We start from the raw sequence: 288,358 nt of genomic DNA on the forward strand, positions 1-288,358 counted from the left end.
TTTGAGCGATTGGCACTGTAAATGACAATGCCTTTTATTTATGTGTTTTGAAAACCTGCAAGCTGTGCGAAAACACACACTTTGTACTTCTAGTCGTTGCTTACGAGAAGCAAGGCAGGCAGTAACTGCGCCTTTTTTACTGCCAGTCTTTGTTCTTGTAAGCAAGGAGTATAAGAACAAAGCGCGTGTTTACACACAGCTTGCAGGTTTTAAAAACACACATATGAATGGCATTTTCATTTACAATGCCAATAGCTCAAACTCTTGCAAATGCGAGACCTGTTGCATTGCAAATGCTTGTTTTGAGATTCGAGAACAAAGTTTCCCTATGGGGGGAAAAAGTGTGCAGCGTGAGTAACAGCTGAAAGGAAAGGCACGTGATGACCTATGTGAAAACAAATGTGGTTATAGAACAGCTTGTCACTTTTTACACGCTTCTTTGTGCTCAAGCAGCTACCTGTCCCCCACCACCATGCAAACTGCGAGACAGTTTGGAACTGTTAACATTCTGCCCATGTATGTAGTGTGTGTCTACCCCATAAGTCCCTCCATTGTGTACACTGGACCGAGCAGCTGGATTGCAACACCACGTACGTTCATATAAGGATGCATGTGTCACAATGCCTTGGGCCAACATAAACGTTTCCAGAGAGAGAGAGCCAGAGGTTGTCTAATAGAAATATGGGAGCTTGTCCACTGCGTGCCGGTCACTGAAAGGTATATACTGTGAGTACCGTCTGTCCCCTGAGACACACTATACTTTCTAAAAACTGGAAAAATGTGAATACTGATAAAGAACATAAACACAAACAATATGTGCACCACAAAATGCAGTGATACTGCTTGCTTTTACTATATATATTTTCCTTACAACACCCACAACCGCCACCTTTCTCAAAATACCTTAGAAGCCCACCTAGATAAAACAGTGGTAGGAAGAGGGGCACAGCTGGCAAGTGGCCCCGTATGGTGAGTCAGCCTGGATTCTTAACCCACAGAAAACTGCATTCAGGGACTTGTAGTTACAATTTTAACACAAAGTATGGTTAAAAAAAACTCCGGGTGCAAAGCACTATTAAGCTAAAGAGCCAAGAAATGAGGATGCTTAGCTGGTATCAGAATTGACTACATAGGTTCCTTAAAGTTACTTGTAGATATTGATAATCACCTTCCTAGCAAACACAGCTCTAATTTAAAAGATAGCATCACCAATATGAGAGCAGACTACCGCTTCACCTGATGTGGGGTATGCTACCACCTCACACACCCGAATCAAAAGCTGAGATATGGAAGACATCTATCTGCCCAGGGGCGGCTCTAGGCTCATGGCGGCCCTGGGCAGGGAGCGTAGTTAGGGGGCCCCGGAAGAGGGGGTCCGGGCGGGGCGGAGCACGGAGGCCAGTGAAGAGGGGGGGTCAGGGTATTTGGAAGTGGAACAGAGCTGGAGGCCGCCAAATCCCTGCAAGGGGCCGCCACGCAAATATGTATCCATCCTCAGGATTATTATATTAAGGATATATATTGGCGTGGTGGCCCCTGGAGTTTGGTGGCCCTGTGCAGGTGCACAGCTTGCACATGCCTAAGGCCGCCCCTGATCTGCCTTTTCAGCTGGTGAATCCTTCTCACTCAGATGCCTGTTTAGCGGGCAACACCTCTAAGAGCAGCGGCTCTGCACTCGCCAGCAGTCACGCACTCTTACCTGGAGAAGGAAAGTCAGTCCGTCCACATTGGCAGTATTGAGGTCCATTTCACGAGCCAAGAAGTCGCTTCACATGTTCCCGCACCTGGGCATGCCACTCCAGTGTTAAAACGTCAGATGCCAATGCTGTCCCGATTGGAGTTTTGGAATGAGGAATAATGCCATCTGGAGACCTGTTAAAGTTTCCTTATCATAAACTATAAAAGCTCTTTGTAATCAGTTCTTTAAATTGTATCAAGTTCCTACTAATGATACAGGCGTGATGTGCTTTAAAATACACATTTCCAATCATAGCTTGGACTTGTTTTGGATTTATTTCTTTGGCAAGGCTTCTCCCACAGTTACGGCTGTGTGGGTCAGGTAAGCACGGGGGGGTGGGAAGAAAGGGCAACACAAAGTACGGCGGGAGAGGCTGGGAACAGAGACAACATGGACATAAAGAAAACAACACGGACAACTGGAGGGAGGGTGGGAAGAAAGACAACAGGGACAACGGGAGGGGCGGGAAGAAAGCCAACGTGGACTACAGAAGGCGCGGGAAGAAAGATAACACAAACAACGGGAGGGGGCAGGAAGAAAGGTTACTGGTGCTACTGGCAATGCGATGTGTGCTCAGTTGTAAATTTGTGAACATTAGTATTACAAGCTATTGCAATACCACTTCCGACGTCATTGCACTTCTAGTAATGCACGTTTCCTTTTACTGCAGGCAGATTACGTGACAAACCCAGGACAACAAATATTACCGCTGGTGCCCCTACTCTGACAATCTACTTGCAGGCATTGCTGGTCCATATTGGCAACGTGATGTCAATGGAACAGCAGCATGCATAACCTATATGTAGATTGTGTGCGCACATCAGGGCTCGTATTGTGGAGTGATGGGAAAAACCTAACACGTTATGTTGCGCATCTCACTAGCTAAACTTCAGGGTGGATTTGCCAGGATTGGAAAAGCATGCCAGGTTGTATATGGGTATAGTTAGCTGAAGCTTCTTGCATGGTCTTGATGACTACGATGGATTAACAATGCAAATATAACCAGTTCGAGAACCAGCACAACATGGTTCAGGGAGTGCACAGACTTCTGCTGAAAAGCGTCTCAGCTTTTACCGTGTTTAAAACGTGTTGCACATCTCACGGTTAAACAAAGTATGGCGGGCGGCCGTGCACATAAACGTTAGATGCATGGCCGCCACAGTAATGCAACAAGTGCTGCATAATGACTACTCCAGCCTGGCACCCAGCCTACCTCCGCGGCAGACGCAGACTGCCAGCTCCCAGCCTCTGCATCTCCGAGCGAGGTGATCTGGAACCGACGGGGGGAGGGAGGGAAAATGAGAGCGCGATATGCACGCGCTGACTCACCACCGCAGCCCAGCTTGGACAGGAAGCCAGGTAACCTGTATTGGGATGGGGGCTGGGCCGCAAAAAGACAGGAAGCAGATGGGAGCCTACCCCGCGCTCCTGTGCCCGTGAAGCCAGCCGGACAATTTGCGTGTGAGCTAGATGGGCTCCCGTGCTCGTGGAGAGCCCCGCCTGTTGCCGAGACTGACCCGCTGGCTGCCGAGGGAGAGAGGGACACGCGGAAAGAGCCCGGTGAGTGTGGTGGGGGGGATGTGTGTGTGTGCGTGTCTGTGTGTGCGCACGTGTGTCTGTGTGTGTGTGTGTCCGTGTGTGTGTGCATGCGCACGTCCTGATCCATTGCGACTGGGAACAGCATGCCGGAATCGGAGCGCGTGATCCGATTCCGGCATGCTGCGCGTGCCCATCTCTTGTCTCCTTGTAAGCACAGCCGCTGACTATAGGTCTCTCTGCGACAGGGACTTCGCCCTGCATCGCAGGTGCGAGACCTAAAAAGAAAATGTGGTCTCAAACCTAGTTGAGTCCATTAAAGCTCTGGTACAATCAACTGAGCTGACAGCAGCTGTCGCCCACCCACCCCTGTATAATTGGGAAGTCAGCCATCATACTTTGATGTCCTCTGAGAGTAACCTCTTAATCCCTAATTGTCACAAAATTGTATCCATAGGGAAGGTTCCTGTAGGAAATCTTTAGAGGTCAGTAGGGGTCTAACATCAGGCTTTCGGGGATGGGCTCAAACTCTTGACCCTAGTACATTAGCCGTGCTATCTGGGAAGCGACAATTATATCAAGGAGGCCCGCTCCGATTTGAAAGGGGGTGGGGGTTTAGATGGTCCAGGTTAAGATTTCCCCTGCGGCCTTTACACTTGACTTTCCACCACCCGTGTTGTGATGATCATGGCCAATGTGCCACATCTTAGGAGTAAAGGGCGAGGAAGGGAGTTTTTTTTACAGTTTAAATACAAGGATACTCATTGGCTGAACAGGAGTTTGGACAGGGACAAATTCTGTTTCAACAGATAAATTTCAGGAGTTTCTTGGGTAGGCAAAAATCCTAAAATATTTGAGGGTGATTGTGGTGTGATAAATTTTGTATCAACAGATAAATGTCAGGAGAGTTTCTTGGGTATGCAGGAACCCTAAAATTGTGGAGGGTGGTTGTGTTGTGATACATTTCAACAATGGTCAGCTGCTGGCCATCTCTTAGGGGTACCAATCCTTCATTATGCAAGGGCAGTCTGGCATTGCCTTTAGAATTCTTCTACAGGCTGCAAGAATTGGCTTGCTCCACTGGCTGAACCTTCCCAGCAGTGAATCGACCCTTTAGGGTTCAGAGGGCCCTAACCCTTTTACTTTCCTACGGCCAATGGATTTGAAGTATTAAGCAATTTGAATAACCTAGGTTGACTACAAACATTCCCTTCGACCTCTGGTAACACCTTTCATATTTCTGCCATGGATTAGGAGTCAAATGAATTCTTGAATGTTGAATTGGAATATTGTAGATCTGGTGGGAAAAGGGGATGCAGTTCATTGGTGTCATTTTTAAAAGAATTTCAAATTATTTGCTTACAGGAAACGTGGGATGTGAAAAATATATTTCCTTTGGATGGTTATTGTTCCTTTCCTCCTGCCATCACAACTGTTCATGGGAGGGCGAAGGTTGGCTTACTAATTCTAATTACGTTGCGCTTTGTCAAATAAAATCACTGGATACTGGCTCCCGGAACCCAGCAGCCATTTCACTACAGTTTTCAAAAGCAGTAAGTTTTTTCATTTTTTAATATGTATATATTTTACTCAAGACTCAAATGTTCACGGGTATGTCCTTAAAAGGCTTCTAGATAATTATTTTAGGTATGGGGTGTAACCTCTCCTCCTCCTTGGAAGGGTGAGGGGGAGGATAAAAGGTAGGGAGGGTAATGGATTGTCCTAGGTAAAAGGGAGTCCCCACCTTAGGGAGAAAAGCAGCCCTGGTCCTAAGAACCATTCGATCAGCATGAATGGTAAAGCAAGGGGGCTTAGAACTAAGAGCTTGAAGCTCACTTACCCTCCTTGCTGAGGTAATTGCAACCAGGAAGACGGTCTTAAAAGTCAAAAGCCTCATAGGACACTTGTGTAAGGGCTCAAAGGGAGCACCCATCATTTCACTACAGTTTTCAAAAGCAGCAAGTTTGTTCATTTTTTAATATGTATATATTTTACTCAAGACTCAAATGTTCACGGGTATGTCCTTAAAAGGCTTCTAGATAATTATTTTAATTTTAGAAATGATTTTATGTAAGTCCTGCTGATGGGAGATTTTAAACTGTGATTGTGTGTCGATTGTCCTTCTGTCAATCAGTTTGATGTGTGATATTACAAATAAAAGACACTTTCGACACTTTAAACAAGGAGATACAAGAAAATCCATAGTAACAGAATATATCATATCTATTTTGTCAAATATTCAGCTTTCTCAGTCCTGTTAGCACTTCTACTTTCACTGGCACAGGAAATTTGTCTTTTATAATTTTATGTTTTTGTTCCCTCGAGAATGCTTCACTCGCTTAGAAATTGTAAGGTTTTATGGGCTGGTTATAGTGACTGTAAGCCGTTCATAGCCTCTTTTGAAGGGAGTTTCAAAACAAACACTAGGGTCCACAATTGCACTAGTGTGGTAACACTGCAGGATCAAGGTTGCAGATAAAATGGGAAAATATTATTCCATTGTTATTTTATACGAAATTATTTCAGAAATGTGCACAAGAGTTTGAGGAGTGTCTTGATGATGGTTTCCAGGACAATTTAATTATGTCCTCATATAATTTAATTTGTGGCGCAGTCGAGTCTATTTTGTCTAGGTGCGGTAACACACCTAGTCCTCCTCTTAATAGGTGTTTTGACCAATCTTGCACTAAAGGTGTCTCTGAAGCAAATTCCTAGAGACAGCACTGAAGTCTCCTTTTGTTGATCACATTGCAAAATTATTTTAAAGGAACAAAAAAAGAACCAGGTAGAGAGGCTTGGGAGGAATTTATCATGCTTGTACTAAGAAAGATAGTGTTATTTTCTGGAATATTGTCAGCTGCTCCCTGTGTTATCGTAATTTAAGCCCCAAGTTGTCTTTGCACATTTCAGCAGATGCTTGGGTGAAGCATTTTCAAGCTATTTATGATGCCCTGGACTGTACCTCTGCCCCTTCTTTGCCGGATGAGGTCAAAACATCTAGTTCAAATGGGAGGTGATGAGGTACAACATTTGTTTTACCATGTAACAAAACCAAAGACTCCAGGCAATTTGTTTAAATCAAATGTTGAGATATGGTCTCTGAACATGTTACAGCGTAATGCTGCAGTAAGTCATGGGTTGCCAGCCTGTGGGTCTCCTTGGGTGATTTTGCCAGTGTTTAAGAAGAGCTGCTGGGAAGATCCCTATTAATATACGCTTATATCACTGGTTGATTCAGAGGTCAAAATGGTCTGAGTGGGTTTAAAATCACTTGAGAGCCTGGTCAAAGAAGCAGCATGCCCTGTCTGACATACAACATGGTTTCAGTGTTGGTCACAGGAAGATTGACCAAAGTTCAAATTTATACCTGATGGTCTCGAAGTCCGCCACAGCAAACAAGGTATCAATCCATCTGGCCTTATGGATCTCAGTTCAGTCTTTGATAGAGTGAACTGAGATAAGCTCTTGTCTGTTCTGGGGTCAAGTAGGACATGTTTTGGTTATTGAGGGATTTGCATAACAATTTGACGGTATAGTGGGGGACACAAACACACAAAGCACTTTAGATTTAAATGGGGTGCTTAACAAGGCTGCATCCAGGAATCATTCCTATTTACGTTATAATCATCCACAACTTTTTTTCGGTTAAGCAAGGGCTAGACATGCCCGATGTGGGTAAGTGGTCTTTTGTCAGTCTGCTTTACCTTTAATAGCAGCTCTGCTCTACACAGACAGCACTGTTCCCATGTCAAGAACTGCTTTAGGTCTGCAGCTACTTTCAGATGAACAAGTTACTTACCTTCGGTAACGCTTTTTCTGGTAGATACAGTATCTGCCTGTGGATTCCTCACTTTGTGAATATCCCCTTGCGTCAGCAACATTCGGAAATTGTTTCGTAGCCTCGCGCCGACGTGGACTTGGACATCATAGAGACACAGCATCACACGCGACTCCGCTGACGTCACAGACGCCTATAATAGGCCCACGCCGGCGTGATGACATCAGTTCCGCCCTTTTTTCCGTGCCTTCGAGGGACACGGACGGACCAATGACAGTAGAAATATACATAGCATACACAGTACACGATAGTCAAAGTAACACACAGTGTGAAGTCAATGCAAGAAGACATTTGAAATAACACATTTTCTTTGAACATAAAACAAATACAATACAGTTATTCTGGTATAGAAGAGTGGACAACGGGGAGGCGGGTGGGTCAGTGAGGAATCGACAGGCAGATACTGAATCTACCAGAAAAAGCGTTACCGAAGGTAAGTAACTTGTTCTTCTGATAGATACATCTGCCAGTGGATTCCTCACCTTGTGAATAGATTCCCACAGCAGTCCCCACTTCCGGAGGAGGGTGTCCACTCTCCTAAACCAGAAAATCCTGGAGGACAGAGCGCGCAAAGTGGCCGTCCCTCCTCACCTCAGAGTCCAAGCAGTAATGCTTCGCAAAAGTGTGGGAGGACCAAGTTGCGGCCCTACAAATATCCTCTACAGGAACACCGCTCTTCCTTTCTTGCAGCCAGCAAAACCAATGAAGAGCTGGTCATCCACACGACAGTCTTTAGTTCTGTCCAGGTAAAGACACCGCCCTTCTAGGGTCCAGACGGTGTAACCTCTCCTCCTCCTTGGAAGGGTGAGGGGGAGGATAAAAGGTAGGGAGGGTAATGGATTGTCCTAGGTGAAAGGGAGTCACCACCTTAGGGAGAAAAGCAGCCCTGGTCCTAAGAACCATTCGATCAGCATGAATGGTAAAGCAAGGGGGCTTAGAACTAAGAGCTTGAAGCTCACTTACCCTCCTTGCCGAGGTAATTGCAACCAGGAAGACTGTCTTAAAAGTCAAAAGCCTCATAGGACACTTGTGTAAGGGCTCAAAGGGAGCACCCATCAAGTATGTTAAGACAAGATTTAAGTCCCATTGAGGCACAATAAAGGTAGTAGGAGGGAATTTATTAGTGAGACCCTTCAAAAATCTTAAAACTACAGGAGATTTAAAAAGAGAAGGCTGGTCCGGGAAACATATAAACGCCGACAAAGCCGAGAGATAACCCTTGACTGTAGCAACGGCAAGCCCTTGCTGCGCCAAAGAGTGAGCAAACTGGAGAATATCAGATAAATGGGCTTTCAAAGGGTCTACAGACTTCTCTTTACACCAGGTGACAAATGTAGACCACCTATACGAATAGATGGACTTAGTGGAAGTCACGTCTAGCTGAAAAAATGACATCCACCACATCGAGTGGGAGAGAAAAGGAGTACAGGTTGCCCCGTTCAATCTCCAGGCATGAAGGTGTAATGTCTGGAGGTGGGGGTGTAGAACCTGCCCCTCCATCTGAGAGAGGAGGTCTGCCCTGTGAGGGAGACGGCGCGGCGGGTGAGAGAAGAGGTGGAGAAGATCCGTGTACCACACCCTTCTTGGCCAATCCGGGGCGACCAATATGACTTGGGCCCGGTCTTGGCGAATCTTCCTCAGAACCCGAGGAATCAAGGGTATGGGAGGAAATGCGTAAAGGAGTTTACTTCCCCAACTCAACTGAAACGCATCCCCCCAAGGCTCCTTGCATCGGATACTGCAGAATGACGGGCAGTGAGCAATCTCTCGAGTGGCAAACAGGTCCACCTGAGGAGTCCCCCACGTCCGAAAGACGTGACGAACAACCTCCGGGTGAAGCCTCCACTCGTGGTCGGCTGAGAACTACCGACTGAGGCTGTCTGCACGCACGTTCAGAACTCCAGCCAGATGATTTGCCATCAGACAAATCTGATGGTCCTGAACCCAGGACCAGAGGCGCAGAGGCGCAGAGCCTCTCTGTAGACACTGCGACCCCACTCCTCCCTGCTTATTGATATACCACATCGCGGTCCTGTTGTCCGTCAGGACTTGAACCGACCGACCGCGAAGGGAAGGGAAGGGAGGAAGGTCTTGAGCGCCAAACGTATCGCCCGCAATTCCAGAAGGTTGATATGAAGCAACCTTTCCTCTGGACACCAAAGACCCTTGACCTCCAGGTCCCCCAGATGAGCACCCCACCCTAGAGTGGATGCATCCGTTATCACTGTGGCCACCGGAGGAGGCAGTTGAACAGGCTTCCCCTGAGACAGATTGCCTTCCACGCCCCACCAAGACAGATCCGCTGCAGTTTCTCTGGAGACCCTGAGATCTCCGTTGTGTTGATACCACTGCCTGCGGAGGCACCACTGGAGTACCCTCATGTGCCAGCGTGCATGGTTGACCAACAGAATGCAGGAAGCCATCAGACCAAGCAGGCGAAGGACCTTCAGGACTGGAACGACCGCTCCATTGTAAAATAAAGGAATCATTTCCTGCATGTCGTGAATCCTTTGAGGAGGAGGGAATGCACGACATACAGTTGTGTCCAGTACAGCACCTATGAACAGGATGCGCTGGGAGGGCACCAGGTGAGACTTGGGTACATTTATCGAAAAACCCAACCTGTACAACAACTGGGTTGTCTCTGGCAGATGTTGGAGCACTCTCTCCGACGACTCTGCTTTGATCAGCCAGTTGTCCAAATAGGGGAATACCGGAATCCCCAACCTTCTGAGGTGTGCTGCCACCACCGCCATCACCTTGGTAAAGACTCGAGGCGCAGTAGTAATTCCAAAAGGAAGGACCGCAAACTGATAGTGTTGCGATCGCACCGTAAAACAGAGATACTTCCTGTGCGACTTCAGGATTGGGATGTGAAAGTACGCATCCTGCAAGTCGAGCGACACCATCCAGTCTTCTTCCAGCAGCGCTTGAAGAACCTGAGCAAGGGTGAGCATCTTGAATTTCTCTTGTTTTAAGTAGAGATTCAAGATCCTGAGATCCAGGATTGGACGAAGTCTGCCATCCTTCTTGGGAATCAGGAAATACCGGGAGTAGCATCCCTGATCCCTTTCCTGCTCTGGGACCACCTCTATCGCACCCTTTCTTAATAAAGTCTGAACCTCCTCCTGCAGGAGTAACAGATGTTCCTCCGTGCAAAAACCTTGGCAAGGAGGGTAATTGGGAGGGAATTCCCGAAAAGGAAGGGCATACCCATTTTCTATGAGATTGAGAACCCAAAGATCTGATGTAACCGATTCCCAATCTCGTAGAAAATGGGTAAGCCGACCCCCCCCCACCGGACCCACATGATCCTGAATGGCGGATCTAAGGCTGCTTTTCTGTGGCTGGAGGGTTGGAGGAGGTGGAAGAGGCCTGACGTCCACGAGGACGCGCTCTTTGCTTTTCCCTGTAAGATCTGTACATGGAATTTTGCTGCTGCTGTTGTTGTTGCTGACCTTGTCGGTAATTCTGAAAGGAAGAGCGACCAAAACCTCTGAATCTCCTGGCCGAAGAACCCCTGATCTGGAGACCTAAAGATTTAGCAGTCGCCCTACTGTCTTTAAATCTCTCCAAGGCCGTATCAGCCTTCTTGCCAAAGAGGCCAGATCCATCAAACGGCAAATCCAGCAAAGCCGCCTGAACATCTGCCGAAAAGTCTGAGGATTTCAGCCAAGCTGATCTTCTAGTGGCAACCGCAGTGCCCATGATACGTGCCACCGAGTCCGCAGTGTCCAGACCACTCTGTATCACCTGGCGTGCCACAGCCTGTGCATCTGATATTACCTCCTCAAAATCCTTCTTGTTGGCATCAGGAATCTTAGGAGCTAAAGTACGCATAGTATCCATAAGGGCATGCACATACCTCCCCATTAGGCAAGTGGCATTAGTTGACTTCAACACCACACTTGCAGAGGAGAAGTTCTTTTTAGCCACCTGATCCTGTTTCTTTGCCTCTTTATCACCGGGGACCTGAGGAAAGGCACTCACATTCTTTTTGGAACAGGCTGCTTGTATGACTAGACTCTCTGGTGATGGATGAGACGTCAAAAAAGCAGGGTCTTCAGGTGCAACCCTGTACCTTCTCGCCACACTCTTGGATACCGCAGGAGCTGACAGTGGTTTTTTCCACACCTCCAAAATGGGTTCCGTTAAGGCATCATTAAACGGAAGCAATGGTTCTACCACAGAGCTAGGCGAATGCAAAACTTCTGTAAGGAGATTGGACTTAAACTCCACTGTTGGCAATGTCAATTGTAGAAGTTCCGCCGCCTTCCTCATCACTACACGATAAGACTGTACGTCCTTAGAAGGTGTATCAGAGCCTGATGGCAACTCCCACTCTGGAGAGAAATCCAGGCTACCAGCGTCAGCCAGTTCCTCAAAACAGTCCTCCTCCAGTTCACCCTCCTCCATATCAGGATGTGACTCTATATACCTTTGCTCTTCCAAAAGGCGTTGTGCTTCCCTTCTGGACCTCTCCTTTACACGCCTCGCAGCCGGATCCACCAACGGCTCCGACGGAGCCGGGATCTACGTCGGTACCAAATCCAATGGCTCAGTGGGATGCCCTCGAGGTCGAACTGGAGCGGGCGACGCCGGAACTGGCGTCGACGACCTCGGCGGAGCCGAATATTGCCATGGCGGTGTCGGAGCCGGCATATAGGGCATAAATGGAGCAGGAGGATAGGAGTGAGGGACTCCTAAATTGAAGGCCAGAGGACCCATGGGACCCGAAGGTGCGCCAGAGGGGTACCACACCCTTGAAAAGACGCCATACATAGCGTTAAAAAACGCCGATGGGTCCTGGCCTGGGGCTGGAAAGGGTGGCTGGAAACCCTCAAGCTGGTCTTGTAGAGGGTTCGGATTCGGCTCTTCGACAGGCGCAGAATCCACATCCACCTGAACCTCTTCCTCATCTCGGGCCGGGGATGGCGCCGGAGACGGATTCGAAGCCGGAGTCGGCGATTGTACCCGCGACTCCAAAGGCGAGACCTCACCTTCATGATCCGAGACATCCAGCGTTACCACCTTAGAACGTACCTTCTTCGGTGACCTCGACCTCGAGCCCGACTCCTTACCGGAACGACGTCGGGACTCATGCCTCTTCTTCTTATGCTTCCTTCTCAACTTCGAAGCATGGTCTGAAGCGGACCTCGAAGACTACTCCTCTCGAGATCCGGATCTCGACTTCGACCTTCGAGAGCGAGACCTCGAAGATTTTCCTTTCCCAGCCTTCAGCTTCGCTACCAGGAGTTTGGTCTCTTTCCCTCAGGGCCTTCGGGTTCATCTTCCGACAAGATGAACATCCATCCACATCGTGATCAGAGCTCAAACACCAAATGCAGTCCTCGTGCGGGTCAGTTATGAACATCATTTTCCCGCACTCCCTACAGGGCTTGAAGCCGGTCTTCTTTGTCGACATCGTAGAAGAGACAAGAAACAAAGAAGCAGAAAGCGGTAACAATAAGGCAACAAAGTACCAGTTGGCTACTGAGATTCCCGAAACCGTTAGCGTCGACGACACGGAAAAAAGGGAACTGATGTCATCACGCCGGCGTGGGCCTATTATAGGCGTCGGTGACGTCAGCGGAGTCGCGTGCGATGCAGTGCCTCTATGACGTCCAAGACCACGTCCGCACGAGGCTACGAAAAGAATTTCCGAATGTTGCTGACGCAAGGGGATATTCACAAGATGAGGAATCCACTGGCAGATGTATCTATCAGAATGTTTTTTAATGCTTTTAAAGTACTAATGTTAAAAAGAAAAATCTCATGTCGTGGTAATAGGTCCTGCTGGCTCGAAGTCCAGGTATGTCTCCATCAAGGGCCATCAAATCAATAAAGTGGAGTCTTTTTTCCTATTTGGGTTTAATGTGTGACTTCTCTGTTGTGCTCCACTACTGAGGCAGAAAAGATTGATGGTAGGGCCATTAATCGTGTGTTCGATTTTGTTAGGCAGATAGGACAAAAATCATTCAAAGCCATGTAAAAGATTAAATTCATAAACACTGTTTCGATCATCTCATATAATTGTAATATATGGGGTTATGTTTCTGCCCCATTACTTCCGAGAGAGGAAAAGAAATTAATGAGAAGGTTGCCATCCTTACCTCAAAGCATGCCTCGGTTATGGTACATGAAGAGCTTGGAATGAGCTATATTTCTGATGCAATTGTGACCCTCGTTAGTATGGTTCAGTGTGTTGCATCTCCAACTCGGTGGATCCCTCCATACCCAAGACCACCAACCTTGAGTGCAACACCACCTGAACACCTGGCTGAACGATGGAAAGAATTTCCTGCTCTGTAAATATGTAATTTAGAATTATCCAAGCCTAATCGATGTTAAAGTGTGATCCTGAGTGAATTTGCAATTTGTATATATTTATATCTCTAACCATTAGTATATGTAGTAGAACTTTGTACTTGCTACTATTCCTATTTGATTTTAGAGTTTCTGTTTGCATTTCTTCCTTGAGTGACTTTACAACTTGTACATTTGCAATTTTTCCCTCCTTTTACTCATCTTGTACATTTGCAATTTTTTTCCTGTTTATATCTCTTATGTAACTCATATAATCCAAAGTCCTTATGTAACACAACTGGTTGTTTTGTAAAGCGCTCTAACACTTTCGGGTTATGTTTGCGCTATATAAAATCGCATTAAATAAAATAAAATAACCCAAAACGAAGCTAAATTGGTTAAGTTTGGAAGACTCTCTTGGCCTCGACTATGGTAGACTCATACCATCGCTTATTTACATAGAGCTCAGCTTTAAGTCTTTAAATCGAACTGATTTACTGGATTGCCCCTGCTACATTACCAAGGCTGATGTAAAATTGACAACAAAAAAAAAGCATTCATCTCTGGAAACATTCATAAAGCAAGGCTGGTGCTATGGCCAAAACTTCGGTAAAGCCTTATCGTGCTGAAATGTCTGACCCATCATCGTTATTACTTACACAGTTTATGAGAAGCCTTGCTCATCATCTATTAGTTATAGGGTTAGTTAGAGGAATCCGAAATTGCACCTTGCCCCTGCAATAAGGTATCAAACATGTTACACTGCACATTATTAGGTTTTGTCCCACGTACAGTATTTTGAGGAATAATTTCATTTGGCTGCGGCTCCAGAAATTGGATTTTAAGCAGGTTAGACATGAACTTTTATATTTACAGCTTTTACCGGATGTACATATTTATCATGTTGCTTGTTTTATTTCTGGAGCAGAAAGAACGAAAAGCTTGATAGGAAGTGTTACTTGTCTGCTCTTATGGTGTATGTTTCATGGTTTCCTATTATTTTAACCGAATAAAGAAACTGAACTGAAATAAACATACTGTCGTCTAACAAAAATAATAATTTGTTGAAATTATAAGTGAAGTAGTGAAGTGGATCTATATCCAGAAGTACATAGACTGCAGGTAAATTAGCTTGAATAAGAAAGGTAACAAAACTTTAAGTGCTATAGAACTTACACCAGATCTGGAAAAATGTGTCCACGATCTTCAGATTTCTCCTTCTGTAGCGCTACTTCTAGTTTTACAATTTTTCATCGAGTGTTGGGATACGAGAAACCATTGTGCAAAAGAGTACCAAAACCGTTTCTTTATGTACAAGTGTGTGTTAAAGCACTAGAAACCGTATCTTCAATAAACATTTCTACAAATAAAGGTAACAAGGTCAATACACAGTTGCCATTTCTGGTTTGTAGTGTTCATTTACCAAATAAATTCAATATTCAACTGAGTAATAAATATACATTTGTTTAAAACAGTAGTAAAAAAGAATGAGCGATTGTGAATGTGAAGGAATGTGTTAAAGTGAGTGAAAACAAACAAAAAAAGGGCAAATCACAAATACACAGAAAATCTCTTCTGAAATTTAATATTCTCTATTTCCACGCTTACTTCTCGCAATTTACAGCTGCACCAGCAGGAGATGCTGATGTGCAACACTGATATCACAACCCATTTTATAACATGTCCAGAGCCCAGTCTGCCTACATGTACGAATACTTACCACGATGAAGGTACACTAAAAACATAATGGGATGAAAAAACTAAAATAAATATTATCCATAAAATGTGTATTCAAGGGACTTATTGAAGACCTTTAGCCATCAATACAATTAATTCTACGTGTTTCAGAGCAATCTTCGAGACAATCGTCACTGGTAGGACAAATGTTTATTGTTCTCCTCTCACACTCCCAACTTAAGTCATACAGATCACAGATGAGACATCAAAAGTGATATTGGCAACAGACTGAATAACAGTGAGAAATTATAATGTGCGTTGGCTAAAGACCATTAGGGAAATGCTACATATGTTCCACCCCCAACAATGGAGGGGGTTTGTGTTCTTTTTGTCTTTAAACATCAATATTGGTCAACCTATTCACCGACCGCTGCACAATTTTTCATCCAAAAATCTAATCAATAATTGGAGCAACAGAGAGAAAACAAAAAGGTAACCGTTAGTGAACATCACAGCTAAAAAATAAATCATGAACACAAGGATGTACTGCATGGGGTCCCCACATCCTCTCGGTCTTGAGCCCTCTTTTTTTTCTTTTTTCTTTTTTTTTTTTAAGAGAAGGAGTTAAAGAGGTTGTGCGGATCATACAGTGTTTTATAGTCTTTCATGCCACCAACTTCCAAAAAAACCTTTTTATTGAACTTTCACAATAATATGTCATTTTTATTTGCCAAGGTTTCTTCCCAAAGCAATGTTCATAATTATTCTTTATTAGTACTACACAGTACAAAAAAAATATAGCGAAACGAAGGCTGCAGAGCTTGATGAGACTGAGCGAGAAGTCATGGTCCTTTCCATTGTTTGATCATTCCACAGAATCACCTTTTGTGTGTTTTCCTCTTAGTGCTATGCTTGGTAAACCATCATGCTCTAACTGCCCCCTAGATGGAAATATCAGTGCTCCATCTCTCCCAAACATTTTTATTTGTGGTTGTGAAAAGAAAAAGGGTTCTTATCAAGTGGAGAGAGGCTGTGGGGGGATACAGGAGCGAACAAGGAGGGGGACAGGATTTCAAAAAGGCCCTCCTCCACTTCACCTGTTCGAGTTCCTTCAGCAAGAGTAAGTTATACAGAACTTGCATTTTGTTTTTGTAATAATCTTTAAAAAAAGATTCTCAAAATTCAGAGTGCGGACAAGCAACCAGACAAAAGGTGGTAGAGAATGTCAAGGTGCAGATTGCATCATCAAGTTCCGAAGCAGTTTTTGGCGTCCAATTTCATAATCTTCTTCGTCCACGTTGACTAAAAGCTTGATGGCTTCATGGCCCACTGCCTGTTTAAGAGAGTCTGTGATGAAAACCCCCTTGAGTGCCTCCAACAAGGATCCGTTAATGTAGTCACGCCAGAATGCGTCGAGGTAGGTGAGTTCAGAAAATTTTATGTCACAGATGATGGAACCTAGGTCCCGAGATTTTAAGATGGTGTTGGCCTGGTTAAATCGCTCAAACTGTCGTTCTAATGGGTCCTGCTTATTAGAGAAGACATTTCCTTGAAGCGCCGTCTCGTGCTGGCAGTATTCTGCCCGAACTCTGAGGCGGATATCTAAAACAAGAAAAATAAAAACAAAATGAAGTTGCAAATCATGTTGAGTATTTGTTTATGTTCAATAAAAAGCAAATAAGATATCTAAAATATATACCCAAAATTATAACAATATAAGCTTGGTTATCACCTCATCTTACCAGCCCTCCTCCTCTCTGATGAGTGATCTGGTGGTATGGTCCAGAAATGACCAGGTCCAAAAATAGCTGACCCAGGATTTACTGGGTGCAGATCTGAACTTATTATAACTGCGTCTTTAGGGGTCAACTGCTACCGGCAGCAACACAGCTTGGATCCTGCCAACCACATAGAGAACCATGGGGAGCAACGCCTCCTCTTTCTTCTAACATCCTTGCTGCCTACTGCCCTCCTGCAGGCCACACCAGCACCCACACTGCTAAAATGCATCAGTTGCTCAGAGCGGAGTATCCTCAATCTGGTTTTTCACCATTCTGAGGACTGCATCTCCCAATGGCAGGATTTATGACCAGGAATTCCCAGTACCACCATGCCCAAGGTCTTTTTGACTTATTCAAGAACGTTACTCAGTCATAATTGTGATTCTACATTAGAAGTATTTACTTTGAACCAAAATAAGTAAAATATCCAGACAGTTATGGGATTCCCAAAACACAAATTAAAATACGCTTTAAAATAATGTAAATATGCCCTTAAATGGCACAATTTTCTGACTTTATTTTGGTTTAAAAAAATGCATCCAGTGATCAAATTCAGTCTTGAATGAAAACACCGCTTTGGTACGGGGGGCGGGGGGGGGGGGGGGGAAAGAGAAAGAAAATGGAGCTCTGACTAATCCTGAAAGCAAAATGTACCTTTAAGAATCTCAGAGGCAGCAAATCCCCCATCATGCACTGCAGGGTTAGCCAGGTACTTTGTTTTCGAAAGGAAACAATGAGAGCATCTGAAGAAACCAAGTAATTAATATTTTTTTTAAAGACTGATGTGATGTTTATGGGTTGAGTGGGCTAAACTAGGATGGTAACCTTGACTTGCAAATTAGCAAACCCATTTTCGACTTTGGATTTCTTTCGGATATCCATAAACAGTAGAATAGACATGGAAGCCGAAAATACCCTCCTGCCGAAAATACCCTCCTGCCTCACAGGTAGCAACCAAAACAAATAATGAAAAATAGCCAAAGGTATTAAGTAAAGGTGAGCTGGAAGGTTTGGCCCCCATAAGTGTAACTGCCTTGGAATTAGAATCACTGCAGCAGTGCTTCGCAAATTTATGAACTTTCATCCAAGTGGCATTTGTACAAATGTCCAGAATGGGAACCTTCCTTATGAGAAAAGCCAGTTGTCTCTAGCAGATGAGCAACAGGCTTATCAGTCCGTTCACTTGCTATGGTAGAAGACTTTCAGTCTAGCAATGGTCTGTTTAGTGCAACCCATACCTGTATGATGAGTTATATCATTTACAAACAATTGCTTGGATTAAATAGAATGTTCTGATTTTCCATGCAATTTCTTAGATACATTGAAGCCAACGTTCTGCTTTTCCATGCAATGCAGCCTTACATTTGAGTGTACGCATGCCCCTTTCTACGATGGCACACGTATCTTGGAAAGAAAGCTGCAAGGAGATCAGTCTAATAATTTCTGTCCTGATGAGGTGCACATATCCTGATCTAATAGGTCTCCCATGTGGGATTCCCACCCTTTCATTAATGTATCTGTGACAGTAGTTTGTTTTGAAGTTGGTATGTGCAAAGAACTCCGAATACCATGTTATGCCACTTGAATCACTACGCCAAGGAATGAACTAAGCTGTTGCCCAGGTGACTGTTTATATCTTAGCCTGCCATTGTCTGTGATCAATGAAATTTCAGGCACTCTAGACAGGGTCACATATGCGGACTGCTTTTGGCACTGTGCAGATATACAATGTAAAGCTGTCCAGAAGAAATAAGACTTGAATGACTTTAAATGGAGTCTCCATCAACCCATCAATTTATTCTCTATAGACAACAGGTTGTCATAGTCCATTGGAATACACAAGTGTTGATGAACTATCAGGATGAACTTGGTCGAGTTTGAAATCCCAAGTCCAGGTGAAGTTTGAAAGTTGGCCCAGATTGTGTCACAGCTTTTGTGGTGATTTGGCTTTAATCAGTCAATCATGACAATTCTTGAAGACTACCACCACCCACAGGGTACTTAGAGAATGCCAAGACATCAGTCTGATTGGAAGAACCTTTTATCGATAAGGGGAACTAATTATTCAGATTCTTAGGAAAATCATGTGTATTACGCATATAGCAATGTGAAATTAGGAGTCGTGACAATTGTAGGAGTCAAATAAAATTACCTTGCGTGGATGTGGGAAGATATTATGAAAGATTAGCACCCTGAATCTTGCTCCCTCCTAACCCACTTGCTGGTGAAAAAAACAAAGTAACTGTAAGAGTAGACTCACTCGTTCGTAGATTTATTTGTTCTTTTGTACTGCACTGAAATTCTCCACCAGCCAGTCCAGAAGAAAAGGCTTTGACCCTTTAAGTGATAAGCAGAGGACGAAGCAAGTAATGCCGATACAGTTGTTCGAGCAAAAAAAAGGGTTTGCTTCTTTCCATTATAATAATGAACATCCAATGGTCTTTTGCTATCTCCTGGTACTTTTCTGGACCCCATACGATGTTAAGCAACACATACTATGGGAGATTCTTCTCTTTGACAAAGGAGCTTCTCCTGTTTTTTATGGCATTGCAATGGATACTGTTTGTTGCAATAAAAAGGGACACGATAGCTCTGTTGGCTACTTTTACACATTTTAAACTGTATCTCTGGAAATTCTAATATTTTCTCAAAATCCCTCTATTGGTGTTTTGGACAGGCTTTTCACTTTCTCAGGTGTTGAATTGTCACTTAAACATAAGAGAGGAGAGAGTATAAGGAAGATCCAGTCATCTGCTACATTTGAAAAAAGATTAAAGACTGGTTAGGTGGAAAACCTTGTAAAAAAGTGATGGCAATATCCTTGATTCGCATGTTTGAGGAACTTTCTGCTGTAATAGCAGACTATCCAGCAGTGTGTGTACTGTTTTTAATTTTACCCACTAATTTGGTGCCCGTTTTCTCTTGCTGTAGATTTGTACAGACGTACAGTCCAGGGTCCCTCTTTTTACATCTGGTCACACCCAGGACCGATGAAGAGGATGACTGCTCACACACAATGCTGGAACTCATGGACTTCAGAAGTAACTTGGCCTATATACTGCACTAAGCTGGGTGATGCCCTTGCACCTCAACTCAGCTCAGCCTCCAGACAACTCGTACACACCTTTTTTCAGCAAGTATTCCAAAGGCAAACACCATGCTCAATCTTTTTTTGTTGTATGCACTTTAAAACAATTTGGCTTCGTTTTTTTAAAATATAAAATTACAGGTATACAATATTTTTACTGGAAAAACATTTCCCATTGATTGGGGCTACATATGACTGAAAATAATCCACTGTTTATGGTGCCATGTAGGATTCCATGATGTAAAACTGAGAAGTTCAGGTACAAAGCAGCATTTGTACACTTTAGCCAATGACACCTGAAAACAAAGGACAGTGGCGAGAGCACCAAAAATACCAAATTGCATTCAAAACTGTGGGGGCATTTTTCTTTCAATTATCAAGGCATCAACCTTCAAACATTAATTTGTTAGCAGTGTCAAAATCATTTGCTGTACCTTAAAACTGAAGATAACATTTACACATGCACGAGCTTCAGATAAATAATTGACTGTTGGAGTAACTTTGCTAAGTCTTCATCTCCAATAAAAAGAGAAGATTACAGGGAACTTTAAAGAGGACAATGATGATAGGCACACCCAAATGGAGAAAGTAAATCAACTCGTTAGAAAGAAAGAACTCTGGGGTTGGAGAGGATGTGAGTCAGGAACAACAGAGCTTGGAAGGCAAATCCAAAGAAGGGACTAACACAGATTAAGTAAAATAATAGACCAGTGTTAGGTACTTACCAAATAACAAGTTATGCTTGTTGGCAGAATCCACGTTGGGGACCCCATTTATTAAGGAGGTGGCCTAATTGTGTTAGAAGTCTACTAGCTACGTTTATTTCATTACAGTACCCATTACCATAAATGTGAACTCTAGGACATGTTTATTGGAAAAGTAGGTGGTTACCTTGACTGTAGTTTCTTAGGGGCACTGGAACACACCAGAACACTGTGTTGTGGTGGTGCTGGAGACCTGTAAGAGCTTTTCAAGGTCTTCTCAATGCTCGCCACACTAAGTCACTTATAATGCTTTGTTCAACTTGAGGGAGAATGAATGCAGAGAAGAGCACAGTGGTGTAGGCGTTCGGTCATTGAGGAGAGAGATGCTGGGTAGAGCCATGTGGCGCAAGCTATGCCAGTGAATTCGCAGAAAAGCTACAGAGAGGCTCAGTGATGAAGACATTACAATGTTTAAAGAAGGAAACTTTTTTGTTGTTCCAGATCTCAGTGTTTGGAGAGATACAACATCAGTTAGTCCTTAGTGGACATACTTTAGCTCAGCTTTGACAAAAGTAAAGTGGTGTTGTACGGAGGGAATGTGGGGGGAATTAGGAGAAGCGCTGTATTTCCCGCTCTACAGAGGTGTATTTGGAGAAGCACAGCAAAGAGAGAAACAATGTTAGAATGATGAGTTTTGGTGTCCAGGAGGGAAAGTTTTAGCCATTTTCCATGCTCTGGGATGAGCATTTAACAGAGATGGAGAGCTGTGCAGTGCTTCGTCAGTTTTTAACAATTATTCATGCTCAGGGAAGAGCATGTCACAGAGGCACTGAAGAAGAGGAGTGTTCTTCACTGGGACAAGAGAGATGTTGTACAACATTCCATGCACCAGAACAGTCAACCAGGGCAGTGGACACAGGAACAACGCGCCCTTAGGTGGAGGAATTCTTAGTTACCAAAAATCAAGCAGGGAGTAAGATACTGGATTCCTCCGAGACAAATGCTAGTGTAGCCCTTTCTAGAAGGAGAGGCAAGATTGCAAACGTTCTATATACCATGAAACTAGAGCATTTTAGCATAATATGCAAAGAGGTCTACAAGGTTCACTGAAATGAAAAAGGTGGACTCTCACGTTACACAGAGTACTATCAGTTTCAAATGGAGGACGGTTACCTAATTAAGAACTGAGCCAAACAAATCCTTGAGGCTCACAACTACAACGATCATCAAGTTGTGAACGGACATCCAGGGCGCAAAATAATCCAGAAAGCGAATGGGTATATATGGCTGCCTTGCAGATGAAGTCTAAAAGAAACTCTTAACTGAAAGGTGATAGAAGCTGCCTTAGCACTTATCTCCTGTGCAGGAACACGAAGGAGACCAGTAGTTCAAAAGCACTCAAGAAACACACCTAATGAGAAACATAAGTCTATAAGGCTATCTTTCAAGCAGAAGGCGACAGTAGCAGAAAGCTTGCCTGACTCTCCAATGAAAAGTCAGGATTCAAGATCCATTTAACATTTTTTTTTTTTTTTAAACCTAACCACGATGGAAAAATAAGTACATTTAAAATGTTAAAGTGATACAATTGGCTGAAGCATCAATTTCTTCAGTCATACACTGCACAAATCACAAACCATGAATACGATCAACCAATATCTGATTGGCCAAGGCCGATCATTACGTGAAGTATGCGGATTGGATACAGTTTGAAAAACAACCTATTTCAAAAGACACAAAAAAGCAGTGGGGATCACCTGCGGGCAAGATAACCATATTTCAAGCCAAAGGAGGAACAGAGCCCCTCAGACTAAGGAGCGAGGGAAATCCACTTTAAAAAGGAGAGCTGTGTGCAAAGAACAATTTAAAAATCCAAAAGATTACCTATTGCTAGCCACAATACTATTTAATTTTTAAGCATACCGTAGCATTCTCCAGGTTACATTTTCTGAAAGGTAAAGGTGCATTTCTCCAATCAAACAATACTGCTGCTGAACTAATACAGTCACTCTTACCACAAGTTTGTTTTTCTTTAGGGTCTGGTGTTGCAGATTTCCTCCTTTTAAGTTGGCTGCAAAGTGTTTTCCTACCACGACCTGGCCTCTTGGTACAGATCTGTGGTCCAGACGGTGAACAGCAAACCATAGGATGGGACTGAGGCACTAAGACAAAAGATGAAATTCATTAGAGGAAAAATCTAATCAAGCGGAAAATAGCCGTAGGCAGAATCAACATCAACAGTGGTAATTCTACTAACAAAACTTGTTAAGACAGAAACATTCAAAGCATTAGTAGTAGTCTTCCACTAAATGCAGTCATAGCCTAGTTATCCCAGTATACTGGCATCAGCTAACGCTTGTCGTTCTATGAATCTCTTGTAGTGGGCTATGCTGAATGAAATAGTAGGGAATCAAAGATATTTCAATTGTTAAAATTTCTTTAAAAAATGCATGAGGTGGCTGTGCTCCATCTTCGAAAGAGTCATTTATCACCTTAAATATTCTGGCAATCATAGGCACAGTCTTCCCTTTCTCCAGACTGGAGGGAGGGTCAGAGTGGTAAGGCACATTTTGGCTTTGTATAATAGATTTTGCTCACAAGCTGATTAATTCCCTCATTGGTCTAGCATCACTCTGTTTAGGCATCAGCCTATTTAAAGTATGAGGAAGAGAAGTTAGGAGGAAGGGAACCTAGGGCTCCAAGGATATAAGCCACTACCATGATTAACCTGTACTTGTGGACACATCCTGTCCTCCTTCCGGCTAAATTGGTTGAAGATTTCACAGCACATATTTCAATTACAGGCTGAATTTTACATGCACCTATAATTAGCCAAAATATTCGATGATGGCATCAGACTTAGACCTTACATTAACTATATGATGATTGTCTAATGGCCAATGAGCATCCACAGTGGATGCTTCGCTAACAATATTTAGGTGCAACAGTAGTGAAAGACCACTAGGCTTATATGAGCCATACCACAAAAATAGGTACGTCACCAGGAAGAGGAACGTGCTTATATTAATGCACTACAGACATTTTGAGTGAGAGCAAGAAATACTCAAAACGACCTTGTTAGAAAGCCAGCAAAGAATCAATATTCCAACGTGAGTAAGGCTTGCTAACCTTTAGAACCACTGTACCACTGTGCGAGCGAAGCCCTTGCAGCAGAGCACCTTGACGCTTGCCCATATCGCCAAGAAGACCTGATTCTAGCAGTCTAGCCTCCCGCCCCCCGCAGCCTGACTCCTTTGCCAGCTTGGAGCCGCTAGCCGTGGGGAGCGCGGTCGAAGGCGGGAAAACTACACTTCCCAGCACCCAGTGCGGCGCACGCCGCGTCATCTGCGCGCCCGGAGGCGCTGAAATAGCGTGAGACCCCGGTCGAGGGGGGGGAACCACTGTACCACTGTGCGAGCGAAGCCCTTGCAGCAGAGCACCTTGACGCTTGCCCATATCGCCAAGAAGACCTGATTCTAGCAGTCTAGCCTCCCGCAGCCTGACTCCTTTGCCAGCTTGGAGCCGCTAGCCGTGGGGAGCGCGGTCGAAGGCGGGAAAACTACACTTCCCAGCACCCAGTGCGGCGCACGCCGCGTCATCTGCGCGCCCGGAGGCGCTGAAATAGCGTGAGACCCCGGTCGAGGGGGGGAACCACTGTACCACTGTGCGAGCGAAGCCCTTGCAGCAGAGCACCTTGACGCTTGCCCATATCGCCAAGAAGACCTGATTCTATCAGTCTAGCCTCCCGCCCCCCGCAGCCTGACTCCTTTGCCAGCTTGGAGCCGCTAGCCGTGGGGAGCGCGGTCGAAGGCGGGAAAACTACATTTCCCAGCACCCAGTGCGGCGCACGCCGCGTCATCTGCGCGCCCGGAGGCGCTGAAATAGCGTGAGACCCCGGTCGAGGGGGGGAACCACTGTACCACTGTGCGAGCGAAGCCCTAGCAGCAGAGCACCTTGACGCTTGCCCATATCGCCAAGAAGACCTGATTCTAGCAGTCTAGCCTCCCGCCCCCCGCAGCCTGACTCCTTTGCCAGCTTGGAGCCGCTAGCCGTGGGGAGCGCGGTCGAAGGCGGGAAAACTACACTTCCCAGCACCCAGTGCGGCGCACGCCGCGTCATCTGCGCGCCCGGAGGCGCTGAAATAGAGTGAGACCCCGGTCGAGGGGGGGAACCACTGTACCACTGTGCGAGCGAAGCCCTTGCAGCAGAGCACCTTGACGCTTGCCCATATCGCCAAGAAGACCTGATTCTAGCAGTCTAGCCTCCCGCCCCCCGCAGCCTGACTCCTTTGCTAGCTTGGAGCCGCTAGCCGTGGGGAGCGCGGTCGAAGGCGGGAAAACTACACTTCCCAGCACCCAGTGCGGCGCACGCCGCGTCATCTGCGCGCCCGGAGGCGCTGAAATAGCGTGAGACCCCCGTCTCGCGGGACGCCGGGCGAAGCCCGGGCCAAGGGCGGGCCCGTTTTAGCCCGTTCTAGACTGTGAAAGACTGGACTGGGCCACCCCTCTTCCCCCTATCTTCCAAATCTACCTGTGGTAAGGCGACATACTTTTACATTTATAGTGTAATCGGCCTACTATTGCTATATTTACCATCAGGGTAGCGCTGCTTACAATTGACTGTCCATTATGTCGAGGCAAAAAACGCCTGCCACCCCGGCGAATACAATGGATAACTATCTGGTCCAGGTAGTGACAAAAATCAATAATGTTCGGAGGTCTTCATTGGGAATTATGGATTCGCCACCCTGTGCCCAAATCAACCAATCAGGGGTATTCCAGTCTCTCAGTGATGAAACTATCCCCACCGATCCGATTGAGGACCCTAATGAATGCTCCACAATAAATGTATCCACGGCTTCTATCGTTCAGCAACTTGACCCTTTTGTAGACCTAATTAATTTAGAAGAGCCAAATGAATCTGATACAATTGTGGAGCTAGTTCCAGAGAGCAATACCCCTCCCACTCCGGTCCCTGCACCAAGAGCTAAAAAAGGGATTACTAAGGTACCGCCTAGAAGAGGGGGCCTACGCTCTTGCAAGAACAAAGCTGTAACTCCACCTAGAAGAACAAAGAAAAGGGCGGAAGACGGGATAAGGGAGGAAGAGTATGAAAACACAGATGGGGAGGATACCCTCTTAAACAAGCTCATGGCCATACTAGAGTTTAAATTATCAGGGTTAATGAAACCCCTTATATCAAAAGTAGACCAATTAGCTAATAAGGTTAACAAGTTAGAGACCCTCCTAAAGAAAACTAATGAGGGGGTGGGGGAAATATCAAATTTAATAACAACTAAATTTGAACACATAGAGGCTGCAGGGAAAACACTCAGGGGGAACACGAATGTAGGCCCACAAGGTCCATCTGAGCAAATTCAACAAGCCAGCTCTAGGCACGGTGACACCCCTGATACGGTTTTAACTTTAGATCCAGTACAAGCAGTACCCAATACTATCTCTGAGATTCTTATCCCAGAAACCGGCCCAGTCGAACTAATTGTGGAAGCCTCCCCCTTGATTCTAGTACTTGCAAATACACCACCGTTGGAAATAGGACAGATCGAGTCTCCAGAGTCCTTAAGAAATAAGGCTCTCCAGTGGCTTACTAACAACATGCATATATCTCCCTGGGGTAAGGAAAAACTATCTGATGATCTGCTTACAGCAAGAAGGGTTAAGTGGATAGGCACCAAAGCAAAGAAATTCCAAGGGGATTGTGTGGTTTTGAACTTTAAGGGCCCTGAAGTATTGCCTGATGTCCTACGGAACATCTTCACTCCACAACATAGAACAGCTGAAATAGTACCACTGACACTGGATTTCTTCTATAGCAGAAGAGGTCTAGTAGCTAAACCTAGCATACTGAGAACAAAGTGGACAGTTGTGGGAAATAGAAGGGCCAGGATCAACCCAGTATGCGAGTGGGGGCTAAACTTGGATAACCACTACTCAGTGTTAACTGACCTAAACGAGTGTGATTGACTCGTATGTGCCTCTCCCGTTCCTCCTGAAGTGCAGTTGGTCCAAGAACATGTTAAGACCCCCACTTCAGACGAGCCTCTATTACATAAACTGCCCCTGGTCTCAAATGCATCCTTCACTCCCGTTCCAGAGGAACTAAATAGAGTTCAGATGGAACAAAAAAGAGCATTAGAGGTAATTGAGAAGTTACCATCTTTGAGTGGAGACGTAGCTCCAGGCATAGATCTTGTAGAAACAATAAATACCCCAGATATTGTCCAGATACGCCACCAAAAGGCTACATCGCCATTATCTATTATCTCTTGGAATATAGCTGGAATTGCAAACAAGCTAAATATTCCAGATTGGGTCGACTTTATCGACCACTACGATATTGTCATGTTGCAAGAAACTTGGTCGCTCACACCAATTTTCCGGCAAGGGTATTTGAACTTCTACGTCCCGGCCATAAGAAACCGAGTGGGTCGTCCCTCTGGGGGCCTGCTAATTTGGGTACGCCAAACTTTGAATAGCTCGGTTAAGCAACGGTCTATACCCTCCAATGATATTCTAGCATTGGACATTAGCTGGCAAAATGGCCAACAAGTAGCCCTGTTTAATCTTTATTCCAGGGGAGTTGCTAGGGGCAAACCATCAGAGACCTTAACGACCCTTGAGCATCATATTGAAATGCTACCAGTGCCACCTCATATAATAATAGGCGGGGATTTTAACATCACCTTCGAACCCTTGGGCGAGGAGGATAGGATCCTGGCAGAAGATGAGGATACTAAGTGGAGAATTCCCCAATTAGACATCCCAGTAATTAAAAAATGGAGCACAGTAGCAATCCAATTGAAAAGTTTTTGTCTTTCTAGAGGGCTCAGAGCAGTAAATGGGCGGGCACCGTCAGATTCTATGGGGAAAAATACTTTTGATAATGGCCGATCGGCCAGCAGAATAGATTATATACTTCTGGATGTAAGAGCTTGGGATAAACTGGTAGATATGGAAGTGAAGGACAAAATAGAAAGTGATCACAATCCTTTGTGCCTGACACTCCATCCCTACCATGAAATGCCCGGTCACCCAAGAGGGGATCATATGGTTACACAAGACCTTGTAAGCTCAAACAACCTCCGCCACTTGAAGTGGAGTATGCTCCTAGAAGACATTGCCAAAATAGAGACCTTAAAGGAAATAGTGGTGGATGAAGTCTCTAAGATTAAGTCCCATTATGGGATGACTGACTTCACAGACTACATGATGGCTGCTCATGAGAAACTGTTTTCCAACATTCAAAGCTTCTTTGTTAAAACAGTAGCCTCGAACAAAAAGAATAAGGTCCAAGAGACTAGAGGGTGGTATGATAAGACCTGTAGGGTAGCACGAGATAAACTTAGTATGGAACTAAGATTAGGAAGTGCAGAAACAGTAAGGCTGGCGAGAAACCAGTATAGGCAGGCTCAAAAAATAGCTAAGAAGCGTTGGGATGAGGACTGTTGGCGAGAACTCAAGGAGGCGTGTGCCTCCAAGGACTCAAAGCGTTTCTGGGCCTCAGTAAAATGGGCAAAGGGTGGCATAGCACTCCAGCCTACGAATCATGTCCCGAAAAGCAATTGGTTAGAATACTTCCAACCACAGTATGCTCGTAATCCCATGTTTAACAATGATTGTCCTCCTCTACAAGTTTATTACAAATCACCTATATTTGTTGAAAGGGATGTGAGTATTGTACTGGATTGTGTAGCAGGGGGTAAAGCTCCAGGTATGGATGGAATTCCGGCAGATATCTTTCTATCGGATCGGAAGTCCTGGTGTAGCTATTTTGCAATGCTGGCCAATGCGGTGGCTATGGGAGGGAAAGTGCCTGCTTAATGGAAGGGAGCTGAAATCATCCCCATATATAAGAAAGGTGATCGATCCCTGGCTAAAAACTATAGACCCATTAGTCTGATTGATACAGCGCAAAAACTAATGGGCAGATTAGTCCAAAACAAACTGCAGCAATGGATCGACGAAAAAAATATTTTGTCATCTTATCAAGCTGGGTTTCGTCCCTCAACTAGTAGCGTTGACCAAGTTCTCCACTTCTTAACCATCTACTGGAGAAACGTTACTCTAAAGAAGGGGACATTGTATGCAGTCTTTGTGGACCTAAAAGCCGCTTTCGACTTGGTCCCCAGGGAAAAACTCTGGCAGACCTTGGCGGACGTAGGCTTAAGCCAGGAATTGCTTACACTCCTTGTTCGCCTCCACGAAAATAATTTTGCAAGAATAAGATGGGGCAAACAAGGAGAAGTAACTGATCCCTTTCCGGTAGAACGTGGGGTGAGACAAGGGTGTGTCCTAGCGCCAACCCTCTTCTCTATTTATATAAATGGCATCGTCGAACATCTAGAGAAGATTGCTAGTGACGCCCCAGTAATTGCTGGCTCTCGTGTACCAGTCCTCATGTTTGCGGATGATACACTCTTACTTTCCCGCACCCCTAGTGGGCTCCAAAAAGTGGTTGATGCCTTTGGTGTATTTTGCGATGGGAGGGGTCTTGAATTGAACACCACCAAAACAAAATTCATGTGCCTCAACCAGCAGTCCACCTTCAAAGGTGTAATAAAATACAAAGGTACACCCCTAGAAAGAGTGGACTCTTTTTCTTACCTAGGCATCACCCTTCAAGAAAACATGAGCTGGAAACAACATATAACCACAACCTTATTAAAGTTTAGACAGCTAGCAGGCGCAATTACACTAAAACACCGCACCTCGCTGACAAAGCCAGTAAACTGTGTGCTGGAAATTTATTCTATGAAAGTCCTGGGGGCTTGTCTATATGGCTCTGAACTATGGGGGTTTTCAAATTTGAGAGAACTGGGTCGAGCTGAAAACAGGTTTTTACGAGGGATTGTGATGGCCCCCCAAAGTACACCGACAATCCCGCTAAAATTGGACCTGGGAAGAAAATCCATAGAGGACATAGCGAGGCTACGCCCTCTTCTATATTGGAGACGGATTATGGTGACCCCAGAACTAAGCCATTATGCAGCGGCATTGACGGACGTCATTAAATTCGACCGCTTCCATAGTATCCCATGGTTAAGGGAGCTCCGGGGACTCCTTATAAAATTGAAATTGGACTATCTGTGGGAAACCAAAGACGTAACATGCTTCCCTACGAAGGCAAAGTTAAAAGACCTATATTGGGAAATGGTATATCTTACAATGTTTAGTGACAGAACAAGCCCAAATTTAACATCTCGTTTCTTAAATATAAAAATGTACCCCTCTTGCGAACCTTTTTGGGACATTATTGAAAAACCCTACGATAGAAAACTTTATTTTCAATTTCGCATAGGTACACTTCCGCTGAACGCGTTTAAGAAGCATTGGTCCCCGGCATGGGATGAACATTGTCACCATTGTAATGAACAAACTGAACACATTTCCCATCTCTTGTTCTGTTGTCCTCTGTATTCGTCTCCCAGACGTAAATGGCTAAAACCTGTGTGCTCAAACTTGGGAACCCGTAGCCAATCTGAAGCCCTCAGGATACTTGAAACAGATTGTTCCACATTGCTTGTGGTAGCAAAATTTTTGACTTGGTCATGGCTAATTCGTACCCGATCGTTAATGGCAATTGCATCTTAATGAAATTATGTATTTTGCATTTTGTCTTATGGATCATTGTATTTTATCCTAGAAAATCAATGTTTTAAGAATTGTGATAATCAGATGTAATTTGATGTATTTTTATCATGTTTTCATTCGACATTTAATGTTTAATATGTACTTTTAGAACTATTTTTATATGTAGTATTTATTGTATTAGGGCTAGGTGAACGCTTTTATGACAAATGTCGAATAAAGCTTTAAAAATGAAAAAAAAAAAAAAAAAAAAAAATGAGTGCTGACAGAGACCATATTTAAAGTGCGGTTTAACAGCTAGACATGTATTAAGGGGTGTTAATACCACATTAGGAGTTCTTGGAACCCTAGCTGCGACTACCGCATACAGAACCTGGTCTGTGGATCAGTTAAACAATCAGACTATTTACGGTCTCTGGGACACCCTTGCAGGCATAGTTAAGCAGCCAGGTAATATGTGTATGGGGTATATGCATCTATATGCTCTGATCAGGCCTAGGAGTAATATTAATTATGCCAGAGTAACTGTGTGTTACTAAAGGATGCAGGATTACTGATAACGCGATTACGCTTCTTGCGCAATTAAGAGTAATGGGAGGGGGGCGGAAATCCTACCATAAGAGCACATTTGGTTTTATACCAGCTTTTTAAAGCTGGCATTACAAAACTAGGAGATCTTATAACCAGTTAGGGAGTTACATCTTTCTCTGACTTGCTTTCTAAGTTCAGCCTTAAGAACCACGATTACTTTAAGTATCTATCCATACATGATTTTCTCTCCAGGAAGGTTGGAGGCCCCGCAGGGTTTATGGAAATAGATCTTCTTAATACTTTGCGTAACCCCTTGGCTCCCCGAATTGGTCTGCTGTATAACATCTTAAACAGACAAACTCCTGATGATTTACAAACCAAAGCAGACAAATGGCACACCAAACTTGATACTCCGCGCAGTGTTTTTTTTTAACTCACTTGCTCTTTCTCAAAACATCTTATTGTCGGCCAAGCTGCAGGCACAACATTTTAAAACCATTTTTTTTGTACATTACCCCCAGCAAGATAGCGAAGTAGGGGACAGGCAAAGGGACTTTATGCCCCCGATGCTCTGAACTCGGAGCCGACTCCATCCACATATTTGCTACTTGTTCAAAGCTTGGCCCCACTGTAGCAAAACCCCTGCGCTATACAACGTTAGAACATTCTTAGTAATGCTAGTGTCACATCAACAATTTTTTCAGAGTAACTTGGTTAGAATCACAATCCTCCAAATAGATATATCAAAGTTCAAAAAGACGTTCCGTTCTTGGTGTGAAGTATCAGTATATTGTTCCTTTAATTAGGCCAACACGTGTTTCATCGCAGGGAACACACTGCGAATCTTCAGGGCCTCATGTGGGCACGGGCGAATTCGTGTTGGTTAGACCCGTACAAGGCGGTGCTTTAATCTTGCTTGTTTTTAGGTAATTAACGATCTTGGAAAACGCTGTCCGCATGATAGTTGAATCTGGATCGATAATAGTAGGAACTATAACCGGGAGGAGTCGATAAAAGAGTTGTGCTCTGCTTTCACAAGGCGGATACACCTTGTTTGTGTAATGCTCCCTCTTGAGGTTCCCGGCGCCGTTTGCCAAAGACGGTCTAGATCTTCTTAATACTTTGCGTAACCCCTTGGCTCCCCGAATTGGTCTGCTGTATAACATCTTAAACAGACAAACTCCTGATGATTTACAAACCAAAGCAGACAAATGGCACACCAAACTTGATACTCCGCGCAGTGTTTTTTTTTTAACTCACTTGCTCTTTCTCAAAACATCTTATTGTCGGCCAAGCTGCAGGCACAACATTTTAAAACCATTTTTTTTGTACATTACCCCCAGCAAGATAGCGAAGTAGGGGACAGGCAAAGGGACTTTATGCCCCCGATGCACTGAACTCGGAGCCGACTCAATCCACATATTTGCTACTTGTTCAAAGCTTGGCCCCACTGTAGCCCGTGTACAGGAATTCCTAAGAGAAGTCACTACCCAGTGTACGCCATTAAACCCTACTGTCATCTTACTTGGCACACAGTCTGAAATCCCTAATGTTAAAAGCGAGGGGCTAATCTTCATTGCAATGGCAGTATGGCGGATTTGTGTCGCCTCCGCCTGGCTTGACTCTGAGTCTCCATCATTCTCTCAGGGGCTTGCTAGGTTTGTCTCCACTTATCACCTAGAAAAAGCTGTCTACGCCAGAAAAGGGTGCAAGGGGCGCAAAAAGGGTTTGGAGATCTGGAAAAAATTAACTACTTGGTTGGAACAGTCGGGATAAGCTCCGATTGTCGCGGTCTTACCTCATGGCTCCATTTCTTTTCTTTCTCTCTGTATGTGCGCCTGTTTATTCAATCTACACAATGTTTTTTTTTTCAACAGGGTGGGTGACAAGGGGCAACCCTGTCTGGTGCCCCTTTCGATGGGGAATTTCTGGGACGTTACCCCATTGACTAGGACCCTAGCTAAGGGTCTCTCATACAGAAGGGCTATCCACCTCCTGAACTCAGGACCAAACTCCAGTCTACCCAATAAGGCCATGAGGAACGGCCAATGGACCGTGTTGAATGCCTTCTTGGCATCTAAGGACAGTATGAGGTGCAGGTCGGACCTATGTCACACCACTTCCAACCAGTTGGTCACCTGTCTAAGATTAAGTCTTGTTGACCTGTGAGGAATAAAACCCGACTGGTCCCTGTGGATAAGCCCTGTTATAACTTTGGTTAGTCTGTTGGCCAGAATTCTAGCCAAAATCTTCGTCTCTATATTTATTAGGGAAATGGGTCTATAGGAACTGCATTCCTGTGGCGGCCTCCCCTCTGTAGGTATCACCACGATAGTCGCTGTACTCAGATCCTCCGGGAGTGCGCCCCTTTCCACGCCTCAGGATACATCTGTAGTAGATGTGTGCTAAAAAGCGCCCTGTGTTTGAAAAATTCCAGCGGAAGCCCGTTGGGACCCGCGGATTTCCCGGTTTTCATCTGGCCTATGGCTTCTACAATTTCTTCTTTGGTCAGTTTTACCTCCATCGCTGCGTTTCACTGGACTCTAAGCTAGGGAGCTGCATAGATTGTAAATACGAGTTTATCTGTTCGCTGTCTGCCAGCGGTCTATTGGCATAGAAGGCCTCATAATAACCTGCAAAGGCTTGCGTTATCACATCTGGGGTCTGGTGAACCTGATCTTTTCCCGTCTGTATTCGGGCTACCCATCTGCTTTCCATCTCTTTCCGGCTGAGCCAGGCCAGCAATGTACCAGTTTTATCACTGACATCATAGAGTCTCCTGTGCATGGCTTGTATGGCGCGGCGCATGTCTTTTGGCTAGCGCAAGATATTCACTCTGTAAGAGTTTCAATCTTCTTAACCTAGAGACATCGTCTCCTGTGCTAGCTTGCGATTCGGCCAGTACGAGCTGCGTTTCCAAGTTCTCTACCTCCTCCGCCTCTTTGCGTTTCTTAAGCAAGATAATGTTTTGAGCACTATCTCGGAGGACTGCTTTATACGCTTCCCATAGAGTAATAGCAGAGTCCACCGACTCCATATTTTACCTGAAATACAACTCTGTGTCTATTCTAAGTTCCTGGGGCACATACAGATCTCGTAATTCCCACGAGTTCAGTTTCCAGTCTCTAGGGTGCGTCGTGAGTGCGCACCGATTGTCAACCACATGGGTGAATGGTCCAAAAGACCCCTCGTCAGGTATTCAATTTTTTTTCGTCGCCCACTTCTCCTGCCAGAGTAAATATATGGTCTATTCTCGAGAATGTCTTACGAGCTCTAGAATAGAAGGAGTATGCTTTAGTCTGTGGGTGCTGCTTCCGCCACAGGGCAGTAAGTGCCAGTGTGTCTACGAAAGGTTTGAGCGGGGTTTCCCTAGGTCTCCCTTGGTGAACCGTTGTGCGATCCCATGTAGGATCCATCACATCATTAAAGTCTCCCCCTATAATGTGAGTGCCGGAACCCGCTTCAAGAAGAATGGCTGCCAGTCTATCCATCGCCTGCCTCTGTAGCCTGGGAGGCGCATTTACGCTGAGGAGTGTAATGTGTCTCCTGTCCCCTGCATCTCCCTCTGCTCCACCCCCTCCCCCTGTTCCCTCCTGCGTGGCCACAGCAAATAAAGAAGTACATAGGACATTCCTTTTTTTGTTGCAAAAAACCATATCAAACTGACCCCTACCCCCCTCTGCCGCCCCCCACCCCAAGTTCAACCCCCACCCAATCGACTCCCTCACAGGTCAACGTGACCAACTTTGTCGCTTAGATCAGGAGATGTCTGTCACCCCCCCCACCAATAAACCTTCAAATTAAATTGCTCTAAAAAACACAAATGGAAAAGAAAACTGTACACACAAAGGGAGGCGAGGAACCCCTCTCTCTGCTTACTGTCCGCACCACTCTTCCAGCTCATCTCTGCTCATCATTCGACCACCTCTCCGTATTCAGTTTGCGCCTCCGGTTCGCCCACCATGTCCGACCCCCCCTGGTTCTCAAGGAGGATATTGTTCTGAATAAGGGGGTGTTCCCCTTCAGAGTCTGTAGTGATGTCCTGATCAGTACAGTCAGCCGACCTCAGATGGGCTGAGTCCTCTCCCACACGGCTCTTACAAAGCCTGTCCGGTAGTGAGATGCTCTCAGAATCCGATGCTCTCGGGGTCCTACCCACGGCCCCCCTGGTGTCATATGGAGTTGTCCTATTAGGGACCCTCTGGGAAGTCTCTCCATTTCGCCAGTTAGGCCTCTGCGCGTCCGGGGCCTGCCAGTGCCCCTGTTTGGAGCCCTCCCGCCGGGCGATCGCTGAGTCCCCATGGTTCTAAGAACCGGGCGTTCCTCGATCCAATGCCATGCCTCCTCTGGTGTCGCAAAGAACATTGTCTTGGCCTGGTATATCACCTTCAGTTTTGCCGGGAAAAGATGCATGTAGGTAATTTGCATCTGCCTCAACTTGTCCGTGACCGAGTCGAATAATTTACGCCGTTTCTGGACTTCCTGTGAATAATCCGGAAACACCATGATTTTGGCATTGTGAATTCTGATTTCCACTTTCTTCCGAATACCTTGAAGGACAAGGTCTCTGTCTTCGTAGTTGAGAAACTTCGCAATCAATGGTCTTGACGTCGACCCTACTGGAGGCCATGCTCCCAGGATTCGGCGAGCCCTCTCAAAGCATGGTGAGAAATGCGTATTAGGCAGGGTGTCCAGTATCCAGTTTTTTCAGAAGGCACCAGCGTCCGTCCCCTTGAGGTTTTCTGGAAAGCCAATAAAGCGAATGTTATTCCTCCTTGCCCTGTTTTCCGCATCGTCCACCTTCTACAGTACCTCCTTCATGGCCGTCTTCGGTTCTGTGACCTCCTACCGGAGGGTGTGCGTGCGTGTGCTCCACCTGCGTAACTTTGTCTGACACATTCCGTAAATCCTGACAGAGTAAGTTGACATCAATCTTGATGCCGTCGATTTTACCTTCAAGGACCTCCCTGGAGGAACAGATAGCCTGTAGGAGAACATTGTTATCCGGCGTATCCATGGTGGGCAATGCAGGGGGGTCCGTCCCCAGGAGGGGTTTTGCAAATTTGACCAACTTGCCCTGCTTCTGCGTTTTAGTGTCCTTGTCACGAGCCATTAGTGAACTTTCGTCTCGGAGCCTAGGTCTCGTGGCTGAACCGCAGGATTCACTGCGCCCTACTTTAAGGGGTTGGTAGTGTCAGCTTTCAGAAGCCTCTGAAGGTGCTACTGTTTCACCACTGTGCCTCACGGTCCTCCCTGTGTTGTACTCCCCTACTTGTGCAAGTGCGCCAGTGCTGCCCCAACAGTCAGAGTCCTTGCCACCTCACCTCCAGTAGGCTACTTTCGTCCGTCTTCATTCAGGCTACCAACACTCGCCAGCCTCGCGCATGAACCTGCCTGCTTCTTGTTCCTCACCCAGACGTCGTGCATGGACCGCCGTACGTTGTCCAGTGGTGCCCTGGCGAGTGTTCGGCACTCCCTCAACGACCGCTGACAGCGACAGGTTCCTTAATTCAGATCAGCCCCACAGCCTCCTCTCTGCCACAGGCCACCCACAGTCACTGCTTTGCTGGCTTTTGTTGGCTCACCCTTCCTGGCGCACCGCCTGTCCCTGTCCCTCGGGCTACCTTTGGCCTGTCCCTAGGCACCTGTCTCAGGATATCCTTCCGGTCTTGGTGCCCGTCAGCCACCCTATCCTCCAATGCCCTGGGTGCACCACGTCACTGGCGGGACCGCCTCGCCCCAGGTCTGAACCTCCAGCACTGTCTATAGATCTCCCAGTGGTCCTGAAAGGCGAGGGGGGGAAGAGGGGGAGGAAGGGAGGCAGCTCCAACAATCCCCCACGACCCCTGAGCCTCAATTGGCACTGCCACTCCTCGCCTGCGGCCTCCCACGGATCCTGCTCCTGCCCGGAGGGGCCGGAGGGGAACGAGCGGGGGAGGGGCCGGAGGGGAACGAGGAGCGGAGGTCCAGTCACACTCCTCCAGCACCTCGATTCTCCCGAAATCGCCGGCAAACCGCTCTCTCAGCCTCAGACCCCCCCGGTCCTCCAGGAATGCAAGAGGGGCCGGGCGCGATCATAGCGCCGCACCGCCTACCTCTGTCTGGCCAGCGGCCGGCGTCACACCGCAGCCGTCACACCTCGCAGCCTTCCCCGGTGTTCCTGGCAGTCTAACGGACGGGGGCAGGAGAAAGCGAGAACGGCATGGCTCCACCGGCCGAGCGACCGCTATCTGCTCTTCAGTCCTCCAGGGGATCACAGCGGGGTCCGACACTCCCAGAGGCGGCGTTCCGCCCGGCCCTCCAACTAGATCGCCCACTCCGCCGCCATTTTGTCTTTAGGCAGGGTCTGCTTTGTTCCGCTTTTCCGGTCCGTTTTACAACCAACGGGGCTCAGATACCAGATTATTTTTCCACACCGTGCTCCCCTCTACCTTACACAGGGGTGCACGTTCGTGGGCCGTCTGATGGCTCAGGGTAACGTCAGGATATCTCGTGGGCTGGGAAAGCTACGGCAGGACACGTCTAGTCCGCCATGTAGCTTAGCCACACGCCTCACAATAGATCACTCTTACGGTTCATAACTTGAAGCATAGATTTGACAAACTGGCTTTACTAATTAACCATGAACATTAAGCAATGATTTTAGAAGCAAAGCTGATGTACACACATTGTTCAGATGACTGCTTATGTTTTTGTGACAATCATTTGAATCCTTTGTTTCTTCTTCTTCACAATCTTTTATTCATAGGCATGACAGATACCAATCCAGCCTTACTCATCCAACCAATAATTCAAACACTCCGACACACATCCCTTCCAAGACATTACAATGCAGTCTGATCCAAGATTCGGGTAGATCCTTTGACTGCAAATGCGCTATATCAACAGTATGTCCATCGCCTGATCAGGTAAAGTCCTACTCAATCCTTTTCTATGCTTCAGAATATGCAGCCTTGATCATCTCCTCCAGACTTATGTTAAGGCGTCTGACTCTTTTAGGGTACCATCTTAGTGGCCATTGTTGCTGAGAACCCCTGCTCTTGCTTTCCCAGTTTGCAAGGCCTTGTAGTATCATACATTAATACAACAGTCGGATTACAAAACAGTCATTTATATTTCTTCAAACATCACATACTAAAATGTTTCCAGGAGAGGCACCATGTCACAACCATTAATCCTGCGCGTATCAAGAGAGAGAGAGGACTAGAAAGCTAGTCCGAGTCCCCGTGGTTTATATGTGTTATCAAAAGAGACTAGCTTAAATATGACTAATATTGTTAGGACTCTGATTAGATTTGTCATGGGCACCTCGTTGGCGAGTTCATGAAGCCCTCACCCACCAACCTGGTTGGTGGCATGCTTCATCATCGGGCCCACCCAGTGACACCTAATGTGTCCCGGGTGTGCTGCGACGCCGGATTACAGCGGAGCTGGTATTTTACTGAGAGTGCAGTGTGAGGTGTAAAATGAAGTGTGAGTTAAAACGGCTTGGCGAGGGTCCCAGTACCCGAGGGTAAATTAAATTTTAATAACTGGGCCCCCGTCAGCGGTTAAAATAAGGCTTGGGGATGTTTAAGGGAGGCGAGTTACTACCTCCTACATCCATCAGTTGGTCGACATGTTTTAGCCAGTGCTTTAAACTAAATCTGGCTTTCCTCAGGACCTTTTTAAAAAAGAGTGTAGTGCAGGTTAAAAAGGAGTGTAATCCAGGCTATGTGTTACACTCACTAAGGTGTTTCTCTAAGTGTGAGAGGGGGATTCCCATATATAGTAAGACTTTTTTCTGAATTCTTCATGAATCTTTTCCTTACAGATATCACCAAATATTATTTATCACCATAGTTTGTTTATTGCAGTAGCATTTGATCTATCTAGGTCCTGAAGAAAGCCGGATAGTATATCCTGATGGCAGAAACATGTTGACCTTCCTGCACCACGCAACGGGGTAGCCATAAATTCATAACTACCCTCTTGCTTGTTTTAATCATTGACACTGGAACATCTCTTATTAAACATATTTTTGTTCTACTGATCAATTTTTACTTACTCACTTTTTTGCACTGCACCTCATCAGCACCACCTTTGAGAGACTACAGGCTGAAGTACACCAACTGTATCCACCTCCGTACCATCAGTTGATGGTCAGGGTGAGGGTCGGATCCTCTATAAAAATATGCTCATATAAACTTCTAACTTGTTTGGGGTGTGGCTATGGACGGCGTGATGAATGGAGGCTGGAGTCTGCTGTTTCCGCTGTCAAGGACTGAAAATCGAAACTGCAGCGGTCCTCAGGTCACCAATTGAGTCACAGGTGATTGGATACGTTCTACGAACATGGAGGCACCTGCAGTGATCGAGAAGTATACCTTCCAAGAACGATGCCAGCTGCCAACCAGCGCAGCCGACACTCAACATAAAATGGCCACCGAGAACGAATGAGGACAGGCACAGAAGTCCTGACAGAGAGAACCACTGCCCCCTTCCATAAGCAACCGCTTTTATTAACTTCATATGATATGTCCGCTCCCCCCTGGAGGCTGTCTTGCTGGATTCTTATTCCTAACCTATTTCAGCGCAAATGGGACAGTATAGGGTGCCATAGACATTGCATCTCATCTTGCCTGACATCAAAATAGCACAAATACATCCTCTTAGACCAAACCAAACGTAGTGTCCCTGATGCCATTACAAATTACTTCGGCGTACTTATCTCACATGCCTTTAACATAGAAGTCTGCATTGGTGCCCAACGCACAGTTCAATATCACAACTTATCTATGTTCCCTCTTTCGTGACCTGCTGTATTTTGATACATTACAATGGAACTTTGTGCCCCGCTGAACAATAATTGTCCACATCTTTGGTCGCACCTCCACGCTTGAGGAGTAATACATGGAGGAATAACAAGTCTTTTACACATGGCCTGCTGGAACTAGGATATCTCCTTATCCCAGACTGTTGTAGTCTAGTGACCTTAGTTACATTTGTTAGACCTTTTACTAGACTACAAACACATGTTGTACAATTAAGTTAGAAGTTCTTGCTACTACCCTATAAGTTGTCCTTCCTTATGCAGAATTAAGTACACCCTCTAAGTCTTCATATGAGAGCTTTTGGTTGTTCAAGTTCCTGGTTGCTGTTATCGGTATTGGATGGCACTTAACACTGTGTTCATTGTTCCCAGGACCACTTCTACACATGTTCTAATCTATTCCCACACTTCTGTGGTGGCTGGGATGTTACCACGCTATTGTCTCCTCCCCATTCAATGTTAAGAGTGGGATGGGAGGGAGGAAAGGGCGAGGGTTTATTGGAAGTGTTTCTTTTTAGAGATGGTGGTGTAATTTACTTTAGTGTTCTTCTTTCTATCATATTGCTTGTCTTCACTGGCATGACAAATCATTTCTATGCTCCTCCGACTTCTAACTTATTGGTAGCTATGCACTGATACAGTTTCCCAAACGGGTAACAGGGATTCACCTATTTCCTAAGTGGACAGATATCGACTTGGTTTACTATGTCTCGGCCTTCGTTCGCCTGGAATCAACGCAAGACCAGGCTGTTCACCTGCTCATGTGTTCTACAACCGCACATTTATCCCTACAACATGGCTAACTCCCCCTTGCGGAGAATCGAAAGGTGATCGCCTTAAATGTTAAGGGGCTCAATCACCCAGTTAGGCACAAACAAATTGAAAACTACTAATATAAACTCAAAGCTGATGTAGAGTTACTGCAAGAAACCAAGATCAGCCTTAAAGAGCTAGCTTTATTTGGGAATAACTGGATCAGTGAAACTTTATGCTCTCCTGCACCAAATAAGAACAAGCATTTGTAAAGCAATAGGAGGAGCATTTACGAGATTTTGAGCTATTGGCAATACAATAGCTTAAGTCGCAAATGCAAGTCCTATTGCATTGCAACGATTTTTTTTGTTTACTAGTCCCCATGCAGCTCTTTCACATTTATGGAGGCAGCGCCCCTTTCTTTAGACAAGTCGCGTCTAAAGAAAGGGGCGTGGCCGACATTAAAGTTAAACTGCAGCATGCGGTGCTTTGACAAAAAAAAAAAAAGCATCCGTTTGTCAAGTTGACAAACATTTTTTTTTTGTAAAAGCGCCCATGCTGCGCTTTCACTTTAATAGCGGCTGCGCACCATTCTTTAGGCACAGCTTATCTAAAAAAAGGGGTACGACCTCCATGAACGTGAAAGCGCTGCATGGGCGCTAGTAAACTAAAAAATTTAAAATAAGCGCGGCTGCTATACTTAAAGCGGACCGCCATTAGTAAGTAAAATAAATAAATAAATGTGGCTTCTATAGTTAAAGCAGAATGCCATTAATAAGTAAAGTAAACGCAGGTGACGTGCTGCGACGTAGGGGCTGGAATAGGGGCAAATCATTTAACAAAATAGTACTCACAGCCAAGACAAAGCAGAACATGTAACCATATAAGTAAAAGGTCCAGTCGTTATGGGAGGTAACAAATACAGACAAGATGGTACCAAGGAAGGACTAACAAGCCTAATAACGACTCGGAAGCCAGCGTTTACAAAGGACAATGATACAAGCCAATTAAAAAGAAGTGCGGAGAGTGGGCGTGGCTTCATGCCTAGCGGCAGTGCATGCGCTGCCCAGGCCGGACCTGAAAAAGGGGTGGGGACCTTGACTGCCAGAAAATCAGGATTAACTATAGACTTGCATATGCTGGACAACGTCCTCAATGACTATGGTCTTAATTCTGATGACCCAGATTACTTGGATTCACTATCTAGCCCAGTAAGCCTCGTTCCATATGATGGATTGGTCATCATGGCAATGATCTTAATTTCCTTGTAAATACTATTTTAGGTAGGCAATCAAAATCCTCATTTCAGACAACAAGATTCCATAAATCGCTCCTAAAACTGTGCTAAAGATTCAAACTATGTGATTATTGGAGACTGCAACATCCTGACACCAGGGACTATACCGGTTTCTCCAATACACTCGCCCTCCAAATGGAAAAAAAAATACAATAGTATACTGAACAAGAAAGCTGGGGTTTGGGTCAATAAATACAAGAGCTTGAAACTGTGCGAAGCAAATAAAGCTGGGAAATTGCAAGCGTCCTATCTGAAACAGTGTCATAGGGGTATCAATGCACTCACAGATAATTCAATTGTTAAACAAACCACCCCACAAAAGATTCTGGACATTTTAGAAACTTTTATGAGTTGCTGTATAAAAATGACAGAGTCATCCACCAATAAACGCAGAGAGTACTTAAAGAGCATACATCTTCCTGCCATCACCAAGGAAGATAAAAACTCCCTTGATTCTCCATTCATCTCAGATGAAATTATCACTGTTATTAAATCGCTCAAACAAAACAAAGCTCTGGATTGGCTTCACAGCTAACTTTTATAAGACTTTTGCCCCCCATTCTCAATGCCGCACTATTAGACCTCAGGAATTCAGGATCTACTACAGGGACCACAAGTGAAGCCGCCATTGTGGTGATCCCGAAAGAGGGTAAGGACCCAACCCGTGGGAAAAATAATAGGCCAATCTCTCTAACAGACCTAGACATGAAGGTAAATGCTAAAATTCTATGCAAAATATTGGACCCCCTTCTAACATGTTTAATTAGTCGGACACAGGTTGGCTCTATAAAGAACCGTATGTCCAGTGATTATGCACGCATCTTATGCCATATCTTTGAAAAGTCCAAGATCATCTCCCTCAGACTGAGGCAATAACATTAGATGCTGAAAAGGCATATGACGGAGTCTAATGGACATCCAGTCGTGAAACCCTTCTAAAATCCAATCTAGGTGAGACTTGCACGAGGATGGCAATAGGTCTCTATAGTGGCTCTTGTGCTTGAGTGCGGGCTCTTGTCCCCTTCTTATACTGAAGAGAGAGGAACGAGGACGGGTTTCATTCGCTCTGGCCCTCAAACCCTCACTGCATATTATCCAAATCAAACGACTTGATCACTAGCAATACCTTTAATACATCTACCACGAAGGTGGCAGCCTATGCCGATTAAATCTCGATTACAACTGGGAAGGCACGCCATTCCATTGCCAAATTAATACAAAACATTTATGAATATGGGCTACTTGTAGGATTTTACCCTAAATCTGAAGTAAAGGGGCTAAATAATATCTGTACTAATGACCTCTAAGACAACTCACGGCTGGCGTGGCAACCTCAGTTTGTAAAATACCAAGGTATAGATTTTGGATCAGATCTCATAGGAACCTGACAGCCCAATGAAAAATTGACACACACAAAAAAAAATTGTAGACGTGCTGAATGGATGGAACCCCAAGGAGGGTTCACATACAAACAATTAAAATGATGGTGACCCCAATAGTCAACTATCTCATAAGTATGCTGCCGCTTTCTCTGCCCCAACACTTCAATCAAAGACCAGATAAGAAGCTAGGAGGATTCCTATGGCAAAATAAGCAACCCAGAATTTCCATTAAAATAACAGTGACTAGCCACAAATCTGGGTGGAGTTAATCTGGAGGACTTCAGAAATTATCAAACTGCATTTCTAGCCAGGCAGGGCTCCTTATGGTTTTCCTGACGCCAATAATACATCCCCTCACTGTTCCTAGTTGAAAAGGAGAACCTTGAAGAACTTCATCTCATTATGCTCATGTCCACCAAGATCAAATCCTCCCATCCAGCCAAATATATTTTTGACAATACGAAAAGAGCTCTTTTTAAAAAGGGCATATTTTTGATAATTTCAATGAACCAGTCTAATTTGATTCCACTCTGGAATAATCCTTAATTCAAAATACATGACACGCCAGTGTACTGGAGCTCCTGATCGCCAAGAAGCTGAAGCAATTAGGTACACAACAAGCCCCTCTCTCTCAAAGAAATCTAACAAGATAATTTGCTGGATTTGGACTTCTATGATTTATTAAACTCACAGCTAGCATGTGTAAGTCGAGGTGCTCCCATAAAGACCCCTCATTATCTCGTTTACTAAGTTTGGCCACCAATCCTCCAGATTATATCACCCCCTAAAACCCAAAACTATACGCTTGACTTCCATTTTATAAAAAGAAATGGTACACGTCTGACACAATGTCTTCGGATGATTGGGGCTGATTTGGAAATTGGCAACTTCTCATAAAATTGTTCCATCCCTTACCCAAACTAAATACTGGCTCCTACATAGGACATTTTGTGCTCCCTTGCATCTCCATAAAATTCCACTTAGAGATGATCCAATGTGCTAGATTTACAACAAGGACTGCGGAGATCTACCACACCTACTCTTATACTATGGTGCTGCATCTCATTTCTGTGACCAGGTATTTCATTTAATCTGGTCCCTATTTGGGATCCAATTGAAAATTGATTATCTCACTCATCCAGGGTATCCTGGACCCCCCGGTACGGTCAAGTAATGATAGCCTACTGATGAATATCCTGCGGACAGAGGCCTCTAAATATGTACTTTATAACTGGAAAATCACTGCTGCCACCTCCTTGTAATCTTGGCTAAATTGCAACTCTCACTTGAGAGGCGCCGATAACATTGCTCTTCAACATTCGTCCTGGAGACCGCAGTTCAGACCCGTATGGAAGACACTGGACAACTATTTTGCAAGCAACAACCCCCCCCCACCCGAATATATATCACTCATGACAGACCGCTTGAAAGGAAGGTACCACGATTCCCTTTTCTTCATACTAATGGCTTTATAATAGAGGGACTGTGTTGCATATCTCAACTTGGTTGCATATCTCAGATGTTTTAGCCATCCACAGCAAACATTGATATTCCATCAGAAGTTACACACTGCCTGTTTTACAAAACGTTCAATACTTCACCCTACAGATTATAAATCAACGATTAGCCTTTGTATTTTCATATGCCCTGGTCACAATAATGGCTGTTACCCAAAGTGTTGCATATGGAAAATGTGGTCTACAGTAATATCATGCTGTCTATAGCAATTCCACTTGTTTCTCTTTACTTTTATATTCTATGTTGTGTTTTATGATTTGTTTTGCAATATGGTATCTTTTTTTAAATTATCTTTTTTTACAAAGAATGATATCCGGTACCCACTTAGAACAATACGTGGTGTGTACTGCTGTACCATGACTGCCTTTTTGTTTACTCAAAAAAACAAAAAAGATTTTGAAATAAAATAAACTTCTAACTTGTTTGTTGTAACATAGGGGGTGCCTGCTTTGTAGGAAGGGTATTGCATAGGGCAACGTTTAACATCCATAATATTTCCCTTGTGAGCAACCCAGTTTGGAAAGATATGACGAATATGCCTAATGATTAAAAGGAACTTTCTAATGATTAAGGAAGATTCTGGAGAAGTCAAAGATGCAAGAATAAAGAGATTTCTAAAATTTACCACAAACGTGTGATTACACTCTACTAAGTTTAATCTATATGTTGAACACATATTTCTCTTACAACAAAGAACACACTTTAACATGGGATAATAAAGGACCTCTGATGCCTTTTGTAGCAAGTCCACTATAGAACATCTACAATTATTTTCCACAGACTAAAATTCAAAATCTGAATCCACCCCACCATTTTCATGTAGATGTGCTTATTTACACATTCTGTACTGTTAGGGTCTTTTCACAAGAATATACCTGTGCACAGAACGATAGTAGTGCTGGCTCAATCAAATGTAAACATGCCCAAGACAACAAAGGAATTTGAGAAATTCAACAATTAGAAAGATTAAATTCAGAGAAAAATAAATATGTACGGTAAGAAAACATTGCTACAGCTTCTGAAAAGTACGTATTTTATAATAATGCCAACAATAAGAGAGGTTAAGTTAAATTGAAAGAAATGCCAAGTGCAGTGTCTAAATTGTTACCTGTTTTGTGTGTGTGAGAGGACTCATCTGTTACGGTGTGTGCTCGTGGTGTCACATAGCGGATGGACGTCTCTTCAAGATACTTGTCTACGAGGTCCGGACACACTGGAAAATAGAGGTTCTTATATAAGATAAAAGACATGGCCCATTCCAGTTAAGCATCATTTAAACAAAGAAGGTTATCAAATCCTCCATATTTCACCGAGCCTAAAGGTCAAACCCTGCTTCTTGCTTGCTCCAAGTGGGAGAGTCACCTGTGAATATACAGCAACTCAAGCAGCAAACCCACTCCTACTCTACTATAAGGCTTTGTTTTGCAGCATGTGCTGTGGAAGAGCACAGATCGAATCAAGACTGTTAAATTTCCGCCCCCCCACCCCAAAGAAGTAAATGCTGAAGGTTTTAGATTACACAAATAATGTTTTCAGTACAATACTACGTACTTGTGCCTACAAATGTCAACTAATGGAATACTACCAAGAAAGAACAATTGTTACTTACCTGTAAACGGTGGTTCTCCAGTATTGGTGTCTTTCATAGATTCACATGCTTGAATATTCCCAGTCGTTGAAGTGGGAGACCCACGGTAAATAAAATTGCAATAAAACCAATCATATATGTACATAAGAACATAATTACATACATCCTAAAACCATAAATACTCATAAGTACCAAGGTTAGCATTAACAAATAGAATTACATTAGAAGAAAAAAGCACTTTAATAGCATATCCATGTCGTTATGCTAGTCCAAACTACAGCCAATCAGGATCAAGCCCCCTCTAGAACCTTCTCCTCAGAGGCTCAGGCCCTCAGATTTTCGTAGCACAAGAGAGACAAAAGAGTCTAGGAGGAGAAGAGAGCCTCTGAGGGGAGGTGGGTGGGTCGCATGTAAATCTATGAAAGGCACCAATACTGGAGAACCACCGTTTACAGGTAAGTAACAATTGTTCTTCTCCAGTACTGGGGTGTCTTTCATAGATTCACATGCTTGAATAGAATAGTGAGCAGTAATAGCTGACCGCAAGAAAACAGCAGTACAATAGCATAAAATGAATGAATGACATAACATAATACTGCCAGATAGATAACAACCCATACAGGCGGAGGGAAGGAAAAAGGCTCACCTTATTTAAAAAGATTGAGAAGCACTGCTTGGCCCACTGCTTTATCGGCTTCGTTGATCGTCTCTAGGCAGTAGTGCTTCGTGAAGGTGTGCCTGCTGGACCACGTAGCTGCTCGACAGATTTGGTGAATCGGCACACCAGCAAACAGGGCAGTAGAGGATGACATCGCCCTGGTGGAATGAGCTTGTACTGTAGATTGAAGAGGCGTGCTGGCCTTCTGATGACAGAATGAGATTGCTGAGGAAATCCAACGTGCAATAGATGGCTTGGTAACAGAACGCCCCTTGTGCATGCGTCCGTAAGCAATGAACAGTTGATCAGACCTACGAAAGGGTGCTGTTCTGTCGATCTAGAATTTAAGGCATCTTTTAATGTACAATGAATGCAAACGTCGCTCCGCCGGAGATTGGGGATTAGCGAAGAAAGTCTTTAAGAATACTGGTTCATGGAGGTGAAAATCAATTGGCACCTTAGGCATGAATGCCGGGTTGGTGCAAAGTACAACACAGTCCGATTTGAATTGAAGGAAAGGAGACTGAATGGTAAAGGCGTGGATATCACTCATGTGACGTGAGAAGGTCAGGGCGAGAAAGAGAGCAACCTTCCAGGTCAAAAATTTCAAATCCGCTTTGTGGATGGGCTCAAAAGGCGCTTTCATTAGTTGCCCCAAAACAATATTGAGATGCCAGGTAGGAGGACGCCGCCGAATGGGTGGAAACATCCTGAATAGCCCCTTGAAAAACTGGCGAATGACTCTGGAAGAGTAGAGAGAGGAAGACCCATCCTGCCGAAAACAAGATATTGCCACTAGGAAGACCTTCAAAGTGGAGTGGGAAAGTCCTGATTGAGCTAACTGCAGAAAGAATGGCAGAAGCTGAGCAGGAGATGAGTGCACGGGGTGGATGTTGGCAGATGCACACCAGTGACAGAGCCTTTTCCACTTTAGCTTGTAAGTCTTTACTGTGGACGGAGCCCTCGCATTGGCAAGAACGTCTCTACATGCCGGCGAAATATTCAAGTGGGCAAATTCAAAGTGCTCAGGTTCCAGGCTGATAATTTGAGAGAGAAGGGGTCCGGATGGCAGATCTGGCCCTTGTCCATTGTGAGGGGATCCGCCCGAGAGCGAAGGAGGATGGGTTCTCACTGTGAGAGGAGCAGCAGTTCCGAGAACCACGCATGTCAAGGCCATCTGGGAGCCTTCAGGGGAATGTGGCACGGCTGTCTCCGCATTTTTCACAACACTCGAGGAACCAGCAGGATCAGCGGAAAAGCGTAGGCGAATAGATTGCACCAGTCCATCAAAAGGGCATTCCCGCACGACCCGCGGTGGGGAAGCCAGCTTGCGTAAGACGGGCATTTCCGGTTCACAGGGCTCGCGAAACGATCCAGGTTTGGACGAACCCATAGCCGAAAGATGAAGTCTAGAGTCAGCTGATGCAACTCCCACTCGTGGGTCGAGGACGCGGACCTGCTGAGGGAATCCGCCAGGATGTTGGCGATGCCTGGTAGGTGAACAGCTGTCAGGGTAATCTGGTGACTGAGTGCCCAATCCCAGATGCTCTGTGCCAGCTGAGAGAGGAGCGATGACTTGGTGCCGCCCTGTTTGTTCAAATAGTACATACTGGTGGTATTGTCGGTTTGAAAGAGCACTGATTCTCCCTGAAGCAGAAAACGGAAGGACTTTAGCGCAAGAAAAATGGTCATCAGTTCCAATCTGTTGATGTGCCAGGAACGTTGAGACTGGGTCCACTTGCCCTTCACAGATAGACCCTGAAAATGTGCGCCCCAACCTTCCAGGGAGGCATCCGTGGTAAGGACGAGCTCTGGGAGCGATGGTCAGGAAAGAAGTAACGGCAGTGATGTTGGATGGTTGAGCCCACCAGCAGAGAGTGGACCTCATTCGAGCGGTCACCAGGACCAGATCGTTGAAAGAGCCTGTGAACTGACGCCACTGTTTGTCCAGTTCCTCCTGAATTGAATGACTCTTGAGCCTGCAATTTGGGATCAGGGAGATGCAGGAGGATGCCATCCCGAGAAAAGACTTCAACATATGAACTGAAATGGACCCTTTTGAACGGATGAGAGCCACTAGGAGTAGAATCCGCAGCCGACGTTAGTGAGACACAAATGCCTTTGGCAACGAAGTATTCAGAGTGGCGCCTAGAAAGGTCTTGCAGGGAGCTGGATCGACCTGAGACTTCTCGGTGTTGATGGACAGACCTAGGGAGTGAAATAGGGTCTGATAGAATCGAGTGTCCAGAGACGCCTGATGACGAGATTGCGACTTGATGAGACAGTCGTCCAGGTAGGGAAAGATTTGAACACCCCTCAAACGTAGATATGCCACCACAGGGGCCAGGACGTTTGTGAAGACGCGAGGGGCGGAACGAAGGCCAAAAGGTAGAACCTTGAATTGAAAATCTCTGCGCCCTACCCGGAAGCGCAAGTTCTTCCGGTGCCTTGGAAGTATCGGCACGTGGAACTAGGCGTCCTGGAGATCGATGGTGGTTAGGAAGTCGCCCACCGAGAGAAGGCGGAGAATTTCCGTGAGCATGCGGAAGGATTGGCATTTTAGGTACTTGTTTAGGGCCCTTAAGTCGAGGATCGGACGCCATTCGCCGGACTTCTTGAGGACTAGGAAAAAATGGGAATAGAATCCCAGCCCCTTCTGAGATTTGGGTACCACTTTGATGGCACCTTTTTAGGTTTCGCCCTGGGCGTTGCAACTGCGTAGCAGTTGCTCCGCCCATGGCGAAAGCTCATGATCCTACATATCGACTTTGGTTCCGCCTCTGTTTCCCATTGGCTAGCTCCATAAATGGAGGCTAGCCATTGGGAGACAGAGGCTGTCAATCACGCTTTCTGGTGAAACGCGATTCTGGGGCGTTTCTGGGACTTTTTTTAAGTCCCGCCCCTTTGTCCCGGGCCGCGCTGTCATTGGCTGCCGACCCGGGACACCCCCGTGATGTCATTCCCCGGGCCGCGCTGTGATTGGCTGGCCGGCCCGGGACCTGACTTGTTTCCAGCTGAGATTCCCGTTTTAGTCTCGAATAAATGTAAACGTGTGTGTTGTTCTTTACTTTATTTTTTTAGATGGATGTCATCGGATTTCTGAAGATATTAGTCAGAACGGAGGTCTCTTGAAGTTGTGTAGGGTAAGTACGGGTGTGGGCATGCAGCAGCCCCGTTTTAAGCCCCTCCTACACAGAAGTGTCCCGTTCACGTGGGTGGTTGTGGGCCATAAGATCATCTGCCTGGGTGCAGGTTTCATTACTTCAACCCAGTTCAACCCTTAAAAAAAAGAAAAAACGTTGGTACCTCTCATAATTTCCTTAAAGCACACTCCCTGCTTTCTCAGGGGCCAGGCACAGGACCCTTCCCATCTATTAAACTGCACTTCATTTCCTAGCCACCCACGCCCCTACCTCGAGTCCTCACATTGCATCTCTCCCACCATCTATGCGGGGTTGCTCCGAGTTTTCTCCCATCACGATGGTCAGGGAAGAACGGAGTCCGATGCCGTCACCCTCCCAGCTTAACACCTCTTATTTGTATCTGAGAGGAGCGGGGTTACTCTCTACCACGTGCTCTTCGTGGAATTTTCCCACCACGACCTATACTTGTCAGTGGGCGACGAAGGTAACTTCTGTTCGCCCCACAACGTTGTGTAGCTGTCCAGACTTTCACTTGCGCTTTCTTCCCTGGATATACCGCATGACCCCGTCATTCGGTTTTTCCCCGACCCCCGGGTGAGCAAGGCTAGCGCCAGGTGCTGTCCCCAGGTTGTTTGGTATGAGGTGGAAATGGGGTGCAGATGGGTGTCCTGTCAGGAGTGCTTGAGGCTGCACGGTGGAGAAGCTCGATTTCAGCACGCTGTCGTGTTTCTGCCACGTGTGTGCCGAGGATAACCCCAGGGGCATTCGGAAGATGATGCGTGTGGGGTGGGCATCCTCGCAGCCCCTCCCCGCCTGGCACTGCGGTCGGAAGTGCACTTCTGGTGCAGGCGGATGTCGCGCCCCTGCTGAGCGGCTTTTAGCTCTGCTGAGCTGTAAACACATCCCCGTGGGGGGTGGCTTCTCTGCAGTGGGGGGGCAATGCAGTCCGGTTGCACCCCGGTGTTCTTCATTTACGGTTAGTCACTACCTTATCCACGCCCCCATTAATCCCTAACACGCACATCTCTCTAGCACCACGCCCCGCGGAGACAGCTGCGCTATTTGCAACCCACGACGACTCCCGTGATTGCGGTCGGATCTAAGGAGGAAATAAAAAGGCGCTTTCCAAATCTCCGATTCTACACAACCTCAATGTATAACACGCTATTGATTCGTTATAAGCCGTTATAATCGATCTCTACATTCATGGCAAGACAGTTTCTGTGTCTCACCAACTAACATTTTGGGAATGCATACATGTTGAAAAGTTAGTTTTCTTGTATCCCCTTTTCTTGAGAGGGCGTTATATGTGTTTCTATAAAATGTACGATTTCCTTGTGGATCTGGAATTAATATCGGCTTCCTACACGCAAATGAACAGTAACAACAGTCGCCCAAATGTTCATTTGATTACACATTGTACGGGGAATATTCCAATGCCTCATTACCGATCTCAATGTGCACGCGATCACGGTTCCAGAATTCGATCTACCAGAAAACCTACGCGGTATTTAAAGCGCACATCTTTATTTAGATGCATTATAATGACCGCAAAAAGACTCCGCAGAAACCAATTCAATACTCAGAAATAACAACAAAATAAACGGTAAACAAGCACAACAGCTGCAATGCAAAGGCAACACAACAACGGTCTTCATTTCGTTTTGTTCTAATTACATTTTAACGCCTTCCAACGGCAAAATAATATTTATTTTCCCCGATAAGAAAAGAGGGGAGGATGAAAGGAAAAGGTGCCGCAGAAGATGCAAATGACGCAGTCACCTTGCTCGATATAGCCATATACATTTGAAGTGGTTTATTCTGTAAACTGTTTACTGGAAGGAGTTGTATGCTAGCTCAGATCATTAAAGAGGAGATTTACAATGCATCAAGTAGAGAGACTGACAGCGTTATTAGCGGGATAGCTGCGGCTTGTGTCTTTATTGCCCCATTCACACCATTGTTCACGCCTGTTACCAGAGCCGCTAGACCCCCAACTCCCTCTTTAATTAGAAACTTTGAATGGCCACTAACCCGACGATTCTAGGGCCGCAGCGCCTAGCAGCCCTAGATGTGGTAATGAGGTGTTCGAAAGGAACACGCTGCACAATGAAACACACTGGCAAAAACCTACGGGTTTGAGTTTTAATTACCATTTTTTTGAAGGGGCGGGGCGCCCGTCATAAAAAGGCCAATTATTAGGAATAAACAAAATAGGGCAGCGTGGTGTTGTTCGCTGTGTCAGCAAGTGTAACATTTGTAACAGAGGATGAGTGCGAATATGCCCCGTTTCAATCACAACCAAAGGAACCACCATTTGGGAGGCTGGCACACACTGCTTTGATCCCTTTCCAATAAAATAGGTGGGTGCAGCTGATAAAACGGCACCATGGGAGAATATATGCATGTGTTTATAAATAGTATACATCGATAGCTAGGTTTGGAAGAAAAGGCGACGCAGTATAATTCGAGCAGCTTCCTTCCAAATACATCTGATCTGAGCCTGCGCCTTTCCCGGAATACGATGTAAACACGGTGCTACACATTAACCCCAGGTAAAGACATACGACCACACAAGCACAGCACAGCAAGCACGCCAAGGTCTACATGAGGTAGGTAGGGGGTTTCTCAGTGTTGGGACCTATTCCATCTAGCACAGATAAATATTGCTTGATCAAACATTTTAATTCGCAGTGGATAACTTTCATAATGGTTATACGTTCTAATGTACCACTTTAAGACGGGAGTGTGAGGCATGTGAATAGCAACGATACGTCCCAGTTATTTGTGCTAATTTTGGGTTTTGACTAAGGAGGTAATTGTTCAGTCAGTAACAGGCACTGGCACCATCAAGTTTAAAATAAATGTTTTCGTTTTTAAAAACCGTTCATTTTTGTTGTCAATGCTGCATGTGGCTGCCTGTCCATAAAACGTGGCTGAAATATGGCTGCTGACATGTGTAGTCACGATTTGGTGCTTTTAATTACCGGATGTCTCTGTGGTAATATAAACAATAATGCAAAATGCTTTCAGGTGCTGAGATGCTACCCAAAATAAAAAAGGGAATGGATCACTTAACCTGAGTAACAAGGGTTTGCAATATTCGTGTAGTTTGTCAATAAAAAACCCTCGTTCACATACTCAAATCGTAAGGCAGTATATCTTGGTTCTCCGCCCTGTGTTAAAAACGTGACAGCATCATCATTGGGTTTCCTTTTTAGGTTTCGACCTGGCGAAAAGCTGCGTCGCGCAGCTTTTCGGCGCAGGTTGAAATCTTTTGAGTTACACTGTGTGCTTTAGTTCAGCCTCTCTCTTCCATTGGCTAGCTCCATAAATGGAGGCTAGCCATTGGAAGAGAGAACTGTCCGTCATTTCCCGAGGCGATTGGTGGGCGTTCCCGACGATTCTTTCCCTCTCCACCCTTTTCGCATCGTCATCGTGGCCGTGGCTTATTTTTTTTGGCGTCCAGGTTTCTTTTGGCCATTCGGCGGCCGACCGCCAACGGAGGAAGCCTTCCCGACCCCCCTCCCGCTGTCCGTTCCCGCCCCCCCCCGTCCGTGTGCTTCATGTTTTTCAGAACGCACATTACCGCGGCCGTGGGTGGGGTTGCCGAAATGCCCGCTCCGTGCTGGGCCTCCGTTGTTCCCCAGGTGAGTGCTTGTTCCGTTTGTTTTCCGTCTTTGAGTGTGTCGTCTCTGTTTTTTTGGTGCATGGATTTTCTTTTTCCTTTGTACGTCTCATGTCGTCTCCCTGTTATCCAGTGAGAGCACGCAGCTTCTGGACAGTATTTCGTTTCTCTCTGCTCACAGTTCTCCCGGCGAAGTTTCTCAGTGCTTGAAGTTTGGCGATTCGTAGATAACTTCCCCTTTGTGCCTTTCGTAGAAGTGATCTCTGCTGTGTGCGACACCCTCACATGCACACTTCCCTCGGGTCATCTATATGGCGACTAGTTGCGTCTAAGCTTCTAGCAATGGGTTTTATTTCATCAGTGAGGCACTCGGAGTTGTAGTTTTGGTTCCGCTCCCACTGCTGTGTCCGCACGCTTAGTTAGCTCACTCTAAGTGGTCGAGGAAGTAGCTTGAAAAGTGTGACTGGGCTGGGTCAGCACGGACACAGAAGTGGTTGGTATGTGACCTGTTCGCCCTGTTACCCTCCCCTAACCTGCCCCCACGGCGCTCCTCCGGTGCAGTGACCTTTCATGCATGGCCTCTCCTGCAACCCTCTTTGCTGCCAGGACACCTTGGTGCACTAACTCCATAAGCGAAGTAGGCCAGCGACATAAAGTCGAGAGTTACCAATCGGTGCACTGAATAACATTAAATTAACTACTACTAACACCTGTTGTTTAAAGCGCATATAAAAATTAGAAGGGCAGCAAAAAGTGCTATATACAATAGTTATCATTACAGTGGTCATAGGTCACCCGTGCACCTTTCGGTAAATAGTCCGGGGCTGGCAGAAATTGTCACCGATGACGTGCTGCAGCCACGTACGGCTGTACAGACAGCGAGCACTACTTTCAAGGGCAGGATGCTTGTGCAGACGGTATGCTCATGTTCAACTCACTGCTCTACTGTATGAACTACCTAGCAAGCTCTTTAGTACAGACCGCAGCGCTCACTGTTCTCTCAGAGTTTGTTGCTGTTTTATATAGCGAGAACTCGACGCAAAGGTATCTGAGCGCTTTACATGAGCCTCAGTTACGTTACACAAGGACACATTCGTATTTTAGACACGAGGAGATTACGGGATTTTACTCAGAATCACAGGATGGTGAGCGGACACAGAGACTATAACCCGGTTCCCCAGCTTCAAAGTCGGCAGCTCGGGCCGTTATGCCACGTTCCCAGTACAAACAGCAGACAGACTTCTCTCGGGACATACCACTGGTGCGGTTGTCTATCTACACTGCTCTATAGAAGACTGCAGGCAGCTCGCCGGTACAGACTGCTCATACTGCTCCCCTGTACAGACTGCTCCCATGTACTTACCGCTGACAGTCTTCCCCTGGACACAGACTGCTCAGACAGCCGCGCAGTAGAGACTGCTCGTGCTGCACCCTATAAGAGACTGCATGAGTTTGTCTATACTACTCTGCAGAGTGCTTGCCAGGTCTTCCTAAGTCAGACTGCTTCCCGGTACAGACTGCTCACACTGCTCGCTGGTACAGATCGCCCCCCAGTACCGACTGCTCCTCCTTACACTGGTAAAGACAGCTGGCAGGCTTCCCCCAGGACACAGTGGTACAGACTGTCTAGAGCGCTCTCCAGTAAAGGCTACTGGCATGCTCCCCAAGACAGCCTGCTCCCCAACCCCCCCCCTCCCCGGTACCGACTGCCCGTCTTCAGTTGACAGCAGCTTCAGTCACATCTCCTGTGGTACAGTGCTTCGCTGCCCTGTGCGGGTGAAAAGCGCTGTGGGAGAGCCGTGTTATTAAAACATCCTGTCAAATATCGCGTGGTCCTGCTCGTAACATAAGTAAGGGCTGAGAGGAAGCCAGGGGTGAGAAACCCGGGGGAGTCTTGGAAAGTGCTAAATCGAATTGCCAAATGTCTTGTGGGAGCCCCGTGTGGATTATTAGGGAACTGAGTGTAGCGAGATAGAAAAGACCTCAAGGCACTATTGTTTCCTCGGCGAGTGTGAGGCAGGAGAGGGGTGGCCAGGGACAGTCAAACAGCTTGTGATCCTTGGCAGGGCTGGGAAGACAGGCGCCCGCCACCTGATACCAACTTCTGAGCCTGGCCACACAGCCCTCTACACAAGGGGCGTAATGCACACAAGGAGCCGCGGTATTGACAGGACTTACGAAAAGAGGCGGTGTAATAAATGATGTAGCCCAGCCTTGGCCGTCTGTGGGCCTAGGGTCTGACATAAGTTATCAGGCGTGTGACATCCCTTCTAAAACTGATTGAAGAGGTGATGGCTCATCCCTTCAAGGTGCACCCCATGAAGAATTTCCAAGGCCTCCTCCCCCGTCCCAGGGCTAATGGTAAAACACACCACCCCTTTTTATCCACAGTCTCGAGCCCCCGCCTCCTTCCTCAGTATGTACAAGGCTCCCTTACTCATGTGCTGCAACATGCCAAGGCGAACAGCACGACTCTACCCCAGCCGTCTATGAGTGCTTCGGGGTACACTCTGATGTGGATTAGTGCAGAGAAAAGCAAAGGTTTCCAGTTCCACCACAACATTCCGCGGGCGCCTTTGTCACCTTTCAGATTGGTGAAACCCGTTTCCTCCCAGGCGGAGACACCTCTGATGTAGGCTGGCGAGTGGCGGGGCGGACAGGATATGAGGCGATCCGTCTTCACAGGTTCCCGGGTCTACCTTCTAATTAACAGAAAGTGGTTTAACTTGCAGGGACTCGGCTGAGTAGGTCTGTCTCAGGAATGTCCGTCTGTCGGCAGAGAATGCATGAAAACACAAGGACGGGCTCGTTACTGTTCTAATTGCTGGCCACCTATTAAGGTAGGTGGTCGGCTTTGTTAATACTTTCCTCACTTCCCCTCCCGCAAGAAAAACAGGATTTACTGGGTTGTGTGTGTACTTCACAATGGCTGGAGTCACACCTTCATCCAGGTCCCCCACACCCCCGCTCCTCTTCGTTGTGCAGGTGTCCATCCCCCCCACTCTGTCTGTGTGAGGGTGCCTCTGTCTGTGTGAGGGTGGCTCTGTGTAGGTGGCTCTGTGTGTGTGAGGGTGGCTCTGTGTAGGTGGCTCTGTGTGTGCGGGTGGCTCTATGTGAATGACTGTGGGTGGCTGTGTGTGTGTGTGTGTTTGTGCTATGTGTGTGTGTGTGCAAATGCAATAGGTCTCGCATTTGTGAGAGATTAAGCTATTGGCATTGTAAATGACAATGCCATTTATTTATCGGTTTTCAAAACTAACACATAAATACAAAATTTGTCATTTACAATGCCAATAGCTCGAACTTTTACAAAGGCGAAACCGTTGCATTGTAAATACTTGTTGAATCATGAGTCGAATTTGTTGAAAAAGCTCCTTGAGGTGAGCAGGAGGAGGACCAATTGGAGGTGAGCAGGAAGAGGACCAATTGGAGGAGTGTTTGGAGGGAACTTGACAAGCTCCAAAGCATGGCCTTTTGACACAATGTCTAGCACCCAATGGTCCGAAGTGATTAGAGACCAATTGGAAAAGAAAAAAGAGATTAGACCTCCAACTTTGAGAGGGGAAGGCAAGTCATTGCTTCTTAGAAGCGGAGCCTCTGTAGGAAGACTTTCCTCTGTACAACTTTGTAGACTGTAGTCGATAAGATTGTTGTGACTGAGCGGAATATCGTTGGTTTCCTTGATTATAGGAGCGGTACTGGCTAGAGCCGCCGCGAAAAGAAGAGGAGTTGCCGCGTACGCGTGCACCACGAAAAGGCTGCTGGCGAAACTGCAAAGTGCCTAGGGCACGAGCCGTCTCAGTGTCCTTCTTACTGGTTTGAAGTGTGTCGTCCACATGCTGGCCAAAGGGCATGTCGAGGATTTTCGCCTGAATCTCCTGGCGAAAAGAGGTAGAACGAAGCCAGCCCTGACGACGTAAAACAGCTGCCCCCACAAGCTGACGAAAACCTGTGCACGCAATGTCCACAGAGCAGTCTATAATCTCCGATGACGCTCTTTCCCCCTCTTGAAGAATCTTGAGAGCATCCGCTCTGGAAGGCTCAGGAATGAGTTTGATAAAAGAGGACATATCCGACCACATTTGGCGGTCTTAACGACCCAGAACGGCCAGTGAATTTGCAGCTCTCACGGTGGTAGAAGCCATAGTGGAAAATTTCTGCCCAATGGCATCAAGACGACGACTCCTCACGGTCAGGAGGCACGGAAATAGGGGAAGATGGATTCTTGGAACGGTGCTGCGCAGCCTGTGTAATCACGGAGGCAGGTTTAGGTTGTGCTATAAGGCAAGCAGGAGAACCTTCGGGTGCTCTGTATTTTTTCTCCAAACGTGAAAGGAGCGCCGGAATAGAATTTGGGGTCTGCATCAGTTAGACGCCTTGCTTCCAGATAAAGTCAATTATGGGCACTGCACGGACTTGTTTAAGAGGCTGACTCTTTAAGTCATAAAGAAAACAATCTTCATCCTTAAGAATCATAGGAAGTTTGAAGCGTAGCGCCGCCCATTCCATAATTTGGTGAAAACTAGCGATATCAACAGGAGGGCAATCCACAGGACCCGAAGGAGGCGGTGACTATGTTTGGCTCTGATAATTGTCCCAATCCGCCATTGTCCCATCATCATCATCCACTTCGCCGTCTTCCCGATCCTGGTGAACGTAATCGTCTTCATTAACAGCTGCCTGTATCTGACCAGAAGGCGCAGATGGCCCCGGCAGTGCAGTAGACGAAGAAGCCGCTGTAGTGGCTGGCTCCCTAGGCCGAGGAGACCCATGGTGAGACGTGGAAAACGTCTATTATAATCCTCCAACATGTACTGGAGATTAGAAACGAGGGAGAGCGGTATTTGCGCTGTGGGAACCTGTGTAGAAAGTTCCTCGTCATGAAAGTGATGATCCTCCTGATCATCCTCATAATCCTGACACTTGATGACCAGCTCCGAAGGACTTCGAGCTGCCCGGAATCTATCATCTTCCTCCTCATCAGAACCAGTGTCAGGCTCCGAACCAGTGGCAAAAAGAGGTGAAGGAGGCTGAGGGTGTCGTGGAAGCGGAAGCTGATCCACAGAAGCATGACGACGCTGAAACAGAGGGTCAACAGCAGGTGTCACGGAGCTGGATATTGAAATTGGCACCAAAGGTAGTGATGCGAAAGTAGACGTCAACGATAGTAACTCCGTCGATGGGACAATCACCGTCGACGAAGCAGTCAACGACGAGACCACCGCCGTCGACGAGACCACCGCCGTCGACGAACCCGCCAACGATAGAGCCGCCGTCGACAAAGGACCCGCCGACGAAGAGGCTTTCTTCACAGAAGACGTCGACAAAGATTTGGTAGTCGACGAGACTCCCTTTTTTGATGTCGACGATGAAAAAGGAATCGTCGACTAGACTGATTTGAGCCTCACAGACACCACCGTCAACACTGAAGACGTCGACGACCTGCTGGCAGAAGTCGCTGTCGTCGAAGAGCCAGAAACGGCAGATCTCGTCGTCGGACAGATCGACGATTTGGCACTTTTTTTGGCAGAAACGTGCATTGAAGGAGCCGTGGACGCCTGAGAGTCAGATGGCGTAGCAGGAAGAGGTGGAGACACAGCAGGAGCCTCCTGGAGCTGAAGCTTCCTCTTTTTTAGGAAAGGAGAGGGAAAGTCCTGCACACTGCTACGCCTGGAAATGGCTCAAGACAACCCAGATGCAAGGTTATCTGCATCAGAAAGAGATGAATCTTTATCCTTTAACCTCTGTAACCACAGAAGGAGACACCCTTCCCAGTCCTTAAGAGCCTTGGTTGAAAAGTCCTGCAAATTTTACACTTGCCTAGCTCATGTTCTGGATAGAGCCAGGAAATACACTTCTTGTGAGGGTCCTCTGAGAAGAGCCGCAACTTTCCACAAGAAGCACAAGGACGAAAAAGAGATTTCTTACATGAAGACATCCTAAAAGCTGGAGAAATCCAAGAAGAAGCAGAAAACTGAGCAGGGCTCAGGGAGACTCCCTTGACACGACCTGCAGTAGAAAATCTGAGAGCCTGAGCCTCTGAGGAGAAGGTTCTAGAGGGTGCTTGCGCCTGATTAACTGTAGTTTGGACTAGCATAACGACATGGATATGCTATTAAAGTGCTTTTTTCTTCTAATGTAATTCTATGTGTTAATGCTAACCTTGGTACTTATGAGTATTTATGGTTTTAGGATGTATGTAGTTATGTTCTTATGTACATATATGATTGGTTTTATTGCTATTTTATTTACCGTGTGGCTCCCACTTAGACAACGGGGAATATTCAAGCATGTGACTATGAAAGACACCCCAATACTGGAGAAAACCAGTGTATCTCCCGTCTTGATTGAAGAATAAGTATGTCGGCGTTTGCTTTGCTCTGGCATACAAATGTGTGTACACCTACCAATGCATCTAGCACCTCCTCTAGAAACGGTTTTGCCCGCTGTAACTGCGCAAAGCAGCAGATAGTTGTGATTTCTCTTTAACTGATCTTTTCTTACACTAGTCCCCTTTCTACATAAAGTGTGTGGAGTGCCTTTCTTTTTGAGAATTTTCAAAATTCAGCAGTTCAATTAACTAAATAGTTTGGATGGACAAGTTACTTACCTTCAGTAACACAATCTGGTAGAGACCTCATCTACCTTTGAACTCCCAGCAGTTAGGCTGGATCTGGAAGCTTTTTGATAACAGTACCCCTGCACAACGATAGGTCAGGTTGCAGGAGTCTGGGTCGTCATCGTCAATATAGGGGTCACATTGGCAACAGTACTTTTCATGACTTTCCACGCCAAGAGTGCGGAGCCATGAAGGGACTGACCCTGGTGTGTTAAACAACTAGGGCCCTGAAGAGGAACAGCCCGGACACTAAAACTGATACAAAGTGCGGGGAGGATTGGTAAGGAATCTGTGGCTAGATTATGTCTCTACCAGATAAGGTGTTACCGAAAGTAAGCAACTTGCCCATCTGATCGAGACATCTAGCTGCAGATTTCTTTTCTTTGAACAGATACTCCGGCAATACCTCTCCCGGAGGTGAGTCTGTGGAAAAGCCTCAAACCGGAAAGTCCTGCAAGTCAGACCGGCCCAAGAGCCCCTCCCTGCGGAATGGATTGTCCACACATTAATTTCTGGTGAACATGTGCAGAGATGCCCACACTACACTGAAGAACTGTAGTGACTGCCTTCGCTCTGATCGAATCGGCCCCAGGAGGCTGTTTCTTTGCCAAGGCATAACAAATTTGTATGCAGAGAATGACTCAACGTGAAATGGTCCTCTTCTGTACAGGACGCCCCTTCTTTGCTCCAACGTACCCTAGAAAGAATTGGTCACCCACCCGGAACTCTTTAGTGTGGTCAAGGTAGAACAATGACGATCTTTCTGAGTGTAGACGGTGGCGACGCTCCTCTTCCTTAGAAGGATGCAGAGGTGCATAGAAGGAGGGCAGGATAACAGACAGTCCCAGATGGAAAAGTGAAAAGAAGCCCTAATGCGGAGAAAAACTCTGTTTGGAAAAACAGTCATGTAAGGAGGCCGAGATGATAGAGCCTGCAGTTCACTCACCCTTCTGGCAGAAGTTATTTCCACTAAAAAGGCTGTTTGGATAGCGAGCAGCTGGAGGGGACAGGTTTGCAATGGTTCAAATGGTGCACACTTCAAGAAGGTGAGACCCAAGTTAAGGTCCCACTGGGGCGTGATAAAAGGTGAAGGGAGAATCAAATGAGCAAGCCTCTTCAAAAATCTCCATACAAGAGGTGATTTAAATAGAGGTGGCTGGTCGGACAACCAAAAAAAAGCAACTGGGTCAAAAGGTAGCCCTGCAGAGTGTCCAGAGCAGAGCCCTGCTGGGCCAAAGAGAATGAAAAGGAAAATATCTGAGAGGAAAGCAGACAATGGGACAACAGACCGTTCTGTACAATATTTACAAAATCTTTGCAATAGGCAGGCATATACCGACTTTGTGAAGGGACGTCTGGCTGCCAGAATAACTTCACACACTTCAGGAGGAGGGTCATAAGCTGTCAGCTGTCGTTGCTCAATTTCCACACAACGAGGAGGAGAGTGGACAGGTTCGGGTAGAGGACCCTCCCCTACTGCTGTAACAGAAGATTCTTTCAATGTGGCAGCCTGATCGGAGGATCGATGCTCATTTGCAGAAGCTCGGGATACCACACTCGCCAATCCTAGAATGACTTGGGCCCGGTCACTTCTGATTTTAAGCACTCTGGGCAGGAGTGATATGGGCGGAAAGGCATAATGGAGGCCTGTGCTCCACTTGTGATGAAAAGCAGCGCTAAGCGAGAGCCGCCTTGGAAACTTCAATGCGTAAAACTGCTGACATTGCATGTTCTCATCAGAGGCTAACAGATCTAACCTTTCACTACTGAAGAAAGAGACCTCGCACCACCTCCGGGTGGAGACGCCACTCGTGACCTGCAAGTCACCAATGGATGAGTTTGTCCGGGGGGCGTGGCCAACAGCCGAACATGGTGGACGTGAGCTAGGATCGCTCCGTCCACAATTCCCCTGAAATCCTGAAAAACATCATTTAATTGAGGTGTCTGACCCCCACCCCTTACCTGCAACCTGTCGACTTACGGTCCGCATTGTCATTGACCGATCGGCGGCGCTGGGGACCTCGGAACGCGACGCCGAGCTGTAACATCACGTGTGGGAAGTGAGGCTTACAGCCGAAGGAACGACCGCGGCCCACAGTACATTGGGAAGCGGACCGGAAGTGGCCCGCGCCCGGCTGCGCGAGTACCCTTGCGGGCGGTGGAGCGGCCCGACGTGCCCCGGAGCCACCGGAGTGCGGCGACTGCCCGCGGACCAGCGTTGTTGGCCCCTGCTGCGAGGGAGGTGCCTGAGGAAGGGAGAACGGACCGTCGGAGCTGCCGGGGCCTACCGGAACTCCGAGACGATCGACATCTGAGCCCGGCGTTCGCAGTGCCCTCCAATGTCTGAACAGGTCAGTGAGATTTCCCAGATTCTGTGCACCTTTGGAACTTCAGGTCCCACTGCAAAGCCGCATGTGTCATCTGGCATGCTCCACCAGCAGGATGCAGGAGGCCATGAGGTCCAACAACACAGTCATTCTCACCCAAATCCAGGAAAGCAGCCTAAATATCAGTATCATAGCCAGAATATCCTGGACTCACCACTCAAGAGGATAAGCCCGAAACTGCAACGTGTCCAGAGCTGCTCCGATTAAAGGGAGCATCTGATAGGGGGTCAAGTGTGACTTTGGCAAATGCAGGAGGTTCCCCAAAGTCTGGAGGTGGGAGACGACTGCTTGGGACGGGCCCACCTTCAACAACCAGTCGTCAAAATCGGGGGGACTGGAACCCCTGACCTCCGTAGATGGGCTGTGACCACCGCCATTACCTTGGTGAACACCTATCGGGCACTGGTTAGGCCGAAAGGGAGTATGGTAAACAAAGTGCTCCAGGCCCACCGTAAACCGACAGTAGCGGCGATGGGCAGGCAGGACGGGGATATAGAAATAAGCATCCTGCAAGTCCAGGGCAGACAGGGCCTGAACAAGGGTGAGCATCTTAAACGTCTTTTTGAGGAAGTAGTAGAGGGCTCGGAGGTCGAGGATCGAACAGAGGCCTCTGTCCTCTTTGCATACCAGAAAATAGTAGGAACAGCAACCACAGCCTATTTCTGGCCCAGGAACCCTCTCTACTGCTCCCTTAGCCAAGAGAGTCTTGACTTCCTCGTGGAGTAAGTCAAGGTGAACCCCAGTCAGCTGATTCTAAGTTGGAGGCAAGGAAGAAGAGGTAGTCTTGAAGGGGAGGGAGTAGCCCCATTGGACTATATGCAACACCCACCTGTCCAAGGCGAGGTCCCTCCAGAGGTGGAAGTGATAGCGTATCCTGACAACTAGACGGCCATAACCCGGAGGGATCAGACTAGGAAGGTTTTGCTGTGGACGATGTGTTTGTGGCTTGACTCTACTTCTGGCTTCCCGATCCCCGGAGTCGGTGTGAACAGAGTCCACAACCCCGCCACAGTAGCTGAACTTGTGGAGTCCTCTGGCTGGAATAGGGTTGCCGCGGTTGAAAACCCCTTCTGTAGCCACGAAAGGGACAAAAGGCAGACACAGGTCAAGATGATGTGATGAGACCTAGGGACTTTGGCCGTAGCCAGCGAGTCCTTAAAGAGCTCTAAAAGCCTTGTCTCCGAAGAGAAGGGAGCCATTAAAGGGCATGTCCATAACGTTAGCTTGGACATCCGCTGAAAAGCCAGACGTCCTCAGCCAGGCGTGGTACCTCATGCCACTGTCAATTAAATCAATCTGCTTAGCGAGTCTGTTGTGTCTAAGCCACATCGAATGGCAAACTTTGCTGCATTTCTCAAATCTGAGATAACTTGGCAGAGGAGAGCCCGGTCCTCCTCAGAGACTTTTGGCAGCACTTGCACAACTGTATCCCATATCAAAATAGTAATAACAGTCCAAGAGTCATGCAGTGTTTACCAACCACAAAGCAAGGCTGGCGGAAGAAATGATCTTCTTACCTAACTGTCCAGCCTTTTGGATTCCCTGTCCGGGGTGTGAAGGGAGCGTGAGTAAGGGAGCACGCCGCGGGAAGTGGAAGCTTGGTCCACCAAGCTCTACGGAGTGGGATGGTTGGAGAGGAAAACTGGGTCGCCCTGTGCTGGGATGTGGCGGCAGGCAATAGTTCTGTTCACAGGAGCCCCTGTGCTGGGCTTGGACTAGGTGCCCAGTAGAACACCGGTCAAGGCATTGTTAAAAGGCAGCAAGGGTTCAGAGGTTGAGACGACAGGCTGCAGGGCATCCATCAAGACGTTAGTCTGGCCTGCCACTTTAGGAAGCTGAAGGTTCAAGATCAACGAAGCCCTACGCACAACCAATGCAAAATAAGACCCCTCCTACATAGACGGGTTATGGGGAGACAGTATGCCAGGAACTGGAGAAGTGTCCAGGCAGCTGGCATCACCCAGGTCCTCATACCAGTCCAGGTCTTGATTTGGTTGCAGGATCCCTCCGGGATCCTGCTGCCCCTCCCAATCAGCATCATCCATTCTTAATCCTTCAGAATAGGACAGAGTGAATGCCATGGAGCCGTACAGCTCAGTCGGCGCCGGTCTCAGTGGACGCCCAACTGGCTCCTTGTCGTCATCAATGACAATGGGGGAGGGTGCTGCCAATGGAAAGGGTCTCGAAGTCAGATGTGGCGCCAGAGAAGGTCGAAGAGGTATGGCCGGCATGGATCCTGGGGTGAATCCAAGAGGAGGCTGTGGCGCAGGGGCCGGAGAAGTGGAACCCACAAGATCACCTTCTGCTGAGCCTGTGGGCCCGAAGGCGTGCCGGCAGGGGCAGCCCACTCAAAAATGGTGCACATGGAGTCATAAAAAAGTCTTAATTGGGCAGAGGTCGCTCCCGGCCCCGGAAAGGGAGCGAAACGCAGAACCGACTCAGGCTCACGCTCCGCAGAGCGGGGCCTTGGACACCAAGACTTCTCTTGTCATATGGTGGACGGGGTGGGTACTTCTTACTGACCACAATTACTTCGACTGGGATGAAGAAGACTTCGACTGCCCAGAGAAGTGCTCAAATCTTCCTCTCGACCAGGACCAGGAGCGAGATAGACAAGGCGATCTCCTTGGCGCCGCCGGCCGGGCCGCAATTAGCTTTAGGGACAGCTCCCTCGAAGCCTTCGGCGCAATGGCCCAGCAGTCAGAGCACAACTTCGGATCGCAGTCACAATCCAGGGACCACAGACATATCAGATGGGAGTCCATGACTGACATGGCGCAGTGAATGGTGCGGCACGGCTTGAGCCCAGAGGTCTTCTTGGACATGTTCTACATACAAAAAGAATTCGTCAAAAAGTTGAAAAAAAGTTTGTCAAAAAGTGACTAGGGGTAGCTTTCTTCGACAGATCTGCACTGGCTGGCGCAGAAAGAAAAGAACGGACGTCAGTGCGCCAGGATGGCACCTATATTGATGATGCAGACGTCAGGACGACGACTAACCCAACGTCACGCGGAATTGACTGACACCACCTATCAGGGCGCAGGGGTAATGCTACTAAAAATATTCCACATTCAATCTGATGCCTAGGAGTTCAAAGATAAGGAATTGTGGCTAGATGTCTCTACCAGAGACGGTGAAATGGATTCTTCCAAAAAGGTGGCCGTGTAGGTAAGACTACTCTTTCTGTTTTGTACTTGCTGGCATGGCTGGTCCACTGACTGCAATTTTAACTCAGTAACCCTACCTACTGAAATAATTAATACTAAAAACACTACCTTTGCTGTGAAGTGTAGTACTATGAATCAGTCCAAAAGCTGAAATGACAGTCTCAAGAGATTAGAAAGAAAAATGTTCTAATCCTAAAATGCTGCTAGCTGAACAGGGATCAGCAAGCTTTTTCACATGTAACCTACCAACAATACACATTTTTCATTAGGAGACAGCAAAACAAAGAGACCCTAGATGTTAAGATCCCACTTCCTCCATGGTTCCTTGGATACTTTCATAGGAACAATGGGCCATGTGTACAAAGAAGAGCGTCCTTAACGGCTCTCTCAATGCCATGATCTATCCCAGACAACCAGTAAAGGCCCCATAAACTGGCTTTAATTAAGTTCCTATTTATGTGGTATCGTGTGCCAAGCTGGTCACAGTGTAAAGTGGCTAGAATTTGGCCTTCATTTTAAAATCCAATACACTCTGCAAAGCAAGGCAATCATCTCTACGGCCTACCTTGGAAAGTACTAGACACAGTGACAAAGGATTAAGGTGCACCAGTTGCACCCTGTTAGATCTGGGGGTCTCTAGTTGGCAGAGGTAGGTACCACTGTCCAAATAGGGAGCCTTGCTTCTAGTCAGGGCAAGGAGATAACCCTCTGAGATAACCCCTGCTCACCCTCTAGGTAGCTTGGCACGAGCAGTTTAGGCTAACCAGAGGCAATGCGTAAAGTATTTGTACCAACACTCACAGTAACACAGTGAAAACACCACAAACTGACTCCACAACAGTTTAGAAAAATAAAGGTATTTTTAATCTAAACTGTGTATTGTATCAAGGACCCCCTGATTGGGATATGACTCCTGGGTCAGGGAAACAATTTTTTGTGCAATATATATACCCAGGCAGACTAACAGGAAACAATCTGGCTTTTCTCTAGAACATGTTATAAACTGTTCAGAATTCACACACAAACAACATATAAATAGAGCAAAGAGTAATAATGATATCAAAAATAATCTTTAATTATGATATAAAAATGTATAAATCCATTTCGATAAATGAATACACAAAGTATACTTAATAAAATGAATAAAATATAAAAAACCATTGATCTGATCCCTTCTTTTTAAAGAGAAACAAAACATTTTCGTCAATAATTATTGTAAAAAATAATTTCACATATAATCCTGATACAGGTGAGCTTGGCTGTGTCTGTCTACGCGTTTCGACAATCTATTATGTCTTCCTCAGGACAAGTGATTATCCAGCCATTATTCTAGATAAAACAAAATACAATTTTAATTAATCATCCAGATTGCAGTACATTACATCTTTGCTAATACCATTACCACAGACAGTCATATACAGATATCAGATTTTCAAAGACAAGAATTTTCTTTGGCCAGACGTCTACTATTTTCAAACAAATGATAAAACGGTTGGAAACATACATTTTTCATTTCTGTATAAAGTACTCGATTTTTATGATGGTTCAAGATGATCGCAAAAATAACCACTGATAAAACATGATACTCCTAATACATTTTCAAACAATCTAAACACTAAAACATTTGTTTAGTATTGCTATCGCCGCGATGACGTTGCATTTACAACAGAAACGTACCTATATTCAGACTTCCATTCTCATGATGTAGTCTATTTTCCTAAATTGGTGCCATACCAGACTCTACTTTTTGTTTCTGAGCCTTTTGCATTCATTAACTGAATTATCAGTTCTCCAAGTGACTCATATTAAGAAACCCTTATTTTTTATAGTTCTTATGTAAACAGATAGCACCAAGAGAATCTTACCTAAAAATCTTTATATTATCCACATTATACAGCTCGATTGAGACTTTTTTTGAAGGGAATGAGGCACCTTTCTGTAATTTTTAGGGCAGGTATGTGAAATCTGTATGGAGAGAGAGTTGCACTTGTATATAGGAGTTGTAACTATATTTTTCTCCTAAGTCTTTTCCTGGTCTCTCTAAACTCATTTATTTTACCTGTTTCAGTGTGAATCACTGCTCCCATCTCATTTCTACCTTCTTTTTTTCAATCGTTCTCCCGATAGTTTTCTTTAAAAAAATCCTGGAAAAAGGGGATGTCAAATATTAGCTATTAAAGGTATTGAGCCTCAATTCTTTGGCAGAGAGTGATGTTTTATTTCTGACTTTTACTAACATGTCCGTTTTTTCTAAAATCTTCAGTAGTAATCTTATAATATGACTCCTTATTTTAAACTGTCGTTTAAGAACATATACTATGAATATCACCTATTTATATAAGCATTGTTTATCCTCTTTCTAACTAACAAAACAGGATACTTTACTTTCCTTACTTATATCAGCATCCACTTATTTACATTAATAAACAGTTCCACTATTATCCCTGGTTTTAACCTTATTCATTATTTTTACCTTCCAAATGGTAGTCTACTTCTTGAATTGATGTCGAGTGGTTCTGTCTGTTCTGTCTGTTCTTTTTCGAGGGCTGTTAAACTTCCTCGCAATAGATGGGCCGTGGTTGATATAAGTTGCAAAACCGGGTAGCCAGCGTTGTTTATTTAAAATAACCTGTTTCCATAAGTACAAACGACAAGAAGAATGGATGGAGCAAATTTAATAAATTATGTTCGTTTATGAAGCGAGGGCCTCACAAAGGATGTCTAACTTGCCGAACAATATTTACCTTGTCGGGGTCTCCGGAATCGTCCCAAGACTTTAACTAGATGCCCCGTTTTACTTTTCGCTCAATTTCTTCCCGCTACACAGCTGTCTGAATCACTAGCGGGACCGCACGCGTGCAACCATCAAAGCAGAGAACGGGTAAGAACTAGGGATTAGTCACTCATTAAGCTAACCTGGTTTATGTCGTTTAGCGAAACTTTGATGCCTGCCACCAGAGATTTTAGGTTGTTTGGCACACACTAGCTAATGCAGGCTCGCTATGCGATTCCGGAGACCCCGACAAGGTAAATATTGTTCGGCAAGTTAGACATCCTTTGTGAGGCCCTCGCTTCATAAACGAACATAATTTACTAAATTTGCTCCATCCATTCTTCTTGTCGTTTGTACTTATGGAAACAGGTTATTTTAAATAAACAACGCTGGCTACCCGGTTTTGCCACTTATATCAACCACGGCCCGTCTATTGCGAGGAAGTTTAACAGCCCTCGAAAAAGAACAGACAGAACAGACAGAACCACTCGACATCAATTCAAGAAGTAGACTACCATTTGGAAGGTAAAAATAATGAATAAGGTTAAAACCAGGGATAATAGTGGAACTGTTTATTAATGTAAATAAGTGGATACTGATATAAGTAAGGAAAGTAAAGTATCCTGTTTTGTTAGTTAGAAAGAGGATAAACAATGCTTATATAAATAGGTGATATTCATAGTATATGTTCTTAAACGACAGTTTAAAATAAGGAGTCATATTATAAGATTACTACTGAAGATTTTAGAAAAAACGGACATGTTAGTAAAAGTCAGAAATAAAACATCACTCTCTGCCAAAGAATTGAGGCTCAATACCTTTAATAGCTAATATTTGACATCCCCTTTTTCCAGGATTTTTTTAAAGAAAACTATCGGGAGAACGATTGAAAAAAAGAAGGTAGAAATGAGATGGGAGCAGTGATTCACACTGAAACAGGTAAAATAAATGAGTTTAGAGAGACCAGGAAAAGACTTAGGAGAAAAATATAGTTACAACTCCTATATACAAGTGCAACTCTCTCTCCATACAGATTTCACATACCTGCCCTAACAAGCATTTACAATGCAATGGTTTTGCCTTTGTTAAAGTTAGAGCTATTGGCATTGCTCTTGACACTCTGAAGCTCCACTCTGAAGCTCCACTCTGCACTCTGAAGCTCCACTCTGCACTCTGAAGCTCCACTCTGCACTCTGAAGCTCCACTCTGCACTCTGAAGCTCCACTCTGCACTCTGAAGCTGCACTCTGAAGCTCCACTCTGCACTCTGAAGCTGCACTCTGAAGCTCCACTCTGCACTCTGAAGCTCCACTCTGCACTCTGAAGCTCCACTCTGAAGCTCCACTCTGAAGCTCCACTCTGAAGCTCCACTCTGAAGCTCCACTCTGAAGCTCCACTCTGAAGCTCCACTCTGAAGCTCCACTCTGAAGCTCCACTCTGAAGCTCCACTCTGAAGCTCCACTCTGAAGCTCCACTCTGAAGCTCCACTCTGAAGCTCCACTCTGAAGCTCCACTCTGCACTCTGAAGCTCCACTCTGAAGCTGCACTCTGAAGCTCCACTCTGCACTCTGAAGCTGCACTCTGAAGCTCCACTCTGCACTCTGAAGCTCCACTCTGCACTCTGAAGCTCCACTCTGAAGCTCCACTCTGAAGCTCCACTCTGAAGCTCCACTCTGAAGCTCCACTCTGAAGCTCCACTCTGAAGCTCCACTCTGAAGCTCCACTCTGAAGCTCCACTCTGAAGCTCCACTCTGAAGCTCCACTCTGAAGCTCCACTCTGAAGCTCCACTCTGAAGCTCCACTCTGAAGCTCCACTCTGAAGCTCCACTCTGCACTCTGAAGCTCCACTCTGCACTCTGAAGCTCCACTCTGCACTCTGAAGCTCCACTCTGCACTCTGAAGCTCCACTCTGAAGCTGCACTCTGAAGCTCCACTCTGCACTCTGAAGCTCCACTCTGCACTCTGAAGCTCCACTCTGCACTCTGAAGCTCCACTCTGAAGCTCCACTCTGAAGCTCCACTCTGAAGCTCCACTCTGAAGCTCCACTCTGAAGCTCCACTCTGAAGCTCCACTCTGAAGCTCCACTCTGAAGCTCCACTCTGAAGCTCCACTCTGAAGCTCCACTCTGAAGCTCCACTCTGAAGCTCCACTCTGAAGCTCCACTCTGAAGCTCCACTCTGAAGCTCCACTCTGAAGCTCCACTCTGCACTCTGAAGCTCCACTCTGCACTCTGAAGCTCCACTCTGCACTCTGAAGCTCCACTCTGCACTCTGAAGCTCCACTCTGCACTCTGAAGCTCCACTCTGCACTCTGAAGCTCCACTCTGCACTCTGAAGCTCCACTCTGAATCTGCACTCTGAAGCTCCACTCTGAAGCTCCACTCTGAATCTGCACTCTGAAGCTCCACTCTGAATCTGCACTCTGAAGCTCCACTCTGAAGCTCCACTCTGAATCTGCACTCTGAAGCTCCACTCTGAAGCTCCACTCTGAATCTGCACTCTGAAGCTCCACTCTGAAGCTCCACTCTGCACTCTGAAGCTCCACTCTGAAGCTCCACTCTGCACTCTGAAGCTCCACTCTGAAGCTCCACTCTGCACTCTGAAGCTCCACTCTGAAGCTCCACTCTGCACTCTGAAGCTCCACTCTGAAGCTCCACTCTGCACTCTGAAGCTCCACTCTGAAGCTCCACTCTGCACTCTGAAGCTCCACTCTGAAGCTCCACTCTGCACTCTGAAGCTCCACTCTGAAGCTCCACTCTGCACTCTGAATCTGCACTCTGAAGCTCCACTCTGAAGCTCCACTCTGAAGCTCCACTCTGAAGCTCCACTCTGAAGCTCCACTCTGAAGCTCCACTCTGAAGCTCCACTCTGAAGCTCCACTCTGAAGCTCCACTCTGAAGCTCCACTCTGAAGCTCCACTCTGAAGCTCCACTCTGAAGCTCCACTCTGAAGCTCCACTCTGAAGCTCCACTCTGAAGCTCCACTCTGAAGCTCCACTCTGAAGCTCCACTCTGAAGCTCCACTCTGAAGCTCCACTCTGAAGCTGCACTCTGAAGCTGCACTCTGAAGCTCCACTCTGAAGCTGCACTCTGAAGCTCCACTCTGAATCTGCACTCTGAATCTCCACTCTGAATCTCCACTCTGAATCTGCACTCTGAATCTGCACTCTGAATCTGCACTCTGAATCTGCACTCTGAATCTGCACTCTGAATCTCCACTCTGAATCTGCACTCTGAAGCTCCACTCTGAAGCTCCACTCTGAAGCTCCACTCTGAAGCTCCACTCTGCACTCTGAAGCTCCACTCTGAATCTGCACTCTGAAGCTCCACTCTGCACTCTGAAGCTCCACTCTGAAGCTCCACTCTGAAGCTCCACTCTGAAGCTCCACTCTGAAGCTCCACTCTGAAGCTCCACTCTGAAGCTCCACTCTGAAGCTCCACTCTGAAGCTCCACTCTGAAGCTCCACTCTGAAGCTCCACTCTGAAGCTCCACTCTGAAGCTCCACTCTGAAGCTCCACTCTGAAGCTCCACTCTGAAGCTCCACTCTGAAGCTCCACTCTGAAGCTCCACTCTGAAGCTCCACTCTGAAGCTCCACTCTGAAGCTCCACTCTGAAGCTCCACTCTGAAGCTCCACTCTGAAGCTCCACTCTGAAGCTCCACTCTGAAGCTCCACTCTGAAGCTCCACTCTGCACTCTGAATCTGCACTCTGAAGCTCCACTCTGCACTCTGAAGCTCCACTCTGAATCTGCACTCTGAAGCTCCACTCTGCACTCTGAAGCTCCACTCTGAATCTGCACTCTGAAGCTCCACTCTGCACTCTGAAGCTCCACTCTGAATCTGCACTCTGAAGCTCCACTCTGCACTCTGAAGCTCCACTCTGAATCTGCACTCTGAAGCTCCACTCTGCACTCTGAAGCTCCACTCTGCACTCTGATGCTCCACTCTGATGCTCCACTCTGATGCTCCACTCTGAAGCTCCACTCTGAAGCTCCACTCTGAAGCTCCACTCTGAAGCTCCACTCTGAAGCTCCACTCTGAAGCTCCACTCTGAAGCTCCACTCTGAAGCTCCACTCTGAAGCTCCACTCTGAAGCTCCACTCTGAAGCTCCACTCTGAAGCTCCACTCTGAAGCTCCACTCTGAAGCTCCACTCTGAAGCTCCACTCTGAAGCTCCACTCTGAAGCTCCACTCTGAAGCTCCACTCTGAAGCTCCACTCTGCACTCTGAAGCTCCACTCTGAATCTGCACTCTGAAGCTCCACTCTGCACTCTGAAGCTCCACTCTGAATCTGCACTCTGAAGCTCCACTCTGAAGCTCCACTCTGCACTCTGAAGCTCCACTCTGCACTCTGAAGCTCCACTCTGCACTCTGAAGCTCCACTCTGCACTCTGATGCTCCACTCTGAAGCTCCACTCTGAAGCTCCACTCTGATGCTCCACTCTGATGCTCCACTCTGATGCTCCACTCTGATGCTCCACTCTGATGCTCCACTCTGATGCTCCACTCTGATGCTCCACTCTGATGCTCCACTCTGATGCTCCACTCTGATGCTCCACTCTGAAGCTCCACTCTGAAGCTCCACTCTGCACTCTGAAGCTCCACTCTGCACTCTGAAGCTCCACTCTGAAGCTCCACTCTGCACTCTGAAGCTCCACTCTGAAGCTCCACTCTGCACTCTGAAGCTCCACTCTGCACTCTGAATCTCCACTCTGAAGCTCCACTCTGCACTCTGAATCTCCACTCTGAAGCTCCACTCTGCACTCTGAATCTCCACTCTGAAGCTCCACTCTGCACTCTGAATCTCCACTCTGAAGCTCCACTCTGCACTCTGAATCTCCACTCTGAAGCTCCACTCTGCACTCTGAAGCTCCACTCTGAAGCTCCACTCTGCACTCTGAAGCTCCACTCTGAATCTGCACTCTGAATCTGCACTCTGAAGCTCCACTCTGAAGCTCCACTCTGAAGCTCCACTCTGAAGCTCCACTCTGAAGCTCCACTCTGAAGCTCCACTCTGAAGCTCCACTCTGAAGCTCCACTCTGAAGCTCCACTCTGAAGCTCCACTCTGAAGCTCCACTCTGAAGCTCCACTCTGAAGCTCCACTCTGAAGCTCCACTCTGAAGCTCCACTCTGAAGCTCCACTCTGCACTCTGCAGCTCCACTCTGAATCTGCAGCTCCACTCTGCACTCTGAATCTGCACTCTGCAGCTCCACTCTGAATCTGCAGCTCCACTCTGAATCTGCAGCTCCACTCTGCACTCTGAAGCTCCACTCTGAATCTGCAGCTCCACTCTGAAGCTCCACTCTGAAGCTCCACTCTGAAGCTCCACTCTGAAGCTCCACTCTGAAGCTCCACTCTGAAGCTCCACTCTGAAGCTCCACTCTGAAGCTCCACTCTGAAGCTCCACTCTGAAGCTCCACTCTGAAGCTCCACTCTGAAGCTCCACTCTGAAGCTCCACTCTGAAGCTCCACTCTGAAGCTCCACTCTGAAGCTCCACTCTGAAGCTCCACTCTGAAGCTCCACTCTGAAGCTCCACTCTGAAGCTCCACTCTGCACTCTGAATCTGCACTCTGCAGCTCCACTCTGAATCTGCAGCTCCACTCTGAATCTGCAGCTCCACTCTGCACTCTGATGCTCCACTCTGCACTCTGCAGCTCCACTCTGCACTCTGAAGCTCCACTCTGAATCTGCACTCTGAAGCTCCACTCTGAAGCTCCACTCTGAAGCTCCACTCTGAAGCTCCACTCTGAAGCTCCACTCTGAAGCTCCACTCTGAAGCTCCACTCTGAAGCTCCACTCTGAAGCTCCACTCTGAAGCTCCACTCTGAAGCTCCACTCTGAAGCTCCACTCTGAATCTGCACTCTGAAGCTCCACTCTGCACTCTGAATCTGCACTCTGCAGCTCCACTCTGAATCTGCAGCTCCACTCTGAATCTGCAGCTCCACTCTGCACTCTGATGCTCCACTCTGCACTCTGCAGCTCCACTCTGCACTCTGAATCTGCACTCTGAAGCTCCACTCTGAAGCTCCACTCTGAAGCTCCACTCTGAAGCTCCACTCTGAAGCTCCACTCTGAAGCTCCACTCTGAAGCTCCACTCTGAAGCTCCACTCTGAAGCTCCACTCTGAAGCTCCACTCTGAAGCTCCACTCTGAAGCTCCACTCTGAAGCTCCACTCTGAAGCTCCACTCTGAAGCTCCACTCTGAAGCTCCACTCTGAAGCTCCACTCTGAAGCTCCACTCTGAAGCTCCACTCTGAAGCTCCACTCTGAAGCTCCACTCTGAAGCTCCACTCTGAATCTGCACTCTGAATCTGCACTCTGAATCTGCACTCTGATGCTCCACTCTGAATCTGCACTCTGAAGCTCCACTCTGCACTCTGAATCTGCACTCTGAAGCTCCACTCTGCACTCTGAATCTGCACTCTGCAGCTCCACTCTGAATCTGCAGCTCCACTCTGCACTCTGATGCTCCACTCTGCACTCTGCAGCTCCACTCTGCACTCTGCAGCTCCACTCTGCACTCTGCAGCTCCACTCTGCACTCTGCAGCTCCACTCTGCACTCTGAAGCTCCACTCTGAAGCTCCACTCTGCACTCTGAAGCTCCACTCTGAAGCTCCACTCTGCACTCTGAAGCTCCACTCTGAAGCTCCACTCTGAAGCTCCACTCTGCACTCTGAAGCTCCACTCTGAAGCTCCACTCTGAAGCTCCACTCTGCACTCTGAAGCTCCACTCTGCACTCTGAAGCTCCACTCTGCACTCTGAAGCTCCACTCTGCACTCTGAAGCTCCACTCTGCACTCTGAATCTGCACTCTGCACTCTGAATCTGCACTCTGAATCTGCACTCTGAAGCTCCACTCTGAAGCTCCACTCTGAAGCTCCACTCTGAAGCTCCACTCTGAAGCTCCACTCTGAAGCTCCACTCTGAAGCTCCACTCTGAAGCTCCACTCTGAAGCTCCACTCTGAAGCTCCACTCTGAAGCTCCACTCTGAAGCTCCACTCTGAAGCTCCACTCTGAAGCTCCACTCTGAAGCTCCACTCTGAAGCTCCACTCTGAAGCTCCACTCTGCAGCTCCACTCTGAAGCTCCACTCTGAAGCTCCACTCTGAAGCTCCACTCTGAAGCTCCACTCTGAAGCTCCACTCTGAAGCTCCACTCTGAAGCTCCACTCTGAAGCTCCACTCTGAAGCTCCACTCTGAAGCTCCACTCTGAAGCTCCACTCTGCACTCTGAAGCTCCACTCTGAAGCTCCACTCTGCACTCTGAAGCTCCACTCTGAAGCTCCACTCTGCACTCTGAAGCTCCACTCTGAATCTGCACTCTGAAGCTCCACTCTGAAGCTCCACTCTGCACTCTGAATCTGCACTCTGAAGCTCCACTCTGAAGCTCCACTCTGCACTCTGAAGCTCCACTCTGAAGCTCCACTCTGAAGCTCCACTCTGCACTCTGAAGCTCCACTCTGAATCTGCACTCTGAAGCTCCACTCTGCACTCTGAAGCTCCACTCTGAATCTGCACTCTGAAGCTCCACTCTGCACTCTGAAGCTCCACTCTGAATCTGCACTCTGAAGCTCCACTCTGCACTCTGAAGCTCCACTCTGAAGCTCCACTCTGCACTCTGAAGCTCCACTCTGAAGCTCCACTCTGCACTCTGAAGCTCCACTCTGAAGCTCCACTCTGCACTCTGAAGCTCCACTCTGAAGCTCCACTCTGCACTCTGAAGCTCCACTCTGCACTCTGAAGCTCCACTCTGAAGCTCCACTCTGAAGCTCCACTCTGAAGCTCCACTCTGAAGCTCCACTCTGAAGCTCCACTCTGAAGCTCCACTCTGAAGCTCCACTCTGAAGCTCCACTCTGCACTCTGAAGCTCCACTCTGAAGCTCCACTCTGAAGCTCCACTCTGAAGCTCCACTCTGAAGCTCCACTCTGAAGCTCCACTCTGAAGCTCCACTCTGAAGCTCCACTCTGAAGCTCCACTCTGAAGCTCCACTCTGAAGCTCCACTCTGAAGCTCCACTCTGCACTCTGAAGCTCCACTGAAGCTACACACCGCGCAGGGCAGCTCTGGATGCTGATGCGAGAGGCCAGCTGGGAGGCGCGCTGCTCGTCTTCCTGCTCGTGCTGACTCGGAGAGAAAACTTGTTTTCATTGGGAGAGCGGCCTTCAAAGACCCGGTCACTGCGCCTCTCCGAGTGTTTAGCTTGGGATAAAATGGGCGCAGTGTTGTGGTGATGACAATGCCGGACCAGACTCGGGGGCGTTCCCGGCGTCGCGTGACGTCGGCAAAAGGCAAAGAATGTCAGGAACGCCCCCGTGTCTGGTCCGGCATTGACGGACAGGCCCCTCGTCCAATGGCAAGGCTCCGTTTACGGAGCCAGCCAATCAATGACGAGGGCCGACCCAAAGCACCCTACAGTTCTCAACAGGATTTCGCCTGCGCGAAAAGCTGCGCAGAGCGCAGCTTTCGCTAGGCAAAACCTAAAAATTACAGAAAGGGGCCTCATTCCCTTCAAAAAAAGTCTCAATCGAGCTGTATAATGTGGATAATATAAAGATTTTTAGGTAAGATTCTCTTGGTGCTATCTGTTTACATAAGAACTATAAAAAATAAGGGTTTCTTAATATGAGTCACTTGGAGAACTGATAATTCAGTTAATGAATGCAAAAGGCTCAGAAACAAAAAGTAGAGTCTGGTATGGCACCAATTTAGGAAAATAGACTACATCATGAGAATGGAAGTCTGAATATAGGTACGTTTCTGTTGTAAATGCAACGTCATCGCGGCGATAGCAATACTAAACAAATGTTTTAGTGTTTAGATTGTTTGAAAATGTATTAGGAGTATCATGTTTTATCAGTGGTTATTTTTGCGATCATCTTGAACCATCATAAAAATCGAGTACTTTATACAGAAATGAAAAATGTATGTTTCCAACCGTTTTATCATTTGTTTGAAAATAGTAAACGTCTGGCCAAAGAAAATTCTTGTCTTTGAAAATCTGATATCTGTATATGACTGTCTGTGGTAATGGTATTAGCAAAGATGTAATGTACTGCAATCTGGATGATTAATTAAAATGGTATTTTGTTTTATCTAGAATAATGGCTGGATAATCACTTGTCCTGAGGAAGACATAATAGATTGTCGAAACGCGTAGACAGACACAGCCAAGCTCACCTGTATCAGGATATGTGAAATTATTTTTTACAATAAATATTGACGAAAATTTTTTGTTTCTCTTTAAAAAGAAGGGATCAGATCAATGGTTTTTATATTTTAATCATTTTATTAAGTATACTTTGTGTATTCATTTATCGAAATGGATTTATACATTTTTATATCATAATTAAAGATTATTTTTGATATCATTATTACTCTTTGCTCTATTTATATGTTGTGTGTGTGTGAATTCTGAACAGTTTATAACATGTTCTAGAGAAAAGCCAGATTGTTTCCTGTTAGTCTGCCTGGGTATATATATTGCACACAAAAAAAAAAAAAAATTTAATCTAAACTACACAAGACCAAAACGACAAAAAATCCAACATACACAGTTCAAGAATAGGGTTTCAAAAAGAGTTCTTAAGGTTGCGTTAGAATTCTCTACGTTGCGATAGAATTCTCTACTGATGCGTGAAAAGTTCACAGTTGCGTCACGTTTACTCACAGTACCTTTTAGTTGCAACAAAGTTCCAAAAGCAGAAGCTGGTGCGGTGGAAAACAAGTGATGCGTTGCTCCTGAGACCCTGGGGAGGCGATGCGACAGCCCCGCTGCAGCAGCGGGCGTGTTGCGACGAATCCGGTCTGTATGGGGAGGAAGGCCACTTGTATGGATTCCGATGCGTAGGTTCCGTAGGAAGTCTGTTCTCGCAAAGGCACGATGCGACGATCTCGTAGGGGCTGCGACGATCTCCGGAGCGACGATGCGCGGTCCAGCGGGGATCCTCTCTCTCGCAGCTCCTCGATGCGTTGATTCTACGACGATGCTCGCAGCGACGTGATGCGGTCCACAAGCAAGCGGTGCGGCGATCTCACCCAGCGGCGACAGGCTCTGCGACGATACTCGCAGCGATGTTCGATTCTCCCGCACCGGTCTGGTGAGTCCCGCAAACGAAGGGTGCGACGTCTCTGGCAGCGGCGTCAGGCGCTGCGACGATCTCGACCTCCGTAGCGGCGGGAAACTTCTCGCACTGTCGGGGATGCGCTCCGCAAGCGAGCGATGCGACACTTTTCAGTTTCAAAAGTCACTCAAGCTTAGTTTCAAGCTTCCCAGCACAGGTACAACTTCCAGAGGCCCCACAACTGGATCAAGCACTCTAGGAAGGACAGAACTCTCTCAGCAGAGTTCAGGGAAGCTGGGGGTGAAGTCCTTTTGTTCCTGGGACTTCAAAACAGGGAGCCAGCTCTTCTCAGGCCCTTGGAGATTCCTTTAAGACAGGGGACACAGCTCAGCAGCAAAGTCCTTCCCCTCTCCTTGGCAGCAAAGCAACAGGTCAGTCCAGCAGAGCAACAGCAGGACAATCTTCCTTCTTCAGTTTCAGCTTTCTCCTTGGCAGAGGTTCCTTCTTGATTTCCAGGATGATCTAATTTTCTGTTGTCAGGGGTCCTGTACTTATACCCCTAAAGTCTTTGTTCTCTGGGTGCATGTGGGCCCTGAGCCCGGTCTGAACCAGTTCTGGGTGGTTCCTGAGTACTTTGTTTTGCTGGCTGCATATTTCCTTTCAGAGTGAGGGGCAGGGTCCCCAGCCGCCCAGCAGGGGGGTGGAGCCAGCATTGTGGAAGGCAGGCACAGCCCTATTCAGCCCAGGTGCTAACTCCTCCCACCACTTCAGTTGCAAATGCAGTCATTCAGCCTAGTGCTGACTCATCCAGCCTCCTGGGGAATTCCCCAGCCCCTGTCACTCTCAATCCAGACAGTCAATACACAAACAGGCCCAGGCACACAGAAGGGTCAGACAAGAGAACAGCAACTTTCTAAAAGTGCTGTTCTCAAACACAGGATTTAAAAACAACCTTTCCTAAAAGATGTGTTATTAAATTCTGAGTTCAGGGATACTAGATACTTATGTCCTATCTTGTTCCTATGGGAAGAAATGCTGTTAACCACTGTAGCCAGCATCCCCCATGTTAACCTATGGAGCAAGATAGCCTTACAGTAGTGAAAAACGAAAATGGCTGCCATTCACTACCAGAGCATGTCACCTGCACTAGTACATGCTCTACCTTTTACATACACTGCACCTTGCCCAGGGGGGTACCTTGGGCCTTCCATAGGGGTGACGGATGTGCACAAAAAGGGAAGGGTTAGGCCCGGTCAGTGGGGACACTGACCAGGAGGACATGGCAGTTCTAAACTGCCCATAGGCACTGCAGAAGCAGGCCTGAGACACCATTTTAGAGCTACTCCTGTGGGTGGCACAATCAGTGCTGCAGGCCCACCAGTAGCATTTGTCATCACCAGCCCTGGCACACCCAGTGCACTTTACTAGGGACTTCATGGTGATACAAATATGCCAAACATGTATATCCAATCAGAATAACAATTTACACAGAGAGCATATGCACTTTAGCACTGATCAGCAGTGGTAAAGTGCGCAGAGTCCTATTGCCAACAGCCACGGGTCAGGAAAAATAAGGGAGGAAGAAGCAAAAAGTTTGGGATGACCCTGCAAGAAGGGCCAGTTCCAACACACCCACATCACAACGCACCTCAAGAAGCTTCACTGGATCCCCCTTCACTGGGTCCCCATTCACAAGTGCAACCAATTCAAACTCGCAGACATACAAACTCTACACAACACAGGACCAGAATACCTGAACAGCTGCATACACTTTCACCAGCCCATCAGACACCTACCCTCTGCCTCACTCTCACACACAAAGCAAAACTGGAGGTAGCTCATTCTCCGACATTGCACCCAATACATCGAAAGACCACCCCTCAACTCATCAGTGCCGCCTCCTCCTCTCTTTTTGAGTTCCACAAGGAGCTGAAGATCTGCTCTTCATTCAAGCACCTAGGGACCACTCTCCTACACACCAGGCCCAAGCGCCTGGATACCCTCTCGGGTGATTAGTGTGCTATACAAATTAAGATAACACTAGTCTGTATATTCATTATCCTAAAAAGTCTGGTAGGAGTGGAACAGATGCATGGCAGACGTGACTGCGAGTGTAATGTGAATCAGTCATTGGTGACATTTAGTCAAGGAGGTAAAGGGAGGGTGGTGCAAACACATGGCCCTGACAACTTAGCCACAGATTAGTCCCTTGAGATTGTAAGAGTGGATATATGGAAGTTTCATTCTGGCACCTCTTGTTTGTTTTGTTGAAAACAAACTTGAATGTGCGATACCTTAAATGTAAACGCGATTTTCAATCAATCAATCAGAACAAGTGTAGAGTGCACTACTCACCTGTGAGGGTCTCAAGGTGCTGGGGAGGGGGGGGGGGGGAAGAGAGAAGCTACTGTTTGAATAGCCAGGTCTTGAGTAGTTTTCTGAAGGCTAACAGGTCTTGGGTCTGCCGTAGGAGGATGGGGAGGGTGTTCCAGGTCTTGGCGGCGAGGTGGGAGAACGATCTGCTCCGTAAAGTCGCTCTACGGATGCGGGGGACGGTGGCAAGGTCGAGGTCTGCAGAGCGGACCTGGCAGTTGGGGGTGTAGAAGGTGAGTCGTCTGTTGAGGTATGCTGGTCCGGTGTTGTGGAGTGCCTTGTGGGTGAGGAGCTTGAAGGTGATACTCTTGTTGTTGGGGAGCCAGTGCATGTCTCTCAGGTGGGATGTGATGTGGTTGCGACGAGGGATGTCGAGGATCAGGCGTGCAGTGGCATTTCTGAATACGTTGTAGTCGTTTCAGGAGTTTGGCCGAGGTTCCTGCATAGAGGGCGTTTCCATAGTCCAACCTGCTGCTGACAAGGGCCTGGGCGACCGTTCTTCTAGTCACGGTGGGGATGCACCTGTAGATCTTGCGGAGCATGCAGAGGGTGTTGAAGCAGGAGGACACGACGGCGTTGATCTGTTTTGTCATGGAGAGGATAGAGTAGAGGATGAACACCAGGTTGCGTGCATGGTCGGTGGGTGTTGGGGCTGTTCCCAGTGCACCCCCTCACCAGGCTGACGGGGTGGAGCCAAGGATGAGGACCTCTGTCTTGTCTAAGTTCAGCTTCAGACATCTGTTCTTCATTCATTCAGCAACGGCTTTCATTCCTTCGTGGAGGTTGGCTTTGGCGGTGAGGGGGTCTTTGGTGAGGGATTGGATCAACTAGGTGTTGTTGGCGTAGGAGAGGATGTTGAGATCATGTTGCCGGGCAACGTGGGCTAGCGGTTCCATGTAGATGTTGAATAGCGTCGGGATGAGCCCTGGGGTACGCCACAGATGACTCGAGTGGCTTGGGAGCGGAAGGGGGCGGGGCGCTCTGGGTTCTGCCGGAAAGGAAGGAGGTGGTCCAGTCCAGATCCTTGCCACGGATCCCAGCGTTGTGTAGGCGTGTGCATAGGGTGCGGTGGCAGACAGTGTCGAAGGCGGCTGACAGGTCCAGGAGGATGAGGGCCGCGGTTTCGTCGTTGTCCAGCAGGTCCCTGATGTCATCGGTGGCCGCGACGAGGGCAGTTTCGGTGCTGTGGTTGGTGCGGAACCCGGACTGGGACGGTCCAGGATGCTGTTCTCTTCGAGGTAGCGGGTCAGTTGCTGGTCTTCTCTATGACCTTCGCCGGGAACGGGAGCAGGGAGATGGGCCGGAAGTTCTTGAGGTCCTTGGGGTCAGCCTTGGGTTTTTTGATTAGGGCATTGATCTGGCGGGCTTTCAGGAGATGAGGTGCGATGGTGGCGCTGGCTATGTTTTATTATTTTATTATTTATTTAAAATACTTGTATAGCGCGGCTGTCACCTAGCAGGTATCCTGGCGCTGGACAAGAGAAATGTTGAAGATGTGGTGTGGGCATGAGTCTGACGGAGATCCGGAGTGGATGGGGTTCATGATTTTGATGGTGTCGTCATCACTAATGTTGGTCCAGGAGAGCAGGGGATCGGTGCGGATGGTGGGTGTGGGGACGAAGGTCTCAGTGGTTGTCGAGGTGGTCGTGATGTTGAAGCCGTCGTGGATGTCTGCGATCTTGCGATGGAAGAAGGTGGCAAGGGAGTCGCACAGGTCTTGTGAAGGTGGGATGTCGTTGGTGTTGGAGATTTCCTTTACGATGTAGAAGAGCTCTTTGCTGTTGTGTGCGTTGTCGTCTAGGCGATCTTTGAAGGAAGCCCTTTTGGCGGATCTGATGAGGTGATGGTGTCTGCAGGTGGCGTGCTTGTGGGCTGCGTAGTTGTACTGTGTGGGTTCACGGTGCCATTTCTTCTCTAGTTTCTGTATGTTTTCTTGGAGACCTGGAGGTCCTCGTTGAACCAGCTGGCTTTCTTGCTGGTGTGTCTGTTGGAGGGTTTCTTGATCGGGACGAGGGTGTTGGCGGAGTCGTCGATCCACTGTCTGAGGATGCGGGTGGCGGGGTCGGTGGGTGGGATCCGGGCGAGGCTGGTGTTTAGTTGGTCCTCTGTGACTTTGCTCCAGAAACGGTAGGGGATCTGTTGGGGGCGGTGGTGAGTGGTGGGCTTCCGGAAGGTGAAGTGAATGCAGCGATGGTCTGTCCAGTGGAGTTTGGTGGTGTGGCTGAAGGAGACGCGAGAGCTTGCTGAGAAGATGTGGTCAAGCGTGTGGCCTGCGGAGTGGGTGGGTGTTGTGGCGAGCTGCCCGAGTCCAAGGTTGGTGATCAGGGTGGTGGAGTTGCTGTTGTTGTTGTCCTCAAGGTGTAAGTTCAGGTCCCCGAGTCTGTGGAGGTGAGGGCGTGTGAGCTGACGAAGTCTGCGATGGAGTCACTGAACTTTGGCCGGGGGGTCTGTAGACGAGGGTACTTCTGAGGGTGGTGTCGGGATCGGTGTGGATCTGGAAGTGCAGGTGTTCGGCGGTTCCGAGGGTGTCATCGGTGTTGGTCGAGACTCAGAGTGTTCCTGTGGACGATGGCGATTCCTCCTCCTGTTCCGTTGGTGCGGTCCCTGCTGGTGATCTTGTAGCCGTCTGGGATGGCTATGGCGATGTCTGGTGCCGAGGAGGGGTTCAGTTAGTTCTCCATCAGGAAGGCGACGTCTGGGGAAGTTGAGTCGAGTAGGTCCAAGAGTTCAACGACGTGTTTGCGGGCGGAGTGGGTGTTGAGAAGAATGCATCTGAGGTGGTTGCGTGCTTTCCCAATGGGAGGGTTGGCGGGACGGATGTGGGTGAAGCTGCAGTCCTTGGGTGCCCATCGGGGTAGGAAGCAGGTGTGTGATCGTCCGTGTTGAGTGCATGGAGGGTGCTGGCATCGTAGCAGAGATGGGAGTCGTGGCATTAGCGGAGGCCAGGGGGTCTGGCAATGGGCGCGGACGGGCTTGCCTTGGGCGCACCCGCTGCGCGACCACCCAGCGGTCACCATTTGAAGGGGGAGGGGGAGGGACGATCAGCTGGGAGGGGTCAGGGAAGCAGCGATAACGGCGGGAAAATATGAGGGGGAGCAGAAGGGAAACCAGAAAAAGAAAAGTACAGTGGCAGAGAGGGGGTTAGAATAAAATAATAGAATAACCAGAACAGAATCAACTAGCAAGAACGGAGGGCAGGCAAGCTTGAACCGTGCACAGGAGGACTGGCTGGGCACGAGGCCGCTGAGCTGCTGGGAAGCTGATGGGGGGGGGGGGGGGGGAGTGAGATCCTTGGACCAAGGTCTGAGGACTCACGGGCGCTTCCCCACAGCGGTTGCCTTTTGAAGGGGAGGGGGGAGGGACGATCAGCTGGGAGGGGAGGGGTCAGGGAAGCGGCAATAACGGAGGGAAAATACAAGGAGGAGCAGAAGGGAAACCAGAAAAAGAAAAGTACAGTGGCAGATAGGGGGTTAGAATAAAATAATAGAATAACCAGAACAGAAGCAACTAGCAAGAACGGAGGGCAGGCAGGCTCGAACCCTGCAGAGGTGGGCCGGCTGGGCTCGAGGCAGCTCAGAGCACAGCTGAGCTGCTGGGAAGCTGATGGGGGGAGTGAGATCCTTGGATTAAGGTCTGAGGATTTTGAGGCCTACTAGTCGTAATCATCAATTAGAGTTTTTCCTGATTTCTGTTCCACACATCTTTTAAATCACTGTCTACCAGAAAGATGCTCTGCCGGAAGTAAACGCTACTCTTATCAGCAAAATGCCAAATAAGCCATGCTTTGATTGTCTGAAGTTCATGGTTGTCCTGGTATTTTCATTGTATTTGTACATACATACATTACTTTCTGTGCAGCATATTCTATAACACTTTGAGCTTTAGTTCCACTGTTGGAAGTTCAATCAGTTTGAAGTACTGAAGGCCAGCTCAGCCAGCCACTTGCCTTGAATAGCAAATGCAGGAAGGTGTTCCTCCTAACCTTTGGGGATCATAGTGTGATAATGTTCACTTGAGGCAAAAGACTGCAAGAGATTTGGACAGAAATAGACAGTCTGATCCACCACCGTATATTGGGCTGTACTCTAGATGACAAAAATAGATCCACTGATGAGCCTTTGAGGAGACTACTGCCTCACCGAATATTTGTGAAGATGGTGCATGTGTAAATATGCATTTGGTACAAGGCAAATGCATGGAGCTATCATCCTGAACAGTTTCATCATTGTTCTCACTGTTAGGTCTTGTGATGTCTACTAACGAGGAAACATTTTAGAAATTCTGAATCAATTCAGTGGTGGCTTAAGCATATCGAGTTATAAAGTATGTATCCCACAAAGTTTTGAATCTGGAATTATACAATGCTGTTGTTTTGTCTGTAGAGATTCGGAATCAGAGTTGTCATACACTTCACCAGCCAGTCGTCCAGGTGTGGTAGTCCTGCAGTTCCTGATGCAGCGGCACATAAGCGGTCACACTATAGGTGCAAACCGTATGCTGAAGGATAGTATTTTTAACTGGGATGTCTAGTACTCGCCACAAATCTGAGACACTGGTGATAAACTTCAATCAGCACGTCAGCTATACACAGGACATTAAAAGGCAGAACACCACCACTCACTAGAGCGAAACAGACTATAGTAGGGATTTAAAGCAGTAACTAGGTCAGGGGAGATTTGTGGACGTGGCAAGCACTGAGAGGTGCAAGGAAGAAAGCAGTTACGGGAGGGAGGTGGTGGGAGAAACGGAAAGCAGCAACAAAGAGAAAAATCAGTGTTGGAGGGGGGTGATCTGTGGAGGGGGCATGCGGGTGGGAGGAGACTGAGCTGGCAAAAGCACGAGCACTGTGTAGAGTGCTGAAAAATAAAAATAGGTCCTAAAATGGTCGTAAAAAAGGAAGCAGTGAATGTTTACAGTACGTGGCCCATGCTCTGGGGGACAGCTAAACACAAAAAGAGAGGCATAACCATGCATGCCAGGGACAAATGGTGACCAAGAATATGAGACTGATGATGAAGCAAGCAAAGGGGAAACCTGTGGGTGGGTTGAACCCCTCAGATTAAACACAAGTCTTTTCGAGACAGCGCATGTGCGGTCTAGCCGAGACCTAAAAACAACAAGCATTTACAATGCAATGGTTTCGCCTTTGGAAAAGTTAGAGCTATTGGCATTGTAAATGACAAAATTTGTATTTATGTGTTGGTTTTGAAAACAGGTAAATAAATGGCATTGTCATTTACATTGCCAATAGCTTAATCTCTCGCAAACGTGAGACCTATTGTACCCTACCGACGAGCTCAGCAGACAGCAATTACTACCACACACACACCCAGAGCCACACACACACAACCAGAGCCACACACACAACCAGAGCCACACACACAACCAGAGCCACACACACAAGAAGCGAATGTTGCTAGTGCTTGGTCTGGAGTCGACTAGTACCGGCAGCAGCCTCGCTAAGACATATGGGGTATAGATACAAGGTTCACTTCAGCTTCTTTTTAGCTTTCGCCTTAAAACTGTGGACTTTAGCTGCTTCCTAATTTGGCAAGAGGTGAGTTTTGGATTTGCCACAAAGCACGCAGGGGAAGCCCTGTGACATGTAGCCACATGTCAAACGAACTGGGAGATATTTACTTTCTTTGACCCTCCACTTTCAAAACTATTACATTTTCCCATGAACATGTACCAAAGTATCTTGTATGTGGAATGCAAAGAGATACAGGGGGCACCAAATTAAATACTTATATGTAAATATTTCCACAGTCCACACAGGTGCGCCAGCTAGCAGCTTCTCAAACAATCCTCTACACAGGAATCAGTCAGAGTTGATGATTGAGGGCCTCGAGGATCAGAGCAAGTAACACACATCTATCCACTTTACTAGAGCACATCATACAGATAAAATGCTTCCATATACAATTGGTTGTGGGTTCCTGAACTCTCAGGCGAGTAGTACAACATGCCTACTTGGCTTTCCATCACAACCCTAGCAGAATAATGTTAATTCTCCGCACCTAGCAGTCACATAGCAATACATACGAGTGATACTTTTTTTCTTTATTGGCCGCAAATTTCTTGATTGATATCTTTCCGCCCTGTTCTCTTATAATAATCAATCCCTCCAATATAGGTTAAAAAACAAATCAATTATGCTCACTGGTCTTCTCATAGAAGTCACTGTGACTGGCATTAGAATCACAATAGAATAAAACCTGGGCCACTGGAATTATGCAGCATGAGAGATTAATTATGCGGCAGGGTTGAGTAATTGTGCCAAGAAAAGGAAATTATGCAGCAAAAGGCTGCATGTTTTGTAATAGGATTTCTTCATTATTTTGACATTTTTCAACTATTTAACACTGTATGGGTATTGGTTACACATCATCAGTAACTGTTTAACACCCAAATATACCAATAAGCAACGGAGAGGTCATCAGTCCAGCTTTGCAAAGGGCCTTCCATCGCACTGCAACACGTGTCACTGCATTTATAGTAACTTTTGAAACGTTTGAGCAAGAAACAAAAACATTTCGGCTAAAATCTGAAGATTATGCAACCGAAGATGGATTATGTGGCAAATCTATAAATTAGGCAAAAATCGCTGAGGCAGCACAATCGCATAATTCCGGTGGCCCTGGATGAAACACGCACAAAATACAGAGCACTGCGAATTAGAATTTGGACTTGCAGGGTTCTTGCTTGGACTTTGTCATGTGGAGGGACATGTTGAATTACAGGGCTAAACACTCGCACACGGTGAATGGCCATGTGCATAAAATAGGGCATGATTATCACCACAACACTATAAATTACATTTTTGCTCTCCAACAAAGGCCGCAGCATTCTGCATTCACAGCACAAGGAGTACAAGCCAGGATTGACTCAGCATCATAAATCTTAAGGGCGTACTATCGACTACTGGTTCCCGTCAATACGGCTCAGCCAATCGCATATTTCGACCCTCCTAGGATTCTGGAAAGGTGCCCCCTTTTCTTGATGAAAAAAATGGAGCTGCTCAAAAGTTACACGAATATGATTAAATAAAATTAATCTGTAGAGCAAACACCACAAACTGAATTCCTTTACAGATACTTTGTTATCATTAGCTAACTTATCATACAAGTTATCCACCGCTGAAGGATGAATGCCTGAATCAACTACCTCAGGGCTCCAACGTGCGATCTGCAAGGTACCACATTTTTGCTCTCCAACAAAGGCCGCAGCATTCTGCATTCACAGCACAAGGAATACAAGCCAGGATTGACTCAGCATCATAAATCTTAATGGTGTACTATCGACTACTGGTTCCCGTCAATACGGCTCATCCAATCGCATATTTCGACCCTCCTAGGTTTCTGGAAAGGTGCCCCCTTTTCTTGATGAAAAAAATGGAGCTGCTCAAAAGTTACACGAATATGATTAAATAAAATTAATCTGTAGAGCAAACACCACAAACTGAATTCCTTTACAGATACTTTGTTACCATTAGCTAACTTATCATACAAGTTATCCACCGCTGAAGGATGAATGCCTGAATCAACTTCCTCGGGGCTCCAAAGTGCGATCTGCAAGGTACCACGCAGATCTTTGCAGCAGGAGCATTAACTTGCAGATTAAACATGCAATTTGCAGGCAAACCTGACTTTCCACCTGGATTGTTACTGGGATTAGAACCTGCATAGTTTACAGACAGAACACATATTTTCGCGATAAACAAAGAGCTAACGAGGCAGAAGGGATCGCCAGCCAGCAACATCACTCTATAAACGTAAAATGTGCACTTGGGATTTTATGCACTATGCAAATAAGCACACGCGTAAATAAACGAGCAGCAGGCGCTTAACACGCCAAACTATTCCTGCATTTAAGAAGCTGTCTTGGACCTTAAAGGACCCTCGCAAAGAAGTGGAAAAGGTAAACGTCCCCTTAATCAAATTCAAGCACTATAGAACAATTTGTATTTATGTCCATCTTCCATCCACCACACCCGCCAGCCAGTACAACCGAGCAATGGCATTGTCTAAATACATCTTGCATTTTTACGACGATTTCGACTGGGGAGACAGGCTAAAAATATGTGGGTAGACTCAGAATGTCTATCTGTTACACCAAACGTGCATAGACTGTTTTCACAGATGAAAACAAAATGGTGATCTCAAAGTCGAGGGGAGATATTGGGATGCTGGCAGCTCCAAATTAAGTTTTGCACATGAATACAGGAGGGGTTTTATAGTGCACTCACGGAGGAGTTGTTCTTCTCTTCCAATCCTTGACTTTGTCAGCAGCAGCTAGCTCCTAAACCCCACCCACGTAGAAAGCAAAAGGTCAGTGTCAAACTTCTGTCATGAGTCATGACCCTATACAGCACTACGAGGGGCGGCCGCTACCAGGGACCCACACAGCCAAGCAGATTTATTGTTTGTTATTTTCTATTTTTGCCCTGAATTTTCTTCAAACGCAGTAGGTATCGGAAACAGAGGATTGTTGCTATAATTAGTAATTAGATCACGTCTCATATTTTCTGATTCATCCATGAATTCCTAAAGGAATCTAAAGCTGGCTCCGTCACCGTGTGTGTGTCCACGGGGCACACTGCAGCAGGGTAAAGAGCCACGGTGAAAACACACCGGCTGCCAGGTTAGCAGACTATAGGGCCTGACAGTACTAGGGGTTTCGCACCTCCCCCCTTCCCTCCGTACCCCGGGGCTTGGACTGCTCCTCTTCCGGCTACCTGGTCTAAATCACCCCCTTCATGTATGCGCCGGCCAGGAAGCCTGGACCAGCCTTTGTGCGGGTGGTGCCAGCAGGCACTGCAGAAGATCCCAGCCTTCTCTTCTGCCAGCTTTCCCTATGTGCAATCTGCTGTCAAAGACCACGAGCACTCCGGTGCACTCAAGAATGTCATTTTCAGAGGGTCCCGGGATGTGGCGCGCTCCTTCGCAGCAAACTGCTCCTTCAAGTGGCGTCAGAACTGTAGGACTAACATCATGGGAACCATACATGAGAACATGGATATTTAATGCATGCACATTCTTTTCTCAATGGAACGCACAGCGTTGCAAATGCCCAAACACCGATATATTAGGCATCTCAGTCACTATTTTTTTTTTAGCATTATCCGTATTATTATTATTACTGCGGATTGTTTGCGTGTTGCCATTTGACTCGCTCCGGGTGCGTGAAAGCACGGCTCGAGGCGTGGATAATAAATAAATAACAAGCGAAAGCACAGCGCGCCCTGTAGGGATTCGGGGGCCTGTTTTTCGGGGTCTCCCCTTCCCATTGGCTGGAAGGTAAAATTCCAGCCAATGGGAAAAGGAGAGGGCGGGACTTAAAAAAAGACACGGAAACGCCCCCGAATCGCGTTCCGACGGGAAATAGTGACTGACAGGTAATCTCTTCCAATGGCTAGCCTCCATTTATGGAGCTAGCCAATGGAAGACAGAGGCGGGACGAAGCCCCATACTGTAGGACATAAGATTTCGCCCTGGGCGGAGCACTGCTTCGCAGTGCTACGGCCAGGCCGAAACCTAAAAAAGGAATGGTGACAGCCAGAATGCAAAGCACTTCAGAGGATGGGCAACTCTGATTGGTGTCAAAGAGATGAATGTCTTCAGACGAGGAAAGGTTTCCTGGTCGGTTATAAAAAGTGGAAGTTTCTTGTCTTAGTTAGTTCTTAGTCCATCCACACACATTATTATTCCGTGGTGACAGATCAAGGGAGCAGAACAGTGTCAATAATTTGGATGGGAAGTAGTTTCATGCACACAGAGATCTGCATGCTCTAAACATTAGTCATTTTTTCTACAACTAAACCTAGGATACTGGTATGTCCACCGTACATTCCTCTAGAGATTTTCCATCTAGTCCAGCCAAACATATATTAAATTCTGCTCAAATGAAAGTTTGCCCCTGGAGATCACAAAAATGGTGTATCATTGACAACAAAGCATGCAGTGTATACCATGTGGTGATCAAGCAGATAAAACGTCCTAGGGCTGTGGCACGAGATGGCAAGTAATGGAGGAAGCATCCACTCGCAGTGCTTTTTATGGGCTGAGCCATGCAAGCGTATATCAGCAAACACTCAAATTGTAATAGACACCTGCAATTCATAGGTTTTCAGTAAAACACTTGTCTGCAGAATACACAATATAACTTTGCCAAAGTGAATTTGAGGCCTCTAGAAAGATTACTCCATGATCTACCCAACCTGCACCACAGATATTCACGGGTTTCAACATGGAGACACCAACCTTAAGAATTCCCTCCTCAGCCATTGGTTTAATGTGACTAGTAGCCAGTGGCTTAATGGTTGTGCAAAACTAAAACAAAATAATAAATAAAACGAGGGTTCGACATAGGGAGCGACCTAACAGAAGTAAATAATTAGGCAAAGTCTGGCAATGAGACTTGCCCCAGCATCTTAAAGGGAAAAACAAACAGCATCCGCCAAAACTATAGATTCACTTTCCATTTAGAAAATGAAAAAAGTTTACTTGCAATTGAGACTAGATGAGTCCTGTCCTGATAAGTTCTTACACGGAATAGCATCCACGGTGGTGAAGAGAGGCATCATCCCATGCACTGCTCTTATGGACCAAGCCAAGACTTGGTACATTTTCTGGTATTTTTCAAACATCTGTTTAGGAGAATCCCCCCACCCTCAGAACGGTCCGCAAGTCTCATCCTGACACGCTTTGGCACAATATAAATGCATCAGTAATGGGTGAGATATGGCAAACGTCAAAGGCCATAAGGATCATTGATGCATTCTTCCAGCCATAGGTGAGGCATTTCACAAAAAGTAATATCTGGGCCATTCACAAGCAATAATATCTGGGCAATGTATGGTGAAAGAGTATCAATGAAGGAAACCTGCAAAATCTAAATGCCAGCACAAAACAGTAGGGGGTGGGTGGGAAGAGTATTTTTAAAAAAAACACACAAATCAAACACAAACACAGCCCAATTGTTAAATAAAAAACAGATTAAAGTTAAAGTTAATGTAGCTTGTGGCAGAACACATAGTAAAAGCTTTCCAGAAGTTATGCCATCTTTTTTTTAAAACTCAGGGAACCTCCAGATGATCACTATCGCTGATCATTCTTGACCATCCATGAAGAACCTTGATAAAGAAGGAAAGGTTCACTGGTGTAAATATTATTTTAGTATAAAAACAGTAATTCAAAAATAATATGTAGAGAAATCACTGAGAAGTCATCAACCTGAAAATTTTAATTTTCGGTTTCATTTGCAAGCGATATCTGCTGAATGGCAATTAGACTAAAAACGATCCTGTAACATGTATGTTTTCTTGTGAATCCAAACATAAATATTTCATTTTTCGAAGTTATTAGTTCTTTTGTTGCAAGCAACACCAGGCATTTGGTCATAAATGTAAGTTTAACTTCGTTCTTAACCAATGATTCCTTCAGTGAAGTCTTATTTTAATAAGGTTTTTGGTTACATGATCACTACATATATGAATTAACCATTGCAAGTGAAATTTCTTTCGAAATTGCACCAATTGCATTATATAGATGAGATGGGTGTTTAATAGTGGTACAATTGTCTTAGCCTGGCATCTGAGTACTTTCAGTATCTGTTAGCAGCAGTTCTGACATCCAAGAAAAGCACTCCACATTTCAAGCAAAGGTCCTCCATTATTTGCAGCTCAGCTACACTAGCCACACTGTGACTCCTTTAACCAATCTTTTCAAACACTCAAGATGCTATTTCCTATTCAGTTCTGCTGACCTTGTAAATTTTATACATCTTATCATTAAAAAGGTGAACAGGGACGGACGCCTTAGTCATCTGAACAATTCGCATAATATGTCTTTGGTTGATGACAACTTTGTGATCTTCAGAACTATTAGATAGTATGTAGGTGCTTGTACTGATTCTAGCAATAACACAAACAAAATGAAAACTGCACATTCACTTGATATTTTGGCAAGCATTGATAACCAATAGCCCACATTTGATTGACTTCTCAATCATATAACAATATTTATCTCGTTTTTTATCTTTCCCAATGAATTAGAAGGAAAGAGTAATAAATCACTTACCAGCTTGTCTCTTTTTCAACGTGACATAGGGTAATAAGTCATGGCGGGTAATAATCCTCAGCAACTGAAGAACCTGCCGAAAGTTGGTCTCATCGCAACGGCCCTGCCTTTCTAGTGCCAGCAAAAAGTCCCGGCCACTGCGGATCATTCCTCGCTCATAGTCATCAATTACATCAACAAATAAGAAAGACAACACTCTCACATCTCGATGCGTTAAATGAGTGCCTACAATGTCAAACATTCGGTGCAAGCTGTAGAGTCCATGCTCCCGGTCACCAGCCTCCTCTGGCCATGCTTGTGAACGACTCCGTTTCAAGGAGGCCATCTCACCCGAAGATGTACTCCCCTTGCGATGGTTCTCCTTGCCTCCAAATAATCAAGAGAATAACAATAATCCTTCAGGGCACTGTGAAAATAGGAAATACAAAAAAGATTGATATTAGTTTTGATGCTGTTAAACAGATAAATAAAGCAATACAAAACACTTCTGTTTAAACTGGTAACATCTGTGCTGGAAATATTTTAAGAAGTTAAAGCAATGCTGAACTATCAGCTAATGTTCTCCATCAGACTTCAAACCCTGCCACTGGTTGAATATCCCCACACAAAACAGGAGAAAAAGGTCTAGATGCCAAATGATACCAGGTTAGAATATATATTACACACACTCACACACATATATATATATATATATATATATATATATATATATATATATATATATATATATATATATACACACGCACACATACACACATACATACATATATACATACACACACATCTTAAACTTTATATAGTCTTTCAAACATGTGGTTGTGGAGTATTCTACTAGAGAAACAACTTCATCAACCACCGATTTTGAAGTAGCTTAGAGATGTTGGAGATTTGGAAACTCTACCATATTTTCTCTCTAACAAAACTTGACCATACTGAACACAATAACCTCTGAGTGGAGTGGCTAGTACTCATCGGAAATTAAATATACCATATTGCGAGCCCAACTTGCTATTCAAACAATTATTTTTTATCTCTAAGGTATAGAAGTAAAATAAAGAGCTGCCCTTTTTAGTAACTCGACAGATGCTATCTGTAAGACGGCCTCCAAGTTCCACTTTGTACTTTATAGTTTGGATACAGTCATTTACATTAGATGAGATTAAACTGTACAACAGTGGTCTTTCCATGCATACAGTATTTGTCTTGTCTGAAATGAATTAAGAGTGCATACCTATATAACCTAGGACTTAACAGGAAAAAGCACAAGCTGGCCGCCTAATCAATTTTAACCAGCTGCCATAACTAGCATGCAGCCAGGTATGTCACAAAGCCAAATTTGAGCATAATTGTTTCGCTAATTGTAAGTAATTAACTCAACCTTCAAAAGGTGAAAACCAGAGATTACAAACACTTGTGTGGGCTTTACAAAAAACAGCAAATCAACGTCATTACTTACAGTGGTTTTATATTTTACGGTGCTACATTTCACGCGTATTATATTGCTGGAATGAAAGCAGGTTTATTGTTCTGTATTGATGAATTAACAGACGCAGAGCTCTGCCCTGAAGGCGCGGTAAGTGAAAAGATTGTAAGTGTTATTGTAATTTCACTCCTCTGATGGTTGCCAGAAAAAGCAATCAGCACTTGTCTAAATAACCTCACTGTGGTGAATTGTTTTCGACAATGCCCTTCAATTGTTTTACTGGGTGCATCTAAAACATTTTTAAAAGAGTATGCTAATTTAACAGTGGTACCACAGTTCCTCTAAAAATATATGTACCTTAACCTTTTGAAACCACTACATCCACTGATGGTGAAAAATCAAAAGGATCTTCAAGTAGTCTAAACAAATTATCCATTGTAACATTTACCTGCGCATGACAGAGTTTTATGCTATATGTGATTTGAAAGTAATGCCGCAGAAAACCAAATGAAGCTGAATAAGGCAACTAACTGAGAAGGCTGCAAAGTTACAATCTAACAAAATAGCTGCATTTAATTTTATTATTAAGAATTGACATCTTATAAATGCCAAACAGCACACTCCACGAAAGTGGATTAAAAGCTTTCTATTGATTTATTTCATTTGGATACCACAAAGAGCGACTCAGCAGCCGTGCAGGGGAATGCGAAGTGACACTTGCTCATAACAATGGTCCAAGCGTGGAGCACATACTTCCTCCATTTCTCAAAAGAAATCCTTTGGAAATAGAGGGGGGCTAGAAAGAGGTTGTAACTTTGCTAAGTTAATGCATGGGACAGTATATAAAATTAACATAGAGGCTCCTTCCTTGTCTAACAAAGAAGAACTTTCTGGGACCTGCTGAGTTCTATTCCAGATGTTTTAAAACTCTTGCCGCTTTGTAGAGCCTATGTGTTTCTTCTTAAAGAAACATGCACTTTTTTATGGAACATAAATTGCCAATCTGCATTTGAACAAGTTAAAATGGATATCCTAAAGGCCTGTCTTTGTGTAAATTCAACCATAAGAAATTAACCATGCTGCCCACCGATGCCAGTAATAAGAGGCTGGGTGCCACCCACACACAACTAAAGAGCGGGTGGGAAAGAGCAACTTATTGTGTTTGCTTACCATTCATTTAAATGGTCAGAAAGCCATTCTTCAGATCTTAAGAGAGGCAGCCTAGGTGGCTAGCGGGTGGTCAGACATTTCAAGTTATTTCCTTGGGAATGCCATTTGTTATTAGGACTCACAACACACCATGCCACCCCAGTTTGGAACCAGCCATTTGCAAATCAGTCTTGTCCCTATCCCCCATGGGAACAGTCCAGCCCGAACTGCCAGTCCAGGCCCTCCCTGGACCGGAAAACAAGCATCTTGGGACTGGTTTTGGGGTATCACCCCTATCAGACAGGCTAGTTTGAATCCAGTGAGCGTAGTGAGCATAGGACCCATGTCTGGGCGTACCCTTCAAAGTTAGGGGTACTACAGCAACACAAAAAGATGACTGACAGAATGCTGAACACTGCCATTCAACCCCAATCACAGATCTGGATTAAATCCATTGTTTTTTTTACCATACCAGGCCATCCCAGTTTGCACCCAGCCATAAGCAAATCTGTTATGACCCTGATATCCATGGCGAACAAAATAATCATGGATTTAATCCAGATCTGTGACTTGGGGTGAATGATTGATTTGTTCTGTCCATCATCTGTTCTTTATGCATTTGTTGCCCTAAGTGGGAATGGTATGCTCAAACATGGGTCTCATTCTCGCTATGCAACTGAATTCAAGCTTAATTTCTAAAACATACGGTTCTTTTTGGAAAAACTATTAGCATACTGAAATATAGAAAGCACAATTGCATAAATCAAAGAATGGGAGATGCAGTCAGGTAAGACTCCACACTGAAAACATACATCTCGGATTTATGCACAGAATTTGTGAATTGGAGCGGTCTGAATCCAATGTAAATAGTGTACACATTCATGGAGAATCCTTTGAATGGAATGGCTTGGTGTACAACTTAGTAAACCAAATTTAGGTTGTTTGTCTTTGGTGCTGGAAACCCTTGTTTTTATGTTTGTATGGTCACAATTCTTTCTGTATTTGTGTTTTCTTGGGTTCTGTTCTATATGGGACATATAATATTGTATATATGGTTTTGTGCAATATTTACTAGACAGCATCACAATTGTCTTTTGTGTTTGCATTATTGTTTGCATGTGTTTTCAGTGTGGAGTCTTTCCTGACTGCATCTCCCATACTTTGATTTATGAGATAGTGCTTTCTAAATTTCAGTACACTAATATTTTTTCCAAAAAGGAACCGTACGTTTTATAAATAATGATTTACAGCCCTGGTTCTCTTTGAGTAGGGTTGCATTTATGTTTAGATTATCTAACTGGATTCAAGCTAGCCTGGCTGATGAGGAGTGATACCCCAAAACCAGTCCCAGGATGCTGGCTTCCATGCCGGGAGGATCAGGCCCGGCAGTTCAGGCTAGACTATTCCCATGGTGAGCAGAATCAAGACTGATTTGGATATGGTTGGGTCCAAACTGGAATGGCATGGCTAGGAAAAAAACGACCGATTTAACCCAGATCTGTGACTAAGGACGAATGTTTGATTTGTCCAGCATTCCACCTATCATCTGTTCTTTTTATACTACAATATGGTCTGAACAGACTACACAGAGAATCTATTTTTGCTGCCAGGCTTGGAAGGGAATAACTTTAGGATGCAATAGTAGTTACCTGGTGAAAAAAAAATCTCATGGTGCATTGTCTGTCACATATGCAAATGGAAGTAAATTCTACTGATGAGTATATGGTTGATGAAATGGCCCTTGCAGTCAAGCTCACAGGTGCGGGCAGAGAAATGGGAAGAGTGTATTCCAAATGATAATTAAATTGAATTACTAGAAACCAGAATTAAAGAGGGTTGGTTTAAACCATGCTGGGATCTTCCTTGCTGTTTGTCTAAGTTCTGGGAAGTTAGGTACGAATTGTGTAAGGAATGTGGAGTTATGTGCAGGGGTGATAAGATTATTCCTCTCGGAGCTCCGAAAGAAAAAATTGTGGATTTGGCATGCAAGGATCATTTGGGCTGTAGAATAACTAAAAGCAAGAAATCTGAATACTGAAAAAGCTGTGTCTAACTAGCTTACACATTTTATGAAAGATAATGACACAAGGTTGGACTGACAGTCGGCTTCACACCAGGCAGAGCCACAGTCAGCCATCACATTCATTTGGGATGATCTAAAACTCACAGTGGACAAGAACGGAGCAGCTGCCATATAGCTTCTGGATACTCAAGCTGCATTTAAAACTACTACAAAGACCCCATCATCCTGGAGTATGTGAAGATGCTCTAAAAGGGATTGCTTCTTATCTCAAAGACAAAGTGAGGTTTTCATTTCACATCAGCTCTTCAGAGCAAACACCTGTGGAGTTCCAGCTCCTGAACTTCTGGGGCCACGATTGGTACTTACAGTCTGAAGCCTTGTGGAACCCTGTCTTTAGGTCAGAAATTCACTCAAGTATTACAGAATTCTTTGATAGAAATGCTATATCAACGTGTCAGTTTTCCACGAGATAGGAAAACTTTAAGGTGTATAGGAGGGGGGTAGCCATGTATAAGCAGGTGAATATGCTTAAAGTAATTCAAACAAAACCTACACAAGTGGAGATATTATCCTGGCTAGAAAGACAAAACGCGACAGATAAAACTCCTATCTATATTGGAATTACTGAGTAACAGGCTGTAACTTTATAGAGAGGAGTCAGAATATGCTGTAGCCTGCAGATATGGTGAGGTAGAGAGACCCAGCTGCACACTAACATGACTACTTGGACAACACACTACAAAACCAAAGTTATGACCTTATCTTAAGATGGCAAAACAGTTAATTTAATGGTGCGATTTTACAAGAATTTCTTAACTATTATACGAAGTTGACAACATATCAAAGTGCACATGACTCAGATCATATAAATAACAGGATGGAATAGTTCTGGCATGTGTGGAGGAGGGTGACCTTAGGTAACCTTTACTTGAACCGATAAGCATAGAAGGAATAACAGCTATTATAGTCTTCCTAAAGGAAAAACACCCGACACTTATAGCCTAAGAGCTGTTCTCTTTAAATAACATAAAGAAGATACAGGGCTTGATTTGTAGCCTGGCAATATCCACCCACCTTATCACAAGTGCATTATATACTAATGTACTTGCAATAAGGTGGACGGGATATCAGTTACGTTTGTGACAAAGTACCCGTAGCCAAACTCTAAATAAGGCACGTAGCACTGATGAAGCAAAGCTTCGCATATTTTGCGGCTTGCCGAAGTCAAGAACCTCGTTTATGTGTAATACAGTAACAAGTGTATGTTTTACTAACATTTATGTTTAGTTGGGATAAGGATCGTGAAGCTTGCACATGTGTTTTACTAAAATAATTTACTCGAGTCATCTAAAAATGGCCGCCGCTTGTATTTAGTTACTGCGCATGCGTCAGCCACACTCACGTGTCCTGACGCGTCTGCAGAAGTGGAGGGAAAGTTATGCGCATGCGTAATTCATAGCTGTGCTTATCATGTGGTACTGCTCGTGCCACTGCTCTTGTGATTGTATCAATGTGGCTAACATTTAAACGCAACAGTTTTATTTCTTGATGATGAGTTAAAAGTATAAATCCTGTGATGTGTTTTCATAATGACATTACTATGTATTAATTTGTTTTCGCTTACTTTTCATGTACCGCGGGGAATGGGGTTTTGTCTGTGCCGAGAACCATCTTGGAGGTCCCTCTGCGCCTGCGCGACTTGCCGAGGCATGACAGACCTTGACTGATGGAACACAGCCAGTTGGCAGTGATGAGCAAGATGCTCCTGAGAAAACGACCCGAAAACTCGGCTGAACCAATCATATGTGCTCACAGAGCAACAATGTTAAAGTTACCATTGTGTTTCTGCACCAGTTCTCATGAGAACCCCAATCTAGTTAGGCGGTACCCTATTATGCAAATGTAGGCTTGAAACACTATGTCGTGATTGGTGTGTTACCCAAATCCTACCTTAGGACCAATCGAAATTAAGGGATTCTGACACTTTGCAACATTGGGGGGTGGTACACTGTCCCCAAACTGTATATCTACCCTGGGTTCACCTAGTGAACCGTCCGACTTGTCTGGTTTAGCTGACCTGTCACTGACCCAACGCACTCAATAGGTGACTGAAGATACAGAGCGCTGCGAAGCACTCTGTCCGAATTTGACCATAGACTGAGGTTCTACTGAACCTTAAAGTGCTGGCAAAGCACTTAGCTGGGAGTTCGCTGACCCAATCGGGGTCTTGATCGATAGCTGCAGAGCGGGTGGAGCGCAGGCGTTGCTTCCGAACTGTGGGTTCCGGTCCTGTCCTGAGCGGTCCTGTCTTGAGGGTTTGCTGTCCTGTCCTGAGGGTCCTGTCCTGATTCCTATTACGAGGGTATCCTGTCCTGTCCTGGGTGTCCATTCTGCACCTGCTGTCCTTTGAGGGTATCCTTCCTTGAGGGTTTCCTGTCCTTAACTGACCCGTGGCCAGGGTTTGGTTTCCACACCTTTCTAGGTAAATATTGCTCTGAAACTCTTAAACTCTTGCACCTTCTGAATTTCTAACTTTTGCTTTAATAAAGTTCATCATTGCATATGTTATATTTTCCATGCCTTTCCGCAACTATTGAAAGTCAATTACATTTTTCATAAGTTTTGTTCCTATGTCTTCTCACTTGATAGAGATTATATTTTGCATTGCAGTTTGTAATTTTCTGATATGGTCTAGAACTTCATTGCCTAGATTGTTCAAAGGCCCATTCACCTTAAGTGAAGCGTGTTACTCTTTATAGGCCCTCCCATAGTTATTCATGCATAAACTGTCCATGCTTAAACATTTCTGAGATTTTATAGTATTTTCCATCTGCATTTCATATTACATTTGAATGATTACCCTGTCATTATTTCTTTATGCCTATATAATTTACGTTATCTTGGTTATTGATTGCCTTATTTTACTGTACCTCATGCAAGAAAATAATGAATTTTAGATAAACATTTTAAAACTTCCAGTTGTCCGTGGTCATTTAAACAGTATTTTAATGTTATTGTTTGGGTTTGTATTTTGCTGCCTTTCCTTTACAGCTAGCTCCCTGATTCATTGTGGTCATTAGGTACCCGCATCGGTGGATGGTAAGTCGGGTGCATTGAAAATTATTAGCAGGGAACACACACACATCAACTTGGTAGAGCTCGTGAAGTCACCTGATTAATGTATATGGTGATTTGAAAGTATATGGGCCCTGAAGCCGGAAACGGCGAAAACTATTGGTCGGGTGGCCTCGCGCGCTCTATCAGTTTTCTGGTAGCTAGAGGATGGTTAGGGACTAGTTGAGAGTAAGACAGGGATTAGTTGGACTAGTTGAGTCGGAAGCTGCTAGTATATTGATGCTGCTAGAAGAGCGGCTGTTCTAAGAGACCTGATCATTCTCTTGTGAATACGCTGCTGAAACTCATGAATTTTTGCATTGTTATTATTCTTGTTCTTATATTGTTATATGTACTAATCCATGCATTTGTAAACCGTATCGTTTCATGTTGTCCGAACTCCCCGGGGAATTGAAAGGGCAAGTGGTGAATAGAATCCATTGTCCTGAGGTCACAGGCTCGAGGAAAGTTAGGTGCAGGTTAGGATAACCGGGAAGCACTAACTAGGGTTTTTCTGAATACATGTGTGAATAAATGACAGTAACGGGGTTCATTGGCAAAATTCCCATAGTGGCGTAACCTAGTAAGGGTCACATCGGAAGAGTAGCAGGTTCCTCGGAGCTAGCGTGAAAAGCAGAGGGGTCCGCTGAGAAACCTTAAACTCGGATTATATCCCGGAAAGAAGTGGATGAGTTTAGGGGAATAACAGGTTCACCGATGCTAGAGTGAAGGGTAGGCGGAAGAGATCTGCCCGCAGCGAGTGAAAAGTAAATGGAAGTAGTTTACTTGCAGTAAAACAATTCTTTCTCTGTCTAGACACTTGAGCACTGTGGCGAATGTGTATTTGTTGTAAAATAACCAAGCACTGAGCACTTTAAAAGAAAGAAAGTTTCCGTTACCTTGGGAAGGGAGGGGGTCAGCCGCGAAGCGTCTCTGACGTCACTCTGTGCCGCGCTGGGATTGGTGGAAGCAGCGGGCGGGTAGCGGAGCTGAGTTTGTAAAGGAGGGGTGAGCGCCGGAGCGTGGGAACTGTCTCACGAAGGGGCCGCGCACCCATTGGCGGAGCTTATTTAGTGTCGCGCACCCATTGGTTGCACGAATTTCTGAAGCGCGTTCTGATTGGAGGTAGTTTGTAAACAAAGTTTAGCGTAGAAGTCGTATGTGGCACTCGCAGACTACAGGAACTCGACCTGATCCAAGGCACCTAGGGTTTGAAAGGGATCAGTGGAAGACTAATAGATACGATATTATGTACGGAACCAAGAGAAAAATGTCCCTTGTAAGTAAAGTGAAAAATTATTTTAAAACGGACAAACCGATTAAATCTAGAGAAGGTGTTCTTGTCCCACCACCTAATACTCCTGCCTCATTTATGATGTTTGACCGAGGGTACAATACCTGTGTGTGGTTGGAGAATTGGGTGAAGTACACAAAAGATGACGGAGTATTGGCTTTTCCGTTAGATGGTACTTTCAATGGAAGGATCTTATTTAATTTAAGAACCCGAATGAATGAACTGCATCCCAGACCGAGACTAACACAGTATGAGGCATTAGAGGAATGGGAGATTGAGGCTTTTGAAAGAGAGAGACCCCGAATGGACAAGGGTTTGACCAAGTGGTACCCCAGGCAGAAACAGGAGTCCCGGGATAAAAGGATGAAACAGTGGAGGCAGAGCATGATTGTTGAGGGTCTGTTTCCCATGATGCCGGCATGTCATAACGTTGGAGCAGGTGAGAAAAGCACCGAAAAGTGTAAACATTGGGGGGGTCCGGGGGAATCAGATGATGAATTGCTAGATGACATTTGTACCAGAAGTCCGCCACCTTATAATGAGGGAACCCGCCCTTCCAGTGTAGGAGATGCTCCCCGACGCCACTTCCTCAAGGAAGAAGACAGATTCTTAGGACTGGGAGGGGGTGGTCAAGTATTGCCCTATCCTGAGAAACCCGAACCGGCGGAAACAAGGGATATATATCCCAAAGTGCCCGCAAGCCAGGAAGAAAAATATTCAAGTACGAAAGTTTTTTTCCCCAGACCCTTGTATGAAAGCGAAGAGAAACCATCGAATTCAGGACTGCCTTTTGTTCAACCTCCATATGGGGAAGAACGCAGGTCCTTTAACACTGGAACTTTATTTCCGAAACCAAATTATGGTGGGGGACCAAGTGAAACGCATCCTACTGCCCCGAGTTTTACTCCTCCCTTGACCCCACAGATATTACATGACACCACTTTAAGAAGGATACTAGTGGAAAAGGAGCAAGAGGCTCTAACTAGACAAAGGACAGAAATAATTCAGAAAATCTCCCAGTTAAATACCAGTCCTGAGGCATTGACTATTCCAGTAACTATTGGACCGGTGGTCCCGTTATACGGAAATGGTCAGGGAAATCCGATTACTCCAGTTATGACCCCAGTCATGGCACCCCCGAGACAGGAACCGATAATCATAGATGATCAGTCCAGTGAGTGCGAGTCTGAAGTTGCGTTCTTGGACTTGCCAAACAAACCAACCGGAAAGGGATTGCAGCAGAGATATAACCCTTTTAATACAAAAGAAATTAAATTAGAGACAGCAACAGGTACTAGGAATGTCTCTCTGGTAACTCCGGATGAAATTGAGAGTTGGAGTCGTGAATTAGAAAAACAAACTCCACAAACGAAACCTTTGGACCTCTACAAGCTGAGGGTAGAAATAGAAGAATTAATGGCAGGGAATGTGGGGTTGGATCGATTGAACACTTACTCTGAAGAAGAATTGTCGTTCATATGTAAAAGCTTTACAAGGAACACCAGAGTGCTCCACGAAAAACTGACCGAAACAGCAGTTAGTATGGGGGTAGATATCTCAAAATCCAAGCCCTTACAGAAACCGTACAGAGCAGACTTCTCAGACAAAGATATAGAGCACCTGAATGTGGCGGGGAAAAAGCTGCAGATTAAAGAATTAATGGGGGTACTGCAGAAATGGGGAGATGTGGAGAGATGGAGAAGCAGGTGGGCGAAAAAGAGGGAAGAGGTTCGCTCCCGACAAGTGACTCCTGAATTTGCTTTAAGGGAGGTAGAAAAACCTGAGCAGTTATGCCCCATGCGCGAAGTTCCAGGAGGGAAATATGTGCATGTCCCCTGGTCTAGGCAGGATATTGTGTCCTTCACGAACGATTTTCCAAAATTACGAGAGAAACCAGTTGACTGGTACAGGCAGGTAGAGAGGTTCGTGAAGGTACAGAAATGTCTGTGGAAAGACCTGGATGGGTTTTTTGACATTGTGGTTCCGGTAGATTTGTGGACCCAGTGTAAAATAGCCATAGACTGGCCCAGTGAGGAGTACCCAAGAAATAAGGAAACAGGGGAGCCATCAAAGGATGTCATGCGAAAATATGAGCAGGTAATTCAGCATTTGAAAGAAAAGGTGCCCGCAAAAGAAACTGATTGGACAAAAATAGATAGAACAACACAGGAAAGGGACGAGACAGTGCACTCCTTCTATGAGAGGTTATTGCAGGTATTTAAAACATACAGTGGTATTGATAACATCGATTTGAAGGACATGACGCACTTTATTTACAGGTTTGTAAATGGTTTAAGACCTGAAATTTGTCAGTGGATAAAAGATAATAAAATCTGTTGGCATACCAAGAAAATGGATGAGGTCCTGCGGTACGCTAAGTACTGCGAGGACGAGATGGCAGAAAAGAAAAAGGCCCTTAAGGAAAAGGTGATGTGGGCTCAGGTGAAGCTCGCAGAACAGCAGGAAAAACAATTGAGTAACATGGTTAAGAATGCTGAGAACAAAAGTCCTGGGGGAGGGGGTGGAGGAAAGCCCCGGCCCAAATTTAGCAGGGAAGAGGCTATGAAGAAATTTCCCTGCCATCAGTGCGGCGAAATTGGACACTGGCGTAACGAGTGTCCCCAATTATTAGATGATAATGCAAAAACTCCTGATTTAACTCCACAGACGCAGAAAGAAAGACCAAGAAAGACGCAACCCCAGGTAAAAACAGTTCAGGTGCCTCGAGCACCCAAACAGGTATACAGGGGAAGACAGGCAGAGGGTGAGGAGATAGAAGTTTGGGAAAGCGGGGAGAACAGAAATACAGCAACTTCGCAGTATCTGCTAAATGATACCTTCCTTTGTAATGAGCAGGACTGACGGGGCCTGAGAGGGGAGGACGAGGAGTGCGTACTTGGCGCTTCCTTGCCGGTAGACCAGTCTGGACCATATATTGAAGGAAAGGTTGACGGAAATGATGTCACCTTTCTGTTGGACACTGGCGCTACCCGTTCTACTGTAAGAACAGTGGACGTTCCAAACCTACCCCTCTCGGGAGAAAATATCCAAGTAGTGGGTGTATCTAATCAATTGATTAGTACTCCTGTTACCGAACCAATGGAGATTTCAATTGGAAATTTTAAACAGATGCATAGATTTGTCGTCTGTGACACCAGTCCAGTGAATCTACTGGGTCGTGATTTGCTGTGCAAAATGAACTGTACCATCTTTTGCACACCAAAAGGTGTTGAAATACAGACCCCAGATGAAGATGGCATTTATAAATTACTGTTACTTAGACCTGACTCAGAAATTAAAAGATTGACCCTGCAGGACTTGCCCCAAGAACTTCAGGAAGCAGTAAAGCCAGAGGTGTGGGATTTCACTGGAAAAGATGTGGGGTTGATGAAAGATGTGGACCCCATACAGATAGCCATCAAGGACAATGCAGTATATCCTAACACTAGGCCCTACCGAATGAATGCTGAAGTGAAAGCAGGTGTCACTCTGGAAATACAAAAATTATTAGAAGGAGACATCATACAGGAAGTGATGAGCAGCCCATGCAACTCACCGATTATGGGCATCAAAAAGCCTAGTGGCAAGTATAGGGTAGTGCAAGACCTGAGAAAGGTTAACAAAATTGTAGTTCCTTGCTGCCCTATTGTCCCGAACCCTGCAGTGATATTGTACCAGATTCCTTGGGATGCTGAATGGTTCACTGTGATTGATTTATGTCATGCATTCTTTTCGATACCCCTGCACCCCGACAGCAAATTTCTTTTCTCTTTTGCCTTCGAGGGTCACGTGTATTGTTGGAACCGGGTCCCTCAAGGGTATACAGAGAGCCCCTCTATCTTTAATCAGATCTTGAAAAAATGTCTAGAGACTTTGATCTTACCTGGGAACTCTGTGTTAGTGCAGTACATAGACGACCTTCTACTGGCGTCTAAAAGTCATAGGGACTGTGTAGTTGACACCATTGCCCTCCTAAATCATCTGTGTGAGAAAGGGCATAAAGTGGCCCCTGACAAACTACAGTTCTGTGCGAAATCAGTGAAATATCTAGGACACCAGATAGAAAAGGGTGTCAGAAAAGTCACATCAGAAAGAGTGAGAATAATTCAAAAGATGCAGTTGCCCCGTACTCAAAAAGATGTCAGAATGTTCCTGGGTGTATTAGGGTACTGCAGGCAGTGGATTCTGGGATTTGCAGCCTTAGCCAGGCCCTTGATAAAAATGACCACGAGAGGAATGCCAGATATTGTAGAGTGGGACGATGAAAGCCTAATGGCTTTCACAAGACTGAAAAACTGTCTGTGTACAGCCCCTGCGTTGGGAATGCCAGATTATTCCAAAGAATTTGCCTTATTCTGTGACACTCGCGATAATTGCGCATTGTCAGTCCTGACTCAAGAACATGGCACGACCAGAAGGCCTGTGGCCTATTTCTCTGCCACTCTGGACCCAGTAGCTGCTGGGTTACCAGGCTGTCTGAAAGCAGTAGCTGCTACCTGTGCAAGTTTAGAACAAAGTGAGTCCATTGTCATGGGACATCCTGTGACTGTGTATGTTTCGCATGGAGTAGTAATTCTATTGACCAGAACTAAAACGCAGTATCTCACCCCTAGTCGGCTGACTAAATACGAGAGGATTCTTGTGGGTGCAGCAAATGTAAGCATTGTTAGGTGCGGTATTCTGAACCCTGCCACTTTGCTCCCCGACCCCTTGGAAATGGAAGGTGGGGATGATGATGAACATGACTGCATTGACCTGACAGAGTTCAGTACTAAACCACGCCCAGACATAAAAGAAACGCCGTTGCCTGAACATGATAAAGAACTATTTGTGGATGGTTCCTGTCTAAGACATGAACTAGGAGGCCTGAGTGCTGCTTATGCAGTAGTCTCTTTTACAAAAATTGAAGAAGCAGGTTACCTATATAACATCAAGTCTGCACAAGTAGCCGAATTGGTTGCTATGATAAAAGCTTGCAAAATTGGGAAGGACTTACGCATAACAGTGTATACTGACAGTCAGTACTGTTATGGAGTTGTGCATGACTTTGGCCAATTGTGGCTACAGAGGGAATTCATGACTTCCTCAGGTACTCCCATTCTGAATGCAAAGGTTGTTCATGACCTTTTAGAGGCCATCCAGTTGCCCAAAGAACTGGCAGTGGTAAAATGTGCTGCTCATAAAAAGAGCATGGACAAAGTATCACTGGGAAACGATTATGCTGATCGAGTGGCCCAATGGTGTGCCAAAGATCGGTATATTGTAAATCCAAAATGAGGGGGGCCAGGAACCAGCTGCCAGCTTCAGGTGTTTGAAGAAGTGCCTACATGGGATGAAGTGAGAGAGTGGCAGGAATCGGCTCCTTGGCAAGAAAGAGAGAAATGGAAGGAGGATGGGTGTAGACCGAGACGTGTGGATGGTGTGATTTTGGGCCCAACTGGTATGCCTGTGTTACCCCGACACTTGCTTGGCACAATGGCAAGATTAATACATGAAGGATCACACATTGGTAGGGATGCCATGATTCTGGTATTTCAACAGACTTGGTACAGTAAGAAGTTCAGGAAGGTAGCAGAGTCCCTCTGCCAGAGGTGCCTGTCATGTCAACAGATGAACCCAGGCAAGAGGACAATGGTTGAACTGAGCAAGATTGGGAGATCAGGGGGTCCCTTTGTAAGGATACAGATTGATTTCATCACCATGCCCCGTTGTGAAGGGAAACGATATGTCCTTGTCATTGTTTGTGTATTTTCAAAATGGGTAGAAGCTTACCCTACTCCCCAAAGTGACGCACTGACAGTAGCGAAGTGTTTACTAAAAGAACTGATACCTAGATTCGGAATACCATACATTATTGAATCAGATAAGGGTGGACATTTCCAGAATGAAATACTGGCTGAACTCTGTAAGGCCTTTGGAATAAGGCAGAAACTCCATTGTGCATACCACCCAGAGGCTTCTGGAATAGTGGAACAAGTAAATGGAACTATCAAAAACAGACTAGCAAAGCTGACAGATGCTACTGGCATGACCTGGGTGAAGGCCCTGCCTCTGGTCCTAATGGGACTGAGAAGTGTTCCTGACCGCAAGACAGGCCTAAGTCCCCATGAAATCATTATGGGAAGAGTGATGAGACAAGCATGGGTGCCAGGAAGCAAACTGTTGAGTATTACTGATGATTTGGTGCTTGAATACTGCAGAAGATTGGGTGACCAAGTGCGTTCTATCTCTCGCCAGATTGGAGACGACGGCATCCTCAATCCAACGACTCCTCTCCACAACTTGGTTCCAGGAGACTGGGTCAAAATAAAGAAGCACACTCGATCAAATTGTCTGGCACCAAGGTGGGGAAAGAAACGCCAAGTAATCCTGGTAACAACCACTGCAGTGAAGGTCGCAGGTGTTCCCCAGTGGATCCACGCTGGACACACCCAGAAGGTATTACCAGACAAAGAATTTGCAGAAGAAGGGCAACCAGCAGAGGACCCTGCAGGAGCCAGTCCAGAAGCAGCTGACAACGAGCAGCCCAGCACCAGTCAGGTTGCAGGAACAGCAGACGTTGGCCCAGGAGTAGTTGACTACGAACTGCCAAGAATCCAGCCTGCTGAAGAGGTCCAGGAAACTGAGCCAGGAGTAGCTGAAGACGAGCTGCCAAGCATATGGCCAGAAGAATGGATACCGATGATTGATCTGACCGAAGATCCTATCAGAACAAGAGAGCGACTTAGTGAAGGTAGAGAGTGGACTAGTCAGGAAAAGCAAGGCACAGGCGAAGAACCTCAGCCGCTTGAGATTCACATCAAAACTGAGGAAGGAGAAGGTCAGACAGGGACAGAGCAGGTGTTCGATACACCACCGCTAACACCTGATGCAGATAAAGGAGAGACTAGAAATAGCGTGATAGTTCGAGCAGAAGAAAATCAAGAGATCGAAGTGCTTGAACAGGATCAGAGAGGGTTAGAAGAACGGGTTCAGGAAACAGAAACAGAAACAAAGACAATCGAAAGCCAAAAACAAAATATTCCTGAACAAGGCCAGATTAGCAACCAGGCAGAAGAATTTGATGCTAGCCCTGGAACTAGCCTGATAGGGGAAGTAGAAGAAGAAAGTGGAGAAGAATTACCACAAGATAAAGAGAACAAGAGAATAAGAGAAGAAAGTGAAGTCCAAGTACCGACTAAGAGACTAAAGAAAAGAAACAACCTTGAGCCTAGGTTTGTAAAAAGATTGAGACTAAGGATAAAGACAGTGGAAGAAAAACGTGCAGAAGCAAGAAGAAGTGCTCGGATAGCAGAGCAAGAAGAAGACTCTTCCAAAAGAAGGAGTGAACGAATAAAAAGACAAAACAAAAAGTACAAGTCTCCTGAATGGACACTGGTTTTGGAAGAACTTGAAGATCTTGATATAACTGACGTGAGCGACGGAGAGCCCGTCCCTGAGTACTCAGCTGAAGAAGAAGACGAACCACCGTGAATTTGCACAAAGTAAGCTAGTTGTGTAAAGCCAAAAAGAGGGGTCGAGAAACTCCTTCTGAGCCAAAATGTCTGATTCAACAGTGAATGGTAGACCTAGTTGCAGCAGTTTTAAAACGTGTTGCAAGGTGTGTATATGTAGTGTAGTAGTACTGATAGTTATCTGGATAGGACTAACAATTTTCATTCCCTTTGCTGTAAGTAAAGATACTAACATTGTCCCTACTGAAGTTGTAAATACTGACAGTGAGGAGCTAACAACACAGAGTGTAGCAAGACATGAAAGAGCCCTGAGACAAACAAAACAAAACTTAGAAGCATCAGATGAGGGAGGACTACATTATCATGGAGTTAAGAACAAGACACACTTAAATGTTTTCGCAAACTTGTTAATACACTATGTAGAGACTATGGAAATTGAAGATTGCTATGTCTGCATGAAGCTACCTACTTCTGTGGCGGAAGGCGTGACATACCATCACCTGCCATTGACATATGGAATCTCCTGTAGCATTTTAGCTAGTTTATTTTACAAAAGAGGACCGTTACAGTACTATTACTCTAACAATGACGTGATCTTTTCTGAACTTCCTATACGTGGGAACTTGAATCCTGTACATACCAAAAGTGACACCATAAGATATATGGGAGACTACTTTCTGACTATAGGTAACATTGACATAGCAGACGCACACAGAGATAACTTGACTTGTTCTTTGCGTGAGCAGGAAAAGATGTTCCTGAACATGGCAGAGAAAAGAAGAATTAAAATTCAAAAGAAGGCTAATGACGAAAGTCAGAAAAAGCCAAAGTGGGCAGAGAACATGGAAGGCACCTCATCTGGTGGAGCGGGTCCTGCTCTGTTGCTGGATTTTGAAAAGAAAGGCAAGCTATGTCTTCACCGCGAGAAGACTAGCTATTATAATAATTGTGAGAAGTTGGCCTGATGTGCAGTGCTCACTATTCTAGTGATCACTATATATCAGTCCACACAACCCTTATTGATGATTGGTTGTAAGTCAACCTTATAGACCAGCTATCCTAGTAGCATGGATACGAGCAGTCTAAGGCTAAGACTCTAGAGGGCGTGTTAAGCCAGCTGTTTTACCATCACATTACCCCTTGAACACCCAGTGAAAGGACACCACACAAGTTGTTATGAAAATAAACAGTGTATTTATTTATAACAAGACTACCCTGGCTCTTTATGAGACAGGGAGCTAAGCACACAACAAAACTCTTACGAAAATACTTTTAAGTTAGCACGTTACACAAATGCCCGAGGGGCACGAAAAACCATATACGCTAAAAGTGGAATGCGAATTACTAGCAGGTAAGTAACAGTTCTAATAGGCTTTGGAATCGCTAGGACTGGACTAGGGAATCGTTAGATTACTACTAGGAGGCCCAGGGGACTCGGGTGCAGAGTGTGCACTCTCACGCGGGATGCGGGACAAAGTCTATGGAAGCTGGAATTCACAAAGTTAGTGTTCACGGGCGTACCCGACCTGGTAGGGAGAAAACGACAGTGGATCCTGACCCTTGGATAGTGAGGCTATGCTGGGACACCGGAGTGCCGAAGTTACCTAGCCCAGGGGCTGCAGCTGCATAGGTCTGAAAAGACGTCGGGGATCTCGTTGCCGGACCAGGAGCCTGGAAGGAAGAAGTTGCTGGCAGGCGACCAGTGAAGAAAAGTTCGATGGATCCAAGCCTGGATCAAGGAAGAAGAAAACCTGAAAGCAGAGGGGACCAAGTTCTTGAATCACTAGCCAGTGATTAAGTGGGCACCAGGATGGCACCGGGCGAAGTCACCGCAGTCAGGTGAGTGGGCGCTGCTGGGCTCTGCAGTCTCTCGGACCAGGAGGCGTTGTCGGCGACCAGGATGGAGGTGCGAGCTGTCCCACGAAGGATGAAGTCGTTGGCGTCGAAGTTACCCAGGATTGGGCAACAAGCCTTGGCTAATTCAAGCCCACGCGGTGGACTCAAAATGGCGTCTTGAGTGGACCAGGAGGGTCCGGGGTGCTCCTCTTCTGGAAGGGAGCAAGGGCCAGTCTGGAGCAACCAGACCAGCAGCAGAAATGTCGTCGGGCGTCGTCAGGAAGGCCACAAGCCAACGGGCTAGTAGCCAAACAACGCGGTGAGCAGCGGAAAGCAGAAGGGCCCCACGCAGATCGTGGAGATGCTGGGGGGCTGCACTTCGGAGCTGGAGCTGCTCAGAGTCGGGGCTTCTCGGACCCCAAAGCACTCACCAGTAGATTACTCGGCGGGCTTGCTGGAAAGAAGTCGTGCAGTCTTGCAGATGGCCGGTCCCTTGAGGTCTCGTCGCACCCACGGTTCTCAGCTGGGCTGTAGAGGTGGGTAGAGGTCAGAGGTGCCAGGGAAGCCGGTTCTCGTCGAGCTGGGCAGTCGGATTCCGGAGGAAGGACTTACAGCAGACCGCAGTGTTCTTAGATGGTGCCTGCGGATGCAGGGTGACTACTCCTTAGTCACAAGGGAGAAATCTTAGGAAGAAGTCTTGAGTTCCTTTCGCAGAAAGTAGTTTCAGGATTCAAAGATGATCTGATCTGGAAGGGGGCCAGTCTCTACCTTTATCCTGTAAAAAGGGGCTGGCACGCGACTAAGTCCTGCCCTATGGGTGGGACTAGGAGGGGGGTGGTTACACCCACTTCCTTGGCGGGCTTTTCCCCAGCACAGGGTCTGGAGTGACCCTGGAACTGGTTCCAGCCAGCCTATGCACAGTGAGCACCGGGGTGCCACGTGCAGTCACCTTCCTCTAAAGCCCTGCCTACCTACAATACACAAAACCCTGTCTGGGACGGTGCTGGCACCGCCCCTGGCAGGAAACCCTTTGTCCTTATCTCCTGCTCTGGGAGGACTCCCAGCAGCAGGAGGGCAGACTTGTGTCTCGGTGGCAGCATCCATTTTGTGGATGCTAAGGCTCTGTCTGACTTTTAACCGGGTTATAGGTTACAGGCATGTCGTGTCCCTCTAGAAGGGTGGAATGCTAACCCCGTCGCCAGAATTGGCGAGGGGTTAGTATTCCAATTCGTATGACACCTTACTCGACATGTTTTGATAAAGCGATACCAGAGTTGGCATATAACCGCGAGGATTATAATGCACTTAAGAGTATATTGTATGCGATATCATGGAAACGGCTAAGGGATGGATCCCGAAAGCCGCAGACAGGCTCAGCTCATGCCAGAGCACCATCTCACACGATTCCAAGCACTCTGCCTTCAGGATTGTTAAGGCCTGCCATAGGAGTGACTGATAGGAGATCTGTGTGTCCATTTTAGGGTTAGATATAGGTATACTATATCTAAAGCAAAGGGTGATTACACCACCTTGCCCCAGCTGTCAAGCAGCCAGTTGTGTCAGATTTGGATGGCCAGCCAGGGGTGGCATAATACATGCTGCAGCCCCTGGTAGGCCCGGGGTACACCTATGCCCTGGGTACCTAAGGTACACTGTACAGGGACTGATAAGGTGACTCAGTATCCAATTTAGATATGTACCTAAGGTACATGGAATCCATTTTACAGAGAGAGCAGTAGGCCTGGGGCCCTGAATAGCAGGGTCCCAGGTCAACTAAGTCAGAAAACCAGCAAAACACCAGGCAAAAAAGTTGGGGGCAACCATAGTCAGGGATCTACCTTCCTACAATAATGTTTTCATTGGTTCCAGTGAATGCGAACATAATTACAAGGTAATTGGAGGTTGGGGTTTCAAAAATGGGTCAGAGCCTGTGTTTCCTGGAATTTATTATATTTGTGGGGACAAGGCTTATTTCAAATTGCCGGATCACTGGTATGGAAGCTGCTACTTTGGCATTGTCTTCCCGAAAATATACCATGTGAATGGGAAAGCTGGAAGCAATGAAGATACTAATGGCTTAGTGCGTAGTAAAAGAGAAAGTATAGGTGAAATTATGGGTAGTATTTTCAGTGCACTGATACCTGGAGTGGGAGTGGTTCTGAACACTCACAGAATTTGCTAATTGTCTACTATAGTAGATGTGCTGTCTACTGAAACAGCTCATGGATTTCTGCTGGTCAATACTGAAATGGTTGCGATCAGATCAATGGTTTTGCAGAATCGACTTGCTCTTGACACCTTATTAGCGAAAGAGGGCGGAGTCTGCCGGATGTTGAAGGCGCAACATTGTTGCACTTATATTCCGGATAAAAGTGTACAGATCAAAAGATATGTGAAAAACATTACTAATTTGGCAAAAGAACTCAAACCACTCGAGGTTGATAGTGCCTGGAAGAGACTGGTAGATGGTCTCTCAAATGTAGGTCATTGGCTTGCTAGCATAGGTAAAAGCTTATTGTTCAAAATTCTGATGCCAATTGGTATTATAGGTCTTATTATACTTTCCATTTTCTTGTGCTGTAAATACCGCAAGCGCACCAAAAAGCACGAGGTAAATGCAAGAGGAGTGAAACGAAGTGTGGATGAGATTGAATTAGAGGAAGTGAATGATCAGATATACAAAAAGGTGAAGACTTCTCACCCTACTAAAACTGAGAGAGAAAAGTTAGAACGGTTGCTGGAAGAGATAGAACTTTATAAAGTGTGAAAGAAAGTTGGCATCTGGTTCCATTATAATTTGTGATGATAGTAAATATCATCAAAGAGGGGATTGATGAAGCAAAGCTTCGCATATTTTGCGGCTTGCCGAAGTCAAGAACCTCGTTTATGTGTAATACAGTAACAAGTGTATGTTTTACTAACATTTATGTTTAGTTGGGATAAGGATCGTGAAGCTTGCACATGTGTTTTACTAAAATAATTTACTCGAGTCATCTAAAAATGGCCGCCGCTTGTATTTAGTTACTGCGCATGCGTCAGCCACACTCACGTGTCCTGACGCGTCTGCAGAAGTGGAGGGAAAGTTATGCGCATGCGTAATTCATAGCTGTGCTTATCATGTGGTACTGCTCGTGCCACTGCTCTTGTGATTGTATCAATGTGGCTAACATTTAAACGCAACAGTTTTATTTCTTGATGATGAGTTAGAAGTATAAATCCTGTGATGTGTTTTCATAATGACATTACTATGTATTAATTTGTTTTCGCTTACTTTTCATGTACCGCGGGGAATGGGGTTTTGTCTGTGCCGAGAACCATCTTGGAGGTCCCTCTGCGCCTGCGCGACTTGCCGAGGCATGACAGACCTTGACTGATGGAACACAGCCAGTTGGCAGTGATGAGCAAGATGCTCCTGAGAAAACGACCCGAAAACTCGGCTGAACCAATCATATGTGCTCACAGAGCAACAATATTAAAGTTACCATTGTGTTTCTGCACCAGTTCTCATGAGAACCCCAATCTAGTTAGGCGGTACCCTATTATGCAAATGTAGGCTTGAAACACTATGTCGTGATTGGTGTGTTACCCAAATCCTACCTTAGGACCAATCGAAATTAAGGGATTCTGACACTTTGCAACATTGGGGGGTGGTACACTGTCCCCAAACTGTATATCTACCCTGGGTTCACCTAGTGAACCATCCGACTTGTCTGGTTTAGCTGACCTGTCACTGACCCAACGCACTCAATAGGTGACTGAAGATACAGAGCGCTGCGAAGCACTCTGTCCGAATTTGACCATAGACTGAGGTTCTACTGAACCTTAAAGTGCTGGCAAAGCACTTAGCTGGGAGTTCGCTGACCCAATCGGGGTCTTGATCGATAGCTGCAGAGCGGGTGGAGCGCAGGCGTTGCTTCCGAACTGTGGGTTCCGGTCCTGTCCTGAGCGGTCCTGTCTTGAGGGTTTGCTGTCCTGTCCTGAGGGTCCTGTCCTGATTCCTATTACGAGGGTATCCTGTCCTGTCCTGGGTGTCCATTCTGCACCTGCTGTCCTTTGAGGGTATCCTTCCTTGAGGGTTTCCTGTCCTTAACTGACCCGTGGCCAGGGTTTGGTTTCCACACCTTTCTAGGTAAATATTGCTCTGAAACTCTTAAACTCTTGCACCTTCTGAATTTCTAACTTTTGCTTTAATAAAGTTCATCATTGCATATGTTATATTTTCCATGCCTTTCCGCAACTATTGAAAGTCAATTACATTTTTCATAAGTTTTGTTCCTATGTCTTCTCACTTGATAGAGATTATATTTTGCATTGCAGTTTGTAATTTTCTGATATGGTCTAGAACTTCATTGCCTAGATTGTTCAAAGGCCCATTCACCTTAAGTGAAGCGTGTTACTCTTTATAGGCCCTCCCATAGTTATTCATGCATAAACTGTCCATGCTTAAACATTTCTGAGATTTTATAGTATTTTCCATCTGCATTTCATATTACATTTGAATGATTACCCTGTCATTATTTCTTTATGCCTATATAATTTACGTTATCTTGGTTATTGATTGCCTTATTTTACTGTACCTCATGCAAGAAAATAATGAATTTTAGATAAACATTTTAAAACTTCCAGTTGTCCGTGGTCATTTAAACAGTATTTGAATGTTATTGTTTGGGTTTGTATTTTGCTGCCTTTCCTTTACAGCTAGCTCCCTGATTCATTGTGGTCATTAGGTACCCGCATCGGTGGATGGTAAGTCGGGTGCATTGAAAATTATTAGCAGGGAACACACACACATCAACTTGGTAGAGCTCGTGAAGTCACCTGATTAATGTATATGGTGATTTGAAAGTATATGGGCCCTGAAGCCGGAAACGGCGAAAACTATTGGTCGGGTGGCCTCGCGCGCTCTATCAGCACCACAGTTAGTAACAAAGTAAAATTAAGCAGAGGGTGCTGTTGAGTAAACGAACGAACGAACGTAGAGCGGGGAACGAGACGAGGAAGACGCCGACTGCAGCACCTGGCACCCGGCACCCGGCGTGTATAACTGTAAACCGCCTGAAAAATAAGGCAAGCAGGCAAAAAAAACCACAAAAAAAACCCGCGGATTGAGGCCACCCCGCTGCAAGGGTATACCGCGGAGGCTGAAAGCATCCCGGACGCGGTAGGAGCCGCGAGCTGTGTCCCGGGTGCGGCCGGAGCCGCGAGAGCCCCCCGGACGCGGCAGTAGCCGCGAGTGGTGTCCTGGGTGCGGCTAAGCCGCGAGGGCTCCCCGGATGCAGCAGGAGCTGCGAGGAGCTGTGAGCTGCGAGTCGAATTTCGGGTGCGGCCGAAGCTGTAAAGGTAAAGGCCCCCAGAACTCGGCAGGACCCACGAATGGTTCCAGGTACGTGGCTGAAGCCGCGAGGATCAACCTTGTGGACCTGCAATTCCTACTTTTGACTACAGCAGAGCAAGGATTTTGTGAAATTACCGTAAGGAGCCCCCTAAAACCTCTTCTAAGAGACCACTCGCATTCATTATACAATCTCATCTTAGTGGCCACCTGTATTCACTATACGGTTTCCTAAGGCTCGGGTTGCGTATTTAAAACCCTCATTAGGAAGAAGGCCTTAACCTCACAGGTTTTTTTTTTTTCACAGCAGGAGTAACGAGCGGTATTAATATTATAATAACCAAGTAATGAATGACTGGTAACTAATGTCTGACGTCTATGAAAACTTTATAATTTCATAAGAAACGGAGTTAGAGAGTGGGAACTGGGGCCTAGCTTCGGTGTTGCATGAGCGGCGCACCGGTTTACTGGCTCTTGGAGCTTTACCTCTCTGACTGTGTTGACAGGAATTGGGCAAAAGTATCTTCTCTAACGTTGGATCAAAAGTAGGGGGCAGCAGGGGATAGCATATTAAGCATACGGCTGGTTAAGACCCACAGGTAATAACTCTCCGCTATAAACAGGACAACTAAAATTACAACTAAAACAATACTAAGTGATCTACTATACTGTAATGGCTTATAAAAAATTAAGATCAAGAACCATCTTTATGAAGAGGATGGGAACGGAAGAGGCAATTAAAAAGAGTACTAGCAAGACGGTAAGAACTGGAAAGACTGTAGCAACTTCTGGGATTATAAAGTATTTAGCAAAACGAAATCAAGATGATCAGGAGCAAGTACCAAAAGATCAGACAATCAAGGAAAAAAAAGGGAATAAAGAGGATGGAAAGGATGGAATACATCAAACTCAAATTCAAAATCAAAGAACACCTGAGGTTCCTCAAAAAAGCACCTTAATCGACTGGGAGGATTCAATTACAAATTTAATGGTATCAGGATCAATAAAACCGGAATCATCCAAAATACAACAATCTCAAGAATTTAATATCACCTGTCCAGATATTAATATCAAGGACCTAATATTTCACATGGGACCCCAAAAGGAGACCCAAAATATTCAGAACAGTACTCCAAAAAAAAAATCAGATTTAGAGGGATTCCTTGAAAAATCGCCAGATCTCTCTCTTTTTAAAACTACAGGTCTCTCTAACAACTACACCCCAGTATCCAAATCTTTGTTCACCCTGCAAAATATCCTGGAATCAGTTCTCATCCATCTAGGGAACATATTGGAAAATTCTGACCAAACGCTTGATACTCAACTAGGAATACTAACATTTCTAGTAGAGAAAAAAAAAGAAGAAAGTGCAAATAAAATCAACAATAATAACAGGAGTCTGTAGTAAATGTAAAGGGGAAAACTCTTACAATTCAAAAGTTGAAATAAAAAAACGCCTCTCCCTCTAAAAAAAGAAACTGCAACTCAAACCGGAAGGAAACTATCTATGGAATCTAAGGGTAATCAGGATAATAAACTGATATATTCTCTCAGAAACCTTTTCAAGGAGGAAACCAAATCAGTGCCACACCATCAGCCTGTAGCTTACTATCCAATTTTTACAAAAAGTAAACCTAAATCTACTTTGAACAGTCCTGTAATATCTCATCTTAAAGCAACTGCCGATATTGAGCTATCTAATGATGACATACAGGGCCCAGAAAGCATAAATAAAAGAAAAAAACAAAAGATGACCAAACTGAAAATAAGAAAGGCGCTAAGAAGAATTGAGAAAAAGAAAGCCCATAAAATTAGATTTCAGAATAATCCCCCTTTACCAATCGGATTATCAGGTAATGAGGAAAGAGCAGAATCGCCCCGGATACCGAAGATAAAGGAGCAGAAGTCGCCGGCGAAAACCCAAAGTGATAACTTTAACCAACTGAGTAAACTAAACCCAAAGGCAACAAATTTTCACACGGCCCTACAAACCCTGCATTAAGAGAGATGCCAAAAAGAACTTCTATTCAGAAAAAGGATCCACAAGCAGAGGAGATCAGGTCTAACTATCTGCAAATCACAGAATTATTCCCTTCAGATGAAGCTCCACTCAATCGCGATCAAATTATTAGTCTGCTTCAAAGGATTCAGCCGTTACACTCCCTAGCGCGAAATGAAATAAAACTAGTTATGTTCCCGGAAAAAATAAAAACAACTACTGCGATTGTAGAATTTTGGTCTCCAGTAATACCAGGAATTATACTGATGGAGAGTGAGATCACAAATATGGTTATGATCTGATCCCAGTATTAAAGCACGAAGTTCAAAAGAAACATAACAGAAGAATCTCTCAAAACGCAGCGATTGAAGCAAACCTTTAACACCATGATCAATTCCAGAGACCATGTTGCAGAAAACATATTTGTTTCTATAAAGAATGGCGAAAGAGAAATCTGGAGTAAAAATACCCCCACTAAGGAAATAACAAAGACCCTGAACAGTAATAAACAAATTAAGGATAACAAATTCTCTGTTTAGCACAGGCTTGACGATCTCCTCTTGGAACAAAGCGGGAAAAACTAAAGAAAAAATGGCTGAAATAACAAAAAACGCTCCAGCTATAGTGGCTCTTCAAGAAACCTGGACTACACAAAATTTTGATCAAGAGAAATATTTTGTATATGATATTCCTGCAGAGCAGGTTGATCGGGGTCATGCGAAAGGTGGGATAGCGATTTTATTAAACGAAGATTACAATTGGACCCAAGAAATAATTCCAACTAACTCAAAGAATCATCAATGTATTAAGATCAAGTTTGGGACAAACCTTCAAGAAACCTTAAAAGATCTACTAATTTATAATATCTATATCCCCCCTGGAGTAAAAATGGACGTACTTGCTATAGAAATCTTAAAAGATGTTGAACAAACAATTGAAAGTCAAGGTTATCCATCGCTTTTTATTATGGGTGACCTTAATGGGGAAATATCTAATGAGGTATTACTAAAATGGGCAAATTGGCACAAAGAAGAGGCCCTGGGAATCTCCATTCCACTACTTCCTAAAGGTAAGGTAAGGCGGATAAAAGAGGAAAAATCCTAATAGCATCACTCCCCATGTTAAATGGAATAATATTAAATGGCAATGTAGAAGGAGACATTCCTGCCTCAAATACAAGACAGGGAAACTGTAGTTCCTCATTGCTGGAAGACATGATCTGCAGCTACGATTTGATTGGATCAGTCTTACAACTCAAAACTAATTTTGTCCATGGTAGTGACCATGCTATTTTACAAGTAAGTACAGAGTGGAAAACACAACTTTCCCCCTCAAGCCAAATTATGTACAGCTATAGCACAGTTTTTGCAAACCCAGTCCAAAGACGGATTCATTGGAATTCAGCTACACTTAATAAGATAATTACCATAATCGATTCAACGCAACTCCTACAAGTAATACATTCTACAAATCCGATAACTTTTTGATAACCATTTCAAAATTTGTTAACACAAAGATTACAGGAAAAGTTGATGCAACCGAGAACAACAAAGAATCAAAACAAAAAGCCAAAGTCAGCTACCAATACAAAACTTCTAAATAAACTGATAAGAGAACAGTTTCTAGAAAGCTCAGCATCCAAACAGTTAGAAATTAACAAATTGAAAAACCAACGGAGAGAAAAAGAAAAAAAATAAGAGAATAACCCAAGATAAAAACTGGGTAGACCTGCAGATAGCTGCGAAACAAGACAACCAACGTGCCTATTGGAGTACAATTGCCAAAGAAACGGGTATGAAAAAAGCATTACAAGCTATTCCGGCGCCTTCAAAAGAATGGGAACTCTACCGTGCCAATTTATATAAACTAAATACCAATTCAGAAATGAGCCATAATTTTGCTAGGAATTCAGAAATAAAACCCTTAAATATCGGAGTATCTAGTCCACTTTCAATTGAGATACATATAAGAAAGGCGAGAACGACAGGAGCAACAGGTCCTGACCAATTCCCGATCAAGGTCCTCCAATGTAACCCCAAAGAATGGAGTAAGATGTTATCTCCCCTCTTCAACCATATTTTTAGTACTGGGGAAATCCCAAAATCTTGGAAGGGGAGCATTGTAATACCCATACATAAAAAGGGTACGAGACTGCATCCTGGCAATTACAGGCAGACAGCCCTTCTGGATGCAACAGGAAAAATCTTTACAGCAACAGTATTAGATCATCTTAAGGACTGTGCCTTTTCATCTGGACTAATTCCCCCATACCAGGCTGGATTTAGACCAAAGCATTCGGTCACCGACAATATTGCTATGTTGCAAATCATCCTAGATAAATACGTGACAATTAAATCCCAGGTTGTATATGCTGCTTTTATCGATTTCTCCACCGCATTCGATAGAGTGGATAGAGGAACACTCTGGAGAAAACTTAGTAAAATGGGTATCCCGGATAAACTATTACATATATTAACATCACTACATACAGATACCTGGTGTCGGTTAAAATGGGGAGGGCAAAGGGTCTTACTAGTCCTATCCCGACTCCAAACGGCCTTAGGCAAGGATGCCTTCTTGCACCCCTATTGTTTTCCCTGTATCTTAGTGATATGCCTCAATGTTTTCAACAAGTATGCAACTTTCCATCAAAAATAGCCTTCCACAATATACATACTATGTTATATGCAGACTATGTGATTATATTAGATCTAACCCCATTTCATTTACAAAGAAGCCTCCAGGCACTACATTATACGGAGGAAAATTATCTAATACCTAACATTGCGAAAACAAAAATAGTTTCATTTTCAGGAAGGAAAAAGAGCACCAAATTCAGCTGGTACCTAGGGGGAAAAATCGTGGAAGTGGTAAATGAATATACATATTTAGGTCGAATTTTCACCAAGTCTTTACAAAATAGGCCCCATACTCTGAATCTGACCCGGAAATATGATGTGCATGTGGGAGCACTTTCACGGTTATACGCAGCATCTGGACAAAGACACTTTTCTTCCATGCTTAAGGTATACAGCGCCAAGATTCCACCAGTATTGTCATACGCTCTCGAATATATACCAATAAGCCAAAGGAGTTTTTTAGACCTAAAAGAAGGAAAGATCCTACGGAAATTAACGAAACTGTCTCAGGCGGTACCAGTACAAGCTCTCCGCCTTGAGTACTCATTAACCAGTTGCTATGCTCGAGGAATTGCCAATATCATCAGGTGGGCGTACAATCTCCTCCACGCGGAAGAAGGAATGCTTCGATCTCTGCTCAAAATAGAAACATTTGAATGTGATTCTTCGAAACATGTATTTTCAAAAAATGCTTTATCCGCTTTCAATTTATCAGAGACTAACATCAATCTGTTACTATCTTGGACACCTGCCCAGCTGAAACTCTTCTTAAAGCACTTTACTCCAAGACTTAGTTTTGACCTTGATTCTCAGTTCTGCTCAGTCACTCCGTTCAAGCCCTGTCTTTTTGGGATTCGGGGGGGTGTTTTTAACTTTCTTTCTCTCCTCTTCCCATTGGCTTGAATTTGACCTTCCAGCCAACGGGAAGAGGAGAGAAAGAAAAACACGCCCCGAATCCCAAAATGAGGCTGCGTTTCTCCGAGGCATTTCTGTATCGCCTCAGAGAAACATAGTGGTGTTCAGGGACACCCTCCCTCTCGCCGAGGTCCCAGTCTATTCCTCATGTAATGTACCTTTTGCTACCTCTTGTATTTTGTTCGCTCACGATTGTCACTTTTGCCTCATGTAATGTAACTTTTGCAACTTGTTCACTTGTAATCTTCTCATGTATCATTACTGTTCCTATTGTGAAGCGCTCCGACACCTTCGGTTAAAGTCCGCACTATATAAAAACGCATAAAATAAAATACCATCCCCCCGTGTCGGTGTCTGGACTAGTTTTTTTTATCGGCCCACCCCGCATTGAGGGAAGAAAAAAGGAAAACACGAGCCCAAGCCGGCGCCCGACGGTGGGCTGGGCCGGCCGAGATAAGAGAAGCCTTGCGGGCTCCATTTCCGCTTCCCCCGGGCAGGAGGAAGCAGTGCAGCGTCTCGCAGGCGTCTCTGCGCAGTCCCGGTCCTAGGAAGACGGACCGGGCTGAGGGAAACAGGCAGCATCGAGTGGGAAGCAAAGTGGGGCTCCCATGTGGTGAGGAGAGCCCCGCGTACCTCTGCCAGCCACCAGAGAAGCCCCGGAGAGGAGGGCTCCAACAAGCAGCACACGCACCAGGAGCAGCGCCGGGGAGGGGGCGCCTTTCCTTCTGTGAGCACTAGTTTGTGAGCGGCCGCCCCTTCCTGGCGTCCTCCGAGATCAGAAACACATTGCGACGGTGCAGTCATCAAACTGGGAGCTGGAACGGGCCAGACGTTTTCATCGGCGCTGTCAGTCAGCGCAGGTAAATCACAGGTGCACTTGAACTTGGAAGCAATGGGATGAGTACGGTGGTCTCCGGGGCCCGATTTGGTTACCCCTGCCCTACTGGGACAACCCTGTCCCTCTACTGGAAGTCCGGCATATATTCTGGTTCGTAATCTAGAACCAGCCAGCGCAAACACACACAAACAAACACACACACCACAGGCCCGGGCTGGCTGTTCTTGGCTACTTCACAGGAAAGCGAACTGGGCCGGTCTTTCCCCGGACTCTGCCCGGTGCCAGGGGCAGTAAGCCCCACACTGCACCAAAAGCTAACCACGCATTGTTTATGAATCCGAAACGCGCTCTGTGGAGACCAGAAGCGGCCTCACTGCCCAGGTAGGCCTGGGAAGAGCTATTTGACGGGCATCGTGCTGCTCTGCGAGCCGGGCCTTCCATGTCCGGCTGGCGGCCAGGGCAGGGGTAACAGGCTTCTCGCGCGCTCATTGGCATTATTTACAGGCCAGGAACTGGCTGCGTGGACGCTGGAAGGGCACCCAACACACCATGCCTCTTGGCATGCCATACTTCAGCAGCGAAAGGGTGCCCCGTGAGCTGGCCTGTTTCTTACCCATCAGTGGTGCTAGCGTCGCTCATGGCGTGTTGTGGGTTAGGTTAATGTCATTCGTCATACAGTCGGATCTTCGGATTGTTATGCATTGTGACCAGTTGCGTGGTCTGGACAGTTGGATCATATTTAGTTTTGGCCTCCACATGTTAACGTTCAGGGGCGATAGACTTGCTTGTTTGGAAGAGGAACAGTTTGGCCTCTATATAGGTACTTCTGGGACAGCGGACTCATGCTACCCCAATAGTTAATGAGTAGGCACATTCTATGTGTGTATGGGGCTCTCTGTCTGTGTGTGGGTGGGCTCCGTCTGTGCGTGTGTGTGGGTGTGGGTGGGCTCCGTCTGTGTGTGGGTGGGCTCCGTCTGTGCGTGTGTGTGGGTGTGGGTGGGCTCCGTCTGTGCGTGTGTGTGGGTGTGGGTGGGCTCCGTCTGTGCGTGTGGGCTCCGTCTGTGCGTGTGTGTGTGGGCTCCGTCTGTGCGTGTGTGTGTGGGCTCCGTCTGTGCGTGTGTGTGGGTGTGGGTGGGCTCCGTCTGTGCGTGTGTGTGTGGGCTCCGTCTGTGCGTGTGTGTGTGGGCTCCGTCTGTGCGTGTGTGGGCTCCGTCTGTGCGTGTGTGTGTGTGGGCTCCGTCTGTGCGTGTGTGTGGGTGTGGGTGTGGGTGGGCTCCGTCTGTGCGTGGGTGTGGGTGTGGGTGGGCTCCGTCTGTGCGTGTGTGTGTGGGTGTGTGTGGGCTCCGTCTGTGCGTGTGTGTGGGTGTGTGTGGGCTCCGTCTGTGCGTGTGTGGGTGTGTGTGGGCTCCGTCTGTGCGTGTGTGGGTGTGGGTGTGTGTGGGCTCCGTCTGTGCGTGTGTGTGTGGGCTCCGTCTGTGCGTGTGTGTGGGTGTGGGTGGGCTCCGTCTGTGCGTGTGTGTGGGTGTGGGTGGGCTCCGTCTGTGCGTGTGTGTGGGTGTGTGTGGGCTCCGTCTGTGCGTGTGTGTGGGTGTGTGTGGGCTCCGTCTGTGCGTGTGTGTGGGTGTGTGTGTGTGGGCTCCGTCTGTGCGTGTGTGGGTGTGTGTGGGCTCCGTCTGCGCGTGTGTGGGTGTGGGTGGGCTCCGTCTGCGCGTGTGTGGGTGTGGGTGGGCTCCGTCTGCGCGTGTGTGTGGGTGTGGGCTCCGTCTGTGCGCGTGTGTGGGTGTGGGCTCCGTCTGTGCGCGTGTGTGGGTGTGGGTGGGCTCCGTCTGCGCGTGTGTGTGGGTGTGGGCTCCGTCTGTGCGTGTGTGTGGGTGTGGGTGGGCTCCGTCTGTGCGTGTGTGTGGGCTCCGTCTGTGCGTGTGTGTGGGCTCCGTCTGCGCGTGTGTGGGTGTGGGTGGGCTCCGTCTGCGTGGGTGTGGGTGTGGGTGGGCTCCGTCTGCGCGTGTGTGGGTGTGGGTGTGGGTGTGGGTGGGCTCCGTCTGCGCGTGTGTGGGTGTGGGTGGGCTCCGTCTGCGCGTGTGTGGGTGTGGGTGTGGGTGGGCTCCGTCTGCGCGTGTGTGGGTGTGGGCTCCGTCTGTGCGTGTGTGTGTGTGGGTGGGCTCCGTCTGTGCGTGTGTGTGGGTGGGCTCCGTCTGGGTGTGGGTGTGGGTGTGGGTGGGCTCCGTCTGCGCGTGTGTGGGTGTGGGTGTGGGTGGGCTCCGTCTGCGCGTGTGTGGGTGTGGGTGTGGGTGGGCTCCGTCTGTGCGTGTGTGTGGGTGTGGGTGGGCTCCGTCTGTGCGTGCGTGTGGGTGGGCGTCTGTGGGTGGGCGTGTGTGGGTGGGCGTGTGTGGGTGGCTCTGTGTGGGTGGGCTCCGTCTGTGCGTGTGTGTGGGTGTGGGTGGGCTCCGTCTGTGTGTGGGTGTGGGTGGGCTCCGTCTGTGCGTGTGTGTGGGTGGGCTCCGTCTGTGCGTGTGTGTGGGTGTGGGTGGGCTCCGTCTGTGCGTGTGGGCTCCGTCTGTGCGTGTGTGTGTGGGCTCCGTCTGTGCGTGTGTGTGTGGGCTCCGTCTGTGCGTGTGTGTGGGTGTGGGTGGGCTCCGTCTGTGCGTGTGTGTGTGGGCTCCGTCTGTGCGTGTGTGTGTGGGCTCCGTCTGTGCGTGTGTGGGCTCCGTCTGTGCGTGTGTGTGTGTGGGCTCCGTCTGTGCGTGTGTGTGGGTGTGGGTGGGCTCCGTCTGTGCGTGTGCGTGGGTGTGGGTGGGCTCCGTCTGTGCGTGTGTGTGGGTGTGTGTGGGCTCCGTCTGTGCGTGTGTGGGTGTGTGTGGGCTCCGTCTGTGCGTGTGTGGGTGTGGGTGTGTGTGGGCTCCGTCTGTGCGTGTGTGTGTGGGCTCCGTCTGTGCGTGTGTGTGGGTGTGGGTGGGCTCCGTCTGTGCGTGTGTGTGGGTGTGTGTGGGCTCCGTCTGTGTGTGTGGGTGTGTGTGGGCTCCGTCTGTGCGTGTGTGTGGGTGTGTGGGTGTGTGTGGGCTCCGTCTGTGCGTGTGTGTGGGTGTGTGTGGGCTCCGTCTGTGCGTGTGTGGGTGTGGGTGGGCTCCGTCTGCGCGTGTGTGGGTGTGGGTGTGCTCCGTCTGCGCGTGTGTGGGTGGGCTCCGTCTGCGCGTGTGTGGGTGTGGGTGGGCTCCGTCTGCGCGTGTGTGTGGGTGTGGGCTCCGTCTGTGCGTGTGTGTGGGTGTGGGTGGGCTCCGTCTGTGCGTGTGTGTGGGCTCCGTCTGTGCGTGTGTGTGGGTGTGGGTGGGCTCCGTCTGTGCGTGTGTGGGCTCCGTCTGTGCGTGTGTGTGGGTGTGCTCCGTCTGCGCGGGTGTGGGTGGGCTCCGTCTGCGTGGGTGTGGGTGTGGGTGGGCTCCGTCTGCGCGTGTGTGGGTGTGGGTGTGGGTGTGGGTGGGCTCCGTCTGCGCGTGTGTGGGTGTGGGTGGGCTCCGTCTGCGCGTGTGTGGGTGTGGGTGTGGGTGGGCTCCGTCTGCGCGTGTGTGGGTGTGGGCTCCGTCTGTGCGTGTGTGTGTGTGGGTGGGCTCCGTCTGTGCGTGTGTGTGTGTGGGTGGGCTCCGTCTGCGCGTGTGTGGGTGTGGGTGTGGGTGGGCTCCGTCTGCGCGTGTGTGGGTGTGGGTGGGCTCCGTCTGCGCGTGTGTGGGTGGGCTCCGTCTGCGCGTGTGTGGGTGTGGGTGGGCTCCGTCTGCGCGTGTGTGGGTGTGGGCTCCGTCTGTGCGTGTGTGTGTGTGTGTGTGTGTGTGGGTGGGCTCCGTCTGTGCGTGTTTGTGGGTGTGGGTGGGCTCCGTCTGTGCGTGCGTGTGGGTGGGCGTGTGTGGGTGGGCGTGTGTGGGTGGCTCTGTGTGGGTGGCTCTGTGTGGGTGGGCGTGTGTGGGTGGCTCTGTGTGGGTGGGCGTGTGTGGGGGGCTCTGTGTGGGTGGGCGCGTGGGGGGGCTCTGTGTGGGTGGGCGCGTGGGGGGGCTCTGTGTGGGTGGGCGCGTGGGGGGGCTCTGTGTGGGTGGGCGCGTGGGGGGGCTCTGTGTGGGTGGGCGCGTGGGGGGGGGCTCTGTGTGGGTGGGCGCGTGGGGGGGCTCCGTGTGGGTGGGCGCGTGGGGGGGGCTCCGTGTGGGTGGGCGCGTGGGGGGGGCTCTGTGTGGGTGGGCGCGTGGGGGGGCTCCGTGTGGGTGGGCGCGTGGGGGGGCTCCGTGTGGGTGGGCGCGTGGGGGGGCTCCGTGTGGGTGGGCGCGTGGGGGGGCTCCGTGTGGGTGGGCGCGTGGGGGGGGCTCCGTGTGGGTGGGGGGGGCTCCGTGTGGGTGGGCGCGTGGGGGGGGCTCCGTGTGGGTGGGTGCGTGGGGGGGGCTCCGTGTGGGTGGGCGCGTGGGGGGGGCTCTGTGTGGGTGGGCGCGTAGGGGGGGCTCTGTGTGTGTGCGCGCGCGGGGCTCAGCGCGCGTGTGGGGCTCAGCGCGCGTGTGGGGCTCAGCGCGCGTGTGGGGCTCAGTGTGTGTGGGGCTCAGTGTGTGTGGGGCTCAGTGTGTGTGGGGCTCAGTGTGTGTGTGTGTGTGGGGCTCAGTGTGTGTGTGTGTGTGGGGCTCAGTGTGTGTGTGTGTGTGGGGCTCAGTGTGTGTGTGTGTGGGGCTCAGTGTGTGTGTGTGTGGGGCTCAGTGTGTGTGTGTGTGGGGCTCAGTGTGTGTGTGTGTGGGGCTCAGTGTGTGTGTGGGGCTCAGTGTGTGTGGGGGGCTCAGTGTGTGTGGGGGGCTCAGTGTGTGTGGGGGGCTCAGTGTGTGTGGGGGGCTCAGTGTGTGTGGGGGGCTCAGTGTGTGTGGGGGGCTCAGTGTGTGTGGGGGGCTCAGTGTGTGTGGGGGGCTCAGTGTGTGTGGGGGGCTCAGTGTGTGTGGGGGGCTCAGTGTGTGTGGGGGGCTCAGTGTGTGTGGGGGGCTCATGGGGGGCTCAGTGTGTGTGGGGGGCTCATGGGGGGCTCAGTGTGTGGGGGGCTCAGTGTGTGTGGGGGGCTCAGTGTGTGTGGGGGGCTCTGTGTGTGTGGGGGGCTCTGTGTGTGTGGGGGGCTCTGTGTGTGTGGGGGGCTCTGTGTGTGGGGGGCTCTGTGTGTGTGTCTGTGTGGGGCTCTGTGTGTGTGTCTGTGTGGGGCTCTGTGTGTGTGTCTGTGTGGGGCTCTGTGTGTGTGTCTGTGTGGGGCTCTGTGTGTGTGTCTGTGTGGGGCTCTGTGTGTGTGTCTGTGTGGGGCTCTGTGTGTGTGTCTGTGTGGGTGTCTGTGTGGGGCTCTGTGTGTGTGTGGGGCTCAGCGCGCGTGTGGGGCTCAGCGCGCGTGTGGGGCTCAGCGCGCGTGTGGGGCTCAGCGCGCGTGTGGGGCTCAGTGCGCGTGTGGGGCTCAGTGCGCGTGTGGGGCTCTGTGTGTGTGTGTCTGTGTGGGGCTCTGTGTGTGTGTGTGTGTGGGGCTCTGTGTGTGTGTGTGTGTGGGGCTCTGTGTGTGTGTGTCTGTGTGGGGCTCTGTGTGTGTGTCTGTGTGGGGATCTGTGTGTGTGTCTGTGTGGGGATCTGTGTGTGTGTCTGTGTGGGGATCTGTGTGTGTGTCTGTGTGGGGATCTGTGTGTGTGTCTGTGTGGGGATCTGTGTGTGTGTCTGTGTGGGGATCTCTGTGTGTGTGTCTGTGTGGGGCTCTGTGTGTGTGTCTGTGTGTGTGTCTGTGTGGGGCTCTGTGTGTGTGTCTGTGTGGGGCTCTGTGTGTGTGTCTGTGTGGGGCTCTGTGTGTGTGTCTGTGTGGGGCTCTGTGTGTGTGTGTCTGTGTGGGGCTCTGTGTGTGTGTGTGTGTCTGTGTGGGGCTCTGTGTGTGTGTGTGTGTGTGTGGGGCTCTGTGTGTGTGTGTGTGTCTGTGTGGGGCTCTGTGTGTGTGTGTCTGTGTGGGGCTCTGTGTGGGTGTGTGTGTCTGTGTGGGGCTCTGTGTGGGTGTGTGTGTGTGTGTGGGGCTCTGTGTGTGTGTGTCTGTGTGGGGCTCTGTCTGTGTGTGTGTGTGTCTGTGTGGGGCTCTGTCTGTGTGTGTGTGTGTCTGTGTGGGGCTCTGTGTGTGTGTGTGTCTGTGTGGGGCTCTGTGTGTGTGTGTCTGTGTGGGGCTCTGTGTGTGTCTGTGTGGGGCTCTGTGTGTGTCTGTGTGGGGCTCTGTGTGTGTGTGTGTCTGTGTGTGTCTGTGTGTCTGTGTGTGTCTGTGTGTGTCTGTGTGTGTCTGTGTGTGTCTGTGTGTGTCTGTGTGTGTCTGTGTGTGTCTGTGTGTGTCTGTGTGTGTCTGTGTGTGTCTGTGTGTGTCTGTGTGTGTCTGTGTGTGTCTGTGTGTGTCTGTGTGTGTCTGTGTGTGTCTGTGTGTGTCTGTGTGTGTCTGTGTGTGTCTGTGTGTGTCTGTGTGTGTCTGTGTGTGTCTGTGTGTGTCTGTGTGGGGCTCTGTGTGTGTGTGTGGGGCTGTGTGGGGCTCTGTGTGTGTGTGTGTGTGGGGCTCTGTGTGTGTGTGTGTGTGTGGGGCTCTGTGTGTGTCTGTGTGGGGCTCTGTGTGTGTCTGTGTGGGGCTCTGTGTGTGTCTGTGTGTGTCTGTGTGTGTCTGTGTGTGTCTGTGTGTGTCTGTGTGTGTCTGTGTGTGTCTGTGTGTGTCTGTGTGTGTCTGTGTGTGTCTGTGTGTGTCTGTGTGTGTCTGTGTGTGTCTGTGTGGGGCTCTGTGTGTGTGTGTGTGTCTGTCTGTGTGGGGGGCTCTGGGCACGTGTGGGGGGGCTCTGCACGTGTGGGGGCTCTGCACGTGTGGGGGGGCTCTGCACGTGTGGGGGGGCTCTGCACGTGTGGGGGGGCTCTGCACGTGTGGGGGGGCTCTGCACGTGTGGGCTCTGCGCACCTGGGGGGCTCTCTGCGCACCTGGGGGGGGGCTCTGCGCACCTGGGGGGGGCTCTGCGCACCTGGGAGGGGCTCTGCGCACCTGGGGGGGGCTCTGCGCACCTGGGGGGGGCTCTGCGCACCTGGGGGGGGGGCTCTGCGCACCTGGGGGGGGGGCTCTGCGCACCTGGGGGGGGGGGCTCTCTGCGCGCCTGGGGGGGGGCTCTCTGCGCGCCTGGGGGGGGGCTCTCTGCGCGCCTGGGGGGGGGCTCTCTGCGCGCCTGGGGGGGGGCTCTCTGCGCGCCTGGGGGGGGGCTCTCTGCGCGCCTGGGGGGGGGGCTCTCTGCGCGCCTGGGGGGGGGGCTCTCTGCGCGCCTGGGGGGGGGCTCTCTGCGCGCCTGGGGGGGGGGCTCTCTGCGCGCCTGGGGGGGGGCTCTCTGCGCGCCTGGGGGGGGGCTCTCTGCGCGCCTGGGGGGGGGGCTCTCTGCGCGCCTGGGGGGGGGCTCTCTGCGCGCCTGGGGGGGGGCTCTCTGCGCGCCTTGGGGGGGGGCTCTCTGCGCGCCTTGGGGGGGGCTCTCTGCGCGCCTGGGGGGGGGGCTCTCTGCGCGCCTGGGGGGGGGCTCTCTGCGCGCCTGGGGGGGGGCTCTCTGCGCGCCTGGGGGGGGGCTCTCTGCGCGCCTGGGGGGGGGCTCTCTGCGCGCCTGGGGGGGGGCTCTCTGCGCGCCTGGGGGGGGGCTCTCTGCGCGCCTGGGGGGGGGCTCTCTGCGCGCCTGGGGGGGGGCTCTCTGCGCGCCTGGGGGGGGGCTCTCTGCGCGCCTGGGGGGGGGCTCTCTGCGCGCCTGGGGGGGGGCTCTCTGCGCGCCTGGGGGGGGGCTCTCTGCGCGCCTGGGGGGGGGCTCTCTGCGCGCCTGGGGGGGGGCTCTCTGCGCGCCTGGGGGTGGCTCTCTGCGCGCCTGGGGGCGAGCGTGTGGGGCTGTGTGTGTGTCTGTGTGGGGCTCTGTGTGTGTGTCTGTGTGGGGCTCTGTGTGTGTGTCTGTGTGGGGCTCTGTGTGTGTGTCTGTGTGGGGCTCTGTGTGTGTGTCTGTGTGGGGCTCTGTGTGTGTGTCTGTGTGGGGCTCTGTGTGTGTGTCTGTGTGGGGCTCTGTGTGTGTGTCTGTGTGGGGCTCTGTGTGTGTGTCTGTGTGGGGCTCTGTGTGTGTGTCTGTGTGGGGCTCTGTGTGTGTGTCTGTGTGGGGCTCTCTGTGTGTGTGTCTGTGTGGGGCTCTGTGTGTGTGTGTCTGTGTGGGGCTCTGTGTGTGTGTCTGTGTGGGGCTCTGTGTGTGTGTCTGTGTGGGGCTCTGTGTGTGTGTCTGTGTGGGGCTCTGTGTGTGTGTCTGTGTGGGGCTCTGTGTGTGTGTCTGTGTGGGGCTCTGTGTGTGTGTCTGTGTGGGGCTCTGTGTGTGTGTCTGTGTGGGGCTCTGTGTGTGTGTCTGTGTGGGGCTCTGTGTGTGTGTCTGTGTGGGGCTCTGTGTGTGTGTCTGTGTGGGGCTCTGTGTGTGTGTCTGTGTGGGGCTCTGTGTGTGTGTCTGTGTGGGGCTCTGTGTGTGTGTCTGTGTGGGGCTCTGTGTGTGTGTCTGTGTGGGGCTCTGTGTGTGTGTCTGTGTGGGGCTCTGTGTGTGTGTCTGTGTGGGGCTCTGTGTGTGTGTCTGTGTGGGGCTCTGTGTGTGTGTCTGTGTGGGGCTCTGTGTGTGTGTCTGTGTGGGGCTCTGTGTGTGTGTCTGTGTGGGGCTCTGTGTGTGTGTCTGTGTGGGGCTCTGTGTGTGTGTCTGTGTGGGGCTCTGTGTGTGTGTCTGTGTGGGGCTCTGTGTGTGTGTCTGTGTGGGGCTCTGTGTGTGTGTCTGTGTGGGGCTCTGTGTGTGTCTGTGTCTGTGTGGGGCTCTGTGTGTGTCTGTGTCTGTGTGGGGCTCTGTGTGTGTGTGTGTCTGTGTGGGGCTCTGTGTGTGTGTGTGTCTGTGTGGGGCTCTGTGTGTGTCTGTGTGTGTCTGTGTGTGTCTGTGTGTGTCTGTGTGTGTCTGTGTCTGTGTGTGTCTGTGTGTGTCTGTGTGTGTCTGTGTGTGTCTGTGTGTGTCTGTGTGGGGCTCTGTGTGTGTGTCTGTGTGGGGCTCTGTGTGTGTGTCTGTGTGGGGCTCTGTGTGTGTGTCTGTGTGGGGCTCTGTGTGTGTGTCTGTGTGGGGCTCTGTGTGTGTGTGTGTCTGTGTGGGGCTCTGTGTGTGTGTGTGTCTGTGTGGGGCTCTGTGTGTGTGTGTGTGTCTGTGTGGGGCTCTGTGTGTGTGTGTGTGTGTCTGTGTGGGGCTCTGTGTGTGTGTGTGTGTGTGTGTCTGTGTGGGGCTCTGTGTGTGTGTGTGTCTGTGTGGGGCTCTGTGTGTGTGTGTGTCTGTGTGGGGCTCTGTGTGTGTGTCTGTGTGGGGCTCTGTGTGTGTGTCTGTGTGGGGCTCTGTGTGTGTGTGTCTGTGTGGGGCTGTGTGTGTGTGTGTCTGTGTGGGGCTGTGTGTGTGTGTGTCTGTGTGGGGCTCTGTGTGTGTGTCTGTGTGGGGCTCTGTGTGTGTCTGTGTGTGTCTGTGTGGGGCTCTGTGTGTGTGTGTGTGTGTGTGTCTGTCTGTGTGGGGGGCTCTGGGCACGTGTGGGGGGGCTCTGGGCACGTGTGGGGGGGCTCTGGGCACGTGTGGGGGGGCTCTGCACGTGGGGGGGGGGCTCTGCACGTGTGGGGGGGCTCTGCACGTGTTGGCTCTGCGCGCCTGGGGGGGGGCTCTCTGCGCGCCTGGGGGGGGGCTCTCTGCGCGCCTGGGGGGGGGCTCTCTGCGCGCCTGGGGGGGGGCTCTCTGCGCGCCTGGGGGGGGGCTCTCTGCGCGCCTGGGGGGGGGCTCTCTGCGCGCCCGGGGGGGGGCTCTCTGCGCGCCCGGGGGGGGGGGCTCTCTGCGCGCCCGGGGGGGGGGGCTCTCTGCGCGCCCGGGGGGGGGGCTCTCTGCGCGCCCGGGGGGGGGGGCTCTCTGCGCGCCCGGGGGGGGGGCTCTCTGCGCGCCCGGGGGGGGGGCTCTCTGCGCGCCCGGGGGGGGGGCTCTCTGCGCGCCCGGGGGGGGGGCTCTCTGCGCGCCTGGGGGGGGGCTCTCTGCGCGCCTGGGGGGGGGCTCTCTGCGCGCCTGGGGGGGGGCTCTCTGCGCGCCTGGGGGGGGGCTCTCTGCGCGCCTGGGGGGGGCTCTCTGCGCGCCTGGGGGGGGCTCTCTGCGCGCCTGGGGGGCTCTCTGCGCGCCTGGGGGCGAGCGTGGGGGGCTCTCTGCGCACGTGTGTGGGGCTCTGCGCGCGTGTGTGGGGCATTTGCGAGAGATTAAGCTATTGGCATTATAAATGACAATGCCATTTATTTATCTGTTTTCAAAACCAACACAATTAAAAATTTTGTCATTTACAATGTCAATAGCTCTAACTTTTGCAAAGGCGAGACTGTTGCATTGTAAATGCTTGTTAAATAGGGGTTTTGGGTGGGGAAGTATTAAAATTGGGGACAGAAACTGTACACAGTAACCAATAAATATACTTGTTTAAAAAAATAAATACAAAGGTATTTATTTTAATATTCGTATAATAAAAGAGAAAGAATTAAAAGAAATAGAAAGAGCGAATACGTATGAGGATATAAAATGAAACTAAAACTGTTTAACAAGTTTCACATTTACAAAAACATGTGCGCAAGTTAAACAGGGAAATGTGAGCAAGTGTCAACTGAAAAACATGACAAAACAAGCATTTACAATGCAATGGTTTCGCCTTTGGAAAAGTTAGAGCTATTGGCATTGTAAATGCCAAAATTTGTATTTATGTGTTGGTTTTGAAAACAGATAAATAAATGGCATTGTCATTTACATTGCCATTAGCTTAATCTCTCGCAAATGTGAGACCTATTGTACCCTACGAACGAGCTCAGCAGACAGCAATTGCTACCACACACACACACACACCCAGAGCCAGCCACACACACACATACCCAGATACACACACACACACACACACACACACACACAGAGACACACACACACACACACACACCCCCAGAGCCACACACACACACACACACACCCAGAGCCACACACACACACACACACACACCCAGAGCCACACCCACCCAGAGCCACACCCACCCAGAGCCACACCCACCCACACACACCCAGAGCCACACACACACCCAGAGCCACACACACACACACACCCAGAGCCATACACACACACACACAGAGCCACACACACACACACACAGAGCCACACACACACACACCCAGAGCCACACACACACACACACACCCAGAGCCACACACACACACACACACCCAGAGCCACACACACACACCCAGAGCCACACACACACACCCAGAGCCACACACACACACACACACACACACACCCAGAGCCACACACACACACACCCAGAGCCACACACACACACACACACCCAGAGCCACACACACACACACACACCCAGAGCCACACACACACACCCAGAGCCACACACACACACCCAGAGCCACACACACACACCCAGAGCCACACACACACACACCCAGAGCCACACACACACACACCCAGAGCCACACACACACACACCCAGAGCCACACACACACACACCCAGAGCCACACACACACACACCAGAGCACACACACACCCAGAGCCACACACACACACCCAGAGCCACACACACACCCAGAGCCACACACACACCCAGAGCCACACACACACCCAGAGCCACACACACACCCAGAGCCACACACACACCCAGAGCCACACACACACACACCCAGAGCCACACACACACACACACACACCCAGAGCCACACACACACACACCCAGAGCCACACACACACACACACCCAGAGCCACACACACACACACACCCAGAGCCACACACACACACACACCCAGAGCCATACACACACACACCCAGAGCCACACACACACACACACACACACCCAGAGCCACACACACACACCCAGAGCCACACACACACACCCACCCCCAGAGCCACACACCCCCAGGGCCACACGCCCCCAGAGCCACACGCCCCCAGAGCCACACGCCCAGAGCCACACGCCCCCAGAGCCACACGCCCCCAGAGCCACACGCCCCCAGAGCCACACGCCCCCAGAGCCACACGCCCCCAGAGCCACACACACACACCCAGAGCTACACACACACACCCAGAGCCAAACACACACACACCCAGAGCCAAACACACACACACCCAGAGCCAAACACACACACACCCAGAGCCACACACACACTCAGCAGAGCAAGCACAGCGAGGGGGCAGGGAAGCAAGCACAGCGAGGGGGCAGGGAACTAAAAGTAAAATACTAAAAATAAAATATTCCATGTCGCAATTAAAGTTACCATCACCCAGTCACTGGTTAATGACTGTAAAAACATCATCATCACCTATATACCGAAGGAAGGAGTAAAGAACCTCAGGATTCCACAAACAATTTTGCTGCACCTCTTCAGTGGGTGATTAGGAATGCAGAAATGGGAAAGAGACTTTCAAGCATTGGTACCAAAAATCTTGCTAAATTAGAGGCTTTGTACTATCTCAAATCATAAAGACCTGCATGCTCGGGGCTAAAGTTACTTGTTCATTAAGACATACCTTATCTTTTCTGAAACCATACTTTACAAACCTTTTGTGGTAGTGCAGCCCTCCCTGTTCCCCGACTGTTTCCGAGCTGTTTAGCTCCATAAAGAGCTTCTTGACAACCTTTCATGCTCCTTTACCTAGATTCGGGTTATCTGTGATATTACCCACAATTAACAGGCTCCCATAGAGCCTCTGATGGCCTTTCCTGAAGTAAGCTCTTCATATGATAACAGGTGTATCATCAGAGTGTACAGCGCCCGGGTGTTTATTGTTAACTATCCTCATTTCGTGGTTTTGAAAACAGATAAATAAATGGCATTGTCATTTACATTGCCATTAGCTTAATCTCTCGCAAATGTGAGACCTATTGTACCCTACGGACGAGCTCAGCAGACAGCAATTACTACCACACACACACACACACACCCAGAGCCAGCCACACACACACACCCAGATCCACACACACACACACACACACACACACACACACACACACACACACACACAAATCCAGAGCCACACCCACCCAGAGCCACACCCACCCAGAGCCACACACACACCCAGAGCCACACACACACCCAGAGCCACACACACACCCAGAGCCACACACACACCCAGAGCCACACACACACCCAGAGCCACACACACACACACCCAGAGCCACACACACACACACCCAGAGCCACACACACACACACCCAGAGCCACACACACACACACACCCAGAGCCACACACACACACACACCCAGAGCCACACACACACACACACCCAGAGCCACACACACACACACACCCAGAGCCACACACACACCAGAGCCACACACACACCAGAGCCACACACACACCAGAGCCACACACACACCAGAGCCACACACACACACCCAGAGCCACACACACACACACACCCAGAGCCACACACACACACACACACCCAGAGCCACACACACACACACACACCCAGAGCCACACACACACACACACACACCCAGAGCCACACACACACACCCAGAGCCACACACACACACACACACCCAGAGCCACACACACACACACCCAGAGCCACACACACACACACCCAGAGCCACACACCCCCAGAGCCACACACCCCCAGAGCCACACACCCCCAGAGCCACACACCCCCAGAGCCACACACCCCCAGAGCCACACACCCCCAGAGCCACACACCCCCAGAGCCACACACCCCCAGAGCCACACACCCCCAGAGCCACACACCCCCAGAGCCACACCCCCCCCAGAGCCACACCCCCCCAGAGCCACACCCCCCCAGAGCCACACCCCCCCAGAGCCACCCCCCCCCAGAGCCACACCCCCCCAGAGCCACACCCTCCCAGAGCCACACCCTCCCAGAGCCACACCCTCCCAGAGCCACACACACACACACACACCCAGAGCCACACACACCCAGAGCCACACACACACACACACCCAGACCCACACACACACACCCAGAGCCACACACACACTCAGCAGAGCAAGCACCGCGAGGGGGCAGGGAAGCAAGCACAGTGAGGGGGCAGGGAACTAAAAGTAAAATACTAAAAATAAAATATTCCATGTCGCAATTAAAGTTACCATCACTCAGTCACTGGTTAATGACTGTAAAAACATCATCATCACCTATATACCGAAGGGAGGAGTAAAGAACCTCAGGATTCCACAAACAATTTTGCTTCACCTCTTCAGTGGGTGATTAGGAATGCAGAAATGGGAAAGAGACTTTCAAGCATTGGTACCAAAAATATTGCTAAATTAGAGGCTTTGTACTATCTCAAATCATAAAGACCTGCATGCTCGAGGCTAAAGTTACTTGTTCATTAAGACATACCTTATCTTTTCTGAAACCATACTTTACAAACCTTTTGTGGTAGTGCAGCCCTCCCTGTTCCCCGACTGTTGTTTCCGAGCTGTTTAGCTCCAGAAAGAGCTTCTTGACAACCTTTCATCCTCCTTACCTAGATTCGGGTTATCTGTGATATTACCCACAATTAACAGGCTCCCATAGAGCCTCTGATGGCCTTTCCTGAAGTAAGCTCTTCATATGATAACAGGTGTATCATCAGAGTGTACGGGGCCCGGGTGTTTATTGTTAACTATCCTCATTTCGTGGACCTCTGAAGAAAGAAAAACGGACTGTCCCCTCTAGGGTTTGAACCTGTGGCCATGGGTCAAACACACACCCCTCCGGTGGATGCATCAGTCCTCGGAGCCTCCAGCCCATGCACTTTCGTCTTTTGATGAGGTCTCGAGCTTGTCAGTTCGTGCTCCTAAGAAGAGGAAGAGAGATGGATACAATGTGGTGTTCTTACCTTCACAGATACTTTTCTGTGGTTTTGTGTGATATTTTTCGTTTCTTTGCACTCCGGCCTCCTTTCCACCGGTAACATTTTTGACACGTGTTGTTGCAGACGGGCCTGGCGGGCAGCGCCTCGCTTTCCTCTCTTACCCCGTTCCTGACTTGCTGCTCTGTGATGTGCTGGCTGCGGGTGCAGCTGACAAACTCAATGCTGTCCCTGCTGCAGGACATGGGGCCCTTCTCCAGTGCTGAGTCGCAGCCACGAATCGTGGTTCAAGTAGGGCTAGTTGTAGAAATGTAAATACGAGGCTGTGAGTAACATTCGCATATGGACGTCCTGCTCCAGTGCAGTCACTTAACATTAGCCCCCTCAGTGCGGGGGGGGGGGTCTCCCTCGAGGGCTGAAGCCGGCAGCACGCCCCGCTACAGGGCGCAGCTAGTTTACTTGACTTACGAGGGTGAGGTGGCTTTGGGTCGTGTCTTTCCCGCGGAGCCCCTTCAACCTCCAATGAGTGCAATTATCCCCAGCTGTTGACTTTGAATTAGTGGTTTGGTTTTTAAATGCATTTTAGACAATTCCACTACCTCGGGGCGGGTTATCCTAGCAAGTCACGTTACACTGCAAGCCAACGCTGAATGCTCCGATGGCTAATGGGCTACTTTCAAATTTGACCCGGCTCTCACATAAATGCCTTTTTTATGACATGGCTAGAGGAACTTTAGTGCCGTAGGAGGAACTAACTACTCGACGACCATTTCAAGCCACCCCTTCCGTTCACACTCGGAAATATCTTTTCAGTATACAAAAGCTACATTTGTGCTTCCTTTAACTTGACTGAGAGTGGCCGTAGCCGGTTATAATATTGTAGTCGAAGTGTGCATCTCATTACAATGTTATTGAGATGGTTAGAAATTCTGAATACAGGCTCGGGCGCTTGTGGCACACTGTGGTGCTGTGAATATACACAGAGTGTTTAATACTAAACACAGCCAGCGCATCATTTTGGATGTGATTTTGTGATGCGGACCCACGTTACCGCATCCGCAGTCCTGTGAATTAGTAACTTAACCAAATGTGCTTAATTACAAAAAAAATCACACTTTTTTTTTTTAAGGAAACCGGTCATGACGCGGAATTCAAAATTAAAACTGGGGTTTACCTAGAGCTCAAGGCGGAAATGGTCAGGCGATTTGTTTAAATGTTGACTCGTAGCGGGAGTCGTAGCTACGGCGGGGCCCGTGGAAGCTGGGCCAGCCTGCTTGTTTGCAACCCCGCCCCATCAGCGGCGGCAGCCGGGCAGAATTCTGTTAAAACAGTTAATTTACCTTTTAAATAATCCCCTGTGCGAGTATTTTATAGGAAGGTATCTATAATTCCAAATTAGTCCTTATTCTAGTTAACTGTACAAAACTCTTCTGTCTCCGAGTAGACCAGCGCGTTATCTCCGAGCCCCTGAACATTGAAGATTCTATAAAGTTGACTGATTCGCATAGTTTCGAGCTTGACACGCTTTTTGTGAACTTAGGAGGCCCGCAGATTAATCTACTGCATTCTGTACTACAGGCACACGGACAGCGGGAGGGGGGCGGGCAGGCACACGGACAGCTGGCGGGCAGGCACACGGACAGCGGGAGGCACACGGACAGCGGGAGGGGGGGGCAGGAACGGGAAGACGGACAGCGGGAGGGGGGTGCAGGAACGAACGGGCACATGGAAAGCACTGACCTGGACTTCCTCCGGCGGCGGTCGGCCGGGGAATGACGAAAAGAAACCTCGACGAACAAAAAAATAAACCCCGCCCACCGCAACACTGACGTCCTAAAAGGGGCCGGATGAGAAAAATTCTCAGAAACGCCCACGAGTCGCCTCGCGGAATGACGGACGCCTCTGTTTCCCAATGGCTAGCGTCCATTTATGGAGCTAGCCAATGGGAAACAGAGGCGGGACGAACATCCATACTGGTATACAAATATTTTCGCCTGCGCGAACCGCTGCTTGCGCAGCTTTTCGCCAGGCGAAACCTAAAAAATGGGAGGAGCACTAAATTGGTTCCATAGTGACTTGAATAACCAAAACGTATATAAACCACACCCGTAGGATGATTAGTTTCATTTCTGTGATTTAATTACGGGTGACCTAACTATGAGCAAGATAAAGTTTACCATTGTCGGATTCATCTTCAGTTTATCGTCCATTTCCTCAGAGGGAACATAAAGGTAATGTATATATTGTAATATATAAAAAATTATGTTCCCTCCAGAGGAGTTGGATATATGTCGACGGAAGGAGGAAAGAATTTTAAAGAGAGGTAAATTAATGGTATAATTTTATGCTTTATATATTTTTCTAATGCAAGTATTATATTATGATTTCTAAATGTAGTGTGTAAAAGTATAATTGTACTTTAGAAATGAAATGACGCAAGAACAGTTTATGTATTATCGTCGCAAATTGGAAATACTACGAAGACGCAGAAAAAAGAAGGTTTGAAATATGTACAAATAAAAAAAAAATCATCAAGTAATTCTCTTCTAGAGTGATAATGGGTTATCAGTATTTATATTGTGTAGTACTGTGACATATTTTCAGTCATGAGGAACTGGAGGTTTATCGTTGCAAGCAGTAAACATGACATAAAAAAAAATATTAATGTCAATTAACAAATAATAAAATAATCCTTTTTAACAGTCACAATGTTTTCATAAAGAGTAATTGAAAAGAAATGTAGAAAAAACAAAAAAGAAAGATGAAGTAGTGAGGGAGTGTTTGTAGTAGCACTTCTATTCTACTTTATCTGAAAGTAAATCATGCCCTCTTTTATTAATAAGAATTTGGGGCAACACTTTAAAAAAGATTTGAATGGAAAATAGTGTTTGCGGATAAAAAAGGGAGTGTGTGCATATTTATATAGCGCGTAGTCGACCCAAAACTATATCAGCAATTTACATGAGCACCGTATTTACAGTACATTTTCAGGAAGGCGTAGATTACGTCATTTCTCTTCAATAAAAGGATGTGGACGCGACTCAGAGGCTCAAACACTGATTTCCAGCACCAAGCTCAACAGTGTACCTGAATGACCACATACGTATATATATTAGCTGCCCTTCATGTGCCAAAAACTGCATCCTAAAGCTTTCATATCCCTGTATTACTACAGCTACAACACTCCACTGAATGTACAACAAACATTCATATTCGCAGAAATACGTCATGTCCACCATCTTTTTTGTGTGCAACTATGGATGAATATAGGGTCAGTGATACCCCGTACCTTCCATGTTGGCCATGCTGTGGTACTTTACAGATATAATTACCCATTTGCGTTTAAGACCCAGGTGTTGTCAGCACTACAACACGGACACCCGAATCAGTTGATTTCTCATATAGCTCACGACGGAACCACGCCCATAGCTCCGGAATCATGGTTCACAGCCTCGCACAGCACTGGCATACGTTAGTCAAGCCCACTCTGCTTACACTTCCAGGAAACCACAACAAATTTAACGACACTTCCCCAACGCTAAAGCGACGATAACTTAAACGCTGTCCTTGTAAATATGGCCCCAATATCGCGAGAGATACTGCAAAAATAGGAGCGGACTAGAGCGCCCCACCAGTTTTGAAAATTTCGCGAAGATTTGTCAACCGGCGCCAAAGTTATTCCAAATCGAATGTTGCGGATTTCCTATGGAAAATAGGTCCTAACTAGAACTATAGGAGATAGATATATATCTATCTATCTCCACAGTCCAGAAATGAACGAGGCTGGAGTTTACGGCTCTTTTCTGATATATATATATATATATATATATATACATATACATATACACCTATACCCTGGTGGTCCGTACCTGATTGTTGCAGTGGAGTTGGTATCTCCCGGGCGGGGGCCCAGGTGTTGCGGCGCTTCCTGCGGGACTGGGTGGTATGAAGCTTAGTCCTGTTATGGTTAATGCAGTGATGGGCAAGCGCCCCCAGGATAAGGATGATACGCCTTTCTGGCTTGCCGAGAAATTTGACCAGCTGGAAGCAGTATTTCCTAACACGACTCCTGTTGAGAAACAGAGGATTCTGACAATAAGTTTGCCTAAAGACTTGATACCAGAGGCAGGTGACTGCGAGTCTTGGGGTAAGATTTTTGCAGTGGTGTACACGAGGTGCTTTGGCACTCCGTCTCTGACCGTCCTTCCCTCGGTCATTAAGCGTGTTCAAGATGAGCACGGATCTGAGGCAGCGGTTGAATTGGGTATGCAGCTCTGCGGCAATTTTGACGTAGTTTCCGATCTCGTCCTTGCGAATGTCAAGGGAGATGCGGTAAGCTTTCAGGTGTCTAATGCCTTGCAGGCAGTGCCCGATGCCGATAAAACTCCACCAGTTACCGAGAATTATTACGGCGGCTTATAAAACCGTGGCCCGTAACAGTTTGGGTGTCAAGCCTTTCTCAACAAAAGAGAAAAAGCAACCCCAAGGGCAGAAGTCGGAAACTGACGACCAGCCCAAGGCTAAAAAGCAAAATTGGCCGAAGAAACAAAAACAGGGTAAACAACAGCAACAGAAACAGGGGTCACGTCCTGCATCTCCAGTGCCTGCACTTATAGAACGTGTTTATGACTTGCGCGACGATGAAATCACCTGATCGTTTTCAGGTTTCTGAACAATGCTCTCCTCGTTCTTTTCAGGAATCATCGGCCTCATCGACCGGTGGTGGAGGAGGCGGCGGCGGCAGAGGTCGGGGTGGCCAGCGGGGAAGCGACCAGCCCCGCCCGAAAGACGGTAAAGGCAAGCAGGACGATTCATCACGGAAAAGACCCCAGTTTCAGAAAAAGTTTCAGAAAAAGAAAGTTGCAGCTTTAACGGCGAGATATGCCACAGATAGTGAGAACGCAGCTTCGGAATCTGACATGGGCTCTGACCTTGCTGGACAGCGCGGCGGAGATTACCATAGTACGAGAGGCCCTGCGTCCACTACTGAAGGTGACAGAGACAGCTGATATCAGAGTAGCTCCCCCTGATAGACTTTAGAACATAGTCCTTTTAATTGAAGGTGACATACTACTTACCATAAAAGGGGTATTTTGGGAAAATCTTACTACTACCTATGACATTTTGTTAGCGGAGGCTGACTGGCCCCCGCCTTTTGTGCTCGCAGCTCCGAGAGGGGAGGAGGTGATCCTCCCTAGTTTCGCGCACACTGTCTCAAAGGAGCATGCGCTGAATTTTGCAGAAGAGTGGGCTAAAGCCCTTGCGCCGGCTCTGTACTGTACTCATTGTGGTTGGGATACATTTTCCCCACACCACGAGATTCCCTTACGGTCTATGCCACAGCCTTAACCTCAATATCCCATACGATGCGAAGCTGAGGCTTCCGTTGCGGAAATCCTTGAACAATTGGAATATCAAGGTGTAATTGAAACTTGTGTGTCACTGATGAATAACCCTCTTTTTACTGTGACCAAGCCAGACGGCTCGTTCCATTTGGTATTGGATTACCGGCATTTGAACTCGCATTGTCGTACCTGTGCAGTACAGAATACCCACGGGTCTGCTTTGGTGGATGGTCTTGTGCGTAAGCGGTTTAAAACCACACTTGACATTTCCAATGTTTTTTTTGCCCACAATTTAGATTGTCTTAGTTCCCAATGGACCAGTTTTACAAGTGGTGGCAAACAACGCCAAAACAAACGTTTACCAATGGGCTATAAGAATAGTCCAGGCGTGTTTGCTGCCCGCATAGTCTCTCTCTTAGAGAGAGTAGACACGGATGCGTGTTCGTATGTGGATGACATATCTCACGGACGACTAGCATTGGGTACATCTGTGTTGCGTTGACCACATAATTTGTAACTTTGCGGACTTTGGTTACAAATTTAACTTTGCAAAGTCTCACATTGCAGAGTACACAGTGTTGTTTCTGGGCTATGAGCTCAACAATGAAGGGCGAGGATTGGCTCCTCACTTCTTGGAGAAATGCGCACAACTGCGAGCTCCTACAATGCTGAAAAAATTACAGTCCTTGCTGGGATTTTTGAATTTCGGGCTTACATATATTCCTGAACATGCCCAGCGTATCAAGCCTTTGTATGCTTTGATACAACCTACTTTTACCAAATCTTGCTGGCTGCCGGAACATTCAGCTATTTTGCAATCTTTGCAGGCTGATCTTCTAGAATCGAAATTCTTACTGACTCGTGATAACCACACCAACCTGGTGATAAGAATCATCCCTGGTGCAGTGGGTTTCACATACCTTACTTTTAACGAAGGAGACACAGTACCTATTGCTTACTAGTCACACTTGTACACTTCTGCAAAAATGCGGTTTTCCACTGTGGAAAAAGTTTTGACAGCAGTGCAGATGGCGATTCTTAAGGAACGTGCACTGTCGCAGGGTAAACTCATGTTGGTTGTTACCCCGTATCCTGCATTAGAGGCAGTGACGAAAGCCAGTGTAGCAAATTCTAAAGCTGTGCTCCCACGGTGGATACAATGGGCAGCATCATTGATGTCTCCGGATGTCACTTTTATTTTTGATGCCTCCCTACAGTCGCAAGAGTTTTTGCAGTATGAATTTGTTCATCCTGCGCCTTTGGCTATGCGACCTTTGGAGGATTTCCATTGCATCATATACACTGATGGTTCAGCGCAAGATGCGCATGGGTCTAAGCACGCATACGTTTCAGCTTGCGCCATTGTGGTAGGCGCCATGGTCAACGATGAGTTCAAGTCCAGGGTCGTGGACACGCAGACTTTAGGGGACTGCATCGCACAATTGGCTGAGCTTCGTGCTCTGATGCTTGCATTGGAGTACGCTGATCCTAGTGTGACGACTCTTATTGTGAGGGATTCTTACTACTGTGTCCAGTCTTACAATGAAAACCTGTTCTTTTGGATTCAGAATGATTTTCACAATTCCAAGGGTAGCACAATGGAACATAAAATGATCTGGGTCCGAGTGGCTGAGCTTAAAGAGCAGTTGCCACTCGTGTTTGTAATTCATACTCTAGGTCATCAGCACGTGGGAGTTCGCGCTGCTGGCAACTCATTGGCCGATGAGGCCGCAAAATCAGCAGTATCAACATATTTGGTTGCAGCAGTTACACGTTCCAAAAGTAAGATTGATGATGATATCTTGGCAGCTGTTGCTGCGACTGAGAAGGGAAGTAAATATCCTAAGGGGTTCCCTTCGAAGTATTCATACCACTTAAGTCCTGATAAAGTTCCTTATGTGAAAATACCTGACGTTAGTGAAAGGTTGATTACCAACGCGGACCGCAGGCAAGCGCTGATTACTGCAGCCCATGAAGGTGTTGCGTCTGCGCATGAGGGCGTTTCGACTACTGTATCTCAGTTACAACGTTTCTGGTGGCAGGGACTGTACAAAAAGACGCGTGAGTATGTCCTTCAATGTGACATTTGCCAGCAGATTAAGACTTCAACTGCTGCGTGTCTGCCCCAGACACAGTTGTACATTTCTAATAAACCACTCGGGTGTGTTTACTTAGATCACTGCGGTCCTTGTTCTTCTGATACTGCGTATAAGTACATCTTAGTAGCAGTTGATTCATCCTTATATACTTCATAATAAATAGCGAGTCCTGACACTTTTTGCTTATTTGATATTTAAGTCATATGAACCATACATCACTTTTTGTATCTATGTATTAGTTTGATGAGGTGAAGAAGAGGACAGTAGTAATAATTCTTTAGACCTTAAGATACACTTACTATACCCACCTTAGAGAACACATGTAGGTACTAACTTTTATATAAACAATTAAAATCAGGGTTATAACATTACCCATGCTCATAAATGTGCACATTGAGAATGCCAGAGCATTGATCCTTATGTCTATATATATAAAAATGTTTGTAAAATAGATATGCGCGTAAAACAGAAGTGCCTTCTAAATCGGTAGCAACAGAAATTTAAATAATATAACCTACTAGATCGCGCGTAATGCTTTACATATAGATGAAGTGGTCAAAATATTCATATAGATGAAGTGGTCAAAATATTCACATGATAATTTAACAAAAGCAAAGTTTGTGCACGTTGAAATAAAGTTTTGAATAAAGCAAAAAATTGTTCAACCAAGGGCTGAGCACGCAGTGACGCAGGTGCTGGACGTATTTAAATAGTGAGCGCGCGGGAAACCCGGTTGTTTTTCAAAATTCAAAACAGCGATCATTGTGACGCCAGATACTTCCCGGGGAAACCTGCCAGGTTACGATATGAGGTACGTCTGGAATCCGGAGAATTGCAAGTGTTATTCATGATGTAAACTTTGAAGCCCTAGTGGCTTTAGATAATCTTTGAGATGCGGCAGGAAAATGAAAGAGAAAAACGTAACGCCGCTTGGTAAAAACGCAAGCTTTTTAAATGGACACCTTTGAGATAAATAACGATAGGTACAGTTAAATTAACCCGACTGACTCGTTACTCAAGCGAACATTTGAAATGAATATTGACAAACATTTCCTTAAAACGGTAGAGTAGTTTGAAGTAACTTTACGAACGCTTGTTTTTTTGTATTTTATTAATATGCAGCCGTGAGCGCTAAATACCCGGATGTTAAAGAATTGCAAACGAACCCAAAATCCGCCTCAATAGGTGAGAGCTCGCACAATCTTATGAAACTGAATCTGCCGTTTCTAATGATAACAAACAGTAAAACAATTATTGTTCCCCTTTTTGCAGAAAGGCAGGGTGAAATCGGAATGCTTTAAAACAGAAGGGACTTTGAAAAGATTACGGAGTGGAGTGAACACTAAGGTAAACACCCGGACACTTAGTGCGAGTGAAACCATGTAAACTTGGAGCAGGAACAGATAATAAGATATTGTTACTTTTCCAAAATAGGAGCAGAACAAGGGCACCTTAATTAAACGAATGAAATATCGTTACGAAATAGTGCGTTCTGAGCCCACAACAATCGCTCTTTAGGTAAACAGCCACAGATGCGATTACATGAGATGTGATTCCGCCCATGTTAATACGATTTACCAATAGGTTGATTCTATAATTTTTATCGTTTTACTAGCAGCGTGGGAGTCTAAAACTGAAGAAAAACTAGACCCCGTGTTGGATATAATTTGAACATTCTTTCGTTTACCCAGATGCTTTTGCATAGGTGAGTGATACCTAAAACTTATGATCCGTCCATGAATTGTGTACAAATGAAGTGTGTGAGTTGAATGTATGGGTACCACTGAGCTGGGAAATGCTGTAATCAATGAAAATAAAAAAAATAGTGTTTCCCCCTTTTCCTTTTTTTTTTTAAATTTGGCTTATTTCTCGAATTGTTCGAAATGCAGAGTGTCATTTTAAACAAATAAGAAGTACCAAGCCCTGTGTGGGTTCGCTCATAACATACTATAAAGGCCAGGGAAATGTCTAAGCCAACTTGTGAAAAAGTAATAATACAATGATAAAATGTATATTTTTTTTATAGAATATAGGAACGTGGTTGTTTCTGCTTTATATTACTTTAGATCTGATGTATTAGCAATTTTACAAAGGCTCAAGGTGATATGGGTTCGCACTTAGAAGAGTATAAATGTCAGGCAAATATTTGAGCCAATAGGCCAATATATGAAAAAATATCAACACAATGACAAAATATATATGTTTTTTAATAGTATATGGAAACATGTTGGTTTTAAATTGCTTTAGATCTGGTGTATTAGCAATTTTATAATGGCATAAGTTGAGATGTGTTAGTTAACAGCAATACTTTATATACACTAGGTGAAAAATTGCGAATTGGAGAAATCAAAAAATATTGTCCTGAAGAAGGAGGCCATAATCATCAAGGGTCTCCGAAACGCGTCGACGCAATAAAAACCGCTTAAATTCGGAGTTGTCAACTAAGAGTTGGGTATAAGAAATGTATAACTTCCCAATGTTGCCAACAAAGTGTCCGAATTAACAAATACCAAGACAAAGTTTACTGTTTCGGTTCATATTTCTCCTAATCCACATTAGGTGGTTTTAATCATGTATGGTATAAAGTTTTAATGAAATTGTAGATCGATTTATATGCTTTTTTAATACTAATAAATTTGTATATTTTGTATAAATGGTTTTTGTTTTCATTGTGGAGCCTTTCCCAAATGAGTTGTCAACATATAACTGAATGCGAGTTAGTGACTGAATGTAGTGAGCGTTTGAATTGGTAATTATTCTTACCTCCCAAAAGGAAAACTTTGTTTTACTTAACAGTTATTTGGAGCTCCATTTTCCTTTGGGTTACACTGAGTCCCTCTCTTTGGTTTAAGGCAGTTGATTCATGCACACGCTTTGTGTGGGTGTGGCCACACCGCAGCGCTGATTCACGAACTGTCATAAGAGACTTGTGTGTCTTTGTAGGGATTTTTGCCGGTGGTACCTTCCATTCGGATCAGGGTCCGGCTTTCGCCTCTAAGGCGTATAAGGATGCCATGACTTCGTTGGGGGTCCAAGTCAAGTTTTCGTCTCCATACAGACCTGAGGGTAATAGTGTTGAGGAACGAATGAACCAAGATTTAAAGCAGTCTTTGACAACTAGATTTATAGGCACTGGCAGGAACTGGCTGGCCCACCTCAATAGCATGCAGCGTGCTCTAAATAATCTCCTAGAAGGTCTCTCGGTGGGCGGACCCCATACTAAATGCTCTTTGGTATCAAGATGTTTGTACCGGACCTTGACGGTCTAGACCAGGCGGCTGTTGCTGCCTCCTTTGACGTAGATGAACATTGCAATGTTTTACAGAATCTACAAGAGACAGTCTTGCAAAGGAACATTTGCCCTCCACCTCGGATGATGCGTTGCAGATCCCGGTAATTGGCTGCCTACCCCAAGTGGGAGAACTGGTTTGGGAGAAGATCGAAAACAAGAAAGAATCTGGTCCCTCTTATCGAGCTCCAGTTCCAGTGCTTGGTGTGAAGGGCACAAGAACAGTCATTTTACCACCACTTCCAGGTCATAAGGAAAACAGGTATATCTCCATTGACAATGTCAAGATACACAGAGTGGCCGATTCTTCTTAGTATGACACCGGCAGTCTCATGTCCTTCGATTTTGAGAAATTCTGTTTTTGCCCCGGCTTCTAATCCAGTGCCTGATGTTGCCCTCGAGATGCCTGCAATTTCTAGTCCTTTATTGAGTACACTGCCTGGTACTCAACTTGATGAAACTAAATACACTTACCCAACTGACTTATCGATGCCTGATTTGCAAACTCGCTTAGCGACAGAATCCAGATTTTCATTTGACACTGATTCACAAATATCGAAGAAACCCTCTAAGGCAGAGGTCTTCAATCTGTGGGGCGCGACCCCTAGGGGGGTCGCGGAGTCCTTGGAAGGGGTCGCAGATTCTGTCAGAGAGTGCAGTTTCTGGCGTCGTCAGGCTGATTGAGGGTGCTCACTGGCGGAGGCCTAATTCACACAGAGGGGTGAAAAACATCAAAGCCTCATTAACAAGTAAAAGGTCTTTTAAAGACCTGTGAAGTACTCGGTGTGGCTGTGTGTGTGGTCCTGAAGCTGTTTCAGCCGGGCTCACATACACGAGTTGGGGGGCTGGGGGAGGAGGCTGAAGCCCTTTGAGTTCAATGGACGTTGCGCTCCTGGAGCTGTGGGTCCTGTGACACATCCCATAAATCATTGGTTCAAGTCCCAGGAGCCCTCATACCTGGCGCCTGTGCGGGAGAAATGTGCCTGAGAGTCTGTTCTTCATGGTGACATATTGTTACAGCCTATCTGCCCCCTCCACCCCCCACCCCCCAGCAGGGAGGCACAGAGATGCCCTCCCATAAGCGGGAAAGAAGGAAGAAGAAGCAGAGAGATACTGACCTCCCCATGAGAGAGGCACAGAAAAGGTGGGTGGATGAATGATGGGTGGGTGGATGGATGAAAGGGTGGACTGATGAAGGATGGATGGATGTGTGAAAAAGGGGGTGGATGAATGATGGAAGGGTGGATGGATGGAAGGGTGGATGGATGGAGGATGGTGGATGGAAGGGTAGATGAAGGATGGATGTATGGATGATGGATGGATGTAAGGATGAAGGATGGATGGATGTGTGAAAAGGTGGGTGGCTGAATGATGGAAGGGTGAATGGATGGAAGGGTGGATGGAGGATGGGTGGATGGAAGGATAGATGAAGGATGGATGTATGGATGGATAAAAGGTTGCATAGATGAATGATGGATGGATGGATGTGTGAAAAGATGGGTGGATGAATGATGGGCGAATGGATGGATGAAAGGGTGGATGGATGAAGGATGGATGGATGTCAGGATGAAGGATGGATGGATGTGTGAAAAGGTGGGTGGATGGATGGGTGAAAGGGTTAATGGATGGATGAAAGGGTGGATGAATGATGGATGGAAGGATGAAAGGGTAGATGGATGAAGGATGGATGTATCGATGGATAAAAGGTTGCATGGATGAATGATGGATGGATGGATGGATGGATGGATGTGTGAAAAGTTGGGTGGATGAATGATGGGTGAATGGATGGATGAAGGAAGGATGCATGGATGGAAGGCTAAAAGGGTGGATGGAAAAGGACAGATGTATGGATAGAAGGATGAAAGGGTGGACGGATGGATGTATGGATGGAAGGATGAAAGGGTGGATGGATGAAGAATGGATTATGGTTGGATAAAAGGTTGCATGGATGAATGATAGATGGGTGTGTGAAAAGGTGGGTGGATGGATGGAAGGGTGGATGGATGTATGGATGGAAGGATGAAAGGGTGGATGGATGAAGGATGGATGGAAGGATGAAAGGGTGGATGGAAGGATGAAAGGGTGGATGGATGGATAGATGTGTGAAAGTGTGGAAGGATGAATGATGGATGGATGGATGTGATGAGGTCTAACAGGCGCATTTATGGTTCTCAAAAGTTGATGATGAGGAGTACCAGTTTCTAGAAACTTTTGTTCGAAGGGGTCCTTACGCCTAAAAAGGTTTTACAAGGGGGTCTCGGCATCAAAAAGTTTGAAGACCTCTGCTCTAAGGTCTCTGTTTTGGCTAAATTGTTTAAAAAACATTTTTTGATTCCCCTTGAACCTACATTTGGTTGGTGCTTTTTTCAATTTACCTTTTCGTGTCAATTGGCTTTGTGGTGTATTTTTTTCGACCGGTAAATGGACACTATGTCGAGGAAAGAACATGCATTCGACATATCAATGGAACATTGGCTCCCCATTCCTCATCACACAGATTGAAGAGAGACTTGGCTTTTGTTAACATCACTGCTTGGCCTGTTTTGGATGGGATGCTGTTCGTTTTCAAATTCATGGGCCCACTGAGGTTATAAATGTCCCTAATGTGCTTAGAGTTTCTATGGGGGATGTAGTTAAACAAAATATACGTTCTGATGATTGGGATGTTCATGCCGTAGAAGCTTTATTTTCTGATTTGAAATATTATGCTGCCTTTGATGCTGAAGATTTGTATTTAGAATCTGTTAATTACAGTGATTTATATTGTTTCCAGCATTTTGGCAACCACTACCTGCATAAAACTAATACCAGGAGGAACACTGTGAATTATACACAATGGGAGCATTGTCCAGCTCCTATACAAGGCAGTTCTGCGTCCTTTTTGAAAAGGTTCTCTTATTTTTCTGATTTTAATCAGTCAAATCCCAATGCATTTTATTTTAAAATGACCGAAAAGTCCACATCCAAAGTTAGACTTACCGATACAAATACTATTCGAAGTCCTTTCTAGACCAGTTAGCTGTAGGGGGCTACGAGTTGTGGAAGGATACCATTGACCTTAAATCAGTTTGGGGTTCTAAAAGCTGGCAAGTGCAAGGCACTGAGGCTTTGCACAATGCATGCCTCATCCCGAACCACATGTTGTTCTTGAATTCTACAATTTCACAGACAACATGCTTTGGATTGGCTACTAGTAAAAAATTAAATGTTCCTTCTTTTCCTGAATTAGAAGAATATTCCGACTGGAATAATGCTACTAAATTTTCGATCAGAGAGTTACAAACTCTGTTGCAAAATTCTTCCTTTAACATATCCAGTTTGGATCCCAAGGGTTGGTTGCTCTGGAACAGAAGTGCTGATTCTTGCCAGCATCGTTTTCTGGGTTTGGCTCAAGGCTTTACACAGGTCAGGGTGGATCCCCGTTTTGAACATGGCCATTCAGTAACTACCTATTCTGTAGGCAAATTATGTCAGAATTAGCACAAACATTCCACTTTGGCGTCAGTTGAGCAGCATTTATCTAAATTGACTGACGATGTTGATCTGAATGATTTGATAAAGGGCCCGGCTAACGGCAGATTTAAAAGATGGATATATGCCATTTACAACTAAACCTGGAAAACGTCCCAAATTAAGGCGGCTGCCCGCATTAGAGCTATAGATCAGGCTAATTTAGAGAAAGTGCTAGCAGTTGTAGATAACAGCATTAATAAGCTTTCTTCCCGCATTTACACGTTAGACAATATTGTATCGTCTGTTGTTGATATTATGCAGGATGAAGTGTCTGTTTTGTACCATGGTCAAAATCAATTGCGTTCCATTATGCAATTTGCATAGACCTTGCAAACCTTAAAAGCTGGCAAAGTGCCATGGCATTGCATGAACACGTCATCATTGTTTGCCCCGTTTAATTTGACTGACAAGCAGCGTTTACTGTCAATGAAAGATGCATCCTTTTCTATGTTACACATTGAAAGGTTAGAATCGTTACCGTTTTCTGTGGCAGAGGCCAATTCAGCAACGTGGCTTATCCACGGGTTAATAACTCTCCCATTCCCTCTGTTCAAGTTCGAAGGGTGTATGAAGTACTTTGCAATTGGTAGATATGAACCTCTTGGAAGTGCTTATCTCCATGAAGCTTGGTCGCTTCCATTTACCTATAGGTGCCTTAGGGAGGGTAAGGAAGTTTATTTAAATGGTGAAGATTGCACTGAAACACCAGATCACTCATTGATGTGCAGACATATCCAATTGCATGGCTCTTGTAACCAGAATGAGTCGAATTTGGCCTGTATTTTGAAAGGTACACCTGTGCATGCGATCGTGCCCACATGCACATTACTGGCAAACGGGAGTTATTTACTTTTAAACAATGAAGATTGTTGGGGGCTATTAAAAGGAATTTGCTTATGTAGTTACTGTCAGTGAGTGTGTGGTTTGCTGTAAGAATGTAATGTATACACCCCCGCATGGGAAGCTTGATGTTTCCATCTGGCCCACGATTCCGACCTTGAAAGCAGAGTTCAACAAGATGAGTCGCATAAGAGCTCTATTGTCCCAGAAAGAAGTTGCCCTCACATCTGCTCGTGAGACATTCGTCCTTCACGTGGCTAACACCCGCACAGAGGTGCATGCTTTATTAAATACTGACTTGCCTTTGCATTTCAGTGAATTAATTCACACAATCTTTAATGCATTCTCCACAACGGGGCTGGCCCACTTTTTAGGTCTCGTGACCTACAATGCGCGCAAGCGCATTGAGGGATCGAGAATTCAAGTAGCCAAAAACATCGTCAAACCAAGGGCTTCGTTCCTGCGGTTTTCTTGAAGTTCACGTGAATCACGTGAGCAAACAAGCACGCGCATTCACGGCCAGCCCAGCACATCAAAGGGCTTCTCCTCCCCTAATTATTCATGGCCGGCCGCAGGCCGGCCGTACTTTCAGTTTGCTTCTCTTCCAGCCCAGCACATCAAAGGGCTTCTCCACCCCTAATTATTCATGGCCGGCCGCAGGCCGGCCGTACTTTCAGTTTGCTTCTCTTGTTTTGCCGCTCCTGCACCCCGCACCACCCAGCTAATGCACAACATTGGTGACATTACACAACAGCTCGTGTTTCAGCAAGCAGTATCAGTAGATTAATGTGTCCCATACTGTACTGTCTCAACTGGATGTTATGCCCAAACTTACTCCGGCAACCCATACATTGTGAGTTAGCGTGTGGCAGAGGAAAGGGGTTGCAGTCACAAGGAGCGGAGTTATAGTAAGTGAAGTCTCAAAATCAGCATATACCTAATGTACATCGATGTTACACACTGCACACAATTGACAATCAAGGCCAGCGTTATGAAAGCAGCAGCAGCAGATTTACATCCATGTTACACACTGCACACAATTGACAATCAAGGCCAGCGTTATGAAAGCAGCAGCAGCAGATTGTTATTTAAATAGCAAACGCGGCTTGCTGTTCTTCTACTTGGTGCGCAACAGGGCAGGCCGAAACATACCAGGTCCCCTATGTGTCCTCCCCCTGCATGCACACAACACCCGCGCAGGGAAAACACGCACCCGCAGTCCATGGCTCACCTTTAAGCCCAGCGCCATGCCCACACCCGGGCTCCGCCGCCCAGAGCGTGAAGACTCCTCAAGTCCTGCCAGATGGTGTTGCCCCCGCTCGGCACAGTTCTCCCAGAAACGCCAATCGCCTCCTAACTTCTTTTGGGATCTCTCTCCGACTCTTTTCACGCAGCACACCCCCGATCAGCTGCGGCGCTCACTCCACTAACGCAGCTTCTCGTTTTCTTGTTTTCTGTCCTCGTGACAAATATCTTTTTATCTTCCTATCTGAATATTTTCATCTATCTCTGTCTGCGTCTTTATTTTTGACTGGCTTCGGCTTTTTTACCTGCATTTTTATCTGGTTGTCTTGGTTAATCTATGCAGGCTGCCTGACTGAACTGATTTTTATAACGACCTCGATGCATAAAAAAAAAAAGGTTTTAACATTCTACTACACTAGTCAGATCTCATCGCTTGGCCAAGCTGCCCGTATATTTCTAATCTAAGAGCAGCAGAGTTGTATGGACTCGCCCTGCCCCCACCGCATGGTTCTAATATTTGACCCTTGAGGCCCGGCTGCAGCGCCCCTCCTCCCAGCACACACACACACTCCGCACGGCCCGGGCAGGGTCAAACCACATCTCTTTATCTCCCAGGTCAGGGCCCCTCGGACTCCATGAACACCTCCGCCCCCAGGGTAACATCTGCTGAACTTTAAACAAACAGACAAGGCCCAGGGAGGAGCCACTACTCCACTGCGCACCCATCCCCCGCTCTCCCATTCTTCATCACTCCCCTCATCATCCTCGCTGGACATTTCTGCTGTCTTTAACTCATTACTCCTGTCCGGTTTCTCTCTAACTCATTCTGCCTGTCTTTGTCTTCAGCTTTAATTCGTCTTTCCTTCTCTCTTTCCAGGTTGTTTCCTTTATGTCTTCCATCACTCTCTCGGCTAGACCCATACTTCTTTTCTACCCTTCGGGTTCTTGTCATGCACTTTTTGCCAATGCTAGGCCGAATTCACTCCCCCACCCCAAATTCTTTTAAATTCCGTGTTGCAAAAGACACTTGTTAAACGCACCGAGGCTAGCTGCCTCCTCGATGGTTTCTAACCAGGATTTATACCCAGATGCACGAGACAGCCACGCTCCAAACAGAGGACACTGCTCTGGGCATCTACATGGCATGATGGGGGAGCCTGGCGTCCACTGCTCCGACCCCACTGGATGCCCTGCTGCTACTGGACAGCAAGCCCAGCCAGGTAAACAAGCACTGGCGTTGCCAATAGGTCTCGCAGTAGGAAAGTTGGAGCTATTACAATTGCAAATAATGCCTTTTATTTTCATTTTAAAAACATAAAGGGCTTTGTCATTTACAAAACCAATAGCTCCAACTTTCCTATTACGAGACCTATTGGCAACGCCAGTGCTTGTTTAAAGTTGTAAGCAATGGCCTTGTGACTTCCTTTCAAACTATATTCGGTGTCTTCCCTGCTTTCTTTCATTCTATCTTCTCCAGCCTATTTGGTGGATTTCCCTTGCTACTGGCTCTGGCTGCAGGCATTCTTTTGCTGTTTTGTTTAATTCAAAATGGATGCACGTCCTGTGTTTCGAGACGGGGTGTCACGTCTGGCGCTGTTTCGCAACCGAATGCTTGAGTATTATGGAGCGCTGCCTCTTGCAACCTTAAGTGCAGCTTATGGATTATCGTTTCGATTTTCCTAGTTTACATGTGTCCAGCCTGTCTTTCATTGCCTGAGTTGCGATTTCGACTGGGCCCTGGATTTGTGTCTCTGCAATACGGTGTCTCCCGATGTGGATTATTATCAGCTTATGAGCCCCTTAGTTGCTCATGAATTGCTTTGTTCTGACGGAGGGATTATGGCCTTTGCAGCGATGCATGGAATACTGGGTCGTTGGAATGTGTTCGCAGCGGCGCAAGATTTCTTGGCACACAGCTTCATTGACAACCCACCGAGTTGTCCCCTGATGGTGCTAGAGGCTCCGGTAATTGAAGAGCATGTATGTTCTTTCCCATTGTTAAATTGGATGGCTGAACTATTTTCGGATGAGAACAGTGACTTCCTGTTGGAGGCTGTTGCTGCATATCTTGCATATTCATTGTTAGGATGAGATATGTAATCGCTTCGGTCTCCCATAATCAAGGTCATTTATTGGACATCGAACATTTTTTCAAGCCTCTTTAAAAAATTCTCTCTGCCCCAGGCCTATTGACTTTGCTAAGGCCAATGATTCAATTTATTGGATTCGCATTCACTTTTGTCTATGTGGATTTTTTAATAAAAGACAAAAAAATGTCTTTATTTTTGACCTTGTGCAAATTTGAGCTATCGTTCATGAACTCTGCATTCCAAAAATGTGCTCCTTAACTTATCCGTGCTCGGATCAAGGGAGGGTGTCATAGATAGGCTTTGCCTTCACACTGTTTTAAGTTAGCATGAGCTTATTAGAAGTTTAAACGCCATTTTTCCTTTCTGCTGCTTCTGCACACGGCACATATTGTTATTAGAGCTTTGTGCCTAGTAGAATATTTAGCTTCACACGAGAATAATATGTTTTCCTATTATATCAGCTTTGCTTGGTAAGCTATGTCTGAACAGTGAGTGCCGAGGCCTTCAAGGTTTTCTCAACACAGTGGTTGTTGTGAGGTCTGATCTGCGCACGTTCTAGACATAACACATATGCAGCTGCGGCCAACTCTGGCTTTAGGCGCGTTTAATAATGAACTACGTAGAGCATGCACACAGACTTGATGAATATTTACATGCAGAGAGCTGGTGGAAGATGATGTGATCCCTTTCCACTAAGATCAGAGGTATGGGGCCGCCCTTCTAAAACCCAAAGAGACCTTCTTTAGATATAATATAATATATAGCAAGAGAGGGTAAGACTTAGGTGGCATTTAGCCTTCTTCCCTTTAGCATTTTAACATGCCTTCTCCCTTCGTATTTTATGGACTAATAACTATGCTGATAACCTTGTTGCTTATAATATGTTTGCTTGTATTAGCTAAGATACTGCGCCTGAGAACACGGCATTATAAATAAACATTTCAAACTTGCACGTGTCTTCATTTACTCCACGTTTTGGATTGGTATGTTAGTATAACGAAAGAGTGTTCATGTGTTCCACGTTACCTGAGGTGTTCTAAGTCCATGTTCTGGGTTGTCTAATCATTGGGGGTATTGAACAGACCCCCCAGGATATAGCGGCATGGATTAGCAAATTTAGCGGCACAAAAATGGAAATTTAGCGGCACAAATATGGAAATTTAGCGGCAATTTTGCGGCATTTTATGTGGCCATTTTTCCTACAACAAACACAGATATCTTAGTTTTTTTAGTTATTTAACAACATGAAGCTGTGTATATTTGGTTTATTTACAATGTAGACACTTTGGGGCATATTACCAACACAGGCGATAAAATTATCGCTTGCTTTATCGGCAGAAAACTGCCGCTAAAGCCGCTTTTGCGGCAGAAAACTGCCGCAAAAGCGGCTTTAGCGGCAGTTTTCTGCCGATAAAGCAAGCGATAATTTTATCGCCTGTGTTGGTAATATGCCCCTATGTTTCCCTCGAGCGTGTGCTTCACAATTATGGGCTGCTGCAGTTTCACAGCAAATTTACAACTAGGAAGGAATATTTCTTTCCTGTCCATATTTTATTGTATCTTGCTCCCCATCCCATCCTTCCCCTGTTGTTGCAACAACACCTCCTCACTGTACAGGAGTTTTTTCCAGCTAGTACTGCAGCCACTACGTCTGGTGCACTACGTGATTTTAACATGGCAGCTCCCAGTCTACCAACACATGAGTTGGTGAGCGCCCAATGCCTCTATACAATCTATTCCAATATGGCGACAGCGGTTTTCCGAGTCAGATTGTTGTAGCACTCACCATGCATCTTCTCTTCGCTCCCCTCCCTCAAACACAGGCTCTTGTCACTACCTTTGGTAGATTTACCAAAGTGCCGTTATTCAAATTTGAGGCAAGTGTCCTAATTTTCATGCTTCAAATGTATTTCTTAGCAGTTCTACATCAATCTATCACTGTGGCTGCAGCTACCAACCTACTGCAGGAAAACCTAGGGCTAGAATTGGCAAGGTGAGAGTTTATTACCCGGTTTATGCAGGTAAACTCATGTCAGGTCAGTTTGTGTCTTGCAATAGAGTTCCTTAAGAAATGAAATAAATTGAATGGTGAACTCGGTCCTTTGGTTTGTTGCACCTCTTTCCCATTGAATGTATAAATATGATATTGAGTATTGTGAACCACTAGTAACTCGATTGCTCTTGACGTTCACTCACACATTTGTCTATACCATACCTAGGCATCCTACTGGCCCCCACACCTGTGAAGACACTTTCAGCCAACTAAGGCCCCTTCTCGCCCAGACCAACACAGCGCTCTCTGCATGGAACCGCTCAGGGCTGTCATGGTCCGGTCGTATTGCGGCTGTCAAAATGACAATACTCCTGCTCATTCTTTTTATATTTTAGACCCTACCATTAACCCCATTGCCAGCGATCCTCTGTAACCTACAACTCATTAATCATTAACTGGTTCATCTGGAAAGGCAAGAATCTGCGTCTTCACCAACAACAACTTATCCGACCCAAATCGGAGGGAGGCAGGGGGCTTCCCCTGATCCCACGGTATTTCCAGGCTAAACAGTTATGCTTTATTATGGAGATGTACAAAAGAAGAGTGCTACATTGCTGCCTGCAGCTGCCATTGCTTTAGATGTTAATTTTGGAATCTTGCGCTGCTGTTGATTATGCTGTAAGCAGCATGTTTCAATGTCTCTTTTAAGAAGCACCCATTTGAATAATGTTATCAATTGCTTGCTACGTGCTTCTTTAGTTGTTTGGTGTTTATAGCCGTTTGCATGTGTGTGTGTTGTTTTTCAGTTGCTAATAGTGACCAAGCATTTCAGGCCCGAGAATATAATTAGAAATTCGTCGGGTGTGGTTCTGTTTTTTTGTTGTTTTTGTTTTAGTTCCGCCAATTAAATGTTTTAAACCTTGCAGGTGGGTTTTCATGTCAGTTTGCCTCGAAGGCCGTGTGGCAAAGCCCTCGTTGTTTTCTCTTTGTTGTAGTGACATCCGCCGATGTATTCTACCTGCTGTATCTATTGCTATCAGTCACCCACATATTTTTCTGTTTTTTTAAAGGCAAACCACTATGCTAATTATATCTCGTTGATCTTTTCAGTACATTTAGACAACGACCCCTGCCTACAGTGATGAAACATAAAGAAAGGGGTTAATCCTGATTTGCTTAAAAAAATATTAACAGGTCACTAGAGGGCAGCAGAGCAGCACGGAGCACCAATACCAATCTTTCACAACTGAGAATGAATCCAAATTTGCCGAATAAACGAATACAGTTTCCCTTAACTGTCCAAGGACGTTGTCAATTCTTGTCTCCAGCTTGTTGGATGCAAAAATGGATTGGATGAATATGGAGGGGTGGCATTTTCCAAATTTCGCGGGCAGTTTTGTAAAAATCGCGGCATTTTTACAAAACTGCCGATTTCGCGATTTTTTTGCAAATCGCGAAATCGCGAAATCCTGGAGGGTCTGATTGAAGAACCAATGAGACACTGATTGCTAGTATGGTAGGGGATTTTGGATACTGAGGTGAGTTTTGGTACACCCTAATTCACTGAGGTTCTAAGTCTCTATGCACAGTTCTGTGTAGGAGCAGAATCCATGCGACAATATAAGTCCATCAGTAGTGACCGTGACAACATGGCCCTAGTAGTGCTTGTAACAACATGAGAATTTAATGTATTGCATTTAGCGCAATAAGTAAGACACGCCTTCCATCAGCGCTATTTGCACAATGGTTATTGGGATTGATCCCATCATAACTATAGTACCAGGAAACGTAGATTGGAATGGAGTAGGGGCTCGTGACATAGGGCCAATCCAGCAGTCTATGTAATGTAATTATAAAGATGAATATATTTGCACTGCTTGCACAACTGCTTGTTTTACACATATTTATTATGAATTTTAGGTACAATCATTATAAAGCGAAAAAGATACTTTAGGTTTACATATTTGCTTATGTTGCACATATTTATTGACAATATTACAGTGTTTGGACAAATACTGAAATGTACGAAATTTGTATTTAAAATTGAATGAAGGTTTGTTGTTTAGAAGTACACAATGCATTTCGATGACTACAAGTATGTCTGCTATGTCTACTACAGGATCTGTCATGTGATTCACTTTGAATTGAGCACCTTTGTGAGAAGTTGGCCTGGTATGTGATGTCCACTATTGTAGTGGGCACCCTGTATCAGTCCAAACAACCCTTATGGTGATGGTTGTAAAGTCAACCTTATAGACCAGCTATCCTAGTGGTAGCATGGACAAAGCAGTCTTAGGCTAAACTCAAGAGGGCATGTGAAGCCAGCTGTTTTACCATATGCAATCCCTTTAATACCAAATGAAAGGACACCACACAGGTTATATATATATAAAATATATATGTATTTATTACTAAATTAATCCTATGAACTCTTTATGAGATCAGGGGCACAAGCACATAACAAGATACTCAATTGTCATACAATAAGTTGCACAAAATACAGTAATGCCCTAGGGGCACTTCAAACCATATACTAAAATAGTGGCATAAGAACCACATCACGAACAAAGGATAGGCCTAGGGCCTGGAGAATCGCTGGGGCTACGCTGTACTACCAAAGGATAGGGAGCAGGAGGCCCACGGGATGCGTGTGCAGTGTCTTTACACACACGCGAGTTACCATAGAGTTAGAATGGAAACGAAAGAATTGGAAACTAGATCTTCTAGGTCACTTCCGGATGGACTAGGAGAAAGCCACTGAAAACTAGGACACTAGGATAGTTAATACCCACAGGAGCACCGGAGTACTCGCGTTACCTCACCCACAGGAAGCGGATGCATAGGTGTCAAAGTGTGTCGGGTTTCACCGCTGAATCCTATGGAGCCTTGAAGAAAGATGCTGCAGGCGACCAGGAGGGAAGTGTCCGGTTGGATCCAAGGGCGGATCGAGGATGAAGAGTACCTGAAAGCAGAGGGGACAGAGTCTGGGTCACTAGCCAGTGACCAGGAAGGAACTAGGCGATGTCGCGAAGCAATCAGGTGATGTCGTGAAGCTTGTCTCTGCAGCCACGTGGACCAGGAGGTATCAACGATGACCAGGAGCTGGATACGGACTGTCCCACAAAGTCTCTCGCTGTCGGCGGTGTAAGCTTCCGGATTGGAGTCAACAAGCCTTGGCAAAGGCAACCCACGCAGGAATCGAAGATGGCTTCTTGGTCAGACCAGCAAGGTCTGAGGGGCTTCTCCTTTTCAGGGAAGCAGGGGCCAGTCTGGAGCAACCAGACCAGCGGTGTAAATTCAAAGGTTCGTCGTCACAGAGGCCACTAGCCAACGGACAAGTGACCGGACAGACGCGCCGACCAGGAAAATGCAGAAGGGCCCCACGCAGAACTCGTGGAGTGCAGATCGTCGGTGGAGTTGGTGCTCGGGGCTGGGGCTTCTCAATCCCCAATGCACAACTTCGAGGGTGCCTCAGAAGTTGCACGGAAAGCAAGTCGCTGGCTTTCCAAGATGGCCGGTCTCATGTCTCTCGTCGCCTCCACGGGTCTCAGCTCTGCTGTGACTGTGGATCGGGCTGTTGGAAGTCTGGAAGTTCGGGTCTTGTCAGGCTCTGTGCTCGGGCTCCGGCGGGAACGTCGACAAAGCAAACCGTTGATCACTTGATGGTGCCTGTTTGTACAGGGTTGTCACTCCTTGACCACAAGGGAGATTCTTCAGTCTTCTATCTTCAGGTAGAACGTCGAAGGTCCAGAGTTTCGTTTCAAGTTTCAGTCAGGATAAATCTAAAGTCTTGGGACTCAGCTCCTACCTATATACCAAATTTAGGGGCTGGATTACCTGCTAGGTCACTCCTATGGGTGGGACCAGGGAAGGGGGTGGTTACACCCCTTTCCCTTTGTCCAGTTTCGCGCCAGAGCTGGGGCTGGAGTGCCCCAGCACCGGTTTGAACTGGACTATGCATGGGACATGTTGTGTGCCCCAGGCAGTGTCTCATTTCATTCAGCCCTCCCTGCCCCAATACACTATGGCCTGTCTGGGGTGGTGCTAGCACCTCCCAAGACAGGAAACCTATTGTCCAAGCCTCCCTCGCTGGAAGGACTCCCAGCAGCAGGAGGTCAGACTTGTGTCTGTGGCAGCAGCATCCATTTTGTGATGTTGAGGCTCTGGTTAACTTTAACCGGGATTAGTACGAACAGCGTGTCTTCTCCCTCTAGAAGGGTGGAATGCTACCCCAGTCACCAGAACTGGCGAGGGGGTAGTATTCCAAAGCGTATGAAACCTTACACGACATGTTTTGATAAAGCCAAACCAAAGTTAGCATTCAACTGCGAGGATTATAATGCACTTAAGAGTATATGGTATGGCTATATCATAGAACAGCTATAAGGACATGGTTCCGAAAACTGCAGACAGGCTCAGCTCATGCTAGAGCCTTATCTCACATAAAACCAAGCACTCTGCCTTCAGGATTGTTAAGGACTGCCATAGGAGTGACTTATAGGTGCATATGTGTCTATATATAATGGTAGGTATAGGAATACTATACCTAAGCAAGGGGTGATTACACGACCTTGCCCCAGCTGAGTGATCAGCCAGCTGTGTCAGTTGGGATGGCCAGCCAGGGGTGTCATAAGACATGCTGCAGCCCCTGGTAGGCCTTGGGTGCACCTGTCCCCTTGACACCTATGGTACACTATACAGGGACTCACAAGAGTGACCCAATATCCAATTAGGTATGTGCCTAAGGTACATGGAGTACATTTTATAGAGGGTGCAGATGGCCTGGGGCCCTGATTAGCAGGATCCCAGGCCAAATAAGTCGAAAACCAGCTAAACACAAGGCAAAAAAAAATCTGGGGTAACCATAGTCAGGTATCCACCTTCCTACAACCGTCACTTTAAAAACTGTGGATAGCCAATGTCACATTGTCATGTGATCAAGGCTTGGAGGAACCGAAACATTATGGCGGCAGTTTACAACTAATAAAGAAAAATTGAACCTATCTGCTGGTCCGTGTCCGCGGTCGAAACGGTGGGGAAAGAACTTCCATCGCCCAGCTGAGGATTGTGGAATATATACATACATACATATATATATTATATATATATATATATATATATATATATATATATATATATATATATTTTCACTTTGGTTAAACTTTAGAAGTGGAGTAAGTGTATCTTTAGAAAACAATTTTTTTATTTTATATGCATTTCTAAGTATCAGGTTTGTTGTTTTTAATGGTAATAGGATTGATCTTAATTGATCATGCATTGAGTTTTATTCTTGTAAGAGACATGGCGATTGTCATCTGAAGAAGAGGAATGCAAAAGAGCTTGATATATCTGGGTCAATCCCGAACAGTTGGTTGCCCCGTTTGATAAATTGGTTGAATATTAAGATTTTTTTTGTGGTACATTACCAGAATGAATATAGCTCACTGGGGCAAAACTGAATATCAAAAGGGACACTACCGAGGGTAATTGCCAACTGGGGCAAGAACATAGAATCGTTAGGGAGAACTAAAAATATGAGACATGTAAACCTTGAGGTAGTCTGTCTACATTACAAAATATAATGGTTTCATGCTGTAAAATTGGATCATGTATTTGAAATTTTCAAATGAACCAATGGATTATCAATTGTTTTTAAAAATGAGCATGGGAAATATGTTATGCTTGATTATTTAAAATAGAAATGATCATTTCAAAAAGGCTGCTGAGTTGCATTATGATGTATAAGATCATGTAGTCCTACCTTTTTGTAATATTGCACTAATATTTACGTATGGAGAAAGCAAACAGGATTGACCCGTGAACAAGGAGCAGCCACTCCGAAACGCGTTGGGCGTTTTCACTGTAACTAATAAAAGTATTCAGTCTTAAGGAATTGGGCTGCAGCTTGTTTCTTCAAATGAGATTATGTATATATATATATATATATATATATATATATATATATATACACACACATACACACATATATACATAGATATCGCTTTGTTGATTCTATTATCAAGGATACAATATTTTGTTATATTTTTCTATTATTCTGTGGTCATGAGCTCTGCGTATTAAGAAATATTATGTTGGGATAGGAAAGAAATAAGTTGCCTGAGTATTTACATTAAGACCTACCAAGGACTTGGTAAAAAATTGCGAAATTACTATTCAATTGTACCCCTGAGCTTATTCCAAATGATATCCTCCTATTGGATTGCAAGAACAAACGGAAGTGACCATGGCCAACAAATTAAGGAGATTAAGCTTCAAGGTTTAAAACATCAGAAGTTTAAGACACTTCCTGGGAAGTTGACAATGGTAAACTACAGGAGGCTATACTGGTCGGAAGATTCCAAGCCTCACTCATGAACACAGCACTTACACTGGTTGAGCACTGCCTTTTAGCGGATTCCCTCACTGTAACAGCTAAATAGGCACTTTTATAAAGAAAAGAATGGCCACTTATTTGTCATAAAATTATAATAAACAACAACCTAGCTGTCAAGCTCAAGCATCAAGAAGGATTAAACTATCACTCACAAGTTGTACATTTCATAGAAATCGCAATAGAATAACGAGACAGATAAAGAAGTGTCCTGATAATCAAGACCTCCGCTCCAAACTAAAGAGGACAAACACAGACTTACGGAGGCTAATCTGGGATGAAAAATTCAAGAGACTTCTGGAAAATGATCAACAGCTTAAATAGAACTAACACAACAATTACATCTACACTAACGGAAGCCAAGTGGATAGTAACAACACACTTAAATCAATCACAACCCAGAAGTTAACCAATGTGTTAGGTCAGATAGTTACAAAAAGAACAGAAGACAAAACGTGTTTTGAAACTGAACTAAATATAACAGAAGATCAAGTATGCAAACTCATCAGAAAAGAGAGACAAGAAGGAGCTCCTGGGTCAAACGTAATTCCATTTGCCCTGTATAAAGATTATATTGTTTGGGCAGGATAGCAGGCAGGAGTTTTTAATAAAGCAGTTCAGTTGTTAACTAGGAGTCATGGAAAGGCTCAATAATTTCACACATCTATAAAAATGGCGACTGGGCACAACCAGCCAATTATCGTTTCATTACATTGCAAGGTACAGAGGCTAAACTCTTCAAAGGAATTTTCCTGACAAGAGCTATCAAAATGGGCAACAGAGAAGCAGATAATTACGCCAAACCAGTTGTGCTTTATGCAAGGGCTGAGTACCAAGACTAATATCTTAGCACTCAATTCTAATTGACAAATATAAATCCAGGAAGCAACCACTATACCCATGCTTTGTGGAATTTAAAACTGCTTTTGACTGTGTACATCGGCAAACTCTTTGGGAACAGTTGGAGAAAAAAGGAATATCAGCTGGCCTCCTAAAAGCAATTCTATCACTGTACTCCGACACTTGGATTAGAGTGCGAATAGGTGACGGTTGACACCTATCAAGAAAAATGTAAAACTCTTTGGGGCTAAAGCCAGGGTGGGTTCTTGCTCCATATCTATTTAACTTGGTATTATTGGATCTAACACACAACCCGGACACCGAAAACGCTCACCCCCCCTAAGTTAGCAGAAAGACGTATATCAAATTTACTATATACTGATGTCATTCTACTAAGCCAAACAAAGATAGGGTTACAAGACCTTATAAACAGAATATCAAACTACTCTTTGGCAAATGGCAAAAAATTAGACAAAAACAAAAGTGATGGAAGTCGATAATTAGACATAGAAAATATACAAATGGTATTTCCAACTGGAGCAAGTAAAAACTTACAGGTACATGGGAGTACTATTTGATGATAAGGGCTAATTTCAGCAACACAAACTGGGCCTGCAAAGGAGAGGTAGCACCTTATTCATGGCATTCCGTACCTTGCAGTGGTCCTTGGAAGGACCCATCTCGCACTTTTAAAGGTAATAAACGCAAAATTTCTGCCTAGCATTACCTAGGGAAGAAAGGCACTTTGTGGTAGGGATTCTATAACCTTGAACAATATTATTACAAAAATGTTTACGCTTCTTTTCCGTCTCACTTGCAATGCGTCACCAGCCCAATTTAGCTTAGACTTTGGGTTACTCTATCTGCTCATTGCAAAGAAAGGTCAATATATATAAAGGTATGGAAAAGAATAAAAACAAATATTTCCAACTCAATGTGTCAATCACTCTGGCAGGAAATACAAGTAAAACAAAATTGGCAGTTCTGGAAGTACCTACAAATAGCTCCAGACGAGTTCTCAGCACATTCGATTTGGGACATGTCGATAAGATCAGCATCTTCGTTAAAAAAAAAAAAAAAACAACAGTAATCAAAGGAATAATGATCTTCGACGCTGGAAGACAAAGACTCCTTTTCGAATAGAGCAAGTGCATGGATGATGTTTAACGAGTACAAAACGTCTAAATTACAGTCTTACTTATAAACAACTTGGTCTATAAAACTGTTTTTTACTTTTTTTATTAAAGCACAATTTGGCCTTCTCCCAGGGTTATCTCATGCGATGCCATGGCTGCGCACAACAAAACCCATGTACCGACGACTATGCAAGAAAGCGGAAGAAAACATTATCTATTTGGTCTGTGTATGCCAAAAACTGATGTAAGGAAGAAGGGACCTATTATAGAAACATTTAATATTCAGGGAATACTCTCCTGTAGGCCAGTACTGATATTGTGTTTTACATCAACAGAGATAGGCTTGAACTCTACCTTTACAAAAATGTTGATACTGGTAAAAAGGAAACTAGACTCAAGTGAATCGCCTCCAGTAAACCTTGTTGATTGAACTTGTATAACCATTGTTAAAGAGTGCCCAACTATCTATACATAAAAGCTATTTTGCACAACATGACTTGCACTAGAAAATATATGCACTTTTTAAATCTGATATTGACAAGAAGGAAAATGAGGCTCTTATAATTTGATGTTATCAAAAATATGTTTCTTGTACTCATAGACGTGTTCACTAGGAGGGCCTAAAATTGCACACTTAAACAAGTTGATTTGCACTATACGATTGCTTCGAAGGCAAAGCTGAGTATTCTAATACTTTTAGAAACCTAAGGTGGCCACCTAAAGGCATTTTAATGAGGATTGTTAGATTTGCAGTTTGAAAACATTCTAACGTGCCTAATGTATTAGTCTTAAAGCAAATCTGTTTTTGATACGTGTGGATTAGGATTGAACATTGTATGATATTAATCAAACAATAAATATTACTTTTGTCTGCCTTAAAATGCAGAAAACAAGCATTATCTTGGAAGCATATCCAATCATACAAATGTAAACAGGACAAGACCTCTTACGTTTTGTTTTTTTAATCTGAGGCTACAACAGGGTAGCAATGTTTTATATACTCAAATCAAACGATGGCACTACCCAAGCAATCACACTGTAAAAATATGGAAAGATTTGAGCGATAATGCCACCAACCTCCATTGAATGGTACTGCGTGCATGTTTTTTAATTGATAGTGAAATCGAAGGTAAAGTACTGAAACATAAATTATAATAGTTTAAGTCAAGTGGTTCCATAGGTTAAAATAGTATGTCTGTACTGTAATAAGTGCAAACGAGTTAAGCTCTGTGAAAATTCATATTTACAAGACCTTGATACTTTATATATCGCAATTTAATTGGAGGTGGCATTTAGGTACCCTGTGGATCATTGGAAGAAGTATAAAGCACTTCCCCAATAGGAACCCTTTCCTACCACAAACAGAATTTAAAAAAATGCCTGGAAAAAAACCCAAAACTATTACAACAGTGCCTACAGATAATTACAGGTTAAAAAAAGCTGGCTTTTTCAATGTTGCCCATAGCCTTCCCCCTAATCAGGCTTTTCTTGTTTCACAGTTTGGGGAGGGGCCTGGCCGGCTGTTCAGCTACTACACTTTGTGAACAGAGATAGTGAGTCTCAAGCATCCCGCGTGACACTAAAGCCAACAGCTGTCACGCGGAAATAGCCCATCGAAAATGCCCCTTTACTGTTGATGGTTAATATCCAGGTAGCGCGTGCCAGCTGGCGGACAGTGTGATGGAAGTTGAGTGCTTAGAAAAGGGACTGCTCTATTGGCTCCCTAGGTTACAAACGTTTGCACACCTGGGACGGGAGAGGGGGGAGAGACACTGGTCGGGGCCTGTGTTTCTGGGGATTCACTGAGGCTCAGCCCCCTAACGTCCCTGCCGCCCCGGTAAGTACTCCAGATGGGGGATGGCACCACAAAAGCCTCAACCCGGAGCAGGGCTGCGTTCAGCTTTGGTCGGATCGAGGCCCCTGTGGCAGTGAGTGTGTTTGTGTAGGAGACCCCCACCAGGGCGCCTGGGTCCTCCCTTCCTGACAGTGGGGCACTCCTGGCACAGACGGTACCTGCTTTCAGTCCTGCCGTCACGGGCTCCCGGACGCTCACTGGATGGCTTGTGGCTCTCCCGTTGGGTGAAAAGAGTCCGGGCCCAAGGCAGCTAGTGGCCCCCTATGACCCATCCGAGCAGGACCGGTGCTGGGCGGTATACTTCCGCCGACGGAAGCCATCCGGGCTGTACCATACGTCACGAGTGCGTTGCTTCCTGTACACCCGAGTGTACTCCGCTCCCATAGAACAAGGACACTTGCGTGGTTGGAGCCATCCGGGCTGAACACTACGTCACGGGCGCCGCGACGTCTGTGTCTCAGTCCTGCTTTGGCAGGCCGTGCTTGAGGTGTATCTAGTGTACGACCCCGATTATGTGGGATGCTAGATTATGGGGAGTCCCGTGATAAAGAGGATTTTTCGGCCTGAAAGAAAATAGGAGTCTTTATGCGACTGACAGGGCGTGGTCAAATACATCTGCGGGCTGTCAGTATCGGGTGGGGTGTGTATGTGGGGTGTAGATGGTCGGCTCTGCCAGCTGGGAAGCCCAGACCAGGTTTCTCAACAGTAACTGAACTGGAACTCTCATAACACCCCGAAAAAAAACCATACATAAACCACCTGGTTCGTGCAGATTTATTTATATATCGAGGGCATTTCACCGAAGATGATTGTGGGTGCTTGACATTTGAAGTATCACACTCACTATGTATGTAACTCGACAATATGCACACAATACTGCATCTTCGTTATAGTTCTTTAAAAGAGAGTTTTTAGAGTTCCACTTTGTAAAGTCTGCACAAAACGTTATTTTGCATTAGGTAAAAAGACTATATATAGCAAGTTAAATTAACATATACAAATATATTCTAGGTGTAATACATAAACTAAACCGTATATAATCTATGGACAAATCAATAATACACAGATATTACTATATTTTTTTAATGTATTTATTGTATCTCATTTTTTCTCTTTTTGCTTTCATTATTATATAGTGACATTAACAAATCAATGAACAAAAGTGGAGTTTAGATAAAATGATTCATCATATTTGCAACACATTTCCAAACTCAGGACAGAATGACAATAAATATATGATAGATATAAAGTTGATGGAGGTAATGCGGTAGATGTAAGCTAACGTTATTTTGTGCAGTAAACTTTAAAGTGAGCTTTTAAAATACAACCCTTTTTGATAATGATCCGAATAGATTTCAAGACAGTGAACCTACCATGCGATTACTTAAAATCTTTACAGTATAAAAACACAGTGCGGTTAGTGGATGCCAAATTCAAAAAACATGCGTGGTTTTTGGACAGAATAAAAGTTAAGGTGGTTACCTCATACAAACACCTGGGGTTTAAAATCGAGAGAAATCTGAGTTATAAATATCAGTCTCTAGCAATGAGGGCTAAAGCGCAAAGTCTTATCTATGGCTTCAATTTATAAAAAAATAAATTAAGCTGTCCTTACAGCCACCTATTATCTGTTATGTCGGCACAGTTAATGCCTTCTGTCACATATGGTAGTGAAATTATGAGGGGTTGTGAAATTGCAATCTTAAATAATATCCAAACAAAGGTTTATAAAAATGTCTTCCTTATACAGCAAGCAGCATCACCTGCTCAAGTCCGTTTAGAGTTTGGTCTGACCAATCAATTACATCGGAGTAAAAGTGCTTTGATTAAATTATGTGGAAGTCTTAGAGCAGCCACAATAGATTCTATTGAGAATTTGTGCTGGAAAGAAATAGAAGCTCAGAGAGAGAAGAAAACACAAGGTTCCTGGGGCTGTTACTTAGCACAAGTTATTGAGGATCTTTGAGTTCAAGAAATTTGGAACTCAGGAATGGGGAAACAGGCCTTTAACAAAGCCTTAAATCGGTCGACAAAATCCTGTCTAATATAACAGATGAAAACAACTTATTTCAAAGACGTCATGCCTGGACGGTGATTAATTCATATGGAACCAGGAAACCGCAGGTTTATTTATCAGCACGTTTCTCATAATTTTTAAAGAACCAATTTATGAATTTAGGTTTTGGTATGTGGTAAGCAAAGGATTTGATCTCCTCCTGGAAACACCATTACCAAATTCGAGACTACAGACTGTGCAACTACAAACATGAATCCCTAGCACATATTCTCTGTGCATGTCCGAAGTTTTTAGAAGAAAGAAAGATATTTTTAAAAGAAATATTCATTAATATGAATGTATGAACATGCAGGGAAGCTGTAGCCACCTGGTCGGGTGGGTCTTCGATTCCGCTGGTCTGGAGGGGGGTTACATTCATGAATTTGTATCTAAAGGAATTGTGAAGAACTGTAGAAGAAAACCAAATAATTTAATATAGTTTTATGATGATGGTTTTTAAGATGAGGATGACGTTGTGGTGCAGCACTTTTTGGATAGGTCTTTGCTTTTACGAAGTGTAGAATAATGAACGAAGATTCTATTTTTTATATAAATGTTCTTTATATATTGGATGTTTTAAGTAATGTAATGATATTATATAGTGTAAAGACCGAACATTTGAATAAATTTGACTTGACTTACAGTATAAAAACACTTAATCAACGCCCCTCCGCCCCAGTACCTGCCTCCCATCCCTTGAAGTTAAAACGCACCATGCCTGTAAGTACACCAATTATTACTTGGACCCTTCTTAGCCTACAAGCGGGATAATGCATTTTATTTGCGCTAACTTTTCCTTAAAAATGGTTTAAAAAGTGTAAATTTGTTACCTTTAGGATAGGGTTTTACTTCTGTTGTGCAAGCATTGCCCCGGAACCTGTTTAAAGGTCAATAGATTCTGGTCCCCTCCCCCCTCTCCCGGCCAACCATCCCTTATTTACCTAAAACGCCCTGAACTGGCTAAGGTCCCTTCAATTGGTGAGATCCTTTTTTATTCCATATGTGCCAAGTGTTTAATCATTACAATAAAATCAGTTGAGTGGAGTCATTGCCGTCGGGTGAACAATATATCGTGCACTGACATTTCTCCCAAGATGTTAAGGTTTTGTAAATTCTAATCCCTGAGTAGAGCGGTTCATGGGAGTTGCCAGGAGTCTTTCTTATGTGTGGGCACTCCGCACCGATTTGTTGTCCTCGTCGGGCATGCCAAGCGGTACTCATCCTTGAGGATCGGAGCTGGTCGGTTGTTGTCTCTTAGCATGATTGCTGTTGTGATAGTGCTGCTGCCCTTTATAATAGCCCAGTGGCCTTGGTTGTGAAGTTCCAAATGTACCAGTTGCTGGGCCACGCTGCTTCCTTTGTTGTTGAGTTATCAATGTGGTTGTCCCTCAATTGGTTACATGCTTGGCCTGCTAGTGTTGCGAGGGCACATACAAACTTTGTTCCTGATTGGTACCGATCCTAGATTCTGACATCTGTAACTGGGCATCAAGTGCAATTCTGATTTGATTAATACATTTCCCTGCTCTTGCGAGTAGGCAGGTCTTTGTATATGAAAAGCACCAATCCAAAGCCTCCATGTAGGACCTCGTGCCCTTGACCCTTAGAATCGAGTGTAGCAGTCGGTGACGATCACCAGCCAATTTAGGGCAGCAAAATAGAAGATGTAACCAAGTTTCTCTATGATAATTGCAGAGCCAACAGGAGACTGCACTGTCTTTTCATGCCCATGTTGGATTAAAGTCCGTAATCTTAAGGGACATAAGCCGCATGAACACAATTTTACTTCGGACTTGAGCTGAGAGTGCATCTCGCAAGTAATGTTGGGCTTTTCCTGGGATGTACGACTTGTCCAGTGCCATTGTGGTAGAGTGAGGCTCGATCCAATTCGAACGAGATAGACCGAACCTGCCGCTTCACTGCATTTGCCCAGGCGGCGTTTGGGATCTCTTTTAAGGGCATCTACCTCTATTTTCAGGGTTCTTCTTGCTTTGCCCAGCTTGGTGTGCCTCAGGGAATTCGCTTCACTGAAGATCATTTTCAAATGATGTTTAAGAGAGGTATCAGGGACTTTAAGAACCCTGATGTAATACTTTATTAGGTCCCCTTGTTGTGCCAGGTCTGGTCTGCTGAGACCTAATTCCAACCATAACCTGATGACCCTTACTTGTCTGGGAACCTGCAGCACTGTCTTATATGGTTATGAGTTTCTCTAAAGCTCCTGGGATGGCCAGTGTAGTGTAGTTCCTATAATACCCTCATGCAGAACCTGCGCTTTTGGATAACCTACACTGTGGGTTGGGTGATAGACTGACACAGTGCACCCCCACCGCTTATGTTAGCCTAATTTGCATTAGCTAGCTCACAGTGCCACTAGAATCTCCTATTATCAGAGAGATTTGTTTTTGGCAACCTTAGAACACAACAAACCCAGATTCCTCAGACTCGTGGAAACAATGTACTATTTTTCGCTCAGTCACTCGTGCTTGCTAATTCAGTCTCAGAGAGATGCACGGAAGAAACAGTTGGGCGTGTTACAATAAGAATTTATTGCACAGTTCTTCTCGTGTAAAATATATGTGCTGCAATAACTGTTAAACAGTAGCAGAGATATAGGATCAGCAGTACAGTGAATATAAAAGGATAGTACAGTTCTACCATTTTACAATAGTCATGAACACATGAATATAAAATGCATTTATAAAATAAAGCACATACTCCTAAGATCCCTGCCTAGATGTACCTAAGTGTACCTAGCATGTGAGTAGGTGTGAAAGAGCTAATAAGCCTAGGAGCCAATAATCCCGCTAGGATTTAGTCGAACCCCATTACCTGAATAGTGAGAGTGTGGGACTTCGTCCTGGACTCGAGTTGGACACCCCACAAGGGTTGGTTAGACCACTGTCAGCTGGAGCGACTGCATGCAGGAGTCTCAGCTTCTCTGGTCAGTGTGTCGGCCTTGAAGTCTAGGTTCCCTCCTGCCTACTGATAGCAAGAGGTGCTGTATTTATACAGTCCATGTGCGTATGTAAGCTATTGTTTAGTATGAGGATGACATTGGGGATGAAATCTTGTGCATAGATAGGAGAGGTGAAGTATACCCCCCGGGTAGTGTTCTCATAAATTATTAATACGTGCTAAGGATGACGTCTTAGCAATATCGATTGGAAAAACCCTCCCTCTGCATGGAAGTAGGTGAAAGGTTTAGTCCATAAAAGGCATCAGTCCTAATAAGGCGTTCTGTCCCTATAAGGCATTCTGTCCTTATGAGGAGTGCTGTCCTTATAAGGCTCGTTCCTATGAAATGAAGGGTAGATGATGTAGGGAAAGTGTATGATGTTCCCTGGACCTATATTAGGGTACCAATATGAAATATAACTATAGCACTGTCTTATATGCTTTTGTCTGGGCTGTGGTTATGATTTTCTCTAAAGCTCCTGAGAAGGCCAGGTGGCCATAATTAATTGCTGGAATTTATTTTGCCCTGAGTACTGTCAGCATGGGCTCTACTGTTGGGCTTGACACTACGTGAGAGGATTATTCTGTTGGTTTTTAAGTTTAGCTGTTTTATATGTTTGGCTGCTGTGACCCTCTCTTTTAGCCAAAACACAAGATATTTTTAGGCTGGTTTTGACTTTATTTGGTCATGGACCTAATACCCTCTTCAAGTACAATCTACAGTCTGCAGATGTGCAACAGCCCAACCACCAAACGTCCCTCTTGCTGGAAAACACTGTAAGAACTTCATATGTCCTGGTAATTCATGAAGGGCTAATCTGTTTCCATCCTGGCTGATATATAGTAATGTAAAATACATAACCATATCTGACCCTCATCAATACTGTAATACTCTATGGTAATGCAGTTGATGTACAAACAGGTGGTTGGGAGGGCCAAATCATGCAGAATGGTTGAGTAAATTGTGCAGCAAGAAAATGCAAATTATGCGGCGTAATTCGGGACGTTTTATAATAGCATTACATCAATATTTTATCAGTTTTACACATGTTAACACTTTCTGGGCATTGGTTGCACCTCATTATTATCAGTTTAACACCCAAATATAGCAATAAGCAAAAAAAGCTCACTAGGCAAACTTTGCAAAGGGCCTTCCACTGGGTGGCAACTTGTGGCGCTGCATTGTTAGTAACTTTCAAACTTTTTGAGCTAGAAACATTTATTTTGTTAAAATCTGCAGATTATGCAGCAGATGATGAATTATGTGGCAAATGCAGCAAAAGTATAATTTTGCGAAAAACACCACAGATGCACAATCGCATAATTCTAGTGGCCCTTCTTGTAATTATTGTCACTGGAATTGTGCGGCAGGGGAGGGCCAAATTATGCAGCAGGTTTGACTAAATTATGCAAGAAAATAGGCCAATTATGCAGCGTAAAGCAGCACATTTTGCCATAGTATAATGTTGTCATTTTTAAACTTGGTAACTGTAGAGTAAAGGTTCCAAAGCCAGACGCATCTCTTTTTGAAAGAGTTTATTTAAGATTAATGAAGGAGCCCACGACCATAGGATCCTCGTCCAGTGACTTTCAGCTGCAATTGCTCTGCAGAAGCATTTGGAACTCACAGGGCGAGAAGGTGAATGTTGTAAGTTAAGCAATACCATTCTTTGGTATGCTTGTTAAAGCAATAACATTTCTATATCACAATCAATCAATCAATCAATCATCAAGCAATAACATTTATAAATTGCAACACTGTCACCCCTAGGGGTATCTGAGCACTGTGTCTCCATCAAAGAGCCAGATCTTGAGTCTCTTTCTAAAGTCTGCCAATGAGGAGGCTGTACGGAGCTGGAGGGGTAGGTCGTTCCAGGTCTTGGCAGTGATGTAGACGACGCAGCCACCACTGCGGCTGTGACGTATGCAGGTGTGTGTGGGAGGGCGAGTCAAGGGGAGCGCATGTGTTTTGTGGGTTGGTGGAAGTTCAGTTGATGGTTGAAGTAGGCAGTTCCTAGGTTGTGGAGGGCTTTGCAGGCGTGTGTGAGGATCTTGAACTGGTATCTCTTCTGGATGGGGAGCCACTGGAGGTCTCCCAGTTGGGTGGGGGAGCGATGTGAATCATTTGGGGAGGTCCAGGGTGAGTCTGGATGCAGCTCTCTGTATGATCTGGAGCCTTCTGAGGAGCTTGGTGGAGATGCCGGGTGTAGGAAAGTAGGATCTGCTTCTTATGGTTACCCCCACTTTTTGCTAAATGTAATACTGTTCTTGACTAGTCCGGCTGGGATCCTGCTAATCAGGACCCCAGTCTATCTGCTTTCTCCTTAAACTGTTATGCCATGTACTTAGGTACACTCCTTATTGCATACTGGGGTACCCTTGTCAGTCCCTAGTATATGGTACACATGTACTCAGGGCACAGGTACCCCAGAGGCCTCCCATGGGCTGAAGTATGTATTATGCCACCCATGAGAGGCCATGCAAAATGGAACAACAAGCCTGCCACTGCAGCCTGTGTGTGTTGGTGCATGTACTACTTACTTGAGATATAGGTTTACTATATCTAAGGGTCACTGCACTTAAAACCTATAAGTCACCCCTATAGCAGGCCCCTACAATCCTGAAGGCAGCGTGCTTTGTTCTAAGTGAAAGGGTGCCACTGCATGAGCAGGACACTGAAGGACTGGGCTATTTAAGGCCCAGCGGTGCCAGGGGACAACACCTAGAACCTTCGTGAGATACCTGTTCTGGCGCACTAAAGACAGAGACACGGGACACTTCCTTGTGCGTCAAAGATCAGGGTTTATTACTGCAGGGAGGCAAAAGTCACAAGAACTACAACAGAGTGTAGGTTCTGAGAGTCTGCTCCCTTTGCATATGTGAGTCGCTCTCTTTTATACAGGATTTTGTCATTGCACAATATGTAAGCAAAAGGTTACAACTCATTTCCCACAGTAAAATTCAAAGGATCGCTTTCATGTATTCATAGCACCGGAACATAATTACATTAACATCACCAGTTCCAACTGTAAAAGCACATCTTCCCACCATTAGGTACATTCCACTTGAGTTGTAAATAAACAAGAGAAAGACACAAGAACAGCTGCAAGGAAGTCAGACAACAGGGAAGAGGGAGTGTGAGGATAATATTGGATGCGTAATCGTAGCCTAAAAGGACTTGATCCCAGCACGTGCGAGGCTGAAACAATAGACCGGCACGGCAGGATCACCTCCGAGCGGAGACAACTGCTTTAGCAGTGTCCTCCCCCTACCCATAAAAGACGCATGAAAAGGCATATGCTTCTTCCGTGAAGCTTGGGAACAAAAGGGTCACGATGCGGACAGTTGCCTGTTCGCTGACTACGTGAGGGCAAGCAACAAAATGGATGCCGTATCTAAAATGGAACCCGAGCGCCCATTTAAGGAAACCTGTAATTGTGAGGAGCTCTTCTGAGTAGTATGGCGAAAACGCGTACACTTACACAACTCGTCATTTACGGTTCATTGATACCACATTCGTCCATATTCGGCGGTGCCCAAAACGTCGTAACGATTTTTACGGAACCTCAGACGCTCCTTTTGCCCTCATGTAGGCAAGAACTAGTCGAAGTCGGAGTCGATCTCGATATTCATCAGATCATTCAGATGTTGTTGGAACATAACTCTATCCATCAATGCCTCCTTGGAAACAGGTGGCCTTCTTATACACGCTGTGGCACAAAGGCCACATAAGGCAGGACCACACTGTACACAAAGGCAACACGTGAACAGAAATGTCACTACAACCCCTATAATCATCAGAATCTTCCAACCCCAAGTCGACATTAGACCCCAAAACCATCCTAGAAGCGTCCAATCTCCCTCGTCCTCGTGTATGGACTCCGAGATTTTATGCAACTTTGAGATGGCTTGATAGACAGTTGGAGCGTTATCAGGTATAAAAATGCAGCAGCTCGAATGGATGACCTTACACACACCACCTCTATCTGCTAGTACAACGTCTAGAACCATACGGTTCTGTAACGTCATAAGCCTATCCGCTTGAAGCTCTGCTGTCAGGTTACCAAGGGCACTTGCAGTTATGTTAGCAGTTGACTGTACTACACGAGTTAACAGTCTCAGATTTCTGCTATTGACCATGGGGCCCCAAAACGGTAGAAAACCCTTGAAGAAGTCTCCTGCTTCTTGACCGGAAGTATCCTCTTTACTAATAACACCTCTCACAACTCTGGTTTTGTGATAGTCGGCAGCAACAGTGAAAGTCGGGGGCAAGAGATTTGCAATATAGCAGGTACCTGAGAAGTCATGTGGTAACCACGTATATGCTCGGTCATAACATACAAAATAGGTACCCTTGGCAGTCAGAAAGACAGGGGAAGAGAGCATCGGTAGAACGTAAGTATCCACACAAGCACTCTTCCCAAGCTGGGCTCTTGGATTTCGGCCACGACCTTGCAGACAAAAGTGGCCTAGGTGAGGTACAATCCAGATTGGAGATGAGCTTTTAAGCTGCCTATCACCCACTGATATACTGTACTCAGCCTCACTAAGGTACTTATAGGTTTGCACCTCCTCTTCTGGCATAAGTGACGTATCGAAGATATCTCTATTTAGATCGGCAAGAGCTATCATTAGAGACTTGTGATACGGGCCAGGACCAAAGTTTGCTGAGCGTGGCTCTCGATGGGGGTAGGAATCTAGTGCACTACGGAACATGGTTTGGAATGCCCGAACTGACCCTTGGGGGCTGTACGGAAGGACCAAGTATGGGATACCCCTGTCCATGGTATGTGGCATTAGCCCACACACCCAACAGTTTGTAGTATTTACCACCAACTGATGCTGATGCAAAAGTTGCACAAAGGAATTGTTTCTAAATTCCGCACGTCTGACTTGTTCATGTTGAGGCAGTAGGTGAAAAGAATGTGGAGAAACAGTAGAGACGACATTTAGATCATGAGAAGGAGAGGTGGGTAAGGCAGAAGGCAGCAATGATAGAAAACCAAAATATACTCCACCCACCAGCAGCATAGAAACAGTTAGGAACAACATGAAAACCTGTAATAAAAAACACTTTGCTCGAAATGTGCTGTACAATTTAGATCTTTGCACCGTCTTTTCCTTTATCTTCGTCAGCTTGGAGAACTCCATCCTCTAACAACCGCCCGCAACGTTCTTGACGCACTTCGTTCTGGGTAGCGATTATCAATTCCCAGGGGTTCCCGGAAATCGACAAAAGAAATTGACCTAATGTCAATAACTGCTAAACAGAAAGAAGTGCCCGTGCGGCCCTACGGCCAACCCAGATGGCAGGTTTGAATCAGTTAAATAATCAATTTCATATATGTCTCCTAGCTGTTCTGGAAAAGAAATACATACATAATAAAATGTCCACAATGGTCAAGGCAGATTGTGAGGGGGTATTTTGAAATCAAAATGATAACAATTTACAACAATTTATTCATTCTTATTGCGTGTACGAAGAAAGTATCGGTTTCTTCCGGGTCGAGTCTGATCTTCAAACAGTGGATTGGATGGCGAAAGAGTGTTCGATTGTCCAGGCAATTGTTCAGCACTTGTATTCCCCAATGTTGAAGGAAAGGAAATTGTTTGAGAGGAATCAACAGGGGTGTCAGATAAAACTGAAGTGTTCCCTATGGTCTGAGCTTCGCTAAATGGGACAAAGCGCTGGGGAATGTCAGTTTCAGACGAGGAAAAACCTTTACGTATCCATGTGTCTGCCGGCAGAGGAAGCGGAACCTTCTTGGTGTGGGTGGCATGCACCCAGTGTTTCCGTCCCTCCAGTCGAACCGCCGTCCTCGTTGCTAGTAGCACCTGGAAGGGTCCCACAAATCTCGGCTCAAGATGGCGTTTTCGTCCGAAATTTCTAGTGAGGACCCAGTCCCCTGGTTGGAGCCGGTGACCAGGACCCTCTGTTTGTGACGGCAGAGCCTCAAAGACCTGTTGATGAATCAAACTCAATTTAGCAGTCAGATCATATAGATAATCAATTAACATTGGATATTCAAGTCTGTTCAATTCTTTAGGCCTCGGAACCCCCCAAATGTTCGCAGGACGGCCGAACACAATCTCATATGGGCTAAGCCCTACTCGTGAGTGTACAGTAGCCCTGGTCGATAAGAGAGCTAGAGGCAAAGTGTCAGGCCATGATAAACCAGTTGTTGCCTGAATTTTAGCAAGTTTTAGTTTCAGGGTGCCATTGTATCCTTCCACCAAACCCGCTGACTGAGGATGATTAGCACTATGAAATTTCTGGGATATTCCTAAACCACGACACACACTCTTCATCACGCTTCCCACAAACTCACTTCCGTTGTCCGACCATACAATCCGAGGCATGCCGTACCTGGGGAAATACTCTTTGAGCAGAATTTTAGCTGTGGATAGGGCAGTATTATCCTTAAGAGGGTAAGCCTCAATCCATCTGGAGAACGCACAAACCACAACCAGCACATACTTTAAATTATTGCATCTCTCCATGTGGATGAAGTCTAATTGGATAACTTCGAAAGGACATGTAGGAGGGGCAAAATGACCAGGTGGAGTGTGGGTGCCCTTACCGGGATTATGCATCAAACATACCATGCAATTCTTAACCACTCTCTCTGCACATTTAGTAATCCCATCATTCTTCCATACAGGAGACAACAACTTGCATATGCCCTTCGAGTTAATATGTGCTGTGCCATGGGCCATTGTAACAACAGCAAGCACATATGCATCCGGTAACATCCATCTCTGCTTCTCTGACAAATCAACCCAACATCCATCCTCATCTAATTTTACCGTGCTTTCTTTCCACTTAGTCTTTTCCATTTCAGTGGCCTCATTCTGTATTTCCTTCACACTCTCCACTGTGTCCTCACACATACTAGTTTCCGCAGGCCATCTCACTGAACTTGTAACATACATTCGATTTGTCAGATCTTTCGCTGTCTCCTTAGCAGTCTCATCTGCAAACGCATTACCAAGACCAACATCATCTGTCACTTTTCGATGCGCACTACATTTAATTATGGCCACCTGTTTAGGCAATGTGAGTGCATCTAAAAGGTCATTCACAAGCTGTCCATGCTGAATCTTTGTGCCATGCGATGTTAAGAATCCTCTTTCTTTCCACAATCGCCCAAAACTATGTGCCACACCAAAAGCATACTGGCTGTCTGTGAACACATTCACCCGCTTTCCTCTGGACAACACACACTCTCTCGTCAAGGCGACCAACTCAGCTGCCTGAGCCGAGTTCTGATTTAATCTCGTAGATTCCACAACCGTTCTCAACGTTACTACAGCATACGCAGTCGTCGCATCACCATTCGGTAACTTAAAACAGGAATCATCAACATACAAAGTACCATCGGGATCTACCAATGGGGTATCTTTTAGGTCAATACGACCTTTCGTTTCCTCTTCGGTTCTCAGATAACAGTCATGTGGTGCTACCTCACTCAACTCTGTATGGATCGGCAATAATGTTGCTGGGTTCAACACATTACACCGTTTTATCCGTATGTGACTAGCCAGTAACGTCAGCTCATACCCAGACAACCTTGCGCTCGTCAAATGTTGAGTTTTCGTTTGGTTCAAGAGAGTGTCAACTGCATGCGGAACCATCACCGTAAGCATATTATCCATGACCAGACCTGCGGACTGTCGAATGGACGCCGCAGCTGCCGCTGTTGCTCTTAAACAACTCAGCAAAGCTCTAGCTACTGGGTCTAAGGTCGAAGAAAAATATGCGCATGGGCGCTGTTTGTCACCAAATTGTTGCGCCAGAACACTCAACGCACAACCATCCCTCTCGTGAACGTACAGTGTAAACGGCTTACTGTAATCAGGAGTACCTAACACAGGAGCCGAACACAACGCATCACGTAATTCAGAAAAACCTTTTTGACACTCTCCAGTCCATGGCAAAGGAGTCGGAACATCCTTGCACGTGAGAGCTAACAATGGTTTCGCCAATAGTGAAAAATTTGGGATCCATTGTCTGCAGTATGACGTGATACCTAGAAAGGCACGTACATCTCTCTGAGTTTTTGGCACAGTCATTCGGGCAATCGCTGCAATTCTCTCTGGGGTCAACCTTCTCCCTTCTTTTGACAATAAGTGACCTAAGTAAGTTACTTCTTGGCAACAATATTGCAGCTTGGAAGGTGACACCTTGTGATGTAAGTCACATAAATGCCGCAACAATGATACAGTAGCAGTTCTACAAATATCTTCGGTATCAGCGGCGACCAACAGGTCGTCAACGTACTGAATCAAGGCTGCGCCTGCCGGTAATATAAATGAATCAAGTTGGCTTTTAAGGGCTTGACTGTAGATCGACGGACTCTCACAATAGCCCTGTGGTGCGCGTTTCAGTCTAAAACTGCGACCTCCTAATGAGAATCCGAATAGATCTCTGCTTTCCTCAGCAATCGGGATACTAAAGAAAGCATTCTTTAGGTCGATCACCGTGAACCAGGAGGCAGACACTGGAATCAGGGTTAACAAAGTCGTGATATCAGGGACCACGGGGTATTGTGGAATCACGATTTTATTTACTTCTCTCAAATCGATTATGAAACGGTACACAGGAGGTTTAGATGGATCAGTTCGTTTTAAAATGGGTAACACAGGACTATTACACACATTTCCCCGAGTTTCTTCAACGACACCCTTTTCGATCAGATCGTGTACAATCGTTAATAGCGCCCGTTCTCCCTCAATGGAGATACGATACTGTGGTATACGTGGCAATCGCACATTTGGTTTCAGCTTGATCATATAAGGTGGGATGTCCAATAGACCCACGTCATTGGGACCTGTGGCCCATAGAGACGCAGGAAGGGAGCTCCATTCCGGTGGGAGTTTATCGATCGACAAGTACATAGGAGAGATTACTCTCCGACCTAATGTAAGTTCCACTTTTTCAGGAGAGCAATACAAAGTCGCGTATAACCGTTTCAGCAAATCCAGACCCAAAAGATTCTCACCACAACCAGTAGATAGAATCAATCGAGCCTCTAGCTCACGAGGGCCAATTGCAAGGGGCAAAGGGCTAGAAACAGGATTGCTAACAGGGGCGCCAGAGAATCCAACGGAAACATTTGTTAAGCCGGACAAAGGTGCGCCAGGGAGTTTCGAATGCATGATGGAACTTTTCGTCGCACCAGTGTCTAGCAGAAAAGGCTCAACTACGCCATATGTAGCAACTGCGACGTAAGGCCCACTCTGATCAACCGGAACTGATACTACTCCCTCTCTCTGTCGGTGGCTGTCCTAGTAACGATCGTTTACAACAGTCTCATGTTCAACGTAATAGTCGTCCGCGTAATACTGCGCTGATTTATCGGACCTTACATTTCGCTGGTCAAAACAATTATTCGCGTCCGAGGACGTGTTAGGGCGCTCAGTCTGATTTTGAAAGGCACCGCGACCTCTACCTTGAGATGCTTGTTGAGGACCACCACGACCCCCTCGTGCCGACACACCATTAAGGCGGTCACGCAAAGCGGGACAATCATATTTTATATGCCCCTCTCTTCTACAATATGCACACTGGTTATACCCAAGCATAGATCTGAAGTCAGAGGAGTCTGGACGTGACTGTATTCTGGAGGATTGCGATTGTGGTCTATATTGCTGTTGCAAATCAGTGTGATTTGAACGCGGAGGGTACGCTTGCTGCAACAAAACCTTCGTTTTGAGCTCCTTCGTTTTCTTATCTACTCGATCACTTTCTTCTTTTTCCCTATTCTCATAATATTGAGCCGTTGCTAATATCTGTGCAGTTGTTGAAACAGCCCATGCACTTTCTGAGTTTTTCAATTTGTTGCATAGTTCAGGCAACAAATTCAACACGAATTTGTCAACAAACAACCGTTGGCCTCCCTCAGTGCCCATATCTTGACCACTATGATCGACAAATGCCTCTTCGAATCTAGTAAAGAAATCAGAGACAATCTCGTCCTTCTTCTGCTTACAAGCTGCTAATTTATCCCAGTTTACCCTCATCGCCGGCATAAGCGTTTTCATGAACGTAATTATTCTCTGGGGCAGATCCGAAATGACCTGCTCCGGCTTAGCCCCACCAACTTGTCGGCCATCAGCCGCTATTATTGCAGCCCAATCACCGCCTAACTCATTCGCATGATTTTCCTGACGAATTTTCGCCCAAACCGGCTGTGGTACAACATTACCGAACAGCATGTCGATGTCGGCAAGGTTCATAATAGTAGCATCTACCAATTGAGACAACTCCTTATAGTAACCCGCCGGATTCTTGCGTGGATCAGGCAAGGACTGTTTGACCTGCAATACTTCTGATCGCTTCCATGGGAGGTGTATCCAAACTCTCTGGAAATATGGAGGAACCACAGGATTAGCATTAGGATCACCTGGCATGTATACTGGCGGAACTTCTCTCATAGGATACTGACCAGGAGCCGCTTTCCAAGTTTCTAAGTCGTCATCATTAAATGACACACGAGAAGGCACTGTGGATCTAAAGGATAACAATCGCTCTAAGGCACGTCGTACATCGCCACCTACAATCATACCGTTCGAAAACTGACTCTGAAGTTCAATCATATCGGGCGGTACGTTATCTAAATTGTCATTATACCATTGTTCCCTCAAAAAGTTACACATTTCTTCGAACACGAATCTCTGTGTAGGCTCATTAAACTGAGAAAACGTCTCGAAAACCATGCATGGAGGGTAGTTGGCAGGATGTCTTATCCACCTATGTGCCATTGTCCCTAACGTCTCTTTCTCCCTTCCACTAGGGATCTGACTCCGTCTTTGGGGAGTTTCAGAAGTATCGGATGGAAATAATTGACCAGAAAGCGGTGAATAAAGGGTAGCAACAGTGTTAGGGATACGATTACGAACAGAAGGAGAAAGGAGAACAGGAGCCACAACGTTTGAAGTGAAGGCAGACACAGCAGAAGCAGGCAAGATAGTCGGGGTGGCAGGGACAAGAGGCTGAGAAGGTACAGGCAAAGGAGCAGTAGGAATAGAGACAGGTGGTGGGACAAACGTAGGACCAACAACGGGCTGACCCGCAGCCGCCGGAACAACGGGGGGGCAACAGGAGGAACAACAGGCGGAACTACAGGAGGAACTACAGGGGCCGTAGCACCCTGTGCATAAGGGGGCGGCGATTTCATCAAATATGCTAACAAGGGATCCTCCTTTGAATCCTCTTCTTTCTTATCCTGACTAGTTGATAAAACCGGATAACATTTGTCTATCCTCATATGATGTAATCTAGTAGAAACTTCTATTTCTTTTTCTTCTTTATCTCGCTGACATTGTTGTACAACTTGCATTATCGGGACCATACCGTCTCTTCGATTCTTTTTAGACTGTTTGATTTCTTTCTGCTTGGCCTCTTTACGCCACAACCGAAAGGAATCAAACATAGCTGGCCTAGCTTTCTTTTTAAACAATTTAGCTTCAAGATTATCTAAAATCGCAAGTTCAAAACGTCCGTGCGGTGGCCAACTAAGGACACCATCTTTTTTCGTGTAACGGACCCAATATTTATTATATATAATAGGGCCCACACCATGTCGACTATAGAGCTCATATATCGGAGTTCCAACTGGAGGTATCGGACACGAGTCCTCCAACCGGGAATCCTTGTTGCAACATTTAAAGAAACCAAGAAAACCACTATGGCTAGGCATCATGTACACTAACCTAGTATCAAACTTCAAGGGTTACCGAAGCACTAATTCTTCGTGAAAAACAAAACCCTCGGTTTTTGGCAATTGCAATTGTCAAATAACAACTAAGAACCAACAACTAAGAACCACAAATGCACTGGAATTATGCAGACAACAAAGCTTCAACAAGCTGTAACAACAACTAAGGACTGGGAGCGACCCACAAATACTTAACTGAGGGCTTCAATGGCGTCACCAGGAAGGCCCGTCTATCGTCTCGCTTGTACGAAAGGTCTACGCCAGGCGTCGAAAACAGGTCGACAGTCGGGGCATCGGTCCGTCGCAGCCGTCAGGAGGCGGGAATCTTCGCGGGAAAAATCTTCGGACCACTTATTTCGACAACAGGATCGATGAAGCGGGGTGCACCTTTTCCTCGGATATTTCACACGAAGTTCCTCACAATCGTCAGGCTTTGGACCGGTACCGCCGATGTCGCCCCACGTTGGGCGCCAACTGAAGGACTGGGCTATTTAAGGCCCAGCGGTGCCAGGGGACAACACCTAGAACCTTCGTGAGATACCTGTTCTGGCGCACTAAAGACAGAGACACGGGACACTTCCTTGTGCGTCAAAGATCAGGGTTTATTACTGCAGGGAGGCAAAAGTCACAAGAAGTACAACAGAGTGTAGGTTCTGAGAGTCTGCTCCCTTTGCATATGTGAGTCGCTCTCTTTTATACAGGATTTTGTCATTGCACAATATGTAAGCAAAAGGTTACAACTCATTTCCCACAGTAAAATTCAAAGGATCGCTTTCATGTATTCAGAGCACCGGAACATAATTACATTAACATCACCAGTTCCAACTGTAAAAGCACATCTTCCCACCATTAGGTACATTCCACTTGAGTTGTAAATAAACAAGAGAAAGACACAAGAACAGCTGCAAGGAAGTCAGACAACAGGGAAGAGGGAGTGTGAGGATAATATTGGATGCGTAATCGTAGCCTAAAAGGACTTGATCCCAGCACGTGCGAGGCTGAAACAATAGACCGGCACGGCAGGATCACCTCCGAGCGGAGACAACTGCTTTAGCAGTGTCCTCCCCCTACCCATAAAAGACGCATGAAAAGGCATATGCTTCTTCCGTGAAGCTTGGGAACAAAAGGGTCACGATGCGGACAGTTGCCTGTTCGCTGACTACGTGAGGGCAAGCAACAAAATGGATGCCGTATCTAAAATGGAACCCGAGCGTCCATTAAGGAAACCTGTAATTGTGAGGAGCTCTTCTGAGTAGTATGGCGAAAACGCGTACACTTACACAACTCGTCATTTACGGTTCATTGATACCACATTCATCCATATTCGGCGGTGCCCAAAACGTCGTAACGATTTTTACGGAACCTCAACACCCCTGCACCCTACGGAGTCCATTCTCCCTGGTTGTCAGTGAAGCAGCAATCTATGACATATAGAGGAGCATTATGCGACCACGTGATGATCAACTCTAAAACAGCTGAAACAAACCCTATGTTGTTTGGTATCAAACATGTTGGCATCATACCCCCTCACCGGTGACTGGTGTGGGAGGAATGATTCCACCTTCAGAAGCAAGCTTCGTGGGGTCCCTGGCGTCCCGGTACCAGCCTCCTAGTCTCACACAGCACAAAATGGTGGCTGCCGACCAGAGACACATTTCTGCACTCCTGCTGTTGAGCTAAGCTCAAGCAGATGAAGGCAGAACAATAAGCATCCTGTCACAGGGAGGTGTGACCACCTCCCAGACAGGATTTAGTGTATTATGGCTGGGTAGGTGCGCTTGGCAGTGACTGAAAGTCTGCATGAGGGGCACAGTTGGTGTCCCTGTGCATAGTCCAGTTCAAACCAGGCCTGGGAGCCGTTGGTTCTCGCACTGGCGCGAAACTGGACAAAGGACGTGGGAGTAACCTCCCCCCTGTCCAGACCTTACCCTGGGAGGGTCCCCTGAATCGTTCCAACTCTTTCCCGTGGGTACATAAGGGCTTATCTGGCTGTAGGTCCTTAGAGTCAACGTGGACAAGATTCTGAATAAGAAACGACTGTACATCGACCGTCTGGACACTCTGGACTTTGTTTGGGCCCAACTTTGTCTCCCTCTCAGTCTGAAGCATCGTCTGTGCCCGTGCACCATACAGGATCCGTGTAGGACCTTTGGAGCATCAACGACAACTGAAGATAATCTCCCTTGGAGTGAAATAGTCACTCCTCTGCATTTGCAGGCAACTCAACATTGCTGACCGGTCTGCTGATCCCGAGCTCCTACGGACACCGAAGGGTCCAGCAACCCAGGAGGTGGGTTTCTATGTCCCTCGAGGCCTGAGCTGCCCTCTTCCCAAGTTTGAGGCCAGTGTCCCTTGTGGGGGCTACAATACCCGAACCCCTGTGCACCGCGTGTATTTGCAAGTGCATGTGTTGGTTGGTATTTCCTGAACAAGTGCAATGGGCTCTGAGTAGCTCCAACCTCTGGCACCATTTCCTACCAAGATCTTCAACCTCCGCGCACTGAGTGCTCCGTGGGCTGTTGTTTGGTGAAATCGTTCGAGGTCCTCTCACGACTCATGTGCCTCCGGCCTGTGGGTCCAATTGAGGGTCAACTTTGCTTTTCTTGGGCTCCTCTGGTTGCTCCAGACTTGCCCTCACTCCCCTGTGTATGGTGAGTCTCCTGGGCCTTGCCGTTCCGAATCGTACACTGGCTTGACCTTCTGCATGGGTTGCCATTACCAAGGCTTGTTGGTGCTCCTGCCGGACACCGACCACTCAGCACTCGACATCCTTAGTGGGACAGCTTGCATCCGGCTCCTGGTCAATCTCGACGTTTCCTGGTCCCCCGCAGCTGCAGAGTCAAGTGCTCCATCAACCAGCCTGAAGCACCCGACATCTGTGGGCATTCGTCTACTGAGCTCCTGGTCACTACCAAGTGACCCAGACTCTGTCACCTCTATTTTCAGGTACTCCTCGACAAGAATCCACCTTTGGATTTCAGCTGACACTTTTCTCCCTTCCAGCAGCGGCTCTTCTTCGATTTCCCCCATTGGGTTTGACTGGGGTTTCCAACGTCACTTCAGACCTATGCACCTGGCTTCCCTGGGATAGGTAACTTGGGTACCTTGGTGTACACGGGTGGGGTGGCTTTCCAAACCTTCTGTCTTCCACGGGGTTTCTTCAAAGTCCACTGGGAAGGGTCCTTAAACTCGAGAACTTCAACCGTGACTTTCCCATAGAGTTGTACGGAGCACGCAGTCGTGTTCCCACACTGCACCCGTCCTCCGTGGAGTCCCTATCTACTCACCGTAGGTGGGTCCTTGGGGTCCCAGCAATTCTACTGTCTTCACTCAAGTCATGGTTCTTATACCACTTATTTAGTATATGGTTTGGTTCCCCCCTGGGGCCCACTGTGCATTAGTGCTATTTACTGTCATTTCTGTGCTTAAGTATTGTGTACTTTGTGATTATCTCCATGTAGGAGATAGTGTGTCCTACTAGATAGTGTTATATAAATAAATACATATTTTTATAACTACTGTGTGGTTCTTCATTCATTTAACCAATACTATAAGATTTCATTCTGGTAAAACAAGCTGCTTAACATTCCTTCAAGACTAAGCCTGAAGGCTGCTCTCCACAGCTACCACTTGGATAGCTTTCTAAGGCTATCTTTGACATCTTAAATCACCATAAGGGTTGTTTGGACTGGCGCAAGGTGCCCACTTTAATTAGTGGACAGCATATACCAGGCCAACTTTTCACACCAGCTTAGAGTGCGTTGTCGTAGTTGAGGTGGCTGGTGATGAGGGACTGTGACTTTCCGTTTCATGGTCTGTTAGCTGTTGAGGATGATGCGGAAGTTGCGTGCATGGTTGGATGGTTTTGATGTTGGTCTGAGTTCTGCATGCCACCAGCTGTGGTCCCATATGGAGGTGTCCTTCTCGAAGATCAACACTTCAGTTTTGTCATATTTGAGTTGCAGGCAGTTGTCTCTCATCCATTTGGCTACGTTGGTCATGGCTTTCAGAAGTTGGTTTTGGCGTTGGAGGGGTCCTCGGTGACCAAGAGGATCAGATGGGTGTCCGCGCACGGGATTACGTTGAGTCCGTGGGAACTGACAACATCTCATGTAGATGTTGAACAGGGCGGGACTGAGGGATGATCCATGTGTTACACTGCACATGATGTCTTTGGGTGCGGAGGTGAAGGGAGGCAGTTGGATGCTCTGTGTGCATCCTGTAAGGAAGGTGTGATCCACTTGAGGGCGCCTTCCTGTATGCCTATGTCAGAAACAATTATGTACACAGTATAAAAGGAGAACTATAATTGGTTGGCACATTTACTCATTACATCTTCTTCCCCCTAAACAAAAATCTACATTTAGTAGCCTTACTAGTGAAGAAAAAAGTCCTTAAACTTCAAGGGCATAGAGACATTGCAGGAATCTCTGCTTTCAGAATCTACTTCATTTTGAGTTGCTTGTTCAAGTATAGGATTCTGTTCTGACTGTACAGACTGAGCATTCGGATTGACCAGCCTGTAATACTGCAGCTGATGCACGTCTTATAGAAACAGAGGCCTCTTCATTGAGTATGTACAAACAACCACAACTATCAAAGTCAATCAAATAAAAATTTGTCAAACCAGGGTTTGTAATGTTCCTACATATGGAATTTGGATCCTCACAAAACCAGTGTGTAGAATCCAACATTTCCTCATATTGAGGCTTTTACCTTCCACGATTCTTCTGGCCTGTTCAGGAGTGAGTTTGAGAAGATATATTTTTCCCTACCATCTCTTTTTAGAAGAGAATCTATAGAGACGTTTGCAACCTAAACAGGTGAAGAAAATATATAAGCACCTTTTTAGGTCTCGCGCCTAGCGTTGCAGTGCGCAACATTGTCCGTGCAGCGCGAGACATTTAGTAGGTGAAAAATGGGATTTCAGCACTGACCTAGGAATCGCACACGCTCGCCTTTGCATACGTCTTTTTATAAAAGACTGCACGCAATTGGCCAAAGGTGGGTGTATTGCTCTGCCCACAGCCTATTTGTGTCTATTACGCGCACCAAAGGCCATGTGGTTTCAATAACGTGCCCAGACACAGGCGCGATAATTGAAAGCACGTCTCGCTGTGGCGTGCGCGCGCACCACTCGCAAGCTTTTTTTTTTTATCTCCTGCATTCCAACAAACTCGCCAAGATTTGTACCTTTGCAGCGCTGCAGCAGCCCTTGGAGTAAACCTCCGAGTTTTATTTGTCATCTGTGCCTATGGCAGGCCAACATGGGTGGACGGAGCCTGTTCCCACCTGCTCCATTTACAGAGGGGCCTCCGTTCTCTCTGGCGAGGCAGAATGGGGCTGAGAGATGTCACCCGGCCCAGCACTGCAGATGCCTGCATTGCGTTTAGAGGAGGGGAGCGCCACAGAACCCCTTTGAATGTCTTGTTTACTCTCCTCACGCAGTTTGAGGATTTAATTCCAAATTCCTCGGGTCTCTTCACAGTGGGCCCTCTTTACGCTGTTCTTGAGCGGCATCACAAACTGATACGTGTCAACCTACCTGTGAGTTACAACAAAGTAAAGCAAACGAAATGTGTTCTTCCTAATTTCTTTGTGAGTATGCACAATGGTTGTTTTTGTAAAATAGTGCGGTTCAATTTTAAATCGGGACAATTATAAGGGTTTAACATTACTTATTGTGACGTCACGAGCTGTGGTGTAATTGTGAATTAAAAACACTAATTAATCATTCCCTGCCCCCCGGACGGAGCCCGTTCCCACCGCTCCCTTTACAGAGGGGCCTCCGTTCTCTCTGGCGAGGCAGAATGAGGCTGAATGAGGTTACACTGGCCCAGCACTGTAGATGCCTGCATTGCGTTTACAAACATTGTGAAGCGTGGCCTTGGGACATGTAAACCCCCCTCCCACCTGCAGCATTCCCTTTATGTGCGAGAGCGGCCCGGGGGCTGTGGAGGAGGGGAGCACTGCAGAACCCCTTTGAACGTCTTGTTTACTCTCCTCACGCAGTTTGAGGATCTAATTCCAAATTCCTCTGGTCTCTTCACAGCAGGGCCTCTTTACGCTGTTCCTGAGCTGCATCACAAACAGACATGTGTCAACCTACCTGTGAGTTACAACAAACTAAAGCAAACAAAATGTGTTCTTTCCTAATTTCTTTGTGAGTATGCACAATGGTTGTTTTTGTAAAATAGTGCAGTTCAATTTTAAATGGGGACAATTATAAGGGTTTAACATTACTTATTGTGACGTCACAGGCTGTGGTGTAATGTGAATTAAAAACACTAATTAATGACCCCCCGGCCAGAGCCCGTTCCCACCGTTCCCTTTACGGTGGGGCCTCCGTTCTCTCTGACGAGGCAGAATGAGGCTGAGAGAGGTCACCCCGGCCCAGCACTGTAGATGCCTGCATTGCTCTTACAAACATTGTGAAGCGTGGCCTTGGGACGTGTAAACCCCCCTCCCACCTGTAGCATTCCCTTTAAGTGCGAGAGTGGCCCGGGGGCTGTGAAGGAGTGGAGCGCTGCGGAACCCCTTTCAACGTGTTGTTTACTCTCCTCACGCAGTTTGAGGATCTAATTCAAGTTCCTCTGGTCTCTTCACAGCAGGTCCTCTTTACGCTATTCCTGAGCTGCATCACAAACTGATACGCGTCAACCTACCTGTGAGTTACAACAAAGTAAAGCAAACAAAATGTGTTCTTTCCTCATTTCTTTGTGAGTATGCACAATGGTTGTTTTTTTAAAATAGTGCGGTTCAATTTTAAATGGGGACAATTATATGGGTATAACATTACTTATTGTGACGTCACGGGCTGTGGTGTAATTGTGAATTACAAACACTAATTAATCACCCCTCGCCCCCCCCCCACTATATTTCCCAGGACTTGTTCTAAGTAGTTAGTGCTCACCTGGAAGTGTGAACAATCATCAGCCGATCCAGGGTGACTTTGTATAAAGTGACATCTCGGTAGTCCAGCTGTACCGTGTGTGAGAAGTTGGCCTGATATATGATGCTCACTAGTTCTAGTGATCACCTTGTATCATGCCAAGCAACCCTTATGGTGCAGGTTGTAAAGTCAACCTTATAGACAAGCTATCCTAGGGGTAGCATGGACTAAGCAGTCTTAGGCTAAACTCTGTAAAGGCATGTGAAGCAAGCTGTTTTACCATACACAATCCCTTGAGTACCAAATGAAAGGACACCACACAGATATATATTGAAAATATATATAGATTTATTACTACAAATATCCCTGATACTCTTTATGAGCACAGAAGCAAATGCGTTAAAACAAAACACAGTTTAAATACACAAAAGTTGCACAATTATGGATGAGCCCTAGGGGCCACCTAAACCATATACTAAAATAGTGGTATAAGAACCACTATGGGGAAATTGAAGAGGCCTAGGGCCTGGGGAATCGCTGGAGCTGTTCGGGACTAGCAGTGAAGAAGTCTGGAAAGGCCCGCAGGACTCGGGAGCAGTGCGGAAAGTGCACGCTTTACCAATGCAATGTCAATGGTGCGTAAAAAGTACAAAGTTAGTTAGAAAGGAACCTTCCGAGTGACCTAGAAAGCTGAAACTTGAGACACAGACACTAGAGGTGTGTACCAGTGTGGGAACACCGGCGGAGCTGAGTTACCTCACCCACAGGAAGCCGGTGCATAGGGTCGAAGTAGTGTCGGGTTTCGTCACGCAGGTCGATGGTGCTTGGAGCTGAAGATGCTGCAGGCGGCTCGATGTGAAGAGTTCCGGTGGATCCAAGGGTGGATCTGAAGAGGTGAAGACCTGAAAGCAGAGGGGACAATGTTCAAAGTCACTAGCCAGTGACTACCGTGGAACCAGAGTGGAACCAGGCGATGTCGGGTGCAAACAGGCGTCGAGGTGTAGCTTCTCTCTGCAGCCACGTGGACACGAGGGGTCGAAGACGTCCAGGAGTCGGTCACGAGCTGTCCCACGCAGGCTTCTCGCTGTTGGCGGTGTCGGCGACTTGATAGAAGCAAACAGGCCTTGGCTAATGCAAGCCACGCAGGAATCGAAAAAGGCTTGTTACTCGGACCAGCAAGGTCAGAGCAGGGGCTCCTTTTTACAGGAGCAAGGGCAAGTCTGGAGCAACCAGACCCGCAGTGAAAGTTGTAGGTTTCGTCGCCAAGATGGCCGCTAGCCACGTGGCAAGTGGCCGGGATGGCGCGTCGAGTGGCACGATGCAAAAGGGCCCCACGCAGATCGTGGAGATGCTGGGGGGCTGATCTTCGGTGCAAGGGCTGCTCGAGGTTGGGGCTTCTCAAACCCCAAAGCACAGCATCGAGGGTGCCTCTGATGCTGCGCAGTCAGCGTTTCGGGGGTCTTCCAAGATGTCCAGTCCCACGTCTCTCGGTGCCTCCACGGGTCCCTTCTTTGCAGGGACTGTGGATCGGGCTGTGAGAAGTCTGGGAGTCTGGGTCTTGTCAGGCTCTGGGCTCGGGCTCCGGCGGGAGGCGGCGGCAAAGCAGACGTCAAGTTGCTGGTTGGTGCCTGTGTTCACAGGGTGGTCACTCCTTGGCCACAAGGGAGATTCTCTTCCGTCTTCTGAGCAGCAGAATGTCGAAGTCCAGTCTTCTTCTGTATTTCAAGTTGATTCAGGATGATCTGAAGGGGCCACCTAAACCATATACTAAAATAGTGGTATAAGAACCACTATGGGGAAAGTGAAGAGGCCTAGGGCCTGGGGAATCGCTGGAGCTGTTCGGGACTAGCAGTGAAGAAGTCGGGAAAGGCCCGCAGGACTCGGGAGCAGTGCGGAAAGTGCACGCTTTACCAATGCAATGTCAATGGTGCGTAAAAAGTACAAAGTTAGTTAGAAAGGAACCTTCCGAGTGACCTAGAAAGCTGAAACTTGAGACACAGACACTAGAGGTGTGTACCAGTGTGGGAACACCGGCGGAGCTGAGTTACCTCACCCACAGGAAGCGGGTGCATAGGGTCGAAGTAGTGTCGGGTTTCGTCACGCAGGTCGATGGTGCTTGGAGCTGAAGATGCTGCAGGCGGCTCGATGTGAAGAGTTCCGGTGGATCCAAGGGTGGATCTGAAGAGGTGAAGACCTGAAAGCAGAGGGGACAATGTTCAAAGTCACTAGCCAGTGACTACCGTGGAACCAGAGTGGAACCAGGCGATGTCGGGTGCAAACAGGCGTCGAGGTGTAGCTTCTCTCTGCAGCCACGTGGACACGAGGGGTCGAAGACGTCCAGGAGTCGGTCACGAGCTGTCCCACGCAGGCTTCTCGCTGTTGGCGATGTCGACGACTTGATAGAAGCAAACAGGCCTTGGCTAATGCAAGCCACGCAGGAATCGAAAAAGGCTTGTTACTCGGACCAGCAAGGTCAGAGCAGGGGCTCCTTTTTACAGGAGCAAGGGCAAGTCTGGAGCAACCAGACCCGCAGTGAAAGTTGTAGGTTTCGTCGCCAAGATGGCCGCTAGCCACGTGGCAAGTGGCCGGGATGGCGCGTCGAGTGGCACGATGCAAAAGGGCCCCACGCAGATCGTGGAGATGCTGGGGGGCTGATCTTCGGTGCAAGGGCTGCTCGAGGTTGGGGCTTCTCAAACCCCAAAGCACAGCGTCGAGGGTACCTCTGATGCTGCGCAGTCAGCGTTTCGGGGGTCTTCCAAGATGTCCGGTTCCACGTCTCTCTGTGCCTCCACGGGTCCCTTCTTTGCAGGGACTGTGGATCGGGCTGTGAGAAGTCTGGGAGTCTGGGTCTTGTCAGGCTCTGGGCTCGGGCTCCGGCGGGAGGCGCCGGCAAAGCAGACGTCGAGTTGCTGGTTGGTGCCTGTGTTCACAGGGTGGTCACTCCTTGGCCACAAGGGAGATTCTCTTCCGTCTTCTGAGCAGCAGAATGTCGAAGTCCAGTCTTCTTCTGTATTTCAAGTTGATTCAGGATGATCTGAAGTCTCAGGACACAGCGCCCACTCTTATTCGAATCTGGGGGGCCGGATCACCTACTAGGTCCCTCCTCTGGGTGGAACCAGGAAGGGGGGTGGTTACACCCCCTTTCCTTTGTCCAGTTTCGCGCCAGGCAGCACCGGTTTGAACTGGCCTATGCACAGGGACACCTTGTGTGCCCCAGGCATGTCTGATTCTATTCAGCCCTGTCCTACCCAATACACAAAATCCTGTCTGGAGTGGTGCTAGCACCTCCCTAGGCAAGAAACCCTTTGTCCAAGCTGCCCTCGCTGGAAGGACTCCCAGCAGCAGGAGGTCAGACTTGTGTCTGTGGTGGCAGCATCCATTTTGGGATGCTAAGGCTCTGTTTAACTTTAACCGGGGTTCAGGCTAGGTACATGTCGTGTCCCTCTAGAAGGGTGGAATGCTACCCCCGTCGCCAGAACTGGCGAGGGGGTAGTATTCCAATTCGTATGACACCTTACTCGACATGTTTTGATAAAGCCAAACCTAAGATAGCATTTAACCGCGAGGTTCATAATGCACTTAAGAGTATATGGTATGGCAATATCATGAAACAGCTAAAGGACATGGTTCCGAAAGCTGCAGACAGGCTCAGCTCATGCCAGAGCACTATCTCACATATGTCCAAGCACTCTGCCTCCAGGATTGATGAGGCCTTCCATAGGAGTGACTGATAGGAACATATGTGTCCATTTTAGGTTAGGTATAGGCATACTACACCTAAGTAAGGGGTGATTACACCGACTTACCCCAGCTGAGTGATCAGCCAGTTGTGTCAAATATGGAGGCCAGGCCAGGGGTGGCACAATACATGCTGCAGCCCCTGGTAGGCCTTGGAAGCACCTATGCCCTGGGTACCTGGGTACACTGTTACAGGGGCCAATAAGGTGAGCCAATTCCAATTGTGTATGTACCTAAGGTACATGGAGTCCATTTTAAGGAGAGAGCAATTAGCCTGGGGCCCTGGATAGCAGGATCCCAGGCCAACTAAAGTCAAAAACCAGCTAAACACCAGGCAAAAAGTTTGGGGGTAACCATAGTCAGATATCCACCTTCCTACACCGTGTATATGTGTCACAGTGTCTGCTTGTTCCATGCGAGTACCTCCGGATACTCGTGTTACTGGTGCCTACAAATGTGCCAGTATGTACTTATGAAACATACGCACATGTATATACTACTATACTGCCCCTGTACCATCTGTCCCCTATAGATGTGTTAGTGTACACAAGTTAAATAGAGTTTCAGAGTGTAATATATCACTCGAGCCACCAGGTCACTATGGATGTACATGTATATATTTTTAAATGCATGTTATCTCTGAATAGTATAATAATGCGCTTGTACGACCTAGTACCTACACATCTGCTAATGTATATATTTAAAATAGGAGCACTTGTAGATATCATAAATCTCGCACTTGTGCAACCAGGTCCATATAGCTGTGCATGCATTCACTTGTTAAATAAATGGACCCTATAGATAGTGTACTATCACACGTATTTCACCTAGGCATGGGCTTGCGCAAACCGCTAGAGATAGCAGGATCACACTTTATTCCAGGTTGTCCATCTAGGCATACACAGACATGCTGCGTTCCAAACTCCACGTTCCCCTGCACAAACGCCCGCAAGTCGGGCACTGGCTTAATTTAAAAAATCTAATGTCATATTCACATACTTGAATAGCGGCCGTGCGTCTCATTGCGGGCGGATCTCGTTTTTGATATATCTCTGATCTGCTCCGAGCGGTTCTCATTGTCCTTGTTTTAAAAAATAATGGTGGTTCTGCCGCCATACTGTACTTGCGAGCCCTGGGAGCAACCACTGTAACCAAAGGTACAAGTGCAACGTGCGGCAGCTTCCTCCTGATTCCTGTGCCAAAACTCTGCTGCGTCTCTCCTTCCATGGAATGGGGCTGCTGTGATCTGGTTTGGGCAGTTGGCTGCTTCTCTAAGTGGCAGAGGTACTCCCAGCCTCTGGTGTATCCAGTGGTTAATTTGTAAAAAAATAAGTGCCGGGCTCTCGTCAGGAGGCAGCTTGCACAAGTCCATTTCTCATATTAGCGCCGCCTAAAACAGAACCAACTACCAACCATGAAAGTGGGGCGAGGATGTTGTGTAATGTCCAGAGCTGCCGACTTCAGCCCTGGAGACCAGGTTAGAGTCTCTGTTCAACATCCTGTGATTCTATGAAAATCACGTATTCTACCCGTGCCTATCATATATTAATGTTTCCTTAACTGTTGCTCATGAAAAGCACCTGTGTTGATGAATAGGTGCTGGTGCTGAGCACCGGAAAACACCAGCTCAAATTAAACACTGAGCGTCTCGTTCACTAGGAGCAGCGTAGCCCCATCACCCAGCGCTCCACATGCCTGCCTTTCCCTTTATGTCCTCCCAAGTCCTGCTGCTCTCCCTGGCACTGGCCTCCAAGCTTAAAATCCCAAGGGACTGCTGCTGCTCTATGCCTGGTTTACATACAAATTGGGTCAGAATTTGATTAAAAAAAAACTAGCACAGCCAAAACCAATAGGCCTTGCCTTTATGAAAATTGCCAAGCTATTGCATTTGCCCATGTGTTTTTTTAAAAGTAGAAATCTTTCAAGATACTGGAGGAAGAGGATATCTAAATGTATTTCAAAATAGTACATGAAATTCTTTATTTTCTAGCTTTATAAATTAGATGGCTTAAGTTTCCAGATAGTTTCAATCTGCAAACTGGCAGGATTCAAATAATTATTTTCAGTTATAAGTAAAACACTTGCCAAGGCATGATTATTTTACACAGGGCTTGGCATTTGGTCCGCTGCAGTAGATTACAGCAGAGGTTCTTAACATGACTTTGATGTTGCCCCGATTATTTATTAGTGAAATCCAGGGGCCCACAGCGAGTCATTGCAGGAAGCTGAGGATCCTGGCTTAACTGTTTTCAATGATTAGAAACTCCAAACAAATAGATCTTTGTGGACCTGTTCTGAGATTGGGGAATCTCTGCTTCATAACGCAACAAACAAAGCTGTGTTTGAGTTGGTAAAATGCGGCACTCTCTAGTTCATTAAAGTTCTCTGAAAGTGGCTACGACTTACTTCATCTATACAGGTTGTTGTAACAACCCATTTGTGGTAGTCCTGGTCCAGGAGGGCTGACTTTGGTTCATGCCATCACTTTAAAGCCCTTAAATCCTCATGAGGGCAGACCTCTGACCAATAGACTTGTTTATATTGAGTTAATAAACTTTGTTTAAAAATAGTTACTTTGAGCCTGTTTCACAAGCTAAATATGCCCATCTGCCCCCTTGTTTACTTTTGCCTTTTATACCATTAGCAATAGTGCTGTGAAAATATAATAACTCAACTACACATTAAAAAAAATAAAAGTTAAAATGTTTTTATTTTCAATGCCAACAGCTCTAACTTTAACTAATGCGAGACCTATTACATTGCAAATGCTAGTTTTAACCTTAACATAACTTTTGATTTTACCCAATCCCCAGTTTTTTTATCTTGTCCTCTTACTTTGTTTGTTGTTATAATTCATTAGGTCGAGCCTAATGTAGCGCACAAGCGCTGCTTAGGAGATGACCTCTTGGAATCACTTAGGACTTTTTCGGAAACTCGTGCATGTACTGCACTGTTTCCAATGAGCACTTGTGCATGTACGGCGTCCACCTTCCTGGAGCGAGCAGTGGCGCCGTCTGTTTACAATTAACGTGCCCGCGCTTTTTTACATTTGCCTGTCTCGCGGTCACGTTAATTGAAAACAGATGGCAGTCTCGTTCACTTTTGGGGCCGCGCATTTCTTCTCACCCTCTCCCTCCCTTGTTTCCTCATGCATGTTCCAAAGCTCCAGAGCCTCGTGGGCCCAGCCCGGCAAACGTTTAATGCTTCATGATGAACAGAGCGAGCCTTTAAATAAAGCCCTCTCGATAGGCACTACCCTCTTCAAATTAGTTAGGTGCGGCGTGACGGGCCCCATTCTCTCCCAATTAGGAACAATTAGCCACCATGGGGCGAGAAGCCACATTCCTGCCGCGCAGGCTCTCTGTGGCCCCCATCCTGGGCGGTAATCTTTGCCAGGGCCTATTCTCCGTCAGATGCCAGCGGGGGCGCGCAGACAGGCCTCTTACCATAGCGCCTGGACAATGGCAATAAAAACAACCCCCCCCACCCCACACATTGTCCCTTGACTGGCTCTGCCAAGTATCTTTCCCCTTGAGATCTTCTTCTTTCCTCAGTCCCTTCCTCCCCTTGTATGGTGTTAGCTGGTAATGGGTCAATTTGTATTTAATTGCGCAGCGCTTCAGAGCCATACCCAAAACAGAAGGCGCTATAAACATGTTCCTAACAACATGGCATGAAATCTTTTTTTTTGTTTACCCACTGCAATGGAGTCGAAGCGGAAAGGCAGTGGGCAAAGTCAGCTGCAAGAATATCAAGCATGACTGACCGACCCAAACCTGTGCCCACCCGTCCTTCTGCCGGGTCACTGCTGCAGCACCTGTCCCAGGTGATGTCACTCCTGGAGAGGTCGCTTTACCTCATCCGTTCCCTGCACCCGCCCTTAAACCAGCCGCATCCTCTCTTTCTGCGCAGCGAACACTAAAGACCGTCGTATATCCTGTCACACTCCTGGCGGCGTGGCTCCGTTAACTAGTGCTTGAGCAAAGTCTAGTGCGTTAGGCCAGAAAGAGGTGTAAAGGCCTATTTTTGTAGTTGTTTTTGGAAACGAGGCTCTGAGTTGTAAAATCATTAACATTGTATAGTTTGACACCAGTGCCGGCTGGTGACATTTGAAATTGGTGTCGCGAAAAAGTATTGTCTTACTGCACTGCGGCGTGCAAGACCGAACAACCTAAATTTTGAAAAATAGTGGACAAATGGTGGAATTTTAAGCAAATTTGAGGAAGCAGGAAGTTTAATAAAGCAATATGATTTAGTATTTATCATTTAAGAAATTGCCAATTTTTATGAGCTATAGAGGACGATCTTCGCTTACGCTGATGTTATCATTTACCCATATTAATTTTTTTACACACTGATACGCTTGTAATGGTTTTCACTATACAATAAATACATTCATTGATTGTGCAGTGCTGTACATCAATATGATGACACTAATCCTTACATTACTTTTCTGTTTTCATGCAAGAAACACCATTTTGAAAAGTAAAGTGCAGCAAATATGAATGCATTTCAAATAGTACTCTGTGTGAAAAATGCCTGCATATAACAGCAAAGGCTTCCCATGTTATTGTTTCCCAAAATTCTCAGTAGAAAAGCCATCCCACGTTGTCAACAGAGGCTCCCAAGTTATCAGGTGTGAGCAGATTAATAAACCTTGATAAATGGAAGTGACCAGGGCGTTCATGCAATGGATTCGCCTGCACTAATGGACTCCGTGGATCTGCGCAATCAAATAAACTGAGGTGCTAAGAGTGGTTTAAAGCAACACACAACATTCAGCAAAGCATGCATTTCTGTCCAGACCTCAGGCTACTTTTATTTTGTATCAATTTTTTGGAGGTCTGGCCTGATAACTTTAGCTGCCTGCCTGGCTCTTGCAAATAATAGTACATACATACAGAGAGGAGCTATTAATACTGGTCAGTTCAAACAAGGCTCGTGACTCCACATAAGTTTTACCGAAACACAGACAATAGGTTTAAAGATCAAAACGACTAGCTGCAAAAAAGCACGGATAAGTGAATAATATAAAGCCACATAGCGTATTTTTAAAGGAAACAAATACCACCGGCCTAGCGCCACGCTCAGAGACCCCTGGAATACTGCACTCCTCCAGCAACACCAGCACCAGTGGTCTTCTTTTTGAAGAGACTCCGATAGAGGTCACACGCTCTCCATCAGGCAGTGCAAGGTGCACGCAGGACAAGCGGCTCCACAATGTAAACAGATGCAGCTGCGAGGTAAACACGCACAGAGGCGAGCCTGAAACCCAGGAATGGAGGCACACATAGATAGATAGGTCAGTAAAAAGCTGCTCTTGTGAGACACAATAGCCTTTTTAACTATCTCCGGGTTCCTTTGAGCACTAATCTCGGACCACCTGCATGAGCTGCCCGGTTGCTAACGATTTGTATCCCTGACCAGGACCCTCGCCCTCCCACAATCAAGGCGCAGCACATGATTACGTCATTTCTTATAACCTTTATTACTGTGCCCGCACAGCACCGTACCCAGGCCAGAACCTAAATCCACGGGAGCAATATCACACCAGGCAGTTGTTTTCTATAATTCACAATAAATCTATAAATTCAGCGACTTGCATTTTTTTTTTTTAAATGGGACCCTTAAGATGTTACATTCAGCATGAAATACACAAGGTCAGGCGAGCAAATCTTTTGTTCCCTAAAAAAACCCCGAGGTTCTAGGGAAATGTACCGTCGTGGGCCAGATGTCTGCTACTTTGTGGTGTAAACAGGGCACCTGAGCGCTATGGTAGGGTCAAAATACAGGGAACACATTATTTATTCGTATACACAAAAGAAATGGATGGGTGAATGAATGTATGTTTAGCTGGATGAACTGCTGGTGTGGATGGATGGGTATGTGGGTACGTAGGTTGGTGACTGGACGCGTGGATGTATAATTAGGGGTATTGAAATGGATGCGTGACTGAATGGATGCCAGAGTGGAGGAATTGATGGTTGGTTGTATGGATGAACGGGCGGGTAAATACGTGGATGGATGGTTGGATGGGAATACGGATGGACTAGTGGATGATTGGGTGGATGTATGCATGGATGGGTGAAAGAATGGGTGGATGAATGCATGCATGCCCACAGGACAGATCAATTTGTATCCCTTAATATAGCAGTTTCCTTTTCACTGGTTCTGTTCAGTGCACTACATTCTATCTTTGCTGTTGTACACATTGCCCATCTCGGCCAGCATGCTAATTTTTATGCTAAACTTTTAAAAATCGTTTCACACACTACTTTTAAGAAAGGCAAGCTAAATAAAGGGTGTCGGTTTCTGAAATATAATTACATTGTACATTCACAAACTATAAAATACGTCTTGGGGAAGGACTCGTACCTCTGCCCAACCCCCACCTCCACCCCCTCAGGTTCAGGCTCGACAGAGCATAGGTCGAGGAAAGAGCGCAGCACTTGCACTTCTCATGCTAAGGCTTTTAACAATACTTTTAAAGTATTATTTAGCGAGCATTAAAAAGAGTATGTTTAATGAAAATCTATTAGCCTCGCGTCCTGTACACGAGTTCTGGGTGGAGGGGTCGAAGATAAACCGCACACAAAGGCTTCAAAGTTAGGTTTCTAAATAACCCAGCGAGGACTTCTGCCTTCAGATGTGTCAAGAGGCCTGTACAGTCACGGCTCGGTCGCAGTACTCGCGGGGAGGGGGGGTCTCGCGGGGAGGGGGGTGTCACGTGGGGGTGGGGGCAGGGGGCCGAGGGAGAATAACATTTAGAAAACTTACCTGACCGCCTCTGCTCCTGGTCCACGCCTCTTCAAACAGGATCAGCAGCACTGGAGTGGCAACTGTTGTGTCCTTCAGACAGGTTGGACCAACTCAGCTAATCAGCACTAGGCCTGACACGTGGCCCTAGGAATAAAGGATGCAGACACGGGAAATAACTTGTTGGCTCTCCGTGCGCCCGTCTCAGAATGGCGTACGTGCGTGCGGAGCCTTTCTTTATTATAGGCGGTCACATGACTTCCACACTACACGCCCCTTACGCCAGGGGCGGATTATGAGCCCAAAACATAACATTCCTCCTAAAACAAGAAAAACTCAAAACAATAATTCTCAGACAGCTGCACCCTTCCGTCTTGAGGGGTAGTCTATTGTACTAATCTTCATAGACTTCACATTCACTTTCAAAAACTGCTCCCAACCCGTAGGACACATTACGGAACATTGTATTTAACTCTGATACATAGAACAGTCTTACGTGAGATAATCGCGTAGTCGACAGGAAGGCGTCGGGTTACGTCTTAGCCTTTGATCCACGCCCCTCTGGCTTGAACAGTCTGTCTCTGGGGCGGAGCCAGTCTCAGGCGCCTCCAAGTCGGGCTCCTCCGGATCTGACACCCCTTCCTGGGCCTCCGCACCGCCTTCTGTTTCCTTGATCACCACCCTCGGAGTGTTACTTTGTGTGATCTCGCGACTGGGCGTCGGCTCCCTGCCTGGCAAGTCCTGGGCAGTTTCAGTTTCGATTACCAGAGGTGGTGAATCCGAGGCGCTCAAACCCCCATGGAAATGTTTAAAGTGCGACACATTCCTGGTTACAGTCTCCCTTCCGCGGACCACAGTGAGGCGTGTTCCTTTAACACCAACCACTCGCCAGGGTCTTCTCTCATAATTCAAACGAAACTTTCCGCTCGTCACCCTGTTACGGAGAAGCACCACATCTCCTCTGCTGAATTGTGTCACCATGGCTCTTCTCTTGTGGCTGATTTTAGCAAATGCAGTCTCTCGCTTGCGGGCAATTATTTCTTCATTCACGGGGGCAGGGGCCCATTGAGGGTGGTGAGGAATGGAGTCGGGTACAATCCGTCCCATCAGGAGATGCGCCGGGGCTATCCCAGTAGTTGAATGGGGGGTTTGTCGGTAGCTGCGAAGAAACGTGAAAATGGCCATCTCCACGGACTGTCCTTTGTCATGAGCAATGCGAATCACTTTATTAAGAGTTCTCATGAAGCGTTCCGCTTCCCCATTCGCTTGTGGCCATCGGGGAGTGATGCGTCGATGCCGAATGCCCAGAGATGACAGGTAGGTGGCCAGTTCCTGTCCTTGAAATGGGGGTCCATTGTCTGTGCGGATTTCGCACATAGCTCCATGGGTGGCAATAATCTTCTCTATCTTCGGGATCACACACTCTGCGCTGGTGCTGGCTATTATTTCCACTTCCGGATACTTGGAATGGTCATCAATCATGACCAGCGTGTAGTTCCCATCCGGGAGGCTGCCAAAGTCCATGCTGACCTTGTCCCATGGCTGTTGTGGACGAGGTTCCACGGCAATCGGGGCTTCCCGAGGGGCTTCCCCCGTCACCTGACACGCAGCGCATGCCCTCACCACCTGCTCCACCATGTCATCCATCAGAGGAAACCACACCTTTGTCCGTAATCGTGCCTTGGTTTTAACCATGCCTTGGTGACCTACGTGCGCTAACTGTATGACTTGATCAGTGAGGGCTGAGGGTATCACCAAGCGATGCCCCCGCAGAAGACATCCGGCCTCATCTTCATTGAGCTCCTCTCGGACATGGTACAGACTCTCCATTATTTTCTGGGCTTCAGGCGTGAGCATCTTCCACCCCTCCTTGGCCCGATTCCAGTTAGTCGTGTGAACAAGTTCTTTGGCCCTCTGGAGGCAGGCGTCCTGCGCTGTGACACTCACAATGTCGCTGAGAGAGATGGGACGAGGGCAAGATCGCGCCACCACCCACCTGACATAGGCCTCTGTTTCTTCAGCTTCCTCCATCTCCTCAGCCGTGGCGGGTCTGGGATGTCGGGACAGATAATCTGCCGGGTTCTTGGCTCCGGGCTGATACTCGATTGTACAGTTGTACTCCTGCAGTTGAAGCAGCCACTTTTCTATGCGAGGCGGGGGTTTGGATGAGGTTCCCGCAAACAGGGACAGCAAGGGTTTGTGATCGGTCACCACAGTGAATGGCTTGCCATATATGTAGAGGTGAAAATGTCGGCACCCCCAATGAATGGCAATCGCTTCCTTCTCAATCTGCGAGTACCTCTGTTCCGTGTCCGTGAGAGATCTGCTCGCAAAAGCAACAGGCGCCCAGTCGATGTCGTCTCTCTTCCTTTGCAGGAGAACCGCTCCCAGTCCAGCAGGCCCCGCGTCCACAGCAATGAGCGTGAAGTTGCGGGGATCAAAGAAAGCGAGAGTGGTGTTGTTGGACAGAGACTCTTTGATGTCTCGGAAAGCTTTCTCTTGCTCAGGTCCCCAGTGCCAGGGAGTGGAGTCTTTGGTGAGGTCCCGCAGGGGGAGCGTGAGGTTAGCCAAGTCTCTGATGAACCGGCCACAATAGTTGACCATGCCCAGGAAACTCCGGACTTCAGTAACGGTCTGCGGGGGTGGCGCATCTTTAATGTCCTTCACCTTATCCGGGTCCGGGTTGACACCCTCGGCTGAGAAGACGTAACCAAAAAACCCCAGCCGGTCCCGCAGGAATTCACACTTTTCTCGGTGGAGCGTTAGTCCTGCGTCTTTGATTCTCCGAAACACTTGGGCCAGCCTTTGATTGTGCTCCGGGATGGTGCGGGCATGTATCATTATGTCATCACTGACATTTATCACTCCAGGTATTCCAGCGATTAGCTCCTGGATGACATTCTGGAACACCTCCGCTGCACTGGAGATTCCGAAGCTGAGGCGAGTGTATCTTCGAAGGCCGATGTGAGTGGAGAAAGTAGTGATGTTGCGCGACTCCATGTCCAACACCAACTGGTGGTACCCTGACCGCAAGTCCAGCTTGGAAAACCAACGGGCACCTGCCATTTCTCCGATGAGGTCATCTATGGTGGGCGTGATGTGGCGCTCCCGTTTTATGGCAGCATTCGGGAGGCGCATGTCCACGCATATCCTGACCGCTCCGGGTTGCTTCGGTTTCCGGGTGACCACGATGGGCGAAACCCATGGGGTGGGACCCGAAACTTTTTCGATTATGCCTGCCGCTTCCAGTTTGTGCAGTTCTTCTTCCACCAGCGGCCGTAGATGGAACGCAATTCGGCGGTGTCGCAGAGCCACCGGCTGCACCGTTGGGTCAATGTGCAGATGAATTTCTCGGCCTTTGAACTTGCCAATGCCCTCGAAAAGGTCCGGGTACTCCATGAGGAGATGTTGGACAGATTCCTCATGGACCCCGAAGGCGAATGTCACCACTCCCAGGTCTTCCGCCGCTCTGCAACTCAGCAGCATGCCTTGGCCTTCTTCTGACACGAAGACATTGGTTTTGATCGTCTTGTTCCCATGGCGGATTACCGCTTTGAACTTTCCTCTAATCTCGAGAGGGGTGTCTTGCCCGTACGCGAAGACAGTGATGGGGGTGGGACGCAGTGCTGGAGGCGTGGTCATGGTCCTGTAGAGGGAAACACTCATCAAGTTTATGGATGCGCCCGTGTCCACCACGGCTATAAGATCTTGGTCCGCTACCTGTATGGCGCATTGGGGCAGGGGCCTGGTGCGGCGGGCAGCGGTGCCAATCATGTGCACCTTGTGCACCGACCGTTCTTCTTCTTCGTCATCATCCATGTCACTGTGACTCTGTTCCCCCTCCACTATGGCCTGCACAGCGGGGCGTGGTTTACGGAAGTTCCTCGATCGGCACACCTTTTCAAAATGATTCTGCCGGCCACATCCCGAACACCGCTTGCCCCGTGCTGGGCATTCTGCCATCTGGTGTCGCGGGCCTCCACAATACCCACATGACTGTCCCGACGCTCCACCCTGAATGGGCGGTCTCTTGGGCCACTTGGTGGGCGTGTGTGTCTGTATCTTGTTGACCGGTTCCACTTTGACCGATGCCTGCAACGCAGCTTCCATGTGCGCAGCCCTAGCTTTGGAGAGTTCTTTCGTGCGGCCAAGAGTTAGGATGTCCGTCAGCGGCTTGCCAGACTCCTCCAGAATCCGTTCCCTTAATTTGGCCGACGCACATCCCTGTATGATTTGCCCCCGAATTTCCTCAGTGGTATCTTGAAACCCACACGTGAGCGCCAACCTCTTGAGCCTGGTGTGATATGTGTCCAGCGATTCCTCGGGCAGCTGGCGCGCTTGTCTAAACACAAATCGTTCATAATCTTGATTGGCCATGGGCTCAAAATGGGCATTGAGGGCATGAATCAGCGTGTGATGAGTTCTGGGGGTCGCCTCCGGGAGGGTCCGAGCAATGGAGTGTATGTCCTTGCCGCCGAGATGTAACACCATGGCCCGTTTCTGTTCCTTGTGCGTCTTCGTAGCTTCAAAGAACACTAGTAATCTATCCACCCACTCCTTCCATTTGGGAGCGAGCGCTGAGGGCGCACCCTCCACCACAAAGGGTTCGATGGGCGGAATCGTCGCCATCCTCCCAGGCGCGCTTGCGCGGAGGTGGAGTACGCCGCACGGCACGAGCACCACGAGCCGAGGGACAGGCTCGCGGCCGCCACACGGGGCAGGAGGCAGGTACTCTCACCCAGCGAGGATCCAGCAGCCACCCTCGTCGCCAATTGTTGTGTCCTTCAGACAGGTTGGACCAACTCAGCTAATCAGCACTAGGCCTGACACGTGGCCCTAGGAATAAAGGATGCAGACACGGGAAATAACTTGTTGGCTCTCCGTGCGCCCGTCTCAGAATGGCGTACGTGCGTGCGGAGCCTTTCTTTATTATAGGCGGTCACATGACTTCCACACTACACGCCCCTTACGCCAGGGGCGGATTATGAGCCCAAAACATAACAGCAACCTCTCAGCCAAGTATAAAAGTAAAGACGTTCCCTGGGTATTTTTGTGTTTGTCTATTAGAGCACTCTAGTCAGTTATACTCCTCTCATCCAGCATAACCACTCACTTTATATATGAAGAAAACCACATCTGCTGTACTCCTTTCTTACCCCGTGCGAAAGAGTAGAACCACAAAGGCATAAATTCAAAATAAATCAACAGTTCCAAGTGTACAGTCTATTGCATTTATTAAAAAAGTTTTAAAAAAATGTTTTTCTTTGTTGCTTAAAGAATGATTTTTTCAAGTAATGTTAGCAGCATCTCATTATATTATAAATTATTTGGCATCAACATTTCATTTTTAATACATTGCCTAGTGCCAATAAAACAAAATTATAAAAACAATGAAACAAATAATCATAAAGAAATATGTAAAAACCAAGAGGTTTGTTTGTCCACGCGTTTTGGTGGATTCAGCTTTATGCCCCACCTTCCTCAGGACAGTTAAAAACACAGTATTCTGTGAATATAAAAATCCAATATAAAAATACAATAACATTTGGAATTATGAGTTTATCACATTTCGTCTGTTTAATTACATTCTCTTAATATGCTGTTTGTAATTCCACCTTTCCAGCCATTTTCCCAACATTCATACGCCATCATTAGCTACTCGATTTGAGACATTCTCACACGTACTATCCATCTATACATCCTAGACTTATATTGTCATACCTATTATCCAGCCTCTCATGTATCTTCCTGTTAATTCAGATACGATGGACCACAGGTTGTTGCACCAGTTATTGGCACCTAGGGATATGAATATTCATCTCATTATAATTCCACCCCCATTTAAAGCATTTACTAAGCCTTTCAACAGCCTTTCCATTTCATACCTGTTTGTTTAAAAAACCTTTTTGTAGATAGTCAGTCTTTTATGTAGGTATAGCTGCAACCAATTGTTCCATATTCGTATATTGTGCAACTGTAAAGGCACATTATTATCTCATTTAGTTTTAATCCATATGCCTGTAGATGGTCTTATATGACCAAATTCAATGAGACCCTCACCCCCTTAAATTATAGCATATTTATTAGGAGGCTGCGCAGGTTTGGTTCCCTTCGCCTTGTCTTCCTTATTAATATCAGGAGCAGGATTCAATACTCCCTCTATGTACACTGGACAAATAAAGAATACTCTTAATATAATGATCCCTTCTTTCAATGTTAATTTATAAATTGTGGATCCTTAATGTGCTCAACTTTGTTTTCAACTTTAAAGGTAAGGGCCCAATATCTTTAAACCTCTTCCTCTTTCGGATGGATTTATTCAATTGCCCATATGTGTGTTGCTGAAAAAAATGAAAGGACCCTTCAATTCAATATTTATTCAGTTATTTTAATTATCTATCCTTAAGCCCTTCTCTTGATGGCGCTGTGTATTTATCAAGGTAGAGTGGTACTCTCTATATTTGCATTTTACAAAGCGAGCTCTGCGTGTACGGCGGTATTTTGCTACATATTCGGGCTTCTTTTGTAACCGACTATCTTGGCATGGAGACGTTTTACCACATTCTCCAACTACTGTATCCTCATGGATATATCCCTTCTGTTTATTATTTACTCAGTGTTACCACTACGATCTTACAGCTAAAAACGCTTTGCGCACATAACGACATTACTACATCGCGTTTTATCCCTTTTCAAAACCCTTCATGTCAAAGCTCTATAATCACAGGGCATTTAGCAGCGTTCTACACAAAGGTGTCAATTCGTATTCGGGGGAAAAAAATGTCCGGCGATTCATTTTCAGAGCAGTTTCCGTACGATTCGTAAAAACCATCCGAATTGCGTAGTACGATCCGTTTTCATAGCTTCCGTACGAATGTGTATGAACCGTACGAAAAACAAGCTATAAACCGTACGACACGGACTCGGCTAGTAAACCGTACGATTTGTAAACATGCCGTACGACTCACCAAGTACGATCCGGACCGGAGACCGTGAACGCCATTCGTATGGGAAAACGCTGTCGTGTATGAAGTGAGATTCGTACGGCAAACATCGCGTATAAGCGAACCGCACAATCAAATAAAAAGCGAACCCCCCCTCAACGAAGCGCACGCGTACCCCGCGAGAACGTCGCTTATGAGAGAGCCACACAATAAAGTACGAAACAAACCCCCATCAACAAAGCGCACGCGTACCCCGTAAATACGTCGCGTATGAGAGAGCCACACAATAAAGTACAAAACGAACCACCCATCAACGAAGCGCACGCATACCCCGTAAATACGTCGCATATGAGAGAGCCGCACAATAAAGTACGAAATGAACCCACCCTCAATGAATCCCATGCGAACCCCCGAAATACGTCGCGTATGAGATAGCCACATAATCAAGTTCGAAAACGAACCCACCCTAAACGAACCCCATGCGTACCCACGAAATATATCGCGTAGGAGTGAGCTACAGTATGCAATGAATCCCCCCCCAAAAAACTCACCCGTAGCCCTAAAACAGCACAAGGAGTGTGCAAACGATTCGAACAACACCACAAAATATATCTCCTGGCTACAAACCATAGCTAAACAATGTCATGGCCGCAACCAAACTGACAAACAGAGGGCCAAACTCAGACCCACTGTCACGATTCGCTCCCTGTGTTCTCGTGTCCATCACCAGGGGGCTGAACTGTGGGACTCTCCAGTGTTCTAATATGCTTCCTGACACGACCCTGCATGCATATCTTGACTTCCAGCTATTTGGACACTATTTGGGAATTGACATCCATTCCCAATCCATGCCGGGTTTTCCAGAATTCCCTGCTCACTGCTTTGTCTCCACCCCTGCAGGCCAAGGATGGGTGGAGGAATTCAGCTCACCTGTGGCTGGCTGCTGCTAGCCTGCTCACACCAGCTGCATGTGATTACTGTGAGCTCTTTTAAGCCCCAGCTCCTTTCAGGCAAAGGTTGGTCATTGTAGCTGTTTACCGGTGAGACCAATCCTTGTTTCCAGAGTTCCCTGAGCTTTTGCTATTCTTGTTTCCAGTGTTTCCTGAGCTTTAATTATGCCTTGTTCCTGACCTGCTGCTGTTTTCCCTGTTCCTGAATTAGCACTGCCTGCAGTGCTACCCTGACCCCTTAGCCTTAGTATTCCTTGTTCCTGAACTGCAGCAGTTTCCCTTCTCCTGAATTAGCACTGCTTGCAGTGCTACCTTGTTTCCTGATTCCTGAGCTATAGTTAATCCTTGTTCCTTGATTCCTGAGCGCTAATCCTTGTGCCTGAATTAGCACTGCCTACAGTGCTACCTTGTTTCCTGAGTTCCTGAGCTATAGCTATTCCTTGTACCTGAATTAGCACTGCCTGCAGTGCTACCTTGTTTCCTGAGTTCCAGATCTATAGTTATTCTTTGTTCTTGTTCCTGGGCTTAGCTATTTCTTGTTCCTGATTTGCACTGCTTGCAGTGCTCTCTTGACTCCTTGTTTCCTGAGCTGTAGCTATGTCCTGTTTCCTTGAACCAGTACTGCCTGCAGTGCTACCTTGACTCCTGAGCTCTAGTAATTTCCCTGTTCCTGAACTAGCACTGCCTGTAGTGCTACCTTGACTCCTTGAAGCTTTAGTAATTCCCTGTTCCTGAACCAGCACTGCTTGCAGTGCTGCCTTGACTCCTGAGCCTTACCTCACTTCTTGTTCCTGCCCCAATACTGCCTTCTATGCTTCTTTGTTTTCTTGATTCCTTAACCTGCACTATTCTAGTATACTTTTGTAGCCTCCCCTTCTGTATATCCGTTTCCAGTCCCTGCCTTACTTCCCATTTCCTGGGTTCCAGTTCTAGTTTGCTGTCTTTCTATTCTGCTGTCTTACTTCTGTTACCTTGTATGTTTGTTACCTGCTTTCTGCCAAGTGTGCTCGGTCATTTCCTTCCTTTCCTGTTAAGCACTCCTCCTTGCTAGCTCCTTGTCTATTGTGCTTGTGTTTAGTTTTACCCCTTTGCTGTTACTGCCTTGCGCGTTCCTGTTTGATCGCCAGCATCCGTGGGCTCAGCTGACTACCTAGGTGGTGTTTCTTGTTCACTGTGAGTTTTGTCTTTGAGTTACATTTATAACATCACCATAGGTATAAGCTCCACAGACCCTGCCTTTGCATGCATATCCTACATGTGGGTATTTGCAGTCAGTATCTGTAACAGCAATTGCGGGTAAGAAACTTACTGAGCTTCAGTCTTACCATGTGGAGCTCCTGAGTGCTTTACCCCACACCCCCCTTTATTGTTAATGTTGTATTATATATATGTCTTGCACGTCCGTCCTGGGTGTAGTTAGTCTGAATGCTAAATTGCCTTGTGAGTGCCCTTCCTTTCTGAGTCTTACCCATCTTGTTCACTTGTACAGGCTTCCCCTTTGGATCCCTTGTTCTCCTCTGACTCCCTGTATGATCCTGGGCAGCACTGTACTCTTCCTTTCTGTGTACGTCTTCTACCCAGTTCCCAGTCCTTGTCCAAGTCCCTGACTGTGTTCCCCACATAGTCCCGGACTGTCCCTGACACCCACCCCTCATAACACATCCATAAAAAATTCAAACTAAGCCACACCCACAAATGGACCAATAAAAAGGGCCCCCACACACAAACCAGCATCCTTTGCAACATACACATTTACCTAGAGACTGACAACACACCAACAACTGCACGCATCCACCTTCACACATACCAGCAATTACATTCAGACCCACACCCCCATCACATTCAGACCCACACCCCCCATATCCATACACACCCTCACCCCCCATACACATTCACCCCACAACATGTCAGGACCAAAGAATCCAAAGTTCACAAACCAGGAGATGGAGATCCTTGAAGATGAGGTCATCAGAGTCGAGCCACAGCTGTTTGGTGCATTGGTCAGACAGACCAGCATAGCTGAGAAAACACCCATGTGGGAGAGGATTGTCTATAAGGTCGATGCTGTTGCACTCATCAGGCGCACCAGGACGGTTTGCCAGGCCAGGTGGTACAATCTGCGGAGGATGGTCAAGCGAAAGATGGACGAGGACTACGCCCAGAGCCAGCAGACTGGAGGTGGTGGTCCTGGCAGACCAGTACAGTACCAGCCCTGGGAGGAGAAGGTCATGGCCCTGCTACCACCGGTGGGAGTACATGGAATTGAAGGAGTCGTGGAGCCTGGTAAGTACACAAACAACTCATGTGACATGTGTGGACTCCCAGCATAGTCCACACATATGAGGGGGGTGTGGATATGACTCCCAGCAGTGCCCAGACATGACAGGGGCGGGTGCAGAGGACTCCCAGCAGTGCCCAGACATAGGAGGGGGGTGTGGATATGACTCCCAGCAGTGCCCAGGCATAGGAGGGGGGTGTGCAGAGGTCTCCCAGCAGTGCCCAGACATAGGAGGGGTGTGTGGATATGACTCCTAGCAGTGGCCAGACATGACAGGGGTGGGTGGATATGACTTCCAGCAGCGCCCAGACATAGGAGGGGGATGTGGATATGACTCCCAGCAGTGCCCAGACATGACAGGGGTGGGTGGATATGACTCCCAGCAGTGCCCAGACATAGGAGGGCGGTGTGGATATGACTCCCAGCAGTGCCCAGACATGACAGGGGTGGGTGCAGAGGACTCCCAGCAGTGCCCAGACATGACAGGGGTGGGTGGATATGACTCCCAGCAGTGCCCAGACATAGGAGGGGTGTGGTTATGACTCCCAGCAGTGGCCAGACATGACAGGGGTGAGTGGATATGACTCCCAGCAGTGCCCAGACATAGGAGGGGGTGTGGATAAGACTCCCAGCAGTGCCCAGACATGACAGGGGTGGGTGGATATGACTCCCAGCAGTGCCCAGATATAGGAGGGGGTGTGGATATGACTCCCAGCAGTGCCCAGACATGACAGGGGTGGGTGCAGAGGACTCCCAGCAGTGCCCAGACATGACAGAGGTGGGTGGATATGACTCCCAGAAGTGCCCAGACATAGGAGGGGGTGTGGATATGGCTCCCAGCAGTGCCCAGACATGACAGGGGTGGGTGCAGAGGACTCCCAGCAGTGCCCAGACATGACAGGGGTGGGTGGATATGATTCCCAGCAGTGCCCAGACATAGGAGGGGGGTGGATATGACTCCCAGCAGTGCCCAGACATAGGAGGAGGTGTGGATATGACTCGCAGCAGTGCCCAGACATGGCAGGGGTGGGTGCAGAGGACTCCCAGCAGTGCCCTGACATGACAGGGGTGGGTCGATATGACTCCCATCAGTGCCCAGACATAGGAGGGGGTACGGATATGACTCCCAGCAGTGCCCAGGCATGACAGGGGTGGGTGCAGAGGACTCCCAGCAGTGCCCAGACATGACAGGGGTGGGTGGATATGACTCCCAGCATTGCCCAGACATAGGAGGGGGTGTGGATATGACTCCCAGCAGTGCCCAGACATGACAGGGATGGGTGCAGAGGACTCCCAGCAGTGCTCAGTGAAAGGGAGGGGCATTATCATACTATAACTACTTGTGTGTATGTTTACAGCCATAACCTGTGACAGTCCTGATAGTGCCATAGCAACATATCACTTACAGCAGTGTCCCACTCATCCCATATGGTCCAGGTACACACAGATGGCCAATGCGTATTGTACAGGGAGTTAGAAAGTACTGACAACATAGCTGACACTGGGCCCTGGTGTATGCAGCATAAGCCACTCCTGTGACCAGTCCAAACACTAACATTAGGACAACAAGGTCAGATATCTTGCACAGTAACTCACAACCACAGTCATGGCAGCATGACCCATGGGGGGACAGCCACACCATGAGTGAGGCACAGTTGCAACTCACACTCCAAATACCAGCACAGCCTGTCATACACACCCCTTACCTAAACATACCAAGCTGGGCCAGTTAATGTAGTGCCCCACTGTCACAAACGTCATGTAACACAACAAATCCCGATCAGATGAAGCATTCCAGCAAGAAATGCACAGGGCTGATTCACAAGTCCCTTGCACTCATATCACGATGCCGTAGCTACACCTTACCCACGCAGCAGACCCACAAATATTAGTGCAACGGTGCTGGGTATTGACAAGGTGATGCACCTGGGAGATGTACAACATTCTAAAGCACTGAGCCAGAAGTAGGTGTACTGGTTGTGTTGTGGTTGTGGTGTGGTGGGCAGTGGCTGTCCGTCACGGCACAGCAACACCTCCCAAAAGTGGCTGAATTAAATCTTAAACATTTCACTCTGCCACTTGTATGTGCATGCTGCCTCAAAACCCTGTGCATGCCTGAAGCAGACGTAAGGATGTTGATAATCTCTCGGATCCCATCACTCTCAACTTCCTCTCAACTTTATCAGACGGAGAGCTAAACCAACATATTACTAGTCCAACACATAAGGCTGGACATACCCTAGACCTGATTTGTACTAATCTGGATGGAATCTCCATAAATGAACCCCTTCCGGTGATCTGGTCCGATCACTTCTTTATTCCGTTCTCCTTTTCCCTACACCATCAAGACCGACCCAGACTCCCGGCTAAAACATTTGGTAGAAATTGGAGTAAGATCTCTCCTGACAGCTTAGCTGCCCACCTCACCCCTATCAATCCCTCAGATATAGCCTCTGATTTGGATACCAGATTGACCAACTTCAACGGCTGGATTTCTTCCGCCATCGACCATCTTGCCCCAATCAGGCCTATCAAAACCTACCGGGCTGCCCCTTCTGCCCCTTGGTACTCCGATGTGCTCCGTAAATGCAAGTCGGCATGCAAGCTTCTTGAGAGACGTTGGAGACTATTATACTCTCCCGACTGTAAGATCAAGTATAAATCTGCCCTCAAAGAGTATAGGAAAAGAATAACTGAGCACAAAAGAAGCTATTTGGAAGAGAAAATAAACCGTGCACAGGGATCGTCCAGGGAAATATTTGACACAGTCAGAACCATCACAGACCCACTAGCTCTCAAACGACCCCCTCTGGTGTCTCAGACACTTTGCAATCGCCTTTCGGATTTTTTTGAAGACAAAATTGTCACTATATATGACTCCTTCCCCTGTCATACTAACCCAGACAGCCAAGTAACTAGCGCAGTCTCCACGGAACCTGACTGTACTTTCTCTAAATTCAAAGAGATTACCATAGATCAATCTCTAACAGAACTTTCAAAATGCAGATCTGGCTCAACTATGGATCCCTGGCCAGCTAAACAATATAAATCTCTTGCACCTCTTCTTAACCCTCTTTTAAATGGGATATGGAATGATTCCTTACGTACAGGTATCTTTCCAGACTCCTGGAAGCATGCTCGATTAGTCCCCATACTGAAGAAACCTAATGCCGACCCTAGTGAACCTGCCAACTATAGGCCAATCTCCCTATTACCAGATCCTGCTAAAGTACTCGAGAAACTTGCCCAGCAACAACTAGCAGTTTTTTTAGAAACACATGGTGCTTTTCATGACTCACAACACGGTTTTAGACCGGGCTACAGTACTGAGTCAGCACTAATTGAGATGGCCGACGCCGTACGTTGGAAGTTGGATGAGGGATCAAGAGCGGTGTTGGTGCTGCTTGACTTGTCGGCAGCATTCGACACCGTCTCCCACCCCCTCCTCCTTAACCGCCTCAGATCTAAAGGCATTCAGGGTAAGGCCCTTGAATGGATTGCATCCTTCCTGTCCAATCGGACGCAAGCAGTGTTCACTCCTCCCTATACCTCGGACAGCCGTCCGCTTCGGTGGAGAGTCCCACAGGGCTCCTCACTGAGCCCCCTCCTGTTCAATGTTTATTTTTCACCCTTAGCTGAAATCATCGCTCAAACAGGAATAAAGGCAACATCTTATGCAGATGATATCCAACTCTTGTTCACTTTTGATAACCCCACTCAATTTACTTTCGACCCACTAAAAAATTGCCTCCGCACCATGTCGAAATGGATGGATAATACTTTTCTCCGGCTCAATGCCGGGAAAACGGAGGTACTATTCTTCCACCAGCCATCCCCACTGGACCCCAACATCTGGTGGCCCCTTGAATTGAGTGCTCCCCCCCAGCCAAAAGAATCGGTAAAAAATCTAGGGGTTAGATGGGATTCTAACCTCTCAATCCACCAACAAGTCCATATGGTTTCTGCTGTCTGTTTTTCTAAAATCAGGATGGTGAAAAAATTCATCAACTTCTTACCTAATAACACCAGGAAGACTATAGTCCAGGCACTGATTACCTCCCATCTGGACTACGCCAATGGCCTGTACGTTGGACTGACTTCTGGTCTTTGCCATCGACTCCAGACAGTCCAGAACGCTGCAGTACGGTTGGTGGGTGGCATTCCTTTACGTGAGCACATTTCGTCACACCGCCGTAGATTACACTGGCTGCCCATACAAAAAAGGGCAGAATTCAAAGCACTTATACTGGCCCACCGCGCAGTGAGGGGAAAGGGCTCTGCCTACCTTTCCACCTGCCTTTCCCCCTACAGCAACGCCAGGCTTCTTCGCTCATCCTCAAAAAACCTTCTCACTACCCCCAGATTAAAAAAAGCACGCTCCGGCGTAGAACCTTCCAAGTATGTGCTTCTGCCCTCTGGAACAAGCTACCCATTTCCATCCGGATGATCCAGGAAGAACCCCCCTTTCGGAAAGCCTTAAAACTTTTCTCTTTTGTTAAAATTCCCTCTAACATCTAGCTCAGCATACGAACACACAGGAGCGCCGGGACACCCCGTTGGGGTAGCTATGCGCTATATAAAACACACTAAATAAATAAAGAAAGAAATAAAGGATTGACAGAGCATTATGCAGATAGGCCCACACAGAGCATTGCTGGATCTGCGTAGTAAAAGCAACACAACTCCAGCAATGTGCCACTTCTATGGCACAGATGCGTGATGCAGTTGTTTGGTATTTCCACCATGGTGATCTGCATTGTTAATGTCTTGCATCCATGCTGGCATAGCTGTCGTGCACAATGACAGCCAAATCCCTGCTGATATGTCTGGCTGTGCCATTCATTGTAAATAGACCCTCACATTGAAATGAGTCAAGTTCAAGTTCGCTTTATTCGGTTAAAATTTTTTAAAAGCACATACAGAATTTCTTCATAGATTGTCAGAATTCATATCACAAATAACACAACAGTTTACAAGATTAAAAAAGTGCTTGCCAATTAACAAAGACATATACAATATCAAACTTATGTTACTAAAACCATAAAAAAAAATTCCAAGGGTCATCTAGGTAACTGTCACATTGTAAACACATGCTACTGCGAGACAGGCTGGTCAATAAAACTGGCACAAAAAGATGGTTATGATAGCAGTATTTTCTTACGGCATCTCACCGCCCCTATAATATAACTTGCCACCCCAAAACAGACCACAGCAGACCCAAGCATTTGTAAGTAAGCCAACGCTGGTGTTGCCTGCTTAAAGTTACAGCTTCTAAACAACGGCAGAATACATTTCTTTCGCTGTAATTGATAGAACTTACAAAAAAGGATCATGTGCAGAACATTTTGCTCCGATTTGTTGTCACATGGGCATGGACCCAAGGACCCACTTATGACGAAACCCAAGGGGAAAGACAACAACCATGGTAACATATTGTGCTTAAACCTTTGCAAGACAAACAGATGGAACGGCTTACTTATAAATGTAAGGTATGGTTGAATCTCTCTTCCCGAACTTAACATAACAAACTTTCTAACAGATGGTTTCACCAAATCCTCCTCTTCCCTCTGAGCCATCACTCTGCTTAAAAATTGATGTTTTATATTCTTTATAGCAATTTTACTTAGGGCCCTGGGATTTGTAAATAGGTCCAAACTACCCATTTTCTCCATTTGTGTTTTAATGTAATGGATCCATGGTATAGCCATGGCCTTATCTAGGGTCAGGCAAACCTGAATGATTAGTTGATTTAGGTTAGGGGCTTCCTGCGCCCAAATTCTTAACCACCCTAGTAGCGGGGCAACAGCTATTTGGTCAGAAATATAACCTGCCCCCAAGTCTTCATGCACATTAAAAGTAGCTGCGGATTGTGGTAGCGATAAAAATTTTCTAAAAAATACATTTTCTGACCTTTGGATCTCACTTGGATCAGTGTAGCCCCACACCTCACTCCCATATAACACCATGGGCAAGCATTTGGCATTATAGATCTTCATAATGGCCGGTAAAGGCTTATAGCCTAAGCGTTTTGCAAAGCCTAACAAGGCCCCTGTCGCCCTTGCCAGTGTGTTCTTTTTCAGGGAACGTTGCGTTACCCATGATCTATTGTCATCAAATACAAAACCCAAGTAGGGGACGGTAGGGACTTTCGTGAGGAACTGCCCTTTACAGAAAAAAGGTGCCCTTTTCGCCCGCCCACCACCTAGTGACATAACCTGCGATTTTTTAAAATTGGTTTTCAAATCCAAGGAATCCATAAAATTATTAAAACAGTCTAGAAGTGATTGCAACCCTCTGGCTGTCCTGGCTATCAGCACAGTATCATCTGCATATAGTAATGCCAGAATCTTTTTGTGACCCACTCTCGGAATGTCCAAACACGACGAAATTAAGGCATCCCCCAAGTTATTTATATAGAGTGTGAACAGCAGGTGTGCAAGGATGCACCCTGGCCTGACCCCTCGCTTTACAGTCCAGGAGTCTGTCAGATTCCCATTCTCGCTATAACGGACAGCTGCATTGGTATCACTATGGATGGCCGCTAAAAAAGATATCAAAGCAGGGTCCAGACCCGTGTCAGATAGGGAAGTCCACAATTTCTGGCGGTTTACAAGGTCGAAAGCAGTGGACAAATCCATAAAAGCTAGATGAATGTCCCCCTGCTTAGCGACCGTGTACTTCCCTATTACAAGGTGTAGGTTTAGGCATTGACCAGCAGTGCCTCTTCCCTTCCTGAACCCATACTGTAGGTCTGAAATAACTGATATCTCGTCCAGCCAATTAGTCATCCGTGCCAAGACAGCTTTACCCATAATCTTGACCGCCGAGTCCAAGAGCGAGATCGGCCGGTAACATACCGAATCCTCTCTTGAACCCTTCTTAAATATTGGAACGATCACTGCTTTCCCCCAAACCCTGTGCATGCCTGAAGCAGACGTAAGGATTGACAGAGCATTGTGCAGATAGGCCCACACAGAGCATTTCTGGATCTGCGTAGTAAAAGCAACACAACTCCAGCAATGTGCCACTTCTATGGCACAGATGTGTGATGCAGTTGTTTGGTATTTCCACCATGGTGATCTGCATTGTTAATGTCTTGCATCCATGCTGGCATAGCTGTGGTGCACAATGACAGCCAAATCCCTGCTGATATGTCTGGCTGTGCCATTCATTGTAAATAGACCCTCACATTGAAATGAGTCATGAACACAGATCAATGTGACATCACAAGTGAACTGTGAGCAAAATCATAAGCAGGTGTAACAGTTATTAGGACAATGTACATGAAAAGTACATATTCCATTAAATGCCATTAAACATTGTCTGTCTCTCACACCCACAGGGCAACGTGCGCAATCTAACCCCAACCAGGGGGAAGATGGATCACAGTCCCAGGCTCCACAGGACCCCGACCCCACCAACAGTGACACCTCTCACCACTCCATGGATGACCCCAACCAACCTGGCACCTCTGGACCCCAAACCCGTGCAGCAGCTGGATCAGGGGCATCTGCGCCAACCACCACACCCATTCCTGCCACATCCCAGCAGACAGCTCGGAGCCCTGCCCACAATCCACAACTGAGCCAGTCTGACAATGAGGGACACGGTCCTCCGGGCACCCAGGAGGTGGCAGACAACACCACCACTGTCAACCCTCAGGGGTTCCGGCGCCCTAATGTGCCCACAACTGCAGGCCAGGCTCGTGTGGGCAGGGGTGGTGGGAGAGGCTCAAGGCGGAGGCGAGAACCTGACCAGCAAGCTGACGGGCCTGGTATGTCTGAACTCAGAAACATCATGGAGCGATACCGGCGGGACACCAGGGAGTTTAGCCAGGGAGTGGGGGGCCCTCATCGCTATAAAAATCCAGTAGGCCGAGCAACGTGCCAGTCAACGACGACAACTTGGACGGATGGAGGCAACACTGGCTGAGCTCTTGGCGGTGCATAGGGACATTAGCCACTCACTCCGTTGGATTGCTGACAACATGCAGCGCCCTCCCTGTGTCACCAGTCCAGGAACATCGAGGCAAAGAGTTCAAACAGGCACAGGGAGGGAGGAGGAGGTGGAATCATCCGACGGAGAGTTCCAGGCATCGTCAAGGCCGGCACATGAGGGTCCCCCAAGGAAGGTGGGTCGTCCACGGAGAAGACGTTGAGAGGCAGAGGGCCATGTGCATCTCCCAGGTCACCTGGTCCGGCATCTTGCCATTGTGTGCAACAGCATCACCTTATTGACTGTCTGACTCAACCACATGGACTTGCTGGTCACAGTGTCACCAATGATGCTAAACGCTGTGGTCTTGACTCTGTTGACTAAAACTGCAAGGCATCACATCTCCCTCTGTGAACTTTGGATTCCCCACATGTTTGTAAAGCACCTAACCCCTACTCACAATTCACTCACAAGATGGAGAATTAAAAAGAACAAACAAAATACGTATTGATGTAGAGTTATTTTTGACGTGATTCAATGACATACGTGTAGGGATATCTCTAAGTGTGCCAGAGTGCTGAACAAACTCAAGCCATCCATACAGTGGGATCTGAGTCTGGCTGTGGACACACATACGTCACAATGTATGATCAACTACATCCGTGGAGGGAAATACTCACACGTGATGGTCACTATCTGCTGAGGGGGGGGTGTGCTGGCTTGCCATACTGCTCTGACAGACAGTTACAGAAGAGTCCCATGAAGCTATACAGGTCATGGGTAATGTGTCTGTCTCCAGTGAGGGACTACCAGGTCCCTTTGTTGTTGTGTGCAAAATATCACCGCATGCATTTGGACTGTGGAAGTGATGAATGTTTCACATGGCAAGGCAGGCTGGATTGTCTACAGGCAACGGGGTGTTGGATGGGAGACGTCAATATATTGTGTTTGTTTGGCCAGTGGTTGTGGAGTGCCTACTGAGTGTGGCAGAGGAGTATGAAGGTGATCTGCATTGTTAATGTCTTGCATCCATGCTGGCATAGCTGTGGTGCACAATGACAGCCAAATCCCCGCTGATATGTCTGGCTGTGCCATTCATTGTAAATAGACCCTCACATTGAAATGAGTCATGAACACAGATCAATGTGACATCACAAGTGAACTGTGAGCAAAATCATAAGCAGGTGTAACAGTTATTAGGACAATGTACATGAAAAGTACATATTCCTTTAAATGCCATTAAACATTGTCTGTCTCTCACACCCACAGGGCAACGTGCGCAATCTAACCCCTACCAGGGGGAAGATGGATCACAGTCCCAGGCTCTACAGGACCCCGACCCCACCAACAGTGACACCTCTCACCACTCCATGGATGACCCCAACCAACCTGGCACCTCTGGACCCCAAACCCGTGCAGCAGCTGGATCAGGAGCATCTGCGCCAACCACCACACCCATTCCTGCCACATCCCAGCAGACAGCTCAGAGCCCTTCCCACAATCCACAACTGAGCCAGTCTGACAATGAGGGACACGGTTCTCCGGGCACCCAGGAGGTGGCAGACAACACCACCACTGTCAACCCTCAGGGGTCCCGGCGCCCTAATGTGCCCACAACAGCAGGCCAGGCTCGTGTGGGTAGGGGTGGTGGGAGTGGCTCAAGGCGGAGGCGAGAACCTGACCAGCAAGCTGACGGGCCTGGTATGTCTGAACTCAGAAACATCATGGAGGGATACCGGTGGGACACCAGGGAGTTCAGCCAGGGAGTGGGGGCCCTCATCGCTATAAAAAACCAGCAGGCCGAGCAACGTGCCAGTCAACGGCGACAACTTGGACGGATGGAGGCAACACTGGCTGAGCTCTTGGCGGTGCAAAGGGACATTAGCCACTCACTCCGTTGGATTGCTGACAACATGCAGCACCCTCCCTGTGTCACCAGGCCAGGAACATCGAGGCAAAGAGTTCAAACAGCCACAGGGAGGGAGGAGGAGGTGGAATCATCCGACGGAGAGTCCCAGGCATCGCCAAGGCCTGCACATGAGGGTCCCCCAAGGAAGGTGGGTCGTCCACGGAGAAGACGTTGAGAGGCAGAGGGCCATGCGCATCTCCCAGGTCACCTGGTCCGGCATCTTGCCATTGTGTGCAACAGCATCACCTTATTGACTGTCTGACTCAACCACATGGACTTGCTGGTCACAGTGTCACCAATGATGCTAAACGCTGTGGTCTTGACTCTGTTGACTAAAACTGCAAGGCATCACATCTCCCTCTGTGAACTTTGGATTCCCCACATGTTTGTAAAGCACCTAACCCCTACTCACAATTCACTCACAAGATGGAGAATTAAAAAGAACACACAAAATACGTATTGATGTAGAGTTATTTTTTACGTGATTCAACGACATACGTGTAGGGATATCTCTAAGTGTGCCAGAGTGCTGAACAAACTCAAGCCATCCATACAGTGGGATCTGAGTCTGGCTGTGGACACACATACGTCACAATGTATGATCAACTACATCCGTGGAGGGAAATACTCACACGTGATGGTCACTATCTGCTGAGGGGGGGTGTGCTGGCTTGCCATACTGCTCTGACAGACAGTTACAGAAGAGTCCCATGAAGCTGTACAGGTCATGGGTAATGTGTCTGTCTCCAGTGAGGGACTACCAGGTCTCTTTGTTGTTGTGTGCAAAATATCACCGCATGCATTTGGACTGTGGAAGTGATGAATGTTTCACATGGCAAGGCAGGCTGGATTGTCTACAGGCAACAGGGGTGTTGGATGGGAGACGTCAATATATTGTGTTTTTTTGGCCAGTGGTTGTGGAGTGCCTACTGAGTGTGGCAGAGGAGTATGAAGGTGATCCTGCAGTTGACAGTGGGACTATCAATCAATCAGGATATTTTTAAGTACGCTACATACCTGTGGGCGTTTCAAGGTGCTGGGGGGATGGGAGGGGACTTCTAATGATCCAAGAGTCATGTTTTGAGGAGTTCTCTGGAGGCCAACATCTCCTGGGTCTGACGTAAGTTGGTTTGGAGAGTGTTCCAGGTATTGGCTGCGAGGTGGGAGAAGGATCTTCCGCCGGGGGTGGGGTTACGGATGCGTGGAACTGTTGCGAGGGCGAAGTTAGCAGAGTGGAGGCTGCGGGTGGGGGTGTAGAAGCTGAGTTGGCCGATGAGGTATGCTGGTCCGGCGTTGTGTAGGGCTTTGTGTGCGTGGATGAGGAGTCTGAAGGTGATCCTCTTGTTGACGGTGAGCCAATGCAGGCCTCTCAGGTGGGGTGGGATGTGACTGCGTAGGGGGGTGTCCATGATCAGTGGTGCCAAAGCATTCTGGATGCGTTGCAGCCGTCTCAGGAGCTTGTTTGTTGTTCACGCATAGAGGGTGTTCCCGCAGTCCAGTGTGCTGGTGACGAGTGCCTGGGTGATGCTCATTCCTGTGTCGGAGGGGATCCATTTGAAGATCCTGCAGAGTATTTGGAGGGTGTTGAAGCAAGACGTGGAGACACGTACACTTGCTTGGTCATGGAGAGGGTGGAGTTGAGGATGACACCCAGGTTGTGTGCGTGGTTGACGGGTGCTGGGGCTGTTAATAGTGATGTTGTCCACCAGGAGTCGTCCCAGGATGATGGGGTGGTGCTGAGGATGAGGACCTCCGTCTTCTCCTAATTCTGCGTCAGCCTGCTGACCTTCATCCATTCTGCAACGGCCTTCATTCCCCTGTGGAGGTTGTCTTTGGTGGTGTGGGGGGCATTGGTGAGGGATATGATCATTTGGATGTCGTTGGCGTAGGAGATGATGTTGAGGCTGTGTTGTTTGCAAGGTGGGTGAGAGGTGCCATGTAGAAGGCTGCTGATCGGTCCAGAAGGATGAGTGCGGCTTTTCCTCCTATGTCCCTCAGGATCCAGATGTTGGTGGTGTTGGCGATGAGGGCGATCTCGGTGCTGTGGTTGCTGCAAAAGCCGGTCTGGGATGGGTCCAGGATGTCGTTGCCTTCGAGGTAGTGGGTCAGCTGTCTGTTGTCAATTTTCTCTGTGACCATCGCTGGGAAAGTGAGCAAGGAGATGTGCCGGAATCTTTTGAGGTCATTGGGGTCCACCTTCGGTTTCTTCAGTAGGGCATTGATCTCGGTGTGCATCCAGCCCTCCGGAAAGGTTGAAGTCTTGAAGGAGAAGTTCATTGTCTATCGGAGATGGGGTGCGATGGCTGTGCTTGCTTTGTTGAAAACGTGGTTAGGGCATGGGTCAGATGGGGATCCGGAGAGGATGGAGTTCATGGTCTTGATGTTGTTTACTTTTCTGATGTTATACCAGGCGGTCAGGTGAATGGTGCGGGTGGGGGTCGCAGGGGTCTCGGTGGAGAATGGGGGGGGTCGGTGTTGAAGCTGTTGTGGATGTCTGCGATCTTGCGTTCAAAGAAGCTGGCCAGTGAATCGCACAGGTCTTGTGATAGTGGAATGTCGTTGGTGTTGGAGCTGAGGTTGGAGAGGTCTTTCACGATGTAGAATATCCCTTTTGTGTTGTGTGCGTTGTTGAGTAGGCGGTCCTCTTGTTAGTCCTGATGAGTTGGTGGTGTTTGTGGGTGGTGTGCTTGTGGGCTGTGCAGCTGTCTGCTGTTCGGTTGCGGAGCCAGTTCTCATACACTTTCCGACAGGTGTGTTTTGAGGCCTGGAGGTCTTCCGTCAACCAAGTGGCTTTCTTGTTGGTGTGATTGGTTGCGGAGGTCTTGAGTGGGGCAAGGGTGTCGGTGCAGTTGTTGATCCACTGTTTGAGTTTGATGGTGGCGGCGTTTGGCTCGGTGGGGTAGTTGGTTGGTCCCAGGGTGAGGGTGATGGTCTGTTGGTCCTTGATGAGCTTGACCCAGCAGAGGCGTGGCAACTGTTGTGTGGGGTGTTGTTTGTTTGTTTTTTGTTCCTTAATGTGAAGTGGACGCATCTGTGGTCAGTCCAGTAATGTTTGGTGGTGTGGTTGAATGAGACGTGGCGACTTGCGGAGAACATGGGATCCAGTGTGTGTCCAGCAGCATGGGTGGGCGTCGTCACAAGCTGTTTGAGTCAGAGTTTTGCGAGGTTGTCAATCAGGGCATTGGTGTTGGCGTTGTTGTTGTTTGAAGTACATGTCCCCCAGAAGGATGTAGTCTGTGGAGGTGAGGCCATGGGTGCTGATGAGGTGGGTGATGGTTTCGCTGAAATGTGCTCAGGTCCGGGTGGTCTGTAGACGACAGTTACTCAGAGGGTGGTGTTGGTGTTGGTGTGGACTGGAAGTGCATATGCTCAGCGGTGGTGAGGGTGTCGTGGGTGTTGGTCGTGACTCAGAGGGAGTCCTTGTGGATGATGGCGATTCCCCCTCCCACTCCATTGGTGCGGTATCTGCGGTAGATTTTGTAGCCCTCTTGGATGTTAATGGTGATGTCTGGTGCGAGGTGACGTTCAGCCAGGTCTCCGTCAGGAAGGCGACGTCGGGGGTGGTTGAGTCTCGGATGTCCCAGATTTTGATGGCGTGTTTGCAAGTGGAGCGGGTGTTGAGGAGGATGCAGCGGAGGTGGTGGGGTCTCTGGTTGATGTTGTTGTGGTCCTGATGCTGTATAAGCTGCAGTTGCGGCAGGTGAAGGGCCCTTGGGTGTGCTTCGGGGTAGCCCGGTAGCAGGAGGGATCGGGCCCGGGGTTGAGTGCGTGGAGGGTGCTGGATTCGTAGTGCAGTCTGATGTTGTGGGCACTTTGTGGTCCAGGGGTTCTGGCGCTGTGCGCGGCTCGGGCGCAGACGTTCCTGCCTTTGCCAGGGAGGTTGTGCAACTGTGGCACAGACAAGCTGCGGCCAACCTTAACAATGGATGGATGGACGTAGGAGCATATTGTAGGCATGTGTGTGGCACAGTCTGGGCACTGGGTGTTTCAGTGTCACTGGGATGCAGCATCAGGAATGTGTGAACACATGATGGCAGAAGGTGTGAGACACCATGGAAAAGTAGCACACAAAGACAAGGATATTTGCAAAGTAACATGTGACATGTGTATTGAAAGTAAGGGGTTTCTGGTTACTCATGAGTCACTGCTAGAAAATGGGTGAACAATCACCAAATATGATGTGCACAGGGTCGTGCACCAAAAGGGCAAGCAGGGCACAGGCCAAACAGCGTCAGCATGTGTTGCATGACCGTTGTGGATATAAAGCTAACAAAAGTCCATACAGAACAATGTAGGCCAATCACATAATGGACCATGACCTATCACAAACACCATGCATGTTGACACAGGACGCATAACCACATATGCACTAACATTGTAAAGTATGCCATCGATGACGCATGCAGACTGACAAGACATCTGCGGTAACAGTAATGGGGCACAAGGTACACTTGGAAATACTTTTACAACCAAAATGTATGTATATGTATGTATAACACACTTGTAGAGCGCTTCTGTCACCCGACGGGCATCCTGGCGCTGTGATCAAACAGATCCTGAAGCACAGTCAATGCGGTATCAGCAAAAAAGACTACCCTGACCTAGGGAACAGGTGTGTTTTTAATTCTTTTTTAAAAGAAAGAAGGTCTCCTGAGCATCTGAGCGACAGTGGCAGGTCATTCCACAATTTAGATGCCGTGAAGCCAAAAGAGCGGCCACCCATTCGCTTTCTCCGAATCTTGGGAACAACAGCCAAATAGGCAGAGGCCGATCGGAGAGATCTAGTGGGGGTGTACCAGGAGAACATCTCCTGTAAGGGCAGCGGTCCCGATCCATGCAAGTCCCGGAAAACCAGGCATAAAGCTTTGAACTCAATCCGCTGAGGGATGGGAAGCCAATGCAAGTCTCTAAGTGCTGCGGAAGATGAGTCAAAACGTCGACGGGAAAGTGCTAACTTAGCCGCGAAATTCTGCACTCGTTGTAGCTTGCCTATCGCTGTGACAGGTGCCCCCAGAAGCAGTGCATTGCAGTAGTCAAGTCTACTTAAAATGATACTGCGCACTACTTCTGGTCTAGCATGGGCAGGGAGCAGAGGGAGAATCTTCCATAGGGAACGCAGCAAACCCATACAGGTAGACACTGTTTTGTCAATGAAACCATCCAGTTGAAGATTAGGTTCCATTGTCACTCCCAAGTTCCGAACCGAGGTAGCTGCTGCTGCCGTGCCCTGAAAGGAGGAGGGCCAAAAGTCCTGTGGTAGAGGACGAGAGACCCGGTCCGCTGAACAATGCAACACCTCCGTCTTGGAGCTGTTGAATTGCAGCGAGTTGTTTTCTCAACCATGTTGCCGTGGTGACCATACAGTGGTGAAATGTCTCCTGAGACACCGCATTCTCCCCTTCAATGGAGAAAATGAGCTGGGTGTCATCTGCGTAGTTGGTGACTGAGATGCCAAAAGATTTAATTAGCTTGACCAGGGGATGGAGGTAGAGGTTAAAAAGAATGGGGCTAATGGCCGAGCCCTGGGGTACTCCCTGACCGACCCTTTTGATGGTAGACTTAAAGGGGGGCAGGGCAACCACCTGATGTCTATTGACCAAGTATGATACAAGCCAATCCCGGGCCAGGCCCGTCACACCAGCCTCCTCCAATCTCCTGGTCAAGATGGTATGACTGACCGTATCGAACGCTGCCGACATGTCGAGCAGCACTAAAAAGGCTGCTCGTCCATAGTCGGCACACGAACGAAGGTCACTCAAGACAGTCACCAAAGCTGATTCGGTTCCATGCGCTGGTCTGAAACCAAACTGCGCCGCATCCAGACAGTCATTAACTTCCAAGAAACTGGACAGGTGTTTCGTGACCAGTTTTTCCAGGATCTTAATCGGGAAGGGAAGTAATGAAATGGGTCTGTAATTAGCGGGGCATAAGGGGTCCAGTGATTCTTTCTTCAGCAGTGGAGAAACAACCGCTAGTTTCCAGCTATCCGGGACCTGGGCGGAGTCAAGAGATTGGCAGCAAATTGCGTGGAGAGGAGGGAACAACTCTTCCCTAAAAACTTTCCAGAGTTTGTGCGGAAGTACATCGAGGGGAGAACCAGAGGATACACTATCCGCTAGAACACCAAACTCTGCGAAGGATGGAAGAGGAAAACTATCCAGCCTGGCTTTCCCAGCCTCCATCTCAGATGTAGGTGAGTGAACAGCCCCTGATGTCATGGGACTCAGGTTACTCAGGATGTTCGCGATCTTATCTTCGAAGGCCTTGGCCAGCGAGTCGCATAGTAACTGAGAGGCTGGGATAGCTGTAGTAGCACAGGCCGGTCGTGACAGCTCGTTGACCATTTTAAACAAAGCCTGTGCTTTGTTTGAAGCTGACAGTAAAGTCTCCTCCAAAAACCTCGCTTTTGCACACTTAATCTGTGTCTTATAGGCTGCCAACTCTTGTTTGAAGAGAACCTTATCCGATACCAGATAATGTCTCCTCCATCTCCGCTCTGCTCGTTTACACTGATGTTTAAGTTGGAGGAGTTCCCTCGAGAACCATGGCATGGCAGTTTTTGTTCTATCTCGCATTTTTATTAGCGGAACCAACATATCCAAAGAGGTCGTAATTTGCTGGGTAAGGGCATTATAACTTTCATCCACATTGTCTGCCAGCTGAAAGGCTTCAGAGAGCAGATTTGGGAGAGTTGCGTCTCTCAAAAGCCTGGACCATTGTCTCCCAGTCCTAGCCATTCCCGTGCTACTGATCTTGGAGTAGCCCATCGGGAGAGCTACAGAGAAAAGGACTAGGGCGTGGTCCGTCCAGCATTGCGGGAGGATGTTTCTGACCCTTACCTGACTAGAGTCAGCAAAGATCAAATCCAAAGCATGTCCCCTCTGGTGAGTCTTGGAGAGAACCAGCTGCTCCAAATTAATGCTGCAACAAGCCTGAGTGAGGTATATAAAGTCTGAGTCCGTTGGCCCATCTGGCCACAGATTAAAATCCCCCAATACCATCACTCTGGCGTGGGAATTGGATAGGTCGTAAATCAGGTCGGTGAGGTAGGACACAGCAGCTGTGCCACCAGCCGGGGTCTATAACACAAGAGACCAGTGAATAGTACCCCCCCTGTCCCTTCAGAGAGAAACCCATCAATTTGTATTCCTTGATTTTCTTGATTTCTAACAGGGAAAAATCCAGCGAGTCCCTGTAAATCAACCCTACCCCTCCTCCTCTAGCCCCAACACGAGGGTTATGTCTAATCCTGTATGCTGGGGGGCAGGCTTGACCCAATTCTATACCGCTATCTGTCCTTGTCCATGTTTCTGTCATGAATAAGGCATCTAACTCATGTTGTTCTATGAGTAGCGCTATCTCTGTGTGATGCCTCCACAAGGATCTCACATTTAGCAGACCACAAACCAGATGGCGGCTAGCGCCGCGATGTAAGCCTCCCAGGTAGCCCTACACACTAAATCCCACAATTGCGGGTGAGTTTTCCAAAAATTAAAGTGCAGGTAAGACTCGCTAATTCACCCCCCCAAATACAGGCGCGACTGCGCAAATTACAGCACTAGCGCGAAGCAGAAGCGAAAGCCAAGCTATGGCGATTTAAAATTAGGATTCGATTTAAAAGAGCTGGCAGAAGCAGTAACACGCGTGCAGGTTCTAAAAGATCTACCTGCTGAGGTAAGGGATCGCCTTAAATGCAGGATGCGAGGGCAGAGCGCGGGAGACCGCCTATGCGATCGTCTAGCCCGCCAACCAAGATGGCGCCTAGTCACCGGCCCGCTTTCCCAACCACTCACCCAAGATGGCGGCTAGCGCCGCGATGTAAGCCTCCCAGGTAGCCCTACACACTAAATCCCACAAATGCGGGTGAGTTTTCCAAAAATTAAAGTGCAGGTAAGACTCGCTAATTCACCCCCTCAAATACAGGCGCGACTGCGCAAATTACAGCACTAGTGCGAAGCAGAAGTGAAAGCCAAGCTTAGCCCATTTTTAGAATCCAGTGTGAAAGGCTCCGATTATACCATCTTGGGCGATTTTAATCTACATTTAGAAAAAAGATCTGACACAGCGGTATCAACACTTCGGGATGCACTGGCCAACCTAGCCCTGGAATAGAGGGTCATGCAAGACACGCATAGAGCAGGCCACACTCTCGATGGGATCTTTACTTCCTGTAGGGGCATAAAAATAGTAGAAACCTTGCAAGTCCCATGGTCAGACCACCAGGTGATTACCTTCTCCATGGAAGTGAAAGAAGAGCCAAGCACCCACAACCTAAGAGCGTCACATACCGTGATTGGTCGAGGACCAATACCCCGATATTATTAGATAAACTTCAGTCATCAACTCTTAAACTGGCCCCAGACAGCAACACCGCCAATGATCAAATTACGCACTGGATAAACTCAGCAGTTAGAGTTGCAGTCCCTCAAAGAAAAGTTACTTTTAAGAGGAAAACCCCTTCTCAACCTTGGTTCTCGGAAGCTCTTAGGACACAAAAACAAAACTGCAGGAAAGCTGAGAAAAGATGGCGGATCAACTACGACCTAGGACCAAAAGAAGACTCTAAAGCCTCTTTGGCCGCCTACAAAAAATTGATTATAGCAGAAAAAAGCAGCTATTTTACGCGTAAAATTAACAAGGCAAAAAATTCCAGCAAAAAACTCTTTGCCACAGTAAAAAAACGAACAAACATCGACAGCAATAACGCGGTAGCAATGAGCTCCGAATTTTGTAACACTCGGGGAATTCTTCGTCAATAAAGTATCATCGGTATATGACTCTTTTAAAAGAATTGACAAAGTCATACCCGCACAGCCAAACTCTGAACCTAATAAGGAACCTCCTCCGATACTTCAGGGTCCTTGGTTTCAATTCCTGCAACCCTCAGCGGAACAGATTCTGCAAGTGGTTAAGACCACCAGATCAGGTAGTCTAATGGACCCCTGCCCACCTAAGGTGATGCAGCTTTTTCCCGAACTGCTAAGTAAACAACTGGAAAAGCTGTTCATACAAATATTAAAGTCTGGCATTTTTCGTGATGCATGGAAAACCACCTCGGTTATGCCACTTTAAAAAAAATGTAATCTAGACTCCGAAGAACCTGGCAACTATAGACCTATTGCAAGGATACCCTTCGCCGCAAAAGTCCTGGAGAAACTACTGAACAAGCAGCTAGCCCAATTCCACTCGGACGGAAACGTATTAGACCTTTCACAGTTTGGCTTCCGAGAGGGACATGGACAGAAACCGCGCTGCTAACGGCGGTTGAAGAACTCAGGAGTGTTCTGGATGACGGAGGAAAGGACGCCTTGGTTCTTTTGGACCTTTCGGCGGCCTTCGATACGGTCAACCATGAGACACTCCTGACCCGTTTGGCTGAAGCCAGAGTTCACAGCTCAGCACGTATGCTACTGGCATCCTATCTGTGCAACAGGACTTTTACAGTAGAGCTGGGGGAGGCAAGATCAAAATCTTTTAGCTCGCTGTGCGGTGTGCCTCAGGGGTCCTCCCTAAGCCCTACCCTTTTCAATCTGTACGTAGCTCCTTTAGCGGCAATCATAAGGAAAAGTGGTTTTACTCCGGTTTCTTATGCCGACGACACCCAAATAGTGGTGTCCATTACCAAGGATGCTAAAGAGACGGCGGATAAATTCAGGTTTTGTATGATACAAGTCGAGCATTGGATGCAGAGCAACTGCTTGAAATTGAATGGGGACAAAAGTTAAGTAATGTTGCTAGGGTCAGATCCAAAAATATGGTCCCCGGAGTGGTGGCCAGATAGTTGAGGCAACTGCCCATCCCCAGTAAACAAGGTGAAAAACCTGGGTATGACTCTAGACAACAAACTTTCATTTGATGCTCAGGCTAGCAAACTGGCATCATCAGTCTGGTACATACTGAAAATGATAAGGAAGCTCTTGCCTTATATCCCGTTTGATGCCCGGAAAACGGTGGTAACAGCCCTGGCCTTGGGAACGCCTTGTATGCCGGTGCCCAGGCCCCGATTCTAGCAAAACTACAACGTTTGCAAAATGCAGCAGCAAGGCTGGTGCTGGACGTCCCCAAGCATGAGCCAATCGCCCACAGACTAGAGTCCCTCCACTGGCTTCCTATCACCAAAAGAGTGAAGTTTAAATCGGTCTGCCTGGCCTATAAGGCGCTTCACGGATCTGGCTCTCAGTTTTAAAAAACCCATCTTAAACTGTACGAGCCTCCCAGTACTCTTAGATCGAGCCAGGCCAAACTACTTCAGGTTCCTAAACACAGATTGGCCAGATGCGGAGGGAGAAGCTTCTTATTGCAAACGGTCAAGGCTTGGAACCTTCTCCCAATCTCCATCAAAAACATTCCATCTTTGCTCTCCTTCAGGAAAGAAGTGAAAACATGGCTTTTTACTGCCAGTTAGATCTTGTCCTGTTGATCCTGAGTTTCTTGAATCTTCCCAGCGCCAAGACGCCCATGGGCATTCGCGCGCTCTACGAAATTATAAATCAAATCAAATCAAATCACAAAGCCAATAAACCACCCCTACCGTTACTAGAATATGCAGCACGGCACAAGAGATTGCTGGGATTAACGTCAACCGACTGGTGTAATGGAAGTGTTAAACAACAGACAGAGAACTAGGGGTCTTTATCGAAAGAATTAGGTACAATAGATACTAATCCAATTGCAAACGTTGTCAATTCAGTAATGGGTACCAGATCACCATATGATCTGTAAAACAAGGGTACATACTTATGCAGCCAACACAAGATCACACGTGGTTGTCAGTGAGACTCACAAGAGTCTTAGTCATGGATTCCCATCAAAAGTCTCTTGTAGATCTATATTCTCATCTGGTCATCCAGAAAAAATGGGGTGGTCTGTCCCTCGATCATTGGGACCATGTCCACACCCAATCGCTAGAAAAGAGTCTCAGTGAGTCAAACCCACACACACTATGTTGACCATGAGTTAGATGACAAAGTATGGAAATATGTGCAGTGCAAAAAATGTGATAATGTGGTGACATAAAATAGAGTGGTGAAAGCAAAGGTCAGTATGTTTTATTTAAATGGTTGTTTCACCCTCTAGTTAAAACCAAGAACAGTGCAAATGACGAGACAGTCTTAAACAAATATCAACCGTCTCAAAAAAAGGCCAACATGTTTCAGCCACTAGGAGAAAAAGGTTCCACAGGCTTTCTTCAGGGCCTCTGTTCTTAAAGATTTGCTACCGCTAAAGTGAAAATGACAACATTTAAAGTGAATCAAAAAAGGATATGACTGGACGTATTAGTCCATAATCAACTTGCTCCGTGTCAGAACTGGAGTGGTCTCACATCTAGAAAAATGGAGGGCAAACACAAGGATCTTAGTTTAGTATACACAGTGTTAATACCCCTCTGTTTCAAAAAGGATTTCAATGAATTAACACTCACCCAGATTGACCGGGGGTAAAGCCTCACCTCTCCTGGTCCCTGCTCAGGATGGCGGAGGCCCCCGCTCTATGGGAGAGAAGTATAACATGTCTTAAGTGAAACCCAATGCTCCTCGAGCAATTAGAGTTCCTATCAAATACACATTCAAAAATAACTCCTCTCTCAACAGTGCTCATCGGCTGGCATCCCTGCTCGCTATATACCTGGTCACGCAAGTAATGTTAACATGCAGAATGGATGACCGTTGCAGGGGTCTAGGCTGATTAAAGAAGACCTACTGCTGCGGTCTATGCTCTTGTTAAAAAGACGTGTGTAATAATGTTTTTTTTTAAAAATTGGTTCGGATTCTCCTATGCGTGATTGAAGGAGGGACCCCCCGACTAATCAGACGACCAAACAAAAAGCTAAATAAAGGACCCCTCTTAAAGACCACCTACTGCTGGTTTTGATAAGTGGCTAAGATCCTCAAAACTTGCCATTAGCGTATATAGTACGGCCCCAACCTGGTACCCGGGTCGCAGGCATTAGATCTTAGTTGCTAGTGGACTAACCTGTCCGTCGTTGCCTCGTTGTAGGCAATGAGTCAGGGGGGAGGCATGCGCCTGCTGGAATAGGAAGCATTTCAGCAGAATTTTCGTTGGAGGCGGAGTCCCGTCATCCAGGGCCCGCCCACTTCCGGAACCTCTCGTTTCCGATCGTCTTCACTGACATAATTACCAGCAGTCCTTTACCAAAAAATTCTTGACAAGCATGTCAGTATTAATATTGTGGTGAGCTAGGTTCCAACACTCTGAACCTATACAAACAAACTAAATTCCAGATGTTTGGATTTTAGTCCGAAGTACCCGACCTAAGTCTCGCGGGATGATAACGGACTACAAAATGACATCAGCGGATGACAAAATGTAGTCCGGAATACGCATCCCATCTCTTGCAATAGGAATGATCAGGGGGCAGTGTGGAATCGTAACGGACTACAAAATGACGTCAGCAGAGGACAAGATGCAGCCCGGTGTATGCATACCGTCTATTCCACATGTAATGATATTAGCCAGGGGGCAGAATGGAATAGATCGGCACATTATAAAACAGAACATGTCCCCATTGAAGACTACCTTACAGACTAGCCCATGGCATATCATCATTTAGTCCTTGGGAGTCTGTGGAAAGTTTGTATATCCAACGTTGTTCTTTAGTAATCAGAAACTTAGGAACATCCCCAGTGTGTGCTGGTATGAAGGGCTTTTCCAGGACTGTCCAGGTGAATTCCTCTTCTGTATGTTTCAGTTCAACAAAATGTCTTGTGAGTTTCGTTAAGGTCTTTCTGCATCTGAATGCACTCTTGTGTTCGAGCATCCTGAGGCGGACCTTTCGCGTTGTCATGCCAACATACTTAATAGCACATGGACATGTCAGTAAATAAATCACATGTGAACTGTTGCAGTTCGTGAATTCGCTGCTCCCAAGGACGTTCGGGGCCAATGTCAATTTCAGTGGTATGTCTAGTCTGCGGGCATATCGAGCAGCATCCACAAGGATGATGCCCCGATACTGCTGGTAAGTCCCATAGGGTACCTATTGGACGTTTCGGGGTCTCTTTAGGGCGTGTGTGCACCAGGCGGTCGCGCAAGTTGCTCGACCGTTTGAAAGAAAACAAAGGAGGCTCAATTTTGTCAGCGCTAGCATTTAAAATTCGCCAATGTCGGTTAACAATCTTTTGTACCTGGATAGACTTGGTACTGAAGGTACTCACAAATGTGAGACGGTTAAGTGCTGGTTTCACTTGGGGTGGTTCCAACAGAGATTTCCTGTGATTGTTCGCTGCCCGTTTCCAAGATTGTTTTATCAGGCGTTTAGGATAATCCCTGGCTTGCAACGGTCGAGATAGACTCTCTGAGTGTTTAGAAAAAGTCTCTTTAGTGGAGCAGTTCCGCCGGACAAGGAGAAACTGCCCATAGGGCAAATTATCTCTTAGAGACTTTGGATGCTGGCTACCGTATAATAGTAGAGAGTTTCTCGCCATAGGTTTTCGGAAGAGTTCACTCTCAAGTCCATTCGCGGTAGCATAGATAGATAGATCGAGAAAGGAAAGTCTTTCCTTGCTTATTTCCACCATGAAACGTAGAAACCGATTCTGGTTGTTTAGCCACTGATGAAACCGTAAAATAGAGTCACGGTCACCTCTCCATACCACTAGAACATCATCTATATACCGTTTCCACCACACAATTGATGGAAAAAACGGGTTGGTAGGTGTCAAGATGTGTTGCTGCTCGAAACTGTGGACATATAGGTTTGCCAGGGACGGAGCAAAAATGCTTCCCATGCTCGTCCCTGACACTTGGAGGTAAGTTGTTTCCTCGAATCGAAAAAAGTTCTCTTTCATCGCAAGCCTTGCCAGGGCCATGATGAATTTAACCGGAGTCGGGGAGTCCAAAGGTGTACTCTCCGGGATGGACATGATGGTCTCTAGAGTCTCATCCTGGGGTATAGAGGTGTACAGGGATTCCACATCAAATGACACCAAGAAATCCGATTCTAAATTGTATTCAATCCCTGGAATCACTCGCAAGACATCTTTTGTATCTTGGAGATAAGTAGGCATGGTCCGTACAATAGGTCGTAAAAAATGATCCTCAAATTCTGAAATATGGATCCAATTACTCAGGGTCAAGCTCTGAGAGTGGCAGTGACACCGATACTACAGGTCCACCAGCACAGGGGGGGGAGAAGCAGAGGTAGGCCCAATAGGTTCCAACAATATAGAGGCCAACAACAGACACACTTTCAGCCATGGTGGCCCCTTCCTCCGTGGGGTCACTCGGCTCCATCTCAACAGACTTTTCAACCACCCATGTCTAATCCTTATTATGGCCACCCAGCTTATCAGCCACAATACAATCCTTCCCCTTTTTTAGGGTTTGGCCCCCGCAGGTCGAGAGGCAAGAGGAGAAACCATCAACCACAGGTTCATTGGGAAGACACAACAGGGCCTCATGCGGGGACCCGCAGCAACACCAGGAGGAACCCTCAACAACCAACGAACAATCAAAGCAACCAGAACCCAGCCTCGTGATTAATCTGAGCAAGAGGCCACTGAGCGATACAGAAGAAAGGGTACTGAATAAAGGTTTAGAGTATGTTACTACCTTCTCAGGAGACCCTTTCCAATTGCAAATTGAATTAGCCTCTTTCTTTCGCAAATTACGACTACATTACTTCTTTAAGGGTAAACCCATGGAAGATAATGTCATTGGTAATGACAATACAGGATTGAGAAAAAAATCCACTTTTATGCCCCCACTACCTTGACACCATCTCAGGTGGTCACCTTTGAGAAAGCGGTGATTGATGTCATCAAAAATATGTGGGGTACGGATGAGAACAGAACTTTCAAGAATTTGTCCAAGTGCGAACATCTAGCCCTGCGGGCAATGGCAGAAGATACCACCATTACGATCAAACCGGCCGATAAGGGCGGGTCGATCGTTATCCAAGACACGGTTGACTACTGGTCAGAGTGTCTCCGCCAACTTGAAGTCAGGTCATCGTACGTACCACTACTGGAAGATCCTACAACCAGATTAAGCCATGAAATCAAGACGATGGTAGAAGAGGCGCTACGTGAAGGCTGGATCAACAACCACGAAGCACAGTTTTTACAGACAAATCATCCGACAGTACCTTACTTCTATACACTGCCGAAAGTGCATAAAACCTAAAGATCTCCACCAGGCAGACCAATTATATCTGGTCTGGGCTCGCTATTGGAGCCTCTTTTGGAATTTGTGGATCACTTTTTACGACCTATTGTACGGACCATGGCTACTTATCTCCAAGATACAAAAGATGTCTTGCGAGTGATTCCTGGGATTGAATGCAATTTAGAATCGGATTTCTAGGTGTCATTTGACATGGAATCCCTGTACACCTCTAAACCCCAGGATGAGACTCTAGAGACCATCATGTCCATCCTGGAGATTACACCTTTGGACTCCCCAACTCCGGTTAAATTCATCATGGCCCTGGCAAGGCTTGCGATGAAAGAGAACTTTTTTCAATTCGAGGAAACAACTTACCTCCAAGTGTCAGGTACGAGCATGGGAAGCATTTTTGCTCCGTCCCTGGCAAACCTATATGTCCACAGTTTCGAGCAGCAACACATCTTGACACCTACCAACCCGTTTTTTCCATCAATTGTGTGGTGGAAACGGTATATAGATGATGTTCTAGTGGTATGGAGAGGTGACCGTGACTCTATTTTATGGTTTCATCAGTGGCTAAACAACCAGAATCGGTTTCTACGTTTCACGGTGGAAATAAGCAAGGAAAGACTTTCCTTTCTCGATCTATCTATCTATGCTACCGCGACTGGACTTGAGAGTCAACTCTTCCGAAAACCTATGGCGAGAAACTCTCTACTATTATACAGTAGCCAGCATCCAAAGTCTCTAAGAGATAATTTGCCCTATGGGCAGTTTCTCCATGTCCGGCGGAACTGCTCCACTAAAGAGACTTTTTCTAAACACTCAGAGAGTCTATCTCGACAGTTGCAAGCCAAGGATTATCCTAAACGCCTGATAAAACAATCTTGGAAACGGGCAGCGAACAATCACAGGGAATCTCTGTTGGAACTTCCCCAAGTGAAACCAGCACATAACCGTCTCACATTTGTGAGTACCTTCAGTACCAAGTCTAACCAGGTACAAAAGATTGTTAACCGACATTGGCGAATTTTAAATGCTAGCGCTGACAAAATTGAGCCTCCTTTGTTTTCTTTCAAACGGTCGAGCAACTTGCGCGACCGCCTGGTGCACACACGCCCTAAAGAGACCCCGAAACGTCCAATAGGTACCCTATGGGACTTACCAGCAGTATCGGGGCATCATCCTTGTGGATGCTGCTCGATATGCCCGCAGACTAGACATACCACTGAAATTGACATTGGCACCGAACGTCCTTGTGAGCAGCGAAACTTCATGAACTGCAACAGTTCACATGTGATTTATTTACTGACATGTCCATGTGCCATTAAGTATGTTGGCATGACAACGCGAAAGGTCCGCCTCAGGATGCTCGAACACAAGAGTGCATTCAGATGCAGAAAGACCTTAATGAAACTCACAAGACATTTTGTTGAACTGAAACATACAGAAGAGGAATTCACCTGGACAGTCCTGGAAAAGCCCTTCATAAAAGTAAAAAAAGTAAAGTCCACATTTGTAAAGCGCACAATCACCCGTAAGGGTCTCTAGGCACTGGGGGCCGTCGTGGGGGCTTCATACCAGCACACACTGGGGATGTTCCTAAGTTTCTGTTTACTAAAGAACATCGTTGGCTATACAAACTTTCCACAGACTCCCAAGGACTAAATGACGATATTCCATGGGCTAGTCTGTAAGGTAGTCTTCAATGGGGACATGTTCTGTTTTATAATGTGCCTATCGATTCCATACTGCCCCCTGGCTAATATCATTACATGTGGAATAGACGGTATGCATACACCGGGCTGCATCTTGTCATCTGCTGACGTCATTTTGTAGTCCGTTACGATTCCACACTGCCCCCTGATCATTACTATTGCAATAGATGGGATGCGTATTCCGGACTACATTTGGTCATCGGCTGACGTCATTTTGTAGTCCGTTATCATCCCGCGAGACTTAGGTCGGGTACTTCGGACTAAAATCCAAATATCTGGTATTTAGTTTGTTTGTATAGGTTCAAAGTGTTGGAACCTAGCCCACCACAATATTAATACTGACATGCTTGTCAAGAATTTTTTGGTAAAGGACTTCTGGTAATTATGTCAGTGAAGACGATCAGAAACGAGAGGTTCCAGAAGTGGGCGGGCCCCGGATGACGGGACTCCGCCTCCAAAGAAGATTCTGCTGAAATGCTTCCTATTCCAGCAGGCGCACGCCTCCCCCCTGACTCATTGCCTACAACGAGGCAACGACGGACAGGTTAGTCCACTAGCAACTAAGATCTAATGCCTGCGACCCGGGTACCAGGTTGGGGCCGTACTATACACGCTAATGGCAAGTTTTGAGGATCTTAGCCACTTATCAAAACCAGCGGTAGGTGGTCTTTAAAAGGGGTCCTTTATTTACCTTGTTGTTTGCTCGTCTGATTAGTCGGGGGGTCCCTCCTTCAATCACGCATAGGAGAATCCGAACCGATTTTTTTAAAAAAAACATTATTACACACGTCTTTTTAACAAGAGCATAGACCGCAGCAGTAGGTCTTCTTTAATCAGCCTAGACCCCTGCGACGGTCTTCCATTCTGCATGTTAACATTACTTGCGTGACCAGGTATATTGCGAGCTGGGATGCCAGCCGATGAGCACTGTTGAGAGAGGAGTTATTTTTTAATGTGTATTTGGTAGGAACTCTAATTGCTCGAGGAGCATTGGGTTTCACTTAAGACATTGTATACTTCTCTCCCATAGAGCGGGGCCTCCGCCATCCTGAGCAGGGACCAGGAGAGGTGAGGCTTTACCCCCGGTCAATCTGGGAGAGTGTTAATTCATTGAAATCCTTTTTGAAACAGAGGGGTATTAACACTGTGTATACTAAACTAAGATCCTTGTGTTTGTCCTCCATTTTTCTAGATGTGAGACCACTCCAGTTTTGACACGGAGCAAGTTGATTATGGACTAATACGTCCAGTCATATCCTTTTTTGATTCACTTTAAATGTTGTCATTTTCACTTTAGCGGTAGCAAATCTTTAAGAACAGAGGCCCTGAAGAAAACCTGTGGAATCTCTTTCTCCTAGTGGCTGAAACATGTTGGCCTTTTTTTGAGACGGTCGATATTTGTTTAAGACTGTCTCGTCATTTGCACTGTTCTTGGTTTTAACTAGAGGGAGAAACAACCATTTAAATACCATTTAACCATTTAAGTGCTTTCACCACTCTATTTTATGTCACCACATTATCACATTTTTTGCACTGCACATATTCCCATACTTTGTCATCTAACTCATGTTCAACATAGTGTGTGTGGGTTTGACTCACTGAGACTCTTTTCTAGCGATTGGGTGTGGACATGGTCCCAATGACCGAGGGACAGACCACCCCAGTTTTTCTGGATGACCAGATGAGAATATAGATCTACAAGAGTCTTTAGATGGGAATCCATGACTATGACTCTTGTGAGTCTCACTGACAACCACTTGTGATCTTGTTTTGGCTGCATAAGTATGTACCCTTGTTTTACAGATCATATGGTGATCTGGTACCCATTACTGAATTGACAATGTTTGCAATTGGATTAGTATCTATTGTACCTAATTCTTTCGATAAAGACCCCTAGTTCTCTGTCTGTTGTTTAACGTATTTTGTGGGGGATATGAACTATGGCAGGTCTCTAAAACATCCCTCGGACCCTTCCTTTCCTCGGTGGTGTTATTTTGTAACGGAAGTGTTAACATTTTCCAGAGCACTGCGTTGGTACGTCATCAGTGCAACCATTCCTGGGATAATGGAAATTGAAAGTTAACATGAAGTTACCAAGAATGCTTGCAAATCATTGTTCTTCACCGACACTGATGTAGCGACGTGACAGTGACATTACATACTGGCTGAAGGGGCAATGCATCCATACGAACAGACTTACTGGACTGTTGTCAGAGCATGTTGGACATACACTGGCCCACACCTTCACAACATGTCATTAGGTAAACCAAACTGTACTGGCCCACAACATAAATGTGATGAGGCAGACACATCCTGCTGCACACAGTGACGGTGCAATTCCACACAGAGCCTGTGGTTGTGATGTCACACACAATGTAAACCGGTGACATCCACAATGTGTCTGGCTCAAGGTTTAAACACATTGATGCATTCACCAGAGTCAACACTCAACAACAGATGACTGACAAGAAGGGTGGCTATCCAGTCATGGGAGTGTTGCAACATGCATCTTGATCCATGTTTATGACACATGTGTGTATGCTTCTACAACATGCACAGAAACAGTTCCCACACTTTTCCAAAGAATACCGACGCAAAAAAGCCTGTTTAGCTCTCTTACCCAAACTGACATTTCCACATGTCTGTGCATGGAACGCTGATTCGACACACGTTACAATCATCAGGATGAATAGCAGGAGTACCAAGATGACACAAACAGACAACAGGCAGAGCAACCTGGGAATGACAGGCACATAAGGGTACACATTAATAATATTTCCATACAGACATGGTCAGGTAAAACAAATCACAATTTAGTACACCTGTACATTCTGAATTCACTCATTGCACATATGCGTGTGTCATGACATCATCACTTGTGTGATACATCACAACAAACTTCAAAGTGACTTTGGACACAGTCAGCTGGACACACAGTATGCAACACATGCCACTCAATGCCACTTGGTAGCACACAAATGCTCAGTGACTCACCATTAAGAGAAGAAGTTGCGTATGAACCGACTCTGGATATCATCCTCCTCCTCCTAATCACTTTCATCGTGGCCAAGGCCGGCATCCTCAACGGGTGGATGTTCCAGCTCGTAAGGATCCAGGTAGAGTGGCACGGCCTTCTCAACTGCCATGTTGTGCAGCATGCAGCACACGATGAAGACGTTACACACCTTGACCGGGGCGTAGGGGAGGGATCCGCCGGTCTTATCAAGGCACCGGAATCGGCTCTTCAGGAGTCCAAACGTATGCTCTATCACTCGCCCGGTCTGTCCGTGTGCATTGTTGTAACGCTGGTCTGCAGCTGTTCTTGGGTTGCAGAGCGGTGTCATGAGCCACCCCCGGGGTGCATGTTGGGATATCCCGCGTCTCCTACAAATATACACCGTGTCATAATTTGGGGAATGCGATTCTGTCAGAGCAAACAAGAAATGAAACATACAGGACAAACAGAGTATACTCACCTACAAGGCATGCCTGATCGTTGCGCAGCTGCAGCATCATCTGTGGTACCCTGCTATGCCTCATGATGAAAGCATCATGGCACGATCCTGGAAAACGTGCACAAACATGGGAAATCAGAATGTTAGTAAGACACACCACCAGGGCAATTATTGAGTGGTAATGTTTCCTATTGTGGTAGGCCTGCTTCTTAGCCTGTGGTGGCACCAAAGCCACATGTGTACCATCAATGGCCCCAATGACATGTGGAATCCCTCCCAGGGCATAGAATTCACCCTTTACATCTGTTAACTCGTTAGGTTGAGGAAATTTGATGAATTCATCAATGTGCTCTAACATGGCAGCTAACACATCACGTAGGACACGGCTGAACATGGTTTGGGACATACCCCCCACATCTGCAATGGTAATTTGAAACGTACCTGTGGCAAAAAAATGTAGGGCTGCCATCACCTTTAGCTTTGGTGTCAGCGCAGTTGGATACCTGTGTCGCGGTTGGAGATGTGGTTCCAGCCTGTCCGTCAAGTTCTGAATCAGAACGCGAGTGAATCTGTACGTCTGTGCAATCACGTTCCTTCATGGTCTCCAAGTCGGGAAAAGGCCTTGGTAGAGGGGGTGCCCTGCAGGACATATTTGGGAAGAATGGATAACAACTGTCAGACAACAACTATTCCAATGTACATGGCACATGCAACACTGCTACTGCACATCAAGTTACTATGGGGTCTGGCGTATGCAATAAATCCTAGACACATGTGCCAGCTTCCTGGCACTCCTAACAAATCCCAGACACATCTGTTGTTTTAGAACAAAAAATTACATGCACACCAAAGAGCTGCTGGGCTGCTCTGAGTGAGCAGAGCAAGATGTCAGACGAGTGACACACGTCACCAGACCTGCATTAGAAGGTTTTCATCCCATACAGACAGCGGACTGCAAGGCACAGAGCCAGGTTACAGGGAATATCTATTGGACATATCCTAGAACTTGCTAATAACGGTGTGTCTGTGACAACGCAACACCACAGCAATTGTCTTAATGTAGTCATGTATCCATGGTGATCAATGATGTATGATGCCATCAGACACAAAAGCCTTTGGCAAAGCACATATGGCATGGTGTGCGTACATGCGTAACCATTTCAGTCACAACACAGACCCATGATAGATGCACCAACAGCAGATGCATTTAACGGACCACAAACAGAAAATTAAAGCTTTACCTTGACACACACATTACATTGTTACATATGGGACCTGATGAGCGTCAAATAGTCCAGTGCGAAAGTGCCACGGTCCCTGGCATCATGAGACAGGTGCCCGTAGTGCTGACTGTGCCATCCCAGTGTTCATGTGCATGACATGTGCATGATGATACCAATAGGACTAGTGGAAAGGTGATGTGTAACACATAATGCACCATCACACATCACATGTGTCAACAGGTCATCACACATCGATTGTGCAACGTGATCTGATATCCTGTGCTATATCAGTGCCTGGCACACCTAGGGCATGCTCATGTATGTATGCAATGACAAAAACTAGATAGACATCCTTGTGTTAACCATACAGCGACATCCCTGCCATGTGTGCGGGACGTTTCACCATTGCAATGGTGACATAAACGAGCAGGCTGTACCCCGACAGTATGTGCGTGTGTGCGGGACGTTTCACCATTGCAATGGTGGCATACGCGAGCGGGCCGTACCCCGACAGTACGTGCATGTGTGCGGGACGTTTCACCATTGCAATGGTGACATACGCGAGCGGGCCGTACCCCGACAGTACGTGTGTGTGTGCGGGACGTTTCACCATTGCAATGGTGACATACGCGAGCGGACCGTACCCCGACAGTACGTACGTGTGTGCGGGACGTTTCATCATTGCAATGGTGACATATACGCTCGAACCGTACCCGACAGTACGTGCGAGTGTGCGGGACGTTTCACCATCGCAATGGTGACATACGCGAGTGGGCCGTACCCCGACAGTACGTGCGTGTGTGCGGGACGTTTCACCATTGCAATGGTGACATACGCGAGTGGGCCGTACCCCGACAGTACGTGCATGTGTGCGGGATGTTTCACCATTGCAATGGTGACATACGCAATCGAACCGTACGCCGACAGTACGTGCGTGTGTGCGGGACGTTTCACCATTGCAATGGTGACATACGCGAGTGGGCCGTACCCCGACAGTACGTGCGTGTGTGCGGGACATTTCACCATTGTAATGGTGACATACGCGAGAGGGCCGTACCCCGACAGTACGTGCGTGTGTGCGGGACGTTTCACCATTGCAATGGTGACATACGCGAGCGGACCGTACCCCGACAGTACGTGCGTGTGTGCGAACGTTTCACCATTGAAATCGTGCCATACGTGATGTGAAACGCACTGTACACGAGGGGATCTAAAAACAACTCTGGGTACACCCATGGGACAAGTAGTAGGCCCTGAATGCAGCCTGGTTGTCATGGATACTGAGATTTGGATGTGTGCTACAGGTGTCCTGCAAAAGTCAGTTGGTCAAAAAATACAATGTTGCAAATTGATTGTGGAGCTGGTGCTCAAATTTTAAACCATGCAAATGTGTGTCAGTTACTTAAGTTTAAAGGGATTGGATGAGAGGTAGGATGCAAAGTGATCTGGCCTATCACACTGTACTCCTGAGACTGAAAGCCCCTCAGCAGCACAGATGTAAGGCTACATGTGGCTGTGAGAGAGCACTTGCCTGCACAACTTTGGAGTGGACCACCCTGCTGCTGTCTCTGCATTCCCTGGACCATCAAGTTCCGTACGTGCGAGAGGGCACCTGCATTCTCTGATGAAGAAAACCAGGCCCTGCTGCATGCCCTCCTACCACAGTACAGAAAGTTGTATGGGAGACCAGGGGAGCAGGTGAGTGCTGAGTGGTGGAGAAGTGTGGCTCAGTGGTTAGAAGCGGCAGACCCTGAAGCAGAGGTCGGCCCGGGACCAGGGTTCAATTCCCGACGCGGCAGGGTCTTGGGTCAATGTCCGCGGACTCGATAATTCTCGCTTAGGTGCCTACGCTAACCATGGGTCCCACTCTGCAACTCTGGGCAATAGCTTGCTTAATCTCCACAACGGCCCCAGCAACGCCGGGGATGCCTGGCTTCACCTTGGGCTGCCCAGGAGGGACCATCTCACAGGGAAAGCCAGGACGGGTTCCCCAGCGGTATACAGCGCCAGGACGCCACGTAACGAGGTAACAGTGCGCTTTACAAGTATACTTACATTACATTACATTACTGAATGCACTAGCTTTGGCTGTGCACCAGTTGTGTGTGTGTGTCACAACAGGCATTATGTATTGGTGGGACAGACATGCTATGTGGTTTTGAAGGAGTCATAGGGGTTGTACATGGTGGTGTCTCTCATGCAGAGCATGATGTAGTTCATGTGTGTTCACTCCTCACTTGCATTGTGCTTACTGTGACATTCAATGCATTGTGAAAGACACATTCAGGTGTGCAATACCTTGGTGGCTTTATTCAGAAATGTCCTGAGATGTAACAGTGTTTCACCCAGGCGAACAGCTGAATGTACTCACAGAGGTTCAAGACTTGTGGGGACCAGTGGTGATATTCAAAAAATGATGTTTCTGACCTCATGGACATTGAAGTATGTGAATGTTCCTTGTCATCTGGGTGAGTGTGTATGTGAGGTGTTGCACCGCAGCTGCATGGCGTATGCATCAGCTCTACACATCTGATGTGACAAGTGAGCAGTGCTGTGTGCCTGACTAGCAAAGTTAGCATGACACCTGTGACACCTCTATGTGAAGTGGCACATGTGCAAAGTGACAAGTGAGCAGTGCTGTGTGCCTGACTAGCAAAGTTAGCATGACACATGTGACACCTCTATGTGAAGTGGCACATGTGCAAAGTGATGGTTGTACCTACTGTGGTCAGGGACAGGCAAATGATCTGTGCCAGGGTGTATCTGTCTGGTCTGCTGAAGGTTGTTAAGTGGATTAGGAAATGTGACTGCTTGCCGCGTGCTATCCCACACCCTGTAGTTGCATGTGTTGTACAGTGTGTGCCATGATCAGTGAGTGTGTTGCCCCCCCTTATGCCATCTGTTGTCTTTCATAGGCATGTAGTGCATTGGGGTTTGCCCACAGGCCAAATTCACATGTACAATGATGCAAGTCCTGTCAGCATCCTATGGCCTGTTCTCATCATCAATGTAGTGCATGTGTGTCTCTGGGACATGAAGCAGGTGTAGTGATGTTGTTTAACTTTGTCTTCCTGACAGGTAACTGCCTAGAGAAGGGGGAGATCTGGTTGGACGTTGCCAGGGCTGTCAGGTCTGTGGGGGGCCCTCGCCGGCGGATTCCCAACATAAGGAAAAGGTGGCAGGACATCTGGTGCTGGACCAGGCGTATCGCCCGGGTCCAGCTGAAGCTGTCACCTCCACGCCGGCATGGTGGAAGCCGTCCTCTCACCCCCCACATGCTCCAGGTCCTGGAAGTGGTCTTTCCCGACCTCCATAGGCAGTTGCAGGAAAGAAAGCAGCAAGAAGGGGGTAGTACATGGCTGTTTGTAGTGTTGTGTGTCAGCTGCTACTTGAGGTGCTCTAAAGCCTGGAAATACTCCCACAGTTGGGGGGCCTGGTCAGCCAGGCTATTTGTTTACAGTAGTTTCAATTCCACATATTCAGATGGTGATCCGTTTTCAGCCCTCACCCCCTTCCTCCACATGTGTCCCCTGGTCTGTGTTTTTGGGCATTTGCACACGTTCTTCTAGGGTGCCAAGTAATTAGACTGCACATTGATTTGCACATCATGTGGGAGGGAGGTCTGTGACATGTGTTGGTACCTTGCCTGTGCCATGACCTGTGCACTGTGTTTGTACTTCATATTTGATTGCCCTGATGATGCGTCACAACACAGTAGTGTGAGGTTTGAAATGCACACCCTTGCAGCATGCATGACCCATGTTGTGTTCTCAGACATGATGTACATCATTTGTGAGATATGCATAGTGCCATGACGGTTATTGATGGTACAGGCAGCTCATTCCATAACCACAGATCAGTGTGCCGACTACAGTCACCAGACACACCCTGGACTCCTAGTCATGTGTGTCATGCAACACTGTGCTCATTCAATGTGTGTTCATCATGGCTCTGCCTCAGTGGCATTGGAGCCTGGCATAGTTTGTATGAATCCTGTGTCTGCTACATGTGCCCACTGAACATGGATACAATATTTGGCTTGTGCATGGTTACACTGGGCAGTGCCTGTGTGCCTATTCACAACAATCTGTGGTTGTTTGTTTGTGACTAATATGTATTGCCATCCCCACGAGGTGTGCTTGTGTTACTTTTGGACTATTTGCTGCACAGTTTTGTGTACCCTGATTCTGATTTTAAACTTCTTGATCTGTATCAATCACATTGACTGAGGGATGGGGGTGTTGTGCAGGGGATGTCTAATGGGCCTGCCTGATTTTGCCTTGCCAGGTGTGACCTGTGTGTGGGCATTGGATGGCTGTTGTTTCACCATGCACTTCCCCTGTGCTGGTGGGCATTGTTTTTAGTTCAACTTTGACAGCCTATGTAATTATTTTCAAAACATGATTGTGCCTCATTCTTTTTCCCCACATGTATGTCCTTGTGGTGAAACGCTGTTTTGTGTTAGTGTGCACACTAGTGTTGTCATTTAGCCTGGGGATGAGGGTATGTCCACGATGCAGGTATGATTTTGTTGCTTAACATTTGCAGGCCCATTAGCTTGAGCATTGTCCAGATTTAGGACTTGTGGGCCACTTCACATGACAGCCAGTAGGTCTTATGTGCAAGCAACTGCATGATCAGGTACCAGATGCCCCTGTGAGGACTGACATATATCAAGTTGACTCACATTAATGATTGTACCCTGGCACTCCCAAAATGTAGTCATTATTTCTTTATGTTTTGAATGTGTACATATGACGATTTGTGTAAGTTACACTTATGTGCCTGCATGATAGTTGTCTCACAAGGTAGTGCACACGAAACAACATTAGCAAATTTTGTGTTACAAGCTGGCTGCTTTTGAATGAGCCCAGTCTTAGTGATTTTGGTTGTGCGTTGATCTCCATATACATGTCCACACAGTGGTTTTGAGGTCTTGTAACTCTTTTGTTCTCAATTGTACAGACTTATGTGTGTCAAGCCATCTAGACCTCCGTTGGGTCATGTATATGGCAAATCTGCAACACCATGTATTCCTACCAGTGTTTCATCAGACTGGGTGCCAGCTGTTTCAGTGATTGTGTCTATGTTTATTGGGTGCATTTCCTTGTGAGTGTCCTTTCATGCAGGCACATACGTGCTCTCTTCACAAGTTTGAGAATGTACACATTCAATACATGTTGAATGTGTGAAGTATTGCGAGTCACAAGATGTACACTATTTCTTACATTTTTGATCACCCAAATGTACTTACAGGGCTCTGAGTGTGGTGTCACCTTGGGGAGTGAGGTGGGTTAGTTTGCCCTGACGGCCACCACAAATGTTTTTTTATTAGTGAACTTTAAGTGCCATCACTTCATTGTATGGGTCTGCTATCATGAAAAACAACAGAATCTTCTAAGTGTAACTCTCATTGAAGTTGGGGCCTGGTGTGTTCATGGTGTCCTTGTGTCCAACTAGCATTGTGTCAATACCAACTGGTCAGTACTAGTCTCAAATATTTGCAGAGCTATCTGGTTATTACTCATGATGCATGCCATGATTTGCTATGTGACCAACTGATTTTGTGCTCATTTGTCATATGTGTACAGGTGACTGATGCATTTTTGTTTCTTCTCCTTGCCCACAGCATCATCAACAGAGACAGAAGGAGGAGACATGAGCACGGACCAGGAGGAGGGACCCAGCCGCAGTGCCACCAGCGCTGAGGAGTTGGAGGAAGCTAGTGGCATGGAGGGTGAGGGGGAGTCAATCATCCATACCTTTTGATGGCGACACTTCATATAATGCGGACGGATCGTCATCTGACTCCCTGGTGGAGGGGGAATACGCGGCGACACCTTATTCCATCTCTGTGTCTGTCCCCACCTCCTCCAGACCCATCTCCACCCTCCAAGTTGCTAGTGTCCCTTCTGTCCGTGCTGCCCCACATGTCTCCTTCGTCCCCGGCACCGCAGCCCTTGCCCCTGTCTCCCCTGCTGCCCTCACTGCCGAGTCTGTGGACCTACTCCAGCAGATTCTTGTTGGTCAGACATCAATGCTGACTGTCCTCCATGGCCACACTACAATACTGATTCAGTTGTAGTCATTCATGGAGGGCATGTCAGCTAACATGTCTGACCAACGTCGGAGTATGTCGTCCATAGACTCAACACTGACGGCAGCAGTTGCCCTCCTGCAGCGTTCCTTCCCCCCCCCTCCTTCAGACCCATCCACATCCCACTCTCCCATACCTGTCCAAAGAACACGCAGAAACACAAGGGCACGCACACCAACAGGGACACCTAGCACACCGCCACAGAAGTCTAGGCGCAGTTCTCCAGGCACACAATCTCATGGGGATGTAGGCACACCCACAGGGACTGGGGACAGACGGCAGTCACGCAGCCACAGACACACAACACCTGACTCACAACCCTCTACCTCCACTCCCATTGTGTCCCCAGGGTCAGGTGGTAGCCTGTCCGAAATGCAGCAGTGTGCAGGGCAGAATATCTTTCAACCTTTTGAGCTGCACCAGACACTATGGAGGAATCCTCCCCACCTGCACCCACTACACCTACCCTTCCCTCTCCTGTCCCTGCGGTGCCGGTCACTGACCCAGATGATGCCCCCCATGGGCCCACAGACCTCTAAATCCACCATGTGCAGGCAAGTTTGGGGGTGACAACCTCCACAACATCACCAATGTAATAGACAGTATTTTGGACTGGCCATTGGCCTTCTTTGAGCCTGGACTCATTTATTTACTCATTTTAATTTTTGAGATGAGTAAAGCATTTTATTTTTCATTCTGAACTATTGCATTTCAGGTACTTGTTTAGGTGCTGTGTGCCTAGGAGTTGGTGTCATGTAAATGTTTTGGAATTGTGAAAGATGTCTCTTTTCTGATGGTAATGAGGTGGACCATGGTATCTATGTGCCATCCCAATGTTGCAGCAAATTATATTGATTAGTGTGTGTGCAGTTTGCATACAGACATTGTCCGAAAGAATGTCCCTTCCTCAGTGACACATGAGATCTTCACTACAGACAGTTGCACAATTGTTGTGGTTACTTTTGTGCAGAGTTCCATTTTTTTGGCCATTCCCTTCGGCAATGGCCATGCCTGCTCACAGACGAGTTGTGCTCATTGGTCTGTGCCATCCATGCTACTCACTGTAGTTGTGTTTGTAGTATGTATCAATGCCATCATGGACACCATCTGCCTTGTTCACACAATGCAATTATATGTGATCACAGCCTTACCCTTATGTTTGGATTTGTAATGCAGGGAATTTGTGCACACAACTCCCAATTTATTGATTTTTATCTAAGGTGTTTCAACCCTGTTCCTTCCATGAAACAGTACATGTTTCACCACCTGTACATTCATATCAGGATCGGGATATACATGACAGTGTGTTTATCCTTTTTGCTCTATTTGTTTGTTGGGCTGTTACATGACTATACACTATTGAGTAATGATGGTAGTCTGTGTAGGTTGCCTGCAACCTCCATGGGTGGAGCAGCATGTGTGATCTGACATCACACCCACATGTGGTGTGTCACGCAGTGTGTGACAGGTATTAGACCTCCATGGAGTGGAACACTGCTGTAAGTGATGAGTTGCTATGGCACTATCAGGACTGTCACAGGTTAGGACTGTGAACATACACACAAGTAGTTGTTGTATGATAATGATAATGCCCCCCCTTTCACTGAGCACTGCTGGTGGTCCTGTGCACCCACACCATACTGTCTGGGCACTGCTGGGAGTCATATCCATCCACCCCTGTCATGTCTGGGCACTGCTGGGAGTCATATCCATACCCCCTTCCTATGTCTGGGCACAGCTGGGAGTCATATCCACCCACCCCTGTCATGTCTGGGCACTGCTAGGAGTCCTCTGCACCCACCCCTGTCATGTCTGGGCACTGCTGGGAGTCCTCTGCATCCACCCCTGTCATGTCTGGGCACTGCTGGGAGTCATATCTACACCCCTCCTATGTCTGGGCACTGCTGGGAGTCATATCCACCCACCCCTGTCATGTCTGGGCACTGCGCTGGGAGTCCTCTGCACACCCCCCTCCTATGTCTGGGCACTGCTGGGAGTCATATCCACACCCCCTCCTATGTCTGGGCACTGCTGGGAGTCATATCCACACCCCCTTCCTATGTCTGGGCACTGCTGGGAGTCATATCCACCCACCCCTGTCATGTCTGGGCACTGCTGGGAGACATATCCACCCACCCCTGTCATGTCTGGGCACTGCTGGGAGTCCTCTGCACCCCCCCTCCTATGTCTGGGCACTGCTGGGAGTCATATCCACACCCCCCTCCCATGTCCGGGCACTGCTGGGAGTCATATCCACCCACCCCTGTCATGTCTGGGCACTGCTGGGAGTCCTCTGCACGCACCCACCCCTGTCATGTCTGGGTACAGCTGGGAGTCATATCCATCCACCCCTGTCATGTCTGGGCACTGCTGGGAGTCCTCTGCACACCACCCTCCTATGTCTGGGCACTGCTGGGAGTCATATCCACACCCCCCCTATGTCTGGGCACTGCTGGGAGTCAAATCCACACCCCCTCCTATGTCTGGGCACTGCTGGGAGTCCTCTGCACCGACCCCTGTCATGTCTGGGCACTGCTGGGAGTCCTCTGCACACCCCCTTCCTATTTCTGGGCACTGCTGGGAGTCATATCCACACCCCTCTCCTATGTCTGGGCACTGCTGGGAGTAATATCCGCCCACACCTGTCATGTCTGGGCACTGCTGGTAGACATATCCACCCACCCCTGTCATGTCTGGGCACTGCTGGGAGTCCTGTGCACACCCCCCTCCTATGTCTGGGCACTGCTGGGAGTCATATCCACACCCCCTCCTATGTCTGGGCACTGCTGGGAGTCATATCCACACCCCCCTCCTATGTCTGGGCACTGCTGGGAGTCATATCTACCAACCCCTGTCATGTCTGGGAACTGCTGGGAGTCCTCTGTACCCCCCTCCTACGTCTGGGCACTGCTGGGAGTCATATCCACCCCCTTTCTATGTCTTGGCACAGCTGGGAGTCATATCCACACCCCCTCCTATGTCTGGGCTCTGCTGGGAGTCATATCTACACACCCCTCCTATGTCTGGGCACTGCTGGGAGTCATATCCACCCACCCCTGTCATGTCTGGGCACTGCTGGGAGTCCTCGGCACCCACTCCTGTCATGTCTGGGCACTGCTGGGAGTCATATCCATCCACCCCTGTCATGTCTGGGCACTGCTGGGAGTCCTCTGCACACCACCCTCCTATGTCTGGGCACTGCTGGGAGTCACATCCACACCCCCCTATGTCTGGGCACTGCTGGGAGTCATATCCACACCCCCCTCCAATGTCTGGGCACTGCTGGGAGTCCTCTGCACCGACCCCTGTCATGTCTGGGCACTGCTGGGAGTCCTGTACCCACCCCTCTCCTATGTCTGGACACTGCGGGGAGTCATATCCACTCACCCCTGTCATGTCTGGGCACTGCTGGGAGTCATATCCACACCCCCTCCTATGCCTGGGCACTGCTGGGAGTCCCTCTGCACCCACCCCTGTTATGTCTGGGCACTGCTGGGAGTCCTCTGCACACCCCCCTCCTATTTCTGGGCACTGCTGGGAGTCATATCCACACCCCTCTCCTATGTCTGGGCACTGCTGGGAGTAATATCCGCCCACACCTGTCATGTCTGGGCACTGCTGGTAGACATATCCACCCACCCCTGTCATGTCTGGGCACTGCTGGGAGTCCTCTGCACACCCCCTCCTATGTCTGGGCACTGCTGGGAGTCATATCCACACCCCCTCCTATGTCTGGGCACTGCTGGGAGTCATATCCACCCACCCCTGTCATGTCTGGGCACTGCTGGGAGTCCTCTGCACCCACCCCTGTCATGTCTGGGTACTGCTGGGAGTCATATCCACCCACCCCTGTCATGTCTGGGCACTGCTGGGAGTCCTCTGCACACCACCCTCCTATGTCTGGGCACTGCTGGGAGTCATATCCACACCCCCCCTATGTCTGGACACTGCTGGGAGTCATATCCATACCCCCCTCCTATGTCTGGGCACTGCTGGGAGTCCTCTGCACCCACCCCTGTCATGTCTGGGCACTGCTGGGAGTCCTTTGCACACCCCTCTCCTATGTCTGGGCACTGCTGGGTGTCATTTCCACCCACCCCTGTCATGTCTAGGCACTGCTGGGAGTCATAGCCACACCCCCACCTATTTCTGGGCACTGCTGGGAGTCCCTCTGCACCCACCCCTGTTATGTCTGGGCACTGCTGGGTGTCCTCTGCACACCCCTCCTATGTTTGGGCACTTCTGGGAGTCCTCTGCACCCCCCTCCTATATCTGGGCACTGCTGGGAGTCCTCTGCACCCACCCCTGTCATGTCAGGGCACTGCTGGGAGTCATATCCACCCACCCCTGTCATGTCTATGCACTGCTGGGAGTCATATCCACCCACCCCTGTCATGTCTGGGCACTGCTTGGAGTCATATCCACACCCCCCTCAGATGTGAGCACCGTACCACAACATAAATGGCGTGTGTGCGGCTCGTATCACTATTGCAATGGTGAAATACACGAGCGTGTGACGCACCATACCCCAACATTAATGGCGTGTGTGTGGCTCGTGTTACTATTGTAATAGTGGTATACGCGAACGTCTTTCGCACCGTACCCCAACATTCACGGCATGTGTGCGGCTCGTATCACTATTGCAATGATGATATACGCGAGCGTGTGACGCACCGTACAGGTACACTTCCGTTGTTGCGGTACATTGTACTCACCGTCTGCGCCGTCGTCGGTTTCTGTGCACCAGGTCGTAGGCGTACAGGACTGGAATGACACGGTCGATGGGGTTCATGGCGTGTCTGTGATGAACCGGAGTGCGGTTCGGACCGGACTCTGTTTTTACGGTAGTTTTCAGCTCCCGTAGCAATAGGGTCATACGGAGTGTCGCCGAGACGAATCGTACTTGCTGTGCTGTAAACTGATGCCTGTTTACGGACGGACGGCGCGTACTGCGTGACCCGGATATGAATCGTATGTATTTTTAGTTTGTATGGTGTTTGTTACGAATCGTATGTTGAAATGCTTTGGGTTAGGATCGTACTTCATCGTACATATGGGGACGGTGAAGGTGTACGAATCGTATGGGAAAAACAGACCGTACTGCGATTCGTGGGGGATTTTACCAGATCGGAATCGGCTCCCTAATGTGCTTCGTTTATTAAAAACCATTCATGTATTCCATAGAACATGCGGCTATGCTCGCATCTAATCGCTAGATACCGTCTTTCTCCTATCTTAGTAACGCCCAGCCATGAATATATTAAATTGAGGGCGAGTTGTTTATTTGAACTTACAGCTACATTTCCCCTCTTTACTTCTAAATTCTTACCTTGAGTGATTGTCTTTACGGCTCAAACACTCCTGTTTTGAATAGTAAGAAGGAAGTTGCATGCCGGTTCCGGCATTTTAAGGATTTCGTCATAATCACGTGACCCTACTCCGGTCTTCTCATCCTTTTTCTATCTCCACCTACTATATCTCCTGTGGGCGCCATCTTTTAATGATGTTTATTCTTGTTCATACCCTTCAATTATCGGGTTTTCTAGATACATGCCACAGGTTTTTGCCTGTATTCAGAGTATTTTCATTTCTGCTATCCTTTCTCAATAGATTTTATAATGGTCCACTATATTATTATTTGTCACGTAATTTAAGAGCCTCGGAGTTTAAGTCACCAAAACGCATGTTTTATAATCTTCCTCAACTTCTTATTACTCACTATGTTGTTATTAGTCACGTAACTGATTAGCTTCGGAGTTTTAATGACCGAAAGCATTTGTGTGGTCTATAAATATTTCCATTAGGTGGTTATTTATATTTTTGTTGTACTGCAAATTACCAAACTAATGTTTTTTGCCAAATTATTGCTTGTTACATGGGCAGCATGTTTAAACAGGAGATAACCTTCTCCAGTCTCATCTCCATGTATTTGCTTATGTTAGACTCACAGTTTTCAAATCAACGTTAGCCTTTCTAATGCTTTTTAAAGTAATAGTGTTCTCTCACTCGCGTTGTAATATATTTTATGGCAAATGAGGCGTGAGTGTATCGACATACGGAAGCTATCTTTGTAATCATATTTATTGCAACCTGTAAATATTACCTTGATAGTGCTATCCTATTATAAAGGTGTTATTTGTGACAAAACATTCTCAATCTCGATCATTATTGTCACTTCATTGATAGATCTTCGCTTATAGGTGCAATATATTTCATTGGGTTTCAAATCTTCTACTTAAAATGAATTTTATTATTGCTCAGCTAATTGTCTTTTTGTTTTTTATTTTTAATGTAATAATACTCTCTTTACTGCTGTCTAATATCTTATGTCCATATCTGTGTCCTCAGTAATGTACCCATTTATCTGTACAACCTCTCCCATTCCTCACAACTGTTGAGGCCATGTGTGTAAGTTTTGAATTTACACATGAAAAATTGTTCTCGTGTTTTTCTTTTTTTCTCCACATTGCCTCCTCTTTTGGACATTAATGTTTTTTCTAGAACACACCAGTGTAGATCTTCTACTTTATGGTTATACCGACGCCAGTGTTCAGTTAAGAGAGCATTGCATTTATTTGTCCGTGTGGCGGACCTATGTTCATTAAGGCGAACACGCACCTCTCTCATGGTTTCGCCTATGTATTCCTATTTTACAAGGGCACATAATTAAGTATATCCCGTTCTTTGATTTACAGTTGAACATCTCTTTGAACATATGAATTCCATCATTTAATTCTATTTTCTGGCCTTGTATTATTGACCTACAGTTTACACAGCTACTGCATGGGTATGTACCCACAATTTTGCTATTTGTATCTATGCTCCTTTGTTGAGCTGAGCCTCTTTCTCTATATGTTTTTACTAACCTGTTTCTAATGGTTTTATTCCTCCTGTAGGAGAAAAGTGGTTTCTCTACCTTTGCCATGTTTGTTTCCTGTGGATAACTCCAGTTCCTATTTATGATTTTTTTTATCTTATTACTTATCAAAGAGTAATTAGAGACAAACACTATTTTGTCATTATCCTGTTTATCTCGTGGATGTTCTTCAAATAGGGCATCTCGGTTATATAATTTTGCTCTTTTATATGCTTGTTTTATTATTCGATTCGGATAACCCCTATTCTTCAATTTCACTTTCAGGTTTTCAGCATGGGTCTCGAAGTCTTTTCTATCAGTGCAATTTCTGCGAAGGCGCAAAAATTTCAGGTGATCACTCTCATAGTGTAGTTAAACAACAAGAGAGAAAGGGCCAATGAGCCACTCTTATACCCCTTGGAGTAAATAGAACAAACAACAAAAGAGTAGCTTGAAAGCAAAAGTGTGGGATCTAGAAAAACAAAATCAGTTATCACCACCAAAGGAACTAAAAAGCAAGACAGGGTGGATTGACAAACATTGTGAGAAAAAGAACCCTCAGGCACCAACAAAAGTCAGTAGCCAGTCGTCTTCATTGGGTCCTTATTGTGGGTACGTGAATTAATACCAACCAGTGTAAAGAGTGATAGTTAAAAGGAGCTATGACTATTCCCAAATATCGAAAAATTCTTTTAATAGAGGGATAGTTCTGACTCCATTAAAAACAAATGTGAAAAGACGGACATAAAGTGGTTGGGTTACTTTGAACCAAACATGTCCTAAAACAACACAACGGTCAACATGTTTCTGCTTTCACAAGCAATTTTCCAGCTCAGCATTCATCAGGACCATACATACCCCTGCCGGTGTGCAGCGCACACTAAGGCGCCAACTCCAGGGGGGAAAATAAACAAACTTTTTAAACCAGAAGCACTGGAATTCCCATGTGCAAGCCCTCCGACAAGTGAGGGTTATCCAATTGTGAGAATTCGTAAAGGATACTGCATGGGCTCGTGGCAGGGGAAAACCTTCACACCCAGAGTATTTCTTTCTAAGCGACTGCCCACTTCTGCACCTACTGCAGTCACATCCACAGCCCGAATGGTTTAGAAACATGTGAGAGTCTGACCATAAAACCCAGAGATAAAGGGGGTAGCATAGTGTTGTTAGACACAGATGATTACAACAAAAGAATGCTGTCTCTTTTAGCTGTAAAAGAACACTATAGAACATCATTCCAGGATGAATGGAAGAACCTCCAAGTTAATATTAAAAGTATTTTAGTCTTAGCTCTGGAAGATGAGATATTTTGCAAGGATGAATACGAACTTTTATACAACCCTCACCCAGTGCTACCAGCAATATACGGACTGCCAAAAGTCCATAAATGTTTGGAAAATCCCCCCATGAGACCTATGGTCTCAAGTTTAAACTCGTTAACTGAACCTTTAAGTATATATGTTGACAAATTTTTGAGACCCTTAGTGTCCAAGCAAAGATCGTATATAAAAGACACTACTGACATGATTAAAAAAGTAGAAGGCTTAAAATTTGATGGGCGAAATCAATGGCTAGTATCGCTGGACATTGAAGCGCTCTATACTAACATACCTCAGTCAGCCACAGTTGAAACAGTAGGGGAGCTCCTCAAGGACGAGAATGGCGACCTGTCAAAACACTCATATTTTATCATTGAATTAACGGAAATAATATTAAAAAATAATATTTTCATATTCAAAGAAGACCTGTACTGTCAAATCAAGGGTACCGACATGGGGGCTACCTGTGCTCCTAGTCTGGATTGCCTCTATGTTGGTACCTTTGAAGACAAGCACATATACAATGAGGCCGCCCCATTCTATGAAAACGTGACCAATTGGTCACGTTTCATAGATGATATATTTTTTATTTGGCAGGGTGAAGAAAATGAATTACATGAGTTCATTGAGTGGCTAAATTGTGGGGACCCCAACTTGAGGTTCACTTCCACTATGAGTCAAGAGCACTGTGATTTCCTTGATATCAAGATAAAAATAAGAGAAGAGGAACTGATGGTTGATCTATATGTGAAACCAACAGACCGAAACACGATGTTACACTATGAGAGTGATCACCTGAAATGTCAAAAGGATAACATTCCTTTTGGGCAATTTTTGCGCCTTCGCAGAAATTGCACTGATAGAAAAGACTTCGAGACCCATGCTGAAAACCTGAAAGTGAAATTGAAGAATAGGTGTTATCCGAATCGAATAATTAAACAAGCATATAAAAGAGCAAAATTCTATAACCGAGATGCCCTATTTGAAGAACATCCACGAGATAAACAGGATAATGACAAAATAGTGTTTGTCTCTAATTGCTCTTTGACAAGTAATGAGATAAAAAACATCATAAATAGGAACTGGAGTTATCTACAGGAAACAAACATGGCAAAGGTAGAGAAACCACTTTTCTCCTACAGGAGGAATAAAACTATTAGAAACATTTTAGTAAAAACATATAGAGAAAGAGGTTCAGCTCAACAAAGGAGCATTGATACAAATAGCAAAATTGTGGGTACATACCCATGCAGTAGCTGTGTAAACTGTAGGTCAATAATACAAGGCCAGAAAATAGAATTAAATGATGGAATTCATATGTTCAAAGAGATGTTCAACTGTAAATCAAAGAACGTGATATACTTAATTATGTGCCCTTGTAAAATAGGATACATAGGAGAAACCATGAGAGAGGTATGTGTTCGCCTTAATGAACATAGGTCCGCCATACGGACAAATAAATGCAATACTCCCTTAACTGAACACTGGCGTCAGTATAACCATAAAGTAGAAGATCTATGCTGGTGTGTTCTAGAAAAAACATTAATGTCCAAAAGAGGAGGCAATGTGGAGAAAAAAAGAAAAACTCGAGAACAACTTTTCATGTGTAAATTCAAAACTTACACACATGGCCTCAACAGTCGTGAGAAATGGGAGAAGTTGTCAAGATAAATGGGTACATTACTGAGGACACAGATATGGACATAAGACATTAGACAGCAGTAAAGAGAGTAGTAGTACATTAAAAATAAAAAACAAAAAGACAATTAGGTGAGCAATAATAAAATTAATTTTAAGTATAGGATTTGAAACCCAATGAAATATATTGCACCTATAAGCGAAGATCTATCAATGAAGTGACAATAATGATCGAGATTGAGAATGTTTTGTCACAAATAATACCTTTATAATAGGATAGCACTATCAGGGTAATATTTACAGGTTGCAATAAATATGATTACAAAGATAGCTTCTGTATGTCGATACACTCTTGCCTCATTTGCCATAAAATATATTACAACGCGAGTGAGAGAACACTATTACTTTAAAAAGCATTAGAAAGGCTAATGTTGATTTGAAAACTGTGAGGCTAACATAAGGAAATAGATGGACATGAGACTGGAGAAGGTTATCTCCTGTTTAAATATGCTACCCATGTAACAAGCAATAATTTGGCAAAAAACATTAGTTTGGTAATTTGCGGTACAACAAAAATATAAATAACCACCTAATGGAAATTGTTAGAAATGGGATCCCTGGTTGGCCGAGGCTTGTGCCAAGGCCAGGCAGAAATCACCCTTTCTAGTTAGGGTAGGGAAGTCACCCACCAAGACAACCCCTGCTCACCCCCTCGGTAGCTTGGCACGAGCAGTCAGGCCTATCTCGGAGGTCATGTGTAAAGCATTTGCGCACGCACCCCCAGCAACAACCTCCCGGGCCCCCCACAAAAGGAACTCCACACAAGATATATATAAAAATAGCCTTTGTATTGAAGAACACATTTAGACAGGAATACGCAATTTACAAGGAGCCAGGGGCACGGGCAGGGTTTACAAGGGACGATATACAGGGCAGTGCCATGGGGCCACTGCCAGGAATATGCACATGATGGAACCGGCATTAGAACACGTAACCCCTGGGAGGTTCCTCGACCTAGCACTAGAACACATTACAACCAGGAGCTTAGCATTAGAACACATCACCACCTGGAGCTCAATAGAACTAGCAGTAGATCTCACTCTACCCAGAAGCCACATTCATGAGACCTAGGATGTTTAGGAGGGAAGGAATGACAAGCACAGAACATAACAGAGGCATCATCAGAAGGCAACACGTAATACTTTCAGAATCACATTAACATTAATCGGTACTTCCAACAGGCAATGTCACGATGTTCAGGGCAGGCTGCAGGTAGCCAGGGACAATAAACCTAAACGTAGCAGCTGCCCACGAAGTGCTGGGCAGCTGTAGAGCAAGGATGGGGCCATTGGGGGAGCCTCGCAGGCTCTTGGGAAAAAGGCGCCAAACGGTGGAGCCCCTCGGGCTCGGGAACAACTGGGCGGAGCCTCGCAGGCTCGGAAGGGCAAGGGCCACGTGGTGGAGCCTCCTCGGGGCTCAGGGATTATAGCTGGAGCCTCTCGGGGCTCAGGGGCAAGGACACGTTGGAGCCTCCTCGGGGCTCGGGGGTCAAAGATGCAGCTGGAGCCTCTCGGGGCTCGGGGGTAAAAATACAGAAGGAGCCTCTCGGGCTCAGGCCGGAGGTGGAGCCTCGCGGGGCTCCGGGGTCAAGGCAGGGCAGGCGGGGTCCCCCTCGGGGGACCCGGCATCACGGGTGGCCCCAAGGGCCATGATGGAGCCTCTCGGGCTCAGGGGTCAAGCTGCGGGGCAGGCGGGGTCCCTCTCGGGGGACCCGGCATCACTGGGGGCCCCAGGGGCTGTGACGAAGCCTCGCGGGGCCCAGGGACGAAGCTACTGGCTGGCGGGGCCCCCCTCGGGGGACCCGGCATCACTGGGGGCCCCGCGGGCCTTCAAGCACATGTGTGCTCACGCTGGAGGGGAGGGGCGGGCACCGACAATGTGCCCCGAAGCCCCGCCTCCCCTCCGGCAGCACTCACCGGCTGGTAGTCGCGCCGGTCTCTCCTCGCTCTCCGGGGCTCCCTCTCGCTCCTGGGGGGCCCCGGGGGGGAAGCGGCACTTCTTCTGGGGGACGCAGGGGCGCGGAGTCGGCTCCCGCCGCTCCCTGCATGCTCGGCTCTCCCCTCCGCCTCGACAGCTCCCCGGGTCGCCGGCCAATCAGAGCGCGGCCCGGGGAGACGTCATCGGGCCAGCAGCCTATCAGAGCGCGGCCCGGGGGCGGGCCTCACGAGGGTCCCGGACTGCGGCGGTGAACACGGGGGAAATTGACGAGGGCCAGGCTCCCTCGCAAAAGTAGGGCAATGACGGGGCAAGCGAGGTAGGCACTTGCTGGGGGCTCGGGCCCCCTCCCACGAACAGGCAAAGGCCGGGTGGGCACCGGCGGGACGAATAGAGCGCTCCCAGCGCTAGGGGCATGAAGGCAGCGCCTCGAGGCGCTAGGACAGCCGGAGAGCCCTAGGAGCCGGTATGAAGCGTCCCAAGGCGCTAAGACAGCAGAAAAGCGCTCCCAAGCGCTAGAAGCGGGAAGGAAGCGCCCCAAGGCGCTAGGATAGCAGGAAAGCGCTCTCAAGCGCTAGGGCCATAGCTAGCAGAGTCCAAAGGAAGTCCAGGTTCCCAGTAGATCAGGAGCAGGGCAGGGCTCAGGGAGGCAAGCCTTTCCCCTGAGCCCAAGCAGCAGCAGGCCCCTGGCAGGATGCCAGTCAGGACAAGCAGGAAAGAGAGAGAGAAGAGGGCACACCCTCCTTTTATACATGAGACCCCTTTGTCTAAAAAAAGGGGCAGGCAGGATGAGAACCAGCTAGAACTGGTTATAAGGAATTTCTTGTTACTGGCCAGGCTAGGACACCAGACGCACCCCAGGTGGGTGGAGCCAGCATTGTGGGGGGACAGCCCAGACCCATACAGGATACAGGCACAGCCCCTCCCTCACTTCAGCCAATCACGCGCCAGCATACTTACTGCACACACACACCGATGTCTAGAAGGGGCACTTCTCTTTTAGACACACCCACGTCGCATACATCATCTTACAGCATTCAATCACACGAGTCCATACATACCAGACTCGAGCCTGTACCCCCCCACGCACCAGGAACTATCAGGGACACACCCATTCCCCATGCAGTCCTATGGGAGGGCAGGCTTCTCTCATCTACACGCACTCAGAGTGGGAATCACCATCCCCAGGTCACATATAGCAAGCAAAAACTTCAGGGGTGGACCTGCCAGAAGGGCCCAGTCCAACACGGCCCCCTTCCAGCCAAAACGCAGGGTAGGCCAATCACCACCGTGATGGACTTCCCTGCTTTGGGCGACAAAACCATGGACGCAGGCCCGCACTGCAGGGCCCCCTTCCAGTTCTACGCCACCTTGATCTTATCGACACACACATACTTAAAAATAAAAAAAATTACAGAGAAAAAAAAATACAAAAAACATAGGCCCAACTAGGCTACCCCACTGGTACTCCTTAGTTGACCACGGCTAGGACCAGGCCCTAGGCCACCCAGATACCACTGGTCCATGCCAACCCGGAGTGGGGGTGGTAACCCCTGGCCCACGACAGCCACTCTCCACTCCCCTTCTTCGTGTAGCTCCACTTTACCACTTTCTCTCCCACCTAGGGTCTGCACCCTCAGGCTGGCCAGAGGTCACAGGCAAGAATGCCCCACCCTACCTCTACTTCTGACGTTCCGCGCTCTCCCAGGAGAAGCACCCTCAGAACACGATCTCCTACCAGTTTCTGAACTTCCTCCCTCCACTGGTCTACCACCTGGGAATTAAGTTCACCGGATGCCCAGGAGTCAGACTCCCTCTGACCCCCGTCCAGTTCCGCACCTACATTCATTCCGCAAGATGAGCCGCGACAGCGTCAGCAGGGCTCAGTGTTCAGCTCTCCCCAAGGCAAGCCGCGACAGCGTCAGCAGGGCTCCCTTGTCCGGGATACAACTTAACATACATTCAACAAGAAGAGCCGCAACAACGTCAGCAGGGCTCAGTGTTCAGCTCTCCCCAAGGCAAGCCGCGACAGCGTCAGCAGGGCTCCCTTGTCCGGGATACAACTTAACATACATTCAACAAGAAGAGCCGCGACAACGTCAGCAGGGCTCAGTTTTCAGCTCTACCCAAGGCAAGCCACGACAGCGTCAGCAGGACTCCCTTGTCCGGGATACAACTTAACATACATTCAACAAGAAGAGCCGCGACAACGTCAGCAGGGCTCAGTGTTCAGCTCTCCCCAAGGCAAGCCGCGACAGCGTCAGCAGGGCTCCCTTGTCCGGGATACAACTTAACATACATTTAACAAGAAGAGCCGCGACAACGTCAGCAGGGCTCAGTGTTCAGCTCTCCCCAAGGCAAGCCGCGACAGCGTCAGCAGGGCTCCCTTGTCCGGGATACAACTTACCATACATTTAACAAGAAGAGCCGCGACAACGTCAGCAGGGCTCAGTGTTCAGCTCTCCCCAAGGCAAGCCGCGACAGCGTCAGCAGGGCTCCCTGGTCCGGGATATAACTTAACATACATTCACCAAGAAGAGCCGCGACAACGTCAGCAGGGCTCAGTGTTCCGCTCTCCCCAAGGCAAGCCGCGACAGCGTCAGCAGGGCTCCCTTGTCCGGGATACAACTTAACATTCATTTCAGCAAGATGGTGTTAGAAAGGCGACCCCGGGGGAGGCAGAAGAGGTCTGACTGACCACCCCTAGGTCCGCCTATCCTTCGAGAAGTAGCCGAGCGTTACGGAGGGGCCTCCTGAATGAGGGCCCTCTCCGAGGATCGTACAGCCGAGTAATCACAACACTACAAACGGACACCACACAAGAGATCAAGTTCTTAAGCTTTTATAAGTAGAAAAGGTTGCTGGTTCTTGGCAGTATATCCAGATGGATCGAAGGATCCGTAAAGTCTCGGAAAGGGGGGTAGGTAGCGGGACAGTCTAGCTCTGGGCGGAGGAAAGGATACCCTACGCACAGCTCTCAATCCTCGAGCTGGGGGGTTCCGAGGGGTTCGAGCCGCGGCAGCGCCAGCAGGCTTTCAGATGGTTCAGCAAGGTAGGCCGCGGCAGCGCCAGCAGGCTCTCAGATGGTTCAGCAAGGTAGGCTGCGGCAGCGCCAGCAGGCCTTCAGATGGTTCAGCAAGGTAGGCCGCGGCAGCGCCAGCAGGCTCTCCGATGGTTCAGCAAGGTAGGCCGCGGCAGCGCCAACAGGCTCTCAAGAGGGTTTCAGCAAGGTAGGCCGCGGCAGCGCCAGCAGGCTCTCCAGTCCAGGATACAACTGACGTCCTAATCCAGGGCTGGCTCAGATATAGGACTGGAGTCCTTTGATGTCCGGACCCTCGCGCCTGGGGGTCAGAAGGGCCGGGATGATGGTGTCCAGACCCCCAGCAGGGGGGAGGAGCCAGCGCCCAGGGAGGCCGGAGGGCGATCGAAACCAGGCGTCCGGGGACGGCTGGAGGGCCATCGAAACACCCTTTTCTCCGGGATCTGTCGAGTGGCCACTCGACCACCTGGGTGGATCTTGGTGCCTCGATGTCTGGGCTTCGCTGGGGCCCGGGCCGGAGCAGAGGCCACGTGGTCGTGACGTGGTGGGCCCAAGATGGAGTCGGGCGCGGCCTCATGCTTAGGTCGTGAGGGGCCCAAGATGGGGCCAGGTCGGTAGTGGGGGTCCGGGATGGTGGCCGGACCAGCAATGTTGGGGCGTGCAGTGTCGGGCAAAAGGGCTGCCCGATGCTGGGTGGAGGGCCGATGTCGTTCTGGGCTCGCCATGCGGAAGGAGTAGGACCACGCCATGAGGCCGGGTCCAACACGCGTCCCCCCCAGCTGAAGGCAGGGGAGAGTCACCCATCTTCTTGGGGATTCTCCTCGCCGAGGCGGAAGAATCGGGACAGGCCGTCAGCATTGGCGTGGTCGTTGCCGGGGCGATGCTCCACAGTGAAGTCCATCCCCTGCAGCGAAATGGACCAGCGCAGCAATTTCGGGTTTTCTCCCCGCATCTGCATCAACCACCGCAGGGGCCGGTGGTCGGTCTGTACTCGGAAGTGGGTGCCGAAGAGGTAGGGCCGGAGCTTCTTGAGGGCCCACACCACGGCGAAGGCTTCCCTCTCGATGGTGCGCCATCGCTGCTCTCGTGCCAGTAGGCGTCGGCTGATGAAGGCCACAGGCTGGTCGATGCCTTCGGAGTTAACTTGGGACAGTACGGCCCCGATGCCATGCTCTGAGGCGTCGGTTTGGACCACAAACTCTCTGCTGTAGTCGGGGGCCTGGAGCACAGGGGCGGTGCACATGGCAGTCTTCAGAGTTTCAAAGGCTGTCTGGCACTCGGGGGTCCAGTGCACCTTCTGTGGTAGTTTCTTTGAGGTCAGTTCTGTGAGGGGCCCCACAATGCTCCCGTAGTTCTTTATGAATCGCCGATAATATCCGGTGAGCCCCAGGAAGGCGCGGACGGCGGTTTGGGTGACCGGGGGCTCCCAGGCCCGGATGGTGTCTATCTTTGGTTGGAGGGGAGCCACTTGGCCGCTCCCCACTTGGTGTCCCAGATAGGTCACGGACCCTTGGCCTATCTGGCACTTACTGGCTTTGATGGTGAGTCCGGCCCGCCGAAGGGCCGTCAGGACTGTCCAGAGGTGGGTCAGGTGCTCATCCCAGTGGAGGCTGTACACTGCAATGTCGTCGAGATAGGCGGCGCTGTACTCCTCTAGACCGGCCAGCACTTGGTTCACTAGTCTCTGGAAGGTTGCGGGTGCGTTCTTCATGCCGAAGGGCATCACTTTGAAGTGATAGTGGCCGTCTGGTGTTGAGAAGGCCGATCGCTCCTGTGCACCAGGGGTAAGACCAATCTGCCAATACCCCGCAGTGAGATCGAAGGTGCTGAGATATTTGGCGGCCCCTAGGCGATCGATCAATTCATCCGCCCTGGGGATGGGATGGGCGTCGGTCCTGGTGACGGCATTCAGTCCCCTGTAGTCAACACAGAACCGGAGCTCCGGAGCGGCTCCGGGGGGGGGGGGGGCGGCTTTAGGGACCAGGACAACGGGACTGGCCCAGGGACTGTTGGAGGGTTCGACTACCCCCAAAGCTAACATCTTGGCCACTTCGGATTGGATGCAGGCCCGGACCCGGTCGGGCACTCGTAAAGCTCGGTGTTTCACAGGCGGGCTGTCTCCTGTGTCTACATCGTGGACACACCACCGGGTGACCCCCGGAGTGAGGGAAAACCGATCCGCAAACTGCCCCAGCAGCTTCCGGCAGTCCTGTTGCTGCTCTGGGGTCAGGGAAGAGGAGAGCGTGACCCCTTCGATGGAGCCGTCCTTCTCGGTGGTGCTGAGGAGATCTGGTAGGGGTTCGGAGTCGTCCTCAGCTCCGTCATCGGTCGCTAGGAGCAGGCTCAGTTCAGTGCGTGCAAAGTGTGGCTTGAGCCGGTTAGCGTGCAGAACCCGGAGGGGGTTCCGGGGGGACTCCATGTCCACCAGATAGGTGACTGGGCTCTTGCGCTCCACCACTTTGAAGGGCCCCGTCCATTTGTCCTGGAGGGCACAAGGTTCGACCGGGGACATGACCCAGACCTGCTGGCCCGGCTCGAATTCGATGGACGAGGCGTTCTGGTCATACCAGCGTTTCATCTCCTTCTGACTAGCCTCCAGTTTGGCCTCGGCAAGTTCCCGGAACTTCCGAGTCTGATTGCGGAAGGTCAGGAGGTACCGGTAGACATCGGGTGGGGCCTCTCGAACTGCTGTCTCCCAGCCTTCCTTGACCAGGCTGAGGGGGCCTCTGACTGGGTGTCCGTACAAGAGTTCAAAGGGGCTGAACCCCAGGGACTTCTGGGGTACCTCTCGGTAGGCGAACAGGAGGCAGGGTAGCAGGACATCCCATTTGCGCCGGAGTGGTTCTTCTAAGCCCTTGATCATCCCCTTCAATGTTCTGTTAAATCGTTCCACTAGTCCATTTCCTTGGGGATGGTACGGGGTGGTGAATTTATAGGCGACCCCGCACTGTTGCCATAGGGACCGCATATGATTCGAGATAAAGTTGGAGCCTCGATCACTCACGACTTCTCGGGGGAAGCCGACTCGGGAGAAGATGCTCATGAGGGCTCGGCCCACCACGGGGGCTGTGATGGTTCGGAGGGGAATGGCTTCAGGATAGCGGGTAGCATGGTCAACCAGGACGAGGATGAAGCGGTGCCCCTGCGAGGTTCGAGGGTCCAGGGGCCCTACGATGTCTATCCCCACTCGCTCAAAGGGGGTAGTCACCACGGGGAAGGGCTGGAGCGGGGCTTTGACTTTCCCCCCGCTCTTCCCGCTGGCTTGACAGGTCGGGCAGGTCCTGCAGTGGTTAAGCACATCGGTGCGCATTTTCGGCCAGAAGAAATGGGTCACCAGGCGGCTGTAAGTTTTGTCCTGCCCCAGGTGCCCGGCGAGGGGCACATCATGTGCTAAGTTCAGGAGGAAGTCTCTGAATCGGAGGGGTACGACCAGTACCCGGCCGGCCCCTAGTTCAGCAATCCTTTGCTCCCTGTAGAGAAGGTCGTTGTCCCAATAGATCCAGTGGGACCCCGCGGGGTCTCCAGCTGCTCGGGTAGCGGCTTGCTGTCAAATCCCTTCGAGGGAGGGACAGGTTTTCTGTTCCTGCCGGAACTGTTCGCGGGTGGGGCCACCTTCTTGGCGCCATTGGGCGAGTTCTGGGAGGTGGTCGAGCTCGGTGAGATCTTCTTGGTCAGGCCCTTGGGGGCCGTGCTCGGGGTCGGCGTCCTCGGGGACGACGGGCGGCGGAGGGGCGGGCCACTCCGGCTCCTCGGTGGGAGCTTCCCCCGCTGGGGTGGAGGCTCGGGCGGTCATGGAGCGGGTGGTCGCACAGACCCACTCGGGAAGGCCTAGCATCCCCAGGTGCTCTCTCCGTTCGACGTTAGCCCTGGGGGAACTTTCTAGGTCGTTCCCAAGGAGACAGTCCACGGGGGCATCGTCGCGGACAGTCACTTTCAGCACGCCCGACACTCCCCCCCACTCGAAGGGGATGCGGGCCATCTGGCACAAAGTCTCTGAGTTATCTGCGGACCGGACTGGACACAGGACGTTAGGAAGGATCTGTTCCGGGGTCACCAGATGGCAGCGGACCGCTGTCACGCTGGCCCCAGTGTCACGGAGGGCTTCGGTCCGGCGTCCATTGATGGTGACCCACTGGCGGTATTTCTGGGTGTTGCCGGGGATCGGGCCTCGGGGGATCAGGTCGTGAGTACCCAGGCATGCTAAGGTCATGGCGACGGGCTCCCACTCGGCTTGCTCGGGGTTGTCGTCCTCCTCCTCACTCCTTTCTTCACCCAGGGCCGCGGCTGCGATCTGGCGGGTTGGGGGACCGGTGGTGCCGGGTCGCTGATTCATTGGGCAGAGAGGGTCATTCGCATAATGACCCAGTCGCTGACATCTGTGGCACGTCACGTTCGGGCGGGGCCCCGGTCTGGCTGGGGGGCCCCCTCTCTGGCCCAGGGATGGCGACGTGGAGGTGGGGGAGGACCCCTGGGGGACATCTCGACCCCGGCTCTGGCCTACTCCGCCGCCTCGTGGTCGGTGGTTCCCCGGGGATCCCCGGCCGTAGTCTCCCAGTGGACTCCGGGGAACTCGGGTGCTCACCCATCTATCCGCCTCGACAGCGAGTTTTCGTGGCTCAGTCAATTTGCTGTCGAGGAGGTGTTGCCGGAGTTCGATGAAGCAGTTATTGGACAGATGTTCCCATAGAATGAGGTCAATCAACTGCTGGTAGGTGGTGGCCTGGCAGCCTCTGACCCACCCCTCGAAGGCTCTGCTGTAAAAGTTCACGTACTCCACCCACGTGGTACCGGGGATTTTCTTGCAGTCTCTGAATCGCTGCCGGTACATCTCGGGGGTGAGTCCGTAGCGAGTGAGGAGGGCGGTCTTCATGTGCTCGTATGAGGTCATCTCAGTATCAGGGAGCTCCAGCAGGGCGTCCCTTCCTTCGTTGATAAACTTCCCCCACAGGCCGGCGCCCCAGTCCTTGAGGGGTACTCGATGGGCGGCCATGGCGACCTCGTAGGCTTTGAACCACTGTTGGATGTCGTCGTTCTTATAGTACTCTTTGACGACATCCTTGGGTATGTGCACCTTTGTGTCCACCGGCGGGGGTGAGGTCTTACCCCCGGCGATGGCAGACTCGTTTGCCTTGGCTTTAAGTTCCATTTCTTTGAGGACGCGCTCGTGCTCGAGCATGAGTTTTTTCTCCTCGAGGGCTAACTTCCTTTCTGCCAGTTGGATTTCTCCTTCTTGTCTGAGTCGAGCAAGATCCAACTCGTGGAGCCGGTTCCTCTCTCGTTCTCGGGCGTCTTCGTGGGAGAGGCCCGTGTCTGGGTTTGCGGGTCTCCCTCCCGCTGGGTTCGTCTCGGCCTCCGGGCCGCCGTTCGGGCCCGGGTTATCTTCACTCGGGGGTGGCGCCTTGCCGGCGTCCACCCAGGCCTGCAGGGCCGATTTAAAGTCTTCTTTGGTGCTTAAGCCAGTGGTAGCGATGCCTAGCTCTTTGCAGAATTGCTTTAGCTCCTTGTGGCTGTAGTCTTCCATTTTCTCTTTCTGGAATTCTGTGTTCATGGTCGTAGTAGGTTTTTCTTGGTAGTGAGTGAATTACTCTCTGTACGATCTGCGTGGGCTCGGATCCCGGCGCTTGCCACCAATGTTAGAAAGGCGACCCCGGGGGAGGCAGAAGAGGTCTGACTGACCACCCCTAGGTCCGCCTCTCCTTCGAGAAGTAGCCGAGCGTTACGGAGGGGCCTCCTGAATGAGGGCCCTCTCCGAGGATCGTACAGCCGAGTAATCACAACACTACAAACGGACACCACACAAGAGATCAAGTTCTTAAGCTTTTATAAGTAGAAAAGGTTGCTGGTTCTTGGCAGTATATCCAGATGGATCGAAGGATCCGTAAAGTCTCGGAAAGGGGGGTAGGTAGCGGGACAGTCTAGCTCTGGGCGGAGGAAGGGATACCCTACGCACAGCTCTCAATCCTCGAGCTGGGGGGTTCCGAGGGGTTCGAGCCGCGGCAGCGCCAGCAGGCTTTCAGATGGTTCAGCAAGGTAGGCCGCGGCAGCGCCAGCAGGCTCTCAGATGGTTCAGCAAGGTAGGCCGCGGCAGCGCCAGCAGGCCTTCAGATGGTTCAGCAAGGTAGGCCGCGGCAGCGCCAGCAGGCTCTCCGATGGTTCAGCAAGGTAGGCCGCGGCAGCGCCAGCAGGCTCTCAAGAGGGTTTCAGCAAGGTAGGCCGCGGCAGCGCCAGCAGGCTCTCCAGTCCAGGATACAACTGACGTCCTAATCCAGGCTGGCCCAGACATAGGACTGGAGTCCTTTGATGTCCGGACCCTCGCGCCTGGGGGTCAGAAGGGCCGGGATGATGGTGTCCAGACCCCCAGCAGGGGGGTGGAGCCAGCACCCAGGGAGGCCGGAGGGCGATCGAAACCAGGCGTCCGGGGACGGCCGGAGGGCCATCGAAACACCCTTTTCTCCGGGATCTGTCGAGTGGCCACTCGACCACCTGGGTGGATCTTGGTGCCTCGATGTCTGGGCTTCGCTGGGGCCCGGGCCAGAGCAGAGGCCACGTGGTCGTGACGTGGTGGGTCCAAGATGGAGTCGGGCGCGGCCTCATGCTTAGGTCGTGAGGGGCCCACGATGGGGCCAGGTCGGTAGTGGGGGTCCGGGATGGTGGCCGGACCAGCAATGTTGGGGCGTGCAGTGTCGGGCAAAAGGGCTGCCCGATGCTGGGTGGAGGGCCGATGTCGTTCTGGGCTCGCCATGCGGAAGGAGTAGGACCACGCCATGAGGCCGGGTCCAACAGATGGACACCTGACGCATAAAACACATTCAGCGGTGTACGGAACACATGATGCATCAAACACATTCAGCGGGGTAGGTAGGACACCTGACGCATAAAACACATTCAGCGGTGTACGGAACACATGAGGCATCAAACACATTCAGCGGGGTAGGTAGGATACAATTATCGTTGCTTCAGCCAGCTCCCCATCCCAGAGAACTTACACTCCATTATTCAGCAAGCTCCCCCTCTCAGAGAACTTACACTCCATTAATCAGCACACCTCAACATTCATCCACACACCCTCCCCTGGACTGGTAAGACAGTTTTCACCGCCCCTGATTCCTCAACCTGACCCCTGTGGCACAGGTACCATTACTCTAGGGAAGGGACAAGGACCGCACATATTGGACACCATTTCGCTGCCACCACTGGATCCCACCCTTCTGGTGAATCCAGAAAACACATTGCACTTAGGGGGATGATCTACCCTCCCGGGCTAGGGACACCTAACTGACAGTGCACCAGAACCACATTTTTCACAACAATAGACATTTCTAGCAAAGTGCACCAGGACCACATTTTTCACAAGAACAGACACTTTTAGCAAAGTGCACCAGAACCACTTTTTTCACAAGACAGACATTTTTAGCAAAGTGCACCAATAGTTTCTTTTCTTTGCGACCATCTAAACTGCAGAGTGTTGTAGTGGGGCCGGTTATCACTGAGGTGGTGCGCAAACACAAGTCCAAATCCCACCGCTAGCCAACAATGTTAGAAATGGGATCCCTGGTTGGCCGAGGCTTGTGCCAAGGCCAGGCAGAAATCACCCTTTCTAGTTAGGGTAGGGAAGTCACCCACCAAGACAACCCCTGCTCACCCCCTCGGTAGCTTGGCACGAGCAGTCAGGCCTATCTCGGAGGTCATGTGTAAAGCATTTGCGCACGCACCCCCAGCAACAACCTCCCGGGCCCCCCACAAAAGGAACTCCACACAAGATATATATAAAAATAGCCTTTGTATTGAAGAACACATTTAGACAGGAATACGCAATTTACAAGGTGCCAGGGGCACGGGCAGGGTTTACAAGGGACGATATACAGGGAAGTGCCATGGGGCCACTGCCAGGAATATGCACATGATGGAACCGGGATTAGAGCACGTAACCCCTGGGAGGTTCCTCGACCTAGCACTAGAACACATTACAACCAGGAGCTTAGCATTAGAACACATCACCACCTGGAGCTCAATAGAACTAGCAGTAGATCTCACTCTACCCAGAAGCCACATTCATGAGACCTAGGATGTTTAGGAGGGAAGGAATGACAAGCACAGAACATAACAGAGGCATCATCAGAAGGCAACACGTAATACTTTCAGAATCACATTAACATTAATCAGTACTTCCAACAGGCAATGTCACGATGTTCAGGGCAGGCTGCAGGTAGCCAGGGACAATAAACCTAAACGTAGCAGCTGCCCACGAAGTGCTGGGCAGCTGTAGAGCAAGGATGGGGCCATTGGGGGAGCCTCGCAGGCTCTGGGGAAAAAGGCGCCAAACGGTGGAGCCTCTCGGGCTCGGGAACAACTGGGCGGAGCCTCGCAGGCTCGGAAGGGCAAGGGCCACGTGGTGGAGCCTCCTCGGGGCTCAGGGATTATAGTTGGAGCCTCTCGGGGCTCAGGGGCAAGGACACGTTGGAGCCTCCTCGGGGCTCGGGGGTCAAAGATGCAGCTGGAGCCTCTCGGGGCTTGGGGGTAAAAATACAGAAGGAGCCTCTCGGGGCTCAGGCCGGAGGTGGAGCCTCGCGGGGCTCCGGGGTCAAGGCAGGGCAGGCGGGGTCCCCCTCGGGGGACCCGGCATCACGGGTGGCCCCAAGGGCCATGATGGAGCCTCTCGGGCTCAGGGGTCAAGCTGTGAGGCAGGCGGGGTCCCTCTCGGGGGACCCAGCGTCACTGGGGGCCCCAGGGGCTGTGACGAAGCCTCGCGGGGCCCAGGGACGAAGCTACTGGCTGGCGGGGCCCCCCCTCGGGGGACCCGGCATCACTGGGGGCCCCGCGGGCCTTCAAGCACATGTGTGCTCGCGCTGGAGGGGAGGGGCGGGCACCGACAATGTGCCCCGAAGCCCCGCCTCCCCTCCGGCAGCACTCACCGGCTGGTAGTCGCGCCGGTCTCTCCTCGCTCTCCGGGGCTCCCTCTCGCTCCTGGGGGGCCCCGGGGGGGAAGCGGCACTTCTTCTGGGGGACGCAGGGGCGCGGAGTCGGCTCCCGCCGCTCCCTGCATGCTCGGCTCTCCCCTCCGCCTCGACAGCTCCCCGGGTCGCCGGCCAATCAGAGCGCGGCCCGGGGAGACGTCATCGGGCCAGCAGCCTATCAGAGCGCGGCCCGGGGGCGGGCCTCACGAGGGTCCCGGGCTGCGGCGGTGAACACGGGGGAAATTGACGAGGGCCAGGCTCCCTCGCAAAAGTAGGGCAATGACGGGGCAAGCGAGGTAGGCACTTGCTGGGGGCTCGGGCCCCCTCCCACGAACAGGCAAAGGCCGGGTGGGCACCGGCGGGACGAATAGAGCGCTCCCAGCGCTAGGGGCATGAAGGCAGCGCCTCGAGGCGCTAGGACAGCCGGAGAGCCCTAGGAGCCGGTATGAAGCGTCCCAAGGCGCTAAGACAGCAGAAAAGCGCTCCCAAGCGCTAGAAGCGGGAAGGAAGCGCCCCAAGGCGCTAGGATAGCAGGAAAGCGCTCTCAAGCGCTAGGGCCATAGCTAGCAGAGTCCAAAGGAAGTCCAGGTTCCCAGTAGATCAGGAGCAGGGCAGGGCTCAGGGAGGCAAGCCTTTCCCCTGAGCCCAAGCAGCAGCAGGCCCCTGGCAGGATGCCAGTCAGGACAAGCAGGAAAGAGAGAGAGAAGAGGGCACACCCTCCTTTTATACATGAGACCCCTTTGTCTAAAAAAGGGGCAGGCAGGATGAGAACCAGCTAGAACTGGTTATAAGGAATTTCTTGTTACTGGCCAGGCTAGGACACCAGACGCACCCCAGGTGGGTGGAGCCAGCATTGTGGGGGGACAGCCCAGACCCATACAGGATACAGGCACAGCCCCTCCCTCACTTCAGCCAATCACGCGCCAGCATACTTACTGCACACACACACCGATGTCTAGAAGTGGCACTTCTCTTTTAGACACACCCACGTCGCATACATCATCTTACAGCATTCAATCACACGAGTCCATACATACCAGACTCGAGCCTGTACCCCCCCACGCACCAGGAACTATCAGGGACACACCCATTCCCCATACAGTCCTATGGGAGGGCAGGCTTCTCTCATCTACACGCACTCAGAGTGGGAATCACCATCCCCAGGTCACATATATCAAGCAAAAACTTCAGGGGTGGACCTGCCAGAAGGGCCCAGTCCAACAGAAATATATAAAGAAAACGCATATGCGTTCGGTCATTAAAACTCCGAAGCTAATCAGTTATGTGACTAATAACAACATAGAGAGTAATAAGAAGTTTAGGAGGATTATAAAACATGCGTTTTGGTGACTTAAACTCCGAGGCTCTTAAATTACGTGACAAATAATAATATAGTGACCATTATAAAATATAATGAGAAAGGATAGCAGAAATGAAAATACTCTGAATAGAGGCAAAAACGTGTGGCATGTATCTAGAAAACCCGATAATTGAAGGGTATGAACAAGAATAAACATCATTAAAAGATGGCGCCCACGGGAGATATAGTAGGTGGAGATAGAAAAAGGATGAGAAGACCGGAGTAGGGTCACGTGATTATGACGAAATCCTTAAAATACCGGAACCGGCATGCAACTTCCTTCTTACTATTCAAAACGGAAGGAGTGTTTGGGCCGTAAAGACAATCGCTCAAGGTAAGAATTTAGAAGTAAAGAGGGGAAATGTAGCTGTAAGTTCAAATAAACAACTCGGCCCTGAATTTAATATATTCATGGCAGGGCGTTACTAAGATAGGAGAAAGACGGTATCTAACTATTAGATGCGAGCATAGCCGGCATGTTCGACGGAATACATGAATGGTTTTTAATAAACGAAGCACATTAGGTGTACAGCGCTGCTAAATGCCGTGTGATTATAGAGCTTTGACATGAAGGGTTTTGAAAAGGGATAAAGCGCGATGTAGTAATGTCGTTATGTGCGCAAAGCGTTTTTAGCTGTAAGGTCGTAGTGGTAACACTGAGTAAATAATAAATAGAAGGGATATATCCCTGAGGATACAGTAGTTGGAGAATGTGGTAAAACGTCTCCATGCCAAGATAGTCGGTTACAAAAGAAGCCCGAATATGTAGCAAAATACCGCCGTACACGCAGAGATCAAAGCTAAGAATAACGATAGAGGTCGGTCGTTTAAGGCTAACGAAGTCTGAGGATGCCCCAAATCATAGACACACATATATTGACCAGAGCTAAAATGGATAAACATTTACAACCCAGTGAGGATATATAAAAATAAGCAGTGTAGAGACAAGAAGACTGAGAGCTCGCTTTGTAAAATGCAAATATAGAGAGTACCACTCTACCTTGATAAATACACAGCGCCATGAAGAGAAGGGCTTAAGGATAGATAATTAAAATAACCGAATAAATATCGAATTGAAGGGTCCTTTCGTTTTTTTCAGCAACACACATATGGACAATTGAATAAATCCATCCGAAAGAGGAAGAGGTTTAAAGATATTGGGCCCTTACGTTTAAAGTTGAAAACAAAGGTGAGCACATTAAGGATCCGCAATTTATAAATTAACATTCAAAGAAGGGATCATTATATTAAGAGTATTCTTTATTTATCCATTGTACATAGAGGGAGTATTGAATCCTGCTCCTGATATTAATAAGGAAGACAAGGCGAAAGGGAACCAAACCTGCGCAGCCTCCTAATAAATATGCTATAATTTAAGGGGGTGAGTGTCTCATTGAATTTGGCCATATAAGACCATCTACAGGCATATGGATTAAAACTAAATGAGATATTAATTTGCCTTTACAGTTGCACAATATACGAATATGGAACAATTGGTTGAAGCTATACCTACATAAAAGACTGACTATCTACAAAAAGGTTTTTTAATCAAACAGGTATGAAATGGAAAGGCTGTTGAAAGGTTTAGTAAAAGCTTTAAATGAAAAATTGGGGGTGGAATTATAATAAGATGAATATTCATATCCCTAGGTGCCAATAACTGGTACAACAACCTGTGGTCCATCGTATCTGAATTAACAGGAAGATACGTGAGAGGCTGGATAATAGGTATGACAATATAAGTCTAGGATGTATAGATGGATAGTACGTGTGAGAATGTCTCAAATCGAGTAGATAATGATGGCGTATGAATGTTGGGAAAATGGCTGGAAAGGTGGAATTACAAACAGCATATTAAGAGAATGTAATTAAACAGACGAAATGTGATAAACTCATAATTTCAAATGTTATTGTATTTTTATATTGGATTTTTATATTCACAGAATTCTGTGTTTTTAACTGTCCTGAGGAAGGTGGGTCATAAAGCTGAATCCACCAAAACGCGTCGACAAACAAACCTCTTGGTTTTTACATATTTCTTTATGATTATTTGTTTCATTGTTTTTATAAATTTGTTTTATTGGCACTAGGCACTGAATTAAAAATGAAATGTTGATGCCAAAGAATTTATAATATAATGAGATGCTGCTAACATTTCTTGAAAAAATCATTCTTTAAGCAACAAACTCAAAACATTTAAAAAAAACTTTTTTAATAAATGCAATAGACTGTACACTTGGAACTGTTGATTTATTTTGAATTCATGCCTTTGTTGTTCTACTCTTTCGCACGGGGTAAGAAAGGAGTACGGCAGATGTGGTTTTCTTTACATATATAGTGAGTGGTTATGCTGGATGAGAGGAGTATAACTGAGTAGAGTGTTCTAATAGACTAACATAAAAATACCCAGGGAACGTCTTTACTTTTATACTATACTTTACCCAGTTCCTGTGGGTTCAAGGGTTACTTTCTTTCTCTTAAACCTCTCAGCCAACCCTGGCACTGCTGCAGCAGCACCAGGGTTGGCTTAGGCCACGGTTACTCTTCGCCCGACGCCTGCCCATTAGGAGACCGAGGGGCTCCTAATGGGCATGCGCAAGGCAGTGCAAACACAAATGCGCATGACTGGCCACGGGCAAAAAGTTCGCTCACCTTCCCCACTCACGCGCAGTTGTGCTGCTGCCTGTCCCTGGCTGGTCTGACAATCATGTCAGTTAACATGACGCCGGATCACCCACCCACAAAGGGGGGGGGGGGTCAACCATCATGCTGACTGACATGATTGTCAGTTCTCCCTCGGCGTCTCTGAACTTAAGTAAAATGAGTCAGTTTACTTAAGTTCAGAGACGCCGAGGGAGCTGCGGACGGGGGGCAACGCCCCAATGGACGCACCTCGCCTGTTTGATACAGACACCCCACCGTAGGTGTGATTCCATTGCCCCACATCATTATTATCAGATGCTTAAGTATAATTGGTTCAATTCATTAGGGCCAACGTCCCTCCTAGCTGCACTCGCGCGCTGCCTGAAGACAGCTTCCTGCTCCCACTTTAAACCCTGCCATTTCAGAGCTCTTCTTCCCCCACACAGCGCTGCCTCCCACGTGTGCCCACAGTCCCTGTCTCATGCTGCTCCAGCGCTTGCTGTTGCACAGTCCCCCCGCCGCCATGCACACGATGCAGAAGGATACCACCATGACCAAGATCTTTGTTGGCGGCCTCCTCTACCACACTACCGACGCCTCGCTCAGAAAGTACTTCGAGGTGTTCAGGGACATCAAGGAGGCCGTAGTCATCACCGACCGTCAGACCAGCAATTCCCAGGGCTACAGCTTTGTAAGTGCTGCCCGGGTATAGCGCTCTCTGCGTGGACGCACTGACCAGTGGTTTTATTTAGGCACTGCTGAGCATGTACTAGTGCGGGGATTTTGTACTGGACTTTACGTTTATGTTCTTATGTGAGGGGGCCTGGATCTATAGCGCTCTTTGCACAAAAGTGGTCAACTGTATATTGCAGATGGTAAGGTGGCCTGTGGCGGTCCATAGAGAGTTTGTGGGTTATTTCCTTACCCTGGTTCTGGATCAAGCGCTCCGTAACGGTAGCCTCACTGTCTTACATGTAGGGAGTTGTTACAGATTTTCTTTTGGGTTTTGTAAAGTGCTGAAACACCGGGCCACTAGAAAGCTCTGAGTTAGGAATACCTAAAGCAGGGGAGATTGCCATGGATACAGAGTGGTGCACAAGTACTCCGAGGCAAGGCGCTGTATTGTCTTTCCAAACACTTCAGGCTAGTGCTGCCGCAGAGCCCACACGGTGGAGTTCAGCCGTTGGGAGGCTGTAATAAGGGATTCTGTATGCCCCCGTGGTGAACCCACGCTATATGTCAGAGCATACAGCTAGTGTTCGGTGGGGGAAAGGGAAGTCATGTGCAAAATGTCCTGGTTCTACGGAGTCGGGATTTAGGGGCTTTAACTCCCCACACCCGCGCCTCTTGTCCTAGCGGTCTGTGAGATGTGAACTCTTGTCTCGGTATGTGATGAGGAGCTAAGTACAGAAATGGCAAGCTGGAGCAGGGCTGAACTGAATCTCATTTCATTGACAAGTGGGGCTATATAACAAGCATTTGCATAGCAAATAGGTCTTGCCCTTGGGACCTTTTAAGTATTTAATTATGCAGCACAATATCAACTGTTGCATGGCACTTATAATGTCCCAAAGGTGAGACCTATTGGCTATGCCAATGCTTGTTTTTTGTAGTGATGGTTGATGTATGAGATAGTGTTTGCAACTATTTTTTTATTTGTACATGCATAACAGCCATTCTTAGGATTCAGTTAAACCCAATTGGGACTCACTTTGGATATGGGATCCCTTTTTAGTAGTAAGCAAAATGGAGTTATGCCTGTAGTGTTGCATCTACTGGCAATGTCCAATATGCAGTGATGTGACTGTCTTCCTATGATTGTCAGCTAAAAGATAAGGGTTACAAATGTGTATCCACTTTGATACCTGAGCATCCTTTGACGGCCAACTAAAATGTTGTTTTATGTTTTTTTAACTTCCACCCACTCTTTATGAGCAGCTTCAATGAGTATTTCTCAAAGAGACACAGGTACTGGATTACTCATTGTTTACCTGAGCACATGGCATGAGAGGTGAAAGTGAGGACCTTTCTTTGGGCCAACCTTTTAATTAAATCCATGACTGCGCATAGTACTTCATCTTTTTCCATCAGAGTCAACCAGTTTTTGTATCGTATAATGCCAATGGATTCTATCACATCTTCTACTGTGGCCATTGCCCACTACATTATCTGAGTGTTCATCCTGAGAGAGTGCTTGTATGAGCATCCTAGAAAGGCAATCAGCTCTAACATTTTGCACCCCAGAAATGTAGTTAATGGTAAAAAAAAATTATTGTAAATGTGACAAAAACCTTACTGTCCTTGCAGAGGCTTTGCCAGTCCCATTACGATTAAGTAGGTGTAACGGGCTTTTGGTCAAAGAAAATCTCAAATTTGGTCCTCCATGGAAAAGTTTTAAATTTCTCTATGGCCCACGAATACGCAAGAGCATCTCTCTCTATTGGGAAACATCCATTACAATGCAGTCATTACATCGCACTGCTTTTACAATGCAAGTGCCTTTACATCACATGCAATTACAACGCATGCCATTACAACGCATGCCACTACAATGCATACTATTACAACGCATGCCATTACAACGCATGCCATTATTATCATTATAAGTAATAGAGATTTTTTTGTTTTAGGGTGGGTATGGGTTTTGGGGTAGATGGAATAGTAATTTTTACCTCTACTCTATCCAACACTTTCCCTACTTTTCACTCACTGGAGTGGGAATAGTAATTTTTACCCCTACACTATCCAACACCTACCCTACTGTTGCACTCACTGGAATGGGAATAGTAATTTTTACCCCTACTCTATCCAACACTTACCCCACTATTGCCCTAAAAGTATTATGCGTTGTAATGGTATGCTTTTTAATGGAACGTGTTGTAATGGTAGTTTAAAAAATTGCTTTGTAATGGCATGCATTGTAAAATCATGCGATGTAATGGTAATTGCGATGTAAAAACCACGTTGTAAAAGCATGCATTGTAATCATTTGCGTTGTAAAGTCATATATTGCTCTTTATTGTGCTGTAGTGAACTTCAGCCTGCTTCAATGAACTTGATGTAAGAACACATTTCTGACCAGCTGAGTAGGGTGAAAGAGCAGGTTCAGTAACAATAACCTGCTTTACCTTTTCAAACGCATCATTGGGTGTTGTAGCCCAGCCAAATGTCACTCCCTTTCTTAAAAGATTGCGTAGGGGTTGTACAACTTGGTCATAACCAAAAATAAATCTAGCCTAATACTCAGTCACGCCCAGAGATGGCCTGACAAGCACATTTGTCTTTGGGAAGTTTAACCTCAGAAATGGCGTGTATAAGTGAGAACTTTGGTTTGATGCCTGATGAGGTAACTTTATTACCCGAGTAATCCAATTCACTAACTAAAAATGGACATATTTCACGCTTGAGTGTGATTCTAATGTCTGTAAAATTGTCTAACACTTTAGCCAAAATTATTCGGTGCTCATTTATTGTATGAAAATATAAGGACATCATTCTGGTATGTCTGGACGCCATCAATTACTGTCAAAATGTTATCCATACGTTTTTTTAAACACTCTTGCCGCTGAGGCCAGCCCAAAAGGCAATCTCAAAAACGTATAAGCCCCAAAGGGTGTCACAAAGGTGGCAAGGTCTTGTGATTCTGCAGCTAGGGGCATCTGGTGGTACGCTGACCTTAAATCTGAGAGCCTGAAAAGTTTTGCATTTCCAATAATGGCAATCAACATTTATGTTTTTGTTAAGGGTACATAAATCAGTGCATAAACGGATATCATCTGCCTTTTTTCGTAAGACAACAATGGGGCAGAGCCACTTTAATCAATATGTGGTGGAGATCCTCCACTAGTTTGTCTAACAATTTCTTAAATCTTCTCTCGCGCAAAGTGGAACTGTCCTAACCTTATGTGTTATGGGAATGGCATTCTGTTTAGTTAAAAACTTATCTATATTTCTATACAATAATATCCAAACCAATGTCAAATTCTTCATTTATGAGTGCAATACATATATCATTCAGTTGATCTGGATTTTTTGACCCAGGTATGAGTTTTAGTCCCATTCTTGCCAACCAAACATATTTTTCCTTTTTATCACTACATATAATTTCGTTTTTATGTGTCTTGGTAAACATGTCAGCCCATCCCAAAAGAAGCCTAACATCTCAATCTCTGTTCCCCATATGCTTTGGGTTGGCTATCTGTAGGTTGAAGGAGTGTGTTATTTGACCAATGCTGAGAGTATAATTCGTCTGAAATTATAGTAACAGGCGCTACAGAATCCACCATGATGTTTAGAGCAATATACCCTATGTCAGACCAGTTCACCAGTGTATGCGGGGATCCAGACATTATTTTCTTTATTGAATAGCCATCAAAATATAAATCATGTATTGGTATCATAAGGAGGATCAACCCTGTAATGCTCCTCTTTTCAAATTGAGTAAATGGAAGTAACATTTTTTTTTGTAGTGCGACCAGACTATAGGTTGAATCCCATATACATTCAGTATTGTTTGATGATTATTTCCACCATAAGGCTCACTGTTATGGAATCATTGATGAAGTTCCATGGTACTCTCTGCGATTTCAGCACCCGTGGAGAAGATTGCAATTCAAGTGTAGCTTGTTTTGTCCCAGCTCATGATTTTAGCTTTCCTATATTTTTTTTTTACAATTCTAAAAGCAGATTATGTCAATTGGGAAATTGAATACGTCTTTTCTTTCAGCATGGTAAGGTCTCCATCAGAATTCTGAGCCTACTCTTCAGTATCTATCTTGCTAATCTTGTGGCTGCTTCCCTACTAGAATTAACTGTTTCTCAATAAGCACATGATTACCATTGATATTATACTATATCTGTTTTTGACCTATGCTTTCTTTGTGGTCCTTTGAGAAAAATAATTTGGGCATTAAATGATTTACCCCATACAACACATCCTCCCTAACGCATCTCATTGCTGCCGAGAGCCGGTCTCATTTTGAAGGAATTTGAATTCCCTGGTAGGGCCCTCGCTCCTCATGTTCACGTTGGATGAAGTGACAGAGGAAATACTAGGGATGACTAAAAGCAAGGCCCCAGGGCCTAATGGTATCCCATCCGATATCTATCTGAGTGATATCGATACTTACTGTTAGACCTGGCATCATTGGCATGAGTCTCTCCTCCATTTTATTTGTCTGTTTGCCTCCTCTGTTTACGATGTTTTGCTGGAATATTGCTTTGGGCACTGTGCCATTGCTGATCAGTGCCACAGTGCAAGTGCTCCCTATGTTAAATTGATACATTAATTAGATTCCATGTTTGGCTTATTTGGTTTACTGTCAGTCCCTAGTAGAGTGCACCAGGAGTGCCAGGGCTTGTAAATACAGATGCTGCTGGTGGGCTTGCAGCACTGGTTGTGCCACCCACAGAAGCGGCCTAGAAAAATATGTCTAAGGTCTGCCATTGCAGAACCTGCGTGCAGTCTGGTACTGCCATGCTGACTGCGCAAGTACACCTACTTGCCAGTCCCTAAAACCTTCCCTTAACTGCATGTTAGTCACCCCTATGGTAGGCCCAAGGGCAGGGTGCATTGTAAGCATAAGGTAGGACAAGCCCTGATGTGTGTGGCATGTCCTAATAGTGAAATTACAGCCATTTTCGTTTTTCACTATTGTAAGGCTACCTGCTCTCCTTAGGCCAGACTGGGCTGCTGGAATTATTACACTATATAATTCTAACAGACTCAGAGAGCATGGTGGAAAGTCGAGTTTAGTATCCCCGAACTCAGAATTTGATAACACATCCTTTAGGATGGATGGTTTTTAGATTCTGATTTTGAAACTAGCATTTTTAGAAAGTGACTAGTTTCTTGTCTAACTGTCTACCGGTCTCTGCTGGTTTTTGTGTGTGTGACAGGAGCTGGGTGGCTCCAGACGTCTGAATGAGTCAGTGTGGGGTGAATGAGGCATTTGCGTTTAGAGTGGGGGAAGAGTAGTTCCTGATAGCCTGCCCTGCCTGACACAATACTGGCTCCACCTCCTGCCAAGCGACTGATGACCCTGCCCTGCACAGTGAATAGGCCAGGTGCCTCGGCCTGGCAACACCCACAACAAACCCAGGATGGGGGAAATCCCCCTGCATGGACAAAGGGATCAAAGCAGAAAAGGGGTATAAGAGAAGGACCCCTGAACCAAAGAATTTAGATCACTTCTGACAAGGAAACCTATACCAAGGACAAGAAGCCTGCTGATCCAAGGACTTGCCTACCCCTTCTGCCAGAGTGCTGTTTGCTGGGGGGAATCCTGCAGCTGCTTCTTTATTTTTGCCAAGGAACAAGGAGAGAGGAACTGAGTGTGTACTCTCAAGCTTTGCTAAGAAAATCTCCAAGGGCTGGAAGAGTGCCAGCCTCATGTTGAAGTCACAGGGCTAAAGGACTTCACCATCTGTTAAAATTGCCTGTTGCTGGAACGTGGGAGTCCAGCACATCTAAAGAAACCAGCAATCACGACGCCGCCGACGCCGCCGAATCCAGCTTGACATCGTGAGTTCGACTCCAGTGTCCCACACCTTCGACGCCGGCCGCCGGGCCCGATCGACGCCAGTAGCGACGCCGCTACCGATCGCCTCGACACCGCAGCCCCTCTAGACGCCGTGAGCGCTGCTCACTCTTGCAACGACGACATCGACAACGACGTCGTATCCTGCTTCGCCACCGTGAGCGCTGCTCCGGCCCGACATCTCTCGACGCCGCTGCGGACTGCCCCGACCCCGAGGCTCGATCAATGCCGACGTCCCGACGCCGATACTTCTTGACGCCGCGGATCATTGTTTTCTTCATTCTAAAAGGTACTGTGTTTGTGGGGTCTGCTTCGACTCCGGGCTCGACGTAGCGCTCCTCGCGGTCGACGCCGAACCTTTGGAATAGCATTGCCTCGACGTCGTGTGACTCCAGTGGGAGTTACATTGTTGCCAAGAACTGTGCTTTAGAGAAGAAGAGTTACTTTTGTTGCTAAAGAACTGTTTACTAAGAAGAGACTTTACCTGAACTATTATTTTTCCTTCCAAAGAGTATTTATTGAGATTGTGGTATATTTTTGTCGTTATTTGGTCTTGTGATAAGCCTTATATAAACATCCTTATTTTTATAATACCTTCTGTGTTGTGTCCATTGGTGGTGTATTCACTTTATTACTGTATGTGGTCATAAACGCTTAACACACTGCCTCTGAGATAAGCCTGTCTGCTCTGCCAAGCTACCAAGGGGGTGAGCGGGGGTTATCAGAGTATGTGATCCCCTTGCCCTGACTAGAGGAGGTAGGTCCCTATTTGTCAGAAGTGTATACCTCTGCCAACTAGAGACCAGCCGATTCTAACATTGTTGGTCAGCGGTGAGGATTTGAACTTTGCATTTATGACTCATGTGCAGTGATTAGTGTACGCTGTATAGTGAAAGCAGACCATAGCGCAGCCACAATCTATTTTTTTTGGTAGGATATTTTATTTTTGTTCTCCGCTTTCCTGGAGCTTATTTTTTTAACACTGCCAGTTTTGACCATGAGTGATGCCAGAGTCACTACCCCTGTTGTTGTGGAGGAATTTGATAAAAATTTGATAAAGGACTACAAGAAAAAGCAGCTGCAGCACTTCTGCAAGCAGTTGAAAGTTACTACAAGACGCCTCAAAAATAAGGAAGAATTTCTCAAAGCGTTAGAGGCCTGGTTAGAGGCCAGAGATCCCTCTGATCCGGTGGTGGTACCAACAGGGGAAGAGGAGGCGGAAGAGCCCCTGAATGGGCAAGTGGCATCCCCCGGCAGCAGCGTTTCCTCTAGGGGTTTTTCTCCTGAAGAATTGGAAGACAGGGTAAAGGGACGAGAGCACCAGTTAGAAATGGCAAAACTTAAAATAGGAGGGCAATTGGAGTTAGAGAATGCAAGAAGCAGGAGAGATGCTGACATGGAGAGCAAAAGGTTAGATTTTGAAAGAGAAAAATTAGCGTTTGAACGTGAGAAAATGGTGAGGGAGATGGAGCTCAAAACTAAGAGTTTAGAATTGAATCCTTCTGGTGGCAGCATTCCATCTGGGCCTGCAGAAAGTAGGTTTTATTTTCCCAAAGATGTGATAAAAGGTTTTCATAAGATATTGGCCAATGGTTCAAAGCATATGAGTTAGCATTGTTGGCCCACCGGGTCCCTGAGAAGGATTGGGGAGCGGGGTTGTGGGGTCGCTTTGTTAATGAAGGGAGAGATACCTTGTTGGACATGCCTGTTGAGGATAGGATGTCTTATACTCATAGGAAAGATGCTTTAATGTTAAGGTATGGCCTAACTCCAGAAAAGTACCGACAAGAAGTTGCCTGGTACTACGTGAGTTGAATATGTGTCATTTTTTTGCAGAGCCATGGATGGTTGGGTAAAGGGTAGCAAAGTGGAAAGTTATGATGCTCTATATGATTTGTTTGCTTGGGAGCACTTGTCTAATAACTGTTTTCCAGAGCTACGCCAGCACCTTATAGATAGATATCTAGCCCTAGAAAACTTGCTGAGGAGGCGGACCGCTGGGTCAGTACCAGGGTCCACAAGGGTCCAGTGGGAGACTCAGCTAAAGGTGGGCAGGGTCCCCAGCAGAAGAGTGGGGGGGACAGGGGTAAACAGAGGGAGTTTCAGAAAGGGCCCCAAAGTAATCACAAAGGGAACCAAGGGAAGGGTTCCCAGCCTCCCCCAGTAAAGAAGCCAGAGGCCCCAACAGGTAAACCTGTTCCTAGGGGCCCCATGACCTGCTGCGCTTATAAGCAGGTGGGACACCGTTATTATGATCCCCAGTGTCCCATGAAGAACTCTAATGCACCACCAAGTGCACCCCCCCCGTCAGATGGCGAGTGTAGCCCTGGGAGGGGAGGAGATGGTTGCCCCTGGTGGGAGGAGCCCCGCAGAAATGTCCCTGGTCTCTTTAGGAGACATGGAAATGGTCCCTCCACCCCCTCTGCCTAGTAACACTAAGAAATATAGGCAGTGGGTGACCATTAATGGCCATAGGGTGGAAGCTCTCAGAGACACCGGAGCAAGTGTGACAGCTGTCAAGTGTCACTTGGTGTCCAGAGAGCAGGTGGTCCCTCATGCATTCTACCCTGTTGTAGCTGCTGACAACTCCCAGAGAGAGTGTGAGGTAGCTCAGGTTCCCTTTGAATGGGGGGGGGGTCTCGGGTACTCTTCAGGTTGCTGTGAGGCCCGCCATGCCTGTTGACTGTCTCCTGGGCAATGATTTGGAGGACTCCCCTTGGGCTAAGGTGGAGCGAGAGACACATTTGAAAATGTTGGGTGTGCCGGAGTGGGTGTGTGCAACCACTCGGTCCATGACAGCTAGTAAGGGTGTTGATGGGGTTCTGGAGCTTGAAAGTATGGCCCAGGACCCACCTGTGGTGAGAAGAGGCAGGGGGCGCGGGAAACCGTCCCCCATCGTTCCCACGGTCTAGGAGGAGACAGACCTTGAGGGGGATGCCCTGGAACCGACAGGGGAACAAGTTGCTGAACTGGGAGACCTGTCCGAGCTGACCCACTGGCAGCAGGATGGTGGTCCCTCCAGGGAAGAATTTTGTGCTGAGCAAAAAGTGTGCCCTTCTCTTGTGGGTATGAGGCAGCAGGCCTTAGCCCAGACAACAGGTGATCAGTCAGGATCACATTTGGTCTACTGGGAGAACGACCTCCTGTATAACGAGCCTAAGGCTGCTGAGCCTGGGTCAGCCCGTGTGCTGGTGGTACCCCAGCGCTTCAGAACCTTCCTACTGGGTTTGGCTCATGACGTTCCGTTAGCTGGACATCTGGGGCAGGACAAGACCTATGATAGGCTTGTCACCCATTTTTATTGGCCCCAGATGAGAAGGGATGTAGACATCCATTGTAAAACCTGCCAAACTTGCCAGGCAAGTGGGAAAAGCGGGCGGAAGCAGAAGGCTCCCCTCTAACCTTTTCCCGTCATCTCTACCCCCTTTGATCGGGTGGGGATTGATATTGTGGGGCCACTGGACCCCAAGACAGCCATGGGCAACAGGTTCATCCTGGTCTTGGTGGACCATGCCACCCGGTACCCGGAAGCCATCCCTCTCCGCACAGTGACGGCCCCCATGGTGGGACGGGCACTGATGGGTGTTTTCTCCCGCATGGGGTTCCCCAGAGAGGTGCTGTCAGACCGGGGCACCAACTTCATTTCCAATTACATGAAGTCCCTGTGGAAGGAGTGTGGGG

At 47.4% G+C, this 288,358-nt stretch overlaps 1 protein-coding gene across 1 annotated transcript; it reads right to left on the reverse strand.

The window, feature by feature from the left end:
• Window positions 1-15,286: 15,286 nt before the first annotated feature.
• DEDD (death effector domain containing) lies at window positions 15,287-168,943 on the reverse strand. Its single transcript, XM_078668367.1, has 5 exons — window positions 168,737-168,943; window positions 93,048-93,453; window positions 45,678-45,782; window positions 22,684-22,830; window positions 15,287-16,697 (listed from the first exon to the last, which is right to left on the reverse strand). The coding sequence occupies exons 2-5, from the start codon at window positions 93,370-93,372 to the stop codon at window positions 16,321-16,323; spliced, it is 954 nt and encodes a 317-aa protein (XP_078524493.1). The 5' UTR covers window positions 93,373-93,453; window positions 168,737-168,943; the 3' UTR covers window positions 15,287-16,320.
• Between the last annotated feature and the right edge of the window lie 119,415 nt (window positions 168,944-288,358).

This window comes from Lissotriton helveticus, chromosome 12 (genome assembly GCF_964261635.1).
Source record: "Lissotriton helveticus chromosome 12, aLisHel1.1, whole genome shotgun sequence".
Classification (NCBI taxonomy): domain Eukaryota; kingdom Metazoa; phylum Chordata; class Amphibia; order Caudata; family Salamandridae; genus Lissotriton; species Lissotriton helveticus.

Excerpts from the sequence above, each read along its gene's own strand:
- DEDD (XM_078668367.1), bottom strand. The coding sequence starts at position 93,372 with ATGGCCTCCTTGAAACGGAGTCGTTCACAAGCATGGCCAGAGGAGGCT. Across the intron at positions 45,783-93,047 it reads GTTGAAAAAGAGACAAGCTG|TGTGTCCGGACCTCGTAGAC; the intron begins GTAAGTGATTTA and ends TCTATTTTCCAG. Across the intron at positions 16,698-22,683 it reads TAAAGAAAAACAAACTTGTG|ATATCCGCCTCAGAGTTCGG; the intron begins GTAAGAGTGACT and ends TTCTTGTTTTAG.